The sequence below is a fragment of the Amia ocellicauda genome, chromosome 5, assembly GCF_036373705.1.
Source record: "Amia ocellicauda isolate fAmiCal2 chromosome 5, fAmiCal2.hap1, whole genome shotgun sequence".
In the NCBI taxonomy this organism is placed as follows: Eukaryota; Metazoa; Chordata; class Actinopteri; order Amiiformes; family Amiidae; genus Amia; species Amia ocellicauda.
This window is the reverse complement of record NC_089854.1, coordinates 33,490,280-33,761,724: the sequence shown is the minus strand read 5'-3', so window position 1 is coordinate 33,761,724 and position 271,445 is coordinate 33,490,280. Positions and strand designations below refer to the sequence as shown.

General features: G+C 39.1%; 2 protein-coding genes across 5 annotated transcripts; both read right to left on the bottom strand.

The window, feature by feature from the left end:
* Positions 1–6,675: 6,675 nt before the first annotated feature.
* On the bottom strand, positions 6,676–23,627 carry LOC136750085 (cytochrome P450 2C5). The gene is made up of 9 exons (XM_066704864.1): positions 23,078–23,627; positions 17,450–17,612; positions 16,623–16,772; positions 13,519–13,679; positions 12,932–13,108; positions 12,257–12,398; positions 11,688–11,875; positions 11,043–11,184; positions 6,676–7,588 (listed from the first exon to the last, which is right to left on the bottom strand). The coding sequence occupies exons 1-9, from the start codon at positions 23,252–23,254 to the stop codon at positions 7,407–7,409; spliced, it is 1,482 nt and encodes a 493-aa protein (XP_066560961.1). The 5' UTR covers positions 23,255–23,627; the 3' UTR covers positions 6,676–7,406.
* Positions 23,628–30,149: 6,522 nt separating this feature from the next.
* cacna1g (calcium channel, voltage-dependent, T type, alpha 1G subunit) lies at positions 30,150–228,679 on the bottom strand. 4 transcript variants are annotated; one of them, XM_066704859.1, is made up of 34 exons: positions 228,438–228,569; positions 216,140–216,273; positions 200,727–200,824; positions 182,535–182,694; positions 178,902–179,193; positions 177,128–177,220; positions 175,106–175,916; positions 173,839–174,206; positions 146,742–146,893; positions 144,124–144,309; positions 142,532–142,646; positions 141,963–142,118; positions 132,041–132,134; positions 131,628–131,830; positions 129,319–129,777; positions 127,980–128,080; positions 120,457–120,580; positions 112,706–112,774; positions 109,060–109,244; positions 98,153–98,279; positions 96,802–96,927; positions 95,921–96,010; positions 91,920–92,112; positions 71,729–71,880; positions 61,518–61,627; positions 60,828–60,961; positions 58,901–58,971; positions 55,544–55,622; positions 54,383–54,504; positions 53,509–53,856; positions 49,122–49,265; positions 37,066–37,246; positions 36,490–36,662; positions 30,150–32,401 (listed from the first exon to the last, which is right to left on the bottom strand). In XM_066704859.1, the coding sequence occupies exons 1-34, from the start codon at positions 228,528–228,530 to the stop codon at positions 31,571–31,573; spliced, it is 6,774 nt and encodes a 2,257-aa protein (XP_066560956.1). In that variant the 5' UTR covers positions 228,531–228,569; the 3' UTR covers positions 30,150–31,570. The 4 variants fall into 4 exon arrangements, with proteins under 4 accessions (XP_066560956.1, XP_066560957.1, XP_066560959.1 ...); XM_066704860.1 differs by having other exon boundaries at positions 49,122–49,226; XM_066704862.1 differs by having other exon boundaries at positions 131,652–131,830; positions 228,438–228,544.
* Between the last annotated feature and the right edge of the window lie 42,766 nt (positions 228,680–271,445).

Sequence of the window (271,445 nt, the reverse complement as noted above, 5' to 3'; positions counted from 1 at the left end):
TGAATATTGGAATAACATTTATTCGTTATAATTTGTAACAGTCTATTTATAAAGAAAATACAATACTGACTATTCTTCTTCTTCTTCTTTTTTTTTTTTTTTTTACTGAAACCAAAACAGGAACGCTTTTAAAGTAACGGTAAGGCTGGACACAACTCAACTTCCACAGACTAAAATATATTGACCTTGCCATGATATTTGATATGAATTCTGTTTTTACAGGAATGCCAATTTAATTCATTATTTTCCCCCTGTTTTTACTTATTTGTCTATTGGATGAACTTATTATTTTGCACATATGTTAGATAGGCTACATATTATAGTTAAAAATATCAACAGAACAAGCCCTCGAGTTGAGCTGAGACAGTTGCGTGACGTCAGCCGGGGCAGCGCTGGCTGCCTGTCCGTTTTAGGTGACTTGACGTGCTGATCACTGAAGCCAGTGACGTCATTTAGTAAGAAGCTACAGTTAATATTGTTAACAGTACTGGAATGTAATTTTGCTAAGGTTAGCATTGCAATAAAACAGCTAACTAAAACTAGATTCCTCTTCATACTGTTTAAAGACTGATTTAGTCATTATATGGTATTATATGGTAGAACTAACGGAAGATGTAATATAGAATCATCAAAGTGTTTCTATTCGTTAACTACATCTGTCAGTTCTGTTTCTCCTCGACCCTTCTCCCGGCTCATTCCCAGTATGTAGCCGCAGACAGGAACTTTCTAATTCCTGCCCCACGTTTGATCCTATCTGCCATCAGGAGCCAATAAGAAGACTGTTCTAATTTTGATTGACACGTTCTCCCACATGACCCCTTGCAAGAACAGACTTGCAAAACATTATTAGACATGAAAGAAAATGTGAGGAGGAAGAGGGAAAAAACAACCTAACCACATACATGTGACTTTATTTTATTTGAGCCTTCCGTAAATGATTTGCGTGTAAGCAAAGCCTACATTCTTGCAATCCACCTACCCTACAACCATATCAAGTAGTACACTAATTACAGACAAAACTGTTTATTCTAATTTGATGCAGTTTTGTAATCAAAGTTCGGACTTGTAAACACAAACAAATAATGAACCTACTTAGGGAAATACGGAAGCGTATTGCATATATATATATATATATATATATATATATATATATATATATATATATATATATGACAATCACGTTATTACGTGACAGGGAATTGTCACATAATAACAGACTGAACTAGAATACGGGAGAGAAAACAACGAGTCAGACGTTGAGGATTTTGTACGAAATTACTTTAGGTTTAGGGATTTAACCACAGGGAAATGTTAGTATTTTGGTCATGTACACCATGTCATAACATTAGGACACTCAGCAACGTGTTTAATGTGACATAAATTAAAGCTTACGTTTATGTAAAAGGTAATGTTAAAATAATCTATGCAAAGTTTAGTATTGTTTTAGTATATACATTAAGAGACGATAATAATGAATGCATATACTGTAAATTACTGAGATTAATGCTCTTTAAGTATTATTTAGGCTTAATTGTGTGCAATACACAAACGATCATAAACAGTATTAACAGTATAAGTACTAATTCAGTACTTATCCAATTACATTTTAAACCAACCCAACAATACACCATCTATCCCCCGTCCTGTCCAGTTTCCTGAACTATTTCACTCCTTCCCCCTTCTCACACAATTATCAATTACATTAATGATCACGTTATCAAATTAATAATAACTGGATTATTTATACTCAATGCAACATACAGAAATATAAATTAAACAAAACATATAATATTATAAATGTTTATGAATACATAAATTGGCTCCTACAAACATTATTATTTGAAGATCAGGAATATGTATGCGATCATGGACAAACACAATGTCGAACGAACCTGGGACATCGCACAGTCTATGGAGACAACAGTAATAATCTAATTATTTTAAAATAAAAAATACTCAATATGAATTATCCTGAACAAATGCACAGTATTTAGATTGTCAGACTATCGCTTCAGCCTGGGTGGAAACATACATACACACACTATATATGACTCCCCAAGCTTATGTGTAACATTCACACATTATTAATTATTATCTTGAGTAAAACTATGGTCTCAAATTAGCGCCATAAGTACGGTGGCTCGTTCAGGACATGAAAAAAAAGCCCCTCTGGTTTTCTCGTGATCACGAGTTAACGTTACCTCTCACTATCAGAGAAAGCGGAAGTGATGTCATTATCATGAGACAGTGCTGAGACTGAGGCGGAAGGAGTTGCAGGCTATGATCTTCTGTGAGTTAAAACTTGCAGCTGCTGCAGAGTCATGTTATATATTAAAATAGAGATTATCTCAATTTCATTTACTGGGAGCCAGTAGTGTCCTCTAGCTTTTGTTCCAACACAGACACCAACACATGGTCTGCTTTGCTCAATAACTGGATTTAAGACCTCTCCACAGGTTGCAAGTTATGTAATGAGCAGTGCCAGAACTTGTTTTTGCATCTTCTTTTGGGTACACAGAATTAGATGTTTACTATATTAACATTGGTGTGATTGAATTAAGAGTATTTACAATTGTATTACTATTGGTGTGACATTGAGTGTTTATGGTTTTATGCAGGGGTTCCCAATGTCTGATGATGGAGGGCAAATTTCCAGAGGTTGCATGGGATTGGGGGGGCCACAGTAGAAAATTAACCACAGATGAAAACAAAATATGTCCAAAATCATACCTTTTAATTTCCTATACATTTCTGTTATAGAACATTTTTGAACTTGAATTGTTGTTTTATTATTTCCCCTCCCTCCCCCCCATATTACATGTGCAATTTGTAACAGAACTATTTCAGAAAGTGTGAAAATATAGTAACGGTTCAGAAAAGAGGGGGTTGAAGGTTGACTTTTGGGGGCCGCACCAAACATCCTCGAGGGCCGCATTTGGCCAACGGGCTGCACTTTGGGAACCCATGGTTTTATGTATTTATAATCATTGGTTGTTTTTTATTTCTAATTGTTGTCCAATAGTGCAAAGGGGAGGCCTTGATTTATCTGGTATTGTTTTGGGTACATTTGCAATAAACTGTATAAAAGCAGCCAAGACCCAGACAGTAGGTGAATGTTGTTTATCAATCATTCTTCTTCTGGACAGCGTGCCTCGCTCAGCTCGCTCAACTGAACAGTAGAGAGCGGCCAGCTCCACTGTGCTGTCCTAATAATAAATATATATTGCGGGGCGCAGGAGTCAGCTCATGCACCTCTCATGTAACACAGGAGCAGCTGACACCTGCAGGGCAATGACAGCTTCCTTGTTGGGACAAATATTCTGTGTACAGCAGGACACTAGTAGCTTGAGTGTGACAAATGTGAGTAGCGAAGCCCAAGCTACAGCTGCACAAATGTCTGCCAAGGGGCTCCTTGAAAAAGGACCCACGATGTGGCAACTCCCCTAGTCGAGTGGGCCACCAGGTGTCCAGGCACCAGGGTCCCGGTGGACTGGTAGGCCATGGTAATAATGTCCACAATTCAATGCGTGAGGCGTTGTTTTGAAAGCACCTGGCCCTGTGTGCATGCTCCATAGGACACAAACAGTTGGTCTGAGCGCCGAATGTCCTTAGTGCGTTCCAAATAGCAGGTGAAGCTGACTCTCCTGCTCCAAAGAGAAAGGAGGAGGATGGAAAGCAATCAACTCAATAGGCCTGTTGACATGGAATGGTGACTGCACTTTCGGGAGGAATGCAGGGTTAGGCCGTAGCGTGACCCTGGAACCATCTCTCGCACAACTGACACACGATGAGTGTACGGAGAAGGCGTGTAACTCACTCACACATTTTGCAGAGGTGATTGGCAGCAAAAACACAGTCTAAAGTGACACTAACTTTAGCTCAGCTGAGTTCAATGGCTCAATGGGGCTTGGGAAAGTGCATCGAGCACTACATCAAGGCGCCATGTGGGCAGTGAAGGGGTGCGAGGAGGCGGCAGCTGTCGAGCTCCCTTTAAAAACTGCACAGCCAGGAAATGAGACCCAGGGGGCTCGCCATCAATCTGGACATGACATGCAGAGATGGCCACCAAATACACTTTGAGCATGGACTGGTCCAACAGCTCTTGTGAAAAATTGTAATATTAATAAGGAGCCAAGCTCATGCACCCTCGCTTACCACAGGAGCAGCAACCTCTGGCCTGAGCAGCACAGCAAGGAGTGGGCAACAGCAAGCTCTACTGTAAAATAATATACAAACCTGGGCTCTTGCGCCCTCGCTTAACACAGGAGCAGTCACCTCCTGCTCGACTAGCACAGTTATTAACGGGGTGACGGCAAGCTCTACTGTGTGAAAAGAAAGAGCCAATATACAATGTGGTGCAGCAAGAGATAGGCTCTTGTGCCCTCACCCACTACAGGAGCAGTCACCTCCTGCTCAGTAGCACAGCTAGGAGAGGAGTGGCGGCAAGCTCTACTCTGACAGCAAGGCTAAGTAAAGAAGTGGGGCAACAGGAGACCAGCTCATGCGCCCTTGCTTACCACAGGAGCAGCCCCTTCCGGCCAGACCAGCACAGCAAGGAGTGGGCAACAGCAAGCTCTACTGTGTTGTGGCCAAGAAGCAAAAAAACGCTGTGCAGGCACCGGAGGCACACAGCAACTGGGACGCCCTCGCGACAATGTGGAGTGCCTAGCGGGACTGGCCACAGCACAACTGCACCAAAACCTAACCTTGCTGCCGGACAGATCGGCATCTGACTGCAACCACACTATATTGTAACATCATGTATTTACCCATGTTATTAATTTGACAAGTAACATCTCAATCTTGTGTATTTCAAAAGAGAACATTAGGATGAGGTGGGTTTAGAGTACCAAGTATAGGGTTTTAGTACATGCACGGTTCTGGGTTTGCTTCTGGGCATGGTCTAGTCATGCAGATGCTCTCTCCATGCTGGGTGTGTTTTTGTGCCTGGTCTCTACTGACGTCCTGCTCTTACTCTCCCAGAGTGGCTGCAGGCTGTCCAGGTGCTGATGGTTCTCTCTATTGTCTTCTCCACCCTGTCCTACCTGATCTTCCTTGGGCAGCCCTTCACTCTTTCTAAAGGAGGTCTCTTCTACATCACCCAGTGTTGGCAGGTGTTTGCAGGTATGGTACACAATGACGGACCCCCTGTCTTGAACTGTCCGCATAATCTTAATTATTCTCAATGCATGTGCAGCTTGGCTCTGCTTGCATAGTCTTGCCTCTTAAATATGATCATTATTTCAATGTTTACCTTTAATGTAGTTTTTAATTTATTACATATTTCAAGTATTTATCTATCCATTTATTTTCCATGCAGATATGTTATTCAAAATGAAATCAGTGCCTGGCAGGTGGTGCTGACCTCTGCTGGTCACTTATAGTGATGGCTGTTGCTGAGGATGTTAGTTTAACTCATGGGTGTTCATTATACAGTGTCTGTGGCCTACAGTTCAACATCCTTCATCCTTTCATACCATGGAAACAAAGCTGCTTTGAGAGTTTCTCACAATGTAAAGTTTAAAACTGGTGTCCTAAGTGAATTCATGTTTGCATAGTTCTCCACTTAATCTAAAACACATCTACATGTTGTCTAAAAATGTGACTGATGGTTATTATAGGCTTGTTGGTTCCCCTTCCTCACACATACACACACTCCACAGTACAGATAGATATTTGTAACCTCAATAGTGGATAGAGTGTAGTAAAAGTTTATTTTGTAAGCAGGATACATCATTAAGCAAACTCACCCCTTTATAAACAAATACAAATATTTTAGAGCTACCAACCACATTGTATTATTGATATATTCATAGTATCATAATCTTTTTAGTTGATATTTAAGGTTATACTTTTTTAAGAGCAAATCAAATATTTACATTGTAACCTGTCCCAATAAAGGTACATGATAACGCAAAATATAAAAAGGGCACAAGAGAGATTGATTATAAATGTTCGAATAAGGAAGTAATGAGTCGATAAGAGACCAACCCCTGCATACTTACAATACGTAAACCAACCACTATGATGACAAAATGATTCTGTATTTATCTGGCATATTTGTTCAAAGTCTATATTATTGGAAAGTGAAATCAACTCACCATTTCAAGTCATACTGTGCTGCTGCAGTTAGTCTTGCCGTAGTTTTCAATTTGAAAATGCATTATTGAGAAAAAAAATGTAAAAGTCGTAGGAGGCGGGTTTTCGTGTGAGGTGTTTTTACGATGTGGCTAACAGGCAGTGCTGCCTGCCAGTCACCGTTCAAGGCTAATTTGTCTCCTGAGCCAGCCCCACTGGCCCCTAATGGCGGGCTGCCGCTGCTCCTGATCATCCAGTCACATTACACCAGATTTGCCCCCCACCAATAGGCAGTAAGGCATATAATCAACTGCTGAACAGAGAGAAAATAAGGCTAAAGACACAGCTCAGAATAGTATTATGTCTATGGTTTACTTTTGTAAAGCTATTTAGTTACTTTTTTAATCACATGATACTACTGCAAGGGATATATTTTATTAAGACTTTCATCATGAAAATGTAAAAGATACCACATATGTTGATCTATTTTGTATTTAAAAATACAGTAAACACATCTCTGTTTTGATTAAAAATCACATGTAGCATCTTATGGATTAATTCAATTCAAGACGTTAAAGGAAAACACACAGTAACCCAAATATTTACACATTTTATTTGTCATTATTTTAATAATTATAGTGACACTGCTGCCATCTGGTTATGTACTCAAAATAAATAATATCCTTTACAACAATGGAGGCTAGGCATGCATCTAATTTATAGTAGTAATATGGACTTTCATTTATTTGGACGGATGGCTTTTTCTTCCTGAGTTATTCAAATTTGTCCCATTGGACACATCCCAAATCCAAAATGACGGGACAAAATTATTTTGAAGGTCAACCATAATGTACAATTCTGCATTTTTGCTCTAAAATACATATTTTTTGTAAAGAATCAAACTTCTTTCCATAGCAGGGTAAAACAGAAGCCAACTACAGCATACATTTCTGTGTGTGTTTGATCACGATTATTATATAATTAGTCACCAGAAGTGAATGACAAGGTAAATGCCACTCATGATTAATAGTTTTAGTCTTCTAACGAGGTTCTAGATCAAACTGAACCAATTTTAACTAACTGCTTTGTTTTATAGAACTTGGATAAAAATTGCTTTTTCATGCACTTCACATGCAAATCAGTGGTGGATGCATTGGATGGTGTCTTTTGTGTGCTCCCCTGAAAATGCATCCCTATAAAAACTGACTGGGTCCATGAAGAGGGCTCGGTGACAGAATGTGGGTGGGGCACATCTCAGCCTTGTAATTTGGCAAAATGGGGTTTAGGTATTTATTTTTCTCCAGTAAGTCTGTAGTCATTGTCTGGTTTCACCGGGGTGTGGCAATGAGCTGGTAGGATTGTGGTACACTTGCGAAGGCACTGCGTTCTGGGGTGATGCAGATGGATGCCGGCCCCAGTGGACAACTGAAGGAGAAGCGCTGCAGCAGGGACACCAGGAAGATGAAGAGCTCGGCTCGGGCCAGGTTCTCCCCCGCACAGACACGCTTCCCTGGCAGAGGAGAGGGGCAGAGTTAACTACATATCCACAGCACAAGGAAGATAAGGCTTAGAAAGGTGGGATTCAGGTTGCTGTGGAGAACATGCACACACAATCAGACACACACATACATGTACAAAAGGCACAAGAGCACTAAACTTAAGAGGGAAAGCAGGTTTACTTTGTAAGCAAGCAGACTAGTCAGCTTTACAGTGAGTAAAAGATCACTGGTGCTGATGTGCTCTCTGTAAAAAACAAAGCTCACAGTGAAGTTAGTGAGGATGTGGGGTTTACTGGGGATTACTTGAAGGTCAATCCCCTCTGTAAGGCTTGTTTGGTACATGGCACTTATTTTTCTGTTGTCTTTCAAACCCTCCCAATTTGGAATCTATAATCGTCAGATATGTGGAAGAAGACAGTTGAAAACTTAGAAACCATTCACACAGCCCAGATCTCATAAGGTGCTGGGTAAAAAAAGTTAATAAATAAAAAGTAATAGGGCTGTCTTCAAAGGTTTGTTCTTTCTCCAGACCTTCTGTTTTTTTTAACAAACCTTTGAAGGTTCATCACGTGACAATCACATAATTTTTGATTTTATGTTTTCTCGTTGAAAACCATTGTCATTATTTGACTAGCGTGTCAACGTACCAATAAAGCGTTAATGGGGTGAAGGCAGTGCGGTGGGCAGGAGCGTAAGGAGAGGGGATAAAAGGTGAAGCGAAGCGGAAGAACGAGTCAGTGTGTTCTAGTATCAATACAATACTTAAACAATAATAACCAATACAACTATTTGTTGTTGAACCGCAATGATGAGTTTCCTCTCTGGAAACCCCCGCAAGCGTTACAATACTAAATCACACTTCAGATGTCCCACTATGTAAAATGAAGGAAAAAAAAAGATTTGTATGCAGCCCATTACTTAAATGAAAGTGTCTGGATATAAATAAGTTAGAAAACGTCATAAAACGCCCCTAAATTGTCACGGTCGTGTCAGTAGGTACTGGACCAGATTACATTTAAACAATGTCTTTAAACAGCAGCGCGTCTCCCGAGCGTCAGAGGCAGAGATTGCATTCCATTGCGCAAAAAACAATGCAATTACAGAACTATATTTTACGGTTAAAAATAAATGTCAGTATTTTGGGAAAGCCCAACTGAATCAACATATGAGGAGGAGCTGAGGAAACACAGGGTGGGAAATTAACTTATTAAATTAACACAGTTACTGGATGAGCAATTTTAAACAAGTTTAAACATACTAAAATTAACCAGCAGACTGTCTGTGAATTATCTGCAGCATAAGTTTCCCCAGAGCTGTCAGACCCACACCCACTGATGGAAACGCACCTTGTTGCGACATTTCTAATTTAGGCTTAAAGTTCCCTTATTTAGATGGAAACATATGGAATCCAAAGATTGTGCAAAATGATTGCGGTCAGCTCAAATAATCGCGATCAGACGAATATATAATAATTGCGACTAGTGGCGAGTGGCTGGTGTTAATTTCACACCCTGTGGAGGAAGAAGATGACGAAGAAGAGATTTCGTTAATGACGTCAGGGAATCCCTTGCACAGGAAATGCGACCTGTTTCAACACTGTGCTCTGTGCCACGGCAGACTGGCACAGTGAGATGAGATATTGTTTAATAAATACTGAATATACTGGTGTAGCGGTGCTCAGTCCACTTTTTTCTTTGTACTGAATACATGCTCTTCACTGCATACTGTGTGAAAAAGCAAATAAGCGCCTTGCTTGCATTTGTAAAAGAAAAAACACATAGTAATTTTACTGTTCTAAAAATAAAGAACATTTACCTTAGTTTAATAATCATTTGTACATTGATGAGTACATTTTTTGTATGAGCGTGCTTTATGTCCTGTTTTGAACTGGACCCGGTTAAAATAAATTTTCCGGCCGATCGGCGATTATATAATTTAATAAGGTATAAACTCCGGTGGTTGTGGGGAAGGGAGATATATTAATTATAGACTATAGGATCAACTTTCTTTCCTAATATGAAGGAGACATTGGAATCAAAAGCCATATGCAACTTCTAAAACCAGTTATTATTATTATTATTATTATTATTATTATTATTATTATTATTATTATTAAGTACTTAATACATCTGTGCCATAATGTACAACATTCAGAGTGATGTCACCAGTAGAACTGGGCTGCTATTGGCCGAGAGCCGCGCGTCACTAATGCTCTGGGAGAAACGCGACGCGACGCGCTGCTGTGTCTGGCTCCATTCACATCCATTATATTAAGAATTGACGCAAGGTGAAGCGACGTGACCAGGGCTTAACTCTGCAAGTTTGTTGCAATTGACTTATTAACTTATTAATAATAATAATAATAATAATAATAATAATAATAATAATAATAATATACCGAAAAATATATAAAGTTGACAAACTCAGAACTGTAGAAGGGGGTATTTTTATTATAGTTAACCCAAATGTCAGGGTTTATGGTTACTGTGTTTCGGTGTCTTTAGTATTTACAACTTTCAGTATAAGCCTTTTTTTTTTAAGTTACTGAACACCAGGATCTATTTATAATAATCCCCTTGTAGTCTAAAATAAATTATTTTGTTTATATGGATTACCTGTAAAAAAAAGGATGTTCATTCAACTCTATACACTAGCAGCTAATCTGATGTCATCGATACATTATGCAAATTAGCACCAACGAAGCTTCGAACCTTGGTTCAGTAATGTGTTCCGAACCTTCAAAGCTAAAAACTGACACTTCGGGACAGCCCTAGAAAATAATACATATACTTAATATCTGACTTTGCTTAAATACATTTTTTGGGAGCGTATATGTAGGTGTGCAGGCCTTATTTTCTGTTTAAAGATGCAGACAGCTCATACACATCCTCTAACAATCTTCTTTTCACACTGGGGAACCTCAGCACACACAGCAGACCTGCCACACTATGGGAGACCGATGCAGCTCTCACTGGTACCTCGACAGAGCACAAAGGTGCATATTAAGTTATAGGGGTCGCTGTTTGGGTGTCGAGTTGAGCAATCCCTTTCTGACTCCTGGTCACTCCACTGAGGCAACATTTTGTCAAACTGCGCACCACCCCCATGGGGAATAACCGACCACATTTAGATAATACATCACCTAGATTGGAACTAAAGCCGTCTGTAGTATAAGCCTGCAGCAGCTTTTACTGGTTGAGATTGTGATCACAACTGCCAGTTTCTCACACGAAGAGAACTTGTACAGACTTGAATTTTTGCAAGATCGTAGCTGTTAAGAGAGCATTGGACTTGCCACAAACATCACTGTGGGCTGAGCTCTGTGAGGAGACAGAGGTTCATATGGGTTCAATAGCACTTGAATAGCCCCAAGCTGTACAACTGAGGCAGTGTGATATCACAAGTGTGTCTGCAGCAGATGGTGGGGGCCTCAGCCTGCTCTACCATGCTTCAGATGTCTGATACCTGCAGAAAAGGCCATGAAAGCTGGGTGCCTCTTGAAGCGGCCCTGCTCATCCAAGAAGTGATGGGGGTTGAAGGCATCTGGGGAGACCCAGTGCTCCTGGTCTTGCAGTACCGAGTGAAGCAAGGGGATGACCATGGTGCCCTGAACAGAGAGAGTAAATCACACCAAAACATGCTGTTATCAGCGTGCTTATTAAACACTGACCCCAAGCATCTCCTTTCAAAACCTTTTATTTATCATTTTATTTTTAAATTCAGATCCACAATGACCTGCAGTTAGGAGTCTCCTCTGATATAACTGCACATTCCACAAAAAACAAGTACTGAACTGCAAACTAATCTCTACCAAATAAAACCAAAATGTGCAGAAAATGAAAGTAACTGTACTCCTGTAGAGTGATTTTGCCCTAGAAAAATATACATGATGTACATATTTGTATATTTACAGCAATATGTAATATTCAGTATGCATTCTATTTTTGGACTTTCATAACTGCCTAATGTAATTGCATAAGAATGATGTCTTCTGGTAATATAGTAACAGTATCACTATAGCTATGCTGTATTCAGAACTGAGAAGCTGCTCTGTGTCACAGTGCCCCAGGACTGTGAGGTCAGGTGGCAGGGCCAGGCTGTGGGGCTCACCTTGGGGATAGTGTAGCCCCTGAAGAAGATGTCCTGGGTGGCCATGTGGGGCAGGTTCATGGGCACAGTGTCCAGGAGCCGCTGAGACTCGTGGATCACTGCATCTGTGAAGGGCATGGCTGTGCGGTCCTCCAGGGCTGGGCGACGCTGTGCCCCGATCACAGCCTTAATCTCCTGCTGAATCCTCTCTGAGCAAGACACACAACACAGGACCCCGGGGGGCCAAGCCAGACAGGCTCAGTTCACCACAGTGTACATGTTAGAACAGCAACCTGTCATGAGAAAATCTAATACAGAGAAAACAGGCCTGGCAGGATTCTCCAATTTTGAATGTGCACCTTTAGCTGGACATGCATTCCCCGTGATGGTTTCTGGGGGAACGGCTCATTATCAAAGCAGAAAATATGTAAGTATTTTAAAATAGTCCTGTATTTTATTACAGCCCATTTACACAGATCAAAGATTAAAAACAAATAAGTCCAACATGGGGACTTTCCAAATATCAGCCCGGATACAGTGCCCTCGAGGCTGCATGTCCACCTGTCTTGTGTACTTTTTGCCATCCTCACCTTGCACTTGTGGGTACTTGATAAGCAGCATCAGAATGTATCTCAGTGTTGTGCTGGTGGTCTCTGTGCCAGCGATGAACAGACCCAGGATTGTGTAAATGAGGTTATGAGAGTTGAACTCACTATCAGAATTGTTCTTCTCCTGTCAAATACATTCAAGCAAGGATGATCATTAGTAATGCTATATTTTTACTCTATCATTCCATCTGGGTGGAATCTGACGTCTCATTTCTCTACACCCAAGCTGCAAATGCTGGTCTGGTTAAGGTTAAAAGAAAGAAAACAAACAACACAATCTATGTTATAAAGATACAGTGGTGTTGAAACTTTGTTTTGGTTTGAATAAATAACCTTTGCATTAGTCTGTCAGTAAGGTAAAAACACACACAAGGGACACTTTAGGTTCAACAATATAGTCCGGCCTTCTTTTTCAGTGCCACGGCTCTCTAAGTTACAGCTGGAAGGTCACTTTATGTTAAGTAACTGAGGAGCTTTTTAAAAACTCAATATCCCTGCACCCCTCTTTATGGGTCATTTTATCATTTACAACTATAGAAATGTCTGAAAGCCTTTTTTTAATGTTCCTTGGCATGTTTGGGTAATGGAAAGTTAAGTCAGCTGCTGAGTTACATAATGGGCCCTCCTCTGTCCAGATTTCTGAGGGCGTTTCTGTACCTGTTCCTGTCGGAGCAGGAAGCAGTCGATGAAGTCCCGAGGGCGGGTGGACCTCAGCGTCTGCTTGTGCTCCTTCACGGAATCCTCCATGAAATCAGCCAGCTGCTGGGCACTAGCAAAGACGTTCTTGTGCGGCCCGGGCAGCAGGTCCATGATGGTAGGGAAAGTGTTGTACAGCTGGATGCAGCAGAGAGAGAGGCATGGTGATCAAACTGCTTAAGATGGCCAGTGTTATACTATACTTACAGTGTAATTAACTGTATTTCTTTTCCATAAGGGACACTGTCTAATCATAAGACTTACTGTGGTATTTTAAGAAGATGTTTTTAACTTTGAGCTCAAAGCCTGATCACATACCCTGCACCTGCTGATTGTGAGAACTGACTGTGTCATGCACCTCTGCTGTGTTTAATGAATGGGTATAACTCCACTGTGCTAGCGCCGGGATTCAAGCCCAGAATCCTGAGAGCGCAAGTCCACACGCACTACTGCTACGCCAAAACAGTCAGCTCTCTTGTCCTGCTGTAGCTACGTGAGTGAGCTCATTACACATGGGTTGATTTAGACTGCCTGCTCCCCCTCCTCACCTGGACCCAGGGCCCTCTCATGCCATGCACCATCTCTTTCAGCAGCTGCAGCAGCCTTAGAAACCTCTGGTCCTGGTAGTCGAAGCGTGACCCGAACACAAGAGAGCAGATCACATTGGACACTGAGAGATTCAACAGGAGTGTAGGGTCACTGGGAGACCCTGGAGGGAGAGAGAGAAGGAAAGAGAGATGACATTAGAGAGGCAGAGAGAGACAGGCAAATTCCAAGCTAACAGCCAAGCAGGAGGAAGAGGAGGAGATGCAAAAGTTTTTTTTTTCCCCATCTGTATTTTTATAAAGCATTCTATTAATCCAAACTCAATACCAAATCACAAGACATACATACATAAAACAATCACAAACACTAAAGCAACATCCTTAGTAATGCAACTCACTGTCAAATCAGCCACACTACAAACATCTGTACTGCATCCTGCACCTTCCTCTAGTCAACCTCTTATATATGGGCATTTCTGCCTGTGAAAACACATTGATCAAACCCTGCCACATAAATAATACTTTGCTGCAGTGCACTAATTAATAACGGTTTTGTCAAGAAAAAACTACTATTCAAATTTTAAAAAGGAACTATACAATACTTAAAATTTTGTTATCATCATCCCAAAGGATCCCAAACCACTTTACAAGTATAATATGACTGCATTTATCCCACGCTTAGGTCCAGTTCCCTGTGGGTTGGTATTTTGTGATACTCAACTACACAATAAGATAAAGGGCTCTCAGATGGCGTGAGACCCTGAATTGAAAGTTAGCCCAAGTGCCTGTTTTAACATGTATCACACAGTTTCCCCTGTCACAGTGATGATGTGGTCTCACCCAGCGGCTGTCTGATTTTTATTCAGACCTGGCCTTCTTTATGTTCTGAGACTCGACAAGACCAGACTTCAAGGTGGATAGTCAGTGACATATGTAGAAATTGATTCCTTGGGGACTGTGTACTCTCTATACAAGCTGTGTACGTGTTCTACACACAGTGTTGTAACCATTTTATCTTGAAGGAGATACTGGAGAGGTTTGGGAACCAGAGACACAAAACAAAGGTTAATAACCAAACAAGCAACCAAGTTATTTCATCTTAGGGGAGGCAAAATGTCTCACAGTACAGTGAGTTGCAGCACTTCTAGTGTTGGCAGTAATTAGTATGGGAAAAATGGGATTAAGTGTTTTATAAATAAGAGCTCAGTCTATACATGTTTCTGCACAAAGGGTGTGTCTGAGAGGGGAGCTGTAGAGTTTTTACAATGCCCTCTTTATGCAATTTCGTCTTAGTAATTGTTCTTGTGCAAGACAAACGGTCACACGTCATTGCCATAGTTACTAACTGTTCACAACAAAGTTAGCGAAGACATGTTGTTGTTTTTTTTTAAGCAAAGCAAGCCTCCCAGTCATTGTTTTTGTAAGAATATGAAATGTAATGTATGTAATGAAAGATATGTAATGAAAAACAAACTAGAACACAACATAAAACTCAGCTCAGAGTGTAGGCTCAGCCTGAAGCCCGAACAGATCGCTGTCTCCCCAAGTTGGAGTAATGCACGGTGCTGGGCTTCAGTCATGCCTACCAGGGCACCAGCACCCTGCTGTGCCAGGCAATGGTCATGATGGCAGAAAAGAGGCAGCAGTTGCAATGTAATTGTTATGCCTATTTTAATGAGAACACTGTTCAAGATTTCAGATCAGATTTCTGGCTTTGCCACTAGCAAGTAGTGCAACTCTGCCCTTGTTCTCATGCAGTGATCATTTAGTCTAAATGATAACATTTCCTGTGGCAAAACTACATCTGTCACGCATGCTCTGACAGCAGGGCATGCATAGTGTAGGAAGACCACATCCCCTGCTGAGTCACAAAATTCAAGACACATCGATTGGAGTTTTTCTTTTTTTTTAGCAAAGACAACACAAGCCACCAGGCTACAAACAAATTTATGCATTAAAACCCCAACTCTTTAGATCACTCTCATGATTAAAAAAGCAGACAAACAACAAAAGCAGAATATTAACTCAAACACATTGTAAACTGTCCTGTACCTCTAAGAAGATTGTGTGTTACTATTATTTTTAGTTTTGATATTACAAATACTAATTATCATTATAATCATATTGATATTCTTATATGGTGTCTATTCTAACTTTTTATCTTTTTGTCTGAACAATTGTTCTTTCTCCAGCTCTTTCCTTTCCATGGAAATGAGCAGCCTGTGTTGTGTACACCTACTTGTCAGGCAATCACTGTGTTCATCCTTAGCAGGCCGTGGGCTCAAAACCTGAACTACACACTGAACATAATAACAGCAGCTCTATGTGAAAGAAAAATAAAAAACATAATTTTCAGGGTTAAATATAATGGAGGGATAAGATCTAAATGTTCCCACTTAAAAAAAAAGCCTTATAGCTGCGTTTAAAAATAAAGTTGTTATGTTTGGGTAATATGAATAATAATTTTGTATTAGTAGTATTTAGAGATAAGCATGTGGGGGGCTTGGTGGCCTGCAAAATTGTATGCATCACCTGACTGGTCTGAGGGCCAAAAAGGTTTGAGAAACCCCAATTTATGGAAATGCGAAAGCAGGATATCGTAATATTAAATTCTGGCAGTCTGATTGGGCACTTTTGTAGGGATAGTGTCTGCGCTTTTTAAGAATGGAGACTTAGAATAACATCTGAGGTTGGAAGATTTAAACGCCTTTACTTTATAGTGAGTGACTGATCTCTTCCCTGAGTTAGGACTCAAGACATGTACATTTCTTTGTGAAACACCTTTATAGAGCGAGTTTCAACAGCTCTTTGCCACGCATTGCTGCAGTTATTTAATTCACATACCAATCATTTTCTCCTTCATTGCTGAGCAGGATTTACACTTATATGCAACTGCTTAAAAGATGACAGCCAGCATTCTTACAATATTCTAGCCTGCTGTGACTCAGAGCTTCCGGTATACACTGAAACTTATCTCAGATCCCTGGGTCTTTGCAGTAGCCACTCCAGTTTCTCTCTGTCTGCATCACTGTGTGACAGTAGTATTCACTACAATTGTACACCAATAACACTGTCTTACTCTGTCTCACACAGACACAGACACACACCCTTTGTGTACTCCAGTTCCTCAATCAGGTGTCTGGCCTCCTCATGAATCCAGGTCTCCAATTTGTTCTTCCCCATGTTGAAGTCCCTTAGCGTGGTCACAGTGAACTGCCGCAGCTGCCTCCATCGCTCTCCATTACTGATGCCCAGTCCTGGGAGAGAGAGAGTGAAAGAGGGAGAAGAGAGGGACAGAGAGACTATCAGCCTAAATAGTGTTATAGTGTAATTATAATAGTGTTAAATAGTGTCAATAGCAATAAATATGTTCTAGATTTTTGGAAGCATTTCCAGTTTTGACATATTTGCCAGTAATTTTATGTCCATACACAAAATGTATTAAAATATTTTGTGTGGATTCACTGCTAACCAATCAAGTATGGTAACTAATACTGATCTGTGGTCACTGCTCCAGCTACCATTTCAGGAGTGAATCCTTGATAAGAAGTACTTTATTCATGTTTGTAAATAAGGTTAATATATTAAAAATTTACAAAAATACAATTGAAACAAACTTGAAATGTACAAGAATAACATTTTAATTCTGAAATGTGTAAAGGACTATTACTATGCTTACTGCCTCTTGGAAACAGAGCAACACTATAACTGCAGTAGCGGTGTTTTTGCCACAGCAAAGACTCTGCAAGTACCTTATTGGACCAGAGGTCATAAACCTGAATGTAGAGTACAGCATTTTTTTTTACTTTTGGTAATAAGTAAATACATATGCTTGTATACTGTCAATAATGATATTAATAACAATTAATAAGTATGAAAAGTATTCTGTTGGGATGTAGAGCGAGCTTGTCATCTCTCTCTCTCTGTCACTCACCATAGCCCCTATTTATTCTGTTGAAAAATGGGATGGGCTCCCTCCCACAAAATGACTCTGAATGGTCCACCAGAGCCTCTTGGACAGCCTTGTACCCCACCAGAACCACACAGCGCTTCCGCCCCAGATACACAGTCAACACCGGCCCATAGCGCTCACTGAGCTGGAGATAGAAAGAGAGAAAAAGACATTCCTTATAGTTCTAAATGTAATAATTCAGAAGGGTTTTGCCAGTGAAGAGAACACTTTGGACCACTCAGAACCACCTTGTTTTTGCCACTGATCTCTTAAATGACTATTTCACACATAAGGGTAGACGTTCTGATTTTAGGGTGTATTTGTTTTCCAAATGTACAGTTGTGTGCAAAAGGTTTAGGCAGGTGTGAAAAAATGATGTAAAATAAGAATGCTTTCAAAAATAGACATGTTAATAGGTTATATTTATTAATTAACTAAATGCAAAGTGAGTGAACAGAAGAAAAATCTAAATCAAATCCATATTTGGTGTGACCACCCTTTGCCTTCAAAACAGCATAAATTCAAACAGCATAATCCAACAAGCCAACAACGTTCACAGATGAAATCTTCTTGGATGAGTTCATCCAGGAAGGCAATCATTCTGCAAATCAGACACTAGTGGCCACATGCTTCCAAATGTTACATTTTTTAAGTTACTTGGTTCCTGTTCCCTAGTCAACTGCTTAACTTTTTGTGACCGAGAAACAGCGCAGCTGTTTGTAACTTTTGTCTACCTGCCTCCAATTTACACCTAACTGGCTCCACCTGGCACAGAATTCATACACACACACACACAAATATATATGAAAAAACAAGTGTCTCAATAAGCTGTTGGGCTACCACAAGCCACCAGAACAGCTTATGTGCGCCTTGGCACAGATTCTATGAGTCTCTGGAACACTACTGGAGAGAGGGAACTCCATTCTTCCAAACGATATTCCCTCATTTGGTGTTATGATGATGGTGGTGGAGAGTGCTGTCTAACATGTTGGTCCAAAATCTCCCATAGGTGTTCAATTGGGTTGAGATCTGCTGACTGTGAAGGCCATAGTATATGGTTCCCATCATTTTCATACTCATCAAACCATTCAGTGAGCCCTTGTGCCCTGTGGATGAGGGCATTGTCATCCTGGAAGAGACCACTGCCATCAGGATAGAAATGTTTCACCACAGGATAAAGATAATCATTCAGAATAACTGTAATGATCACCACATTTAGCTGCACCTCAGCGTGGCCGTGCCGGGGCAGGGGGTTTCCACTAGGGCTCAGCTGCACCTCCGCCTGCGCCCGTTTCAGGAGCGCAGTGTCGTACATCGTATGGCTGAGTCTCAAACGAGTCCGGGGCAGCACTGTGACGTCCCTTACGCAGCGCGTCTGCATTCTGACATTGTAACTACAGTAATGGCGGCCGCTCTTGACGCGAGAGATGCAGTACAAATTTTGCAAAGAAGGAATATGTGGGTTTACCTTGGGAAAACGATTAATCTGGAGCAGTTATTAATGCACGGTGGAAAAGTGACACACAGGAGTAATTGCTTGGCACAGAAATACATTTAAGAGTGTTTGAAAAGATCGCAAAAATCCTGCCGGAGAAAGGACCACATCGGACTGAATACAATGTGCCGTGACGAAATACATTCCTTTTTTTGTTATAAATACAGGCAAACATGAAATATTCGTCCAGGATTTAAATTAAATGTCCCGATGTATTGTAAATTCTCTAAAAAATATTTAAATGGCACGGTTTTTAGCTTCCCCTGTTTACACTATCTTAAAACTATTAAAATGTTTAAAACAAAATTTTATGTGATCCATCACATGAAGAATCGTATATTTTAATTATACTTGTAATCCCTCATTATCGCTATAACTATATGTTAATGGTAATCCAAATATAGATGCTTTAACGACTGCAGAAGGTTGAATGACACATAAGGATTTCAAAATTGAAAAAAAAATAAAACTGGCTAAAATTAAAATTTTAGGACTTTCTATACTTAGAGTGTTGTGTATGTAATGCAATTACATGTGCTCATTTTAAGAATGTAATCAACCATTTTTTGGTGAATCACATATTTTTCCCCATGAAAATGTCATTCCTGGGTAACAGTAATTCATTTTGAAATTAATTACATTTCTACCATTGTTGGCATGTACTGATATCCATAATTAGAGCTCAACAAACAACAACTTGGCTATCATCACTTTAAGGTAATCTTTTAGAATGACATTTTGGAACTTTTGAGCTCAGTTGTTCCTTAAAGATTCATTATTTATGATGAATACTCACATTAGTAATTAAGAGGGGGAAGTTGAGTCATTTAATGTAGTGTATTTAAAAAAAAACATATTTTTAATGTTATGAATATGCTCTGGACAACAGAATTGACACGCCACGTCATTGACCCAGAAATACAAACCTTACAACCTTACAAAACTTAGCGATTAATACAACTGATCCATTAATTACGGTGTCAAAGGTGTTTTTTAAAGGAATGCCATTCCCAATAAAAGCTGATGCCCCATGATGTTATTGATCAATTTTGCACATTGGTAAAGCTGCAGGTATACAGAGAAAACATGCTAACACTGAATTTGTGGGAAAACTGTTTGAGTAAATTATGGATCCCAGAGTGTTGTAGCCGTATTTATATACACATGTATAAGTTTTGCTTAAGAAACTGTCTGTGACTGTCATGCTGTATATGTCATTATATAGACATGTAGTGGCTACACGGGACAGATTTAAACCTAACGCACTGTATTTAACAATGCAACGCAGTTCATTCTCCCACAGATAAATAATAAGCGAGAATATCTGGATACTTAAATTAAGCTACATTGTCAATGTTAATCGGATCATGATACAGGGAGAAGTAACACGGTTATTTGCGATGCGCTGGTAAACAAAATAAACTAGATGACATTTTAAGTGATGCCATTTGTTTTATATATTGCTTAAATGTGTCCCGGTTTCTACTTTTGAATATCTTGTATAACTTAGTCTTTAAGACTGTGTTAGACATCGTAAAAAACATTTCAGCTCAAAGTTTATTGCACTAATGTTAGCGGTATTTCAGCCTCCAGTTTAAAACACTAAATCCCAGAGTACCGAGCGTCCCAGTCACATCCTAGAGCAGATGTACCTCACCGACATATCAGTTTACCTTCACCATTTCTATCTCTTTACTGTTCATATCAATGATATACAACTGGGCATGTGCTTAATCCCAGTCTTCTGCCTATGCAGAGTTCAGAGTTTTATAATAATTAAAATAAGTAAATAAACCCATCAATCAATCAATGATTGTATATATAGGGACATGGCATGGATGTAGTTTGAACCTGCTTTTATAAGAAGTTGATGAACAGAAGCAGGACGATGAATCATAGACTTTAATGAAAAATGTTGTTGAACAGGTTCTCACTGATTTAAAAATGATTCCATGGGATTAAAGGTACGATGCAAAATATGCCTCAGGGCCTTGTTCTTCAACTGAGACATAGTTGATAATTTGTTTACTTTTTAATTAAAATGGTGTGTTCTGTGGTCTTCTTAGTTTAACTTAATGGGTGTTCCCTTCTATTGTGTGCAACCAAAATTAACTTCCAGTTTCCAACAAGTTATAAAACTGTAACTGTAAGCATATCGAGTTTCACAGCTCAGACTTTTGTAAGCGTTGGATCTCAATAAGAGCTTCTACAGCAGACAAAATACAATAGTGACTAATATTTCCATAGAGAAATTCTATGAACATCTACAAAACTTTGTCTTCTACAGAATCAGTGTGGGGTGCTTATTATATGGTTTTAGTGTGCTGAAATAAAATGTATATAACCATCTGTGCTTCCCACTCCTTAGAATTCCTACATACCCCACTTTCACGGATTCATTTAGTTTTTCAAAAGTGGTAAATCTAAAGTGTAGAATGAGGGTTAGTTTTAGCTTACATATGCAGCAACTCTTGGTTTGAGCAGCTGAAATTGTATTGACGTAATCAGACCTTGCACCAAATGAAATACTTTACAAATATGGGAAGTAAAAACACACAAAACTGAACAATCCAAGTGAAAACTGGTGTCAGTTACATAAACATACTTAGTCTTTGTATAATTACGGCTCAGTTTAAATGGTTGTATTAAACTGTCTTTCCTTAGACTGGTGCATAGAATTATAAGGAACAAAAATATAAATGCTTAAACATAAGAACATAAGAACATAAGAAAGTTTACAAACGAGAGGAGGCCATTTGACCCATCACGCTCGTTTGGTGTCCATTAATAACTAAGTTATCCAATGATCCTATCCAGTCTGATTTTAACTGTTCCCAAATTTTCAGCTTCTACCACATTGCTGGGGAGTTTGTTCCAGATTGTGACGACTCTCTGTGTGAAAAAACAAGTAAAGTGTTGGTTCCATGTTTCATGAGCTGAAATAAAATATCCCATAAATATTTTCATACGCACAAAAAGCAGATTTCTCTCAAATTTTGTGCACAAATCTGTTTACATCCCTGTCAGTGAGCATTTCTCCTTTGCCAAGATAATCCATCCATCTGACAGGTGTGGCATATCAAAAAGGTGATTAGACAGCATGATCATTACACAGGTGCACTTTGTGCTGGGGACAATAAAAGACCACTCTGAAATGTGCAGGTTTGTCACACATCACAATACCACAGATGTCTCAGGTTTTGAGGGGGTGTGCAATTGGCATGCTGACTGCAGGAACGTCCACCAGAGCTGCTGCTCTTCTGGATCGTCCAAGACCAGCCACCCGGACAGCTGATGAAACTGGGTTTGAACAACGAAAAATTGTCTCAGGGAAGCTCATCTGCGGCTCGTCGTCCTCACCAGGGTCTTGACCTGACTGCAGCTCTGGTGGACATGACTACAGGTAGCATGCCTAATTAATGTATTTCCTTTCCTGTCAAGTGGATGGATTATGTTGGCAAAGGAGAAATGCTCACTGACAGGGATGTAAATGTACCGGGGCAGGTTGGAATCGCTCTACCCAGCAGAGTGAGGCATGTTACGGCAAAAGACAGGGTGTGCACACCCAGTGACATTTGTGCACACAATTGTTTTTCCAGTGATTGAGCCAGTAAACTCATGAGAGACAGAGGAAAAACTAAACATTCAATAAGTGGCCAGTCAGACTACTAGTAGCCTGCATCTGTTGCTTTGGTCAAACTTTGAGTCTTCCCAATAATAATTACTTCCCAATTACTATAATAATGAATTCATAATTAAATTATTAATACTAATACATATTAATTATTATTATTAATAAAAGTAATTATATCAACATACATACATATCACCCTCTGGTTATATACAAATCCAAACCATCACAATTACAAATTACATTACAATAATAATAAACGTGCTCTGTAAAAAGTGGCGCTGTATAATAAGTACAGTTAATTACACACTAAGTATACTAAATGTACGTGTGTGTTTATTACAGACACAGACACACACTTTAGTATACTTAGTGTATTTCATTGTACTTTCTCTAGGGTATCACAGCGCCACTGAGACAGTTTTTGGTGGATGCACAGAACAGCTGCCGGTGCTTTTTCTGCGCCTGATATTAATCCTCTTACCTTTACTAAACTTTTGAAGGGAGCTTTTCTGTCCAGCTGTAACATGTTTCCAACGAGAAATGCTGGCGGTGGTCCTGGGGGTAGTTTGCTGTATGTTGCTCTGTCCCGTCGAAATAAAAAAGCAACCAAAACGAGAAGCAGGGCGACGAGAGCGCAGCTGAGCGGGTTGAGCTCCATCTCCGCCGGTGCGCTGAGTACGCGGGCGGTCGGCGCTGCGCTCGCAGGCCGCAGTCGCGCTCAGCAGAGGGCGTTTTAAACCGTGACGCTCTGCTCCCCTTTTAAGAGACACATTTAACAAGGGGTTTCTAACAGCTGAAAACCATGACACATCTCACAGTCATAGAAAAACAAAAACGGTTTCTCAATGTGCCATATTCAGCTCACACCGCATTATGTTTCATGCACTCTCTGCTCGGTACCAACAGGTTCTAGGGGGTGGACATATGCCATGATAATGAGATGACAGGTGTGTATGTTTTTGGGATGCCGGTGTAAATCATACTTTCAGTTCCTGCTAAGGTAACGAAATTAGTTTCTGTGGAAGCCTATTACCAGCACTAAATTCACCAACCAAAACTAGGTTGGTTGTTTATCATTTTTAAACAGATGGTGATGATGATGATTATTATTATTATTAAAGTAAGTATTTATATTAAATGACGTAAATGGCGGAGGACATTCTGTGATATGATGTTGCAACAGTTTCAATGTATACGTTATGACGCACAACACACTGCTATAATAACTAGCCCGATAATTGGATTTGGGTAGAGTAGCGTCAACGCTAATGTATTAATGTATATAAGTTAATGTTGGTGTGCAGGTTATTGTGCTTGTTGAAGGAAGAGGGTGGTGTGTTAACCTTTTTGTTTTGTTATACTTTTTGGTCTGATTGCAAGTATCCAGTCTGTAATAATTTTCACTTTTTTCCATCACCGTTTCGTACTGCTGCTAAGTAAGTCCCTTTCCACATACAACAAAGTAGTTTTGGGTTGGTGCCAGAGGACATACTGTCCTCAGTTTCACAATTGCACCATAGTGTTATACTACTGTGGAAAAATGTAACTTCGAGTATTTTACAACGTCACCCAAAACTGTATATTTAGTTTATATAAGGAAACACTTTTGCAGTTTTCTGTGCGCCTCCAGTTTATTTTCCAACATACATTATCATCAGAATGACTAATTCGAAGAAATACTTCAGCTAAACAATAACAAAACGAACAAACTGTTTTTTCTGCATGCATGGCTGAAATTATATTTCCTGGTGATGGGAAATGGCATTTGATGCCGTGAAGTTCCCAGAATTAGCTGCAAGTACAGGTAATCAGAGCACTCATCTAAACTTGAATGTACACAAAGGAATAAAAAATTAAATACCTATTTATCAAACATAAGAAATGTGTCATATAGAAATAACATATGGGACAACATAGCTAACAAAATACATTTCCAAGGGACATGTACAAGAAGAACACAATGTGACAGAAAAAAATACCATAAAAAAAGTTCCCTTGGTTTGTTCAGCCGTTGCTACATTGATGTATAGGAAACTGAGGGTGCCGATTAGAGGAGTCGCTTCTAACTGGAGTGAGGTTGTTAGTGGAGTTCCACAGGGATCAGTACTAGGGCCTTTGCTTTTTCTAATCTATATTAATGTTCTGGACTCTGGGATAGTTAGCAAACTTGTCACATTTGCAGATGATACTTAAATAGGTGGCTTAGCAGATACAATCTCGGCAGCACAGGCATTCATATTCAGTTGTGGGCCGACACCTGGCAGATGAAATTCAATGTGGACAAGTGCAAGGTATTACATGCAGGTAACAAAAATGTCCACTATAATTACACTATAGGAGGTATAGAACTAGATGAAGTAATGCATGAGAAAGACCTAGGAGTCTATGTGGACTCCTCACTTTCTCCATCCAAACAATGTGGGGAAGCAATAAAAAAGGCAAACAGAATGTTAGGGTATATTGTCAAAAGTGTAGAATTGAGAACAAGGGCAGTGATGTTCAGACTGTACAATGCACTAGTTAGAGCTCATCTGGATACTGTGGACAGTTCTGAGCTCCACACTTCAAGAAAGATATCGCTGCTCTAGAAGCTGTTCAGAGGAGAGCAACCAGACTTATTCCAGGTCTGAAGGGAATGTCCTACTGAGAGACTGAGGGAACTGAACCTTTTCACCCTGGAACAGAGGAGACTACGTGGGGACTTGATTCAAGTCTTCAAAATCATGAAAGGCATTGACCACATCAAACCAGAGGAGCTTTTCCAGATCAGCAGGGACACACGCACCCGGGAACACAAATGGAAATTGGGCTTCAAGGCATTCAAGATGGAAAACAGGAGACACTTCTTCACACAGAGAGTCTTCACAATCTGGAACTAACTCCCCAGCAATGTGGTTGAAGCAGAAAATTTGGAAACATTTAAAAATAGACTGGATAGGATCCTTGGATCACTTAGTTATTAATGGACACCAAACGAGCATGATGGGTTAAATGGCCTCCTGTCATTGTAAACTTTCTTATGTTCTTAAGTTCCCTTAGCTCTTAACAAAGACTTCACATCTTATATGCACTAGCTTTAACAATCTAGGATGTAGGACTTATATTTTGTATTTACTGTATATTTTTCCTATCCACTTGTCTAATTTTGAACTTGTATTATGTTTTGATCTGTACTTTTATACTGTATTGCACTTTTCTAATGCTCTTATATTTTTTATGTCACCCTGGATAAGGGCATCATCATACATTTTATTTATTTATGTGTTTCGTATTATATTATGTCTTTATTTATTTTACAATTGTGTCACAAATTATCCTCCATTAGTTGTATAGCAGCCTTTATAAAGTAATTTGCCGTGAGGTCTGCCATTGAAAATGCATTTGCACCCCCATTTTCCACCAACGCCACAGCCCGTCCTTGTTTTGTCCGTGTTAAGGACAGCTTCAACGTAGGACAGAAAACAGTCCTTCTTCGCACCTGAAATGTTTGATGAATCGCTCCCCTTCCCCTACTTGCATAGGCAATGATATGCTAATTAGGATTTAAGGTTTGTCCTATTCCTAGAAACAATCCCTATTGGTCATGCCATGATGTCACTCAGTTGTTGGGAAAGGCGAAATTCACATTTGATGAATCACAAACAGTTCTGTCTTATTCTTATTCTGTCCCTAATAAGGAGTTTCGAAACTGACACTTGAATAGGGCAAACTGACCTGTGATGCTGAGCTTATGTTCCTGGGAACTGACTGGTTGACCTTAATGTTTCTGTGGCATGGTACATAGTGAACAGACAGCCTAGTTCCAGTAATAGCATTTACATAACCGTGACTCTGTTTCTTGCAGTACATCAGAACGTGGAGATTTATTTCCTCACTCTATTTTTTCTGTCATCTGTACCTAGTGGTTAATTACTACTGCACATGTGTACATTTCCTGTAAAGTGTGCTGTGGCAGTTCCCTTGAGAAGGGCACTATATTTAATAAAGATTGATTGATTATAGCTGAAACTGGTCACATACATGTCAATATTTCTTAACCCAACGATTACGCTCTTGAACATATCAATGTGTTGTTGTACATTTAAATTAAAAAAAAAATACTATTTATTGCAATATTCCCATTTATAAAGTCAATCTATTCTCCTAACAAGCAGTTTGTAATATGCGACTCTCTCTATTTGATCCTGAAAATACAACATTCCAAAGTCGTCTGCCCAAATCTAAAAGTGACTAACTTCAGAACTGTTGGTCTGGGTAATCTGCAGTTACTACTACTAATATAGCACATTTTATTAAAACAGTCCAACCTGAATTGTCATGCCATTGTTGTTAAAATGTAATTCTGGTATATCCAATTATGGGAAAAACAAGAAGAAATCAGAAATTAAATAAAAATAAAAATCTAAATTATTAAAAAGTGCCTATTACATTATTGTTCACTAACCAACCAACACAAATAGACTCCACTGAAACAGAAATGGGCTCATTTGGTTCTGGTAAATATCAAAATATAAGTGAAAAAATATATACCTAAAAAAGCAACATTAAAAAGCAGATATAAAGTTAACTGTAGCCATGACAACCATATATATCAAATACCTCACCTTGCTTTTACACACCTTAAACCAAACACTTATCTTAGAATTAGATCTCCCTCTGGTGGAATATGTTAGTTGCACAGTAAACCTACCTTTCTGAGGCCTGTATCAGAGTCCCATTGTGGTCTCCACTAATTCCTGTTCTAGGTGTTGAAATCGTAAATGGGATGAGGCAATGTTATCCGGATGGGTTAATGCAATAATTTCCATCTCTATATCTAGGAAGCAGCACAATGAGGGTAAAAAAAACATTGAAAGATACAGAAACTTTGCTTGGTACATTCCCAGCACTACAACAAATGCTCTTAAGAGATGGAATAAGGTCTTACATTAGCTTTATGTCATTCATTTATGTACAGCTGCCTGTGTGTTTATAAGAATCCTGGAGTCTTCTCACACTTACTCTACTATTGTCTCCCCAGTGTCTATTCATACTGATTTACAGAGCACTACATCGCTTGAGATCATCTCACCTGACTGAGGGTCAGACATCACAAATCTCTGCCCTTGCCCTGTATCCTGGCGTTAGGAGGTCTACCCTTACCCAGGCCAGTGTTTCTCAACCATTGGTCTCTGGACCATCGGTGTGCCATGGAAGATTTGGACATGAGAACAAGTCGCACATTAAAAAGAAAACCTGAAAACAATAAAGAAATAAACGTTTCTCGTTTATCAGGAATAAATATGTTTCTACCACAAGGAAATGAGTCTGTGCATCAGGACAAGTTGAGGTTTTTCACTGAGAGTTGGGTTTTATTTTCAAGTTTATAAAAGGGCAGTGTGTGCAGGTGGGTGGGCAGGAAGGGTTGGTGTGCCACGCAAAAACTTGGGATGGAATGCAAAAAGGGATGGGAAAACACTGATCTAGACCACTAGCGAAAATGTAATAAAAGTTTAAAAAACCCATTAGCTTTATGAAAACTAACATTCTTTGTCATGTAAATTCAAATATGGCATACAAAGAACCCCAGAACTTAATTTCTGCTGCTGCCAATGATCAAATGCCATACATTTTCTGAAAAAAAAAAACAACAACCATTATATCCATGTACACAGTGATATCCTGTTTGTACACAACAAATATCTGCAACATTACAGCGGGGCCTGAACTGTTATGAAAGTAGCAAACATTTTGGTACACTTTTACTGATAGCTTCATTTATGAAACACGCAACTCTGTATCCAAATGTAAATGTTCAAGAAAACAAACAAAAAAAAGACATCTTAGAATTAATTAACAGAGTCAGTCCATGGCAAACAAATACATCAAATAAATGATCACTGCCCAATCACACTATAGAAAGAAAGGTCTAATTTTCACTTACCTCTTACACCAAAGACACCAATTCCAGTGAAAGTGTAAGTGTGTGTGTGTGTGTGTGTGTGTGTGTGTGAAGGAGTGTGTGTTTGGTTCTGGGTCTCTGTGGACTGCATTGTATATAGAGAGCCATATGCAATAATGTTACATTCACTGGCTACTGTTTAACTCGTCTACTTACACATTTGTTAATTTTTAATTTTTTTATTTTCAGTGTGAACATAGCAGTTGCAGATAATGTGGGCTTCTAAACTTTATTTTACCTTTTGCTGGAACTTGAGGCATGAACAGGTGTCGTTGATTCTGTTTGTATTTTAGTCACTGTTGTATTTAGCCATATCTCTGACAAATGTAATTTGTTTAGAGGAGACATTTAGAAGAATTGCTGTTTTCCTATTGTAGTCAAAGTCTTCCTTGAATGATCACACATCCGATCCAGTTTACATCCTATGGATGTAAACTGGATCCACACTGGTGTCTGAATAATTCAAGATAGCTCTCATATCATCTGTGTTCCTTTTCTTAGATGCTATGCAGCAAACGTTTTTAGAGGTGTTCCCCAAAATAAGATCATAGGTATCTACCAGCATAACTGCAGGAGAGAAAACAACCCTATTAGTTTATCACTTACCCACCTATAGATATTACTGCGCTTGACTTGGTCCTATAAGCCCATGTTTGTGAGACACCCCAGACCTTTCAGTTGGCTCCTAAACCTTCAATAATCAACGTGTAACCTGGGTGAATATGTTGTCTAAAGTGTTTATTGCTGTGATTGGATCAGTTTTAAGATAAACGGCAATTCATAAGGCTTGCACAGTGAAAGAATAACTAATTCGGCCTGTAGTGTACGCGTGAGTTCAAATCCCTAGTGACACTGCTGTTAAACCCAAGATGTTTCCACTTGTTTTTATTTATAGCTTATACAGATTCATGTTTCAACAGTCAGCAAATGACAATGTTGATGCATTTCAACTATTTGTTTGCTGACTTTTGAAACATAAATGAGCAAGAATATATATATATTTTTTTCAGTGAACACAGATACAGGGAATAGCTTTCCTCCTGTGGTTTTCCACAGTCAGGTATCTCCTGTATATATATAATATATATATACACATATTTATTTATTAATACTAGCTAAATACTAGATTAAAATCTATTTCTATGTATTAGAATCTGTTTAATAATTACATAGCAGTATATATATATATATATATATATATGTAAATGTAACATATTCCGATATCGATTGCACACAAGTTTAAACTTAATTTCTCATAATCCTACTACTGTTTCTGTGTAAAAAATGAATGCAGTGCAATTATATCAGAAAAGTTACTTGAATGCCATATAGAGCAATTTATAATTATACAATTCAATTCTGAAAATCTGATATCGGCTAAACATACAGAGAGATTGTGTGTAAATTTTAAAAGGTGAAAGTTTATTTTAAGACATCCTAAATAGGCAGTGAATTAGTCACTTATTTGTATTTGGGAATAAGTATACAACCAAATCTTATGAAGATGCTATCTATGATTTAGTGCTAGCTAATCATTAAAATAGTACATTCCTATTAGGTGATATTTCAAATAATGTTCTCCCTTACTAAAATAAATATCAATCAAGCAATAAAACATCTAATTATTTAATCCAGGACATGATAAAACTTGCTCTCAGTGAGTTCTTCTTGAGTATGAAGGGAAATAGTTTGCGGACAATGTAGATTTTGAAAACAAAGCAATGAGAAGTAGAGAGTGTGTTCAGGGACAACCTTGTCTGTAAGGGCAATGTTAACACTCTTCTGCCTGTCCAAATACTGACAGTACTGAGTCAGTTGTCATCGTGAGCATATTTCCTGAGGTGGTTTCACTGAACACTGAATGAATTAGCGTCCCTGGAGGCCTGCGCTGAGAGAACACAGACCATGAAGGTACTGCTGCTCTCGTCTGCAGCGTCTCACTGAGGGCCACTGTGAACTCTGAGTGGTCATTCCAGCTCATGGATAGAGACAAATACACAGAGACACTGACATGTAAGTATTAACACATTCACTTTTTCACAGGAGTATCCATTCGATTGATACATTCTGAACCGTGTACAGGAAGCATCTTCACAGAGCGCTCCACTGCCTCGCGGAGGGCCGAGTCTTTAACCGATTCCGCTGTGGACTTTGTGAAAAAGGACGATACAATCTTGTCATAGCACACCTCTGGGTAAGGTAACAATAATGCAGCCAAGGCTCCTGTACACAAATTCACTCACACATTGATTCAGTTTCGGTTTCTAATTGAAAAGGCAGGGATTAAAAACAGATAAACAGTCACACAATCATCCTAATGGTTCCATAAATATATGGGTTCATGTAACTATATATACATATACACATATATATATATATATAGTTTTTCTCTTCATATTTAATGCACTATTGGCTACTGTTTGTGCTTAAAATCAAAGAGCAGTTTAATGAGCTGTTGTTGTTGTTTTATATTATTCCTACAAAGGTGGATCTCAGAAGCACTTTGAAAAACAAGTTCCATTTTTTTGTAAAATCCGAAAAAAAAAGCTAAAAAAATATCCCATGGTGAAAAACAAACAAATAAACCAAACAAAATCAAAAGAAAATGTCACCAAGAAAATAATAATAATAATATTACATCCTGCATCAACACTATGGCCCAATAATTTAAGAAAATAGAAGTAGTGTCTCTAAAACGTTCGTATTGCTTTGTACCTCTCACCATCCCTGGATTGAGCTGCGCCCCACAAAGAAAGGTCTTAAACAGTATCTGGAAGTGGCCCTCGGCTGGGAGGCTGAATGTCGTCCATCGTATCTTCTGCAAAGCTGGTGGACACAATCCAGGAGAGTTCTTTGGGTTCACCAGCAACCAAGGTAGCGTCTAAAGTGTCTTGGAAGAGAAACAGTCTTAATGAATTCATGTCTGTTTATTATTTTTTTTTTTCCTTTTTTTGGCAATGCAGAAAGGACAATGGTGATCGCTATTCTTAATGTCAGTTTTATTATTACTGTTGATGTCGCTGTGGCTGATGTTTAATGTTCGCCGTCAGTCTGCTCGAAGGAGAAACTGGGAAGAGTCAATAGCTTTGGGTTGGGGGAGCCGTCGGGGGGCACACCCTCCCCAGCCAGGTCTATCGAGTCCTTGGAGTCGCAGGACGGTGCCCGCCTCCTCAGGCAAGTGTCCCTCCCTGGCGGTGGGGGCAGCCCCGTGTGGAAGCCAGGCTGGAGCTCCTGGCTCTCTGGAGGCTCCACAGAGATGCAGGGGGGACTCATCTTCTTCTTACGCCGCGGCGAGGGCTGCTGGAAACTCTCGGCGCGCGAGACGAAGCCCGAGGAGCCCGAGCTGCGCTGGGGGCTGCTCTCCACGGACGAGCAGATCTCGATGGAGTGGCGGCGCGGGTCGTCCAGCCAGGAGGCGGGCCGGGTCAGCAGGAGGCGTCGGCCCTGAGTATCCACACTGTGGTACTTCTTCAGCTGGCGGAGACAGGGCCCTCGGTCCGAGCCCTCGCCCAGGCCCAGCCCGGCCGTAATGATGCGCGACACCTCCTGGTCCACGGTGTCCTCCTGCTCCCCGAAGGGATTCCTCCTGGTGGGGGGGAGCGGGGGAGGTGGAGGAGGAGGGGGGGATGGCGATGGGGATGGGCTGGGAGAGGGGCACTTGGGCATGTTGCTCTGATTGTGCTGCGTGCGAACGCTGGAGCGTGCCAGTTTAGGGGATGCCCCGGGGGTGGCGGGCACCAGCAGCACAGCCGGCTGGGAGGGGAAGCCCGAGGCAGACAGTTCGCTGTTCCGGCTCTGCCCCGCTGCCCCCTCCTCTACCGCTTCAGTGTACAAAGTGTCCAGGGAGTCATTGATCACCGCCACCTAAATGGAGGAGGGGAAAGGGGGAGGGCAGGGTTAGGAGGACACAGGTGGGAAGGTGAGAGGGAGACAGGTTAGTATGGTGGTGGTTATGGTGGAGGGGTTGGGGTTTAGGTTAGGAGGGGTGTAGGTAATCTGTCCACAATTCGAACAAACCAAAACAACACTGGAAAGAAACTCAATAAACATTATTACATTTTTTGGTGCTTTCTCTGTACTGTGTAAATACACAATTTCCATTAAAATTGTGAAAGGCTCTACAACCCCAGTCCTGCAGTTCTACAGGGTTTTCTGGTTTCCATTCAGAACAATTACATAATTTAACTATGCTTCCTTATGCTCCTGCATACTTTGTTAGCACTTCTATTGTTTTACTGTGACTTCTCCTTTGACTTACTGTATTCTTCTTCTTATTATTTATTTCTTAGCAGACGCCCTTATCCAGGGCGACTTACAAAATATAAGCGCAATACAAAGTGTATTATGTCCGCCCTTGCTATCTCATTGTACTAGGGGTTCCCAATATCTGGTGATGGAGGGCCAATTTCCGGAGGTTGCATGGGATGGGGGGGCGCAGTAGAAAATGAACTACCGATGAAACTAAATATGTCCCAAATCATACCTTTTAAATTCCTATATATTGTGGTTGAAGGTTGTCTTTGAGGGGCTGCACTAAACATCCTTGAGGGCCGCATTTGGCCCCCGGGATGCACTTTGGGAACCCTTGTACTAGAATGTAGGCTGCACTTTTGTAATGCTTTAAAATGTGTCTTGTGTAAACTAAGTCATGCTGGATAAGGGCATCTACTAATAAATACATAATAATAAGAATATTCACAGAAAAGTGGACAGCACAGTTCCCAAAGTGCTGTGAACATCCTCAGTGGTTAGTCAATCTCAATACAGATCACAGGGCTGTTAAGCTATGAGTAATAAATCACTGGGGAACAATGCGAGGCAGGAATTTGAATTTGACTACTTAACCCTGCTAGGCTTTCAGTTTAACACATCGCAGCTGTAAGCTCAGGATTGCAGACAGGTCAGTCAAGTTACTTTTTCTGGATTGGCTGTCAAGGAAAGTCTGGGAAGGGTGGGTGAAGGTGGGAATATGATATGCCACACTCCCTCCAAAGCAATGCTTTGAGGTGAGGCAAGAGATATTTTAATTTTTACTTACAGGGCCTAATTAATGTTTCCTGTTCTGATCTATCCCCCCCCCCCCCCCCCCCGTGGGAACAGACCCATAACATAGTTTCATTTTCCTGTAGCTCCCTCAGATTGCACAAGACCTATGGATATAGCTATCAGCTATACAGCACATCAAAAAACTGAACTCTTCAGCCATGAGAAGGCAAGGGAAGGGACTTTTATCCAAATTCAGACTGAATGAGTAACTGCAACCTAGTGGGGAATCACACATTCACACAGTATATTAAAAACAAGTGTATAAAATTATATACAAATATTTTTATACATCTGTACAAAGTAGATATCTCACACATTCTGGCAAAGCTATGTCACTTTTAACACTAGCTTCAGATTCTAAGGCTTCATATAAAATGGATTCATTTTAATCAATGGTGGGAAGAAAAATATTGAAATATTGCATTGATTTGAGGTCCTGAATACAGGGAAAGCAAAGCAAGGAAAACCAAAAACATTAATTTTTTAAATCTATAAGAGCTTTTTGTTTTCTTGTTTCTGTTGTTTTGCCTTACAAACAGAAACACAAGCAAATATTATAGAAAGGACAGTCAATTAAAGCTGTTCAAAGCAGCAGTACCTATGTAAGAGGTCTCTCATGTCCAGTGTGCAATTTATAGATTTAGCTGATCACCAAGAAGGATATCACAAACTGACTTATTATAATCAATTACTCAGAGAGTGCTATAAAATTAACATTGTGTAGCATGAACATTATACAATATGCTAGTTTATTTAGTTCTTATTGCAGTGACTGACAGATATGAGAATGCTCGTAATTTAGTCTTCAGAGAAATGAATTCCATTAGAATTAGTCAGATGGATTTTAACTGGAATTATATGTACGTGTTGTTTGTGTTAATTATAATAGTGGTCTATCAGCATGCCATGTCTACAGTTCAACAAGGAGCAAAAAACAAATTAACTAACTAGTTTACAAGTAATTTTCCTGTGGTTTTAGGAAGTGATTAATTTATTATGTATTTTCCATCTAAAAACCAAAAAAGTCAAGTTATTTTGGCATTTTCTCTGTTGTGCTGTGTCATTTTAAAATACGCAAGTACATTTTTTTCTTTCTAAAAGAGAAATAAAAGTTGCACACTGGAATACAAATCGGTGATAAAGATGACAATTTGAATTTTAACTGCTTCTATTTAGAGAGAGAGAAACATTTCCCTAAACAGGATATTTGTGTTGCATTTCTGTAGAATAGGTAGTACACAACAACAGAAATCAATGTATTACAGAGAATGTGCTATTATGTAAAATGAGTTCTACTGTTAGCTGCAAGGGCGCTGTATAATGCACCTTTCTGAGTTTTATCTTAGTTCATTTCTCCTTATACTGTTGTGCCAACTCCCATTAACCAAGTATCTAACTGTAAACAAAGAAATACATTGCAATGAAACAGGGCTGTCCAAAACATGAACTTTCTGCTTTCAGAATTGTTGCATTGTGTGAAAAACTCTGGTATGCTAAGCAAACACAAAGACTTGACTGCTGCTCTGTGGGTTTGTTGTGCACAAGGCTTTTAAAATCAGACCCTTGTTCAGACCCTCCAGAACGAGCTCTCCCTCTGAGGGAATGACTGCAGCCCCTGGGCGTCACTGGGCTTGTAGACAAACATGAACCTGAACACATTACATTTCAGGATACTGACACCAGTGAGCCTTGTGCTTAACCTGACCTTTGAAAGTTGGGGTTCTCTGGGGCCCTGTACAGAGCGCTCTGAGAAGCACTTAAAGGAGGGGTAAAAGGCAAGGAGGAGGCGAGGGAATCGGGGTGGGGTGGGGAGGCAGGCAGGGGGTTAAAAGCAGGAGTATCTGTGTCGGAGGAGAATGTGGGGGTCTGGCTTGTGATGTACGAGGCTTAGCTGAGATGGGTTAGTTGAGATATACAAATAAAAAAGAAACAAAACAGAGAAGGAGGAATTTGATGAGAGAAGGTAGAGGAGTCAACATCACAAGCACATAATCTATGTTACCTGCCCCTCTTCTATGGGACACAAACTTACCTGGATAGCTGAATGCAGGAAAAAGTATGCTACCATTCTTTTAAAATGACTGCACCTTTTGAAAATTATAAAATATGGAGGGAAGAATATGTGTGCCATTGGTATTGGGTATAATTTGCTATATAAGATATATAATAAGATTTGCTATATAAGATATAAAATAAGATTTAATTTTTTTCTTAAAAAATTCTTTACATGCAGAATATTTAGGTGTGCCTTAAATATTGACCTGGACTGACGTTAACAGTTCTGTTAAAGAGGAGAGCTGGCTGTCATGTCCTACATTTTTTTTTAGGAATTCTCAGAATGTAAAAGCCACTGCGATATGAGAGAGGTGTTTTTCCTTTCCACACCCTTCCAATTTGATATCTGCAAATCTTCATCAACTTGGCCATATCTCAGAGGTGTGAATGCACACATTGATTGCAGCTAAATGTGTAACATGCCCAGGAAAACAATACATGATTAAAACTAAAAATCCTACAAAAATACTTGATGTTCCTGTAATCCAAAGACTGTACACATATACAAATTTGTAGTCTGTTTGGCCAATATTCAAAGCTGTAACTGAAAAATATATCAATAGAAAACTATATTTTGAGGTACAGTTTGACTTACAATGTTGACAGTTAAAGCAGTAGTAAGCAGAGCTGTAAACGCTTCAGTGAAGTATATGACGTGTTTGTACAGAGTTATACTACATCTACACTGACCATAGTGCTTAAAACTGCAGCTACAGCTGACACTACTGCATGTACATTAAATGGATCAAAATAGTGCTTAAATTACAGTGTATCCTAATGCAAGAGTACTTTTGTAAGGCTTCTTCCTGGGGAGCAGAAGGTCCCGGTGGACTGATGGTGGGGGTGCTCACCTGTCTGCGCAGGGTGCGGTTGAGGGTCTGTGCCCGGCGCGGGGGTGGGATACGGGGGATGCTCTCAGAGTCAGAGTAGCTGTGAGGGCTGATGGGGCGGAAGAGGTCAGTGGGCACCGCCAAGTGCTGAGTGCTGCTGTCCGCTGGCTGGGACTGCACTGAGGTGGTGGAGCCTGGCGGAGAGGGGGGGAACAGGGTTACACACCTGTATACAATCTATGTATAACCGTCCTCTGCAGCAGGACTGTCTGTGTGCTGATGGGACACGAACGCCATTACCTTTGCTTTATGATCCCTAGTTTTTAAAAAGGAATTCCCGCCATTTTGGACCCAATATGGAATCTCTAATTAGTCAACTTGGCCATTGCCTGGACTGGGTGCTTCTCCAAACGCTTCTGGAGATGAGTCAAAGCACATGTCCGACGCAATGCTACGCTAAGTTGTTAAAGCCATCTGTCATTTTTCAAATAGCAAAGCCCAGCTAGTGTATGATTAACAGAAGGTGAAAAACAAAAGGCCTAAAAGAAACAAACAAAGCAGAAAAGCATAGGCAACTGATAAAAAGTGCAGGCTTACCTGACTGACCCTTCTGAGGTGACGCAGTGCGGGGTGAGGGGGCGCCTGTGGGGTGGAGTGGCAGGAACATGTAGCTGTCATTGGGCAGGGAGTGCGTTCGGCCCACCGAGGGCTTCCTCACGCACAGCAGGTTCTCGGTCAGCTGCTCGCCTGGCTCCCCATCCACCTCTGAGAGCTCGGGCTGGGGGCACAGAGAGCAGCGTGAGCCCCGAGGACAGACACAGGACAGGCCACTGCAAAGCACACACAGGCCGCACCGGCACACAGTGCACAGGAAGACGTGACAGAGAGCAGATTGACACAGCACTGGTTTAGGAGTGCCACAAAACCACTCCACTACTGCAGTGCTGAGGATTTCTTTCTTTACTAAAACATCTGAGAAAACTGCGGCCTGTGGGAGGAGACTGGGAGTTCATCTCCAAAATGGGTATATTTATGATTGAAAGAGGCATATTGAAAGGCAGAATTAAAGCATATTATATGGAATTAAGAGCAGCTTGTAGCTTTAAGAGTTTAAATATATATATATATATATATATATATATATATATATATAGCCAATGATGGATTCACCAAAGCAAAGTGTTAACTGAGTAATACTGCAAGTTTTAACTACTACTTTTTCTAATTTGTTTAGCAGTGGGAAGGGTGATGTCAGCCTGGTAAACACAGTTGCCAACTGGCACCAGTACTGCAGGACACTTTGGGACAAGACTGGACTGAAAGTGGTGCTTAAACTGTAATTCATAAAGGAGTTCATGTGTAAAAACTGAATACTGAACCTAAAGACGTTTTGCTACTTAATTATTGATACACAGCAAACTAATACAACAGTCTTCGTATTAACAAATAATAACAAAATGCATCTCAAATATTTTATTTTTTCTAGTTTATGGAGTTACTTTTTATTGTACATGTTCTATTCTTCCTTTGTAGATTCATAACTTACACCCACATTCCTCCTTGGAAATAGGGCCTCTGCTCCAGAGTGAACAGCTGATATATAAAATGTATTTATATAAATACATAAAACTGAAACCAAACGGAAAATAATAAAAATAATAAAAATCAAGGATTTTCTGTTGGGTTTCAGTGTGGAATTTCAATTGATTAAGCACATTACTACCTCAATAGATAAAAACAAAAACTAAATTATAATAAAAAAAGGACAAATGAAAATCAAATATGGCACGGCTAAAATGTTTCTGTAGTAGAGAAATTGTAATGGTATAATTTTGTTTTGGCCAATTTTCTCATCTTAGAAGAATATTGAATATTTCTGTAGTTTTTTTTTTTAATTTGTTTAAAAACCAAATTGGTGTAATGCTCTGGGGGGGCCTTATTTCATGGTTTTAAATGGCAGCAGCTTCCGAAAACAACTCTTTCTGATGCAGGGACGAGACCCATAGGGATGCTAAAAGGGCAATTAAACAAAAAGGCCTTGCTTTATCCTCCAGATTTAATTGGATTTGCCTCTGTCTGGGCCACACAGGCCCATTTTCTTAAAGAATTTATTATTGGAACAGTAGAGAGGAGCAAGAGGCAACTTAATTACTGTTTGGAACAGCGGGCTGATGGGCTGAGTGTAATCTTGCTGCTGTTTCTTCACGTCCTCTTGGGATGTTCAGCTGTAATGACTGACGCGTACTTCAGACGGGCAGTCGGAGGTACAGCACATCTTTAATCCCTCAGTAGTTTTTAATGAATATTGTTTTCCTGAGCTCATCAAGTTTCACTTAGCCATCTGCAATTTGGTTCTCATTTTTTAGGAACAATCACAGCAGATTTCCTTGATTTCAAACATTTGTTTTTAATTAAAATTGCTTAAGGTCATTCCTGAAAAATCTGCTAGAAGAAGAAACGGAATGACCTTTCCTGTTGCTGGTAGTCTACTTTCATTAACATAAAAAATAGGCTCGCTGATGCCCTGATGCCAACATTTAACAGTAATATACTGAGTATATTTCAAAAGCATCCTGATTTATAGGTTGCTTTCAGGCTTTTCAAAAGGCAGCTTTCAAAAATAACCTGTGGAGTTCTCCATTTTAAACGTGATTGGCTTGGTAAATTCATAATGGCTGCATAAAGTAAGTCCAGACTGTAATAAAAGAACCCATTGACATACTTCATGAAACCAAATGGACAATTAAACCCAATACACACCATCCCCAAAGTCACAAGACTTGCAGAGAGGATTTGTGTTGTGGTGCCTTAAATAGCAAATCTCCCACAGGCCCAGTGCTCTCGAGTGCTTTGGGGCCACCGCTGGCAGCGTGTCATTACTGTCAGGGATTTAAAGGAAAGGTGCACCTTTTTGCAAGTCAACAGTAATATATTGCCATACGCATATATTACAATGACACTTGTGCAGCCCTTTCTAACCCTTCAGCTGATGGTATGTGCTCACTCGGCTCTTTCAGCTTCCAGTGCTGTGCAATTGGCCGGGAGCTGCAGTTTTTTTCCGATGCACGTTTCTCTTCGCCAGGGACAGGCCTGGGGCTTTCACAGCCTCATTTCATTGCGGTTTCGGCCCAGACTCCCACCAAGGATGACTGCAGAAACCCATCTCATAACAGAAGAACCTCACAGGCGCCTATTGTTAACCCCACCCAGCACCCCAAACCCTGACTTGTCGGCCAACAAGGCTATGCACAGATGAGAGGTGATGGAAGGCTGCTGTGGTCTGCTACATAGCTCACACATGCCTCCTAGGGGAAGTTGTGGGCTTTAGCAGTTTCTCAGGCCTAATCCAGTCTTCAGTTCTAAGGAATGTTCTTCCAACCCCTACCTCTGTATGTAAGACAATAAGTATCTATGCATGCAACATGGAGCAGCCAAAAGGGCTTGGAGGCCTTGAATCAACAATGTTGCATTCTTGAGCAAGGTACTCCATTGACTCCAATCAGCTGAATTAATAGGTGCCAGCACTTTACCCTTGGCATTGTGTTTCTGCCTACAGGGCCCATGTAGAACAAATGACTGACCCGCACTTTCAAAAGGAAGTGAAATAATACAGGTTTTACACAGCATGGCTGGTATATTTATTTCAAGGTAAGAATATCTCATCTGAGGAACCATTTGTGAAACTGAGGGGGGACAAAGAAACACCATGTCACGGAATGAAGCTCATATTTCAGGTAAGATTAGAGCCTGTGAATTTAGTGCTAATGGGCAAAAAGTTAACGTTTAAGACACAAATTTTAGTTGTTTTGTTTTCCAAGCCGAGCCCACAACCTCTGCCAGGAGACAAGCGCTACTGTACTAAGAGCTTTGAGGTCACAAAGAGAGGAGGAAAAAAATAAAAATAAAATAAACAAATAAAAGTCACAGAACAAGAACCAGCACCACCGTGAACCAGACAAAATAGAGTGGAGACACTGAGGAGACGAGGACCTGCAGCATCAGTACAGGAGAGAAGCGGAAAAATGGGTCCAGAGATGTCAGCAGAGAGGCACAGTCTGCGGTGGGCAGGAGATGCACGCACTACTCTACTGTACACACGCCAGGCCACAGGTGGGATGTGTACACACAGAGAGAGAGAGAAGAGGTGCGGATGGTTAAAACCTTGGGCTTCCAAACACAGCGGCCAGGCTTTGTGTTCTCCAGTGACACTGAAAAGTATGGGGGGGGCAGGGGAACAGGCTGTGCACCCTATCAGACTCAGGTAAATATACAGGGTGATAGATTGACTGTATACAAATCTAACTTAAAATGAGAACTCATCAGTAATATGATGAGAGAAAACGGGGGGCAAGAAGCCAAAATTGGACTTGGTCTCTTCCTAGGCCAAAGTGGGAAACTCCCAGAGATGCTCTTACAATGTATTAGTAAAACCTTTATTTCAGGGGGTAGGATCTCACACATAAGCACATGGTATTAGTATTACCATGTACTGGCATTCAATAATTTTTGTATCGATTTTTTCATTTAGAACCAAAAGCAAGGCCAGGTGTGTTTGAAACCCTGAAGGTAAGTGACTGCAAAGGAAGAGGTTTTTGATTTTTCTACTGTAAGTACATTGCACTCCAGAGTAGTTAGTAAGAGAGTGTTAATATCGTCAGGCATAGAGTCATCCGTCAGAGCTAGGGACCAGGATTTCTCAGATGTCAGAGACAGAGCCTCCATCTCCGCTAGAGGAATCTAAACAGGGAGAGACAAGCCAAGTGTGAGACACTGTGCATTCCAAGAACAGCAGCGGACATATAGACAGACACACGCATGCACGGGCACATACAGGATCACACACAACAGCCCCCACGGGAAGCAAGAAGCAAAAATATCCAGGGAAATTAAAAAATACAAAAGAAATCAATAGTACAATACAACACAATGAAGATTTTCATAAAAAGCAGTAAATCTGTCAGCTTGTTTACAGTGTTAGTGATTTATGCATCTGCTGGCCTGAGGTGAACAACACAGAGCCCTTAGCTGGCATGAGACACTTACTGCAACAGAACAGAGCTGCTGGGGACATTTGTATGGATAAAATACTTCATTAAAATAACACAACATTCTGGCTAAATATGATGCGGAAAGAAAAAAAAAATAAAGAAATGGAAAGAAAAGAAAAGACAAATCTGAGGGGAGCACAGATGAGAATTTATATCTTGGACAGTGCTGCTGTGAATCTTGCCTTTCATAACTGACAGCAACCAAGACTCCATGGGGAGTGCGGTTTGATTGGCTGAGTGATGCTAGACCATGGTTTCCTTGGTTATCTACACAATCGCGATCCCTGTGGCTTATTGGGTGGTTTGGAAGTCCACAGTGTTATCAGTGAAAGCTGCAATAGTTCTACCAGCAATGCTATGCTGTTTCTGGGCTGTGGGCTCAGTGTTTGAAAAAAGCAGATTGCAAGCTAGTGCTTTTTTATGGGGTAAACAGTCTCCATCTCTCTCTCTTTCTGTCAGAGCAGCAGATGCAGCAGTGAGCTAAAGATTTCTGCACGCAAAAGGTATGACAAAGAATTGCAGAGAGTAAAAACAAACAAACAATAGAATTCCATTATTCAACCAAGAAAAACAGACAAAGATGAAAGGTGCGCGTGGGAAAAACCTAATGCACGTTATGCATCCAGGCGAGCACGCTGTTCTCAGGCTGCTGCAAGGACCAGTTTTCGGTGTTTTCAATGACAAAGATCTATTTTGGCTCTCGAGCATAAGATGCTGCCCACCTTGGCACACAGATTGCAGGGAAATATACCCCAACAAAAACAACAGATGTCAAGAAGCAACTGAAGAAAAAGGTCAAGTTCTCCAATGAGGTGAACCTGGATGTGCACTCTAAAGTAGGTTTGACTGGAGGGGATTCTGGAGTGCAGAAACTCTAAATAAATACATCCATATCCACATGTGACCCATGCTTGGAGGATGAGTCACACGCTAACCCAAACTGGACTGGATTGGCTGTAATTCCTTATTGCTTCTGGGGTTATTCGGGGTTAAGAGCTCTACAATTAAAGCCTTGTTGAATTAGTTTAGTTTCATTCTTAACTGAACTAAACAAAAGCAAAGTGCTATTTTTGTCTACATCTGTAAACTAGTAACACAGCAGTGACAACTTGAAAAATGAAAAACAGCAATAGCAAAAGCTTAACTGTTACATGGGTCAGAGGGCAATAATGCAATATTGTCATTATTTGTAACCCCAGAACTTATTCTTGATTTTGTTCATGTAGATATTGTCAAGTATCTCTTATTCACTTCAGTGTGAAAAAACGTTTTTTCTCATTGCATTCTAATAGCTGATTGGAGAATGGCCGATACCTCAAAACATTCAGCAAATGTATAGCTTTCAACACAGGGTAATATAGAACTCTTTTACTCTTAGTCTTTCATCAACAAGTCTTTGGCCATTTTGGAAGCTAGCTTGTGTTCATATTTTACATCCCTGTGCAGATTGTTCCATAATGTAATTGCAGCCCGTGGAAATTCCAACCTGGGGCAAGGTTATAGATTGTAAATATGAGCTATTTTGGCTCATCTATTATTCTTTAAATAAACAAGGAAATTATTTCTGGGAGCATAAAAAGGCAACAGTGACTATTTTACAGTGAGTTTTTCAAGGCAAATTGATCTATGGGTTTATTTTTTACAGAAAAAACTAAAACTAAAACTACATTAGAATCACAGGCATTGCCACTGAGACAATAAAGGGCCCTGCCTATAATTTTTATGAGGTTGTAGCTTCAGAATGTAAATGTAGCCTTTGGATTTGCTCGGACTGGGAGCGTCCACAATACAAATGAGGGCTTATCTTTATTAATAACCCTGTTACTTCACATCAAGGCCCAGAGAGTAGTGGATTTGTGCTAAAAAAATGGACTACTTGTAATTTTGCATGAAGTGTATGGTTTTTCATTACTAAATGTTGTTCTAGTCCTTTGATGGGGAGTTTAATTGTTCCCCAGAGGCGGCAGAGCACACTGCTATACCCTGTGCTCCAGCGTGTTTGAGAATCATTAAAAACAATGGCCGTGAAGGTGCCGCTGAAGTGCAGTTATTAGTTTAACAAGCGGGAAAGATGTGCCGCACAGCAACTGCTTCAACAACTTGATGCAGCAGCATTGGATTCATTTCTCCTTATCTTATTGGCTAATTTTCCAAGGAACTTGAAATATAATTAATTATGAAATATCCGATGCATTAATGCAATCAATTTTACACACATTAGCACCAGTCCTGGACTACCCAATATTATTTTAGGTAGGGTAGCCCAACATTAGTGCTGTTCCAGGTCTGTGAAACTGTCTTCACCGTTTCTGTCTTCACAATTCTTTTTTAAATTGTAAGTACACATCACATTTGTCATGTCACGAGGAGGTGCCGGAGCTGTGCCTAGAGGTGCTGGAGCATGGACAGTCTCAAATTCTGAGGTGCTGGACAAATTAAGCTCTGGTTCTGGCTTTGGGTGTCTACTTGTATGGAGTTTGCATGTTCTCCCCATGACCACGTGTTTTATTGCCTGGTGCTGAGGTTTCCACCCACACCCCAAAGACATGCTATTTATATAAGCTGCTCAGTAGTTGTGTGAGCATGGTGTGTGCATGTACGTCCCTAATGTCCTTTCTGGAGTCTACCCTGCCTTGGGCCCCATGGCTGCCAGGTTAGGCTCCAGCTCAGTGTGACCCTGTACTGGAGGAAATGGTTATGGAAAATAGATGGATGATGCAGAGGTGGAAAGAGTACTGAAAAATCCTACTCAAGTACTGTTACTTTGATGTAGAAGAAACCCATGATTCAAGTAGAAGTAAAAGTACTGGTATAAAAAACTACTCAAGTAAAAGTAAAAAGTAGCTAATTTAAAAAGTACTTGGAGTACAAGTTACTTAGTTTATTTTATCATTGTCACATGATCTCCAAGCAAACACTAACTCTGTATATATATACTCAGCAAAAAAAGAAACGTCCCTTTTTCAGGACACTGTATTTTAAAGATAATTTTATAAAAATCCAAAGAACTTTACAGATCTTTATTGTAAAGGGTTTAAACAATGTTTTCCATGCTTGTTCAATGAACCATAAACAATTAATGAACATGCACCTGTGGAACGGTCGTTAAGACACTAACAGCTTACAGATGGTAGGCAATTAAGGTCACAGTTATAAAAACTTAGGACACTAAAGAGACCTTTCTACTGACTCTGAAAAACACCAAAAGAAAGATGCCCAGGGTCCCTACTCATCTGCGTGAACGTGCCTTCGTCATGCTGCAAGGAGGCATGAGGACTGCAGATGTGGCCAGGGCAATAAATTGCAATGTCTGTACTGTGAGACGCCTAAGACAGCGCTACAGGGAGACAGGAAGGACAGCTGATTGTCCTCGCAGTGGCAGACCACGTATAACAACACCTGCACAAGATTGGTACATCCGAATATCACACCTGCGGGACAGGTACAGGATGGCAACAACAACTGCCCGAGTTACACCAGAAACGCACAATCCCTCCATCAGTGCTCAGACTGTCCGCAATAGGCTGAGAGAGGCTGGACTGAGGGCTTGTAGGCCTGTTGTAAGGCAGGTCCTTACCAGACATCACTGGCAACAACGTCGCCTATGGGCACAAACCCACCTTCGCTGGACGTGATTTCCTTCAAGACAGGAATGTCAGTGTTCTGCCATGGCCTGCGAAGAGCCGGGATCTCAATCCCATTGAGCACATCTGGGACCTGTTGGATCAATGGGTGAGGGCTACAGCCATTCCCCAAGAAATGCCTGGGAACTTGCACGTGCCTTGGTGGGAGAGTGGGGTAACATCTTAAAGCAAGAACTGGCTAATCTGGTGCAGTCCATGAGGAGTAGACGCACTGCAGTACTTAATGCAGCTGGTGACCACACCAGATACTGACTGTTACTTTTGACTTTGACCCCCCCTTTGTTCAGGGACACATTATTCCATTTCTGTTAGTCACATGTCTGTGAAACGTGTTCAGTTTATGTCTTAGTTGTTGAATCTTTTTATGTTCATACAAATATTTACACATGTTAAGTTTGGCTGTTGCTGATAAATACAAATACAATCCCAATGCTAACTTACTTAGAACACTAACAAATGCTGATATAACTTTACTGTTAGTTTATTGTGGGGAACATCACTGGTCAGGACAGGAGGCTGTATTTTACAGAAACATCTCTTTCCAAAAAGCAAATTGCTATTACAGGTTTGTAATTTGTGATATTTTCTGTTATTTCGTCAATATTGCTGAATGATGTATTCATTGTGATCGTGTGAACGTTCACTGTTTCAGAGATCAGTGCTATTTTGAAAACGAGTGCGATGCTGATTGGCTATAATGGATATATTGCCTTTTGATATAAATCAGGAATGTCAAATGTTGCGTTAAAAAAAACAACAGTTTTTGGAATTTTGATTACAAGACATAACTCGTTTTAGATTAAACTGTGTATACTATGTGAAAAAGCTACCCCCTAGGAGTATATCCATAGCAATAACTTGAATTATGTGTGGAATTGGCTTTGATCATGTTTTGCCACAAACCTCTTCAAATGTTTGCTCACTAATAAGGTGTAGCAATTCCCCAAGTTTTGATTCAGTTCAATTTTCGATTGGAACATACTCTAGCAATGTGAAAGCGCATTGAAATGGCTCGGTTTTACAGATGTGTACAGCATTACCTTAATTCTCCTGTGTATCTTGTATTTGCATGCATTTGCCCTCATGGTAATAATATATAACAGTTTAAACTACCATCTGCACAACTGCATATTTCATTTTGTAGCAGCGGGGGGGGGGGACTGCTGTGTATTCCCATTTGCCTCCTCCATTCCTGGCCTCTGCCTGCTGTGTGGCCTTTGCTTTAAAAGGGGGAGGCAAAAAAGGGATTCTTGTTTAGCCCTGCTCTCAACAGCTTTTTACCATCTGTCATTAAAGTTTAAACTGCATTGAAACCTGTGAGTAACCTGGAAATTACAACATCAGACCTATGACATGTGTTCAGAGAATGTTACATTGAGATTGAGATGTCCCTTATTATAAGCACATGGCTGAATCTGAACCCATCTACAAGGCAAACAAATGGTCAATGGTCATTGGTCTTACAATGGAAGCAAGAAGTTTCAAACCTCAAATTCTCACCACTTTCTCCTTTGCCAACAATGGCTATGGTAAACATTGTTGACTGCTAGTGATGGATAAGGAATGGTCTGTCTTGGTGTTTAGGATGTTATGCTGCGGGAAAGAAAATGTCTCGAAGGGCCATGTGCTTTGTCCTCACTTCTACCCTGCTAGTACACGTGTCATTGCAGATGTTAAGCCGAGTTAACCAAAGGTGAATCCAAATAAAACAAATAACATAAAATAAGATTAAAAGGAGTTACAGTAAAAAAATCTGTGTCCTCTCCTTGAAAACGTTTGCAGAAAAATGCCTTGTCAACTGTCTTTACTTCTTGCTTTACGGATGTTTTCGCACATCTGTGATCTGAACCGAAATTCACCCACTATCTGATGTGTGATAACCCGTATGGCGTTGCACTCCTGAACGTGCAGTGAGGGGCTGTGAGAGGACACAGATTAAACAAGCAGGCTGCTTTTCAAAAAGCCATTAAAAGCACCATACTGCTCCCTTCCCTTCCATGATCCCTTTACTCAGCGGTACTTGGTGAATACCTTCTAGAAACGAGTGAAGCAGAGAGTAAGAAACCACAACCATTCAGGTTCCAAACAAACATGTATTGCTGTGAGACCAACATGAACAATGACTAGCTCCTTTATTAATATTAAAAATCACCCTCGGGAAAATGAGCAAGTCTGATTTCTCAGGTTGTGATGGAAACATAATCTCAGTATGTTTAGTATCCAAATTGTCATTTCAAAAATATGAAAGTGCAAGTTTTGATTTTCAAATGTCAAAAAAGTAAATGTTATAATAAAATGTAAGCCTCTGCTGCCCAAAAACAGACTGAACACTGGGCCTATGCCAACCAAACACCAACTACACCAAATAAAGGCCCTACTCTTGGTGACCAAACATCAAAAGTACCAGATTAAGACCCTACCACTATTAACCAATCCCAAATTACAGCAGCTGAAGACCTTGCCGGTGGTCACCAATCCCCAATTGAGGGCTAAGTGTTTATCCTACACTAGTCGTGTAACAATAGTGACATTTTCATGTGTATTACAATTAAATAGTAGGTAATTAGTCAATTGTAATAGTAATTCAACTAAGTAGTAGCTTAAATCAGTAAGGGTAAATTACAATAGTGACACAGAATTGTCCTTAGGATGTCTTTCCAGGATGTCTTACAGTATTTTTTAGTATCTTTGCAATGCAAGCTCTGCTGTTGCCATGCAGATTGCTCTTAGAATGCAGTTCAAATGCTATTACTAAAGCACATACAACAGCACCAAATACAGGCACTAGGAGTGGTAATTGGTAGCATAAAAGTGGTAAGGATGTGTCAATGCTGCTGTTGTAATTCAGCCTGACCAACTTAAACGTGTCACTCAAAGCACAACATTCTGCATACCCGAAACTCGCATGTAAATGCAGTCAAACAGGGCCACATGGTGGTAGCAGCGGATTGAGGTAGCTGTCAGGTTTAGATTTAGTTGGATTTTTACAAAGCCTTGGCACCATGCTGAGCAGGGCCAGGATAGAATAGTTTTCTTGCTGAGTGATAGGATTCTTACTGTGAGTGTGGGGGTAGAGGAATAGAGAAATAATGAATTCCCACCCCTCCCTCCCACTTCTATTTTAAACTGGGTCAACAAACATCAGACTGGGGAAAAAACTGCACTTAGCTCTGCTCATCTTCATTGGAATATTTTCCAACACCTTCCTGACTGACAGGTCTAATTGCTCGGCCTGGTGGATTTAAAAATCAAAAAGTCATGCATTATCGCTGATCTGAGATGCACACCTGTCATATAACTAAGGTCTCTTGTTTTCAGGTACGTGACACTGTATTTCTAGAACTCAGCTGCCCGGGTTTGCACAAAAAAAAAATCCAGAGAGCGTGTAAGTTCTGTTGTTGGGTCACTGCACTGGCTCTCAGTGAAGTCAGATTTTAAATGCATTTCCACACACATGAAAGACTCTGAGTCGACTAACCCTGGCCTTCCTACACTCCCGCTCACAGGCTATGCTATCTTCTCTCTGGATTACTCACCATTCCCAAAACTAGACCTTGTACTTTTGGTGAGCAGACATTTTGCTGCTGTGCCACAACACTCTGGAATGCTCTTCCAGTTTAAATAAGGCACTGTAACTCTGTCAGCCTGAGAAAAAAACTTGTCTATTTCTATATGCCTGCCTGTCTTCCTGGTTGATACAATTTTAACTGCAATGCTATTTACCCATTAACTGCATTGATCTTGTTCTCTTCTCAGGTAAATTGCATTTAGAGTTGTTTGTTTGTTTGTTTGCATGAGAGGCACTATATAAAATACAAGTTGTCCTCATGGATTTTCTGGTAGCGGGAGTCGGACGGACAGGCAGATGGACCGACAGAGAAACGCACACACAGGGGAACAGAAAAGAACAGACACAGCTGACAGAGAGGCGGGAGAGAGTGTGCGCCGGGGTGCCATTGACCTGTTTCTCGGTGGAGCACTTGCTGGGCAGTGGTGGGAGGGCGTAGTGGTGATAGACGGAGCCTGAGAGATTGTCCATGAGGCTGAGCTCTCCTTCCAGGGATCCCTGGATCAGCAGGGAGACTGTGTCAAACAAGTGCCTCCGCTGGGGACAGCACAGGCCAGCGTGCAGAAGGACAGAGGGAAACAGGGGAGGGAGGTGGAGAGAAAGGGGGGGAGGTGAGAGAGAGGGAGTGGAGAAGGGCAGGGGGGGTTGAGGAGGTCAGGCCAGGGAGGAAAGGAAGGAAGGACAGTAAAACCAGAAGTGTTGAGGAGAGAAAGAAGGGAAAACATGTACATTCTCAAGCAGATATTTCCCCTTGCCTTTGTTATTACAATACACGCCTGGCTGCATATGGCAAAGCATTGCCAACACTTTGTAATGCAGCACCTATGCAGATGGCCCACAGGCGAAGAATAAGAAAAACACCCTCACACAGTGTGATCTATTTTAGGCTTATATGGGACACAGACAACAGGTTCAAACTTACAGTGCAGCCACAGCTCCGAATGAGTGATAAAAACAGCTGCCCCAGAAGTATTTGACACTTGAACGTCTAGGGGATTTCACGGCACTATTGTACACATAGAGAGACACAGTGAGGCATAGAGCACAAAGACTGCTATATACGATGAAAATGGATTCCCCTAGTGGTGCAAACATGTAGCTACATGCCGCAACATGTGGAATAATCCCACAGCCACCTGTCAGCCAAAGAAAAGGAAATGCCTGCGACACCTGATCACAGTGCACCTGAGAGGAAATGCAGGATGGTGTTTAGAGAGCATTAAAACAAGAGTGTGGATTGCTTATTAATTTGGCTATAACGGTACTTCGTTTTCAGAAACCCGATTGGATTTTTACCCTGGAACGGACCCTAATGACAAGTACCTATACTGACCCATTGTTTCCACCATGACCATGATACCGGCTGCTACACATATTTCTCTGTTAATTAAGTATTTTATATGGTAAGTGGATTAGCGGCCCAAGGAGAGACATGGATTTAGCTAGCACCCCTAGGATTTATTTTATCACAGCCTTCGTAAAGGCTCTATTCCTGCATTTGGTGGCCAGCCCGCTGTTGCAACTGCTAGATTTGTCCACTGCTTTCAACCCTGATCCCCAGACTCACACATCCCATGTCCCACACAATATTACAACATGAACACGATGAGCCATATTATACAGGCTCTTGTACAAAGCAGGAAAGCTACACACATGTACCCAGAGTAAGGTAACAAGCTTCAGGTATCCAGCAGACAGTAAAACCTGGAGCACATGAGAAGAGTATGTGATGACTTATATGTTGCCATATATACAGAACTGACCCCTGTATAATTAAAGATATGTTTATGCTCAATACAGTAACATTCCCAGATAATAATAATATAATCCAGTTACTGAAAATAACAACAAACAACAACAAAATCTGTATCAAAAATGTGTCCCACCAGTCCTTCACAAATCATCTTGATTCCTTCTCATGCAATATTTATGTATAAGACCACTCAACTTCAATTCAGCTTCTGCAATGGCAGAATATATATATATATATATATATATACAGTGGGGGAAAAAAGTATTTGATCCCCTGCTGATTTTGTATGTTTGCCCACTGACAAATAAATGATCAGTCTATAATTTTAATGGTAGGTGTATTTTAACAGTGAGAGACAGAATAACAACAAAAAAATCCAGAAAAACGCATTTAAAAAAAGTTATACATTGATTTGCATGTTAATGAGGGAAATAAGTATTTGACCCCTTCGACTTAGTACTTGGTGGCAAAACCCTTGTTGGCAATCACAGAGGTCAGACGTTTCTTGTAGTCGGCCACCAGGTTTGCACACATCTCAGGAGGGATTTTGTCCCACTCCTCTTTGTAGATCCTCTCCAAGTCATTAAGGTTTTGAGGCTGACGTTTGGCAACTCGAACCTTCAGCTCCCTCCACAGATTTTCTATGGGATTAAGGTCTGGAGACTGGCTAGGCCACTCCAGGACCTTAATGTGCTTCTTCTTGAGCCACTCCTTTGTTGCCTTGGCTGTGTGTTTTGGGTCATTGTCATGCTGGAATACCCATCCACGACCCATTTTCAATGCCCTGGCTGAGGGAAGGAGGTTCTCACCCCAGATTTGACGGTACATGGCCCCGTCCATCGTCCCTTTGATGCGGTGCAGTTGTCCTGTCCCCTTAGCAGAAAAACACCCCCAAAGCATAATGTTTCCACCTCCTTGTTTGACGGTGGGGATGGTGTTCTTGGGGTCATTCCTCCTCCTCCAAACACGGCGAGTTGAGTTGATGCCAAAGAGCTCGAATTTGGTCTCATCTGACCACAACACTTTCACCTAGTTCTCCTCTGAATCATTCAGATGTTCATTGGCAAACTTCAGACGGGCCTGTACATGTGCTTTCTTGAACAGGATGGCCTTGCGGGCGTTGCAGGATTTCAGTCCTTCACGGCATAGTGTGTTACCAATTGTTTTCTTGGTGACTATGGTCCCAGCTGCCATTAACAAGATCCTCCTGTGTAGTTCTGGGCTGATTCCTCACTGTTCTCATGATCACTGAAACTCCACGAGATGAGATCTTACATGGAAACCCAGACCGAGGGAGACTGACAGTTATTTTGTGTTTCTTCCATTTGCGAATAATTGCACCAACTGTTGTCACCTTCTCAAAAGCTGCTTGGCGATGGTCTTGTAGCCCATTCCAGCCTTGTGTAGGTCTACAATCTTGTCCCTGACATCCTTGGACAGCTCTTTGGTCTTGGCCATGGTGGAGAGTTTGGAATCTGATTGATTGATTGCTTCTGTGGACAGGTGTCTTTTATACAGGTAACAAGCTGAGATTAGGAGCACTCCCTTTAAGAGAGTGCTCCTAATCTCAGCTCGTTACCTGTATAAAAGACACCTGGGAGCCAGAAATCTTGCTGATTGATAGGGGATCAAATACTTATTTCCCTCATTAACATGCAAATAAACTTTTTTGAAATGCGTTTTTCTGGATTTTTTTGTTGTTATTCTGTCTCTCACTGTTAAAATACACCTACCATTAAAATTATAGACTGATCATTTCTTTGTCAGTGGGCAAATGTACAAAATCAGTAGGGGATCAAATACTTTTTTCCCTCACTGTATATGAAAGAATATATGTTAAACTGATGGATGTGGAATTTTGTAGTTGTAGAGGTCAGCTCTACACCTCTTTGCCTAGAGATCAGATCAATAGGAACTTTGCTTTGCAGAGTTGTAGTATAAATTATGTTTAAGGTACATGCTGAATGTTAGGAGTCTCCACCTAACATGAACCAATTACCATCTGAATTAATCAGGATTTACAGGATGTTAGGCAACTGATGGAAGATGCCTATTAAATCTGTCAAATACGAGGTACTGCATGTCTCCTGAACTAAGGCTGTGTCCCACTTTTAAAATGTATACATCAGTTAAATAATGTTGAACTATTCACAACACTTATATTGAGTTTAAACAAAATTAATTCCTGGAAACATTCTACATTTCCTGTAATACCTCTTACATTCCAACAGAGGGCACTACTACACCAACTGAGAAGCAAGTCCATCAAAACAGACCAAGAGAGGTATTGGAAAAATCTATTTGTGAGCAGAAACTAATAAACAAGAATAGCAAAAACAATGGGATACAGTACCAAAAAACAGGCCTGAATTTAATTTAACTAAGCAACTGTTTAAAAATATATTAAACTACTTCTTCATAGCATGCCTTTGACCTAAACTTACATTTCATTTTCTTTCCCATGCAATAAAGCAACTAAAAACATCAACAAGAGTCACCAGCGCTCATGGAAAAGCTTTATTGTGGAGGAAAAATGCCAGAGCCTACTTTCTACAGCACTATATATCTCAAGAAAACAAAGGCCTGAAGGGATCAAGCTGTCAAGCTGGATCAATATATTTTTCTGCGTCAGGACACATTTAAAAGTCTGGTTCTAATTGGTTTCTTCTTGGTAAAAAAATAAAATAAAATGTTTTTGTGAAACCCATTATAATTTGATTCATATTTATTTATTTATTTTATGTACTTTAGGCTATCTTCATAAAACACCCCCCACCTAAATCTACATCTCTTTTAGGAAAACACTATTTGGCAATTATTAAGTGTGAACTGATAAATTCATCCTTCAGGAGAGCAACTGAAGAATCCCTGTTTGCACTTCAGGTATTCAGATATTTATTTTGTGATTTTGTTACATTTATGTAGGTCTTTTCAAAGTAAAGTAATGCCGAATGAATAGTTCACGGTCAGATTGGTTTGACCCATCCCCCAGGCAACCAAAACGGAGGAAACCACGTTTGGACTTACCATGGGGGGATCCAGGGAGAGAGGAGAGTCCACTTTGACATGTGTGGGATCACAGGCCCCTCCCCCGGGGCTGTCTGGTCGGTCTCTGATTTCCCCGGCGATACAGGGAAGGCCCTCCCCCATGATGGCGGGGTGGTTGAAACTCTGCAGCTCCAGCTCCAACTCTGCCTCCATCTCTGCCTCCTCCTTGGCCTCCTTGTTGCTCTCTTCCAGGTGCTTCATCAGCACGGCAATCACCACGTTCACCAGCACAAACTGTGCCGTCAGCACGAATGACACGAAGTAGATGGGCGACACCACCGTGTTGTAGCAGGGGTTGGTGTCCTGGCCGCAGTCCCGCAGTGTGTCCTGCAGAAGAAGGATGTAGAGGTCAGGATGACACGCTCCTCTCCAGACCAAATTTGTCAGGAAAAAAACAAACAAACAAACAAACAAAAAAAACTGTCGACCTTTCGACACCAAAACACTAATGATTCCATTGCGGGTAGTCGCCTGACAAGCTAAAGAAATATGTTTTATCCAAACTTCAAAACTCACTGCTATTACAACAACACATAAAGACAGAAAGGCTAGGAAAAAGACTCTTCCAATTTAATTAAAATCAACAATACAGCCAAGTGGTAGGTTTTTGCAATGAACATAGTTTTTATTCAGAAGAAAAATGCAAACAAGGTTATTGCTTGGACAGGCGCATCAGGATAGAAGACGATGGGAAAAACAAAGATCACAGCAATTATATTCTAACATCTCTAGTAACACATGCTTGTATATTGGGCTGTTTTATGCTGTAGCCCCCATGTCTTTCCTTTCAGTATCCTGGAGCTCAGTGTATTTCCAGGAGATTTTTGTGAGGCTGCCCTAATGAGACACTGACCTTCATTATGCCATTCCAGTTGTCTCCTGTGGACACGCGGAACAGGGTGAGGAACGCCATCCCAAAGTTCCTGAAGGTGGCGTGTCGGCCCAGGCCCTCGCAGGGGTGATCTTCGTCACACTCTGGGTGTTTGAAGAGGAGGGGTCAGGAAATCACAATGCACCCACAAACTCTACCAGCCCCACCTTTTAATGACTTTAAAAAGGCATTTCCATTCATTCTGCCCATTCAGTTGTACCGTGTCTCTTTGGGCTCTCTCTTAAATGAACCGCAACAGGGTTTATAACCAGTTCAATCTGATTAACAATCTGATCAAATTGGAGAATAGCCAGTTTAACCTTCCAACATTTTCACATAGGTCCTCCTCAGACCAGACCTTGGAGAATGCATTGTTAACCCATGCCTTTCATTGTGCATCTCTACAGCACACACCCTGTGACAGGGTGGTCGTTGTCTTAACAACAGAAGTCTCATTTGACCTAATGATGCACAACTCCAAGGGAATGAAAAATAAAATGTTGAGGAACATATAAAAGGTTTAATAAAATCTAAAAGTGATAATACGTCGTTTGAAGGGGTGTCTCTTATTGTATAAGAGATGTCATTCTGTGCAGTTTGGGGTGAGAAGACAGCTGAGTGAAGCAGCACAAAATGACATCTGTCATACAATAAGAGACACCTTTCACAACCTCACTCATCAGGATTAGACACTCAGATATCTTTATTATTATTTTCATTAAATATACAATCCAATACAAACCCATCTACCCATCCAAAATGGTTTTGTCAGAACAGTAATCAATTTGTGTTGCGTTTTTCATGATAGATAAAACTGTTTAGAACAAATGTACATCCTGTGAAACTTGCAAAACTAGCTGTTAAGTCCTGAATTGATGTTGGTAACTGAATTGGTAAATACTGGTACTTCTCTGCATGGGATGACATTTATGGGAAGGTAAGATGTATGAATGTTTGGAAATGCTGCTCTGGGATTGGCTGGTTTCTCATATGTGATTTATAATTTATACACTTTGAAAAGGTAATTAGGTCAAATCAGCGTCTAGGAGTGGTTCCGTGCTGTCAAGAAGAGCCCAGCACTTAAAGGGGTTTTCCCGGTGCCCCAAGTTAAATGCTTTGCTGTAGAGGTCCTGTGCTCCTCACCTAGGTCCCCAAACAGCTCCACTCCCAGGGCGGCAAAGATAAAAAAGAGCAGCATGAAGAGAAGTCCCAGGTTCCCGACCTGCAGAGAAAGAGCACGTTAATCGCTGTGCTAGAGGTATGGCCCCTTCCTCAAGTCTACGTTACAGTGGGAAAACTGTCTGAATGACAACGTTATGGTATTGTACAGTCATCCAAGCAGCAGAAGCAGCAGCAGCAGCAGCAGCAGCACACGTCTTCCACTGAATGCAGCATGCACTTAGGCTGGTAAATGCATCGTTAGCATAAACTGTCACATTAGGCATATGCAGGAGTCTTTATGAAAACGTGACATGAAAATTATTATCTAAATATTTTTTAAATACAAAAGTAAAGACTGTACTTCTGCAGATATTTGAGTTCTTTAATGGTTGATAAGCATGAGTGTCTCCGAGCCAGAACACAAGCAAACCAACAACCAGACTGCATTCTAATAGACTGCATTCTAAACCACTTGGCCTACCTTGACTTAATAACACCAACATATAGATTAATTACCCAAACCATGTTCCTAACAAAAAGATGAAACCCAATCAGGACTCTACAAGGAGATTGAAGCGACTGTGTGGAGGGCAGACATCTTTGTTATTGTCATGCAAAAAAAGAGCAAATGAAAGAAGTAGTCTTTGGCTAACACCAAACATGAAATATCCTCCTTGCAGACCAGACACACACACAAAAAGCTGTTCTCATCAGGCCAGGGGATCGCTGTACACAGAAAAGCATCTGTAGGATGTGGCAATCAAGTACTAGCACATCTCTGGGCAAATCATCCCTCATCTGCACTAGACTAGCAATCTTTGGGCTGAATCAGGGCTGCAGTCTCTGCTTTAAAAGAGCTAATTTCGAATGTACAACTCCTGCTACTAGGTTACAGAGAGTACATTGCTGTACTGGGATCAGTCCAAACAACTAGGTAAATCTCAGTCCTTGTAGCAATGTTATATGTAAGGATTTATTAAAGAAACTGGGTCTCTTTAGTTTTGCAGAAAAAATCAGAATGGAGCTGGTTCGTGTATTTAGAAATATCCTGCTGCAGGTAAATGTTTGCCAAGACATTTAGCAAATAAAACCCCCTTCAGTTTGACTTCAACCTGTTTAATAACTCACCTCTGTCTGACAACTCTTACTAGGCTACCAATTAAGGATGCACAGATGCAGATTGGGAATTACACTGCATCAAACAGTCCCTTAATAACTTTACTTCAGTTCTGCGTGGGCCTAATGGCTTCCAATCCACACAATAATAAATGAGGCAAGTTCTAAATCCCATCTCTTCCTTCAGGGTAAGTGCTAAATTATAACATCATTCAACTTTTTTGTTTTTCTTTAAATATACAGATTATAAGACCTAAGCAAAGAGAATGTTAAATTAAGAGTTCAGTAAGTGTTCAGTAGGGAAAAACAAAAAGAGACAGGGCTTCCCAAGGGTTAGCGTTAAAACATTAGGTTACCACACAACCCTGGTTCTCTGACAAAGAAAAACAGTCATCAGTCTGGGATATGTGTCATTCATGTGGGGAGGTCTTGAGACTTAATGTCAAAGTTGCCGACATGCCCTACTGTGGGGCGCTGGAGAAGCCCACTTCTAGTTCCTGCCTCTTCCCCAAACTGCACTGAAGATCTTTTGCTTCTTAAGCCAGATGGCTGCTGAAGCGACCTTGAAGTTTGATGACTTTCTTTCATGGTTCAGAGAATAAGGGTTGCACTACATCCTAAAGATCTCTTTCCATTCGAAAAACAGTCCTCAGTATGGGAACAGCATGCCCCGGCTGTCGCCAGGGACAGATAGAGGTCAGAGGGCAAATGATTAGGGTCTATTGCTAGCGACCATAGTGCATCAGCCAGCACAGGGATACACACCACACTGTGATATGAATATACTCAAGGTGTGACTAGCACAAGGAGTCTCAGGTTACGAAAACAAATAATTTTCATTACCAGTACTAGCACTGTAGGATATTAGACCTGCTAGCCATGTTAAGAATGTCTGACACAGATGCACCCCTGAGGAACTCACAAATGTGCTATACTAATGCAATAGCCAACAGAAACTTCAGCTCCATGGAGTGGACAGACTCCAAAGGCACTTTGTGAGGGTTTCAAGAACAGTGGCAAGATTCCACAAAGTGAGGCCAGGTGCCCTGAATAATTTGTGTCATGCCAGGAAGTGAGCTCCAGGAGAGACACATCAACTCTTACTCTAAACTCTTCACTCCTGTCAGATCTGAAATGGGTGCCAGTCAGACTTTGAGTGTGGAGTTGATTTTTTTGTTCCCCTCATCAAGAAGTTTCTAAAAGAACATGCCAAATCATAGCGAGGGGGCAGGTCACTGGGTCCTGGCCCTCAGCTGACAACTGTACTAATCCAGCCGCCCCATGTATGTGTTCTGTGACCCAATAGAGGGGGGTCTGGCACTCTGCAGAGTGCAGATCACCACTGCTGAGAGGCCTAAGGCCAAGTGGTGTTCAGCGTTCAGGAGCCAGACCCACAACTGGAACAGTGAGGGGTTCAGGTGCCACAGCTGGAGAGGAGATCTGCTGCCAGCAAGTCCAATCGCCAAATGATACTGACAGTACCATACCGTACAGTTAGTACCAGAACCCTTGGAAGGGGCGAAAGCCAGCTATCACTGCACATGCAGGAGCGGGTATCACACTGTACCAGAATAAATATTTTTTTACACAGTAACAAGCTCTTAAGGCATAGAAGATATACTCACAACTGTGTCCCACGAAGCTGAGAAGCAAAAGAGGGAGTTACTTCAGTGTGATTCAGAGAAGGAGTAGAAGCAAGAGCTGAGCTTCTCCCCCACAGAAGAGCCCACTGTCAGCTTTAACAAAGTCTCAGAACCGTCCACATGTGTTATGCATTTCCCATAATAAGGACTGTTTTTTGAATTGAAAGAGACCCCCAAAATATGGGTAAGTACAAAAAACAAAAACAAAAACTAATCCTGGAAAGGATTTTTATGCCTCTGTGTGCGTACCAAGTGAGCTCTCCATTACTTAACTGAATCCATCAATTCATTTTTGGAATTGCTCAGTTGGACAGAAAAACCCTATCAGTTACTCAACAGCAGAGTACATGTGAAATCAGTTCTGAATAAATCATGAACTGAAAAATTCTAAATGATTAATTCAACAAATGCTCCTGTGAAGTAACTGAGTTTAGGTAAGACACTCTCCAGCAAACCCAAATGCCTTCCAGGGGTGTGAAAATTGCAGCTGTAGGAAAACGTGGTACAACAAACGTGGGTACAGGTGTGAGCTCAGGGAACACAGTGGCAGCTCAGATTAAATAAACCAGTGGAGGTTTACCTGAGGCAGGGCTTGTATCACAGTGTCCAGCAGGGCTCTCATCCCGACAGCCATCTTGAGCAGCTTCAGCACTACAGAGAACACAGGCAGTCACTAACACACACTGCAAACTGCACTGAGGAAAGGACAGGATCTACTGGCTCACCAAGGAATTACAATCAAATTGTCAAGTTTCACAGAACTCACAAAAAGCCACCCAGCAATAAGAATATTAAATCAATGTAAATATACAATTATGTTTAAATTGCACTTCAGAAATAAGGGAATGAGGCAGCAGGAGGCATGTTCAATAATTTGCAATAAGGAAGAAAATATTCAGGAACTGTTTCCAAAAACTGAAAGAGGACTTCAGGTTATTCTTTTGCTCGAACCATCATGTTTTTAAATATAAAGGAAAGTGTGCTCACCCAAGCCACTATGGTAGGCTATTCAAGCAGGAGCACTCACTGCCACGTTCAACACATGACATACATTGGATTTATTATTTCATAACCTCACAAAATATTGCAAATGCAACATTATTGCATTTCTGCTGCACATAACAACTCCCTCAGCTGACATTAGGATTTCAGTCTTTTCCCCTGGCAGCTTTATCAAATATTTATCTTATTTTTTTACATTTATTTTTGATTAATTTGAGATCTCCTGTTCCTCTCCCTTATATTAAAAAAAAACCTGTATTTTTTAAACAGTATCAGCTGGGTGTGGTTAAAAAGCAACAACATTCAAAATTGAAGATCAGTGCTAGAATTCGATACTCACTTGAAGCAGAATTGCTCCATATTGCATATTCATAGGCTGTCAGTGTGTTAAAAATACTCAAGGTTACTGTTTTTCCAGTTCTTTCCACATTTTGTTAAATCAGTTGATCACGATATTCATCCACGACATAGCTTAAGTTGGTCCTAACACTGTGCTACCTTCCCTAGGGCTATATCAAAACTGGATGTATCAAAAATAGGCAAGTAGATTTGGATGGAATATTCAAACAGGATAAAAGGCACTAGTCTGAAACAAGTATGTTGTGATGCCTCTTCACAGTTGTAATGTCCTTGGTTCTTGTTGTGAATGAATGGGTAAGTGTAAAACTGGATTCCAATTCAAGTACTTCCAGGAGGAAGTATAGTAAGTCCAAATTTGAGGCTTAAGATATACATTGGAGGCCAGTAAACACCATTTCTATGAAATTAGGTACATGGTATCTGACTACCTAGGCATTTGACTGGTTGTGCACAGTTTTTAAAATTGTTAACAATTTAGTAAAATGTTATCATTTTACTGTGACTTCTCCAATGCCTACCCCTCCTTTTAGCATGCACCTAGGACTTAACTGTATGACGTCTGCACTTGTTAGCTCATTGTACTAGAATGTGTGCTGATTGTATTTTGTACTGATAGTATTACTGCACTTCTGTAATGCTTTAAGTAGATAATATGTTAGTTGTTAAACAGAGGGGTGGACAAATTACAAGTGGTAATTTGGGCTCTAAGAGAGATTATAAGGTTGGTGACATTGGAAAAAGAAAGCAATCAACTTAAAAAGCATTCTATTTAAGTATAAATTTTGGGATCTCTTCACAAAGTGAGCTTGTGTGAAAAAAGTAGAGGCTGTACAGCACAGGTGCACTGTCTCAGTGATTGTCACCAAGGAGCGATCAATACACATACCACATAAGAAGTGGGTGATCAATCGGTGCAGCACCAATTAACAGCTCTACAGCCAGGTTCTCATTCCTTTAATTAATTTGCGGTGTACCATCTGGAGGGCAGAATAAACATGGATTCCTCCCTAGATGATGAAACCATAACAATTAAGGACTTAAATGTTATCCCAACAGTTCTCTCTCTAAAGCAGATTGTCTCTCTCACACTGTAACCGTTGTTGACGGTGTGGAGGCAGGCTCTGACCCCGCGGCCAGCTACCCACCCCTGGCGATGCGCAGGACCCTCATGATGCGGATGATGGTGGGGTTGATGGGAAGGGAGGCATTGACCTCAATCTCCTCCAGAGTGATGCCCATGATGGAGAGAAGGACAATGGCCAGATCGAGTTGGTTCCACCTATAGAGACAAACAAAGGTCCCAAGCACAGGACAGCAGATAGTGAATGGACAATAACATGCACTGGTGCTGTTCTTGAAGCTTGAGAAGGTCTCTACCAAATAAACCTTGTGATCGCAAGCTGGGTACTATCTGTATGATACACAACTTTTACAAATTGAGTATGTATTACTTTATTTATACTGACATAGACCATAATTTGAAAGAGGTACTTTCTAGAATATTGTTCTTACAAATTGCAGGATAGTACAACAAGAAACTAGTCAGCATTGGTTAGTTTGTTGTACAGTTGATACACAAACTATCTTTGTAAGACCAAGACTGGGAGTGCAATGATATTGAGAAGTTTGATGTATATTGCAATATCACATTGTATGCAGTCATGTTCAAAACAGTTTAAAACTGTACACCATATGAACAGAGAGGAACTTCTTGGAAGTATAACTGGATGTACACTTTTATCTGGGACTACCTTAAATGTCCACTTTAGTGTATGAATACATGTTGTAAATATGATGGCATCTCCATGGGGTTTTCAGCAAGACAGAGTTCTTACCTGTCCTTAAAAAATCGCCGGAACCCAAAAGCCACCAGTTTAAAGACAGACTCCAGAACGAAGACTATGGTGAAGATGTAGTTACAGATCTTCAGAGCTTCATCTAAAACCTGGAGGAGAGATTAGACAGTGACACTTTGTTTAATTGTCAGAATGTGGTGATTACAGCAAATGGTCCACAATGAGTGAATTAATATGGAGACCCGAATCATTCGCGGTGGAGATAAAATCAACCTTTATCAACAGCATTAATTTCCTGATATTAAACTGGATTTATAGCCTAACTGTTGGTACCGGGTATGTGCTATTTCTCTAGAAGGCGTTTTTAGTGCAGCCATATTCACTGGCTAGAACAGTTAATCCGGGGGGTGTTCTATGAGATTCCGTACTCCATGTATAGCACTGTATATTAACAAATGCTCATATTGTCCCATTTCTGATAAGTGTTACAGCTACTGCTTAATAGGCCTTTTTTCCCCTCTCTGAGTTTCAGAAATTATAGATGGGGGAAAGTCAAAGTCAAGGAAAAATAAGTTTGTCTTAATATTTAAAGTGAACTATCTATGTTGCATTATGCAAAGGTGTTGAGATAACTGCAAAACAAAGGAGGCTCATTAATGTTTTTTTTTTCTCCTTCACTGCTTTTCCCATCTCGAGGTTTCTTTCAATATTTTATAAGTCATTCTCTTTTGAGGATTGGGAGGCTGGTGAAATGGGTGAGTTGTCAAATTAAGATAGTTCAGAGAAAAAGGGAAAGAGAAAAAGACAGCTGGTCCTGGAGAGGTGTGTCAAAGTTGGTGTTAATCTCCACATCAAATACAAATCATCATTTAGAGGTCACTGGGTATTAAGATTTTGTTACAGAAATGGCTCTACTCCCAGGACTACCATGCTATGGGTGAGATCCTACACCTGCTAATGTTTCTAAAATATATATTTTTTAGAACTGCAAGCACTGGAGAAAATCGTTGTTAGAATCACCCTGTTAGTTAATCATACAGAATTTATGAGTAAGGATATCCAAGTTTAAATTTAAATGAAATCTTGTAATATATAATTCATACTGAAATCCCACAGTCCCACCATGGAAAATCGCCTGCTGAATGGAGCAATTTACATTTCTGGGCTGGATCCTAATGTTATACACAATTATAATTTTGGAGGGCCTACGTGATAAACTTACTTGACTGAAACCTTAACTTGACCTGCTTCCAATTTGTGCTGCATGATAGTCAAATGTAAATGAAGGGCGCTTGAAGGCAGCCTGGGGTGCCTTGGCTGGACACTGCCACTTGCATAATTTACCAGGAGCCTACAGTGTTATCCATGAGAACTGCGCCAGCACCCCCCATGATGTTGTAACTCTGTGGACATGGTGCAAGGAAGCGCACAGCGTCATTGAGCAGTTTTTGGAGGATGCCTGAGAGATGATAGCGACTCCCTTGTGTTAGTACAAGGGCCCCCCGCCATGGTGAGCCAATTTGTTTTGGGAGATTTTAAATAGGGGGACTATAACAACAAGAAGAAAATACAGATTCCAAATTGAAAGTAAGAAGAAACCATATGGAGAAGACTGAAGTCATTACACTTATAAACCACACCCACCCCCTTTCCTTATCAAATAGAAATAGGCAGCAAATGTTCGTAACACAAATGTTATGCAACTTTTATGATGAATTACAGGGGAATACATCTTGGAAAAAGCAAGATGTAAATCTGTGTGTCTGGCAGCAGCCTGTCGAGAGTAACTGCTGATCCCGCGCTCACTCTGTCAGTCCGCATAATGTTCACACTGATCTCTAATGAGGGTAATTTGAAAGCTGTTAGTTTGGCCAAGGAGGAAGAAGCAGAGTTTAACGCCCCTGTAGCGTGGATTTGTCCATCGCAGTAAAGATACTGCAGCACTATCTGCTCTCCCACTTTTTATCACCTAGAGATGCCATAAGTGCCACACCTGACGAATTGACTTCATGTCCTATTTGAGATATCTCAAATTCAATTTAAGATATCTCAAACTGACTTTCTGTACTATTTGAGATATCTCAAAATATCACTTTGGCTTTGAGCATTGAGCATTTTTCTGTGTCCATTTTTCTACATTAACTAAATGCAAAGTGAGTGAACAGAAGAAAAATCTACATCAAATCCATATTTGGTGTGACCACCCTTTGCCTTCAAAACAGCATCAATTCTTCTAGGTACACTTGCACAAAGTCAGGGATTTTGTAGGCATATAATCAGGTGATTGATTAAACAATTATACCAAACAGGTGCTAATGATAATTAATTCAATATGTAGGTTGAAACACAATAATTCACTGAAACAGAAACAGCTGTGTAGGAGGAGTAAAACTGGGTGAGGAACAGCCAAACTCAGCTAACAAGGTGAGGTTGCTGAAGACAGTTTACTGTCAAAAGTCATACACCATGGCAAGACTGAGCACAGCAACAAGATAAGGTCTCTCTCAGGCAGAAATGTCAAGGCAGACCGTAGACACAGTGGTCGGCCAAAGAAACGTACTGCAGCAGATGAGACACATCATGCTTACTTCCCTTTGCAATTGGAAGATGTGCAGCAGTGCCATCAGCTCAGAATTGGCAGAAAACAGTGGGACCCTGGTACACCCATCTACTGTCCGGAGATGTCTGGTCAGAAGTGCCCTTCATGGAAGACTTGCGGACAAAAAGCTATAACCTCCGACGTGGCAACAAGGCCAAGCGACTCAACTATTATATCAAACACAGGAACTGGGGTGCAGAAAAATGGCAGCAGGTGCTCTGGACTGATGAGTCAAAATTTGAAATATCTGGTTGTAGCAGAAAGCAGTTTGTTCACCGAAGGGCTGGAGAGCGGCACACAAATAAGTAACTGCAGGCAACAGTGAAGCATGGTAGAGGTTCCTTGCAAGTTTGGGGCTGCTTTTCTGCAAATGGAGTTGGGGATCTGGTCAGAATTAATGGTCTCCTCAATGCTGAGAAGTACAGGCAGATACTTATCCATCATGCAATACCATCAGGGAGGCATCTGATTGGCCCCAAATTTATTCTGCAGCATGACAACGACCCCAAACATAGAGCGACAGTCATTAAGAACTATCTTCAGCGTAAAGAAGAACAAGGAGTCCTGGATGGTATGGCCCCCATAGAGCCCTGATCTCAACATCATTGAGTGTCTGGGATTACATGAAGAGAGAGAAGCAACTGAGGCTGCCTAAATCCACAGAAGAACTGTAGTTAGTTCTCCAAGATATTTGGGCCAACCTACCTGCCAAGTTACTTCAAAAAATGTGTGCAAGTGTACCTAGAAGAATTGATGCTGTTCTGAAGGCAAAGGGTGGTCACACCAAATATTGATTTGATGTAGATTTTTTTCCTGTTCACTCACTTTGCACTTAGTTAATTGATAAATATAACCTATTAACATGTCTATTTTTGAAAGCATTCTTACTTTATAGCATTTTTTCACACCTGCCTAAAACGTTTGCACAGTACTGTATATCTGCAAAGCACTTGGGAAACACGCCTCCTATTATTATACAATGATTAAATACAGTCGGCAGCAAGAGGCGTTTGTGTTTTTTTTTTTCCCTTTATAACAAAATGTGAATATTTATAAAAACATAATTTATAATGACAGATTCTGAGGTTTGCTATACTTAAACATGCATCAGAATTGTTTGTTTTATATTGTACAATGCCAACAAAAATTCCTGCTGTTATTAGTTAATTTATATATACACTACCATTCAAAAGTTTCGGGTCATTTAGAAATATCCTTGTTTTCCATGAAAACATAAATGAATTTTGTTTGAATACAAAATATAGCAAATTGAATACGAAAGATAGTCATTGACAAGGTTAGAAATAATGAATTATAATAATAATTGTGTCCTTCAAACTTTTCTTTCGTCAAGGAATCCTCCATTTGCAGCATTTACAGCCTTGCAGACCTTTGGCATTCTAGTTGTCAATTTGTTGAGGTAATCTGAGATTTTACCCCATGCTTCTGGAAGCACCTCCCACAAGTTGGATTGGCTTGATGGGCACTTCTTATGTACCATATGGTCAAGCTGCTCCCACAACAGCTCAATAGGGTTGAGATCCGGTGACTGTGCTGGCCACTCCATTGTAGACAGAATACCAGCTTACTGCTTCTTCCCTAAAAAATCTTGTATGGTTTGGAGCTGTGCTTTGGGTCATTGTCCTGTTGTAGGAGGAAATTGGCTCCAATCAAGCACCATCCACAGGGTATGGCATGGCGTTGCAAAATGGAGAGATAGCCTTCCTTCTTCAAGATCCCTTTTAACCTGTACAAATTGCCCAAAGCACTCCCAGACCATCACATTGCCTCCACCATGATTGTCAGATGGCATCAAGCACTCCTCCAGCATCTTTTCATTTGGTCTCATGAATGTTCTTCTTTGTGATCTGAACACCTCAAACTTAGATTCATCTGTCCATAACACTTTTTTCCAGTCTTCCTCTGTCCAGTGTCTGCGTTCTTTTGCCCATCTTAATCTTTTCTTTGTATTGGCCAGTCTGAGATATGGCTTTTCTTTGCAACTCTGCCTAGAAGGCCAGCATCCCGGAGTCAACTGCCATCCTCTTCACTGTTGAATTTGAGACTGGTATTTTGCGGGGTCTATTTAATGAAGCTGCCAATTGAGGAACTGTGAGGCATCTATTTCTCAAACTAAACACTCTAATGTATTTGTCCTCTTGCTCAGTTGTGCACCGCGGCCTCCCACTCCTCTTTCTATTCTGCTTAGAGCCAGTTTGTGCTGTTCTGTGAAGGGAGTAGTACACAGCGTTGTCTTCAGTTTCTTGTCAATTTATCGCATGGAAAAGCCTTAATTTCTCAGAACAAACGATGAGTTTCAGAAGAACATTCTTTGTTTCTGGCCATTTTGGATTAGCAAACACAACGTGCCATTGGAACACTGGACTGATGGTTGCTGATAATGGGCCTCTGTACGCCTATGTAGATATTCCATTACAAATCAGCCATTTCCAGCTACAATAGTCATGTACAACATTAACAATGTCTACACTGTATTGCTGATCATTTTTATGTTATTTTAATTGACAAAAAAATAAGAAAATAAGGACATTTCTCAGTGACCCCAAACTTTTGAACGGTAGCGTAGTTGTGTGAACTACCAGCTTTATAAGTTTATAATTTATTTACCATAAAATATAAACTTTTTTTTTTCTGAAATAAAAATGCTTTATATTACCGCTATGTTTATACATATGCTTCCATGTCATGTTTAACATTCATATCAAACAGGAATACAGCAATATGAGAGCAATCAGAGTTCTGTAAAATTCCTATTTACTGTCTATTCTGTCTAGTCTGTTTGCCTAAAATGCTACATTGGTATCAGTTACAGGTCTGGAAAAAATTAAGAGATTTTTCTTAAATCAGCATCTCTACATGTATGGCAGCCATTCCATTCAATTCATATTTTTATTTTGAATTTGGGAGACATGTTTTCAGTAGTTTATAGAATAAAACAGAAATATTAATTTTACCCAAACACATACATATAAATAGTAAATCCAGAGAAACTGATAATTTTGCAGTGGTCTAAATTTTTTCCAGAGCTGTAAGTGGATAGAAGGAAATCTATAGTTCCAGAGACAAATCTATTAGGGTTGCTTCAGCATATACACATACACTGTATATATATATGTGTGGATCATTCATGTACATTGATGGTCCCCTGTCAGCACATTTCTCTGCATATGAAACTTAATAAGAACTAAATGCAGATTCAGATCAAATTCAGATTAAATCATTTGGCAATTCAATTGTTTTTTCTTTTATTTGTTGTTTTGTTGGATTTGATTTGTTTATTTACCAGCCATCTGCTTTAAAACTGATATAGACAGACTGTATACATACATACAGTGATAGGATATAGCGGTCACCATGAGCGGTTGCTTCCACCACATTTAAATAATTTTATTTGACATATTTTAGGTTGTGTTTTATTCATTCTAATGGATAAAACTTGTATTAATATAAGTCATTTATTTGCTTTGATTTACATTATTTAATTACAACTCAGCACTGAGGTCAGAAACTACAATCTTCTAAAAGCATCTTCCAATACATTTTAGATGGCTTTTAATTAAAGGAACAATGCGACAGAACCTGAAGCTAGACTAGGAAGTTTTATACACTGGGACAGTCTTGGATTCAAGTCCGGGACTCAAAAGGCCAAGGCCAAGGTCGAGGCCAGAAGCCTTTTAGGGCAAGCTGGTCAAGGTCAATGATAAGAAAATTTTAAAGGTAAAGGCCACAGTCATGCAGTTCATCAATTGGGTTAGATGTAGACAGTTTTAATTACATTTGTACAGCTGTAAAGGAGCTCTTTTCCAAAATGTAAAGTACAGTAAATGTAAACACTTAACTCCATCAGAGTAGAAATCTCAGCAAATTAAATGTTGACCAGATAGACATTCATTCAGACCCACACTGCTCACAAGATACACTTGCATTTTACATAGTTGCACTCTGAGAAAAGCTTCTCCCATTCTAGCTCTGGATGCTCGCATTTAAACAATAGTTTGAATGCTTGCATATGTTGTAGCAAAATAAAAAATGAAAATAGCGAATCAATGCAAAATATTGGGTCAATTCCTAACAATATTTTAGATTACTGTAAAAAAAAATCCAGTTATAATAATCAATAAGAGTAACATTTGGCATTTCATGCCCATTTCTCTCTTTATAAAATAAATAATTGCATTTAATAATTGGACTATATCCAAATTCAACAATATTGAATGTGATCAATTATTTATCCAATATTCTAATATTTTACACACCTATTTAAACAAATAATATTACATTGGCTTTGTATTATTAGATTAATGATACTTGTATTGCAATATAACATTTATTATTATTATTATTATTATTATTATTATTATTATTATTATTATCAGGAAATTGAATCATATGGTGTCTTATTACTCATTACTAGTAGTAATGTAGTTATTGTAATTGTCTCTGACACTTGCTCTTACTAGCACTAAAGTTATTGTATATTGTAATGTATTTTATTTCATACCTTGCAATTATTTTAGTCTTTATGTATATTTTGTATTTAATTGTAAGTCACCCTGGACAAGTTAATCTGTTTAGAAATAAATAATAATCATTATAGATTAACAATGCTTTTATAAAGGAAGGAAACAGCTCTCGGATTTGAGAAATACATTATAATCAGGAAGACAAAATATTACTTACATAATTATGAGCAGAAGACCAAATACACTATAGACAGCACGTTTTATGTTCGTTTCAACTATATGTATCTATAAACATTTTAGTAGGCTATATATTCTGTTGAATTAACACTAGAACCGCCGACATTTCATGCTACATACAACCACGGCGCCTGCATGTGCAGCTCCTTTATAAAACAGCTGTATGATGTAAATGAAAAATAAAGAGTTGTATAAAATGTAATAGTTTTACATATGAACATCACACAACATTTTCAGAGCAGAAACACTGCATTTATATTGCCTTTTTCTTATTTTTTTCAAAATGAGCGCATAGGGTACATAAGCATGAAAAAACAAACAATAAAATAAACTTCATGCAATAAACTGTAAACTGGTGTATATATCGATATGCACATTTCTTAGCAGATGCATAAAACGTAAATAACCAGTTGTAAAAATAGCATAAAACTGAAATATGACATTATGCACATGAAAGCGGTTTGAAATGGCTCCGTCTATTACAGTTGCGTATCAATGCAGGAAACAAGCTTTTCAACACTACAGTGCCCTACACTAATGCAAAAATAATGATCATTCATGATCAAACAGGTGACTGATCAAGACATTGATCCAGAGACCTGGGTTTGCAATGTGATCAACACTGAATTCCACAGGAAAGTTAGAAACTTGCTGTGCCGATCAGGACAGACAGACGAGAGCTGTATCAGGTGCAAATCTGCTAATAAAACAAATAATGATAATAATATATGAATACATGATGTGTAGAAAATCACGTGTTTCAGCAATCAACACGATTATAACTTTCAAAATAACTAATTTTATTACAAAGCCCAGAATGTTGGCTGTATTATATTCAGTATAGACCACATAAACTGGAAGTCTGACAGTTGGAGAAAAAAGTATTTATAACATATTAATTTTGAGGAGTTTACAAGTATACAGTATATGTATTTAGCTCAAATATTTAGTAACATGTAAGAACGGATATGTGGGACAAATTCACATACGCATACATATTTTGAATTGCAAAGAGCTGCACAAAAAGTGGCTATGGCAGTTCTATTGTTAGAAAAAGCTAAAAATTCTAAAAGACTTTTCCACATTTATTTTCAGAAATATCACATATTTAAATGATATGCTCAGGTTTTAGTGGACATACACATCTTTAAATAATCTGTAAACTGTAAAACATCCCCGTTATATTAGGTGCACTCTTCCATTCACATGTGAATGTAGGGAACATCTGGATTTGTATTAATTTAAGTCATTAATATATATTTCATAACGAGAGGTGTGTTCAATTATTTGCTTAGTAAATCCATTGTCCATTTCGTGTCCAGACTCAATTTGCTTGCTTTGATGCAGCAATGTGAAAACGCAGTTTTAAACATTTGTGTTTGCCATTACACAAAAAATAAGAAATTACAAAGAAGTAACATAATTTGTGTCCGTGACCACAGTGTCGTATTTCCAGACTGTGAAAACAGCTATGACTGACTGTAGCACAAATAAAACAAGTAAATCGCCATTTTTCTTTTTGGTTTGCTTTAGTTTTTTTTTCTTACCGTGTGCTGACCAGCTAGAGTTTGCATGTGTTTGCAACAAAACTGATAATTTACATCTAATTTAACTCAACACAATTACATTTTTAGAAAATGGATTCATTTAAAAAAGTAAAATTCGCAATCGGTTTTCAGTATGAGAAATTACATGTGAGCAATTTTAAACACCAAGTCCCCGAGGCCAAGGCCAAAGACGAGACGCGAAAAACTGTCCTCAAGCCGGCCTCGAGGCGGAGGACTGGACTGGACCCAAGACTGCACTGGGATCAATTGCATCTGACATGGTACATGCTACCAATAGAGTACAGTGCATAGAGCATTTCCCTGTATTGTATAGTATTAATATTTCTGTTTTGCTGAGGATTTCACATAAACGTTAAACATGACATGGTTGCATATGTTAAAAAACATAACTAATGAAAAGCACTTTAATTTCAGAAAAAAACTTAAAAACTAGATATTTAATGTAAGACTTCAGTGCAAATACACTGAATGCACATACGATTAATAGATACATTAGTAAAAAATGTAAAGCTCTCGTCTTTACTAGTGAAATAATACTATTCATACATTATTCATGTATTTATAACATTGTTATAAACTGTCAATAAATATACATACTGTTAAAATTGTGAATGTATTAAAGCAGACAGAAATCAGGAAAAAACACATTCTTACAATTATAGATAGTAACAGTAATAGCAGCAAAACATATATTTTGCCAAAATAAATCCAGAATTCCATTTCAACAAACAAACAAACACACAGTAATTTGGTTAGATGAGTCTAGATGTATTTTTGATTGGAACAGATGGGAGAATGATCATGTTGAGAAAGAGAGAGACAGAGATAGACATCACAAGAATTTAAAGAGGAGCGTGTACACCCCCTGCGAACCACAGCAGAGACAGATTTAAAATGCAGGGGTGTGTGGCAGCTCCAGGTGTTGGAGAACTTGTACTGATAAGCTAACAACATGAAATGTAAAGAAGTCAGCTAGGAATTGAGACTAAAGACGTTGTCCTTACAATATCAGAATAAATGTTTGAGCCCATGTGGCCGGCAATATTTCTTAACAAAATATAGTAGAGGGGATTTTCATTTCATTTGTATCACTTTATTAACTGATTAACATCTATTCTAAAGGGTATAATTGCTTTATTATTACATCTATTTCCATTAGCTATCCAGTTTAATATGTTTCAAATGTCTTTTCTTATGCATAGCAATGACAATGATTTTTAAATAACTATCTGTCATGCTTTATGTCTTTTTCATGTCAGATTAGAGTCAAAACATTGCAATATCACAAGACAAGACCAGTAAAGGTCTTGCAAATTGAATAGCCAATAGCACAGAGCAGGGTGATTGACATGAAGCACATACCTTGGGTTGTTGGTAGTGTTCCATTGCCATGGTAATAACGTTGAGGCCTATCACCACAGTGATGAAGAGGTCCAGGTAGTGGCTGGTGCACATCTTGTGGATGAGAAGGCGGGTTGGGGAGTAATCAGAATAGTAGGGTTTACACTGCGCTTCTACAGAAGGAATAGGTAGGTAAGGACAGGACATCAGTGTAAGAACATCATTATCGATCATAAAGGCATTCCTTGCTGTCACAACGGGTAACCCTGAGTAAACACACACATATATCCAGATAATTATCCTTTCTGGTGTGGAAAGAAAATTAAAAAGAGAGAAGAACAAGAGATGGCCACTTTATCACTGCAGTATTTGAAATGTTATGGATTTGAACCAGTTAAAGACCTCTATTGAACCACTCTGACTGCTGCTTTACAATCGAGTTAGGAAACTGGAAACCCCCCCCATGGTTAAGGTTGGACTATGCAAATTATAGATTTGTACTTTGTGATTTGCAGGTTGGTCAAACTATTAATTTTGGTCTAACCCTAGGAGTAGAGTTGTTTATGATTTATGGTTTCCCCCACTATGGACCACTTGACTGCAATTAACAGCAAATTGGGGTCAGAAGTTAGTTCCATCACTTGTCAAGCCTCCCTGCTCCTCTTAATTTTTTTAAACACCAGAGAGAAACACACAATATTTATTTTAATGAAATTATGATAATTATTTCCAGTTTCCTTATTAGGCCAGAGCTCAGCTTCTTAGCAGGATAACCATTATTAAGCTTGTTTTCATTACTGTTTGTTCCGGTGTCACCTAGGCAGACGTGGAATACAGATGAAGCAATCATCACATGTAGGGGCTGCTTGCTTACGACAGGGAGCTGAGGTACAGAGGCTGGGGGCGCCATTTTGAGTGCCCATCGAAAAGAGATGCTTAGAGGGACCCTGCCTGACCACCTGCAGTTACTGATCTCTCCGTTTCCTGACAGAAAACTGGAGGGGGACTGTGTAGGAGGTGGAAGTTAGGGAGTTGACTTTAAATGGGGTCTGCAGCAGCATAATTTACAATAGCCTGGCTGCCACCTGAATATTTACAATACTGTGCATTTGAGCTTTCAAAGGAGTGAAAGAGAGAGAGCGCAACACATCAGATATGCAAAATAAGGATGTGGAGGACCTGAGAAGAAGTCAGGAGTTAAAACGTCAGTGGAGCTGGGCTGGAGGAATTAAAACATAAAAAAAGGAAAAAGAAACACCCTACCCACGCATTGCAGGGTAAAAATAACACAGCCAGGCATCTGCGTTTCTGATGAATGAGTCTCAGTGCGAGCTGCGCCTGAGGTTTCATTGTGTGACGTTTCCCAATTGACTATTATTCAGGTTTTGTCCGGTCTGTGGACCTGCTGTAATTAACCAGAAAAGCAGCACTCAGCGCCGATTAAAGTAATAAATAAAATGTACAGATTTCCATGTAGTTCCCCATTTCCTTCTGATGTAGGGAAAGTCCCCTAAGTGAATGCGAGTGTAAAGTGACAGATTGGTGTAGTGATAGACTTCTTGCCTGCCTGAGTGATGACCAGAGCCCGGGAGGAATAACTGCCCTGCTCTGCTGCTGCTGTAGCTATGTCCCAAGTAGCCTGTATGCTGAGGCTGGTCCAATAAAGTACATTACTACTACTACTAGACTGAAAGGAGTAGAAGATTTAAATTACTCTCAGACGTTTAATATATTTGATTATAGTTTGTTCGTCCTGGTTATAAGAGTCTTTAACTGGCAACATTTGGAAACTTTATTGGCTGGATGATTTGGTCCCCATTCAGGAGCCCAAACCAAAAGAATAAACAGGGTTGGGCTGAGCATTGCATGTCAATTTTTAAAGGCTAGATTTTAGGATGCACATAGAGTATCACACCCTTCATGAAGTAATTACCCTTCATCAAACTCAAATGCACTCATCGTAAATTTTGTCCTACAGTCACACCAGGTAAAAGCTTCTTGGAAATTGTGTTTGTTGCGTCAACATCTTGTGAGCAATGACAGTCTATATACTGTGAATGACCTTGACCAGAATTTCAAATAAGGAATTCTGGAAGCAAAAACTCTCAGCTGGTTCATGGCCTTGCAAAGGCATTCCTCCTGGACCTCTACGTTTTGGAATTAATTTGAATTTCAGCATCAAGGTCACCTGTCTAAACAGATATCTCAAGTCATGAATTAGGATGCAGCCCCGACATTAAACAACTGTCTCTGTTCCACACAGTATTTTCTCATAAAGTCACACACTCCTTCATCACTGTGCCATTTTTCTTTTTCTTTCACATAGGGGAATATTGTTTCAGCTGCACCAGTGTCTAAATATACATTATGCACACAATTTTACTTGCAGAAACCCTTAAGCACTGAAGCTGTAAACTACAGTGGTTTACACCCATAAAATATGGTATGTCTACTTGTACTTTTGGAAATTTAACTGGCTATAAAATAATGCAGCTATGCTGCGTTCCAGGCCATCAAAGTTATTCAAACTACCTGAACATAAGAGAACAGTGACTGGAGTGAGGGCCTGTGATTTTAGAGTTAATAATTAGAGTTCTTTAACAAGGACTTTCAGTGGTTCTTCAGTTAGAAAAACAAGTATAACTCAGCCAGCGAGTACTTAAGGGTTTCACATGACTGATGAGAGCAATATACATTCCCATGGTGAAGACTTTATGGATGTCTTTGAAGTATATTTCAAAGCGTCTCCATTGCATTATTGATTTCAAGTGGAACTTGTGTCAGGTTCTTCTAACTGCTGCAGAACCTAAAGCTTCTGTGTTTGGTAGCATAATGGCTCAATCACACTCACCGGCAACAAACAACATTGTTAAAAGAGCCCCACAGGAAAGAAAAAAGAAAAAAAAAGCACACGGCTGGGAATATTGCACTTAGAACAAGAGTGTAAAAGTGTGTAGTTTACAAGTTTGTTTGTTCAAACTGGTAAAAACTGAGTAGCCCACAAAGCCCAAAAAATAATGTAAACAGGACAGAAAGTGATCCATCAACTGTAGAACACCTATGTCCACAATGGCCTTGTTTATTTCCCCTTAAACCTGTCTGGAGGAACAGCTGCTCCACTTCCTGTTGAAAGTTGTTAATAGTGGGCGTCTCACCCTCTCGGCCAGGCTGACTGCCTCAGCTGCACACTGCTCAAGATCTTCTCAGAAGTTCAACTGCTTTTGAAACAGGCTTGACTGTGGCTCATTCAAGTGTGACTACTTAGGGTAGGGAATTATTTTTGATACTGAGGAATCCCTATGTAATTTTACATAGGATGTATTGCTTGATTTATTAAAGCATGCAAATTGCTATTAATTGCAAGAATTCCTAAGCGTATAAGAATACAGACTTGACCCTTGTTTAACCGATGACTCGTGCGTCTAGTGTTCTTGAGCATTTAAGCAAAAAGGTCTACACTGTAGTAGAGCAGCTGTTCGTTTCAGTATGTTAATCTTTAACTGAGGAACAAAATGTGTTGCTGAGTGCAATGTTCTCCAGTTCCTAGAGCACATCTGTCATCTTTGTGCATCTTTTTAATTTAGTAAAAGAAACATGAACATCCATGCTGGTCATGCTTGTCATGAGAAAAGCTTAGACAGTTTTTTTTTTTTTTCTTAGCATGCACAAAGCAAGTATAGTGATTACATTCAGACTCTTTAGCAAAGGGGCATGGACTTTCATAATTATTCATTACATTAAAGAAAATAAAATACAATCCCAATTGATTTAATGGTGTCAGCAGTAGGCTATATAACAGCTTCATCATAATAATAATACTACAAATCTAATTTAATGAAACCTGCTTTTTTATGTCCAAGGCCCCTTTGAATACAAAAAAAGAGAAGAGGTCAGTTTGTTAGGAAGGAAACATAAACATCAATATATGTTTTAGCATATACCACGTCATCAGTTGGGAAATACAGACACAATAATCCATGGTCAAACTACACATGACCGCACAGACAGGTAATGTAGAGGTTTAAATTAATGTATAAACAGTGGAACAGCTAGTTCCTGTCCCCCATTGACTACCCCCTCCACTAGTTAACACAGAAGCACAGCCCAAAAGTCACAAAGTGTAAGATAATAGAGTATTATATATTATTTGCAGAGTCAAGATGAGTGTTTGTGTTGGCTATTTATCATCCATGAGAATACGTGTGTGTTCTTTCATTTTTTACCCTCCCATTTTGGAATTGCATATTATTAATCAACTGGGCTCACCAGCTCCCCTTGCATAATTCAGGGCAGGTGTCAGCAGGTGATAAACCCACTGTGAAGTGTGTGCTGCTATGCCACCTTCTTCTTTTCAAGACCAAAGCACAAACAGCAGAGCTAGAACATCTGCAGGAGGACTGATGCAGCTCCAATAATACTGGAGTTTACTTTAGTCAGCGTTTCACATCGAGTTAAAGAAACCCCGGTTGAATCAAGCCAATCTGGGCAGTGCTTGGCTAATTGCCCCATTGGGAATCCCAGTCACAGTCAGCTATGACGAAGCATAGATTGAAACCAGCAATGTCTAGACTATAAAGATCAAACTGTGACAATCTTCTATTTGGTCTAGAGCGTATCATTCAAACTTACACATTGTGATTATTACAGCCAAGACAAGATTTACTCACTCCCATGGGGAAAACAGGGCTTTAACTTTTATATTTGAGAAAGATAGAAAGTACCCACATTGGGAGTCACTTCAGGCTGAAATGGGTTTTAATCCAATTTTGTAATGATCTCTTTCAAACTGAGTTTTATTACTGTAGATCCATCCAATTCCTTACTCATGGCAGGTGCACTGCCACTTCCTGTTTAGTACAAAAAAAAACAGTACTGTTGTGTCTTATGCATAAAGGCCTTTTCAATATAAGTGTTTATTTTATAACATTATTTTACAGTTTGTGAATCCTCAGAGGCTGTGTCATTGAAGTCAGACTGTAAAGTCAACGGTTTAGGGATTAGGGGGAGTTAAACTTACCTAATAAAAATCATATGTGCTCCACAGAGCAAACCTCCCTACATATAACCCGACGAAAAAACCTCACTGTACTCATTGTTAATTTAGCAAAGGAAACTACTGCGAGGAAAGTGACGTAGCTCAGAAATGGCAGCAATGTCTGTGGAAATAAAGGGAAAGAGCAATAAAACCAGCAGCACTCTGCTTTATCATTCTCGTTCTCAAAAGACATTCTAGCCTTTGTATTATTGTTCGGTGAAGAACAATTTGTTTGTATTCACAGCCAATTTTTTTCTCCTACTCCAGAACTTTCCCTGTTCTTTTCCTTGCCCATCAACTTTACTGGCAGCTGGTTTTACAGACTCTGAAACCTACTTGATATGGCTAAGAGACAGTGGAGTCAATGTATGCTGGATGGTATAGTTATTATTAAAATGGAAAGGCAGTGTTGCTGTCTTTGATGAAGTTAAAAAAACACATTTGAAAACCTTTCACAGAAAGCCCTCAAATGTACTGCAACAGGGTGCCCACTCACATGGCTTTCCTAGTGTTTACATTTGTAACAATCTGAGGTGGAAATGTGCAGAATTAAGGCAGAGAGAGAGAGAGAGAGAGAGAGAGAGAGAGAGAGAGAGAGCAGGTGTAATATATTCGATTTAGTTAACTGACACATTTTCACTAGTGATATGATAAACCCTGGGTGGCAACTTTCTTCGACTTGCTTTTTTTAATGTCTTGAATAGCCTTCCTTAAATTAAGGAAGTGTGGCTTATGTCTAAAAGTCACTAAACAGTACTTGTCTGTGTCAAAAAGTGATTTTTGATTTCAGTTTGCTCGCATGGTATCTGAGAAATTAACATCAGAACATATGCAGTGACAGAGGAAGAGGGAGGGATAGGGATAAGTAAGGAGACATTTTGAAGCTATTCAATGACCTACAAAAAAGGTTACATTACAACAACAAAGCTACATTGTTTTGAGTCCAATTCCAAAACATCAGCAAGTAAAAATAAATAAATAAATATAAAAAATATATGGAATAAATCATTTTTATTCCTGAAACAAATCAGTTAGTCTTTTGGTATTGCAATTGTTTGCAAGCACAACACATCCAGCATACAGTGAATCGAGGGGTACTGTAGAGAAAAAAAAAGAAAGAAAGAAACACAACAAACATTCTGTTGGATTTCCCAAATTCTTTGGAGTCGCTCAACATTGATATTACATAACAGGAACACAAGAAAAGAGCTAAGCAATTTGAGAAACCCAGTAGAAGAGACAAAGAAAAAAACATGGAAACCACACAAAATGACAGTGCATGACAGTCACACAAACACACACACGCACACACACGCACACACACATACATGGTAAACAAACCACACAGTTCTTTCTGAGTCTGACTTGAGAGAGATGGGCCATTTGGAATGGAAGCTAAATGGGAACAGAAGGCAAAATACTATGCAGCTACTGTACTGGTGGTGGACTTGTCACAGGGCGAGGTTAATGATGAATTGTTTGGGATGTAAAAACGCTTGAAGTGTTACGTTATCCTTCACAGCTTGAGACCCCCTACTAAGAACGCCATCAGTGAAAAAGGGAGGGAGGGAGGGAGAGAGAGAGAGAGTTCAACTACCTACCACTCTGAACAGTCTAATGCAGAATTAGATTTGATGAATAGAGTGAAGATGTATTACTTGCCATCCTGCTTAAACATTGAAGGTGGCCTTATAATCCACTCGTCTTTTAGAATGCACAGAAACCCTTTTCAATATTTTCTCTAGTAGCTTTGCTAGCAGTAGCACACAACTGGTAGAAATTCTGTGCAGATTACATGCATTCACAGTTAGCTATAAATGTTAACTACATCCATATATATATATATATTATGTATACACACATATAAAACAATATTATTTTCAATTATATTTCAGGATATTTGTACAGGAGATGTATCCACTGTCATTTAGAAGGCCCTGAGTTATTAATTACTTCAGTTGAAAAAGTTAGTCTTGAAACACAAAACTGCTACCTTAATTGTAAACTGGTATGGTTTTGAGATTTTGCTATCGAGAAATTGTCTGTATTTGTGTTACTTGACATTATAATCTTTATTTCCCAAACTATGGTGTAATAGTTAAACCAAATACATACATAAGCACACAAATAAATACATAAAATACTTTGCTCGCGTATGCAATTTAGAATGAATCTAAAATGATTTACCCAAATCTTTGCTTTGAACTGAAGATTTGCACTAACCAAAAATATAAAAAATAGTTCAGTGTGGTTTGGAAACTGCTTAGGTTTGCACAGAAAGACTTGTCAATATATTAACCATTTCCCATAGTTTCTCTGTTATCAGATAATATTTTTCAAGAGTCTCCAGAGCTGATCCTGAAGAGACACACTCCATCAAGTTTTTAAGATGTCTTCAATCATCGTATTCTTATATTTCGTATGATTAGATCCCTATTTTCACTTTAATTTATATAAAGTACTTCCTAGGCCCTCACACAATTATAAGGTAAGTTTACCCAGAGATCCTGACAATAGGCTTGGAGAATTTAGAGCCATTCCTTTGCTAGGATCACTGGGTTAATAAACAAAAGAATAAGGATACATTTGTCAGATACATTATAAATGAAGATAAAAAGGGAACAAAAAGTGCTGTAGACAAATTTAAGCCATCTGTTCCTTTCTGAAGCCATGGTTTTGTGGAGTTACATAAAGAATCCCTGTTGTCAGTCTCACTGAGTGAGTGAGAAAGGTGACAGCATTTTCACTGCCAGGTTACATAAGCAATCAAGCAGACTTCTGCTGCCAAAGAGAAAGTTCTGTACACATAGACATCAGCTTCTTTTGTTTTAGGGGCTCAGTATTTATCAAGAGAACATGCCTCGAAACATCAGGCAAGGACAATGAAACGCACCATTAAACTCTGCCCAATGTGGGAAAAATCACTGTCTGCTGAGAAAGAAGGCTCTATTAGCTGTGAACAGCGAGGCACTTAAGATTTGTATTTCAATTGAAAATCGAGATAAATGAATTTGAAATGTGGGTATTCAAGGTTATTCGTACATAGATTTTACTGAATTAGGAGATCACCCACCTAATACACATCCAATACATGCTTCATTTAGGTGTTCATAAGGTGTTCAATTGATTCTCCTTATTTATACACTAGAATGTACTTATTGTATATAACCGCAATTGAGCTTCTTCCACTATTTCCATTAGTACGGCTCTTATGTGGAAAAGGTGAAACGAGATTGAAAGTGCGAATGCTTCCTTCTCCCTTTGACAAACACAGGCTGTGTATTGTGTGAATTAGTACACTTCCTGTCCTGTAAGGTTTCTAACCTCAGTTGGATTGAGCCAATGTCCTCACAGAATGATTACAATGCATTTGAGTGAAAAGATAATACTGGGTTGTGAATCAGGGTAGTGGGAGTCCTGCTAGTGAGAAGCACCCTTTCTCCTACAGAAATAATGGTCTGAAACTAGAACTGTTAGAGCCCAAGGGGGGAAATTCAATACAGCAAATCTGAGACCAAAAAGTATGCAATGATAGGCAATGAAGAATGGCCAAATAAAGAAGTGATCAAATCCCATATTGCAAGAAAATCTTTCCAGAACTTTCAGCCAGGAATCATGTTTTGTACATTTTGTTCTTCATTGGGAGGGGAGGGGGGACAGCAGACAGGGAATTTGCACAGATGAAATAGTGCGTAAGCATAACATATAATGAATACCTACAAGACTGATTTGATTCATTTTGCCATGATAAAGGAATTTACAAAGTGGCTTGAGTTTTCTGGGGCTCCAGTGAAGATCTACCTGCTGTGAAGAGCTGAAGAAAATGCTGATGCTACACAAAACATCAGCACATTCACAGTGAAACAGACAGAGCTTTCAAATGATATGTGTGTTCTGCAGCATCAAAGTTGTCAGCCTGTATTATAAGTGTAATGTTGTAAAGAACAAAAGAGAGCCAAGCATCTGGTACCATCCTAGCTTTCTTAAAAAAAACTACAGAATACATGTGGGAAAAAACTTAAAGCACACCGATGAGGTTTGGAAGATGAGAGGAATTTCAATGACAATTCAATAAATAAGTAAATATAAATCTGAATATTCTCAATCTGATTGAGCGTTACCAGTAATCTGATCTGATGCATTTGTTTTTAAGATGACTTATTGAGAATAACAATCACCCAATACATTGGCTGAAATATTAGCAATCTATGATTCATATTGTGAATATTACACCTTAAATTTACTACAGATTAGGTAGATTTTGAAAACAGGCCTCCAGACTGAAGATGAAAGCATCTTTCTTTTTCAGTATTCAATTCACAGCAGGTTGTTTCCTGTTTAAAGCAATATCTGTCAGCTTAAAGTGCATTTACAGAAAGGATTTGGATTACATTTGTTCCCCAAACGATCTATTTTTGCCCCCAACTCTGTCAAAAGGGTTACCAGCCATTACTGATGCGCAATCAAAAAAGGATTTGCTAAAGTATTTTCTGTATGCAGATGGGAAGCTGCAACTTAGCCCGTGCCAAGCAGGATTTACAAACTAGCGCAGCTTTGATTGGCTGGAGTTACTGTGGCATAAGTCAGTGTTCGCTTTACAGGGAAATGAGAATAGAAACTAATTAAGAGAGACAAACTGGTGGGTGGCCCAGTACCCCTGCTGCACTAAAACATGCAGGGGCTATTGGACTGTGTGCTAATGAGTTCTCTGAGTTTAGCTGAAATGAAAAAAATCATACAGATAAAACAGAGAATCGTGTCCTATCTGTGTATTGCTTAAATTATGCCACTGTTTAGGGGTCCAATACACAGTACCGTTTCAACACCAATTTCGGAGGGGCTGTAGAACTCTGGGTAACTGGGTGGTATTAAGATATTCAAGCATGCACATGAGTGAGTTAATAATCCTGAGGAATAATCTGGACAAAGTACGGCCCTGGAGCACGGAACCATGTCAGTCTGGCCAGGAATCAAGCAAAGGGCTTCACTTAAAGGACAGTAGTGCTGCCAATATGTTTCACAGACCGAAAGGGGACTGGGCAGTGACTGGCAGCATTTTGCCACTGACACAAGTTAGCTTTCAGCCCCTGGTTCTGGAGAGTGCCAGTCCAGTAGGTCTTATAGATCACCATGGCATCAGTTTATAAACACCTGCAAACCCTAAACGCGGATCAATTAAGCGGGTGTTTCAGACCACAAGTAGAATAAATCCCTTATTTGATTAAAATGTTTCAATGCTCCCATTACAATGAAGCCCCCCAGGGTTATTAAAATCCCCACCAATTGCATTGTTACAACCTGTATCTGTAATTGAAGAACATTCAAAAAGTTTATTCACAGCTGGAATCTGCAGGTTACCATCACAATCATCATAGACGCAACCCTTTCAATCACTTTTGGCTGCGAAGGGCTCTCATGGAAGAGGAGCTCCGGGGTCAGAGGGAGGTCATTAATATTTGAAGTCATTACAGAGTTCAAATTGTGAGGAACAAGTTACACTTGGTTCAAAGCAAAGTATATAACACCTCACTGTCATCTACACAACAAGGCCAACAAATTATATATTGGAAAGTTGAATGGGTTAATGGTGATTGGACTGGAGACTTTGTAGGTTCAAGATTGATTGTTTATTCAGTTTTTCTCGAATTCTGTGGTGTCAGGACTGCTTAACAGAGAGAAATGTAATCGACAGATATGAGAGTTAGATAAAAGGGGTGAAGTCTTTCAGTGCAAACTTTCAGTCTACTGATGCAGGACAATTTGTGTCTTTGCACAAAGTCACAAAAATATAAAATATAAAAAGGAACAAAAATCACATTTACTGTGATAATCTTCCACTTTACAATTGATTTCTCTCTCTGTACACAGAGGGCATTTAACGGATATAAAAACTATAGGAACAAAATACAGTTCTGTTAACCTTGCTTTGGAGAAGGACCATCTGAGTTTCCTTTGCTTAAAAATCTGTTTCCCCTGTAGGGGAACGCCATACAGGAATGCTTGCGATTTAATAAAACACATATAATAAAAAAGAAATCAATAAATACATAAATAAGCACTGGAACGTTAGACCTGTGACCAGTCCTGTTTGTTACAGAGGAAACCAGCCAGACATACTTTCATGAAGTGTAATTTCCCCCATTGCATACTCAAATCTCTGCACATCATAGCCCATCTGGAAATAAAGACCCTGTCCCTTGCGTGAGAGGCAGCGTTACAATGCTCTCAGAGCAGCACAGAACGAACTCTACAAACCATTGATGGGAGAGACAGCGAGAGAGATGATCCTTCATCTGCGGCAAGGGAACAGATTGGAGCTCTTGGGTGTTTCAGTGTGTGACGGGAGGGAAAAATAACTCAGGAATCCTTAAACGCATGTTAAGGAACTGCCACAGCAAATTCACTACTTTCAATTTAACCTGCTTCACGAGTTTCAATACAATGAATACAAAATCAAGACCACAACCTGGATGTCTGTAATGTGCAAGGTATAGTGGTGCCTGTCCAACTGCCTTGTTTTTTTGGAATTTGTGTCCCTTTCCAAAGACTAGGCTTGGACCCCAAGTCAGAAAATAGGACAACAGTTTGGGCTGAAACAAATTGTGCTTTTTCATGGCACACACAGAAGGAACAGTTCATTTCATCAGCAGTGTTTGTTGTTGCATATGCTTTTAAACTTGTTTGGTGCAATTTTCCAAATTTATTTCTGTTTCGATTATGTCCAGAGGTTTTACTGAGCAGATGCTATCGTAAGTGAGACCACATCAGAGCCATACCAAAGAACAGTTTAAAGCCAGACTGAAAGGCAATCTAACACAGGGAATGTATATGTTGCTCACAGCAGCTTATAACATCCCACACTTTCAAAGGCAATGGGCCATGGTGCCCCACTTATACTAATGTATATATCGAATGCTGTAGGTTTATTGAAGTTTCCATATATTTAAATTACATTTAAAATACATTTATGGATTATAGGCTAAAAGTATTTTAAATGTAACCCATGCCATTTAAACAAATAAAAGTCAAAATTTTTCCAATATCTACCAACAGTTTCTAACAATTATATGATCTTTATGTGAACATAAAAATCAAGAACTAAGCTTGGTCCTTTACAACGTGTATTTGTGAAATGTGTATTTCATAATCTTACAGATATGATTTTGTGTTCTTAAGTAATTCATTTATTTTATGTTAAGTAATTCAATTATTGAACCTGTTTACAATTCAACATAGTGTGTTAACAGAAAGACTATTGTTCAAAAGTCTCTTTCCAGTTTCCACTACATAAAGTGACATGAATATGTAGTAGTGTTAAATTAAACCAATTAAATGAAAGTGATCATATTTAAACTCCCTGGACACAGTAAAACGAAATTTCTGCCCTTCTAAATACACTTTGAAGCTGAGCAAGTCTATCTTCACAATCTTGAGTGATGTTTATTTTTACACAACCTTTTGACCAACAAAATGCCAATTCAAGAAATGAATCCAAGTAAAAATAAAAAAGAATTAATTGAAGCGCAGAATGAACTGCAAGAGGGAGACTGTCCAAACACATGAACACAAACAACTGACTAAATAACTATCTAACTATATAGTCCTTGCCACAAAAGAGAGATTGAAGTGTGCCACGCAATAGTTTCCAAGGACCGGTTTCTTCCTGGATATTTGGAAAAGCCACCACTATACCAGCATGAAAGAAGCACAGCTTTCTAGAAATATGAGCACAGATGAGTTCGTCATGCAGACGCTTTGGATTTTCACCAACCACCAACAATGCAATACTGTCTAACAAGACACTGTATACAAGAATACAGTACCAGCACTTCAAAAACACTAATGGAAAAAATAACAAGTTATTGCGTAGAAAGTGCAGCTCAACACGACCAAACCCCAGTCACAGTCAGCCAGGGCCTCCCCAGATACGAACCAGGGCCTTGCCAAGAAATGTAGTGTCCCCCCAAAAAGCTCTCTCAGATACAGCTGCACTTTTGTGTGGAATGTAGAGTAAGCTCCTCCCCATCACCACATTCCAAACCACCTGCCTTGCTTGGCCAGTCATGTGCCAGTCCTTTTGGGCATCCCAGTCAGGACCAGGCCAGTAGCCCAGACACGACCCAGCACCACCCACATTACCCTCTCGGGTTTTCACTCTTTGAGCTGCAAAGGTGAGTCATTCTGATTCTCTAGGTACATGATAGAATAGCGTGCAATACTGCAATTTACCATTAAGGCATTTACTGCAAAATTCACGCATTTTAATTACCAAATGGAAGCAGCTGTAGATTGACTGTACACCTCATACAGGTAATGCAAACTTTTGAAGTCTTACAATATCTTGAAACTGCTTTTAACATAATTGGTGTGATACAGGTTCAATGCATGTTAATCAGAACAATTCTTACTGAACACAGTTCTACTGGAGTTTTTCATGTATTTATTACAATACTTTTACATCAACTAAAATGTAAAAATAATAAGTATAATATATTTTCTCTTGGGCCCTACAAAGTCCACTTCCAACTACATTATTTTGGACCTTACTTTTTGAATATTGCCAGATCACTCTTGATTTTTCTTTCCTTGACAGGGTGTTTGGCCGACTGGCTACACTGTGACACAGAGCCTGTATATGGTTGTGTGATGTGTGAACCGAACAGACAAAGACTTCCACTTCACTGGGGAAAATAAAGGACTTCCCTCACGTTTACCACTGCACAAAGCGGCAAGAAAACCACAGCAGGGTAAAATAAATAAATAAATAAATAAATAAATAAATAAATAAATAAAGACAGGGCATGCTAGGACTGTACCTTTAATTGCACATCCTGATCTCTCCCAAATTACCTCAGTCAGCATTACATCTAAAAGAACGAGACCACGTTAATCAAGCTTTCTTCTTTATTGCTGGTGTGTTTTTCAATCAATTCATACATTTGTCTGTTAGAAGCTTTTACTCCAGTGCTGTTTGATCCTCCCGTGTTTAGACCAGGTTTTGAATTGTGTGGAATTTGTTTCCTGCTTATTCTACACTTGCCTCCAGACTTTCAAAGCTTGTTTAATTCCTGTGAGTGTGTCACTATTCTGAATGTTCAAGAGTGAAACTGATAAGAGAAGGAGACAATCCTGTTAATGAGGTCATGGATGAAGCATTGATGTGTTCAGTTCTTCCTCTGTGCTGGGTTTGACTGATAGGCTGACTGCTTCATTGAATAATATGGCTGCAGTGAAATTAGATATTGCCCCTTCACTACAAATAAATACCTTTTTTTTGTTTTTATCTGATGATGATAAAAAAATAATAATCAACACACAACGTACATGGACATTTTTTCCCTAACTTAAGTGTGGGTGAAAAATAGGTTCATTAATTTAATTTGTGATTTGTATACATTTGTTAGTTTAAATTAGAAATATGTTATAAGTTGTCTTATGGATAGATTCTATTTCATATTTAGCACTGAAGTAAAAGCTTAGTATAGAGACTATATAATTATGTTTTAGTAAAAGAAGACAAGTTTTTCCATGTAGAAACGACCTAAAATAAGCTTAAAATGGCAAAATCTCTTTTCATTTAGTTAATAATGATGGAGAAGGGAATTAAAACAACTGAGTACCTGGAAAGTTAATTCATTATCAATGTGAAATGTCCTACTACTCTGCACTGTATTATCCCAGACACACAGATTTGTATGATGTCTCATAACTTGGCAGTTGTGTGTACTTTTGTTTTCAAATGTTTGACTTCAGTACAAACTCAATCTGTTAACAGAACAAAATACAAAAATACAAAATGTTCCACCATCAAAGATTTAGAACCAACATCTGATGCACAAACTAAGGGTGAGCACAGTGTTTTTTTGTGTGCTTGTTTTAATATATTTGCATCCTCTTACCTTCATGGATAAAAAAGCAACTGATACAAATTTGGTGTGTGTGTGTAAACTGCCTGCTGATTTTCTAAATATATATTTAAAAATCCCACTGCCACCCAAGTATTTTATTAAATAAATACATCACAACTACATCAATAAACTGTAAATCAATTTAAACCAGTAAAGTTCATACAAGACTACAATACCTTAACAACCCAATTGCATATAAATATATACATATTTTTTATACAGTAAATATCCTCTTATGCAAGCTGTACATGGTAAACAGATTTCTGATTTAAATAATGAACTACAGTATATTATGTATCTGTAACTGTTAAGTTACTTAATTGTGTTAGGCCACAATGTTCTGTATTTTTAGATTTTAGTGTTTACCTGGGAACTTCAATTAAAAAGCAAAATCAACCACAATTCATTGGTACAGCATCAGAGTCTCGTTGCACCACACTGTGTAGTGTTAGTACATGGATGGGATAGATCGCCAATTTAGTGAATTAACCAAACTTGAATTGGGAAACTGTTCTGCTAAGAAAATCTGCATATTTAACATGTACAAAGCCTAAACTGATATAGCAGGTGAAACACACCCTCCCTAGGTGAACACAGTGTGCTTCTGCTCCATTCCTGCCATGATAGTTGTGTGGAGCAGATTTTTTTAAAATAGAAGACTGTGCTCTGTTTAGAGATGCAAAGATATTACTAATCCTGGGAGAAAAGTGAAGAACATGTTGTATTGTACTCTCCTCCCCCGGCCTTCTGTTCATTATTTGTTGCCTCCAACTTTTTAACCTGGAGGGTAGTGTGGATTGTGAGGGGATGTGATACAACGGTTTCAAAATACTCCTCAAAGGCATTAACAGAGGCACTTTACACAAAGGGTGGCGGGAGTCTGGCACAGATTACCTAGTCACAATGTTGAAGCTCCACTCATTCATAACATTTCTTAAACTGTGTTAACGCTGTCCATGTTAGGTATTCATTTTTAATTGGGGGGAGTGGGGTGGGATTTCATATTTTAGATTAAATTCAAAATCAAGTTCTTGGGTTTGTTTCTTGTACAGGCAGGGCTCCTAATTGACAGGAAATCTTATGAACGGTTTACTTCCTGGATAAATACAACTGGAAACTGGACAGTCATTGCTGCTGTGTTGTTAAGGTGTCACTAAAAATCTAAACTGATGATTTCAAGCTCTTACAGTTTAGACACAAGCAAGGTTTAGGTTTATTTACCCTGTACCGAGGCAAGGATTCGGTTGACAGAAATCTCAAGTAAGTGATTATTTTAGACCCTGGAGAAGATTTATTTTTTATGAAAGGACGGGGGTGTGCCATGGGAGGGGTTGTTTAGGTGAACACTGAAATGCACTTTCAGTGCGGAGGGTAGGCAGCTATGATGGCATCTGCTGCCACTCTCTCTGTTTGCAGCCTCAGGCCATCATCACTCACCACTGAGCACCAAAAAACAATCTGCGCACATTCGCATATTTCTGAGAAAACATTGGAAACTTCATAAGAACACTGTGTCATTTCTGGTCTTTTAAAACATTTCAAACTGTTTTTATTTTTTTTTCCCCACCAGGAAATGTCGTGTATTCTGACTGCCTCATTATCCACCTGTGTCCTGAACTATAGATCCAGTTGATCCAACCAAAAACAGTTTTTCCCTTTTTAAAACTTGTAGACTCTACCATATCACAAAGCCAATGGGGAATTGGATCCCTTCATAGACCCAGACCCTCACTGGTAACACCATACGTCCAGTGCCCCTCGACCAGTTGCAGATGTTACTGCAGCCACAATCCAAGGGCAACCCAAATCGATTCTGAGAGGTTCCAGCTTAATAAGCTCTTGGACACTTGTGTGGCAAACAGCAATCTCTGGATTCTATCTCTACCCTCTGGATGCATGTCTTTACTGGTGGAGCATCTTGCGTCATGCTTTTCTTTACAATACTACAGCAAGAGCCCGAAAGCCGATGACCCAAACTGGCTGTGGTCAATACAAGTAGGCTTTTCAACCCACAGTGTCAACCCCAGAAACAGTTTCAGAGACACTGCATGTCACGTTGAATAATATCACTATATATATATATATATATATATATACACCGATCAGCCATAACATTATGACCACCTGCCTAATATTGTGTAGGTTCCCCTTTTGGTGCCAAAACAGCCCTGACCCATCGAGGCATGGACTCCACTAGACCTCTGAAGGTGTGTTGTGGTATCTGGCACCAAGACGTTAGCAGCAGATCCTTTAAGTCCTGTAAGTTGTGAGGTGGGGCCTCCATGGATCGGACTTGTTTGGCCAGCACATCCCACAGATGCTCGATTGGATTGACATCTGGGGAATTTGGAGGCCAAATCAACACCTTGAACTCGTGATTCATCAGACCAGGCCACCTTCTTCCATTGCTCCGTGGTCCAGTTCTGATGCTCACGTGCCCATTGTAGCCGCCCATGACCCTGTCGCCGGTTCACCGCTTTTCCTTCCTGGGACCACTTTTGATAGGTACTGCCCACTGCAGACCGGGAACACCCCACAAGAGCTGCAGTTTTGGAGATGCTCTGACCCAGTCGTCTAGCCATCACAATTTGGCCCTTGTCAAAGTCGCTCAGATCCTTACGCTTGCTCATTTTTCCTGCTTCTAACACATCAATTTTGAGGACAAAATGTTCACTTGCTGCCTAATATATCCCACCCACTGACAGGTGCCATGATAATGAGATTATCAGTGTTATTCACTTCACCAGTCAGTGGTCATAATGTTATGGCTGATTGGTGTATATATATATATATATATGCTGATACTTTAATATGCCCAGGCCGGGTAGACATCAAAAACTTTGAGATTTCATTCTGGAAATGCTTTCTTTAACTCTGGCAGGCATAGTAAAAAAATGCCACTGCAGTTCTATCCCCTCTGTCACAGCACAGGGGAGTTTAAAGCATTGCCGTAAAGATACTACAAAATGTTGTAAACGACAGAAGGTACACATGTTATACATAATAACTGCAAGAAGTTGTAAGGAAAAAAGTACTTACTCATATATAGATTTCATTTTTTTTCTTCTTGCCCATAACGTCTGAATTTTAAATGTTAATTCCTCACAGACAAATTCAATTGAATGTTAATGAATGCAAATCCTAATGAAAACACGCTGACTGTATTAACAGCAGTATAAACTATGCTTGACAACCAGAAACCTTTTTTATATTAAAGACAATTAAAGTCTTATTTCAACCACCCAAAAGCAACTGAAATATTATAACCTACTTCTCAAGTTTTCAGTTTCACATTATATATATAAAAAAAAACATAATATATTGCCCTACAACTGTCTCTTCATGGTGTCATGCTAGGCAGGTGTGGATAACTTTTTTTTTTTTAATGCTCTCTCAAATATTTCTCCCCAGTTTATGCATGTTTCATGACTCCATTCATTTGAATAATCATTTGGTTATTGGATTTGGCTGGTGCTTCCTTGTTATGCTTAGTATTAACACTTGACATCTAATATCTGTGTAATTCATGGGATTTACTAAGTCATGATAAGAGTGTTGTTGTGTACCTGTTTAGAAGAAATGTGGAGAATTTTTGCATTGGATATGTATCATGCGTAGAAATCATGTTTTCTTTATTTTACCATTGTTAATGTATACATATATTTGACTGCATAAGCTATGGTATTACTTCTGAAATGTGTTATACTGTAATTAATTATTGACATGATTGTGGTGTAATACACTGTTAAGCACCTGTGGTGTGGAATGGTTCTGCTTGTGGTTTCTTAGCACTGAAGCCACGTACAAGTAGGCGATTCATTTGCATGCCTTCAATTAGTTTCAAGTCCAGCTCTGTGATGACATGTATTTAATTTACCAGCTGTGGCTGCCAAGATCCAACTGAGATCTTCAGATCCATTATTGGAAAATATTCAGAAAGGTAACAGAAAGGTTGAGCTGATAGTCACTTCAGTGGAGGAGAGATGAGTTGAGAGCTTTTAGCGACGATGGAGCCAGAATAATAAATAAATATGTAAATTAAATAAATAAATACATACATGAGAAGAAAATGAAGACTCTGAAGAAGCGTGCAGAATGGAAGAGCACTCCTGACCTCTGACCCTACAGAAAGTGTCATTACAGGCTGGAGCAAGTTCTTGTCTTCTCCTTGTGAGCTCATTTTCTGATGGAATTCTTACAAAACACTTTAACCAATATAAATATGTATTTCTTTTTTAAATCACTAAACCTGGTTCAAATATATTATTTGGGAACAGGGTTTGATTCATATTGTGGGAATAAGAAAAAGTGCTTTAATGCATATTGTCATGCATGCTAAGAATTTGGTATTAGAAAACTTTAATTGTATATTTTGGTGTGCTTTGGAATTTTTATTTTCAATCAGCTAGAGGGTAGATCTATCTGTCTACTTAAAGAAAATCTCAGGTGTTGATTTAAACTAATACTATTTTTATAGGATGTATAGTAACAGTGCACTACCTGAAATTATGTCAGCTTTTTTATCTATCTGTATTTCTCAAGGTTTTCTTTTTTCACACTTCAGATGCATTCAGAAGTCAGACCCCTTGATTATTACACCCTTGAGCTTGTGGTTGTAAGTTGTAAGTGCGGGGAGGGGCACAGCACCTCGATAAGGTCTGTGAATAGCCATTAATGTAAGTGGCAAAAGAGTTGGCGTTCCTTTTCATTCCTTTTTTGGGTGGCTGCTTGGCTTGAATGTTTTGTTTTCAGTTGGAAACGTTTTGTATTTGGAGGGGGATGACGAAAAATAAAAATACAAATTGGTACAGAATTCAATTTTGGGGGGCGAACAAGGTTGTAATAAAGCAAATAGTGAACGGAACATTAGACAGCAGTGGCACAACGTGGGTGAATACGCACAACTGTCCCCTCAGTTCCTAGGGCACTATTTGGAATTCCTCACTCTATCTAGCTGCAATGCAATGCATGCGGTAAAGGGAAGCAGGGGTTTGGAGGCGGAGAAGTTTGTCCCCATTTGCATACATCGCACCACTCTTTTTGGGCAGAGTGGTCATTATTTCCTTGGCCATCATGCAGAATCGTTCCAAATTTCCCTCAGGGGGCAGGGGGCATGCTCTTGGGCATGAAATTTGCACCAGGCACTGAGCATTACGGGAGGAGGATTTTAGGGAGGGGGAGTTGCAGAGCGCTTGCTGCTGTCAAAAAGGTCAAGCAGGACTCAGAAAGATGTGGAAAGACTACCGACCAGCCAGCTGTTTCTCCTTACTGCGTCTTTTTTTCTCCATCCTCTTGAGCCTTTTCTCCTCACGACGCTTGGCCTCCTCGGCCTCCTGGTGCTGCCGGCACTTGTGGAAGTTCTCCACCACCACGCCCACGAACATGTTGAGCACGAAGAAGGCCACGATGAGCAGGAAGGAGATGAAGTAGAGTAGCATCCAGGGGTTGTAGTTCATGACAGGCTGCCAGGGGAAAGAGAACATTGTGAGTCCTTGCGTCAAGACATTGTGTTGAATCATGTACTGCCTGTAATAGCTTACAAACTTCCATATCCTAAACACCTTCAAAAACAAGTCCTAAACAACAGGACCTACAATAAAATAAGTAATTTAATTATATTTTTTTCTTTACTACTTATTTGATTTCATACTAGCACATTCTGACATTAGTTTGTAAATGTTTGACCAAGTATTACTCCTCTAGATATTTATTTATTTTGTAATCATTCAATTTATTGGCAGTTATAAGTTTGGTGGTTCATACAAAGACCACAAACAGGTGAGTTTGACTGAATTGAACTAGTAGTTCAATTCCACATTCAAAACACATTTTTTCAGCTCAATATATTGCATTTGCCTGAAGTGATTTTTGTAGATGGGAATTACATGTATAGTGCGGGAATGAGGTAGTCGGTATAGGTTTAAACCAGGAAAAAAGTCGCTGGCACATAGCAATAAGAAATAGCATTCGGGCAGTCAGTCAATCTGTTGCAAAGCCTGCAAAATGTGTGTCTTCAATACAAAGGCTGTAAAACAGCTGGGGATGGAACATTTACTGCTGCCTACTTCCACAAATGCACTGTAGATGTTCATTGTGCATGGAACAGAATAGGAAGAAGAGTGCTGTGGAAAATTAAAAAAATATATAGATCAGACAGTCTACTTTAAAAAAATATGCAAAAGGATAATAAGCAGCTTAAGATAAAAAATAACTATTTGAGCGCAGGAGGAAAATGCTGACCTGACATTCTGTCGAGATTAAGGTTGTAGTTTTTTCCCAGTGCTCAGTCCACCCTCCTTTTAAGACTGCTATCTACATTTTACAGGAGTGTTCTTTGTCTTTCTGCCCCCTCTCATTCAGAATTGTGCAGTGGAATTGTGTTTATCCATACAAGTAATATTTTATTTGAGAAACCACAAAGCAAATCAGACAGATAGTTGGTAAATTCACAAAAGAAAGCTGAACGCCCCAGAGGGGATTCAGCTGAAATTAATGTTGTCTGAGACTGAAAATACAAGCCCACGGTAGTGTCAGAAACTGTAGATAGATATGCTGATGAGCATTTGTTAAAGTTGAAACAAGGGTTACAGCTTACAGTTTTTGCAATACAGTGTATTAAGTACCAGGTGTAGAAATGTATGTGGTTAACATAGAAGGTCTATCAATCCGTTCTTAATTTTATAATTACAGGTTTTATACTTGATTATAACCACTACAGAGACAATTGAATGCTGTATGGAACCATTCATGATAGAAATGTAAAGCAACTTAACAAAAATGCACAAATCCTCCTCTGGCAAATGCCTGAGGGAAATTAACATGGTGCACATGAATAGATAGAAATAGTTCTGTTCTGTGCATTGAATGACAGCAAGAGTTCTATCCAGTGTGTTCAATAAATATTACACATTACTTCCCATTAATAGGCATCACTTTGTGTGGATAGTTTATATGCTACAGTCCCAAATCATGTATCATTATCTTACAGTGCTGTATTTAAATGCATCAAATGTTTGAATTTAAATGTAACATTGCAAATTATAATAAAAAATAGAAGAGGAATTGTAAACATAATCATGACTATAGTGCTTTATAGCAGGTGTCTTCAAGGGGCATGAGAGCGGTTCCTAAATTGATGGTTTTATACAACTTTACATGAGGCAGTTAAGATATATGCAAAATGTACGTCATTTTACCATTGTAACATTTAACACATTAAAAATGAAAACTTAATAATGGTCGTTGTCAAATGCCTATTTCAGGGTTTCAGGATGCACCAGACTTGTTTTCAATGCAGCAACTGAGTCATTATTGTTATCAAGTCAACCGAGTGTCAGCATTTCACTAGATTCCATACACAACAAGGAGTGTTGCTCTGTCCATGGCTGCAGGAAAAACACTGAAGACAGTTACAGTGGCTCTCAAAAGCCCTTGGACTTTTCCACATTTCATTGTGTTACAACATGAAATCAGAATGGATTTAATCAGGAGCTTTTGCCACTGATCAGCATAGAAAATGTCCATAATGTCAAAGTGAAAAATATAATCTGCAAATTGTTCTAAATTAATTACAATTACAAAACAGAAAATAATCCATTCTGATTTCATACTGTAACACAATGAAATGTGGAAAAGTCCAAGGGGTGAATACTTTTGAGAGCCACTGCATTCTTTACTCCTTTCCAACAACACAGTGTAGATGGGTTGTGCAAGTAAACAATCCCAAATTCAATGAGAGGAAAAAAATATTTTATGTAAATTTTTATGTCAATAGTACGAATATAAATATATAGATGTAAACTATAAATGTGAAAACAAGTGAAGCAGGAAAGCAATACCTTTCCAAAAAATGCAATACCCATTTTAGTATAGTGTAAATACATTTTTGGATTCCCCAATCAGCACCTAATGGAACTCTTTGTAATGCTGATGTGACACATTGCAGAAAAAAGTCTGAATTAATATATATATATATATATATATATATATATATATATATATATATATATATTATTTCACACAATATATATATATATATATATATATATATATATATAAAATCACATTTATTCTCAACATGCTGTATTTAAGGGGGGGTGGTGGGTTGAGTTATGTGAAATTTTGAAATATTAGGAAAGAGAAAAAATGTTTTTGAATACAATTTACTTCAGATATTTGAGATTTGCTATTAATACAAACAACCTCAGTCCTCAGGGAAGGTTATTGAAACAAACAGCACATACCTTGAAGCGAAACAGTGCTGTTAGAACTACAGGTACGTTATGAGCATATAGTTGTCATTTTTTAAAATTTAAATGCAACAGAAGAGTACTTTTTATTTGCTTTATTAGGTTGTCTGAAATATGGAAACATCAGCTGATGATTGGTACCTTAACAAGAGGCAATATATTGCTATCAGCCTGCATTCTTTTTGCTGCAGCCACCACTTCCAAGACAATTTGTGATTTCCATAACATGAATTTGAAATGTATTTCATCCTCTACTTTCATTTCTACTTTCAGGCACCATTTTGATTGTTTGGCACACAGCACATTTTTATGAATTTGTCAAATGTTTTAAATATTTAACTTGGAATATGATATGTTTTTATTTATTTATTTTTATCATTTGAGGAAATCGAAAATATCTGGACAAGCTGACCTGCAGATCAGCGTGTCAGCAAATTAAATTGTGGAAAACACTAATCACTAATCACATATACTGGCGGCTCTTATCTCGAATGGGCACGGAAATGACTCTATACCGGCTTTTTTTTTATCATTATTTGTAGAGATTAAAATTTTTAAGGGTCAAAAGTCGCTTATCAAACTAGAAAAATGCCACACCTTACTTATTCATGATTAACACAAATGAAGATGCCTGAAACCATACTTTAGGAACTGCTAGCTCCCCTTTAAATAGAGGCCACAATGTCTTCTGGCTTTTCTTCCAACCCAGCTGCCAGTAACTAAATTGGTTTGCTTAGCTGATTAACTGGATGAATGGATTACTGCTCTACAGGCTACACTGAGTGGCACCTTGAATTTAAAATACATTAAACCATGATCTGTTCAAATAATAAAAACAAAATAATAATTTTAATAAGATAACAAGTGAGAGCTCCAGCTGGAATAAACACTAGAAGACACGGCAGCCCTCCAGGAACTAGTTTTGAGCGTTATACTGCTGTATATACATATGGGCGATAGCTTTTCCTGATTGAATTCCCCACTATGTACTTCTGGCTTTGAATATGGGGCCACTGTCTACCTGCTGGTCAACTCCCACAGCGTCCAGTCCGTCATACATGATGTCCACCCATCCATCTTTGGAGGCCAGCACAAACAGGGACATTAATGCCTAGGGAAGGAGAGGGGGAGAATCTATTTACTACAGTGCTTTATAACAAGCTCTCTGAGGCACAATGCAAAGGAATTCAGTACATTGTTGCAATTTACCACTATTATTACTTTATAGTTCCTTGCGTTATTAACAATGCTCTATGCTTCAAGAAGAGACCTTGCAGATTGCTTCAGAAAGCTGTGTTTGAGCTCCAGGTAACTTGGATCCCAATACCCTTGTGTGCATTTCTGTATATTTTGGCATGTCTCGGTAAGTTTGTGCTTGGCTGAGTTTGTGTATTTTTATTGTTCATCTGGGTTGTGTTGAGGTATTTGAATTTGTGGATGTGTGATTGTCTGCGATTATGTGCTTTTGAGTGTGTGTTCTTGGCATTTGTGTGAAAATGACTACATTGTAATTATTTTTTTATGACTGGTAATTTTGAAACAATGTAAATTATATCTCCCCTTTCACAGTATTATTGTTTTTGTTCTGAGAAGGTAAAGGCAAGTCAAAATCAGTGCAATACGTGCTATGATAAAATTGCTGCGTTTAAATTTAAAAAAAAAAATCAAGACAAATTCTAAACAAAATTCAAACAGTTGCTACAGATAGCTGTATTGCAGTACAGCTATACAGCAAATGTGCTTTAAAGTATGTTGGAACAGGAAGCATGCAGAGTTAAATAATTACTCAAATGCTCTTGAGTAGAGGGAGTACTGTATTGGTAAATTACAAGTTGTTAAGGAAGAAGAGGAGTTGTCTGTGAACTGGAAGAGGAGGATATAGAAACAGCCTGTGTAACTCACCTGGCCCAGATTGTCAAAGTTGTATTTGTGTCGGACCCACTTGTAGTTGGCTATCAGACAATCAGATCTGTTGGTGATGTTCCTGGTGTCCTCCCCTTGGCATACAAAGAACTTCCCTTTGAAGAGCTGAGGCAACAGGTGACATGCAAAAGGTTACACAAGAGCCTGTTTTTTAATACAATGCAGGAAAGTGACCAGTATTTACCAGTTACAGTTCAACAGAAGCAACACAGACTCTCCTACTGAGTGCATAGGGGGTATGAGAAAATACATGTAGTTTGCTTCCTGTTGTGTGAAAATTCAGTGTTGTGGCAAATTGTTTTTGGATGGCTTATAAACAGGTCTCTTTATATCCACACCAACTCCCAACTTGGAAACAATGTTTAACTGATTCTATTTAGAAAATCAATGGTTTCATTGAATAATTGAGAGCTTAAAAAGACTCTAGACCAGGACTGACCACAACTGATATAAAGGGTTTAAGCTCCGTCAACTACATTACATTTTTTGCTAGAAGGGTAACTGTTGTTTGATTGATATTGCAAACACTTTAACTTTTAAGGAATTAAACTGATCTTTATTAAACGTTGTTCAATTTAATAATTCTATCTTGGGCCCTAGAAAGACATATTTATATTGTCTTTTGACATGCAAGCATATTAGCAAAATTGCTTTCTACTGACTTATATCATGTAAATTGCCAAAACAGATTTGTCTTGTTTATATGCATTTTATGTCATACTAGGGGAGTTTGACTTAATTATCATTATTGGTTTTTGCATCATTGTTTTTTAATGATGGATGAACGGTGTCAATATATCCACAGAGTGATTATCTGTACATGTCACACTGGGGAAGGCTTATGCTGAGACTGCCAGCTGAATTAAAATATAGTGAACACGATACTTAATTGTGTAACTGGGCCTGGAGAAAAAAAGAGATAGAAAGAAAAATAAAATGAAAGAAAGCCAATACTGTGTACTCAAATTGTAATCTGAGATTGGTTGGGGACCCTCAGTCTAAAGAAAAACTTTAGAATTGATGTACCATCACAAAACTGCACACAATGTGGGTACATCTCTTTGGGGGGGAAAAAACAGCAAAACATCAACATATTTTCTTGTTTTTCAATTAGGTACCGTTACAGTGGCTCTCCAAGGTTATTTAACTATCTGGTGTACATGCAAATACTGGAGCTTTGGCCTACATTTCACCCTGCATTAGTCACAACAGCATTAGACCTTCATAAGGGGCTTGTGCCGCGAGGGACGTTGAGAGCAGCCATTGCAAACAAAATGCCGGGTAAGTGGTAACAGTTGTCGTATTCTCCAGCCAGCTGTCCAGTGCTTACCTGTACCCCGAGGATGCCGAAAATAATGAAGAATGCACAGCAGATGACCACGATGTTGCCGATGGGCTTCAAAGAGGACATCAGGGTCTCCACTACCAGCTTCAGACCTGGTGCACGGCTGATGACTCTGTGTAGGGAGGATAGAGCACACATACTCAGAACCACCAAAGCCCCGCGTCAGATAGACCAGCGCAGCTGCCCCCTGACCCCATACCTCCAAGACACTTTCACACAGCACAGGTTTGTTCATCTTCCCTCTAACGAGAAGTCACGACAGGTTTAACTACACGTTACAACTTCGCTATACTTACGTGATCGCTGTATCATTGGGATATTATTCCCACTGTGCCAGTAGGCATCTACAGTAGTCTTTAATGAAATTCAAACAATACCACGCATTTTGAACATCTGTTGGATTTCCATTTCTAAGTACCCGTTTGGTTTTGACAGCTACCTTCACATTTCTCACATGTGGTTTCTCTGGTAAATTAACATATGGAATAATGTATTCATTGAAGCGGTATTGCTGATCAGCAGTTCAACACAGCTGGAGTGGTGCTCACTATTGCCGACTTGATGGCAGAGATTAGGGTGGTATATCTTTAATTACTTTAATACAAAGAGAACATTTAAAATAAGACTATTTGAGATTCCTTTTTGAATATTATTTTCATTTTATGATGGACGCTGATATGGTTGTTCAGGCAGGCACTTATTAAGCAACAATATCCATTTATGTGGGATTTAAAACTTAATATTCAGATCCATTTACTTGATAATGATGCGGTTAGGTGGCCTATTGACTGGAGTAGTCTTTTCACATAACATACTACTGTGCTCATACTGGGATACTCCAGAAAGTGGAGGATTCATCAAGTGTCCATAAACAGAATAAACTGCAAATCCAGCAGTGATGGCATGACTTGTGCATCTGTAGTTAAGCCAAGTCACAGGTGATTGAAGAAGATGCTGTACAATTCCGCATTTTCTTGAGTTCACTTCAGTTTAGGTGCCATACAGTGAAGCTGTGTCTGTGTATTAGGTCAGAGCTATTGTCCCTAATGCTGTCCCCTCTGTCTATGTGCATCAGGGGGCCACCACTTATCACAACACTGTGTCTCTTAGAATCAGGGCTAGGATTCCAGGTGACATTGTGCCTTTTCTTACCCCATAAAAGACTGAGATTTTAGGTGTCAGTAATTAAAGAACAACATTCAGAAAAATATATATTCCAAAACACAGGGGAAAAAAGAAAATACAATTTCTCCTGTAAAGGTTTCCCCTATATTTTCCAGTACTGTCTTAATACTCTGTGACTGCAAAGATGCATAACCATTGAAAGTACATTGCATTCACTGGAGAAATGGAAGACACAGAGGTCTACTGTAAATGCTTTGATGTCTGACCATCTGAGATAATATTCAGCCTCATAATGAATACTTCAAACAATTAATTTCAACTCTTATTCACATCTGATTACCTTCTACTCTTACACGATATACACAAATTACACACATTTCCACATCTTCAATTTTTGTCACTTAGATAATGTGACAAAATAAAATAATTGATAGGGAAGCCTAAATTAATTGAGGAAACCAATCCATTCTATTTTGTGTGTGTTGATTTAGCCAGCAGGCAAAATTATCTCTCATCTTCAGAATCAGAATTACATTAAAATTACATGAACTTCTGTAGATTAAAGTTGATTCTAACAGAGTGACATGTCACAACAGTGTAAATCAAAACAAATATTTGTCATTCTATCTAATGCCTATGAATATGCCTTGGATGTTGAAATTCACAGACAGGCGCTCCCTGAGAAAGATATGTAAAGCTGGCAGAAGAAAAATAAATAAAACAATATATATAATCACACACAGGATGCACATTTGAGCAGATAAAGGATGAAGGTTCCTATCTGAAACGTTCTGGGAGAAAAATCGCTCTGAAGACAAAGATAAATGAAAAGCACAAAGAATGAACTCCCTATTAATTAACACTAGTATAAAACACAGCAGACACAATCCCTGCTGTATCTGGTATAAATTGCCCTTGTGCAACATCTTATAAATATGGGAATGGAATTCTTGTGGGACAACTGGCCAATTCCACTATCTTTGGGTGTATTAATTTGCCTAAGTTTCCTCTTACTTCTATACCCTCCTTGTGTGGAATCACCAGCAGTCAATTAACTCAGCTCACCTCTACAACTCCTGTGCTTTCTCCTTGTAGGACAAATGCATTTCTATCTCTCTATCTCTCTCTCTCTCTCTCTCTCTCACTCTCCTAAAATAAATAAATGACATGTGCAGAACTGGCCAATCACAGAGCAGCATTTCCAAACATTCTTCTAGCTCTTGTCTATAAATGCCATCCTCTCATTTACGGCTCATCCTGGCCCAAACCGTTTTCATCTGCAGGCCATGTCATCTCTTACACAATGAGAGACACCCTTTCATAGGGTGCAATCACTTATAGAAAATAGATGATAGATTCGTTAACACTTTCACCATATTAATCCTGCCGGTCACTTAGTATCAGAAATCACAATCATTTTCTGATTTCCTAGGCAATAACCATCGTTGCTGCCTGGAAGAAATCAGTGAGACTTTGAGGTTTCCAATTAAGGATTGTTAAACAGCATGTCTAAATGATTCCAGGGAAGGCTAAAGGCTCCTGGGCTGGACGTTGGCGTTCAATGTTCACGACACTAAGTTATGAGCAAGCATTCAGTCAAGGGCTCTCCAGCCCCCTTCACAGCAGACTAGTAACTAAGTAAAGTACTTGTCCTTGGCAAATTAGCCCACATGAAAGTACTTCATTATCTGTGATTGCGGGAGAATTAGAAACCAGAGGGGAAAGTGAAGTGCTTAAGCCTTCCCTCATTGCAGCTGTACCCTTCCTGTCTTTGATCAGGGCTAATTGACGATTTTATTAATACTATTAGGCTGAGGAAGACCAAATTGAACCTGATGGAAAAAGAAGGTGTAATTACATGTGCCAGTCTCGTAGAAGCACACTTTACCATTGAATGGAAGCTATTACAGGAAGACAGTTAATCAGCATTTACCTTTCCGATGGGCAATGTCCTTCGAGACCAAGATACGCTGCACTGTAAGAAACACTGTTTTTAGGTTGTTTTCTGCTTCATTGACTTGCATCACATTTTGAATCAATGGGGATTTTGTATTTTTTAATAGACACCACAAGAAGAAAACTATGGATTTCATGGCATTTGTGTCATAGTTTGAAGAAGCTTTTATAGTCACGAAAAAAAAGTTAAAATAAAAAATGCAGGTGTTAACAACGCCATTCATACAGCTGGTTGACTGTTTACTAGACATTTTACATATTATTAATTTCTCTTTAGCTTGGAGATTACTTAGTAATAAAACAATTCATTTTGTTTGGCCATAGAAAAAGACAATTCACCAGAAGTTGACAATTTTTATTTAAAACCTGTTGCTATAAACAAACATGGCTATTTTAGATAGCTTAACTAGAAATACATGCACAACCAGAGACTTCTACCCACAATACCTTTTCCAGGTCAAATTATTAGTACCCTACATACACCGCTTGGCTTACACCAGAATGATTGACAAGAGCGATATGGTAAATTCTGTCTTGTTTGCTGAATGTTACAATACAATTTTCTTTTTTATACCTACTATAGCTGAAGATATATTGTACCTGCCATCTTCCCTACCGCTTCAGGAATTCCCCACAGACTTTCATCCAACGCAATACTCCAGCCATAGAGAAGTGATGATGTCTGTGTCTAAGCAGGTTAGCGAGGCCTCCACTCAATCAATAACTGTGTGCATTTTAAACCAGCTGGAGCCTGTGCCGAAGCACGGGAAAGCCCAGTGAACTGAAAACAACAATGCAGGAGGAGACCAAAGCTTAAAAACAAACTCAATATCTTTGAGAAAGGAAGGAATCTGGTTGTATTTTTTTTCCAGTCAGCCAACTATCGAAATCGTACTGTGGTCATTACTTTTTGTCCCCCCCTTTTTGTCCTAATACTTTTGGTAACATATAGTGCGTGTATATTGTTTCTTCCTAATTTCAACAAAGCCTCTACCTCTACATGGACAAAACGAAGTGTACAAACACAAATACTGCTTCCAACTCAACATTACAGGCCTCTGCTGTTTCTGATTAGCACATGTTTAAGCCTTATAAGAGTTGCCTCTCCTCTGAAGGGGCAATTACCAGACTCATTTTCAGACTAGCATTTTCTGCCTCTGATGCAAAACCACCACCTCACACACAAAACTGGCAGACAGGCATGCTTTTGCACTTTTATTTTTCCTTCCATACTTGAATAGTAATTTGATTTCAAGCTAGACCTGATCCTGAAAAAGGCCTGTTTTGTTTTGGTATCGACTCTGCGGAGAGCTACACCCACTGTGCGCCGCTTCCAAGATGAAAATCCATTTCATTTACGATGCTCTAATTCCAAGAACAGCCAAGTGCTGCCAAATAACGAAAACAAAATAAAGCAGAATATCAAATCTCCCGAACTTCAGCTGTATCTTTGGCTGTGGTTACCTTGTGTGTCTTTAGAGAGATGTCCTATAAGTTTCAGAACTGACATACAAGATAGAAAACTACATCCAGCTGTAATCATTATGGGTCTTGAATAAACAAACATACAAACAGGAAATTAAATATTCTCTGGGGTTAGCAAAACAATCCAGATCACAGACATGCTTTCCAATACAGAATACCTTTAAGATCTAACTAACTCTGACTAATAGGTTTTCAGTTGGTTTGCTGGATTTCTTTTTTACCCATAGAGGGCAGCAACATTCAATGGCTGTATGTATTTTAGCAGTACAGCAAGCTTAAACAGGACACATCTACTGCCACTGTCAGACTGTCCAACTGGATAGTAGAAATTAGCAGGATTTTAGAAGTGAAGGAAAGAAGCTATCTTGGACACTTTCTACTGGTCCACAAATTCCACTGACAACAGCCTGCTGTAAGCTTGGGCTATTGCACTGCATCAGCTTAGTTCAGTATAGACTAGGCTACTGTTTTACCACAGGGAAGAATAAAGCTGCTTTTAGGATTTCACTTTTCTCTAGCCACAAGAGAAGAGGGTTAATTTCACCTTTGCCCCAGCAGTGTTCCTTCTGCACTGCACACCTGTAGATCTTCCCTGCATTACTTACACACAGGCAGGGGCAGATCTGGCCTTTGTAGGTTGACCACTTCACTGAATTCTTCACATTTTGGGGGGGTTCAAAGTCATTTACCTTGGCTCACCACGCACCAGAGAGCCCAGCGACTGGCGGGATGCCTGTAAGCTTGCACTGTAATCAGTGAGGGGACAGAGGACATCCTCTGAATACAGTGTTGGCTGTGCTGTCTGCTATGTGTAAAATCCAAAGAGAAGACATCTAAGTTGTCTGCTTGTGCCTAGGCTCTGCTAGAACAAGGATATAGTGGTTAGACAAGCTGATTAGGACATTGGGACACAAATCAGGGTATACACAAAACATCAGCAATACCAGGTTAATAACAACAATAATAATAAGCAAATAAGACTCACTAAAGAAAGGACAGTTATGCGAGCCTTGTGTCTAGTACATTCCTACTGTAGAAAAAGCTGTCTGGATCAGATCATAAAGTGAGAGGATGCCCAATGAACAAAGGGCCCTTAACACAGTTGTAGAAAACACCACAGTAAATTAACCATCTTTTCTGCACAACAGTTCCTTCTGCTGGACAACAATGTTCTTAATAACTGTGACTGAATAAATACAATTAAGTAAAACAAACATCACACCCTGCACAGAATGGTGTATAAATGAACCCGAGAGACACCTTTGCCTGTTGTAGCCTACAATTGTGACTGACAACTCCTGAATGTTCTGCATAATGTGGTGAAATAAGGCTTAATAATATCTCCAGTTAGACCATCATGATTACTTCAGAATGGCCTCACTACAGTTAATTAAGAACGTTTTTTATTTGTTTTATATGCCCTTAAAGAACTGCCTCACTCTCATATACCAAAGTGCTTTCTGGTATTTTCAAAACCCCTACAATAGAAACATCTCAGATTGCTGGCAGGGACAAGGACTTTTTTATTTTGGGCCAGTCCAAAATAATGCAATAGAAAGTTAGTGGGGCCAGACTGCATTGTATTTTATTGGATGTGGTCATTGCTTTTGTGAAGACGTGCCATGGAACTGTAATGTGTGCAGCAAGAGCTTGTTTAATAATCTTATCTGAAAGACGGATTTAATTTCTCAGTTTTTGGTCAAGAGGCTGCATTTTTTTGTTGTGGAGTCAGTACATATTTTAATCAAATGTGATCAACCTGATTTTTATCTTTGTGAAAATATAAAAGTAATGTAAATTAAGATAAAATGCCACAGGCTGCATACTCACTACACTGTAGTTTAGGTATGTTGAATTTTAAAAGCTGTTAGGTATTAGTCAGCTATTTATAAAATCATATGCATCATAAATCTCACCATACAAATTTAGTCTAATTTCAAATAATTTCCTGCAGAATAATACGGTTAGTATTCATCTTGGTTTGGGAGTAGGCATTATTAATGGAACTAAATTGATTGAAACATTCCTTGATTTGAGACTTTCAATCTGCACCCAGGCTTTATAGATAATTCAATTTCAGTAATTGAAGTTATACTATTTAATTTATTTCTGGATGCCAATTATAAATTACAAAAAACAACACAACAGTAAAACAAACAGCTCACACACAAATACGATGCAGCCCTTTTGTACTTTCAAGTACAATGACAAAGCCAATTCTCAGATCATACATAAACAACATAAAAAACAATATCAATATCAACACAGTCCAATAGTGTGGACTGTCCCTCCTCGCCCATTTCATGTGAATAAAAACTCTAAACAGAGAACTCCAAACCTTTGTTGCGCATTGTCAAATCTCTATTCAATTGCAATCACTGCTTGCAAGGCAGAGTTTGAGGTAATGAATGGAATCACTGATGTTAATCTGGCAGCATCAACCAACAACTAGGACAAAAAGTTGTACCGCCTGATCCATTCTTTAACGCGATCAGCTGTAACTTTCCGGCTGGCTGTAATTAAATCACTGTGTCATCTTCATTACAGAACAGCCCCAGCAGGAAGGCAGTTCCCAGCTGAGCTGCCCTATTCTTGTAGGAGAATGAACGGATAGGGAGTCGGGAACGACTGGCCTATTAAAGTTATAAATCAAGCCGCTCACAGACCTCCTACACACACAAATCAAAATAATCAACTTGTTTGGCTCCTGAATAGCTCATTTATATTTCTTCTTGTTGTGTACCAGGCTTATATTTCCAGTAGTAATGTAGGTCATACAGCTTCAGAAAGGTGAACACTTTTGCAGATTTGCTAATTAGTACTGAATAAATAAACATCCACAAAAGCTATAACTGCAGGCAACCAGGTGAAGAATCAATACACAATGGCAAAGGATAGACCTGTTTATTTCAACATACAGAGGAAGTCCAGATTCCCCCATTCCATGGAGGGCACTACATGTTAACCACAGGTAAATGTTTGGTTGATCTTGGGATCACAAGTTGCAATGTGCCTTTGAGGGGTCCAACGTTAACCAGCGAAATAAGCGCCATTTGAAGACTGTGATTGCAAGGGAAGTGATGAAACGAGCCTGTACGGTGAGAGAAGTGACGTGATTTCATTTGGAAGCCTATACCAGCCTTGAGCTATAATCAAAACATAAAAATCATACGATATTTCTTAATACAGTTTTACACTTTACTCCCAGGTCCATCTTCACCATGTATTAAGGCCTCACCATTTGAATTGTTTTTACTGACCATATACATTAGTGCAAACATCTCAAACACATAGTTTGCCTGCTATGTGTTTCTTGGTAATAGTGTCATTAATACCTATAATAAGTCTAGCTCAACCTATCAGCACACATTAGTCATTTACAAAGTGCAAGCTTAGTGGGGTACTTTGGAGTTTTAAAAGCAACTTTCACTGGCTGGCCTTGAAAATATGGTTTAAATTATAGCACTGTGCCATTTTCAGGGGGTGGGGAGGCAGTGGTGTGAATGTTTGCTTTTGGATTGTCTTCCCTGCTTTGATTTCAGTCTGGCCTAAAACATTTTTATTACAACAGAAACCTGCTGACTGGAGGGGGGAGGCAAGGGGATCTTTGAACATGCACGCTGCATATTTTAACAATGCACTGTTAGCATTCGTGGTTTCCCGGTCAATTAAAAAAATATTAACAACTTTGTCTGGTAAAACAACCAAAAACGTGCAAGAATGCTTTGTAATGAAAAACTGATTTAAGAAGAGAAAGTCGAGTAATTCAAATTTTTTGGTTTGAGTTTAGACTTCAGAGTTGCATACATAATGCTTACTATTTTACACTTTTGGTTATAAAACAAAGAAGGGACAAGACAGCAATACAGAAATAAGGAAACCGCAATGGTGTATCCAAAACTGCAAAACAGCTACATGCGTCATTTTAGATACAAATTAATTATGGCAGGGTTAAATCGAAGCCCTCACAGAACACAGAGCACGTCTCACAGTGATTTGTCTCCCAAGCTAATGTATCAGCAGGGTGCTGAGAAATATCTGCGGCAATGAAAATTAGTTTTAACATATAATGACTGAATGATAAGTGTGGAGGTTAACCTGAAGATTACACCTTGGAAACCAGCTTTTTCAGTACAACCCTTCATGACCAGGGCCCTGTGAAATTCAAGGGAAAACTGAACAACCAGGGTATTCAATGCAAAAGCTATACAAATATAACTGACCTGGACAATAATAAAGACATCAACACACCATCAATGGGCTAATTATACTGACCCACAGTAATAAGGTGCAACTGTGGCTGTTCTGCATTTGTGGCATTAAACATTTAAAATAATATACATGATTTTGCTTCTTTGTTTTCTGTACTCTCCATTTGTTTGTTTGTTTGTTTATTTAAAACAATAAAGAAGTGATTATTTTTCTTTAGGGCTCTGTTCATATCACATGTATGTTATGGTTTACTTTGTCAGCATATTTATACATTTGCAGATGAGCAAAAATGGTACATAGAAAACATTAAATTGGTCTCATTATAACAAGTTTAATTTGCACACTGACAATTATTGGGGAACATAAGATGCACAGATTTATTTCAGCTGCACTAATTCTAATCACCTTACATCCCATTTTGTGAAGAGCTTGATTGTTTCATTCAATTAATTAGCTACATTACTATGAAATGTTTTACAATACCTCAAGATTTCTGCAGAGAAATGTCTGAGAGTTTGGTTATTGTAGCCTCACCCTGCGTGATACAAAACTCAAACATCGGAACATCACAAGAGTTCATTCACACAATAGAACAGGGTAATTATATTATTGAAATATTTCATTATGTCCAATCAGCACAATTCCCTGTTGAACTGAAATGGTGTAGAAGTTCTGGTGGTACAAGATCATATCTCATAATTTGTGAGGACAAATTAAAAACACATTCATTTTACCATTGGTGGCTTTGAGTTCATTTTTAAATTAGCTGTATTCACGGAAATTAAATTACACACATGGCAGTGCCACTAAGACTTAATTAACAGTGCTGTCAGATTTATGAGTTTGGGGTGATTTTTTTCAGGAGAAGATTACCATTAAGATTGTTTATATGTGGGACCAATAATTAGTTATTGACTTAGGGTTGTATTTGTACATGGGACAGTTTGGAAAAACAACATGAGAACATATGAAAGGATACAAATGACCTTTCAGCCCATTTGGCACGCCATTAATTACCCAAAACATTTCATGCAGCTGTTTCTTGTAGAAGCCCAGAAAGTCAACTTCAACAAATTGGGAAATTAGTTCCAGACCCCCACAACTCATTGTGTAAATGCCTCCAATACAGGCCCATTTAAAGTTATAATGCCAAATCTAATTCCTGTGCAACCTCATCAGCTCCAGACTGCGCACAATGTTGACTACAATGGTACACAATAATCTGCTTCAGAGAGATTGGGAGATAGTGAAGCACGTAATTATGTTTTGTCTTTCATTCAAGACATTGTGGGGTTACAGTATGCCTTGGGAAGGCCATTTCAGCAGCACCTCTTGCCTAGAGGTCAGAGGTCACTGGAAGTGTGTCAGAATGGGCCCAGAACACTGAAGCATTTTGTAGTTTAATCAGGAGCAGGGTGTTAAAAGCACAACCACTATGTTCCACTTCACACTGAAGAGCAGTATTTCCTTGTTGTTTATTAAACACACAACTCATAAGCACCCCGTCAGCAAGCCAGTGCTAACAAAGACAGCTGCAGCTGTAGAGATCTCAACTCTGAAGAACTGATATGCTTCAAACAAAGCAGAACACACAAACATAAACACACACACAATTAGAAAAAATAATCAATATCTGATGAGGGAATGTCTTTTGTGAATTAGAGAACTTTGTGAAAAGAAGTTGAAGCTATATCATTGATGATCCAGGAAAAAAATCTAAACTATATTCAATGTACTTTGCAGTTGCCATTTTCAGGAGTATATTCAAATTAAATATACATATATTGGTATACAACCCAATCCCTCTGAGTGACATGCAATCCTGAAGCAAATACAATTTCAAAAAGAGATGGTTTTCATGAACAGAACGATCCTCTTGCTTGAAATGTGTGGAAGCTCTGGCCCCATCAGAAGAGAATGTGTGGCCAACTAGTGCATTAACACCCACAATATCTGCTTGTCGAGTCCTAACCAAGGCCTTTCTGGCAGAGAAACAAAACGCCTTACAGTAAAGGCACAACAGGATGTAGATCTAAAGCTCAGCTGACATAGCAAGTCATTTTTGGTGACTGAAAACCAAGAACCCATATCCCCGACCCCATGCTGGGCTGTACCTGAGGGGGCGCAGGGTCCGGAGCAAGCGCAGGACCCTCAGCATACCGAGGATCTTGGTGCCGCTGTTGGAGATCAAGGAGACCAGGATGTCGATGACCGAGATCATGACCAGAACCCCATCCAGGATGTTCCAGGTGCTCCTCAGGTAGGCCTTCTTGCCAAAGCACCAGCCCATCGCCACCACCTGCAAGAGGTTTGCCAGTCACATGGAGCATGTCAATACATTTTTATAGGTTATGTCCATCTGTTAAACAGCGAGCCCCCCAAGCCTATGATTGGCAGTGTCCAAGACGACAGACTCTTGCCCCGGCATTGTGAAGGAGCCCTGGCCACATATCATTTCTAATCGACATATTGATTGCAATCGCTGGGCCTCCGGGCTTTTTTGAAATCCAGTCCTGGAGTTGGATTACATACAGAGGTTTGATTGGAGGGAGATGAATGTTAGAAGACTTTCATGACAGTAAAAAAAGCAAGAGGTAATCAAAGCTGTTGCCTTTCCTTTTCCATAGACCTCTCCTGAGGGGTTCATGTCTGCTGGCATCCAATTACAGGTCATCTGGGCCAGATACAGTCTAAAAGTCTTAACTATTTCCATATTAAGGGTGCAGTTCCTGTCGATTTGCTGTAAAATGGCAAAAATCCTGGCTTACGTCTTCTAGTTTCCAATATAAGCTTCAATCTGTGCCTGAACACATCTCTCATCCTAGAGAGAAACTGGAGCCTGCAATTCTTATATGTCCCAAGGCCATACTTTTCTCTCCCCTGGCTTCATGTCATCGCTTTCCAGTGCTGAAAGATAATGATGAACCTCAAATGTAACAAATGAAAATCAATAATGCTGTCCACAGCCTGGCTGTGCTCCATGCCAGATTCAGATGCGTTTTGTGAGGCCAGAGTTTCAGTTTGGAAACATTTCTAACAATCCTCTCATTTAGTGTTTCTTCAGATTTTATGACTAAACAGATTAAAGCCATGCAATATTCCCTGCCCCGAGTTCTCCCTACAAAATGTTGGGTTCTCTTTAAAAAAATATTTCTTAAATACCACTATTTCAAGTAGAATTAGCCTCAGCAGTGGTTCCTACTTACTGAAATCAATGACACAAGCATGTGATAGCAATGGCCAAAGACATACAAATTATTGTAGAGTACTGTCAACTGAAATCACTGGAAATGTAGCAGCGACCTATTCTAGCTACTCAATAGCCAATAGAAAATGTACCGACTCTAAGTTGTCAGATAGTGACACTCAGTCAATTGTTATTGTCAATCAGAGTTCCTGTGAGAAAATTGCTTAAAAAGGAAATTGCTCTCTAATGTCTCTGACACAAGACTTCAAAAAGCAGTTGATTTTAAAACCCTGGATTAGTTTTTAGGCATCAGCGTCCAGGGAATTAGCAATTCTATTTAATGAATGAAACTGTGGAGGCTGTCACTGCATTTAGCAACCACACTTAAAGATTCCCTGAACCTCCCAGAGGGGAAAGTTCAAAGCTGTTTAAATAACAGGATTCAACCTCCTAAAAGGTGAGATCAATCTTATTTACACAGAACCTCTTTCTACACACTTCTGTATGAACCTCAGTGTGTGCACTTGCCAGCTATGTAATTTATACAGTCATTTAAAGAATTCTGCTTAGAATGGCACGCACATCTAATTAAGGTTAAGTGTTACAGCTGGAGACAATAGGCAAAGTCATCACATTGTAGCTGAAGTTCCCCTTAATTAGCTTTCTGTATTTCACATTCCTTATAACCTTGTTTTAAACCAAAAAAACGTCTGAGGTAACAAATCATAAAATGCCCATGGAATTTGGCTCAGCATTTTAAAACTGCCATTCTTTGTTAGTTTAACCTTTCCCTCGATATTGCATTTAATATATACTTCAAATATTTATTACCTTTCATTTCAAAATAAATATGACTTTCTTGTACAGAAATCCATCAGTAAAGTGGCAATACATACATGTTTGAACACATTATATATATATATATATATATATATATATAACCTCTGAAAGAGATTTATTGTCTGTCCATTCAATTAAGTTTGTAGAAAGTAAAATGTTGCTTAATTTGTTAGTTAGTACACTGATATAGTCACATACTTAAAATACTGGCAAACATTTTCAGATATTTAGTTAAATAAATATTGCTTTCCAAACTGCAGGCAATTTCTCTTGTTTCTTGTTTTCTCTTGATTTAATTCAGATGATTTGAGTTCAGAGGGTGCCAATATTTATGATTAAGGCCGCTGAAAATTCAGAGCATATTTCAAAGAAATTCACAGTCATGAAGAAAAACTAAGAATTTCATGGAGCATCACAGTAACATTTATGTACTGTATATCAAAATTACTAAAAAAACATTCTACTTAATACTTGTTAAAAGTTCACAAACATTACACACCAATACCAGAGGCACATACAGAATTGAAGCATTTCAATATGTATCCCTGCAAGTAAACTTTTCCAAATAAAACATTGTAATGTTGGAAGTCACAGTTTAAACAATAGCTTTAGATGTGTTGACAAATCACTACAAACAAATAAAATAAAACATAATTTTGGATACAGAAACAACAAATGTTTACCTTTTTTGATAAACTAAAACATTTTAAAATTAGTTCTAGAAGCTGAATTATGCATTATAGCCAATCTTAAAATTTTAACCATTAGAGACGCTGTCAACATTGATAGTAAAATACAAACATATTATATCTGGTTAAACTCTGTAAAACATCAATCTATGTCCAGCAAACTATAACAGTTCCATTATCAATCATTTCTTCATCCAGTCATGGTGAGCTGGAACAGAGTATACCCTGGACAGGAAGCTTGTTGTCAGTCTATCACAGGGCAGCACAAACACACACCCAACACAATAAAGGGCAATTTAGAGTAGCCAATCAACCTAAGCTGTCTATCTTTGGGACGTGGGAGGAAACTGGAACACCTTGATAAACCCCATGCGGACACGGAGTGAACATACAAAATCCACACAGGCAGACACCCAAGGTCGGGTGTCAGGAGTTCTGGGGCAGCAGTGCTAACCACTGCACCACCATGCCATGCCATGGCTATGTGAAAACATATGAACTAAACAGGGAAAGTGAGGCTTGAGGCAAAATATGATAAGTAAAATAGAAACGGGAAATTCGTGGTAAGCAGTCAAATTCACTCTTTACGTGAAATCTGTGTTATGACTGAAACTATGTGAATATCAGGGAGAAGTATCTGTACCCTGTTCAGTTCAATCAACTGAAATCTCTACTCATACTCCCTACCATGCATCAGTCAATCAATCCATAAATGTAGACATTTTAGTTTATATTCACCCATTTATCAACTCAATTAGTTTCCAGTGGAAGGTGCTAATACTTAGGTGCTCATAATGGCTAACCTTCAGTAAAATCTTATATAACGGCTCAAGTTCTCTTTCCTTAATTAAGTGATTACTGCAGCACCCTTACAAACAGGGCAGTGTCAAGTGTCCATTTTCTGCAGGGCAGGGAAGAGTGCATTAGTGTGGATTAAGGGAAAAGAAAAAGGGTTCCTGAGTGGTTGAGGCTCTTATTCTCTTGTTTACGCTGTCAGTTTGATATAGCCACCCCACAGTGCCAAATGTCACCCCCGTCACCTACCTTTACTGTCATCTCGGCCAAGAAGATCACTGTGAAGATGTAGTTGGACAACGTCAGGAATATGCGCTCCTGTGGAGAAAGCCAGACAAGCAGGGAAGTGAAGGTTGAGTAAGTGTAGGAATCATAACTAATTCAAGCCTGGCTGGAAGACATGAGACAGTGGAACCTCCTGCACCCCTCCTCACTGATACAAGACAGCCACACAGCAGGAGGTTCAGAGAGAGAGAGAGAGAGGGGGGGGGATGTACTGAACATGTTTAATAAATGCGTACATGGCTTCCTTTTGAATTTGAAAGGTCTGCTACTCAAAGCCCAGCAAAATTCCCAGGTGCACTGCCATGACCTGAATACCTGGTCAGTCTAAAACCTCCAGCACGTCCCATAAAACAGATCAGAGACTATAAAATAATGAGGACACCCCTGATTGGTCAGCTCCTGCATAAAAGCAGGGGAGGGAGGGGGAGGCAAGAGGAGAGTCTGGGTGAGAGCAAAGAGACAAACAGTGAACAGAACAAACAAACAAACAAACAAACAAACAAACAACTGACTGGTAATGAACTCTGACACTTGAACTTTGGACTGGATTTTTGTATTGTGGATTTTGACTTGGCTGCTGCTTGTCTTGTTGTTTCATTAGTTACGTGTGTAATTTAGGGATCTGTGTTTCTATTTAGGTTAGGTCAACAAGGAGCTATGGTTGTGTTTATAGTTTCTGTACATTTGTTTAGCTCACCTTCTCACTGTAAATAAACCTGCACCTCCTTCACCCTACTCCCCTGCCTCCGGGTCGCTGTTTCCACACGAGAACCCAGCCATAGAGCCCAGGCACTGTGTCCACCCCACACGGTGTCACAAAAGTAATACATTTGAAGAACAGCTTACTGCAGTGTCAGACTAAATAATTTTTAAGCAATAGTGTATTATTCATGCAGGTAAAGCATAAGATCACCAGTTGTGTAGCCAATAAAGCAAATATTTTAGTTGTTTTATTCAAGTTATTGCATTTTCCTCACTGTGAGTTTACTAATAGGAAAACATTTATAGTATCATGGTTGAGTTCAATAACCGTATGATTTACTAAAGTAAAAGTAGCATTAGCTTTACAGAATTGCTCTGTTAAGCTTTTTTAAAACTGAGCAATTCATAACGTAATGTGTTTCTACTAATCATTATTTATAGATTTAAAACTAAAAAGGTACAGCATGATCACAATCAATAATAAACAGTACTTTTAAAGTCAATAGCTGATTATTATTATTATTAAAATCACAGCACGATAAGTAAAAAAATGACTGTTAATGTTAAGTTGGTACTGATAAAAGTGCCACAATAGTAATAATAATAATGATACCATATCTGTGGTGAAAAACGATTACATTCTGGAACAATAATAACAAATAAAAAATAAAAACATTTTATTCACCAGTCCCCAACTCTCTGATTGCAGGAAGAATATTCAACCCACAACAAGGGTGTATGACTTGGAAGTCCTCCCATTAGATTATATTGCTTATCAAATGCAAAAGAAAACAGTGGCAAATTTAAATGTTTTTTTATGAATTTTGGATTAAAGCAGAAGAATTTCCCAATTCTATTGAGGGTGAAAGAAGAGTTTATTTAATTTGGTCACCTTTTGACAAAACAAAGGGTAGGAAAAATTAAAGTTACACCAGGTTAAACACCTGATGATGCCTAAATGTAATAGCAAAATATAATGAACTAGAACATTGTGTGCACATATGGAGGAATGAAATGCCTTACACAAGACAACATTGTCAAATCATCAATCATCAATTGTTTCTCTGTGATTTTAGATTATTATATCCTAACGATTACTTTTATTATTATTAGTTAATGCCTACAGCACTGTATGTTGCTCTGATCAGGCTCCTCCCAATTCACAGCAGTGCATTTCCTGTGAGTTCTTCACTATCTCATCACATTACTATCAGGACATACAGCTGGAGTCAGGCCGTTCAGACTTGACACCAGTGTGACCCACAATGTGAGTGAAACTAAGCTTTTCACTGTGCAGCGCAGCATCGGGCACTTCCACTGTGGCTGTGTCCTGCAGGGGCCATCCTGCTGCTTTCCACTATGTGTTCATCGCGCCCCTCTCCTCCTGATAAGATCAACTGCCATGCTCGTGTTTGCACTGCTTCCTCTCATTTGCTTCCTCCCCCAAGCAGCTTTCAGATATCATTCATTTCCAACATGATCTAGTTCTGACCTCCTAATAGGGAAGCTCTGTAGATGCCCTTTATATTTATGACCATTTCGAACATATTTAGAATTCTCTGATGGGCGCCAGGGCCCTGCAATTCCCCCACAGACACACCTTCGTGCCCATCGTTTTATTATCTTTTCCTTTTAAATGTGTTTGGGCAGTCATCTAACTGACTGCAAGTCAAAGACTCACAGTTTTAGGAAAATATGCTTTAATCTCCAACAAAGGATGCCTCTATTGTGCACATGCATGTAAACTAAAGAGGTGATGAGAAGAGTGGCTTAGAAGGCCAGGTTGGGTTAGAGTGTAATATTTTGCACAGATTCCCAGTGTGTTTTTAGATATTATTTCTACAGAGTACACAATGGTGGCAATGTATTGGAATGTTTTCACATTATAATCATTTCTGGCTGCAAATAAAGAGCATTTTCTGATACATTAAGTTTGTAGAAGCCTTAACCCAACACAATGGGGCTGTTAGCTTTCAACATACTTGCAAAACAATAGACAAATTACTATGAGGTTAAATGTGTTCAGTAGAGTACAGGCTTTAGTGAACTGCTCTGGAGGAAGACAAGTTGAATAAAAGCTTTTGTTTTAGAAGTGTTTTCTGCACATCTAAAAAAAAGTCATGTCAAACCTACAGATATCCATAGCATCCTGTCTACTTTTATTAATAACCATCCACAGAGGTGTTTCCAAATTCATATAATTGCTGAGTGATGTATTAATTGTAGCCAGGGATCTGAAAAGCTAATACATATTAAATCGGTTAGTTTTGCCAATGAATAAAGTTAAATTGTATCTCATGGACCATTTGAAACACAGGCTTTAGGCAAAGTGCACCATGGCAATTTGGCACAGGATGGATACACTGATCTCACACAGCTGTCTAATGCCAGCTTCACCGTAAGCGCAAAAAGTACACTTTCCGAAAAAAGGATGCAAAATAGCAGAAACAATGAACGCAGCTCTAACACCAGTGCGAAGCTCACGGGTGCCCCGTAAGTTATAGGAGTCGCTGCTGTGCAGCAAGCAGATGTGACCCAGCCCAACTAAAGCCCATCCTAAGCCATCAGTGCTTTATTAATTGTGTGCTGTCCTGTGAGGAAAGCCAGTCACTGCTGGCAAAGACGCAGTTCAGATCTGAACCAGAACTGTCTGGGCTACAGCCTGCACTCCAAGCAGAGTTTTGTTCTCAGGAGCTGATGGATGGATGTGTGTTGATTTATTCTGCTCCACTGTTGAGTTGCACCCCCCCCTTAGACACCAGAAACAAAAGAAGTGACAGAACTGTTCAGGAGCACTGAAAGCAGTTCACGGGAGCATAATTTTGTTTGGAGTTTCAGTGATGCCAAATTGTGTGCTCTTAAGTGACACATTTCAATGGGGAAGGCTGATGTGCAACATGCAGATTTTAGAAAATGCTTCAAATCGGAGCAATTACAATGTCATTATAAAACACCATGTCAAACAAAGCAGCACCAAACACACACACACACAGAAAAGGAAACAAAAGAAAAATGTATATTATGTATTAGTATCATTATGTTTTCAGATAGAACTACTGTGGAAGTGGGCATGGCTCAAAGCATGTCAGACTTCAGTTTCCAGAGCCCTTAATTCAGTGCTGCACTGCAAGCTCATCTGGGCAAAAATGGACCCGACCTTTCTATGTATCAACATACTGAAATTAGTCACTTAAAGCACAGAATTCTGCACAACTTCAACTTGTTTATAAACACAACCAGTGTTGCTGCTTCTTACTGTAGAATTTTCTTCTTTGGAAGAAGAAGCAGTGGAGCAATTGATGAATGTCTTTGGACATGTGAATAAAAATATTGCCATAAAGCGATGTGTTGCTAGAAGCTATAACATCTTGGCTCCTGTTCCAATGAAGACATTCCTGTTCATTACAGCTGAGAACATAGCCTTGTTCTGGAAGACTAAGCTGGTATGTCAAAATCATTTGCTGTGACAGGTCAAGCATGAACTTCCAATCTATTAGCTTAATGCCTTACTGACAGGAAGTATATATATATATATATATTGATGCACCCCAATACCACCTGGCAGTAACACACAGAGTGTTTGGTTTAATCAGCATACATGTCCTAATGGATATAGTCAAACAAATCATAACTGTCATACAAAATGCCAATATACAGGTAGTAGACAAAAAATTGCAACACCGATGCAAAGGTTACTTAATAGGGTGTTGAACCAACACATGGAGACAGTATGTCCTGTATGTGCTGCGGCATTGTGTCTACCAGCGTCTGGAATTCTGAAGCAGGGATGCGGCACCATTCTTCTACAAGGAATCGATTAACTCCTGGTTGATGGAGGTGGAAAACACTTTCTGAGACATCGTTATGCCATAAATGCCCAATTGGGTTCAAATCTGATGACAGAGAAGGCCATGACATATGGATAACATGACTGTTATGCTCCTCAAACAATTTGTGACCATACATGCTCTGTGGATAGAAATGCTTCCACATTTGGTGAAGATCACTCAGTACTATTAAGTAGTGATTAGCATTGACATAGCAAGGAATGAGTGCATCCAAACCATGGAAAATGGCATATCATTATGGAACCACAACAACCCTTCACTGGTGGAACCCAATGTTCAGGAGTTCTCTAGTTCTCTCATGCCACACGTGTCCTTGTCCATTTGTCCAGAACCTGGTGAAGGATGATGAAGGATCTGACCATTTCTCACACTGCTCAGTCTCATTCAATGTTGAGTTCTTGGTGGTCTGTTCTTAATTAAACTGGCTGCTCATGCCCCAGGTTGAAATTTGCAGTTTAATGTTCTGCAGTGCTGGCCTATTTTGCCTTGCACTTCAAATTAATTAATGTCACGATCTTGGGGTGTGTACTTCTGCATCTAGGATCCACCTACCGTGTGTTTAAGATCATATAATATATACATTATTAATGATTTTACATAATCAGCATCAAACACTACAATGCATCTTTAAAATAAAAGTGCTTGGCATTACTTCAATATAGCACAAACAAATTAACAATATGAAATATAAATAAGATTTAGAAGGAAAAATAAACATGACATGAACCACAGTTGATAGATTTGCATTTTAAAATCCATTTGTATTTGTCTGCTGCAGATTTGTGGCATTATGGGCATGCTTAGAGCATATCCTGGAACCTTAAAATTTTAATAATGAGTTCATTAGGTGTGCTGAAGATTCAAGCTATTAAAAAAGAAAAATCTGCATTTTAATATTATACTTCTAAATATAGAATAATTGTTTCATTCAACCACTATAAATCTTCAGGTCGTGGCCTTGGGTTTAATATATATATATATTTTGTTTTGTTTTTAACTCCCAAGCTCCCCCTTCCCAGAAGATTTAATCAATTCAAAGTTCATTGTTTTCGACTGGGTAATTGGGGAAAAAAATACATGGAAAGAAAATGCCTCATTATAACTGTGTGAGTAATTAACAGCTTTCTAAAACGAATAGATTCTCTTTAGCTAACATCCAACTCTTTTTCCAAACATGGAACCAACACATGTTTTTATCCTTAATACACTCCCCCCAACCATTTTCATGTATTGTCTACTGGAATGATTGAACGTTTCTATGTTCACTGGTTCCCCCGCTAAGTATAACTGATAAAATTTGTACCCCTAAAAAAAAAAACATAAATAAAGGCTGAGTTTACATGTACGTTTCAGTCGTGCTTTGGGGTACAAAAAGGAGGAACAGGGAACAGGGAATAAAAACATGATTATAATATATTATTTGAATTTCGATTTACTGCCCATGAGCATCTGTTTGGTGCTGCTTTGTTGGATATGGTTTCTGTAATGACTATTTAATCGCACCGTTTGAAGCACTTTCGAGGAGTAACATGACAACCGCAAAGCTTGGATAGTAGCACAGAACATGCCAATCTTAGAAACAGTGGTAATGAGATCTCTGTGTAACACTGCTGTTGTAATTCAACCTTTTAAATTTGTCAGATTTTCCACGACATTCATTCAACTGAAACTCGAAGGAAAATGCGGCCAAAAATGAACTCATAAAAAAGTACATCGATACAGTGTTCTTGAATTCTGAACAACAAAAGATAGTAATCAACCTTTTCTTGATGAAGCTCATCAGTAAAGTAGTTAAGATTTCACTTTTGTATGCAGTCTTACATGTTCTTTTAACATAGTTGGCTATATGCTATTTGAAAGGGGTGAATTTGGGATACAAAGCCTTGTTCTACACTTGCTTACAATGCTGTAAATGTCTGCTACACATTGATTTCATGTTAAAGCACAGTCCATAGCAATAAGCAGGGCTTTATCAACACATCACACTTGTTTGCTCATTTTTGTACTACTAAAATGCCATTGTTCCCTTTTTGGAAGAGCTGTATAAATCAAAAGCAGAACTGAAAGAGTTCTCATCAGAGCTTGTTTACACATCATCAAAAAATGATTATATGCTGCCACGGTTTTGTTCCCCCTAATCAGAAGGGACACTTCATCTACGTCCCAACTTTTGAAAACCAACGTCTCAGTCTATGGATTAAAAAAAAAAAAAAAAAAAAAGATTATTGTGCCTGGTTCACTTATTTTATTCTGCATAAACAACAAACACTCACTGCATTCAGTCCCTTGTCTTACTGTCCCCTTCAACATAACATAGGCCTACCTGTGTTCATTTACTTTTTCAATAATGTCTCTAAAAGGTTGGGGCAGCAATTGAGAAACAATGCAATACAGTACTATATGAGGGCTGTGTGTGTGATGCGCATTTGATGCGTTTTGTATGAAGAAGAGCACTTCATCGCAAATACTTCAAATTAAAACATCAGGGAACTAAGCCCTGCAAGCCATATATGAATGATATCTTATCAAATCAGTTGCCATAATACCAAAACATTACTATTTATTTTAGTAAAGGAATATCTGTGGAGACTCAAACTGCTCAGTGGGATTAATCAAAATCCATCCTGCTTTATTCCAGTCAAACATGCAACAAAGGCCTGAAGCAGAACCATACCCCTTTCCTTTTATTATCCATCCACATGCTGCATTTACCTCAAGCAAGAAGTCTGTTTCTGTTAACATGGTTTTGTGTACTGCTTCCAGGCATACACACAGTGGCAAACAAACTTCTGAGACAGGCTTTCCCCATGTGGTTAAAGCAGGATGGAAACAAGGCTGTCCCTCCAAGAGATCCTTGGTTCAAATGAAATGAAATTGAAATGACTCACAGGACTACCATACCTCCTATATGAGATTGGCAACCCATATCATCTGTCAGTGGAGGGACTGAATGTCAGTTTGCTTTTTTGCTTGTATGACATCATCAAACAAGGTCTTGTAATAGTCCCAAACATCACTGAAACAGACAGAAACTACCTGGTCCTCAGGGATCATCCTCAGCACTGTTTATGGGTATGCTTGAGTATGACTAATAGCAATACACAATAGAGCACAGATACATCAATATCAGAAGATGCAGAGAGCAGAAGCAGGTGTTATTCTTACCGGGCTGAGGGGTTCGATCTTGGGCCTCTCCATGGCGATGGTGATGCAGTTCAGGAAGATAATCACCAGGACAATATGGTCGAACATCTTGTGCGTGATGATTTTATTGCAGGTCATCCGAAACCTATGGAATCAACAAGACTTAAACCCAGCTGCCATTGTGGCCAAACATGTTTACTGCAAAGTACTACTACTACAACTTAAAATACATGCCAGATTTAAACAGAGCTCAGCAATCATTGGAAGTTTGTATTGTGAGCTTAATCTTCCCAGAATAAGACCTTTTAATATGCTGTTCCACAAATCCATCTCTAGTAGCCCTGTTAGGGCGGCGGGGCTTCTGCTCTCTTCTTCCCTTTTCTTCTCGGTCCCATCCTATCTTTCCTGAATCTCCATAACCACATGGGATTACACCCACTCCTACTGTCACCTTATGCTGGACTCTCTCCCCCTCCAGTCATGCCTCCACTGCCCTCAATCACCTGCCTCCCATTGATTCCTTCTCCCATCTCTCTCTTGACTGTGCTATGGTCTACCCCCACCTGTTTCTCCACTCTCACCTCCTCCCATTCTCCACTCAGCTAGATCCATGCTGCATTCTGCTGAAAAGAAATGGACCAAAACTCCTCCTCAACCTCTGTCATTCCCTCCTCTCTTCATACTCTTCCACTCTTTCTGTTAATGCGAAGTCTTACTTCCAATCACTCTTTGAATCTTCTAATAATTGATTAAATCAAACTCATCTCTACCTTCTCCTCCCTCTTCACCCCCCATCTATATTCCTCCACTTTTTATCTCAGCTGATGACTTTGCCGACTCCAGCTCATTCAGAACTCATCTGCTTGTCTGGTGTTTTCTCTGCCTCATTTGACCATGCTTCTTCACTACTCCACTGTCTCTACTGGCTCCTGATCTCAGCTCGCATTCAGCTCAACACTTTGCTTCTCACTTACCATTGTCTTGACTAGACCACACCTAGCTATCTCCATACTCTTGTCTCTTCCTATACTCCCTCCAGACCCATCTGGTCTTCCTGCACCAGTAGACTCACTGTAAGCCTTCTCTGCTTCACTTTCTACGAGCCTGCTACTTCTCCTCCCTTGCCCCTAAGTGGTGAGACAACATACCAACTGAGATCAGGACCAAACAGTCCCTGACCAACTTTGGTGTCTGCTCAACACACCTATTCATATTGTACCTGTAATACAGCAGCCTACATCTGCTGAACATTTATCACTTTTATCTGATTAAACTGATATGCTCCCTTGTGTTCCTGACAATGTATTTTAGCACTTTTAATAATTTTACTGTAACTACTTCTGTACTGATGACTACCCTACACACACACCAGATGGAACCCTATTATGGAAGAATGGAACCCCATTGTGTTCTGCACTTATTTTAGCTCATTTGCACTAGGATGTATGCTTAGTATTTACTGTTCTTGGTAATGCATTGAAAATGTTTCTTGTAAAAACGTAAGAGTGTATTTTAATAAATACATAAATACATTAACAAATTAATAAATACATAACACAATACATAAATACTATTGTGAAGAACCAACTTTAACACAATTCACATTTTAGAATCTCATGTTTATTTTCCTTTTCAATTTTAAGTTCCTCTAATTCCATGAGTGTGACTTTGCATATGTTTTACTGTTCTGTCTGAACAACATATAATACTTATAACTTTCTAACCTTTTTGGACAATTTGAAATTTTCCAAAAGGGCTTCCTGTTAATAAAGATTAGCAGGTCAATTTATGTCTTGAAGTAGTCCACAATTATAAAGCTTTGATAAACTGTGACTTCGCTTTTATATTTGATTGTTTGGTTTTGTTGTAACCCAAAACATTGAAAATAATTAAATTGATGACTCCACAAAACTAAATTCTCAACACTACTGAATTAAAACGAGCTGCTTCATATCTGGCACTCACAGTACATTTCTCATTATTATTTGTTAAGCTCTTGAATTCCCTGTCTTGTCCTTGCACTACTGACACCCCTCTGAGTTTCATTTCCTGAATAATCCAATGACAGGGGTGACTTTTTTTACTTCCCTAAAGCAGCATCAATGAAAGACTATGAACAAAGTCATTCCAATATCTTAACAGTGGCAAGTGTTTGATTTCATACAAAATATGGACGATGGAAGGATAAATCATGCCTTATAGTTTCTATAAGGGCAATGGCTTGAACAAATTCTTCCACCAAAAAAGATAGGTAACTTTTATCCACATCTATGATGGTAACTAAATTAATGTTTCATGCATGCAATAACTATATATATATATATATATATATATATATATATATATATATATATATATATATATATATATATATATATATAGTTGATTAATCGATTAATTTTTCTTCATTATAATGACTGGCGATTATTCGGTTAACACTGGAAGCGCCGACATTTCAAACTATCTAGAAGAGCCGATAGCTCTTTAAACGCTGTGGTATAATGAATGGCAAACGATCGAAAACAATTAGCACAAATTGAGTATTTAAATGCAAATATTAACATAAAACATTAAAATGATTGGTATAAATAACATTTTCTTTCTAAATGGGTACACTGCACAGTCAAAACAATTAAACAAGTATTTATGTGTGGGGTAATCACTCTCAGTGTCCACTTCATCTGACTACAGTTGTAAGAAGACGCTTTTTCAAGCACAGGTAGAGATAGCAACGTGAACTCGATTTGCGTTTATGCAGCTAAAACGCCGTATGCATATTGATTACATATATTTCAGTCAATAACGGGTGTGTACAGCGTATTCAGCAATACACAGTAATTCAAATTAAACCGTTTAAACTGACCAGCCCCGCGCTTCTAGTGTTACATTATACAGGCAAATCACGCAAGATATTACATCACAAGAGCTGCAGTACAGTATCTGCGCACAGACGGGGGTTACGAGCCGCTAAAGGAAACTACAGTCTAGCTTTGGATTCAGAAGGAAATACTGAAGACAAAGTAAAGGTTCTCGAATGTGCGCAGGTTTACAGAGTGAATCCTCTGCCATCCTCTGTTGCGGCTCAACACTCATTGTTTTTGCATTATAATTATAATTATTTAGCATAGCTAAAAGCATTGAGACCCCATCTCAAACTCATTTTCGCTACAATCTCACGCACTGGGCAGGCAATGAACTATCTGAGCGCCACTCTCACGCATTGTCAGTCAGATCTCACCTATGATTTAGGGCCGGATTAAGTCAAAACTTCTGCTAATAGCAAACTACAAACCTGTAATCATAGCGGGTACATTTCTGATTAGAAGAAAGTGGCATCTTACGCAAAATGAAGCCGCAACTGAGTAAAGTTGTGTAGTTTGCTATTAGCCGGTGGGTCAAAGATTTGATTTAATCTAGCCCTTATTTTTAATTTAAATACATTTCTATTTTATTTTTGTTCCCATTCCGTCGAGCTTTGATATAGGCTACTGCATGGCCGTAATTATAATATATATATAAATATGCTCAAAATGTCCCCCCCCCCCAATATATTGATATAAATAAATATAAATCAAATTAAAAAAGTGCTATGCTACGACAGGCAACCACGCACGGCTGTCTGAAATAATCATTAGCAAATGTAATCATAATCATAAACTAAACTTAACAAACTGCCATTATCATTACTGTCGGTTCTATAGTAAGACGGTGTACTGCAGTTCTGCGTGAGGTTTGTCCAAGTGATTTAAATCATGATTATATAATAATTTTATATGAGCTATGTATTATAATTTCCTTGATACATCATTGAACAATATCTACGGTTATATATATAACGAAGGAGCGGGAGTGCAGTATGACTGACTGTCAGTTTTAACGTCAACGTCAATACATCATTTTGCGCTGGAACTGTAATTGTGGAAATAAGTCATATTTTGCTAAAAAGTGCCAGTAATTGCATGGAGTGGAAACGAACGTTTTTGGTGAAAAGGGGCCGATTTGCGAGAGCTAATCAATCAACCATCACTAACGTTAGTTATCATAGCTAGTTACCTGGACAGTTAATTAGCCACACATTCACCCACCGACCAACAATGGTGCTCACGGGCGAGTTCAACTAACTCAGTGTCTTTATTACTTATATCTGTCAGAAAGACCAGTGAAGTCTGAGTAAAGTGTCCATCATTTATGTTGCGCTGCGTGTGTAATTGAAGTAGACAGCAGTAGCTTTCATTGATTGCATATTATATGTTATACTGTATAGCTGTGCTTGCTTATAGCATTATTAGTGTTTGATTAGAGTGCAGGCAGTTGTATTACAGTCCGCTTTCATTCACAGTGAGTGTCATCATGAGCAAGAGGAAGGGTGGCAGTGACATTCGTCAGTTTTTGGGCAGCCTCAGAAAAGAAGAAAAGTAAGTTGAGAGCAGTGAGAAACTGATTCCCAGTCTGATGATAGAAGTATGCAGTAGTACAAGAGATGAGTCAATGTTTCTTGATATAATTATCATTGCCATTCAGATCAGAAATTGTTTGTAATCCATTCCTGGACATCATGGCAAGAAACGCCACTTGTTTACTGATTATATTTCTTTCGTGTTCACTCTGGTGCGTTCAGAGTAAAGGGAGAGAGGGAGAGAGAGAGCATGAGGATGCTGACAGGGCAGGGAGAGCAGGTGACATGAGGAGAGTGAGAAAAGGAGCAAATATTGATCACTGATCTGATATCACTGTGTTGGTGTTGTTCCTGTGACATCATAACTAATATTGCTCCAGGACCATCATTGCACTATTAGACATTATTGTAAAAAATAAATAAAAACGTTAATCCCATGTATTAGTGAATTTTCTAATATTTTTTAAAAAAATTCTGGGGGGGGGGGGGGTTGGACCCCCCAGCAGATTTGGTCCCTCCCAATGTTGACTCCGTGGCTACGGCCTTGGGCTACTGTAATATTGATGCCTAGTATTTATTAAAGTATTACTGTGTAGCACAACCACTTATAGACCATTACACTTATTTTAATAAGTGCCCGATTAATCAACTAATGGCCATTGATTAACTGATACATTTTTTTAATCGACTGACAGCCTTAATATATATAGTTCCTTCCATATATATCTATATAGCAATGCAGTGACCTATGTAAATTAGGGTCAAAAGCTGGTGTAAGTATTTTAGCAAAATGATGATTTAAATAAATAAATACATAAATAACTATATAAATAAATAAACCCATTAGTAAGACATGCTTATTCAAGTTGTACTCCCACTCAAAACTCAAAGCAGAGAAACTACCTGCTTTGACACTGACATTGCTTGAAAGACACCCAGAAGTTTGTTGAGCAAAATAAATATAAAAAACTCCTGCCTCTAATGTAATATAGGATGGGGTTGTCATGCCAACACCGTCTCAGTGGTCTCTGTGTGCTGTTTAACAGCCACTATGGTAATGGTAGCGATGGGGAAAGAGGGAATTGCATTAAGCAATGGAAGATGAATAACCCATTTAAAGCATTACACTGTTCTTTGTTCATTTATTATACCTTCAAAGGTTTATACACTGAAGCCAGTGTTGTCCCCAGAGATCTTCATTAAGATAGGAATATCTACAAAGTATTGGTGTACATTGAGCCAGGTATCCAGCGTAGAACAACACAAGCTTTTAAGTGCTGAATTATTCAGTGTGTGCAGTGCAAGCCGGTGCAGTATGCATTTAAATACCATAAATACCTGACATCAGTTAAGATGGCCAAGATGGTCCAGCATAGAACTAAAGGTAGCAGGACACAGGGCTTAATCTGACTTTTGAATTCAATCTGACTGTACACCAGTAAATCTTTAAAAAGCGTGGTCTGGATGAATAAAATCCAGGTCGACACTTCACAGCAGGAGGGACATACAGAGCAACATGTATCTGTATAGCAGGTCTGTGTACAATGTGGCTCATCAGCCCCCATTGTCAAGATCGCTTCACTGGTCATGCAAGAGTAAGATCCTTAGGGTGTTTGGAAGCAGGGAGTCTCAGTCAAGTCCAATTCCTAGGATCAGTTCAATACATACTACCTGACCATCTCAGACTTCAGTAGTTTCACAACACTGATTTGCATTGGGGCGGGGGAATGTGATTTGATTTGATTTTGGCTTATTCTCTTGGCTACGGGAATGATGGTCTGGAGCAGGGACCAGACCGTCAAACACCCCCTTACTGGGACTGAGCCAAGGAACTGCTGCAGAGGCGGTCGGTGACAGGGGAGGTGGTGAGATGCAAGAGAGAGAAGCGCTGGGGGTGTGTGTGTTGATGATGGGGTACTTACACTTTTTGACCGGAAGCGAGTGGTTTACTGCCGAAATTAATTTATACATTCCAATTTTGCTCAGTGTTTGTCCATTTATCCATTCAAACACAAGCATCTCAGCAGGTTGTGTGTAGGGTGTTGAGGGGTGTGGGGTGGGGAAGAAAATATGCTTTACTGTGGCAGTGGAAGTTTTCCTACTTGAAGCTCAGTGCCACATACACTTGGTAACAAACAATTACATGTTTTAAAATTGGTATTGGATATTGAGCGGCAGGGAAAATGCCAAAAAATAGGTTTAGTAGCTCCGTCTCCCTAAACATATGTATGAAACGTTAGGCTGCGAATGCAACCATGGTAATCTGTTGATACTACTCAATGGGGGAGGGAGGTCTATGTCTTTGGGTAGTATCCTCGACTCATGAGATAACCCACAGTTCAAACGTGAGACAAACATGGAAGGTAAATTGAAAAACCCAAATCATATAGCTACAATATTATTTTGGACATATCAATGATTTCTATGAGTGTATTAATTCTAATTACTACCAATAAAACTATAGGAGATGTGGGATACCAAATACAGGTGAAATGCAGAGAAAGCTACAAATACTTACGAAGTAATTTGTATCTCTCTTCTTGTCTTTCTGGATTTGCTGTGTTTTATGTTACCTTCCCACTTTAGCTAAACGTTTCTCCGTCCCTTTCACAGGATGGAGAAATTTTGTTGTGATCACTTAAATTGGGAGTTGGGAGAAATAAGGGTATGATGAAGCCTAGCAAAAGTGTTTTTCATTACATTCCCTGGCTATGCCATTGGGCAAGAGCATTCAACAAATCATGATATCATCTATCAACTGTGTGTGTCCTGTTGACATTCTCGCAGGTAAACGTTTTCTGCCCATGGATTAATGTTAAGGCATTTTGCTTGTTTCTGGAACAGTATCATAACCTGCATTTGGTTCTTTTGCATGGACACTTTACACATTGAACAAAGACCTTTCACTGTTTTTGGGGCATTCCAAGGGGAAAATAAATTACCAACCAGGGTCATCCTTTCCTTAACTTGGGTAAAACATCTTGATTAAATAGAATAACAGATGCTGAAATTAAGTCACTATATTGGATGCCACTGTTTTATTGATGCCCAACATTATGCAAAGCTTCAGCCAGTGCCGAATGCAAAGGAAGCAGAATTAAAAAAAACAAAATGATGGTCGAAATAATGCGAGAGAAGTGGGGCTTACTTGGAGTCACTGGGGAATATGTAGAGCGCCCAGGAGCTCCTCCGGCGACACCACTCTGGCTGACGCTTCTCAAACCACTTCTGAATCCTGGCTCTGCGGCCCTGGGAGAGAGGAGCACAAACAACACACCATCAGGCTTGATGAGCACTGAGCATGCCAGGGTGACCTGTGTGTGCAGGACTGCAGCATTCTAGGTTCGTACTTCGAAAGAAAATGAGCAAATAGTTTTCAATGTCCCACTGAAGACCTCACTGTGGGGTCCTAAAGATCATATATATGATATTAGTACATAAGGAAGATCATTATAAATAAATGGGATAAACAATCTATAGGAGATGCATGCATATAGATGCAGACACATACCTACACAAAGGGAAAAACAAAAAAACAATAACTAAGTACTTAAATTAGAAAAGCATCCCATAAAATAAAATTGATTATATTTTGTATTATCATTACTAGTCAAAAATATATGATAAGCCATTTACATGTGTCAAAATTCAATTTGAAATTATTCTTGTACAAAAAATAGTTTTAAAATTTCATGGATCATGCATGTTTTTGCTTTTTTTTCTATGTTGGCAATATATTATCACGCAAGCCCCAGTAGAAATTTGGGTCACTGATTCAACTAGAGCTTAGAAGTTAAAATTGTGTGAAGGCATGATCTAGAACAGCAGTACACCCTTGTTCACAGGAAGTGCACAGCATCCACAACCACTGTCTCTGATCAACAGTAATGTCAAAACAAATTTAAATCTTTGGAAAATAACAACTGAGGATCAATTAGGATGTAAGTCCTTCTCACCATGTTTATTATTTACAGAAAACTGACCAATCAAACTGTGATGCTGGACAAAATCAGACACAACATATTTGCCAGATCTACAATTTGATCTAAAATGAATAGAGCAGCTATTGGGCAGTGCTGCTTCAAGCTGGGATTTAAAATTTAAACCAAACTTTTAATTTTTTTTAATCCAAAATATGAATTTCCAGAGTTGATTGCCACATACAAATGGGAGAAATCGCAGACAAATCAGCACTGTAGGTGCGAGGAAATGGATTTGCCTGGCGAGAGAGCTGAAAATAATTCCTCTTTTCTGTTATCAGACAAATCAGTTCCCTCATTTATTTTCTTTCCTTTTGTGTTTTTTTTCCATTTAGCATCTTTGCAGCTCAATTTATAATGGCCAATTACTGAACTCAAGTTCAACATCTGTGCTGCTGGATGAGACACAATTTGGCAAGCTGCATGACGTCAAACCCTGCAGCTGATCTTTGACCTGAAGTGTCGGTCCCCTCGGTCACACCATCTAGTATAAACCAGTCCTCTCACCATGTTGGCCTCGTCATCTCCGTTGTCGTCATCGCTGTGGGGGTCGTCCAGGGAGAGCTGGGCCCCGGGGCCGGTAGCAGCAGTGGGGGAGGTCTTGCCATTGCAGTCGTGGTGCTCGGACAAGGGGGGGCGGGCGCTGTGCATGCTGGCTGAGCGGTACAGGTAGGTGGGCACCTGCAGGGTGTCGGGCGGCAGGTCAAAGGAGCTTTTGGTTTCCAGGGACTCATTGCGGTGGCGGCGCAGGGAGTCGCTGATGGAGCCACCCTCGCCCTCCGAGCAGCCCTCGCCCTCCTCCGAGCTGGACTGCCCGTCGCCAGACAGCAGCGAGCGCCGCTCCCCTGACTGCCGTTTCTGGCGCTTCAGGCTGGGGGCCCGGCCCAGGCTGTTCCAGCTCGAGCGTCGGCTGTTCCAGCTGCTGGCTGTGCTCCAGGGGGCATAGGGGGAGCTGCGGGCGCTGGACTGCAGGGAGACAGAGACACCTGTTCACCCCCTGCTCATGCAACTAACACCCAGGCCCCTTGCTGAATCAGTCTGCTATCTTGAGACAAGAGAGAAGGAATGGAAAGGCCTGGAGAAGACTGGACTGCAGAACTGAGTTCCATCTGCTGAAGGTTTGAGAACAATGGGGTGACAATGCCCTTGCTTCCACTAAAGCACTGTAAAACCATTCACTGACAGATATTTACACTGAAAATCACACAAAGCATGTAGCATTTCTGTATTCAAACCTCCTTAAAAAAAAAAAAAAGCTAAATAAGATTAGGTTAGATGATCTGTAACTTGGATGTACTGTTTTACAGTTTCCTCTATTACTCTTACAGCAACCAGAAAACAATACCTAAAATATTATTTTTGTGCAACTCCAGTGCAGATATCTAGTCTTTCTTTTAACCATTACCTCCTTAGAGATATGTTGGACAACAGGTTAAAGTGTTTTGGTTGTTCTGTTGTTCTAGGCATACCTCTACAGGAATATGGCACATTCAGTTGCTAAATAGATTCTCTGCAGTAGCTTTCATTTAATTGTTTCAACAGAATATGTAGCTGAAGTCTCCTGGGACACTCACTTACAACACCTCCAAATTAAACAAAAGATAAAGCATGTACTGTAAATAAATGCAAAAATAACAGAAGTCTTCCCTAATTATTCATTGGAGCAATTTGTTCTTTTAACCACAACAAAGCATTGTGTGTCTTTCTTCTGTTTCATATCACCAGACTGAAATCAGCCTGAAGGTTTTTAACTGTTAGCAGCAGAAGAAGTTACAAGACCTTGCTCCCACCTTACATTTTGAGTATATATGTTGTATAAGTCTATTATAAATAGTACTCCAGACTTTTGGATTTTTAAATTTATTTCCCACCTACTCACTTGCCTGCAAGCCAGATTTCAGAACTTCTAACAATCTATATAAAAAATAAATCAGGGTATGTCTTTCTTTTCACTGCTTTTCAATGTGAAAGAAATTTCTAAAAGGCAAAAAAGCAGGATTGCAGGATAGAGATGCAAAGCTCTTTAATTTATGTACAAAGTGTCATTCTCTTGTATCTGTGTTTAAGCTTATCATAACATAAGTGGCAGCATCTGAAAATTTCAGTGATGTGGAATTTGCATATTTAGAAACTCCAGTTTTATAGGTCCCCCTTAAATCAGTCTATGGACACATTGCAATTCTTTCATTCTGATCAATTGAGAAGGTTCTGGTAAATTCAGTAATTCAAAGATCAGTTCTAACCGCCACCTGGACACCCTCCAGCCCTTAACAACTACAATTCCCCTTCACAAACAATAACGAACATGTTCCCAGTCTTTCGAATGTGGGGATTAAGAGATGCCAGTAAAGCTGGATTGGGGAACTCTGGGACCAAGGTTGAAGACCACTGTCCCAACTACTCAGACCCCTAAATGTAAACTAACTGTGATATTTTGAAACTTAAATATGGAAGTGAAGAGGTGAGAGATGCAGAACAGTCATGAATGCAGCACAGATCTGGAGAGGCCTTGGCATAAGAAAATAAATCTATAAGCTTTCAAAGGGATTCTAACACATACTCGAGTGAAATGAGGCCCACGACATAAAAAGCCTTCAGCGTGAGGGTCCACAAAGCTTCAAAGGCAGAGAGAGAAAGAAAAAGATTTGAAGCAAGGCAATTACTCTGCTCGGCATGCCTTTCTTCTTGCCTTGTGTCAGTGGTGTATGGAAGTACCCTTGTCTGTGTCTGAACCACAGTTACAGTTTGCACTGGAATCTCAGATGCCCAGATGCTGAAGGTAAGGCGCAAGCTCTTGGTTTTAAAGCTACAGATACCTGTGGGGCAGCAGAGTCACTGACCGGAGACTTGATGTCGTAGCAGTTGGGGTCGACAGACACGCTGCTGCCCCGTCGAGAGTCCGGCGGCAGGTCGCTGATACCCGTGCTCTTGGGGACGGGCATGGGGGTGGCGGCGGTGTGGGTGATGAGGGGAGGCGTCAGGCTGGTCTTCATGTCCACGTGGCCATTGATGGGCACCACTGCAAGGAGAGGATACAGAGCAGCAGGTCAGGAGAGCCTTGAAAAGAGATGCAATTCAATATATGCACATCTAATGGTTCCAAACTAGGGAACAACTGTACAAATGGGTTAAATTGGCACACTTTGCAGCCTTCCCAGGACCAGGACTGTTGCCCCTCAAGTTGGCTCATTGTAGATGCCCCACCACCCTAATGGGACTCTCGTCTTACCCGCTGAGGCACTGACATCCTTCTTGCTTCCGCACATGTCCTCCATGCTCTGGGAGTAGAAATCGGCCTCGGAGTCTGACTTGGAGGCATCCCCCTTTCACACAAGTGACAAAGGGAAGAGTGAGACCCATGCAGAACACAGATGGGCAGGGAGAGTGAGAGCGAGAGAGAGTGAGAGAGAGAGAGAGAGAGAGGGAGAGAGGAAGGCAAGAAGGCCAGCTCTCCTGCCTCCTCTGCCTCCCCTGCACCAGTTGTCATAGGACACACAGGACAGAGGTCCCACCAATTACAGTATCCAGGGGCCACAGTGTTTCATGCAGGAACAGTCAAGAGCCCATTGTCTTATACCACACTCAAACATCAGCTCCTTTATTCTAATCAGTGAACTAGTCAAGGATATTTGTTACACTGTATTTCCAAAGACCCCCAGGACTATTGAAAAGGCTTTGGTATATTTTTCCCCTGTCCATTCAATCAGCCTCAGTATATACTAAAGTACTGTATTCCACACTGCAACATCTTTTCCAGTCATTTAGCCAACTTTTGTGCAGAGCACTGTATTGTTCTGCCCTTATTGCACATGCTCTGAAAATGTCTTGCGGTCAAATCCCATCTTGGCAGCGCTCTGTCATGATAATGCACTTTCCTTTTGAGCTGAGGAGAACACAGATTTTGTTTTGTTGTTGCTTCCCCCAATAAGAAATTAAGTTAAGAGTAAATGTATGGCCAGGCACTATAGAGACTGGTTGTCAGTCATCAGAAATGAATGCTGCTTTTTCATCACAATGTTGCTCAATTTTGTTTGCCCACATCCACTTGTAATCCAATACAAGTGCAGTTTGTAGAAGAGAAAACAACATTTCAGTGTGGTGTAATACAATTCATCAACCCTGTGTAGTATTTACCAGAACTGCTGCACTTTTCTTTTTCTTAATACAAATTTGTTTCTGTTTTTCTTGTGGGCTGCTCTCACAATACCACAAGAGCCAAAATAACTTGTGAGCCTTTTTTAACATGAATAATTTGCCACTTTCTTTGGTTTGGTTATTGGTTATCTCACTGTGAAATCGTTAGTCAAACTGATTCCTGACTATTCAGTTTAAACAAGAAACTGACTAAGTATATATTTTATGGAAGTCAATGAACACAATGTCAAAACCACAGGAAAAGGCAAAAATTCTGACATATGCAAAAGTTGACTTGAATAGCCTCAATAATCGTGAAAGCAGTTCTGACAAACTGTCTGACTTGAGTGAGATGCATTCTCTTAAGTTTTTCACCCCAAAATTCCAGTGGTGCAATGATACGCATTTTCCCTCCCATTGTATTAGGAAACACAAAAAATACAACCTGTAATCGAAATAAAATAAAATGGAGGGATATGAATTATTCAAAGCTAAACACAAACCAATGGGAATCATTGCACCATCACACCAAAACAAAATAAATGAATATACATACACAAATGAAAAGATGGAACGGGTAAAAATGGGGGAAAAAACACAACAGCAAAGCAAAAAACACACACGCGGGTAACCCTACTGAAAAAAACAAGCTTTCATAAAAACACTAACAGGAAGAGCCTCTCCCTGGTGTAGAGCAGCTGTGATAGAATTAACCTAGCAGAGCAACATTACAAAGCATCATGGGTACCAGCCACCCCTCTCGCCTCGCTGGCCTCTCGAGCCAACCGGAGGAGAGGGCCTGCTTTCTCCAGGGTTACTCACAGCATGCCCAGCACTCTGCCATCGGCCCTGTTCAAACTGCTTCACTGATGCAGGCAGAAGGTTGCCAGTGTCAGGCCAGGGCTTGGTTACCTGTGTCCTTACTCCCAGTTTGCCTTTCTGAGCAGAAAAGGAGGAGGGGGAGGTTCAGTCGTGAGAGAGTATCCTGGTTAATGGATTGGATTCATTCAGCTAAAATAATCTTTAATATTCACCTTACATATTGGGAGCTTGAGCATGTAGATGATAGAAAAAGACCAAATTGCAATACCATAGGAAAAAAAACTAAAAAACAAATGCTACATAAATTGATTTGAGTGAGGGACTTCAGGCAAAAGGTTTCTTAGGGGGAACTGCTTCACAGTAGGATCAAAGGTGAACTTGATATTGGAACCTCAATAGCAGGGAGTGTCAGTGTTCCCTGGGTGGACTTCTGGATTCTGTTCAAACCCTGCTCTCTGCCACTATCATGATCAGCATGATTAGCTGGATGAATTAAATATGTCTCCTCAGGGCAGGTCCCAAATCACTGAATGTTGTATTTTGGGTCAACAGCATAGAAGCACGTAATCAAAATCGTATTGAAAATCATAAAGGTAAAACATATAAATAAGCCAAATTAAATACATTTAGTAAGTGAGTACTCCAGCTAGAATTAAAAAATATATATATATATATTGAGAACGTTTACTGGGGAAACACAAAGTAGGACTGAACAGGCTGGCCAGACACCCCAAACTGCAGGGAATTGTTCTCCGGTGTCTTCTGGTTACATCGTCTATGACAGCTGCTTGAATGGTTACAGTACAGCGATGTGACATCAATGAATACAAAGGTGACCCCCATACAGCAATGTTGACAAACAGGCTTTCTTCCAAGTCCCTTTAAAGTCTAGAAACATAAGAGTGCCTTCCTACTGGCGATGCAGATCCACAAAAGCATATTTCGTGTCTATCTGAAGTCAGTTTGAAGGGCTCCAACCTGCATAACTTTTCAGATTCAAAATCTGAAAGGTGCAGCCATGTCAATCTGGTAGACCGCCGTTCGAAATTAAGGAACACCAGTGTAAACCAGCTTTGAGGCCGGGTGAATGTTTTTAATCTGAAAATATAATTCAGTCCCACAGTGAATCTTGGAAGTGGTCAATCAAAGCTGAACACATTTTATTAGGTGATCCTACTTAAAGGAGTACAACCCAATTGCCAACCATTGTTCATTGTGTGGGTTGTTTTGGATGAGATAGCTGGGTTTTAAAGGAGCCCAATGTGAGTAATTCTCTTGATGCTACACCCTCTTCTGTTTTACTTTCCCTTGCACTCTCTGGAGCCTCAGCTTGGTGTCCCATGACACAGATTCAATATTCAATACACAGATTGATTCTGTTGGCGAATATGAGGAATCGAATTCTCAGGGGGAGTTGTACGCTGTCTTTAAGATACCAATAGTGATTTCAAAGATTTAATTTACGAGGTGAAAAGTGGGGGAACAAAATCATTGCCTTTTCACATGGTGCTGTTATTTTAATATTGCTGTTTTGGAATCAGCAGTCATTCCTTTTTAAACCCAGCTACTTTAGAAAGGGCAGAAGTCAGTCAACCTGGCTCACAGCTATGACCTCTGAGCTTAACATAGCGGTGATGCAGAGAGCTACGTCAAGGACAGTCACACGTGTCGCCAGCTTACATTTAGTTTTTTCATAGTGTGAGCCCACAGCTCAAACAGCAGAGCGATAGCAAGGTAGAGTGGACAAATGCAACATCCACTGGTAACACTGTGGAGCTCACAGGTTCCCAGAAGAGCCAGAAGAGGTCACTGTTGTGCAACGAGGATGACTCAAGCCTGCCCAATCCCAGCAGCGACTTGATTAGTTGTGTGTTGCCTCATGGGGCAGAACCAGTCCCAAACTAAATTATAAGCCGCAGCTACACTCCAAGCACAGGTTGTAATATGATGTGTTTTCTTTCAGTTTCAATGTAATAGAGGTAGCAACCTTTTATAAAAACCTGCACAATATATGCACAATATACAGGACACTGCACAGTTTAGCTGCAGTAGTTTTATTGGCGAAATAACCTAAACAAAAACAAACAAATTCATATTTTATCTATTGCATTCTTTAATTCCACATCTGATTTGATTGACTGATTTGAGAATTAAAGAATGTCTTCTGGGTGTTTTAAACTACCTCAAGTGATTATGTTTTTACACTAATGTAGGACTGTCGGATCTTTTCATGCACTGTGTTTGTTGGCCTGTCAGTTCTTTATGCTACAGAGAGCCTGAAAGGGACTTAAAATCAAGTCTGCCTTTACATGTACAACCACAAGTGACACCAACTACAGACACCAATACTTTGTGTTAGTTTCTTTGGTGACGTCATGCGCAGCAGTTACATACCCCGGAGTCGACAGGCAGCTGAATACAGCTTAACTGTCCACCAATATCGTCCTTCTTGGAAACTTCCTGAAGTAAAAACGTTTCATTTTGACGTCATCAGTTGGTACGGACAAACAGAAGGAAATTTATCAGGAGGTACACAGGCCCACCAGTACACACACACTACACACACCAGCAAGCAGTCAGAACAAGTTAAATACTTTAAGTTAAATAGCAAGTGTAGGTGTGAAACATGAGGAACCAGTATGGCACAAAATCGAAATGTATAAAAACACACTTTTTTAATGGTTTACTTACTATTTGGATTTGTCAGAGGGGAGGGGGAAAAAGGTTAAAAGCAGTCAAATTCTACAAAGATGGAAAGATAGATGGAAAGACAGACTCAAAGTATTGTCTGTTTCACTGTTGTGGTGACCCTTTTATAAGCCATGTCAGTTTATTTTACCAAGAAGTCATAAGGAGTTTTGCAATTGAAGTCATGCACAAGCATGTCACCAAATGTATTGCACTGAGCATGGAACAGTGTAACACCGACGCTGCTTTCTCTCACAAATACTTGGCCGCCCACAGGTGTTGCTGCTACAGAGTGAGAGCTGAGGTAAGTGTAAGGCAAACACACGCCATGATTCTTCATCCAGGACCACACCTGTGTCTGCTAACTTCTGTTCCAAAAGGATCTCTGTATTACTTCACCCACACTTAATAGAACTCAGAACGTACTTACACATTTTTAGAAATATATTTTTTCACCACTTTCAAATTGAAAGTTTTCCCTTCTTTGAAATGTTCAATAATAATAATAATAATAATAATAATAATAATAATAATAATAATTATAATAATAATAATAATAATAATTTGTCTAGTTAAGCATTTGCACAAAAAGAAGTGAAGTTTTGTGAAGTATATAACTTTTCTAATAAATACCATGAAATTAGGTAAGTCCATTAGGTGTGCAGACACTGATTCATCAGGTTTTTGATAAATAAAACCTGGGTTGGTACCTCAGAGATCCCAATTTGATTTACACAGGCTGACACAAGGGATACCCCGGGAATACAGTCAAGACATAACAAGGATAACATTTTTAACAACAACATAAATGAAAAAAAGAAGAATACTATCTTTGCAGGGAAAATTAAGTTACTTAAAAATAATAATTTTAATAATTATAATAATACATTAAAATGTCTTAACTTGCATAAATCTCAAATGTCTTGGTTAATTTTACTTTAATATACACCCATCCAGACAGAATTATGTAGGACAAAAAAAATAAAGAATGAGGGATAATTTGCTTATACTTTCTCAATTGATATATATATATATATATATTGTCTTGTCAAGGTCTTTATCTGAAAATGACCACTGTTAATGTCAAAATATATATATTAAAACATTATATATATATATATATATATATATATATATATATATATATATATATAATGTTTTAATATATATATTTTGACATTAACAGTGGTCATTTTCAGATAAAGACCTTGACAAGACGATCTCATGTATCAGAATACCGGAGACGGGGACAGAAATGGTGTGCGACAGACAAATGCAGTATTATAAGACTTCATCATTTTGAGGGACTTGGCTTGAAGCGTGCTGGTTTTATGGAAGTGTTTAGGAATACATATGTTTCTTATTTATTTTATTTTGTTTTAAACACGGGTCGGAGGTTAGGACTAATTTGACAGGACCTGAAAATGAAGCTCACACATTGTGGCACATCTGGGGCTATTGAATGTGGCACTTAAATGCCTAATGGGGAGAAGGCCGTCACTTGGAGAAGCCTCTTCTTAAGTAACCATTCCTATCCGGCTATGTGTTCCTGTCTCAGCCTGTCCAAAGACATGCAGCCCACACTTTGAAGCCTTCAGTAAAGCACACAACTAGAGCTGTCATCTGCTAGCTCCTATCAGATCACCTTCAAAGGAAGGGCTGCAGCAAAGTGGAAGTCACCTGTTGCAAGGGCAGAATCCTAACAGGGAAGCGCAAAGAGATCAGAAGAATGTCAGACGGCCACATGTCCTGGCATGGTAACTGGGTAACTAGCGCCACAGGTCACATGGGAAACTCTGATCCATGTTCAAGCATGGACGCTGTACTGGCAGGCCAAAGGACAGGGCTCACGTTTATTTTGTTGGCTGATTTCAAAACAACTAATTGCAACTGCCGGAATACAGTGATCCATATGTGCAAAAGCAGCAAGCAACAAAGCTGAAGAAGAAGGGCTGGCACAGGGGAACAACTGCATAGCAATTATATAGACTGTGGCTGCTAAACTCAGGGGATCCCCCAAAAATGAAAAGGAAAGTAAGAAAGAAGGATTAAGTGACGTCTGTGCAGAATTCTCCAGATGGACCTGGATTCAACCAAAGGTAGATACAGCTCCGCAGTGGCTGGTCCACAGGCAGCCAGAACTTCCTGTCAATGTCAGAGTTGTTATGAAATGTCAAATCAGACATACATTTCAGCTTGGATATGTTTGTTTTGTTTTTTGCTCTAAAACCACCAATCCACCAAAATATTGGCAACACATACCAAGAAGGTCTGTATACATCCATCGCTCAGCTTTATGACGGTTTGCTGTCAGGTCATTGACTGTAAAATATGCCTATTAAGGGGGCGACAAGGATCAAGTGGTGGAAAGTGACAATGCAAACTTATCTATTGGAAACACCACCTGCAGTCAACTTCAGAGCCAGGAGAAGGGAAATGCATTATGTGGGATTAGTTTACAATCACTCTATAACAAACAGAACAGGCTCATTTAAGATTGTACATGTCTACTTTGACATCTTACGTCATAGGTCACAGTGAGTGACTGAAGGAGAAAGAGGGCAGATCATTCTGATGGAAGGCCCCAAAACAAGAGAGTAAGCTGACACAGCAACCGGCAAGGCTTCTGCTGGAGACAGAGTCACAGGACCCTCTTACCTCCAGTGTGGATGATGGAGAAAGGTGACAGGCTCACTGACAGGAGACCCAAAACATCACTTCACAGCAAAACCGTCGCTGCTGTTACCAAGCAACCGTGAGTCACAGCAAAGTCGGCGACTAAAAATAACGAGGTGTTTGCAGACAAGAGGCAAGGAAATTAAATAAACAGATCTCCGGGGCCTGGCGAGCGAGCACGGTGCTACAGTCCCAATGAAAGTGACATTCCTGGGCATTTGCAGACAATCAAAACAAAACAAAGCGAAAAAGATCTATTTAACCTCAATGTGTTGAACACTGTTTGGTGTTAAAGTATTGAAAGAAGAATGACGAAGAAACAGAATAGCAAAGGTAATTGGGACAAGGTGTAAATGAAACACCTTGCTTTTCAGATTAGATGAATGAGAAGCATTTAAAGTTGTGAATAGTTGCAGTAAGTATTTGAAAAAACAGCATGTTACATTCCCCCCCACCACCACACCCCATACCAGAAGTCCTATCCGTGGGGTTGCCCTTATGCTGACTAGATACATTTCTCATTAAAACCCTTTGCAAACAGAGACACTAATCTATTCTAGACTCTTATGGCATTTACAGATTCTGCAGTCTAAGGGGCAGACAGTACAGCACAATGCTAACATTGCTTTTCCTTTAAACAAACAAACAACCTTTTATCAGAGGACGCTTCAGAGAGACCCCAGAGTTAAATCAACAGCATACTTATTTACATTTGATTTGTTTTATGAAACTGGTAAAACAAACATGAACATCAGAGTTCCCTAGTTGTATTATTGTGATGCTGAGGGAAACATTTTAATAGCTATCCTAAATCAGTTTATAGTTCCTGGTGTCACATGTCCTCTGCATTTGAATCACTAAGTGACAAGTGTGCATGTGTTTATTCACTGACAGCTTTCAGTGTAGTATTCAGGTTTCACCTGCATTCCAAACATAGTTTAAACAGGTAAAACACAATCATCCAAATCCATTATTATACTCTTTAGGAACAATGAGTGACTATGTAATGCACTATGTTTGGTAAATGGTTCATCGGCACTGTGAAGACCTTTAAGAAAATAGCTTAGGATCAAAATGAAATCAAACTGAAGGGAAGCCTGAGAGATAATGGGGAAGATGGAAATGCAGGAGTTGGGAAACGTAACCTGAAAGAACAACATTCAATCTTGCCCTTGTATCGATGAAATTGGACCCACATGTAAATCTTGGAATGAAAATAGATTTTCTTTGCTTTTCTTTTCTTTCAATTTAGTGCTTGTGGAGGTTGCAGGGAGGTTGGAACCGAAAAGACATCCTTTGCAGTGATGTAATTACACTTTATGTGTTATGAGTTATTTTTTTGTTGTTGGCGCTTCTAGGTGGGCATTATGCATCCCTGGTGGCCAAACTGAGAGAGCTTGAGAGCAGAGGAACCCTCTGCTTAGAGAAGCCAAGATGCATTAATATCAGTTGGCTGGTGGAACCCTCACTCTTTAAATTGAGGTGGCAGCTCAGAAACGCCCCCCCACCCACACTGTTTTTCCTCGGTACAGAACTGATGCCCAGGTGTCACAGTGTAAATAAAATTGGCTGCCATGGTGAGACAGGCGGCATTCCCCTGGCATTCCTGTTATACAGCCCCTTGTGTGAGGGGAAGCAGTACAACCAAGCAGCAATGTTAAGACAATGGACGCCTTATGCTGATGGGATTGTTTTTCTAGTTTTTAAGCTGGAAACTAAAGTGTGTTGAAGGAAGGCCATAGCAATTTAAAGATCCCTTCCCAAAATGTGCAAATTTAAAGATTCTGAAGAGAAAGAAAGAAAGAATTAATGCAAGAAAGGGCTTTAGTGGGTTTGCTCTCCAGTGGGATAAAAAGTGTCAGGGACTCAATTGCAGCATAGCCATTCACTGGTGATTGGTCAGACCTTATATTCAATGCTTGTCTCCTGCCATCAAATTAAATGATAGGTGTGTTTGTCGTCAGTAATAAACGTGTGGAGACAAAGAGTTCACGAGAAGTAATTCAAAGCCTTTTGCGTCCACATCTGGAATTAGAGCCCAGCAGAGAAGCATTTAACCAGCATATCTAACTACAATAGCAAAACTAAGAGGAATGTTACAAAAATACAGGTAGCTCATTCTGCGTTCACTAACAGAAACTCACATGTTACAATGAATACCTGGACTTTGCCTTGCATTGGAGTACAGGACCTTATTTCAGTAAAGGTGAAAAGGAGCATGTATAGGAACTGAAATACACAACTTTATCTCACCTCAAATACTTTTTATGCTGAAACCAAACCTTTTTACTCCCTTTTCTTTCAACATAATCCAACTGCAAAGATCAGTTCATTAATAACAATGCTGCTGTAGAGCACCAACAGTCCAGGTTAAATTAAAGGAAATCAGGTTTTCATCAACACAAGGCATGAATTTTGTCATGGTTTCAACCCCTAGTGTTCAAGAGCTTCATCGTCTCTTGCCAAACTCAACATCTCCAACGTCTCACTTTAAAATATATATTTATATATATATATAAAAAACAACAACACATTTTTCTTTCTAAAACTTGACTTGAAGAAGATGTCAGTGAATAATTCATGCTATGTGGTTGACATAAAAGTTCCATAACATCATTAAGGGAAAAAAAAGGAATGTCTAAGAATAATGTGTGGAGACATTCCTAAGGAGATGTTGGCGAGGTCTTTGCACACTTCTTTCAGGGTGGTCTGAGAAAATCGATGAAGGCTGGTTGATCTGTGACTGTGTATTAATGAAGAGAGGGAAAGAGGGAGGGAGGGGGAGTATGTGAGAGAAGCTGGAAGAAAGAGATTGGTGGGAGATTCTGTACCTCAGTCTGGAATCCCTCCACCAAGATGGCCACCAGCAGGTTGAACAGGACATAGTTGCCAAACGTCATCAGGGCAATGAAATAGAGGGCCGCCCATGGGGAGGTGGAGGCCATGCCGTTGTACAACACTTTGTTCCAGTCCTCCTGGGTTAGGATCTGCATCCGACACACAGAGCGTACAAGTATAAAGCATATAGTATCTTTCACATATGAGGAGATTTAATTTCTTACACCAATTTGGCAGCCAAGAACATTTTTTTCTCATGTGATGCCCAATAGCACTCTTTCCTCTGGACAATGGTGACAGTGGGATTCTTCACAAAGAGCCTGTGTTCCACTGAGAACAATAAAGCCAGTGAAACTGGGTCTCCAGGACTCCTGAAGGTGAGACAGAACCTTGGCCCTACTGTGTGCAATTTTGCTAGACCTGCAGTGCGACACTACAGTTACTGCCAGGCAAAAATACTACCCCGCCCCATCTATGTGAACTTTAACCTTTGCACCCTTCCATCACCGGCCCCTCACAATCTCGTTCTCCGGCTGGTGGTCCTAGCTGTGCTGGCTCTTACCTGGAACACAGTCACTATGGCCCACAGGAGGGAGTCAAAGTTCTTGCGGTCTGGCAGCGTGTCCCCGTCTCTCTCAGAGCCAAACTTGCAGCCAAACAGATGCATCCCCAGGATACTGTGCCATACAGGAGCCAGAAGAAAAGCAAGAGAGAAAGAGGACTTGGTGCTTGCCAGACAAATGCGAACTAAAGCCTGAGCATGGCAATCCACTCCAATCCACTTCTAGCTGCCGTGGCTTTGGTTGCTATGGCTTTGGTAACTTCACTCACTTTGGAGTGCAGCTAAACCAGAAAAATGAACCCTTACTTTGATTAGCCTTTGCATGGTAGCGAACCCAAAGGACTGAGTAAAGTTTGGTCTCAACAGGAGATATATATTTATATATAAAGGAAATATAGCCTTTAAATAACACCTCATAAATGAGATTTGCTTTAGGGCCATCTATAAGGATTCTTCTTTTTATTATTATTATCCTGGCTCTGCTATAAAGGGACAGTGGGTGTTTATCTGTGTTACTGGTGTGTGTTTTCTTCTTTTCAATTTTGATTTCCTGTTGAAAACCTGCCAATTCCAATTCAGTTTTGATTAGAGACATATAGGAGGAAGAAAAAAACAACATCAACATCTTCTCCCTCATATCATGAACTGGAATCTACACTTCATGTTCAGCAAGACTGGTTCCTTTAGATCTCCTGTGGCTAATGAGAACCAAAGGCAATCACGTGTTCCTGAGGTATTTGCTGTCAGCCTCAAATCTGTTTCTTAGCACTGAGGACCTAGAACAGAAATGGCTGATGTTCATTCATAAATACCTACAACAAGCCTGGTTAAAGCAGCTGCAAAGGCATAGAAATTAGGGGCTCTGTAAAAATAAATCTTAATATAGGTATGCAAACAATTCGAGCTAAACTCATGCAAATGAGTTAAATGCTAATATAAATGTGCTCTTAATCAAAATGTGCTTGAAAACTTAACAATAATACAAATAATAATCATAAACTCACCATATGTATTGGATTTGAATGGATATACCAATCTACCATTGTCAACACTTTACTCAAAGGGAGGGCGAGTTAGTCTGACTCCAGTTAAGGAGTACACTCTTTGCTTAATTTTTGACTCATTGTGGATTTGAATAATGAAGTTTTGAAATTCCTGAACATAAACACTTGTTAAAACAGTTATGCCATCTAGCTATGCAAGGCGTGTGGTGTGTTTCGGTTTTGCAAATGCTTGATATTTGAACGATGTTTCCAATTTCATTCGACAATGTATTAATTAATTGAACACATTCACGCTATAACAGATCTATGCAAAGCTGTATATCTACCTGTACATCAAGTCACAATTTTTTTGATTACTGGAATGAACCTCACTGCACTTCTCTTGATTTTCTCCAAGGCCTCTTTGCCCCTGTCCTAATGTTTCAGTGTAGGATCATAGTGCCTGGGCCGAAGTTGACATATTTTGGCTGATCTATATGCATTGCTGATCTAAGTGGTAGACAGACTCTGGCAACGGGTCACCCAGGAACCTCTTGCCCCTTGTTGGGCATATTTTGTGTCCTTCTCTCCGCCGCCCAGCATCTCTACCTAAAGATGAAGATGAAGAGCATCAGCAGCATGCAGAAGGTGGCCACGTTGTCCATGGTCTTCATCAGCACCACCAGCTGTCTCTGCAGAGCCGGCATGAAGCGCACCAGCTTCAGGACCCTCATCAGCCGGAAGGTCCTCAGCACTGACAGACCGCCACCCTGCTGGCCAACGATCTCCCACACACTGGCAGGGAGACAGAGAGGAAGAGAGAGATTGTTAAAGTGTCAGAGAGAAAGAGAAATTAAGGGAGACAGAGACATAGAGACACAGAGTCAGAGATTCAGAGAAAAAATAGATAGAAAAAGAGAGGGAGAAACAGAGAGTCAGAAGAAACACTTTGTCTATCACAATCAACACCTTTTTTAGAAAAGGAAAGGGGTACACATTTTAAATCACAATAATAAATGCTAAGGGACCTGGATGGAAAAAATTATAACAACAAGAAATTGACATGCTGAAAGTAATGAAATACATGCTGCCCAAAAAGGAATAAGGTTTTTATTTCACATATTTAACAGCTTTTGCAATGTTGCTCTGTCTGAAAAAACACGTGCATGGTTCAACTGTCGGCATGCAAAATAGTTCAAACCATATACACAATGATTGGCAGTTGCATTGGTGAGTTTTCAAAGGGAGGGAAAACGCTTATCTGAAACGAACAACTATCTCTTATTATACTAACAATACCATTAAAAGTAATCTAAACAATTAACTTTTAAAGGTGAGTGTTATGTAACAGTAATTAAAAAAAAAGGAAAAAAAGGAAAATATAAATGTCAAAACAAAGCAAGACTAAACATATCAGACACATCTTTCTTTTTAGGTGGGGGGTTGATGAAATCCAAACAGAAATGTAGCAACTGAAGGTAGGTATCAAACGGTAATTTGTAACAGCAAGCAGAAACTCTACATCGAATAGAGAGAGTGTGTGTGTGTGCATGGGTGGGAGTTTGTGTGTGTATATATGTGTGGGTGGGAGTGTGGGTATCTATGTGAATTTCTATTTTTGTATTTATCTGCGTGCTTTAGTCTGCCAATAAGCTAAAGAAAATTCCTGGGAAGGACCCTGTTTGAAACGCAATAGGTCACACAGAAAAGAAAACACACAGTGCAGGATGTAGCAATTACAGCCGCTGAGATGAAAGATTACAATATAATAGGCTTGAACAGTGTGCGTTTATCGGAACCAAGTGTTCAAAACCAGCTGCGCATGATCTGATCTCAACCAGAAGAAGGATGGTGCTTGGTTGACACATTATCACTGATAATAGTTTTATCTATTTTATTTTTTTGAAGTTTCTGGAGATGGCTTGGATAAAACAGGCTGAACATGTATCAGATGTGGGTGACAGAGTTTTCCCTATGTTGGTTTGCCTTGGTTTAATGTTAAATGTGGAAGGTGTTTTCCTCAAATTTAGGGACAAAAAAAATCTAAATATGAATAAAGACATTTTAAGACTATTGTGCAAGTGAAAAAAAAAACCTCATATATGTGTTTTTTCTTTTTGAAACTGCTAGTACAGTACTTTTTTTGTTTACGGTTTCCTTTCGATGTAATTTAGAGTTTTTTTTTTTAAGATGTACAATCTTATATATTCTCTGTGATTCAGATTTTATCTGTCAGACAAGTTTGACACTAAAAACAGGCTCTACAAACACTGTTTTCAGTCTGATTATCTCTGTATGTAAAACAGAAAGATTTTTAGCTGGTGCAACAAGGTAATCACAACCCTTCCACTGAACAATACCCCCCAGAGTGCAACATCATGCTGTGATAAGGGTCCCACACCGCAGATAACTCTCCTTTGCTGGAGCAAAAGGAAATCTGTACATTCCCAATATATATTAGTAGATTCTTGGTCAATTAAGCCAAATCAAATCAAAATACATTTTCATGATGAATTAGTCCTTTATTAATATTATCCTTAGCAAGTGATTATTATATATTAATTTATGTATTATATTTATATGTATTATCAAACTAATAATACTTTATCATTATCACTTTAATCATTATAAATAATAATATTCTAATCATACTTTATTTACACAAGTGGCTACAAGAATAAAATAGCAACACTATACAGAGGTCCCTTAAGTCAAAATATAGACTCAAACCTCAACCATAAGTATTCAAATGATACCAAGACAGCTGTATTTAGTCTTTAGCGTTCTGCGATCTCTTAGGTAGATGGACAGAGGCATAATGTTGACATTCCACCTACAGATCAGATGTGCTGAAACCAGAGATACCTTACAGGTTTCAAACCCACTACAGCCCTGTACCAAATGCTGACACTATTTTTAGGTAAACTTTATATTAGGATTATGAGTGTAATTTGTCTAATAAGTGGAGGTGTCCATTTATGTATCCAGCTGAGAGCGAACTGAACAGAACTGCTAAAGGTCTGAGGTACAGACATTGATGAAAAAATAAAAAAATATCTATTCAAGAAAATAGTTAAATTAAGAGGTCAAGTAAACCCAGAAGATGAAGAAAAAAAAATCTTAGCACTTTATTTGAATGTAATTTCATTTTCTGCCATGTAATTCTGTGTGTGTGTGTATGTGTGTGTGTGTGTGTGTGTGTGTAGGGATGTAGGGACAGGACTCACCTGATCACCACAATAATGCCATCAAAGATGTTGTAGGGGTTCTTGATGTAGCCAAAGGGACCATAGACCAGCACTTTTAGGAGCATCTCCAGTGCAAACAGGCTAGTGAAGACAATATTGCTGATCTCCAAGGCATTTGTCAATTCATCAGGCTGAGAGAGAGAGAGAGGGAGAGGGAGAGAGAGGGAGAGAGAGAGGGGGAAAGAGTGAGCACAAGAAAAGGGAGATCAAGTCATGAAAACTTTCAAGCTTTACAGAGAATGGTCAATACATACATATATTATTGATTTTACTATTATGCATGTTGTTTTCCCATTTCAAAATAAAAAAAAACACCCAAGATTTTATATTAACATATAATATTATTTGTGAAATGAAAAGCAGACTGAGAAACAAGCTCCCAGCAACTTATTTTAAATTCACTAAACAGCTTTCAAAAGTCTATTAATCTATTCATGTTAAAGATAGCCCTGGACTGTTTACAACAGATGGACTGCTTACATTAGCTGTCTCCACCATCCTGCTTGCATTGGTTAAATATTTTGTTCTTTAGTTTAGTTGAGTTGAGTTGAGTTCTGTCAGAGTCTTGCATAAGGAAATACATTGTGAACATTAATTCTGAAATCGGGGCAAAAATTTAGCACCAAACTTTATCCTCAAAGAAAAACCATTCTGTAAAAACAAACAGAAGTCAGCTTCAATGACTTTGCTTGACTTGTGACATTTTAATGTTTTCTTTGCTCTCATGGTGACTTTACACCATAAAGCTAGCAAACATCTCTCCTTATCAATATGTAAAGCAAGGGCAATATGGCACGGCATGTTAATATACATCCGGTGTTCTGTTCCTTTAGTTCAGATGGTCTCTTCAGGCTGCACTGTTTTCTTATGGTTTGTGAAGGATATACACATTTCTGCATCAGGTTTTGTTTCCTATAATAATATTTGATATGCTCTTCGGTTAAACTGTATATTAAACAAAACAAACACAATACCCCTTCCATACGCCTGCAGGCCCACCCACCCCATTAGAAACCTGAAAATGAAACGTAACTTTCTGTGAGAAACCTGAGCCTTGTCTTGACACACAGACTGTTTTGACTCTGGCAGGGGCTTACTTAATGTAAATACATGTGAACTTTACTTTTTCCTTTTCTTTATTATTTCAGTTTCTCCTCGTGTGTGACTTTTCCCCTAAATTCCGACGCACACCTGTTTGTGCCTGATGGCACGCTGATGTGCCAAGGCGCACCCATTGAAAGCGCTGCTGGAAGGCAATGCAGTCCAAAAAGGTACTGTGAACTTAATCATAATGTCCACAGATGTCTCCTTGGGAGCTCACTTTTCTGAAACAGAGTATTTGTCCTCAAAAGAAGATCCAGAAAACAAACCACACAGATTCATGACCGTTGGATCCAATATGTTTGGATACATTAGTACTTTGAAGTCTATGAATTGGATTATCACAACTGTTTACCAAAACACTGCTTTCAATTCTAACACCTTCACTGGAAGAAAGGATGTAAAGCCTGATGCACTCGCCCATAAACGAATTCATTAATGAAGCATCAGTTACCTTCTATTCAATCAGGTAAACAGAGATCACCTGCATATTGTTGTTTAGACTGACAAGGACTCTTGAAATCAAACCCTATTTATAGAATACCTTGTGTGCAAAATAATCTCGCCAGGTGAGTCAGTTTCCCTCCCACAGTGCTGATTCATCAGTATAGACTCTTGCAGCTGTTCTTCAATTCCAAGTGTCAGTCATCTCAGTATCATTACCTTCCCTTTCCCTCCCAGACAACTCCATCTATATAGCTTGTTGTATCTGCCTAAAAGTTTTACTGCAAAACTAACAAACAATATTGCTTCAACTTTAGAAAGAGCAGCCACTGAAAGAGTGCAACTGACTCGCCAGTTTTGTTGCCTGTAAAAATATGTTCACATTACAGTTTTTTTTTTCCTGTCCTGAAAGCAAATAGATCGGGGGTAAACACACAGGCCGCAAGAGCAGTTTTAACTTGTTCTGAACCTTTGTACATTGTTACGGTTCGCTCTAAATGTAGCTTCAAAACAATAAGGGACACACTGCCCTGATGCTGGAAGGAATAATATAAGTTGACAAGTCTTCAAAAAAGCCATCTTTAACCTCTGTGCATAATTTAATGTAAGTGGGCTCTAGTTGAAAGCCTTTTATTTTTAGTCTTTTGGATAACAGCAAGATAGCTCAAATCCCATTAACTGCGTTAAGGCAGCACCTGCATTGGTTTTTGCAGCGCAATGTTAACATTACCTGACGTACTGCTGCTTAAATATTCATTTTTGAATGGACACGTGGCGGCTTCCCAAGGATAAACAGTGACAGTTTGACAAAACAGGCCTGAGAACAATGAAAAGTGTGCTTGAGAGAGATGTGCTCAGATAAGCTGAAGAAACACTTTAATTCTGGTAATGCTCCACACAAAGAAAACATTCAAGTCGTTGCTGTGTTGAGCTGTACGTCTGGAACAAGACTGGAAATTAAATATAGACCCTTCTCTTCCTCTTTCGTGCTGCACATCAGAAAAATGCTGTTCTGAAAGGTTTACAAAAGCCTATACAGGAAGCCCATTTCTCCTTAAATGACATAGGCGTATGCATTACTGAGTCCTATGCTTTATCCTACTGCAAAAATAAATTTCAATTGACATCTTAGACAAAGGTGAGCAATCCAGTACCTAAATGGCAGAAGTGTCCTTTGGTTTCTTTTCCACCCGATGTCTTAATTACTTAACTGAAGTAATAATTTGGATAATAAGTCAAACCTCCTGTCATTTCCAGGTATTAATTCAGCTGCTAATTTAAAGGTACCTTGAAAACTTGCTCGAATACAGCCCTTGGGGACTGACATTTCCCTTCCCTGATCTTAGGTACTAGTGAGCTACCCTATAAATAAAATCACAAACAATATTTTTTTTTCACTAGCTGTTTGAGCACTAAGAAAGGTAGGATCAGCACAAAAAAAGGACTGATTGAATATTAATTTACCCCCAGAAAGATGTCTCTCATTCAAATACAGCCCGATGCCCCCAAAACAACCCCATCTGTAAATACTCTTGGCATTCTGTCACACAGCCTCTGTATCACCATCTATGTGTAACCATTCAGCCATAATCATCTTGCAGGATACATTTGTAATTGTCACAACAATCATCTTTTTTTCACTCATAAACATTTCAAATGAGTGACTGGAGAGGCAGGTTCATTTCAAGCTGTTTTGCTATTTTTGACTGAAGTCATTTCCCTTTGCATTCACATAGTTTACAGTGGTTAAGAAGTAGGATAGGATCTTTCTGTAGCACACTTACATACGTGTGGTCGACAAAAGTGCAGACAAAAGATGTTGCTAAAACCTTGAAGTAATCTATTGAAAAATACTGGCATCAGATTTCTGAACAAGAACACTGCATTTATAGCCATGAATAATTCAAAATGTCTTATAATAAATGTATGTTTAAATAACCAGATTCATCTGCCCTTAAAAATTTTAAAACTATTATTCTTACCATTAATAAATGCTTGCTTTAAAACAGCTACACACTTGTTTCCACAAATTAAATAAAACAGAATCTAAATCAGATGACATCTATCCTATTAAATTATGGACATTATTAATGGCCACATTATAATAGGATGCAAAACAGTAGTGTTAAGTGCTGTCCTTGATAGGTCCCTTAATTGTCAGTGGCTTCAGTAAGTTGAAGCTGTATGTGTGCAATAAAGGAAGAGAGACAATACAAAATACCAGCATACAGAGATATGCTGAAAAGACATTGGGGTTTAGCTTTTACCTCCAAGGCCCTGCTGTTGTTTGAGCCTGCAAACTAAAAATCAACACCTACAACAGTCAAGAGGAGGACAGTTGCTTCTAAACTTCCAACAAGGCATAATTTATCCACTGGCAGACTGATACGGCTTTACAGATGATTATTTAATTAACAAATACTTTAATTGGACTTGACTGTATATTCTGAGCATGTGTACTACACTCACACACAGACACACACAAAAAATTATGTTCTTTTGTGGCTTGTGTGATACATTAGCCGACAGAGGGAATTTTCTAAACTATTAATCAGTGAGACTGCCTGGATGGCTCAGTCCAATGTGCTGGGTGATGGTGACTGCATGAAACTGAACTGGAGGAAGGAGGTAAATGAGTTAACTCTGGAACTTTCATTTTCTCTGTTTGAAATTACTTTTGTGCCAACTCAGCTTTTCTTCTCGAATTGAACTGTGTAATTCTCTCAAGACTGAACAATGACTGGATATGATCTGTGACTGGCGGCACCTGAGGTGACAACTTCCTCCGGCTCCATCATTATAAGAGATGGCTGTAGAAGCTGTGTTCTGTATTTGGTGTTGCTTATTGTAATCAGTGGTACACAATGCCATAACAACACACAAAGGAGATAAAAACAAGATACAAGGGAACCCATTATCTGGTAATCTGACCTCCACTACTGAAAACCAAGTCCTCGATTCCTGGAGGAAGTCACTTTCCTCCCAACTGTAAAGTCCTTTGCGATCCCTTGGGGATTTTATTAACATTATCTTCATTATCTGAAGATTTCATTCAGACATTTCTTAAAGGACCCCATGCAGTGTTTCAGGTCTAACTACAAGGCTGTGTAGCTTGTTCCTGATCTCCGTAACATTTTGTAAAGAAGTGTGCCTTATGTTATTTAGTTTGTATTAACCCTGGCTGCCTGAAGATATTCGCTTGCCACCAGGGATTACTCTAATTGCTCTTCTTTGAACTTTCTCCAGCACAGCATTGTAAGTCTTGCTGCACGGTGATCAAAATGGCACCCACTATTCTACAGAGGGTCCTACAGCATGGTACAATCATAACATTACCTCCATCAATAATTTTTAATTAAATGCCAAACCTACTAGCTACTTGTTCATCTAATGTTTGTTATAGACATACGCATTAAGCAGCATCTGAACCACAAACCATACAGGCTAAGTGCTGTGAAGTGTATTGGTTTCAGAGACAGCCCTCTGCCTGAGTCAGAACAAGAGAACCATGACGTCTTGGGGAAAAGAAATCCTGTGACAAACTCCCAGCCTTAGATACAAGGTAACAATTCTAGTACAGAGTGACACCTGATAGCAAGGAAACCCATTATGTACAGATCCAGGCTTACAGCAGGGACTTATCACTGTTTGTGTCACTGAAAGGACTTACGACATGATATCACCCAGCAACAAAAAGCTGTATTTTGCTTATCAAAAAACAGCAGCAGGTTTCCCAGCTAGACTTTGTATTTGTACCAAGAGAATTTTTGTATTTATTTATATTTTATAAACTACAGTCCTTGTGGTCATAATAAAAAGTCAGAAATACAACAGACAACATTTACCACACAAAAAAAATACTGTTTGGCAGGATTTGCCTAATCCGGGGGGGGGGGGGGGGGGTTCTGTTTAGGCCTCTGGGAGTTGCTTTAACCCCCCCCACCCCCAATCGTTACTTCCCATTAGCTTCTTATCTTTTCATCATGGTGATACAGCTCATCTACATCTGCCCCCCCCTCTCCCTCTCTCTTTCTCTCTCTCTCTCTCAAGCACACCAGGTCCTTTCAAGTCCTCTCAGCCTTCTAGACGAAGGAGCTCTTAGTGAAATTAGCGGACACCCAGATCTGACAGCCACATCTCTAGAGCTCTTATCTCTCCAAATGCCTTTTGATTACTGATTGCTGTTAGGAAACAAGAGAAAAGTGGGGTGATGTCCCCTCCCCATTTCACTCTCGGTGTGAAGAAAGCCAATGTTCAGACGCTTCAAAGGCAAAGAAGGCGGTGGCCGTGGATTGCGCCGGCTATTTTATGTTGTCATTCCTTTGATTTTGGCAGGAATTATTTTAATAAAGGGAAAAAATAAATAACATAGGCATGTTACCTTTTCAGTATGCGGGGCAGTTATGCATATAAACCATTATGAATGGTTTGTTGTTTTTGTTTTGTTTTTAATACCACCCATTTAATTATTTTGATTATTATTATTATTATTATTATTATTATTATTATTATTATTATTATTATTATTATTATTGTTGTTGTTGTTAATTAGCAGTCTCCTTTATCAAAGGCAACATATGTGGTTGTACAAACACTAACATACAATGTTCTACATATACACAACATTTCACGTCATCTGCATCTTTTCACCAAGAGATCCCACCGCCCAACCGGCCCGGCTGTCAGTGATGATTGTAGGACCAAGGTAGGTGGAACTGAAGGCTTATTCGAAAACACGAAAGACTAAGGTACCACTTGGATGTCAGAGAGTGTTAGCTATTCAAACCTGCAGTCACCCACAAAGGACACAGGGAGTCCCTGTTGTGCTATGATTTGAGGAGCACCCTAACTCCACCCCCACAACCCACTGAGCCAGGGCTCGGAAAATAGCGCACTGCCCTTTGAAAACTCCTAGTTTAGGCCGCAAATAGTACAGTTGGGATTGGAGAGCGGCTCAATACAAGTTACAGCACACACCCTGTGTCCCCTGGGACAAGGGCTTTACCTGATACGGTTCTTGGAAGCCCCCCAGTAGTGCTTACTTTCAACACAAGCTCAGACCTATCAATGTCATGCTGCCCCTCACCACTCATATGATAATCCTGTCACTGCAAAGCACCTGCTGAACAGCACTAATACTTCAGATTAAACATCTCCTTCCTCCCCTGGGAGATCTCATTTTTTAACTACAGTTTTGCTATGTTATATAGCACATTTGTCTCTTATTTGTAGGCTGGGGGAAATGGTAGTGAAGTAGATGAACTCACCTCTTAGCCTATTGTTGGTATTTGTTATGGCAAAGTAAAAACTGGTTCTCGAAAATGACATGATGTTGAGAGCTTGAGCCAACGTGGAGCAAAACACAGCATCTTTCTAAAGGCTGTTAACTGACTGATATAAAATTGGTTTTCTCAGATCATCAACTCAGATTAATTTCCTACCTGATGCTTTTCAAATGTGTTTGTGTGTGTGTGTGTGTGTGTGTGTGTGTGTGTGTGTGTGTGTTTTATATAAATGAGCACAGATGAGTTTTATAAAGTCATGAAAAATATACCCTTGATCAAAGTCAATGGGAATAGCTATGAGGGTGTAACTTAAGTTTTTATCTCAGCAAAGAGATTGTCAAGCAGTGCAGATCACAGCCAGGAAACAGACAAAAATGATGTGGCAGTGTTATCAGTCTGGGAAAATGCCTCCGTGAGTTAGGCCGTGATTTGACAACATATTCAATCTGAAAAGTCACCCGAATCAAGAAAATGTATTGATAGAGATCTTTATTTTGCAATTGTCAAATTCAATCTGATCCTGGTAGAATGTAATCTTGTTGATTTTTGTTTTCTTCATGTTTTGCTGTGTGTGTTTTTGGCCGGGGGGCTCATATATAGAAAATATGTAAAGTACTCCTTCTTGGCTTAAAAGGGACTTAAATGTGCCCCTCTAAGTGCATTGGTTTCCTGGGTTCTCTACTGAGAGAGGAATGTGAAAATCAAAATCAAATCAAAGTTCCATTCCCTATCTTACTAAGCTGCTTGCACGCTATATTGATTGTAAAACTTAATTACCGGAGTTATGCATGCTGACCTTTGTCATGCTGGCCAGCTTACTGTCCCCAATCTGGTAACAGTGACACACTGTTTACATGTCACATTCATCAGTGTGACTCAATGTAATTCATCAATGTGTTACACAGGAGTATTGGACTTTGAACAAGCAATAATAAAAAATGTATTGGACAATTACTAAAGCAACCCGTTCATTAACACAACATACCCAGGAAGAGAGATCAATTGAAAATAAATCAAGAAATATTGCATAACTGCATCACATTCGCTATGCTAGAATAACCAGATCTTCCTAATCTGTGTGGTAATGCGCTTCTTGTTGTTCAATGTTAATACAGAGCCTAACTTCCATTTGTAACACTTGTTTTAATAATGAGAAATAGTGAAAAAGATTAGTCAACCAGCCCTGGTACAAAACATATACATAAGAGATCTCCCTTCTTTGACCTCTGGCAACCTAATAAGTGGGCCATTAGCAAAATGAAAAAAAAAAAAAAGTGATCCTATGAGGAATTCAGCGTTCTTGAAACTTCTGACAGAGCACCATTGGGGATGCCTGATAGCCAAGTCCCAGCCAGTCTGTATGTTGACAACAACCTTCTAACAGAGTACAGACACAGCATCCCTGGGCTGTTCAAAACACCAGGACTTCACACAGCAACAATAGTGCCCTGAGGCTGGTGGCCCTTGTAGTTTTAAAATAGTGAAACATTTATGTTAAACTATGTATAAATAGAACCTTAATCGTGTCACATTTTTGGCTGCCACACAAATATTCCATCGGAGACCATAAAAGGTAAAGCTCTTAACGTGAAGGACCGTCTGTTTTCCAGAGCCTAGACCTGATTCTGGCCTCGGCCACCCTTCCCCCTTCCTTCAGAGAAAAAACCTTTAGTGCTGGGAAGGGATGTGCTAAGGCCCTGTTGACTTGAAGATATGAGGTCTGAAGTGCTCCTGATACACAGTTATCTCTCATGGAGTGTGCTGTTAAGCTCCTCTTCCAGACACACTGCCAGGAAAGCATAGGGCTGAAAGATATACAGCGATCCGAGTGGGTCAGGTCAACCCACTGACTGGCTTTATGGTTATTTGTGAGGAGACTTGCAGTACTGGGTTCCTGCTTTGGACCTTGTGGGTTTCTTGGTTCTTGGTCAGGATTTGCTCTGGTCAAATCGTATAATGCCAAGGACTGACCGTGAATTTGGGTCTCTAATGCAACTCTTATTGTTATAGATTAATGTTGCTCCTTTGTTAAACTACTCTACCCTCTGTAGGCCTACCTCTTTATGGTTCATTGTAAGTTTACAATGTAGATATAGTTTTCTGTGCAAGCCATTTCCAATATAGGCATCAGCAAAATAACTAAAATAAATATTGCTCTTGATAATTTATGGTGGGGAGTATGAAGGAAAAACAAAAGTGTGAAAGCAATGCAAAACAATATATAATCCATAAAAAAACATTACACCTCAATGAGCTTGACAACAATAATACATTCAATAAATTACAGTATTTGTACTTGGAAATTATACATTTTTCATAGAGGACAAAGAGAACAACACAAGATATTTGGCAGCACAACCTGTTCTTAATGTCATGGACACTGAAGCACCCATAAACATGAGAAGCACCCACAAAAAACCTTAATTGAACAACAAGAGTCTTTAACAAGGCAATAAACCTTAATCCATCCAGACTCAGAAAGTTGGTAACTCATGGGGAAGGAAATAAAAAGCTATTAGCAAACCTTTAGACAAGTCCTTAAAGGCATAATCAAGCTATTTGTTTGGAAAGCATTATCCAAATTGAAATGCTCATACAGAAAGTAATCTTGGCCCAGCTGAAATATTAATTCAGAGAATGATCGATATACTTTGGCATGCAGATAATTTGACAGTGTTCCAGGTGCTACACAGTATTAGCATACATACTATTCATTTTAAATTTACTAAAATATATACCTCTTGCGTGCTGGCAAGTCTTAGATAAATAGCAATAGAGGTCTTGTTATTGTGTGCTGTGAAGGTCTAGAATATATAATACAGTGATTGCTTTTTGAAAAATGGGAGAACATGGAGAGCAATACCAGTGGCTATTCTATTTCCAGCACAAATGTTTTGTTACTTGTACTAATTAAATTAAATGTGCATATTAATCTTGAAATGCATATAATTACTGTATAACTCAGCTCACTAGCACAATGTATGCACCAATTACTAGAATGAATGAAAAGAGGTATCACAGACAAATGAGTATAGTTTAAAACATATGACACTTAGCCTTGTTGGGTACTTATGTCTGCAGCTGTGTATATAGGCTGATGCTTGTTTTGTCAGATGCAAAGGAATTACCATTACACAACACACTCACCACTTAAAGCACATTGTTTGGTCAAATCCAACTCTGACACCTATTAATTGTGATGTCCTCTATTAAATGTGATACCTTTCAACTCATTAGCTACTAGTAATTTGAATAGTATCAGTTCTATCAATGATACATCCTTTCAGCTTTATATTATGTTTTTATTTCTCAATTCAATTTTGAAATCCAATCTTTCTGACATTCAGTGTTGCAGATATACAAAAAGGATACTTTCCCCTGCTTACACGACAAGCCGGTTGCCAGTGAAAAGGCACTCACACAGCAGACAGAGTAGAAATAATGGTCAGTATTTTTCTATGTATATATCCGAATATTCTGATACACTTTCCAAAACAATTAATGCTTATGTAAATAAACAGATTGGCTGATTGAGGTGTTGGAATGAGGACAGATATTATATACAGTGCAAAAGTGCTAATTACAGGCCTCAAAGTGTGAATGAAAACAAACAACCTGCAACAACCACCCCTGTCCTTCCCACTGAGGTGAGGACTGCACAGTCCCTGACCACCTTCTTTAGGTCACTCAATACACAATCTGTTCAGAGTGTACCTGTGATACAGCAGCCTAATCTCCTGTGCTGTTCAGCAGTATTGCTCTTATGCATTTTCTTATTAAACTATGCTTCATTATGCTCCTGCTGCTTACTGATGTATCTTTAGCACTTCTATTATTTTACTGCAGCTTCTCCTATGCCTACCCCTCCCTGTAGCACATACTTGGGACTTATGTTTGCATTTGTTAGCTCATTGTACTAGGATGTGTACTTATTGTATTTTGTACTGATTGTACTACTGTTTTGAAATGATTTTTGTGTAAACTGTAAGTTGCCCCTGGTCTGTTAATAAATACATACATACACACATAATAACAGTACTATCATGTAGTTATGATGACCTTCTGACATGCCAAGCACTAGCTCCTGGAGATGGGAATTTGAAGCTGACCCCAGGCACAAAAAGTCAGTATGGACAATTACTGTGAAAGAAAGATTAATATTTTAGCACTAAATCCATATTACTGCCCTTTTTCTCCTATGATATTTTGCCTAAGGAGCAGCACACTGGACATTGCCTGTAATTTATATATATTTTTTTTAATTTGATTGATTTACCAGAAAATATGATCAATTGATTAAAAAAAAAAAGATTATTGATGAGGTTCTGGGATCAATAAGTTATATTCAGGATTAAAGGTTCACAACCTTGGTCCTGAAGAATTACAGGGTATTCTGCTTTTCAAGCCAAACAACTCCCGGTTTACATACCAATTACTTGCTTAATACATGTAGAGTCAAAGTAACTGACTTACTGGAGCTCTCCAGCAGCAGACAAGAAGGTTATAGACGAAAGCAAAAGGGTGCCTCGTGTTTAGAATCTTTCTTGTGTTCTCCCACACATTCACAGCTGAGGAGTCTCTTTTTTCACAGGATGTTATATTAGCATTTAAAAGCTAAAGCACAGCAAATTAATTGTGTATTTTTATTACTCTTGAAATTAAATTCTATACTGTCTAGTGTGTTCAGTGGGTAGATAACACAGCTACAGAAACATGCATGTGTGCAATATTTCACATACAGGGCTTGAAAACAATAACGGCTTATAAAAAGCATGCAACTGCAAATTAGGTATGATTTGCCCTTTTATTGAGTCCATAATCAACTATTCCCTTTATTTGGAATTGAAGTTGAATTAATTAAGTTTGATGAAAGCACAGTGTACATCAGTGGAGGGCATGCTGGTTCTGGCTTTTCCACGTCAACTTAAGTTAAGTTAATTATTTGCTAGGTTGGACCAGTAATGCATTGTTTCCCAGGTGTTAGCAGGTGGGGATTTAAAAGACTTGGCCCTCTGGAACCACAGTTGCTCTCTACTGGTATACATTTTTTAGTTTTTGTTTACTGAAACCAATTTGATTGCATTGTACTGCAGCTGTTTTAATATGAACCTACTGATGTTGCTCTAATTGTCATTGAGCAAAACCATCTTGATAACCAGTGGATCACAAATTATGGGATTCTTGAAATAAATAAATAAATAAATACATAAATAAATAAATAAATAAATAAATAAATAAAGCATTATCATCATAGGTGCAATTAAACTAAAATTAAATACTTCGTACAATTAAAAGTATCAGTACATACATATTGAGCTCAGCCAAGAGATCATGTGGTTGTAGTTTATCTTTGGCATACCTCTGCATATATCATTGTAATTAGAAATGTAACAATTAAATATGTAATTAAAAAAATATGTATGTTACAAAAGGACATGGGTTAATTTAAGACAGGAGGTGCACACAATGCTATCTTACTAACTAATATAGATAGGAGCACAAACATCTCAAATTATAAGTACTTAGTAGCCAGTGTTTCATTTTTAAAAATGTACTGCTTTTCTTGGTATGCCATTTTACAAAAGGGAAAGTGCTGTTACATATTATTAATGTCTCTTTTAGAGTAAATCCTGATAACATTTATTTGGCAGAAGACAGTAAGTGTATTAAAAAAAAAAAAAACATTTCAAATAAATAAATAAATAAATAACTGTAAGGTGCCTTAACTTTGAACAGACATTATTTCAGAAATATTACTTCTGGATGCTAGCCCCTGATGCCTAGTGTTTTTAACCCTGAGTGCATTTCTGCGACATGCTAAACTTCAGCAACATGCCATGAATGTGAATAGTTCATGATACAGCTTGTAGAACTGGTATATATGCACAGTATAGCCCTTTTTGGCATATACAGTGCATTCACAATACATGTAGACGAGTAGTTTATCTTATAGAATTCCCTGTGAACACAGCGGCAAGAATCCTCCAGGCCTTTCTCTGCAGGTGTGCCCTCATCTGTTTTTCTTTTTTTTTCTCCTCTCTCAGTATGGAAAACTACTTGAACTACAAAATCTAAAAGACAAGTATAACAAAATACTCGAGTGTAACAGTGCAGCTCATATAATGGAAAACAGAAGCTAGGCCATAGGCAGCATTAACATTTACACTCCTAATACAAACAAGAAACGGATTCTGCTTGAATGGATTGTGCCACATGTCATGTCCTATGTGTGTTAGATTGAAGGGTACCGATTGTACTGCCAGCATGGATGTGTTTTGATGTTGCTGGCCTTGTACATCTACCTACAGGATAACACGGCATCAAAAAACTGGGAGTAGAACACAATGGTTCACTGTGAATAGATCTGAAAGCCATTCAGCGACCTGACCTCTGGCGTGAGCTGAAATGACAAATCAGGAAGACCAGCTTCTCTCGCTGCACTAGACAGTGTGGAATGGCTCCGTGTCCTCCTAATTATCAGTAAAAAGTATTTCAGGTGTCATTTTGTCCAACAGTGGGCCTATAACTTGGAAGATGCATTGTGAAAATGTGTCTTTTGACATGTGTTGTACTGAGTAATACGTTTCTTTCCATCCCAACATTAAATGATCGAACAATTTGCTCAATTCAATCAATATAACAATTTTGCCTGGTGCTTAAGATGTTAATTTGAAAGATTGGCCAAATTAAATGAAACTGGCTAATGTAATGTAATCTTGACAAAAGCAAAGTGCTACAGCAAGCAGGAATGAACATTTATAAATATGAAATGAGTGGAAGTGAACCCAGAGAGAAGCATTTCAGTTTTTATGTTGATTTAGCACTGTCTTTGAGTCCAGGGTCGATTAAGTGCTATGCACCAGGCAAATATTAATTAACAGCCAAAACAAAATCTAAAATCTAAAATCAATCAAACTAATCAAAACTTTGACCTACCCAAAGTACAAACCTGTATCCTGTCTCATTTTAATTTATTGTCAAAAGCCAATTTCTACTACTTATAAATCAAAATGTGATAAAATTTGTAAGTTATGTTTTACAGGCAGGTCAAAGTTCTGATTTTGGTTGAGCCCTGTGGGCAGCAATCTCTTACTGTTTCCTGTATCTTGCTGTATCCTCAATTAAAAATGTCATAGTTTTTTTTGCTTTGGTATCGGCCTCATCCGCAAGCTTGAGCATCCAGATCCAGAAAACATATTCTCTAAAGCCAACTGTCATTGATTAATTTGGCCATTCACATATAAACCCGGCCCAATCAGTATCAACAATTTTTTTGGCGGGGCAATAGGAAGCAGTTTGAGAGACCTCTGGTGACACCCTCTGTCTCAGTCTCATATATATGTCGTGAGATATTGTCACTGTTGTGTTTTTTGCTACCTCCTTCACACATCTTCACTGGTCACAGAGCCCAAAGCCTTTCCTCCCTCTTCCTCACACCTCTCTCACTTTAAAGAATGACAGAAGTAGCCTGTGCTCTCAGTCTCCTCTCACTTTCAACTGCAGGATGCAAGGAGTTTCTTTTCACAGTTGTCACCCACTACAACTTATTTTATTTTAGTCTTGTTTATTTCTATTTCCTATTATTGTAGAAGTCATATCATTAACGAGGATCATACTACTTATAATAGTGCAGTTGAATGTATTCTTAACTCTCCACTAGGTTATCATTTCAGAAAGCATTGAGAGGAATAAAGCCACATGAAAAACAAAATACAACAGCATGCAGTCATGGAGAAAAAGCCTGTAATCTTTCCAAGTAATGGAGTGTGAAACTCTTTTATTTAAAGTTTTATTATGCTTTGCCATATCAAAACAAAAACAATTGTTGATTGTAGTGTTTTCACAGTTGTAAAGACTCACTTTGCAATTAGTCGTTTGGGTGGGATGTACTCTTCATTATTTTGCAAGTATAAGGGCCACCACCCTAAACGCACCTTAAAGAACATGATCACATTCTGTGTGAAAAGGGGACAATTTCCACCTCAGCCCAGGGGCTCTAACAAAGGTCTGTTTAGGTAAAGAAAGTGAAACTTAACTCACCACAGTCTGTCACAAGGGGGGAAAAGTAAAAACCGGAAGCACACACATTGATCTTCACTACTGTCCCTTTTCATTTTTCACAATATGAAAATGGAAATTTCCATTTAAAATGCACAACAGTGATCAACTGTTCTTGACCTACAATCATAAAACATGCTTATGTTACTGTACCCACTGCCTTTATATAGCCTTGTTTTGCCATTGGTCTCTTTTTATCCAAATCACAATTTTCAAGTGAAGCAACTCCCGAGTGATGTTGACTCTCAGGAACAGAATTAATCTTGGGTGTCAGGTAAGTATTTAAAGCTACAGATGCTAATTCAAGTAACTATGACCCAGTAATAAGACACTTTCACTACTTAACTCTACATTATGCAACAGGATGAAGCAAAGGAAAAGAATGTAACATCACAAACTGACAAAATACACAGACAGCTTTCCCCCAAATCTCTTCCCAAGTCGGAAATCAGAACGAGAATCACAGGTCAGTTTGGAACCTTACACCATCTTAAAACTCTCAGTAAGTGTGCTATACCCCCCCATTAATAAGAGTCAAAAGTAAGGAGCTCACAGTACTAGTTCTTTCTTGAAGGGGGGCATGCTACATTTATGGCAAGTGACTCAGAGGGATAACTTAAGATGGACAGGCAGTCAAAGTTAAATAAGGACCAGAGTATTCCCAAACTACAGGAGGCCAAGCAGGATCTTGGCGAACAAAACCGGAATGGCACACTTTAAAAGCCCCAGGGCTCCATGAATTCCACATACTGTATGCTTGAGAAGGGGAGGAGGTAAAAAAATAAAAAAGTAAGTGAATTGACCTTATTTTTTAAGGGACGCAATGCAGACAAAACAATTACACTTCACACTGGCTGCTATGCTGATGTTCTTTCAGTCAGTGTAGCCAGAGGAAGACAGAGGGGGGGAGGTGGGGGGGCGGTATTTGTTTCCTCAAATCAAAAACACATACTTCTACCGATTGTTTCTCTTTAAAATAGTTACTCTTCTGGTCATACTTTGCACAGTAATTGCGTGTGAATGAATGCTCTGCCGTGCGCCGTTTCAAGAAACACAATCTGGTGCTGGTAAAAAGGCATTTCGCTAGTCAGGCCCTGGCTTTTGGAATGTGTTGCAGATTTAACCTTCTCTCTCTGCCCCCAAAGTTTGCTGTGTAACGGCATCATAAAAGGAAGGGACTGAAATAGCTCTTGTTGTGTATTAAATTAACCCTTTCCATTCCAGTCACGGGTACTAGAAAACCAGAATACAAGAAGACTGAGAATTGTAACAAGGACTAAAGGGTTTCACGTGTATGCTGAAAATGTAACTTTATTGGTATACCATCCAATAACCTCTGATCATTCCAAAGATTGTCAAACAACGTTGATGGAAGCCATTATCGTTTAAGAACAAAGCAGATCTAATCTGCATTAAGTAGACACATGTACATTCAGAATCAACTAATGTAAGGAACACAATATAACAATCACAGTTCACTGCAAGCACTTTATTTTATTGCACATGGTCACTCTTTAAATGTACTATTATTTTATGCTAAGTTTTAAGCTATATTGTTAAGTATAATACACCATTCCACCAAAGAGAAAAGGGAAAAGAAGGAGAAGAGGCAGAAGGAGGAGTCATTTTAGTTTTGAAGTGGTTTGGCATAACCGTTCTGCCATGGAGTTTAACAATGCAGTCAGTTGCTTTGAATTTTCACCTGATCAAGACTTGGCAAATACATGAAATCCACCCAATCTGTCAAATGTTTTTTATTCAGTGGAAATAGATAAGAACACAGGTAGAACAAAAAGCCTAAAGCACCTAGGCCCAAGAGTTAGGCACTACTGTACTAGGCAACGGATTAGATATCATTGAACATGAATTCAACAACTTCTGCTCTGTATCCCAGCATTTTCTTGAATCTGTATAGATGATCCTCATTACTGTGTCCTTTTTACTTGCATAGGTTATTTTTTTGACATTATTAACTGTTGTGTTCCACATGCATTTAATCACATCTCTGCCTACTGAAGATGGTGATTTGGTGATTTGATGTCTATCCAAGCTATGCTTCAGAGATGCAAAAGAAGAAGAAACTGAATGTTTGTTTTCTAAAAAGACACATACGGACAGCGTTTCAAATATATTGTGCTGGCTTGTCCCTCATTCAGACTGAGCTCTGTAATGTTCCTGTGTGGAGAGAGGACATTTTCTGTTGATAGCGTCTTCAATATTAAAGCAAATCTCTAGATCTCTTTAAAAATAGATCAGCTGATTAAATCAATTCTCCTAGTGCAAAAGCTTAAACAAATCCAGCTGGGCTTAAGTATGGAGAAACTCATAATTACTACGACTTTCTACAGAAAGATGAATTATACTAAGTCAGTAAAGGTAACAAAATAAACTATGGCTCCTTTAATTTAGGACTGAACATTTTCTTTTTGGAATGCATGCAGACATGCATGTATGTACGAACAATGGGATAGATACTTAAAGTATGGTCCTGAAGTACACAAGTTTACAGAACTTCTTGAAATACCTTATATTAAGTATCTTAAATTTCCGATGTTATGCTACATTTACGTAATTTCAGATTGAGTTAATACCAAATGGATATGAATCAGGCAGGTATTGTGGACTACAGGAATATCACTTTATATTTTTTCCCGTGTTCAGTGTTCTTAACATGATGAATTTTTGACTTCTCCTGACTTCTTCAGCCTCCTTATTCAAAATTAATGGAATCATCAGCAGATTAAAGTATGACGTTTCAGAGGTTTTCTGTCAGGATCAGATATGGTTATTGAGATCTTACATCTTAACCCTCTTTTCTCTCAGGTATTTATAAAGCCTCTCTGGAGAAGAAGGCCCAGTGCTCTAAAAACAGCCAACGATAAACCCAAATAAAAAATAAAAAATGAAAAGGAGAACGAACAGGGCAGGGAGGAGGGGGTGCTATAAAACTTCTGGGAAAGTAAGAGAGCACAGATGTAATTAGGCAGGTTTGGCATCTGTTTTTATTTGCTCAGGGACTGGGTCAAAAAACTCTGGTAACCTCGCTAATCTGAATTCCTTTAACACTCCTTTCTCTCTTTGCCAGATGGCCTGTTCCTATGATGTAGGTTGTGTTGTCAGACCGAGGGGGGTGGGGCGGGGATGTAGATAAGAAGAATCTAATAAGAGGAATCTGTATTTTTTTTTCCTGGGAATCTTCAGAGAAAAACCCAAACTACCCAGCTGGGTCAAGGGTTAGGCAGACAACGTGAAACAAAGCTCTAGTGCTCGGAAGTCCAAGCTCCTTGGGGAACAATCCAGATATGCTGCACATTAAAACTAGGTCTCATCAACCTTAGGTGTGGACCATGTTATGGAGGCATCGCTCTCCTAGACCAGTATTCACCAGCCCTGGTCTTGCAGAGATCCTGTCCATTCCAGTTTATCAACAGTTTCTGTAGACTAGGAAAATATAAATAGGCCCTCTGTTGTAACCACATTTACTGCACAGAAATGTAGAAGAACTTACTCTTATACAGTTAGGTCCATAAATATTTGGACAGTGACACAATTGTCATCTTTTTGGCTCTGTACGCCACCACAATGGATTTGAAAGGAAACAATCAAGCTGTGCTTGAAGTGTAGACTTTCATCTTTAATTGGGTGAATGGTCTAGGAATTACACCCATTTTTATATGTGGTCCCCACAATTTTAGGGGCTCAAAAGTATTTGGACAAACTAACATAATCATGAATTGAATTGTGAGGTTCAATACTTGGTTGCACATCCTTTGCAGTCAATGACTGCCTGAAGTCTGGAACCCATAACCATCACCATCATACTGGGTTTCTTCCCTGGTGATGCTCTGCCAGGCCTGTACTGCAGCTGTCTTTAGTTCCTGCTTGTCCTTGGGGCGCTGGAGCTACTGTTATGAATGAAACAGAAACAATCTATCTGTTGGTAATTAATGGATGACAAACCAAAGTCTTTTCCATACATTAAGGGGATATTTGGTGGCAGTGACAGCAGGATACATGTGCACACACGTTTGTTACAGTCTATCTCGGGATTTGTTCCTGAGATTGAGCATACCTAATAGAAACACATACTGAAACTTCACTGAAGCAAATTCATTCATCGATTAATTTAAATAGTAATCAGGGCCTTGCTCTTCAGATATGAGTCTGGCAGTAATACAACAAATTATTCGAAGTTTTTATAAGCAATCTATTATTGCACACAGAAGAACATATTTTGAGGTTTTTATCAGATAACATCTGACTCCAGATTCCTTGTTTGTTTCTGATGTTGTGCAATTTCCAAATCTATTGTGCACAGCATGCCCACCATATCTGTATGTGTGGCACTGTAACAGGGTATCAGAAGACATGAAGACTGATCTCTACTAAGTATTACTTTGTTCAACTTTGCTCTGATTTTCTGTGAGAGGTAAGAACACAGACTCCTTTTTTTAACAGGACATCTTGAAGACCAATAAAACTGCTCAAATGTATTCAGCACATTGCCTTACACCTACATTACTTCAATAAAACCATCTGTAAAACTGGGGCTATTAAGGGCAATTAAAAAGCTAGGAAGATTCACACATTGCTCAGGAAATGACAAGGGAATGGATAAAGGGGAGCAAATCTTAAATGAGCTACAAAAGTAGAAAATAGTATCATCATCATCACCAGTCTATAGTGATCCACTGCTGGATGAAGGCCTCCCCAAGATGCCACCATCCTTTATGTGGTCTTCTTCTAGATATTTTCTCATCTCTTGGGATCCATTCCATAGCTTCCTTTGTCAGTTGACCAGTTCTTGCAATGTGTCTGGCCTATTGCCATTTTTAAATTTTAATTATTTCAATTATGTCACATATTCATTTATCCTTGGATCTATTCATTTATTTTTCTCTCTCTTCTTGTTATTCCAAGCATACATCTTTCCATGCTTCTTTGTGTCGTCCGCAGTTTCTGTAACATTTTTGATTCAAAGCCATATTTGAGCATTGGTACTATGCATTGATCAAATACTTTTCTCTTCAGGCACATTTCAAAGGCAGATTTCCTTCCAACAGTGCTGTTTCTTCCAAATGAAAGCCATCCCATTTTCACTCTTATTTTGATGTCTTCCATATATCCATCTGTGCTGATTTATTATTCAAGGTAGGGGACTTGGGTTGTGAGTTTTGGAACAGAGAGGTGCAAAACACAAGCCGTTACAAAGGCTGTGTAAGCAAAAATAACTCCCAGCCCAGTTCAGGGAGCTAGCTAACACTGCCGAGGTTCCCCTAGCTGCCTTCAGGCCACTACTCAGTTTCCCGATTAAAGTGCTCAGGCATAGTCTCTGGATCAGGATCATTCAGGCCATAATCAATCAATTGCATTTCTAGTTTATTGCCTACACACACATTGAAGTTTGATCTTGTCAGCACTGTGACTGAGGCAAGGTTATCACTGGGTGGCATGAGGGAGTGTTGGTACCATTAGCGCCTTTTCACATACACTGCACTTCTATTAAAATGAGCTCAGTTCATTCAGAAAACTCTGGGGTACAAATAAAAAATAAAATAAAATAAATAAAACAACACCTGTGGTATTCAAACATGCACAAGAACTCAGTTCACCTCAAAGGGCAGTCAGTTCACTTAGCTGGTTCACTATATAATTTTTCTAAGCCTTTTTGTTAGCATTTCACATTGTTCTTTCAGAAAGGGGCTTATTAAGTCACAAGACAACATGCAGTGCACCCTGGGTGATTGGCCAGGATCGCTGGCAGTCAAAACTGTGACTTCATTTTTTTAAATGTTTTTATTACCCTCCATTTCTTTTTGGATCCAAACAACACCCCTTTTGTATTCATGTTGCTGGTTACTGCCTATGGATGTGTTTTCTCTTCACATTTATTCACACGCTCTTGTAGGTGGAAGAGCACATGCAAAGACACCACTGTCTGGTACAGCACATTTAAAAATAGCACCTTTAGTGACTCCGTGTTCACAACATGGTAAAGAAATTGAACCAAATGGCTGTCTTTATGTTTACATAAACTGAGAACACCTCAAGTTCACCTTGACTAAAATCAACTCTGGAAAAGAAATTGGGGGCTGTGCTTCAATGGTTATCTAATATTATTATTATTATTATTATTATTATTATTATTATTATTATTATTATTATTATTATTATTATATTTCTGAGCAGACACCTTTATATATGACGACTTACAAATTGTTACAATATATCACAATATTTTTACATACTGTAGCGTGTCAGGGGGATACTCCCTTCGTCTAGTGCACGTGTGGGGATAGGTGAACTAGGGGTGATGGACCTGCACTGTGGTCACAGATACTATGGGGCTTTTATAGAAAGTCACGAGGGGGATGTTAGTCAGCTACTCCGCTACACCACACTACTGCCCAGTTATGCACTATACTGCCTCAAAAATATCTCCAGGAAAGCATATTGAATCAGTTATTAGTTCCATGTTTTCTCATATAGCTCTGAACAATTATTGGGTATTTTTACCTTTTTACCTTGCCTCTTGACAAATCTCTGAGGCTTTCTCATAAACTCAATTGATATTACAAAGTAAATTTAATCAAATTTCACCCTACAATTGTCCCAAAAAAGTGTGTACTATTTATGCTGTGCCCGAAGAAAAACTGTTGAGAAGTAACCATAGCAAATCATAGTTGCTTTCTTTTCTGATGATAACATCTGAACAAATGCCTGATGTAATTTTCTGCAAAATCTGATATCATACAGATCTGGAGTGTAGAGAGAGAGAACCTTTATTCTGAGATTGAATTTGCTTTTCTGTACAAGAACATCAATAAAAATATATTAAGTAAAAATGTATCTGGAATACATGTAACGTAATATTAAAAGAATAAACTTATAAACCAGGTCATCAAACTTGTTTGATTTTGAATAGCTAATCACAGCATTTTACCAAGCAATTTATTGAAGGAACCCAGAGAATTGGGCTCCACTACATGGATGTGATTGTCGTTCTCAACACCCACAATTCCTTAGTCCATACCATTCAGTATTTTGATTAACTTACACAAATGCCCTCATATTGCTTCTGGTCAGGACTAAAGAGGTTCTGTTCCAAGTCCCTTGACAATTATTCTTGTGAATCTTTAATAAAATATAATTTCATAAAATAACTATAAAAGACAGATCAGGACTGCTCAGCCACAGCACTGCAGGTGTACAGAGTCTTAAACCTCTAAAATATGTCCCTTTTTCCAGTAAGGAGAGCGAACTCATGCTTAGCCTCCAACGTCAGGTTTACAATTGAACATCAAGGCCAGTGAAGCTTCAAGACTTGCTACCCCGAAACTGGGATCCGTCTTATATAAAACTAGATTAATCAAACGTTCAGTCTTGCCTGTGGCAACAGCATTTCAGATGGAAAAGAATAATGCATAACCCACGTCTCCTCATGTGAAAATGCTTCTGTTCTCATGTTGGACTCCTTCATAGCCCATTAAAAAGGAGAAATGAGACACACAGACACACAGACACACGGGCCAAGTGCAGCTGTGCACAGACCGTGCTCAAGCTGCACTTTTGCCATTGGTTTCAGAGGCGATCGCAGTGGATGCTGAGTAATGTAATGTGGTGCAATTCACACGCTGCTGAAGCCGGCCTACGCTGAGCTTCGAGATACTACTGTATGTGTAAACAGTCCTGGTTCATAACACGTAGTTACTGGGAAGTAGATGTTGTCTTTACAGCTGTAGATTAAGACTAAGTCTCAGATTTGTGGTTTGTTTAACACTTTAGAGACATTGGTACCTGTCATATATTGGTGTAAGGAGCTTGTAAATGTCACCATCTTGCATTGTACCGTGCTCTGGCCCTATTTTAAGCCACATGGCTGTCACATCTAACCTAAATGATTGTATACAGAGTTCACTTGAGATTGCCAGGTTTCTCAGAATTAACAAGCACAGTTGCTGACATTCTCTTCCCCTCCCCACCCCACATCTTTCTTTAGATTGGTTTCCATGAACAACAAGATGCCAAGCAAACGGAATAGTGACGTAAATCCTCCAATCACTTCCCGCCTTAATGCACTTTACAGCACACCATTGGAAAGTCACATGTGTGTGTTTTGGGAAGATGCACAATTTATCATCACCTACACACACACACACACACACACACACACACACACAACAATTTATAACACCAAGGGAAAACAGCTCTGTGAAAACCACAAAAAGCAGCTGGAGAAAAGGGAATTCATCAGTGAAAACCTACCCTGAATCACAAAGAATGGCAGTGTGTATTATACATCATTCTGTTTTATGAGTGTTTAGCATTGCATTCTTCCGGGTGTAAATATGCCACACCATTCAAAACAAAAAACTGGTCTTCAGACTTGTCCAAGTGCAATTAATATTTACTTTCTGCCTCTTATCTCAAAGTATAAATAAAGTGAAGCTTTGCAAAGTGATTGACTGGGTATAGGGTAGCTTAAAGCCATTGCCTACTAAAGGCATTATCTGGTGTGCCATTAGCAACCCCACCCCACCTCACCTCAGCCATGAGACTTACACACATGCTCTGAGGAAACAAGCATCTGTTACTAAGGCAACGGTTGAATATTTCAAAATATTTGGGACATGATTGGTTTGAATCAGCGGAATCTAAATTGCTGAAAAAAATACAAAGTGCGTCAAGTGAGATTGTGATGGTGATGATTGTTATAAAAAAACAGCGTCCGCTAAAGATGCTATCACTTCAAATTATTTTTTGCTTTTCTTTTTTATGCTTTATGACATGTATGGCAGTGTTCACATGGAAAACGATAATGAGAAAACACCGTAAAATATATGTTAACCAGTGCATGGGAGATCCTATGGGTGCAATGGTTAGCTTTTGTTGATTGTGCTGTGGGAGCTTCACTCAGGGCTGTACATTTGCTTTTACATGCTTCCTGTAAGGATTTGTACATATATGATGAATAGCTATTCTGTCTGAAGTGTTTATTGTTGACCTGGCGGCACAATGCCTGTGTTCTCTCCCATTTTGCGTTTCTAAAACAAAGCCATCTGCCAAAACATCCAGGAACCAAAAAACACATGATTCTACAGTGGAGTTTTTTTTTCCAAACATAGTATACTGAGATTTAAGGATGGGGGGTGGGGGGTATTGTATTCATTTCCATGCAATGCTGGAAAAGGAGAAACAAAGAAATGCCAATAAAAGCAAACTTGACCGGGTCCTACTGAGTCATTCATACTTTGTCTTTTAAATAATAGGACTAAGGAGTAAGTAAAAAATACTGGAGATTCACATGGATGCAGACTGCAAATGACTTGAATGCTGGTTATGAAAACACACCTGAGTGAGAATACAAAAATGCTTTACTGTTCAGTGCTTAACTAGTGACTTTTCAGAAGAGGACAACCTTCCTAGTAGTTCTAAAAGCAAGTGGATAGTTGTTTTGTTCATGAAAAATTACATATAGAATACTTCTAACATACTTTCACAATTGCTTTTGCACAGTTCAGACGATAGTACTAACAAAGCACTTCTTGAATGCCTGTTTTCCTTTTTGGAAAATCTTCACACCAAGCCTACATGGACCCTTGCAGCATCACATACTCTAGCTTATACAACTTTTCTGCTTGAGATTTACCAGTAACATCAAATGCACATAAAATTCAGACAGACTCAAGTGCAAACGGATTTCACTTGGAGCCAACAGCCCGGATCCCTGTCCAAACACCCTGCTAGCAGGCCACCCCTGCGGCTTCCATCTCCTTGCTCTTTGATCGGGGTTCCTCAGTGAGAGCCAGTTGTGTGCCAGCTCTCAAGCAAATGCCAAAAGTCTATCTAAACCCTAGTGCAGCTGTGCGAGCCACCAGGATCCCTGCCTGGCATCACTTCACACTGCGGAGCTCTCAGCTTCCATATCATCCCACACCTTGTATACAGATTTCACATCCTGTATGGGTGCCTGCTAATAATGTGAGGTGCTTTTTTTTGTGCAGCTAAAACACAGGCTGAATTCTGGAGTCTCAGAGGCCCCACATCTTTTAAAGCAGAAGGCAATTTTCTATCCAGCCTCTGCTTCCAGTTCAAATCAGCTTACACAGGTAGATTGAACACAAATGCTCCTCAGAAGCACAAAATCTCTTCTGATCTGCTCGTCTAAACAAGCACAATGGTTTCTGATCAATTGTCAACAGTCACACCTAAATGCTGGGCTCATATTTCTGATTGTTTCTTACAGCCTGAAACATGGAAAGAAAAAATAGAATTACCCCCCGTTTTATGTTTTACATAGATAGAACAGGGTGTCAATTGCTTTCAGTTGCTATGTGATGTTTAGCTCTAGAAGTAATGGATTCTAGATGGATTCTTCTTCACTTCAGTCTAAAATATTCTGGCTCTTCAAGAGACAAAAGGAGAAATATCAATGGAGACAGTCCATCTATGCGTCTCTAACATGACTTCTGTCTTGGCATGGCGTTCAGAACAATGGCACTGAAGCCAATGACCAGCAAGTTGTTTTACCTTACAATCCTTGCAGTAAGACTTGTACATTGATGGGAATGTGTTCAAGCAACAGTATGAGCCCTGGATAACAGGACAGTATTTACCTTAGTTCTTTGTATAGAATGGTAAATAATGTTTCTGATCTTTCTTGGCTGGTAGATGAAGGGTTACACTGTACAATGGCACACTCATCCCTATTTATAGACAAAGGGTGTTTAAGCATAGCCACTTTTCATGGTGTATTACTACATAAATAGATACAGTATGTTGTATAAATCATCCATAAAGATTCATATCAAAATACACTTTAAAAGCCCCACCATATAATTCTGTGTTTTTATAATTATTTATTTCATTTCTTTTTTTTCATAAAGACAAGATTTCCCTGTCTCTTCTTTGGCAAAGCATGAGCTGTCTTTTGTCTGTGACTGTGGGCAGAAGGAGTAGATAAATTGCCATTTGTTCAGTAAAGTGATTTCCTTCTCCAGTTTTCTACTCAGAGAATGGTTTTATTCCAGTGCAGACAAATGTTCATTTCCACTTCAAAACGATAGCCCCCAGAGGTATCAGAAGCCAGTACGAGAAATTATAGCCCAATTATCACAGCAGCTGCTCAAAAGAGAAGGGACGGCTGTATTTGTAAAGGAAGAAGAAAAGAAAGGCAGAAACAGTACTGTATTTTTTGTGCCAGTGCCAATCTCTCTCCACAGGACGCCTGGGCTGTGTCTGTAATGGATAAGATCTTTTTCGAAAGGAGGGTTGCAGAGCACAAAGGCAGCGTTAAACCAAATTTTAATTTAAAAGCTGCTGAGGACTTAACTATTTTTGCTTTCCCGTATTGTGTGGAACTATGCTTGACAAAGTGTAAGTGGATTTTTCTGAGGCCAAGTCATTCTACATCTTCTCCTCTCTGGCTTGAGAGGGAAGGAAAAGCAAATGTGTTTCATAAGAGACTGCCCACTAGGCGCATATGTGGACATTTCTTTTTCTTTCCTTTTCGTGATGGAAGATGTCGCCGACAGTTAGCACAAGTAGAAGGAAAAGGTGCAAGGACAAATAACCAAGAGAAGAAAAAAAAAAACAGCTACAATGAAAGCAAGGGAGTTCTGAGCTGGAATTTTAGCATTACTGTGTGATTTAAGATCCCCATAGACCCCTTATCTGAGACAGACTCCAGTATTCCAGAATCACAACAGAAACTAAGATGCTTATGTAAATGGGAGGTAGATGTGCTTCCATTACAGTGGCTTTAGAAAGTATTCACCCCTTTGGACTATTTGTTTTTCCACCCGCCCGTGGTTTTCCACATTGAAAGGGTGGAGTAGGTTGTGTAAATTCAAGGAAATAAATAAAAAAATTAAATGAATCACAATTTCAGGTTTTTTACACAACAAAATGTTAAAAAGTCCAAGGGGGGTGAATACTTCCTATAGCCACTGTACAAATATGACAGCCATATGAAGTAATGATCACACGATCACACAATGGGATCACGTGATTTCTTTCATATTCTTGGGTCAATGTTCCAATGACAGGAGATCATACAAATTGTTGACACATGGACACTACACAGACCTATCTAAAGACCAAAGCTAGCAGGAAGTGCTGTAAGTGGTAGAAGTTTAACATTAGGTTAGGCCGCACGCTGATGTGCCACAAAGCCAAACTGCGCTCACCTGCTCATGGTACTCGATGCCCATGCTGAGTGTGTTGATGAGAATGGCAATCATGATCCCTCTCCCGAAGTACTTGCTGTCCACAATCTTGCGGAAGGTCTCGCACACCAACCTCCAGAAGTGTAACACGCGGCCCACTTTCGCCCCCACTTTGGAGCTCCCTTTCTTGGTGTCCCTCTGATCCCGGTAGTGGGCGTCCTGCGTGAACTCGTAGATGCCCTCGCTGTCGGAATCCATTGTCTCGTTGTCAGTACCCTCGGAGTCATTGTTGGCGGATTTGGCGCAGTACGGGCAGCTCTCAGGGTCAAAGGTCAGGTTGTCCAGGTTGCTACAGTTGCTTGCCAGTTTGCATGAGCCTTTACAAGGACCTGTGCAGAGAGGATTTAAAAACAAACAACAACAAAAAAACATTTGTTGCGCCTTCACTTTCCATTTAGGCAAAGGCATGCGTGTAATGCCAAAACTATGACATCATTGCCTGTGATGTCTCCTGGGATGAAAGAGACTGCCAAGCAAATGAAGAGTAATCCTAATTGCCTGTGTCTATGTAACTTCCATTTCTGCTATCTGGAGATCACACTCTGTAAATGTGTATAAACCCCTCTAGGCTCTGAGTCAGCCGAAGTATATAAATAAATATATCACCTACTTCTGAGATGTTGATCTGTTCGGTCATTTTCCTTAAATAAAGTTACAAACACTAGACAACACTTTGCAACATCCCAAACTTATAACTTTCCAACAAAGTGCATGTTTCAGTTGGGTATTAGTCAATCAAAGTGTATTTTTTGGTATATATTTCAAAATATTTCTCAAATGTTAATGGAACAAAACTCAAGTGCATACGCTAATTTTCAGATTACACGAGCAAAGGTTTGATTTCATATTTTAGATTTGTTCTCTACCTACCTGTAATCGTCACTAACAAATCTTTTTAAGTGATACATTTTAATAGGGTAGGAAATGCTCCTATTTTATTCCTTGCGTGCTTTAATTTATGATTACACTTCATGGGGATTCCTAAACTTAGAAACACGAGTAAATGAGTCCAAATTAGTGTAGCGGAAACTGATTATTCAACAATTTGCACAGTGTTTTCCTAGAGGGGATCAGACTGACAGTGGTCATGATTGACACTCAAAATTAAAGAGCAGTTATGTTCTTGTTGGAGAGAAAGCTAAAAATCGTGACTCAGGTTAGTGGGTGGTGAAGAGAGAGAAGCTGCTGATAAAATTAAATACAACTAAGGTGTACTGTGCAGACTCACCAGAACTCTGTGTTTCCAGGACTCGGTTCATGGTACCAAAGGGCCGGGGGGGGATGTTAAGGTTGGTCAGGGTGCCTCCGCCACAGCTGCTGTTAGCAGACTCCCCCAGGGCCTTCTCCTTGTGGAGCTCCTGTGGGGAGGACGGGTGCACTGTGGGGTAGTTTTTGGGGATGGAAGCACAAGACACCGAGTTCCTCTTGGGGCCCTGAAGCCCGGGGCTGGGGCTGCAGTGGACGGGCTCAAAGTGGCAGTCGGCGTGGTAGACACTGTGCACAGACTCACTGTTGCCAGGGGCGGGCAGTGGTGGGATGGGAGCTTCATGAAGGGAGGCAGGGGAAGCAGGCGGCAGCATGAGGCAGGCCGGGCCAGGATGCAGGGAACCCGTCTCCACGTCTCCCAGCTCTGGATTGGGCCGGGCCCGCAGGCTGCCATTGCCCACGTGGTAGTGGTGGTGATGGTGGTGATGATGGTGAACCAGGTGGTGCACAGATGCCCGCCGCTGTTTCCTGCGCCGCCGCTTGTTTGAAGGCTGCTCGGTGCCTGGTTTGGGGCCCAAGCGCAGCCCTGCCTTGGTGGCGGCCACCCGGTACACCTGGCCCACCTGCCGACTGGCCTTGCGCACCACGTGCACCAGGTACTTGAGCAGCTCATCATAGCAGCTGCCCGGCTCAGAGAAGCTGGCTAGAGTGCTGGCATTAGACATGAAGCGCACCCGCTGCTCCTTCATCAGCTGACTCTCGCGCTGCTTGGTCTCCGAAAACTGCGTGGCGATGACCACCAGGCACAGGTTGATCATGAAGAAGGAACCCACCTGAGGGGGAAGAGCACAACCCGGTCAACCAAGCACACACACTCACACACAGGGTTATAACATCTATGCTCGACCCTTTAGGGGCCACACACTAGAAGTAAAAACTTGCTGCTGGCATGGTACATTCTCTTTTACTTGGAAAAACTCCCAAGAGTACATCTGGATATCTGAAAATTAATTACAAAAGGAAAAAAAACTATGAGGTAATTTAGTTGTCGTTTCCAGAATAAAATGCTATTTAAAATGTAAAGGGAAGGCTTTACAAAAAATAAAAAAAGGTGACGGTGACATTTTGCAGTAACAGGCTTAGTAATCCCAATCCATTCCACCTGCTTTAACGAGCCTAGGCTCCTCTTTGTCATTTTTATATGTTTTTGGACGACTCACTTTTTAAAAATTATATTATACTTTTGTTTAGCATCTCTTTGCTTTTTCTGTATTTCTTTTAAATGTCAGGAACATTCAGCAATGTGGGCACTGGCAATTTATGTGCTAGTTACTGAATAAAACTTTTTTCCACTATTACAACTACATTTCAAAAGGTACCTGCAAGTAAATTGCAAGCGTTTAAGTCCACATCAACTTATGTTGAACCTTGTCTGCTAGGTTGGCTTAGAGATACAATTGCAAAGTGCAAACTGCTGCACTACAAAACATCTACCTCTGCCAAACATACCAGACTCTAAAAGCATGACTTAGGAACTGAAGTAACAGGAATGCACATTGTAAATACCAAATGGGTGGCCCTGACTTTGAAGAAGCCAAAGGAACCTCTTAAAAACATAGGGAATTGACATTAAATGTTAATTGTCTTCTGGACAATGTTGAGAAATAACATAATCAAGTGCTTGGACATCTCTTCAAAAGTGTAGAATTTATCTGAAAGAAGGAAACGTTAATGCTGCACAATGCATTCATATCATAATACCATTTAAAAACTTCCTTTAAATTTTGGACATGGGATTTATAAGTATTACTTGAAGAAAAGTGATTCCTGGTTTTAACACATAATTCTACCAGGTTAAATCTCAATGTCTTGTCTTGAACAGTGTTTTATAATCTCTCTTTGGTTATATTGTACATACTTTAGATGTTAACTTATAATAGACAGTTTTTTTTACCATAGACAGGCAGTCCATTACTATCAATACTGACTATCAAATAGCTTCTACCACTGTGATTATATCAGTGAGGCAGCAAGCACCACTTACTATAATCAGCAGGATGAAATAAATGAAATTGTAGAAAGAGTGTGCGTCCATTACGAAGTACATGATGTCCACCCAGCCCTCCAACGTGATCACCTGGGAAGAGGACAAAGAATGAGTGTTTCATTGTATAATAACATTCCTGAGACAGTCCCCATCACTGATAATGTCATAACAACTGTCTTCACTTAAGTATAAGCCTCCACTGTCAAAGATGTGTTACGAGCCTATAACGATCTATCACAAAAAAGACGGGAATGCTGCTTTGATCTCCCTTTTACTGTGTCATCTGATGAAATATTGATCCCACCCATGACTTATTCAATGCATGAAAACTGAAAGTTGTATTCCCAAATATTGGAAATATGTATATCCTTGGATATTTGATTTAATTTTATTGATGTTTTTTTTTTTTTACTACCCAAACACAATGGCTTGATCACAGATATTATAATTTGATCAGCCACGGTACCACCATGCTTCCATTCAACCTAGTGATACATGGACAAATTCCAGGTAAATCCCCAAGTTTACAGACCCACTGAAAACATTCGACTACAACTGTGTATGGATTAGAAAAACCACCATCAAACTGGTATATTGTTTTTGTAGAGAGCGACAGAGAAAAAGACAAAGCTCAAGTTTCTTATTTTATTTTTAGCCATTAGAGTATACTATACATTTTACTGATGGACCATGGGCAGTACAAACAGTAGAGTACCAGCTCTATTGTCATTTGCTTTTGCACTGGCTTAGGTTGTTATCAGACATATAACTACAAAGACAGGGCCTGAAGAAGATTGTATAGGCTGCAAGGTTGTATAATGAAAAAATTAAATCATTTGGTTTCTCAAAAAACTCCCTGGTAATAAGCTTTGACATATCTTTTCAGACACATTGTATGTTATGTAACAAGGAAGAAATTAAGCAACAGAAAAAGAGCTGATAAAAAGTACTGTTTCAATATGACCCCATTGTGTAAGATGCCTCACTCGAACAATCTTAACATGTGCAAAGGCTGTATTTTTCAAAGTAGGCGTAGCGGCTTTTAATAGCTCCTCTCACAGTGAAAACTAAAGTCAAGTGGCTTATTCCCAAGTATTTTTACCTAATGTACGTCTTAGCTGTAACTATTCTGTGACATCTACGATTAATGTAACCCAAAAAGGGTAGAAAAAACAAAAACTTTCCACCGAAATTTACAAGATGTTATTAAGTGTAAAAGCAAGATAAAAACCTGTCAAATGCTAATTGATTTCAGAAGCAGCAAATTAAGTACACGCTGCTTTGGGACTGCAATATTGGCAGCTTTGAACTGAAAGATTAAGATGACAAATCACTCTGAGGATTTTAGGACACATTTTGGCCTACAAAACTTGAATACAATAAGTTGAACTGTTTGAGCCCCAAACACCTGGCAGACCTTATTTATGGTAGCAATAAAGGCACATTTTTAACAACAAGCAACTTCTACTGTACTCTAAAGATATACAGAAAATAACTGAAGTGGATTACTTAGTTTTTTGAACATTTCATGATGACAAATGTACAATTGTCATATTGTAGTAGATCATTCTAGTCCTTTTTTGTCCCACAGTGGTGGAAAACGCTACCAATGAGCATTTGGACTGCATAGTGTCTCACTACCTTTTGCTACTTTCCCTCATCTTGTCACTTGCTTTTGAAGTGCAATCCTTCTTTTTGTGCAAATGTACTACGGTAAGCTGCTTCGGTATTTGCTCTCCCCCTGGCTTTGAGTGGCGGTAGCGGGGGGCACCTGGAAGATGGCAATCCAGGCGAAACCGATGTTGTCGAAGTTGATGGCTCCCTTGAAGGGGTTGACGTCCCCAGCTGAGCAGTTGGTGTAGTACTGGTTCCAGTTGACGCAGGTGGTGTTGTCCGTGTTGTTGTAGGCGCTAGAGTCCAGCAGGCAGGTCTGGCCCTCCTCACGCAGTGTGGGGATGCTGCGGCAGTAGCGCATGCCGTTCTCCCGTGGCTGGGAGCAGATGAAGGGGTTCTCGTCGTCGTTCTCCGTGTGGTAGTAGTTGTGCAGGCCCAGGGACTGGGGGCTGGGGAAGACAGCAGGAAGGATATGAATTAAAACAAAAAGGATTTGGGGACCCAGATATCTGAAGACTGAAAATGGTTGGAGTTTATGATGACGAAACTTAAACTTGAATATTAGCATCCCCTTTTAGGAATGTGTTATGGGTATATTAGGCATTTATTTCAGACCCTCTAGCATATCCTGTGTGATTTCACTTTTTCACTTATTACGCATAATTTGGTTATTTGTGACTAACAAGCATCTAATGGTATGAATGCATGCAAAACTAACAAAAAATTACAGAAATACCGTCCCTAAAGACATTTCAATTCAGGCATCAACTTTAAAAGCGATGTATTAGCCACTTTTGTTTGCAATAAGTGTAACAGCGTACCGAAAATAAACTGATTTGGTGATGTGTTAGTATTTATTGGCCACAAATACAATATGCAGCATTACCAACATGGGCTATAAGACATTTGCCACAATTAAGATTTTATTCTGCAATCCATCTTTAACAGGAATTGTACATTTTATAAAAGGGATGCTGCATACACTAAGAAAATCTCAAAAAGGATTACGCTTATTTTGAGTACGGGGGTTAGACGATCGATTTAGAGCTTGACTGACTGGCTCCAGCCTCTCATTCATTCTCAAGAGCTGTCGATTTTACAGGGAAAATCAAACAGCTGCTCACAGAAAGAAAAGCAGATGTCTTCAGTGAGCAACCAGAATGTTCAAAATGTGTATCACGATTGAAAATGCTGATTGCACTATGCTGTTAACTTGAATAAGGATTTATTTTCTTAGTATCCTCTTTTTTGAGTGAAGGGTTAGTTGTTGTTGTTTCTTGCTGAATTCACTATTTGAATAGGATATATTGTGTTATACTGATAACAAGAAATAGTGACAGAAGTATAGCAGATTTAGATTCAGATAGAAAGCAATGTATGTTGCCATCAACTGAGAGATTTCTATAACCTAGATTTGAAGACAATCGAATGCAGGTCCCCATTGTAACCAATACGTGAGAGAACTAATCCAGATTCATGAAAATATGTCTATATCTTTCACCAATCTAACTTGCACAGAAACTTGGAGATTGTTGTAGTTCTTTACTACATTAATTTTAGTTTTAATTAAACTTTTCTGGAAATATAATACTGATTATTACTTTTGTTTTTTACATATGTATTTTCAAGGCATATGGAAATGACTAATAAGTCATCGATTGCGTGCAAAAAGCCTACAAGGAAAACTTTCAGGCAGCTTTTTTAAAGTTTTAGTTTCCACTGTACAGAGCGACTAATGTGAGACTGTTTTTGCTAAATCTGGCTGATGGGTTACTTGGCTATGCTAGAAAATTATTGCAATTGGTTGAAGAGTGGGCCAATTAGATTGGAACAGGTGCCCTCTTTAGGCTGTCAATCATCATTGCTGTTCATCGTTTTGGTGATTATGATGTGCTCTGCCAAATGAACTATTATTTATCCTAACTCACTGTAGATGTGACACAAGCATGTCTATGTAAGTGAAACCAGCTGATGCCAGTTATCCTGGGTTATAAATAAAAAAGTCTTTGAAATTGCCTTTTTAGGTTACAAAGTAGCATTTTTTTTAAAGTAATGCTTTATTTCGCTTGCCTGTTTCCTTCGATAGAGCTCTGGGTTGTTTTTGGCTATAGTGCGCTTGGACACAGGAAATGTAATAATCAAAGCAAATAACTGGACTCAACTCAGAAAGGAATAATAAAAAAAAAAATCAAGCCCATATAGAAATACATATGCAAGGCAAAATATGACTGTGCAATTCTGTTATTGTTAAGGAAAACAGATGCATTGTACTTCTTGTAAAAATGTAAAACATTCTATGTGGTTTTCCGAGCTTAGAATGATATTTCAAGTAAAATCATTTCATAGTGAGTATTGCTTTACAGTGACAATGAGTCAATTTCCTGAGGAAAACCCAGGGAGAGTTCACTCAGTAGGGAAGTGACAGGTCAAATTAGGACGAATCAAGTGTCTGAGTCAAGAACCACTTCAGTTTACTAATTCAGTTCGATCTGAGCTCCAAACCCACCATGTCTTCATCTTTAAGATTCACAAACAGAAATATTCATAATTATAAGCTGCTGCTGCAATCAGATTTTTTCCTGATAATTTCATAAAGAGCATATTTCATACAGAGCCAAGTAACTTTGAGGTGAGCCACTGTCTCTGAGTCATCTGTTTACCCCATTATTATAATTCTTAATAGTTATTAAAGATTACAATTCTAATTGAGCACAAAGAAATTGTGACCTTCACACCATGATTTCAGACTAAAAATATGTATTTTTTTTGTAATGGTGTATGTACATAATAAACACAAAATTAAAAATTAGCTTTCCTTATCTGAAACAGTGTTATTTACATATTAATGTAGTTTAATAAACTTACAAGTAGTAGTAAATATACTAGGTGACTGAACTGAGTTAAGACAGAGGTTATCAACACAAGGTGTGCAACTCAGATATCCATGTACAAGCACAAACAGTATTAGCATTACCTGTCTTAGTATTTCACTTGCAATGATAAATAAGTCTTCAATTAAAGGATTCCAATACTTCAGTGTACAACTATGTCTATAAAACTTAATCCTAATCCTAAAAGAGCTGTACAAATGCAACATGTGATTGTTTTGCACAAGACTCACATACCCAGGATGAGCAGGGACACTATTCAGATCAAAACCGAACACAGTCACAGAATCACTATTAATTGATTTGGCTACACAACAATGATTTGCAGAGTGATGTTTACATATTGTAGATGGAAAAAAATGTGGAGTAGAACTAAATGGGCTAAAACAATCAGTATACCAAGAGTTTAGCATGATTGCAATCCACTTGTCAGAATCAGATTTACAACCCATTTAAAGCAGGCATCTCAAATGAGGGACTAGGGTGTCGGCTGGCTCCCAGTAAATAAATAAACAGGACCAGTTAGCTGAACTAACTGGATGAAATAAATATTTCTCTAAACACAGCCATTTATGTTACAGGTAGTGAATGTGCCTTGAATCAAAATAAGATGTTAGTCATGAACTGAACAATACCTTACAACAATGTTATTAATGTGTAATTGACTAAATAACTAGGTGAATGAAGTAACTGAGCCCTGGTTTAGAGGGTGCAGCCACAGGCTCTTCAGGTATAGTGACGGTATGTTTGTCCTGCAGTCTTGTGCATTCGGATGTCATTAAGGACCAAAAGTGAGGAGTAGCCTCCTCACAACGCACAGACACAAGACTCACACCTGTCACACTGTAATGCTATGATACCCCCGACACCCATCCCCACCCCCCGTCTCCCACTCGACTCACACAGTGAAGTTCTCGGGCCAGAAGCAGCGGTTGCGGAGGAGGCCGGCCCACAGCTGCACACCCACGATGCCGAAGATAAAGAAGACGAAGAAGCAGAGCAGCAGAACATTCCCCAGCATGGGCAGGGTGTCCAGGAGCAGCGTCACCAGGATGCGCATACCTGCGAACACAACACATCTCAGCACCACATCAACTATGAGCAAGGTGAGGCTGTGAAGTAGATTCACACTGGACTACTACAGCCTAACATCATGGTTCTGAAGTTGTCTCTGGGTAAAATAAAATAAAATATATTTAGTTACAGGATATGTTCAGGGTTGCTCAGTCTTCCAGGCTCAAGTAACATATTAGCTTGTCCAAGCTTGCTTAATGTACTAGACCAGCAGAAATCCTCAGAAGGGCAGGCAATCGCCCCTTGCCACACGAAGCCATAAAGCAGAAGGAAACTGGGGAGGAGGATGCAAACTCCAGTTGAGAAGAGCATGTGAAGGATGGACCAGCTTAGTTAAAATTCTGCTTCTAGACATTTGTTCGATTGCTGATTTTTATGACTTACTTATTGATTTTGTTTTATTCATTCATTAAGGGATTGTTACTCAAGTAGACTATGTGCGGTTGTACACAGTGAGCTCATGCAATGAATCGGGAACCTGCCCAAGTGTTGAGTATTGCGCCTGGTGGGTTTCAAGAGAGTTCCCTGCAGGTTCCATTGCAATGTGTGGCTTTGTAACGCTCCTCTCTTCAGGATGCCACCAGAGCTCACCACTGTGCTGAGGTGTGGACTGTGGAACAGCTAAGGGCTGCATAACTAATTTGAACAATGTCTCTTTTGTATTATGAAATTCGGAGTTTGGTGTTTACAGATCTGAGAATATTCATAAATCTGCATAACTTCATACCCGGATGTGCCATTGGATACAATAATAATAATAATAATAATAATAATAATAATAATAATAATGAATTTGCACAAAGTGTACAACTGTCATGTAGAAAAGGTGTAAAGTTGCCTGTACTCTCTATGTACTTTCAAGTCTTCTCTAAGTCCTTTACATTCTACTAAGATTTAACTGGCCAGGCTTACATTGAACAATTATACCAAAAAAAATAAAAATAATAATAATCATTGTTTTTTTAAACAAGAAGCTGTCTGGTGAATCTCAGCAGACCACACTGCAATGACTTGAAACAACACTGCTCAAGGTTAGATGGATAAGGTGGTGTCAGACTATTAAATAAATAACCACCTTTCTTTCCTGATTCCTGATGATGTGACTGGGTGCAGGTGATATTACATAAAGCAGCTGTATATGTTCGCATGGTTCAAGCACTAAGCTTCTATGTGGAAACTTGAGAAACCCTCTTTATAAGTGTCACCTACACAAAAACACAGTACATCATGTTCTTATAGCAGTTTCCTAGGAGAAAAAAACAAAAACATGACTTTCATTTGATTTTAAAAGGCCTAATTGCGCTCTCTCTCTATCTCTCTCTCTCTCTCTCTCTCTCTCTGTCTCTCTCTCTGAAACATACATGTGTTTGAACATACACGTCCATTTCATTCTTTATTTTATTCTTTATTATTATTAATTAATTTAAATTCCTCTGCAAAACATATGAATATTACAAAATACAAAAAACACTCTATATACTGATATCTATGGTACCACGTATTTTTGAGTGTGTGTATCACATACACCAATCAGCCATAACATTATGACCACCTGCCTAATACTGTGTAGGTCCCCCTTTTGCCGCGAAAACAGCCCTGACCCGTCGAGGCATGGACTCCACTAGTCCTCTGAAGGTGTGCTGTGGTATCCGGCACCAAGACGTTAGCAGCAGATCCTTTAAGTCCTATAAGTTGAGAGGTGGGGCCTCCATGGATCGGACTTGTTTGTCCAGCACATCCCACAGATGCTCCATTGGATTGAGAATTTGGAGGCCAAGTCAACACCTTGAACTCGTGATTCATCAGACCAGGCCACCTTCTTCCATTGCTCCGTGGTCCAGTTCTGATGCTCACGTGCCCATTGTAGGCGCTTTCAGCAGTGGACAGGGGTCAGCATGGGCACCCTGACTGGTCTGCGGCTACGCAGCCCCATACGCCACAAACTGCGATGCACTGTGTGTTCTGACACCTTTCTATCAGAACCAGCATTAACTTTTTCAGCTGCAGTAGCTCGTCTGTTGGATCGGACCACACAGGCCAGCCTTCGCTCCCCACGTGCATCAATGAGCCTTGGTCGCCCATGACCCTGTCTCCAGTTCACCGCTTTTCCTTCCTTGGACCACTTTTTAAAGGTACTGACCACTGCAGACCGGGAACACCCAACAAGAGCTGCAGTTTTGGAGATGCACTGACCCAGTCGTCTAGCCATCACAATTTGGCCCTTGTCAAAGTCGCTCAGATCCTTACACTTGCCCATTTTTCCTGCTTCTAACACATCAACTTTGAGGACAAAATGTTCACTTGCTGCCCTATATATTCCACCCACTGACAGGTGCCATGATAATGAGATTATCAGTGTTATTCACTTGACCTGTCAGTGGTGATAATGTTATGGCTGATCGGTGTATACAATCTGCATGGAAATAAGTAATTAGTGATAGTAGTACAGTGTCTGTGTCAGTATTTAGGGGGACATGGAGTGAGGTTTTATTAATTTCCATCAGATGAACAAAACAGTTTACTTTGGAACAAAGTATGTGCAATTGACAAAACTGATTCAGTCATCTGCAGTGACTACTTTGAACACAGTGCATAAGAATGTGGTCTATACAATATTTACTATCTGTTAGTATCAGTCTCTTTGTTGGTCTGTCTGTCCCCTTATTAAAATGTCTTCTTGTTTCTATAGAATTACATCTATGAAGCCTATCTATCTACATCTATCTATATTTATTCCCAATGCTTGTTGCATAATCATATACCTACTAAATGTTGTCTGTCCAGTATGTATGTTTAAGCCAACAAACATACATACTGTGTACAGTTTTTCTGTTCCAATAGTTTTTTTGTGGATTTGTAAGATTATTACTATTATTTAGGTTTTCCCAACATATTGGCTGTCCCAACACGGTGTCTGTGTTGCCATGGAAACTGATGTAATGATTGCAAGAGTACTTAGAGCTTGCACACTGCAACACACACACACACACACACACATATAATAACTATCACCTTTATTTCAGCACATTCATATTATTTCATGCAGAAATGCATATGAAGTCATGTCATACAAAGGGCAAGCAATAATCATGGATTTTAGTTTCTTTGTAACACTTTTCCAATGTAACCCATTTTGTTAATCTGACAGAAACTTTTTTATTTCCCAAGTACTGACACAACACTTGCAAATAATTTCCGTATCCAGAATAATGTCACTGATTCCTTTTGTCCACATGGATTTTATATCGTGGTATACACACTGATACACAGGCAGATACATGGATATCAGTATACAGAGGGTGTCCCTGAATTCCCTTCACACATTTCTCATACTGAAATGTAGATCATACCTTTTTTTTAGTTATTTTTATTATATATTATTATTATATATTTTTAAACATCTATTATTTCATTACATTGAAATGATACGGTTACATACATCTACCTCAATATATTAGAAGTGTTTCAGCTGTACAGAAAAAAATACAATGGCATACTTCTAACCTGGATACAATTCTGTTTTCTAAAGTTAAAGTTCAACAGAACCAGCAGAAAATTTGAGAATTTGCTCATGCGAGCATTTTACATTCTAGTGCAAATGTGGGTAGAAATCCATGCGATGAGGGTCTGAATTGGGTTCTTATCAGGGTTGTTGTCAGCTGTGCAGAAGTATTGTCAAAAGCAGGGGGTCTCCAGCTGTGGATCTCTTGGTCTACTCAAATCTCAGTTAATATGACTGGACCAATTTGGACCTGATATAGCAGACAATTCATTATTCAAGAGGGACATGATCTTTAGCCACAGGTTGAAGACAGCTATCAAATCTGAAAAACTGGAGGGGCACTGAACTCAGTGATTCCATCAAACCCAGAGAACAAAAATGAACAAAACTAAACCCACTAAAAAACATAGGTCTTTAAACACAGATTTACAGGGTTGGATTTTAAACAGATCTCTAAATTGTATTCTAAAATAGCCCCATGTATGCTTAATTAATACAACAGTAATGATGAGGAAAAAAGAAAAGAAAAAAGACTCCTAAGAATTTTCTCTCAAGCTGAGACACAAGGCTATTATTCCAAAACATTGCAAGTAATTGCTTGGGATGTTTGGCCATCTGTTTGCAAACTGATCCAGTCAGGTTTCTCTGAGCCTAGTACTTATTCTTTTGAAGAATGTTCTAATGTGCCTAAAAAATTAGTCAAGTGCACCTGAGGCTCCCAACAAGCTGTTCCTACAGTATGTACCCAGGTCTTAAACAAACTGAGAAATCAAAGCTAATTATTTTCCATGTCTGCATCCTCCAGACTGAGTTTAACAGTGACAGGAGCAGGCTGGGGGTGAAATAGGGCACACACTACATTAAAACATTTGCCTCTTGCTGGTGCATCATTTTTTCATAATTAAACATTTGCAGAAGTTGAAATGAAGTTGTTTGGTAGGAGACATATGGGCCTCTTGGCATCTTTGGTCCCTTTTAGGGACCTTTAATAGTGAAAAATGTTGAATGTGTGGAATGTAATGTGTGGAAGACTGTGGCAAATGTATGGGACAGTCACCCCTGTCTCCCAGGCCTTAGGTGAGGCCTCCTGGATGTCTCCTTGCTGACAGTTAATCCTACAGGTCTGCTTGAAGCAAGGCATGCAGCACAATTCGGGTTTATTTTGTAGTTATCTGCAGATGTAACTGCATTAGATGGGTTGTTTGCTATGTCTTGGTCTCTGGTGTGAGCAGTTGTGCTATGTGCATTGTTTGGTTGCCCTATATCTTCTGATGGTTTGGTTGCCCTATATCTTCAAAGCTGCAGCACTCACAACAATAAACTGGACACCTCAAGCTTCAAAGTAATAGAAGGGTAATTACCTGGACAGAGCAGACATCCAGATAATCACTGTCCATCCTCAAACACAAAAAGAAAGGATATTTAAAATGCTAAGCAAGGACTCTGCATATGACCGTGCACAAACACAGTGCATAACATTTGAATTGTGCTGTAACACCTTCCAAACAGACCCATCACGACCCCATATAGCAATCATGTTACACTACCAGCAAAGCTTCACGAAATGAAACTCCATGCACAAATAAAAGGAACATGAAGGTAAACTAGAATCTGGGACAGATCGGGCTGAAGTGACAGACAAACAAAACTGTTTGCAAACCCCAGGAGGAAAGACAAAGAAAACAAAAGCTTGATTCATATATTACATGCACAATAATAATGTGCACTGGGACATGATGCACACAGGGTTTTGGGAGATATGAAAAGGGAAAAGAGAACAGGAACATGGGCCCATGGAGACCACCTGGCACAATTGCCACAGCTGTAATGCACCGGCTTGGGTTTGAGTTTAGACTCAGGTGCCCCTTGGTCCATGGGCACTGCATGGAAATGTAAATAGGATCCAATCCTCACTACATTACAACAAATCAATGCTTCTATTCTTCTAGATACTGCAAACTGAAACCTAGAGAGACCAACGCCAAGATGCTCCTACAAGTTAGCAGTAAATTGGTATGCTTCCCCTGTGCCCCAAACCTTCTGCTGTGCTGCTTACCCATTTGTTTGCTATTTTCTATTGCCTCTCCACACTTTGGTTGATTGTGCCCACACTTAATTTCCTTCAGCAAGGTATATTACAAAACCACCTGGATTAAGTACAATTACTACTCAGATCATTATAGTAATCCCTTGATTAATTTAAAGTACCATTTCTAACTAGCACCTCCTGTGCCTGTTCTGGTGAGTACTTTTCCAATGCACTCAAACTGAATAGCTGAAGAACCCAGAATGACATGTTTTATCCCCTCTCATGTTAGACAATTTTACACTGTTGTGGAATGGCACTCCTCAAAATCTTTTTTTTTAAATCACTGTATTGAATCAAAGTCCCCGAAAAATCCAATCTTCAGTAGACAATCACACTAGAATAGTGAGATTTTTCTATGATATTTAATAATAATAATAATAATTATACTTATAATTATAATTATAATAATGTATATTAGATATTTATTTCATTAGCTGAAATAGCTAAAGGTAACCACATTATTTTTAAACAATTACTAACACTTGTTCAAGTCTTTACAACACATGTGTTAACCACTCAGCTTGGCTACACTGTGCTGTTATATTAATAAAACATTCAGTCAATGGTTGACCAATGTTTGACAGTTAACCAAGACATCATGATATACTCTAGGGTTCATGGTCACCTTAAAAAAACAACAACAAAAATAAAAAAATATACTGTACCATCTCTAGCTCAGTCCAATACCAACTACATTCACTGGTATTAATTTCCTTATTCTTCTGTATATGTGTGTACAAATGAACCACAGTCTGTTTCACGCTTTTATACCCTAACTAGAACCCTCCAATTGTTACTCAACAACCAAACCAGTTCTTGTATAAGAAAAACATGACCCAAAGCTGACCACAAGCAGATTGCATTCAGAAGTGTGCTGTAAGGCTGATTGTCCCAGTGTATGCTTCACAGTGTAAACCACAAATAGCAGAACTTAAGTGCTCACTGGAGATAAGACCCAGGCTTCTCTAGCCCTGCCAAGTCCTGCAGGCGCCCAGTCCTTACCAGGAGATACCACTGCACACTCTGCAGCCAAAGATTCCTGATGACTGTAGTGCAACCAACAGCACTGTGTGTCTTCCTGCAGTCGGCATGGAGTAGAGCTCTGAATCATTACCAGCAATTATCAGCACAGCAACAGGAAGCTTTCAATAATTAGCTACTTTTCTGTACTCAAAGAGTTACACTCATACACCTATAGTTTGCATGTGTGTAGAACATATCTGATACAAATCTGACGAGACCAAGCACAGAGATTGGTCACACCAAGCACTATAGACATCAATAGCTGCAAATTGCAATATCCATGTGTCATGTGTCAACACGATCACCCTATTGCAAGTATTCTGATATATAAATATGTATTTATTTATTTTTCTCCAGTGCAGATGATGCTCTTTGAAATTAATAAATGACAAAGCTTGTCATACAATTAAAGGAGAAAACTCTCCCCATGTTAAAAAATGCAACAGTGAACAACAAACCAATGAGCTGTTATTACATGTACAACTAACAAGTGAAAACCAAGGTGTGAAAAGAGGAATATCATTTACAATGTTTATGTAAAAAAACTACACCCCTTTTCTTAACTTTATGTCATTTGCTGAGTGTCTGTAAAACTTCAATAATGTGAAGGAAATAAAATTATATTAGTGATTATACATGAGAAGATTTTAAAGATCATTGTTATAAGGTAACAGGTGTTTTAATGCACTTCTCCTATCCCTTCAAGATACATGCCACTGCTGCAATGTCTTCACCATGGCCTTACACTTTGAAAACCTAGTCACATGTTTAAAGGGGCAATGAGTTCTGGAGACTTATTGGGAGAGATAAGGCTCCTCAACACTCAGCCCCCATTGTTCCTCCATCACCCATGGGAGAACACCCTGCTCATTTAGTCTACATTATCTTTTAGTTCACTCAAAGTCTCTGTCAAGAAGGTGACAATACTGGATTATCTTTTTTGTATTTGGGAATGGATTCCAAAGCAGTTTCATGAGACTAAATAAGTTAGATAAGACTAACATCTTAGTGCAAACTTTTAAAACAGGGAGCAAATATCAAGAATGTGGCGCCACTCTTATTGTACAATCTACCATTAGTCATGTCAGTGCTGCCCAGGGAACAGGCTGGGAGTCACAAACAGGAGCTTGAAATATTTGTTCTTTGTGCGTGTGTGTGTGTGTGTGTGTGTGTGTGTGTGTGTGTGTGTGTGTCCGTTTTTCAATGATAATGAAGAAAAGCAAATGAACAGAACTCAAAGGAGTGAATTGCTTTTCCTCCCTAATGCTATTTCCATAACTTGTACAAAAGGGAATGGGCAAAACTGAGCCCTGCTCTATTTTAAGGTTTAGTTCATTAAGCCGGTCCAATAAATTGAAAAACGACTCGGCTTTCTCTTCTCCAGCCAGGCAATCATCTGCCTTAGTAAAGCTTTCTTTATCAGGGTTTCCTGGCTTTCTCTCAGAGCTAGGATTTCCAGTCATATTTTCCTTACCTCTTTTCCATTGTCTTTGGTTTGACATCCCCCTCTGTCATCCGTACCCACTGCCTCCTGTTTCACCTCAGTCTTTTTTTTTAACCCACTCACTCATTACCCTACGTGACTGGCTTTCATTTCCATAATCTTCTAAAGTAATGACTAGCCACCTCCGACTCACATTTTTCAGCCTTCCAATGTTTGACTGTATTTGACATCCTTATTGCTACAAAAAAGATCAAGTTATGAAATTAAAGCACATTCGTGAATGAAAATCACTCCATTATCCTACACTTTAATATTAGCACATTTCTCATTTTGTGGGGAGGGGTGGGGGAAGACTGCACAAAGATATTTTTTTTCTCTCCCAAAGCCAGGGTTGAGGGTACGATCTAATTAACCTATGTTTGTCCTCAACTGGGGTCCAATGTCATTGAGCTGTAGTCCCATGTTCCAATCTATAGGATAATTCCATAAATCATACACAATGCTAAGAGTTTAATGCATAAGAAAACATACACGGGTAACATACAAAAAAAGGTGTGTGTTGGCACTTGTTTTAACCATTCAATCTCTCATTGCACGTATTTTACACAAGACCACCTTAACTAATATTTTCAGAAAATGGGTTTTGTGAAGAGGACACTGTTCTGTATTATCATGACAATCCAATTCCTGTTCTGCTGAAATACATTATGGTAGAAAGATATGCAGAATTTAAGTCTTTGACCCGCCAGGCAGTCGCAGAATTACCATTCAACCATGACCCAGGCATAAGGCCAATGCTTGCATTTGTAAATAAAGTGTGTACATGAACACACCCTGTCTTCAGAGAATACTCAACGTAAAAAAACTATGTAATACTCAAATTAAATGTCTAGGTGATGTTTTTCAGCAACTCACTTTCCTGAATGTCATCTGAAAAACTTTTGATATTGAAATTACAGTTTAACAAACTGTTTTCACTCTCATGGCCTTGCCCTAAATGGATCGACACAGTGTAGCTCAACATTGACTTTAATTAGCACTTAAAACATTGCTCAGTCACTCACAAATCTATCAAAGGCCACAATCATATCCTTTGATAAAATGTATCCTTTCAGTCACAGATCATATATTTTTTTCTCAAAACACACCCATATGAAATATACTCTCACATTTGCAGCACAACAAGAATTGAATGGATCCACTAAAGAATCTATGCTTGCTGTGACACATGATATAGTCACATGATGGTAGGCTATGTCAGGTGGGGCTGGACCCCTCTTGCTGACGCTTTCACACCAGGACGACTGGCTGTATGGAAAAACACCAGGACACTTGTCTGCATTGACAGGAGGGCACACCTAACTCATCTAGCTGTGGATATAAGCATCATCACATGCATTCAAGCATTCATTGCATGGTACCTGAGGGGAAGTGCGGGAGGGCGTTTGAAGTGATAAAAAAGCAAGGAGTATGCTAAAGAGAATATAGTGTGGTTTACCAGCTTTTCTGAGTAACAACCCGCTTTGGACATCAACCATAGGCTGGAAAATAATCGCTTTCATCGACAAGACCATAAACACCCTGCTTATGATCACGATCTAGGACATGCAAATCAACCTGACACTGGAGACCTCCTTTATTATCGGGGAAACCACTTAGTGCCAGGATTTAGTCAGGGACTTCTGTATTAAGTGTTGTCAGCACAGGGCTAGGCTCTTGTTTACTGTTTTACAGCCTTTGTAAAGGCTCCTGCCACCGCAGCAAACACCCAGTCTTCCGGTAGAGTCATTAACCCTAACCCCCAGAGACTTGCAGTACCACCCCTCCTTCTGTGACAAACTGCAGCAATGCTGTTGCAATGGGCAACTCCAGGTTCCTGGTACTATATGATTTTGCTTTCTCTGAATATTAGTCTAGTCCTCTGAACATCTGGTATTCTCTGCAGGACAGGAGCTCTCTGCAAACTAGCCAGCCATACTGTGTGACCAGTGGATAACATTATGTGAAAGAAAGCATTTAGCACTGAAAAGAAAGATATGTGCAAATGCTGGCCTAGCACTATGTGTATCTTTGACCACCATATACAGTTCCAGCACATCTGCAGCAAACTACTTTAATCCACATCCAATTCAATACATCTATAGATCTAAATTACAAAGCCTTGCATTTTAATTAAAATATTTTATTCATGAGCCGGATAAGGTCCTTAGTTTTATGATTGGAGTAAAACGCTACGAAACCAAATGAATAAAGGGAATCTGAAATTCAAACCAATTGTAGATATTGTTTTGTACAGGTTAAAAGCCTCAGTGAAAAGCCACAGCGCTCAATTAAACTGGGATGAGTGATGTGGTCCTTTGGCATCTACCTTGTGTACCATACATCTTTATTATGCATAGAAGAAAAACAACAACAAAATAAAATGACATTTCACAGTGGGTGAATCATACCAAAATAATTTCAAAATTAATTCCTCAATTAGGTCTTCAATTAAACTAGCGAGGCCCAAATTAACAAAGAGTCTATTCATTTTCCCCTTCCATTCAGTTGATGTAAATCTTAATTGCATAGAAGACACAACAGGACACTGATTATAGTGCCAAACCACTGTTGTAATCTTAAGAGGGGCAAATTTCAGCCGTAATTGTGCTCTGCTGGTGACTATGAAATTGATTGCATTTATTAGAAATGTAATCTGCTGTGATTAATTGTTAATGAAAATATTAAGCAGGGCCATAAAAAGAATCTGGCAAAACAGAAGATTGTAATTGCAGTACATGCTATAAGGATTTATGAGTTTCTTAAGAATCTATCTTGAAAACCGACCCATCAAATTCTAGATAGTTCTAGCACTAGACATTGCAAAGATATACAGACTTGGAACCTATTACTCCCTTGGATGTCCTAAAAGAGGATTGGATTGTGAAAAGATGGATAATATATAGCCTAAACTTCTACAGTCTTTCTATGAACATGTCTACAAATATTAAATTTCACACAAAAAAGGAATAAAAACACATGATAAACCTAAACCAAATAAGAACAATACAATAACATTAATTCAATCTCATTCAACTGGCCAGGGAATGCTCTTGTTAAGAAAATGGCTTGCCTTCTTCCAGACTCACACTAAATATATGAATATACTAAGATGACTGATATAAGTAGGGAGAGAAAAACAAACCAATTGGTTAGAGATTAAACTAGTCAATGCAAGAGTGAAGAGACAAAAATGGTAGATGAAAAAAAACATAATTAGAAGGACATAAACATTAAATAAGCAGCAAGACTATTTCCTGGAAAATGCTCAGAATCTAACAAGTAGTTAGATAAGGAAAGTCAAAGACTCGATATTTTGGGACAAATTCTGCAGGGAGCTTCATCCAGAATTGAATTTACAAAAACTGAAAATAATGATGCTGATGATGACAATGTACACACAAAAGGATGAATAAAAACGAGAGTTGAAATGTATTTTGTCGTGTGTTAGTACAGTGTGCTGCAGTAGTTAAATCACTAATATTCCTTGTGGCTACTGGGAAGCCAGAGGATCTTCTCTTTCTTTCTTTCTTTCTTTCTTTCTTTCTTTCTTTCTTTCTTTCTTTCTTTCTTTCTTTCTTTCTTTCTGAGATTCTAATGACTTTATATCACCAATACAATCTGTTGGGTTCTGGACTAACTTCAATGGCTGTTGTTTTTATAATGATAATTATGATAATACCTACAAATATAATTATTAATTGAGCTTAGGCATCAGGGTCATTATTATTATTATTATTATTATTATTATTATTATTATTATTATTATTATTATTATTATATTTCTTAGTAGACACCCTTTTAACTCTGGGTACAGTATCTTTCTCAAGGGTACAAGTGTACAAGGGTACAACACTGTCTGCCAACTGGGATTGAACTCACAGATCCCAAACCTCTACTCCACACTGATGCCCATGTCTAGCATAGTGCTGCTGGTTGGTCCCATTATGGGAGAAGACCAATAAAGAGAATTCATTTGACTGACATTAATACAAGACAAAGTAATCGTAGAATGGTAATCAATATAACAGAATATTAAAGGCTCCCAATTAATGCAAAATAAGTAACACTGCAGTATGAATTACATAGGTGTTATAAAGTGGATTGCATACATTTTACAAATGTAACTAAATTAAAAAGCAGACATCAGCAAAAAATTAAGTGGATATCAGCAATGGCACCCTATCATTCTTACACAAGAATGTTCTGCTCAGTAAATTAACACAACTCACACTTTGCTTTGACCCATTAAACACCCATCACTGGAGTCTGTATAAAACAAATCAGGACTTAGTATGTTATGCCAGGCTGGTAATTTATTCTTTAAACAAAACAGCAACATGCATTGATTGCCAAGGTCAAGATTAGTGCCTGCAACAGAAATAAGATTAAGCCTTAAATGATCAGCGAGAAGCAATTTTGATAGATTTTAGATTAAAAAGTCCACACACTGTTACCTATTAATAATGTGTAGGGGGAAAAACTCAGTATGCAGTATTTTACTAGCAATGAGTTTAAAGAGTTAATAATTGACTTAATATAAAAAACTCAGTAATTGAAAACCTGTTCAATGGGTCATCAAGTCTACAAGCTAAGAATCACTGAGAGAAAATCAAAAATCAAATTACAACTCATCATGAGCTGGAGACAATATTGACATCATTACGGTCTTCATTTGGAACTCATCTCCAATACGGAAACTTTTTCTTCTCCCAGCACGCTCTTTTTGTCCTGCTTTTTGTTTTATTTTATGAGGTAAGGTTATTAAGAACATTCTTATGCTGGGTACTAATACATTTGTATTCATAACTCACACCGCACTGCTGTGTCACAGGCCGGCACAAAATTCCTCAAGTCCCTGCAGAATTAAACAGGGCTTAATCACTCATCATATTTCCATATAGTTTCCATTTAAATGGAGCAATTAAAAGTAAGCAGAATTGTGCGTTCAGAGCCATGTGGAATAAAATGAGTTATACTGGACACGTGAATTTGCGAATTGTCAATTAAAATGTCACAGAAACAAAAATTAGATTGTCTCTCCAACTTAGTCTGTTTTTCTGTGATTTTCTTATTCGTTTACTGCTTTTTATAGTCTGCATATAAATACTGTTTATTGGTTTAAGTATTTCACATTTTACAAAATTATATATAGTCTGCATATAAAGGCAGTGGCTGTAAAACGCAATGGAGATGGAAATGGCCTATAAATCTGCTGCTGTCGGGGTAGGAAGCGCACAGCTGTACATTGGGGACGGTGACAGAATGAGGGTCCTACTCTATCAAACTGCAGGAGAGTATTTCTAAAAACTAGTATCTACAACTAGGATTACTACTGGTCCCAAGAGGCTCCTTGTTTTTAAAGCCTACTTTTGAAGTAAAAACTAAATTATTATGCAGTGTAGGCGAGATTTAACTCCAATCACCAAGCTTTCTTTTGCTGCATTCCTCCTTGCAACCCAGCCATTATTATAACAGCAGGGGGTTAAAGCAGAGGTAAAGCAATTGCATTACCCTCATTATGTTCTCCAAATGACCACAAAATGCTAGTGGCCGCACTGGCCAAAAGGGGCAGCTGAATTCATCTGTTTAGAAAGGCATATCTTAAGGAAGGTAGTGATGGCCAAGATGGAAAGTGAAGTAGCTCCTTCCAATACAAAGAGAAGTTTCAGTGAAGTAATCTACTTGCTACTGAATATGTCAAGTTTTTAGAAAAATGTTACATTATTTTTGGTTAATATTTACTTATATTTTCTTACTGTCCCACTCTGCCCCTCTTCTACGAAGTCCTGGAATGTACACTTATACCTATGAATACACCCAAAAGAGGTTTCCGATACTCAACTAATGGCATGCAACACATCTACTTTGTTAACCAAGGTATTGGAACATTATTATTATTAATAATAATCATCATCATCATAAAAGAGCTTTTTCAGATACAAAGTACAAAATTAAACCCAACCCTAAATAATTGTTTACAGTATTAAAATGTTCTCTGCTGTTGCGAGAGACAGAAGATAATCAATGGAAAAATAGAAGCAATGCTATGGCAAAGATCCGAAGTAATGATGAAAGCATGAGCTGAAACGTCTGCTTGTTTTTTATTCACGTTTTTTTTTTTTTTTAAGAAATACATGCAATAACAAAGGTAGGTTTTTGTTGGCTTTGGTCTCTCTTTTACATGCAGTGTGTGGACATCATATCTCTTCTCACAAACACATTTTTCTACCTCCACACACCTGCAGTATAGTACCAGTAATAATACGAATTTTGGAAATGCTAGCCTGTGATTGGCTGTGATTTATAATGTGAAGTATATTCACAGAATTGAAATTAACTAAGAACGTACTACATTGACATTCTAACACTTCACTTCTGAACATGTGGCTTCCAGCTCTAGAAACCTATAAAAGTAGGTAGGCTCAACAAGCATAAGCCTGGAAAGATCAGGCACCTAAAGTAGAATAGTCTCAGACAGATGAATAAAATAAGATAATAATAATGTGTTCTATGGCTCTATAACGCAAATGCACTGTGGGTTTGAAATGCTCTGTGCAGAGCGTATGATGGGCGGCTCGTCTCATCACTTGGCGAATTGACGGCTCTCCACTCCAACACCAGGCAAACTTAGTAGATCATCGATCCACACCTTGTCCCACCCTCCGAGAATGATTGACACTAGGAGGTAATACAAGGATGAAAAGATTGTGCCAAAATTAAAAAAGGAAATAAATAAATATATATTGAAATAAGTAACAAAATAAATAAAAGAATAAAGAAAATAAATAGGAAATAAATCTATATATATATATATATATATACACTCACCTAAAGGATTATTAGGAACACCTGTTCAATTTCTCATTAATGCAATTATCTAACCAACCAATCACATGGCAGTTGCTTCAATGCATTTAGGGGTGTGGTCCTGGTCAAGACAATCTCCTGAACTCCAAACTGAATGTCTGAATGGGAAAGAAAGGTGATTTAAGCAATTTTGAGCGTGGCATGGTTGTTGGTGCCAGACGGGCCGGTCTGAGTATTTCACAATCTGCTCAGTTACTGGGATTTTCACGCACAACCATTTCTAGGGTTTACAAAGAATGGTGTGAAAAGGGAAAAACATCCAGTATGCGGCAGTCCTGTGGGCGAAAATGCCTTGTTGATGCTAGAGGTCAGAGGAGAATGGGCTGACTGATTCAAGCTGATAGAAGAGCAACTTTGACTGAAATAACCACTCGTTACAACCGAGGTATGCAGCAAAGCATTTGTGAAGCCACAACACGTACAACCTTGAGGCGGATGGGCTACAACAGCAGAAGACCCCACCGGGTACCACTCATCTCCACAATTTGCACAAGCTCACCAAAATTGGACAGTTGAAGACTGGAAAAATGTTGCCTGGTCTGATGAGTCTCGATTTCTGTTGAGACATTCAGATGGTAGAGTCAGAATTTGGCGTAAACAGAATGAGAACATGGATCCATCATGCCTTGTTACCACTGTGCAGGCTGGTGGTGGTGGTGTAATGGTGTGGGGGATGTTTTCTTGGCACACTTTAGGCCCCTTAGTGCCAATTGGGCATCGTTTAAATGCCACGGCCTACCTGAGCATTGTTTCTGACCATGTCCATCCCTTTATGACCACCATGTACCCATCCTCTGATGGCTACTTCCAGCAGGATAATGCACCCTGTCACAAAGGTCGAATCATTTCAAATTGGTTTCTTGAACATGACAATGAGTTCACTGTACTAAACTGGCCCCCACAGTCACCAGATCTCAACCCAATAGAGCATCTTTGGGATGTGGTGGAACGGGAGCTTCGTGCCCTGGATGTGCATCCCACAAATCTCCATCAACTGCAAGATGCTATCCTATCAATATGGGCCAACATTTCTAAAGAATGCTTTCAGCACCTTGTTGAATCAATGCCACGTAGAATTAAGGCAGTTCTGAAGGCGAAAGGGGGTCAAACACAGTATTAGTATGGTGTTCCTAATAATCCTTTAGGTGAGTGTATATATATATATATATATATATATATATATATTTATTTCCTTTTTAACTGTATTTATTTTTATATTTATTTATTTATTTAATTCATATTTTATTTATTTATTTCGTATTTTTTATTTATTTCCTATTATGTATATGTATGTATTTATTTATTTATTTATTATATTTAAATTTTGGCACGGATTACCCTCCATACTAATACAGCGGTATAGAGGACATGCAATGTATAGAGGTAATAGTCAAATGTTTATTCTGATTAAATATGACCACAGGCTTAATAAAACAGCACAAAACCAGTGACCTGGTGAAAATAATGATAATAATTATCGTATATGTATAGCTTTGATTATAATGTACACCTTATACTTTATACGTATCTCCTATATCTGGAAATATAATACATTTGTGTCCGCCACCACTTGCTTAAACCAATTATTTTGCAAAATTAAAAACCTCCACCTACAAATATGTAATGCAACCATTATTTTATGGGATCACTTTAGATTCTTGTCTATTGAGTCTTTTGATAGCACTGATGTTAGAACTACAGTTGTTCCATGTAATAGTCATACATAAACTAATAACCACAAAGTCATCAGGAACAAATTTCACAAAAGTGCATTGTTAAGCTATCCAGCTTCACAACATCCCTGTTAACAGGTGTCCTCAATCAGGAGATGTAGATCATAATATTGGCTTATTAATACAATCATTATCTCAGTTATGTAACAGAGCGGGGGTGGAATGAACACTAGAAGACTCTAGTTCTCTATAACTAGGCCTGGATACCCCTGCTCTATAATCCATTTGGCTCTATACTGCATCTCTAACGTCCTGTTGCAGGTATTATAACATATTTAATAGCACGTCCTGTTAAAAGCTACCTTCGTATGTATTACAATATTTTACAAAATGTCCACTGGTGTTTTTGTTGATTTACAATGTAAAGGAGTAGGGATACATTTAAGGCAGTGGCCAGGAAAGTACTGAAACAATATGGCCTTTACTCACATTAGTCTGTTAGTGTGAGAGGGGTAAAAATGATCCAGAACAGTAATACAGATCTATTGATTCATACACTGAAATACATCTGAGCAATGCATTGAGTGTCTTCAAATGCAGTTACAGATTCTTCTAATATAATGTCCAGTCCACTATGTTCTCCGTACTGAGAGCTCAAAATCAGATGACCAGTCTGTCATTGTGGGAGCAGTACAACCATAATACAAGCATCTTAAGTGTGACAGTCATATTCATGTCTCTAGGATAGTGCATCAAATTAGCAATTACACTCCATGAAAGATCCAACTTCATTGTTTTAACCAAGGCCAACAGCCTGTGAGCTTGCATTTGCTCACATTTGCCTCTCCTGCACACCTAATGTTTCACATGGGCTGTACATGTGTAAACACTGACCTGTATGTCATGCATGTTGTCTATGAGAGCGGTATATTACATACAAATTGATTAATGTAGAGAAAGAGAAAAATATAAGACTAACTTAGCTGAAACCACACCACCACACTCACCACCTCACACCCAGGCAGGATCTGATGGAGCTGAGGCACACACTTCCTCAAACACTTAAAGACACTCATTCTCACACTGGGGAACTCCTTACATCCCCTGTAGCCAGTCCAGATATCAACAATGTATTAGACCACCATAGAATCAAAGTTTAAATTAAATGGGGAAAAGAAAACTGGCCTTTCCTTTGATAAGACTACAGTGTTAGTCACAAAAGTGGGCCTGACCCAGTTTCTCAGAGAGTCCTGGGAGGATGGGCCACGGATGCGCACAGCATGGGCTGTTAATAAGCGCCAGTTGCTCCATTTACCATGCATTGTTCCTGCCAGCCTGCCAGCGGGGCTGGGGTTCTGTGGGATAGGCGCTACTACTTACTGGGGACGCGGTTGATGGCTCGCAGCGGTCGGAGGACTCTTACGGTGCGCACGGCCGAGAAGCTGACGTTCTGCAGGTTGAGGGAGTACTCCAGCATCCTAGACGGACAAAGAGAAAGAGTACATACAAAAGCATTAATACCAGACTACAGTACAGGCCCTGCACTACACTCACCTCCATTAGTGACTGCAGGACCCAGGGAGCCGGCACCTCACTGACAGAAAAGTGTGCTTCTATATATCTTTCTTTACTTTCTTTCTTTCTTTCTTTCCTGTAAAAAGTAACATTTGCAAACACTGCTCTGTTTTCCCCCAAATTCATATATCATTCTTATAATAAGATGTTGATTCTGCGTATTCAAGAGGAAAATAAAGGCAGTTTGTGTCGCATAGTACAGACAAGACAAATCTCTCAAGACGATTTATATTATGAATCAGTGTCTGTTTTTCCCAGGCTTGTGTGCTAAAAACAACGACTGACAAATGTTTGTTCTTGGCTGGCACCGACTGCTCTGAAACCTTTAGCGAGTTAGACGTTTCTGAAAGATCACTGTGAAATTGCAAAAACAAACAGAACCAAAAAACAAAGTCTTCTCCAATATTTTCAAACATTTTTGAAAAACAGAAACATTTGAGGGAAATCTAAGACCTATCAATCACTTCTGTTGGCTAAACCGGGCTCACTGCCTGCTCCCTACTGGAGATTGACGTTAAAACCTTTCAACTGTACTCATCCATCTCAGCTGTCAATTCAAATGGGGATTATGATAATTTCAGAAAAAAGCTTTGGAATAACGTACAGTGCTAATTGCACTGCATCTAAAGTTGCACAATTTGCCTTTCCTCTTTCACAAACAGATCTGCAGTCCATTTTCCTCTCTGTACACATACAGCAATCCTCCCTGAGACTGATACAGTTAGTGGCTGGCCTATCATTAATGTGAATGCAAGAGCAGAGACTGATCTGAGACAGACAGAGATTAGACTATACTACACTAATGTACAAAATAACATTTGTCCACAACCAAGTGAAAAGTCATATTTTAAATTAACAAAAGGTAAAGGATAGTTCCTGTCCTGTAACATACTCCACTGTCTTGTAATGTAATTCACCATGCAACTGTGTGATTTCATTTGCAAACCATTGTTGCAAAATATGGACAAAAGCTTTTATTTATGTAAACAACAAAGAAGCTTTCAAGATGACCAGACTAAAAAATGTAATACGCTGTATCTAATCCCATTTTAAAATAGTGTCACCAATAAAATTCCATGCATGACAACTGTTCAATTGCATTTGAGATGTTAAATTGGATTTGGACATTCTACATTACATTTTACAATTACATACATAAATTGGAAATCTTTTTGAATAAGTCAAAAAAAAAAAAATCTGATCAAACATATTTTTTGTATTTGTGCCTTTTTTGTGCCAATTTGCAAACTCTCTTAATATCTACTTTCTCTGTGCTTGCACATAACCCTTGCAACGCACCATGTTGGAATGTGAGCTTTACTGTACCCACCATTTTAATTAATTATTCAGCAGTATGATTAAGTAAATGGTAACTAATTATCAGGGTAAACTGAAATTAGAAAATTCCTTAATAATACAAAACATCAGAAAGCCAGTGGTATCGTGGAACCTTACGGCAGTATGAAGCTCAGATTTCCTCCCTCAAGCTTAAAAGCAGGGGGAGGGAGTCTTCACAGACATCACAGTGCTTTGTATTCACAATTCTTCTTCTTTTTTCCTTTAGTTTTTTGCCAGAAGCTAATGTGTCTGAACTGTACATACATGTAGCAAAACTGATTTGGTCAAAGCAACAACAAAAAAGTGCCAGAACTCAGAAGTTCAGTCTTTGAGTCCTTTTAACATAATACTTTATCTGGGTGCAGCAGAGGGTGGTTATTACATCAGTTGTGCCACATATTTACACAGTAATAGTATTTTTTAATTAATATATTTTGCTTATCCGATTCTTTGTTTCTCTCTCTTCAATTCATTTTTCCCCCACAGCTGCAATCTAAATGGGCATACAAGGTTTTATGTGTACTCGTTCAGTGGTTGAATGTTAAAACTTCCCATTCGTTGTTCCTCTAGGTGTCATGCAGTTCAGGTCAAAGATTAAATGATTTGTGGTCTCAAATCCAGTCACTATATCCCTACATGGATTGGGCCCATACTGTAATTTGTTCCTATTTTATACACAATTCTTTTTGTGGCCAAAGTAAGTAAATCACTGTATTTTGGCTTTGTATTACCAGTGCTGTATTTTATATTGTATGAGAAAATTAATGCAAAATATGAAAAACAAACAACTAATTTTGCAGAACGTACTTTCCCAATGCCATGCCAAAATCACTTAAAGGCCCAAGCAAAGACATGCATGAAGCACATTTGGGGTGAAGAGGAAAGACTGCAATGATATCCAGAAAGTTACTGAAAGTGTTCCTGCAGGAGAAAGACAAACTATTATTACAAGCTAAAAAAAATGATTGTTACAATTTAAACAAGTCGACCTGCAAGTCTTTTATAAAAATAGTTGCAATTTTTTTATTTGGGATATTCATATTCAATTAATATTAATTTATTCAGAGTGATTACATCACACTATTATGGGTGATGAAGCATTTTAAAAGACTGTGGTAAGGGCACAAGTACAAGAAACACAGCTATCAGGGTCTTTGGGTAAAGGTTTGATATTACCAGTTGGATTACACTGTTCTGTGGTTGGTGCTTTTTGGGCCCAGGGGACTGGGACTGGGGATTACTGGGCTTCAGAAGACCTGGCGATCTGATCGTTATTGAACTCATAAAGGTTGAGGAATTCTGTGTCAACAGTGAGGACTGAATTTGTCCACCTCTTAGAACCAAAATCAAGACAGAGAGGTCGGGGAACACAATCTCCCTCCGGTTTAATGTGTGCCGTCTGCATCTCTTTGGCTCATTGTAGTGGTCATCTAAACAATATGCAGCAATGAAAACACAACAAAGACTGCAGTGTCCAAGTGTTGTGGAGTGACAGGCCATGTTGGAGCCTTCTAGTCAGAAGGCTTTCGGCATTAGCTCTTGCAAACACATTGCGTGTCGGCACTCAAGTAACTGGTGGAGTTCATCCAAACCAGGTCTCAATACAGAGAAGGGTTAAAATGGGTTTTGGCGGGCACAGTACTGAAAATTCACTTCAGCCTTGTTCCGGTTTAGTGTTTCTGAAATCTGTTGAGAAGGTTTTGTCAGGACTGATTGAGTCTGATGGGAGCCAGATGTGGCTGGAGCCACGGAAAACAGTAGTGAAATCAGCGAAGAGAGAAAGAAAAAAAGAGGGGGGAAACACAAGGCAATTTGGGTTGTAGTCACGAGAGGAGAGGAGCAGGGAGGGGGCGAGAGGGAAGGCCCAGTCTGCGTGAGGAGCCTCCACTCGGGCCCTGGCCCAGCCTGACAGCTACACACACAGCTCACGCCATGGCGCTGAGGGCACACAGGGAAATATGAGAGCTGACAAATTTCTGAGTGGGAGCCAGTGGCCTCAGTCTCCTCAGAACCCCGCCCGAGCAGTTTAAAGCAGCTCTGTCTTTCATCACCTCCAGGTGATGTGTTTACAAAGCAAGGAATTTGCTTATTTTTTGGGTACCAGCCTTTTCAGTCAATCCAGACCACAGTGTCTCAGATGTTAGTACGAATATACTGAGATAAATACAGGTCCTAAGCAGTGAGTTAGAAGAAGAATGGTGGAGTGGTGTGTGTGTGCGTGTGTGTGTGGTTTTCAGTCTAGAAACTACGTCCAGAAAACAAATGTTATGAAACACTGAAGACACAAATTGTTGAGCCTTTCATCAGACTCACAATATCTATGTTATGCACAGATTTTGCCAGCTCTCTGAAGGAAAAGGCAACAGTAGATTTTCCCCGACACTATAATCTGTTATTCATATGATCTCAATTTTCCCCCGTTCGCTCTCTGTGTGTATTTCATTCATAGCTATGCTGTCCAAACCTGGTCCTGTACAGCGGAATCCTCCAGCTTGTATAGGCATCCTCAGTTAGTGGCCAAACATAATGGCGAGATATAATCCTGATGACTTAAACCATTAATTGGTTTGGCAAAATAATGTAGATGTGCAATGAAAACCACATGACCTCACAAATCTACAAGAGCAGGGTTGGAGACCTCTGATTTATAGGTTATGCTATAAATCATTGTCAAATGAGAGCAACCACAGAATCTTGACTTGGTGTCTGTATTTCCAGACGGCAGAAAGAGTAGAAGGATCTGTGGCTTGACGTTAGGTCTTAGAAAAAATGCAGTTGTGGCCTGCAGTCACCAGAGAAGTGAGACATACTTTAAATCACTTAACAGACACATTCAAACTGTCATTCTGTCATCCAGACTGGGGGAATGGATATATTTATCCAGTGATGCTGTTATTGTAATACATAGCTTTAGAAAATGATACTATGGCAAAAAATGGTATGAAAATTATAGGATGGGTGACCAATCACAATAACAATCTCTACTGAGAGAAGAGGAGTCAGAAGTGAAGCTTCGTCCAACAGGGAGAACACAACTGTGGAAAATTTCTACACAGAAGCGTCTGAAATGGAAATATTTCAGCAGTTAGGGTTGAAACGTGTTGAAGATCGATTGTCATTGCCCCAATACATAACAAAACTTAATATTGACCACAGGCAATCTATAAATATGAACTCTAATCATACAGCACACTGAGAGAGCAAATACACATCAGTGGTGTTAGTTTTACTGATGTAAAAAGCGATTTTAATTGGTCCCTTTGGTTATTTAAGCGGAATTTATGATTGTCTTGTATACCAGACTGGCTCAAAATACACTGCGGTAATGACAACATCACAAGACCAAAGAAATAAATGCATGTGCTGCATAATTCTTCAACAGGAATTATGTCTCCAGTCTATCCTGTCTACTGTTATCTGCTTGTGTATAAAATAGCATTTGATGTTGAGCAATAACACCCCCCCTTCAAAAACAGCAATGTTTCCTAACAACAAACCACACAATCAACATTTGCACTGCAATACATACAGAACAAATACATGAAAGAAAGATAAGTCACGGAATGCAGTAATAGGAAAAGCATGAAGTGGGTGTGAATTCAGTCCACTGCCTTTAGGAGCGGGTTATCCTGTGCCCCAAACAGTGGATTTGTCCCTCCCCTGAACTAAAATCGTTCAACTTGCATCCACCTAGTAATATAAACACAGCTTTTATGCGCTTGTCATTAAAGGAAAAAACATAATCAACAAACCTTTTTATCTAGATAAAAGATTTCCTCTACATGTCTTTTTTTGGCAACAGAAAGATTGATGGGAGACATTCTTTGAAGGATTTACAGATGTCACCGGTGTGTGTTTGTGCCTCAGACAGGAGTAACTGACGGCCTCCCTTTTCTGTGTCAGGACGCTGTGTCCCTGTCCCTCTCCTACCCTCCTCAACACCGTCTTCAAAGCACATCACCTGGAAGCTCTTCAAACACATTTAAATCTCTTTCACCACCTGCACGCTGTTAATGAAGCGTGTTTCTGGGTGATGAACAGCCTGAGCCTCTCAGTGGATTTGACAGTGGAAAAAAACAAATAAACACCAAACATAATAACAACAACAACAGTACAACAACAAAAAACCTGCAGACATGAGAGTGAGAGATCCTGAGCTGCCCGAAAGCAAGAAGGGGCTCTCTGTTCAAACTCTGCAGGGCTTCTTGGGGAAAGGTGTCCTCAAAAGCGCTCACCCCTCTCCCTTCTCCTGCCCACCATGCTGTGTCTTTGTGCTACATTTCCCTAGTGCTCACTGCATTGTTGGCTGGGGTTACCCATGGAGCAAAGAGAAAACACTGGCTGACAAAAGCACCCCAAGACAAATGGTTTCACAGGGATGCACTACCTCCAAACTCTGCAAGTCCTTCCTTATATATATATATATATATATATATACACTCACCTAAAGGATTATTAGGAACACCTGTTCAATTTCTCATTAATGCAATTATCTAACCAACCAATCACAAGGCAGTTGCTTCAATGCATTTAGGGGTGTGGTCCTGGTCAAGACAATCTCCTGAACTCCAAACTGAATGTCTGAATGGGAAAGAAAGGTGATTTAAGCAATTTTGAGCGTGGCATGGTTGTTGGTGCCAGACGGGCCGGTCTGAGTATTTCACAATCTGCTCAGTTACTGGGATTTTCACGCACAACCATTTCTAGGGTTTACAAAGAATGGTGTGAAAAGGGAAAAACATCCAGTATGCGGCAGTCCTGTGGGCGAAAATGCCTTGTTGATGCTAGAGGTCAGAGGAGAATGGGCCGACTGATTCAAGCTGATAGAAGAGCAACTTTGACTGAAATAACCACTCGTTACAACCCAGGTATGCAGCAAAGCATTTGTGAAGCCACAACACGTACAACCTTGAGGCGGATGGGCTACAACAGCAGAAGACCCCACCGGGTACCACTCATCTCCACTACAAATAGGAAAAAGAGGCTACAATTTGCACAAGCTCACCAAAATTGGACAGTTGAAGACTGGAAAAATGTTGCCTGGTCTGATGAGTCTCGATTTCTGTTGAGACATTCAGATGGTAGAGTCAGAATTTGGCATAAACAGAATGAGAACATGGATCCATCATGCCTTGTTACCACTGTGCAGGCTGGTGGTGGTGGTGTTAAGGTCGTGGAGGATGTTTTCTTGGCACACTTTAGGCCCCTTAAGGCCAATTGGGCATCGTTTAAATGCCACGGCCTACCTGAGCATTGTTTCTGACCATGTCCATCCCTTTATGACCACCATGTACCCATCCTCTGATGGCTACTTCCAGCAGGATAATGCACCATGTCCCAAAGGTCGAATCATTTCAAATTGGTTTCTTGAACATGACAATGAGTTCACTGTACTAAACTGGCCCCCACAGTCACCAGATCTCAACCCAATAGGGCATCTTTGGGATGTGGTGGAACGGGAGCTTCGTGCCCTGGATGTGCATCCCACAAATCTCCATCAACTGCAAGATGCTATCCTATCAATATGGGCCAACATTTCTAAAGAATGCTTTCAGCACCTTGTTGAATCAATGCCACATAGAATTAAGGCAGTTCTGAAGGCGAAAGGGGGTCAAACACAGTATTAGTATGGTGTTCCTAATAATCCTTTAGGTGAGTGTATATATATATATATATATATAACATTGCAAGAACAACAGATCAAAGATGGACAAAGGAAGATACTGAATGGCTACCAAGAGATTAAAAAAAGAACTAGAAGACAACCACATAAAAGATAGGAAGATTAAATAATAAACTTTACAGGAGAGACATGGAAAAGAGAAGCTATATATCGAAGCAAGTGGAGACATCTTTGTGAGGCCTTTAACCAGCAGTGGAGCATAAAACATGCTATTATTTTCAATCTTTAAAAAAAACTAAAACATATATAATAAACATGAGAAAATGAGATACTAGAAAACTAGTTTCCAAATTAATGGTATGATGCACTGCTACAGTAGGTTTTGTTTTTCTTCCTGGGAAGGGTGACCTTTTTTAAATCTTGGCCACTCTGAGATGGATTGCCATTGTGTGTACAGAAACTGAGAGCAGTCAACTCTGGCAGTGAAGCGAACTGAATGCTGCATTACTGAACTCTGCAAGTGAGACTTCATCTGGGGTGAGAGCTGGAAATAATTAATTGGGTGTTTATTTGAAGTCCCTAGCATGGATCTGAACCAAGGACCCTCTGCTCTCTGGCCAACATGCTATGATCCTGCTGAAGAGGAAATTCCCTGTTAGCAGTCTGCACTCGGTGCCTGTGTGTGTGGTTTGTACAGATGTGAGTGTGCTTGTGTGAGAGTGTGTGCGTGTCTATGTGTGTGTGTATAACATATGCCATATGAAAAGAGTCCCAGTTAAAGCCACTTCCTGGGACTCCCTTGCGGATGCCATCTGCCAGGAATGCTGTGATTGCACGCACCAGAATTTCTTATCTTGTCCGCACCATGAGTAAAGGGGCATCTCCATTACACAGTCCTGTGCCACTGAGCATTAGCCCTGTTCTCTTGCCAGTGCAGTGCATGGCTCCAAATCAGACAGATGCAGTGGTGATTCCAGCCCCAGCTATTGATTTATAAGCTCAGGATCAAATCAACATACTAGGTTTCCTTCAGCAAGGTGGCTTGTAGGTGAAGGGCTCATTTTTCAGTATAATAATCGCCTTAAACACACAGCCAAAGGTATCAAATGGGCTATTTTCAGTGGCACCCTGAACAGAACCCCACTGAAATGCCACGGGATGAGTACAAGAGTGAACACTATAGACTGTTGCCTACGGTATATTTGTAGTATCAGAAACAGAAGGATCACAGAACTCCTTCAGTTAGTATAGATTTGCTCACTAACAAAGGCCTAGACCAAACTAGAAATAATAGCAGAACGTAATGGTGGGTGTTTTCATGGCCCTTTCCAATGGAAAAATACAAGATCGCCATTAGATACAGGACTGTAAATTGTGATTAGCAGGTGAGTAGGTCTAGACCAAAGGGGGTGATTTTGACACACTTGAAATACAAATATAGCTAAAGTGTATTCCTCATTACATTTTCTTATGTACAGTATACATTTTCCTTTTTAATACAATTTTGCCAGGCTGTGTGAGATTCTCAGCTGCCGTCTACCCACAGTTACCTATTCCAGAAAAATTAATACAAAACAAAACGTATCTGTGCAAATGACAACGTGTTGATAAGGGACTAATCCACATTAATGTGAATATATTCATATTGACTGAAATTTGTCTTTGTAGTACATTTCAGATTAAGTCCTTGCATGCTTCCATTTGTATGCTATTCTCAATCTCACATTAGATTTAAACAACTTCAGTGTTCACGTTTCTCAGTACAGAAAAAAATGTTCCCAAAAAACATCCAGATTGTTTGGATTGTAAACACTGATTTACAAGATTATTTAAACAACTTTAAATATTAAACACTGTGTTACAGATACATTAACATACATTGATCTCTCACATCAGGTAGTAGTGAGTTTTATTTGCTGTCAAGAGTTCCTTGAAACTGTCCATTCTATGAGGTCAATGTTATGCCAGTGTGTTTAACAGGAAGAAAAAAATAGTTTATGAGGAAGATTGCAGAGCATCCGATTGGAATTGTTTTTCCCTGTTGGACAACCTAACATCATTACCTAACACATACTACGCGTCAATCAGAAAGTAGGAACCCCTGCAGAACTTCATTATAAAGAAACTTGCTTTATGGGGCTGCCCTACCTAGACTGCCCAAGAAGAGAGACATTACAGTTTATTGTTTCTCTACAGTAGCCTCCTTTTCACAATGTGTATTTGCATCGCTCTTACAGACTCAGTGATCCTCTATTTGATGGAAAGAAAATGAATAAAAAATAAACTTGGGGGGGAAACTTGAGAAAGGTAATACATTTCTTAGTTCCGTGAGGAAAACAAATGTTTTATATGATGCTTTAAATAAGAAACATAAAAGGCATATTTTAACTCTGAGTAAACTTTTTTTTCTCTCCCTCTACCCACCAAATTCTGGTATTCTGTAAGTCAATCCTTTCTGTTTATTTTTTCTCTCCAAACGCAGCCTGTATCCACAGTTTAACAAGTTCGATGGTTTGACCTCTTTGTGTGCCAGTAAAACACAAATCTGGGGAGTCCTGTGCCAGAAAATCCTTCTATTTCAGAGAAAGTCTGTCAAAGCCATTATTTTCCTGAGAGAAGGAACAGCCCTTAATTTGAAGCAGGTGCCTCCCGTCCCAGAATGAGGAGCAACACTCACGAAATGCGTCTCCTGTAGCAGCCAGTGATGCAAATGGATCTGTGTGTGTGAGTGAGTTAATGCGAGCAAAGGAAAGATCTGAGGCTGGTGTGGGCATTAAAGTGGATTTTTGCAGTGCTGACAAAAAAATTAACTATTTTACTTCTCAATCCCCCCCACCCTCTTCTAGCCTTCCTTATCCTTATTTTTCCAATCTTTTCTTCCCCAAGATGCATTTTACCCTTAAATTATTCCTTTAAGTACGATTCCCCCATTAAGAAAATATCTTAAAATAGGAAAAACAAACAAATAAGTATTTAACTTTCCAAATAAACCAACAAAGCAAAAACTTTGTATTTATTTATTTTTAAGATTCAGTAGACATCTGCAAAAAGAGCAGGTAGTTCAACCAGCATTGATCCATAATACATTTTCTTTATACAGCCAAGGTTGAAAACCTTGTCAGATTTGTTGAGCTTAAGGAAGGTGATGGAATTCTCCCAAAACTTATCTGAGAATCTGGAAGACTAAAATTACTCTCTGAGAAACATTTGCCCTACTTTATTTGTGTGTGATTAATTTCCTAGTGCTCCTTAACATATTTATCCTGCTTGTTCTGGACGCAGTTTATTTAAAAACATGGTTTAGGGAGCAGTTTGAAAAGTCTGTAAAATGATCTTTGCTTTTGCGAAGGGTTGCTGAGCTAGGCACCAGACATATAAACATGTGTTTCGCAGACACATCGGGCCGCAATATGGACTGAATCTGCACTATCTTTCTCCACTGGATCTCTCAAAACCTCAGGGGGTTTTTCAATCAGAACATCCAATAAGCCCGCGCAAGCAGATAACACAGACTTTAAAACTCGAGCTAGTGCGTTTGAGACAACCCAGTAAAGAAACCCTTATTACGCTTGTGTGAAGAGTTCAAGGGTAAAACACTTCACACAGAAAACTATAGTGTTACTGCTCATAGTCAAAAACTGAAGCACATAAAATAACCTAAGGTAACTTAACAGAAGATCAAGGATTCCTTCTGCGATGAACACAGACCACTACACTGATCCTCTCCTGTAAACTTCAGAGCTGTGGCTAACTGTTTGGTTTAATTTCAGATGAGAGACTCACTTCTTTGGATTTAACTTCCAGGTATTGATTAAAGAGAACTACAAAAAATCCCTGCTCTATTGTAATTCTGCAGCTCTGAAACAGGACATTGAAAAGCACAGTACAGATTGACTTTCAACAACACAATGAGCTTGAAGATAATCTTCAAGCCCGTGCAGATGGAGACAATGGTTCCCATGGCTGTCAAGCTGATCTGTGCCCAGACGGGTCTACATTGCAACCAGCCTGCACGCACAGGCCACACATGGCTGCGCCCCAAAAAAGCCACGCCCAAAAAGAGTCACAACCAAACAGCCGGGCTTCCGGAGCGATGCCTTCTAAGCTGGCCAGTGTTTCCATTCAATTTCCATTCAATTTCACTGATTGGAGAAAGAACCAAACCATTAGACATGGCAATATCAGAATAATTCAAGCAAATACAAATATAATAGTAATGATAATAATACTCCAGTATTTCCTCTGCTCAATGTGCTCTTAGTACTGATGGTACATGGCTTAAATTATCTCCTTTTTCATTGTTGTGCCGCCCGTCTAGACTTGAAATAAACAGCTACAGACAGCTTCACATGAGTCTTTGCTTCCCGTCCTGTTTCCCTAGCATAACAACAAAACAGTTACCGTGCACCACATAACTTGTATGTCTCAGCCATGACAATGACAGGGCACAGAGTTCACCTCATATATTATTTAGCTATGTTATTTATTTATATATTGTGTTTTTTTTCCCCAAGCAAATCTAGCCCATCTACTCAGGCTTCCACATTTCGCCCCAAAAATGTAACTTTCCCCATTACCATGGTAACCAAGCTGTCTGGGCAGAGGGCTTAATGTTAGCGTTACAGTAATGGGAACTTTTAGCTACAGCTGTGCCTGTTTAAACATAAATAAAATAAATAAACAACATATTTTACAATTGTCATGGACTGTTGCATCTTTATTTCTTTACAACAACAAATTAGGCACCTCAAAGACTGGAACTGAAATTTGCAAGTCTTTATCACCTCAGGTAAAAATAACAGGCACGTTATAATCTGTAAGACCACATAACCAGACTTTGCAGTGTTGGGGCCTGCTCCGCTTTGTGCTTGGTGCTTTGTTCTGAACATACAATCTATGTCCTGGCTGCACATTTTAATATGGATGGGACAATAATTGTATGATTTAACTAAAAAATAAATATTGTATACATCCCATTCATCATCTTCTATTCTAAGTTCAGTTTGATTCGCTGTTGATGGTTTTCTTCAGGAAGGTTCTGTGCTTGGTCATGCCTACCCTAACGACGACAACATTAACAACAAAACAAACTTCAAAAAATGCATCATAGCTGCACAAAGCCTGCTGTTGGAGACTTCAGCTCTTCTGTGTGTAGACCACTGAAATGCCAGTGTTTTCATTTAATGTGGCTTTGAAAACATTCCCCCCACATAAGATACTGGGGAAGAATTAGCTATTGTGACCATAAATAAGGGAAAATATAAAATATATCATTAGCTCAAGCAATAATGGAGATGATATAAAGACTACCATAATTGTTTTGATCAAAGTCTCTGTGAGCTCGTCATATCAAAGTTGCATTACAAATGTGCTCTGTTAGAAAGCAGCTGTTACAGCTGATTTAAAAGTAAATTGGCCGCCACAAATACCAAAGTGGGAGCTTCCCTCGCCTCTGCATGCTTTCCCCGTCTTGCATCTTGGCAGGAAAATCGGCACAGATCCTCTTGTAATGTAATTCCTATGTTCCTTATGCTGTGGCAATATGGAGATCTGCAGCAAGTGAGTCAATTATCAATAAACAAGGGAGCACAGAAGACTTTGCATACAGGCAGCTGCTTTGGTCTGTGGAATGATGACCATGGATGCAAAGGTCATTGTCAGAGCATTTAGAGGGTACATATGCTAATTTCACAGCCGGGTTCAATGTAGTTTTCCTTGTAGTGAAGTGATTTAATCCCCAATGATGAGTTCCTATGCTATTCACAAGCTTTTCCTCTACTGATTACAAACGGCATGTGAATATATTACAAACTAGGACATCAACTATTTTTGCCCTTTACGTCATTGGAAAAGAACGAGCAATTATCTCTCAGATCAGGAAAAAATGTTACACTTCTTTTTAAAACAGCTAATTAATTCTTGCTGTACAATTTGGCACCTCGCATGTATACTAATTTGCAGCACAGTCATCCGGGACGGGACGACTAAGCAGCCAAATTCTCGCTCGTTCTGCACCAATTTGACCACAACAGCAACAGGCAGGTCCACAATGAATTCAGAATGTCACTGGGTCTTTAACGGGGTCAATACAAAAACATCGGTGAGTTCTGAGCATCCTGTGTATAATATAAGCAGTTGTAGTTGGAAATGTAAGTATTCACACCCTTCATTTTCAACAACAGTAGTCGATGGTTCATTGAGTTGAATAAAATACTGTTTATTAAACTATTTATTTATCATACCTTCTCTCTACAGAGTTATTAAGACAGGGGGCATTGTGAGTAAAATATTCAATTATTAACTGATTTTCTAGTGATACCGTCTAACTGAGCCCCGGCCTTCACCAGGAAAAGCGGGCGAGAAACAAAACAATCAATCTAACTAATATGATTCAACTGGTTTTGAAGTTTCACATCAGGACCTAAGCTAAAACGTCTCCTTGTTACAGCACCCTTTGAGTGGCTAATTTCATAATCTAGAAATCCCGTAAACACAGCTGTTAGTTACTATGGGATTTCCAAAACAGATCTGTATTATTTTTATGAACAGTTGTTCGCACTGCAAACATAAGTCACTGCCTGAACAGCCAGTATGCATTATATATTACAGTTCAGTAATATTATTTTATCATGGCCTCCTACATGATAGAGTACAAATAAAAGGAAAACATGGTTACATGTATTATAGACTGAAATGTGTGAGTTTTGTCTTGACAAAATACCTTGATTGATTGAATGAAATGCTGACCTAGATTTGGGTTGAATAAATAGACTTGTGGAGCTATAACACAAGTTATCCATTCCTTCTACATTGGTTTAACATTTTACTCTGTGTGTATGCTATCTTTGTGTTAGGGGCCTGTGTAATACACATCTCTCATGTGGCTTTTGTAATGAATTTATTTGCTACATGCTTGTGTATAACTAACTAACAGGACCTTACACAGAGGCTAGCAATATTTTTTTGGGAAAAAACAAACAAACATTTACAATATATTAAGAAATTATCAGCATTTTTCAAAAATAATTCCACAGTAGCATTCTTGCTTGTTTGACCCTTTCTTCCCTCTGTCTGACATCAGACTTAATAGTTAAAAGCTAATATAACAGCTGAATAATGCAGCCCTGCATTTCCTCGACATCAACCAGGGCTGGCTGGTTCTGCAGCGAGTCCAGATATAGACTCCTTCATCTCTGTCCCTTTATAATGACAAAAACAATAACGGATGTCTCCAGGAGTACTTTAGAGTGACATATAATGAGTAGGGTACCAGCCCTCGACACTCATAACAATAACATCTCTCCTCATGATGTATGTTCTGTGCTAAGCGCTCTCTATGGAGTTCAAACTGGGTTGTGTGACAGAGACTCGAGGAAGCTAGCGCTGCGCTCAAGTCGGCCACTGCTGATGTTTAATGAGCTGCACTTGCAGGGGAAAACATTTACTTTAGCCCTTGACTCAGTGATACTCACTCCTGGTCCTGGAGAGCAACAGCCCTGAAGGTTTTACGGGGGTAGAGCCAATAAAACGGAGGCCCTCTTGTAAGTGACCCAGTAAGTGTCTTTGCATGTCTGGGCTAAATCAGTGTTTCCCAATCCCGGTCACTGAGCACCACTGTGTCTTTTGTTTTGTGTTCCAGCCAGACACTTAATTTCCTTGACATTCTGAAACCGCAATTGAACTCATTTTAACGTAATTATCTCTCTTTGTCTGCCCTCAGTCTTTGCTTGGTTTCAGAAATACCCAGGTCTTGGCTGTGCTGTTGCCAAGATATTGAGCAAATGCAGTTGAGTTCAATCTGTCCTCTTAAATAAACTGTTTGCTGTCTGAAACCTAAGTCTAAAACAACTCTGAATAGGTTACCAATTAATGACGCACAGAGAAAAGCGGGAATTAAATTCTGCCAAACACTCCTTTGATAATGCTGAATGGGCTCGACTTGTTAAATACCAGGCAACCTGGTCATTAAAAAAGCTCACCTAAAATGGTGGGAATTCTGAAATCAAGTGCTGGGTGCTGAGTTTAGGCTATTTTCTATTTCCAAAATGATTAAATTCTGAGATGGAAATAGTTTATATATATATATATATATATATATATATATATATATCAGGCAAGTAGTTCAATTAAAGCTTTCATTAGCCTGTATGATCAATAGCTCAATAGATCGACAGAAAGAACAAAAGAGACAGTGAAACAGGATTGAGAAACACTTTTGTGGATGACTGATGACAGAGGCCAGGGAAAGTGCACTCACCCTGCCAGTACGATGAAGAAATCCAGCCTGTTCCATGTGTCACCAAGGTAACACTTCTTCCCAAAGATGCCCAGAGCCACCATTTTGATCACCATTTCCACAGCAAAGAAAGCAAAGATGAAGTCGTCAAAGTCCTGTGAGAGAGAAGGTGCTCACAATCAGAACAAAAATAAATACAAATCATACAAACTGAAAATCTTTCTCCAAAACATTTTTCTTATACATTCTATTCCAATTGGATTTTGAATGCAGGTTTTGAACAGTGAAATAAATTGCATAAACCTGAACTGCTGGAGAGTTAGGAGAACTTTAAACAGGATTTATTTTTTATCAGCCCTGGAGGATAGGTCTTGGAGACAGGTATGGAGTGAGATCACTGTCAAAACTAAGGGAGAGCAGAAATACCTTAGTTGTAAGTCTCTCACTCATTCAAAAAGCAGGTCTTTCTAAAGATAAATGTAATCTGACTGTAGCCAAAACAATGATTTCACCAGTTGCTAATATCTTGTGTTACATTTCATTTACAACTTTTTACAATAATATATGTTACAGATGCACACATTATTTGACACACACAAACATGTGAGTAGTCTGGATAGGAGAGATGAGGAATTTTCAAAGTAGTCTCAAATACTCTCACAGCTGAAGTATATAGTCCTAATCAGTGCTTTGAATGGTGGACCTTCATTCACAGATTGGAAAAGCTCACTTTGTAGCATCTGCACTTAATGACATTCAGGTTTAAGTAATAGCTGCAGTCTAAAAACTCCTACAATTAATATTATTTGTTTTTTTAAATACCCATTTCTAAGTGTACCTCTTAGATTTTCATGTTGTCTCAAAATCACTGCCTGCCCACCTAAACTCCACACTTCTTTAAGAACATACACGAGTGTTCTAGAGGCATGCTAAAGGATTAGAGAAAGAATAATGCATCACTCTGCTATTACACAGGAAACTGAATATACATCGCACCTGCCATTAATAAGACACGGTCATTAGATGTGGCATGTATTTTTGGGGATATTACTTCCCTAACTATAAGCTTGTTTTTGTGAATTAGTCAAACAACGGGCCCATGGATTTCAACCTGGCAGCGTTTAAACAGGATTACGCCATTCAGACATAGTATGTTTTGTTTATATTACAGATCACACAGTTTATAGCCATTTCTTAAAATTCACTAACTCTTTACATTAACATTTATGAGGAAAGAAAAATGTTACAAAAGTAGAAGACAGATTCACTTCACTTTTCTAATTAACTGATTCAGCAAAATCCCACAGGATCCTACCGGACAAGTATGAAAGCCACGATTGGGCTTTGTGCTGTCCAGGGCCTGTATCTTTCTAGGACTGCACCTGCCCCTGTTCCTACTGTAAAGGTGCTTTTGCAGTGGCGTGTCATGTCCAGGCATGAAAGCCCAGTATTAATTGTTTGATTTTTACATTATATCCAGTGGAGGCTTTCACACTGCATTTACATTTTTTTTGTATTATTATTATTATTATTATTATTATTATTATTATTATTATTATTATTATTCATGTATTAGCAGACGCCCTTGTCCAGGTCAACAAAATATAAGAGCAATACAAAGTGCAATAATACAGTGCAGCTCAAGGCATAATACATTTTACAAAATTTACACAAGTGTACACGAGATATACACTCACCTAAAGGATTATTAGGAACACCATACTAATACTGTGTTTGACCCCCTTTCACCTTCAGAACTGCCTTAATTCTACGTGGCATTGATTCAACAAGGTGCTGAAAGCATTCTTTAGAAATGTTGGCCCATATTGATAGGATAGCATCTTGCAGTTGATGGAGATTTGTGGGATGCACATCCAGGGCACGAAGCTCCCGTTCCACCACATCCCAAAGATGCTCTATTGGGTTGAGATCTGGTAACTGTGGGGGCCAGTTTAGTACAGTGAACTCATTGTCATGTTCAAGAAACCAATTTGAAATGATTCGACCTTTGTGACATGGTGCATTATCCTGCTGGAAGTAGCCATCAGAGGATGGATACATGGTGGTCATAAAGGGATGGACATGGTCAGAAACAATGCTCAGGTAGGCCGTGGCATTTAAACGATGCCCAATTGGCACTAAGGGGCCTACAGTGTGCCAAGAAAACATCCCCCATACCATTACACCACCACCACCAGCCTGCACAGTGGTAACAAGGAATGATGGATCCATGTTCTCATTCTGTTTACGCCAAATTCTGACTCTACCATCTGAATGTCTCAACAGAAATCGAGACTCATCAGACCAGGCAACATTTTTCCAGTCTTCAACTGTCCAATTTTGGTGAGCTTGTGCAAATTGTAGCCTCTTTTTCCTATTTGTAGTGGAGATGAGTGGTACCTGGTGGGGTCTTCTGCTGTTGTAGCCCATCCGCCTCAAGGTTGTACGTGTTGTGGCTTCACAAATGCTTTGCTGCATACCTCGGTTGTAACGAGTGGTTATTTCAGTCAAAGTTGCTCTTCCATCAGCTTGAATCAGTCGGCCCATTCTCCTCTGACCTCTAGCATCAACAAGGCATTTTCGCCCACAGGACTGCCGCATACTGGATGTTTTTCCCTTTTCACACCATTCTTTGTAAACCCTAGAAATGGTTGTGCGTGAAAATCCCAGTAACTGAGCAGATTGTGAAATACTCAGACCGGCCCGTCTGGCACCAACAACCATGCCACGCTCAAAATTGCTTAAATCACCTTTCTTTCCCATTCAGACATTCAGTTTGGAGTTCAGGAGATTGTCTTGACCAGGACCACACCCCTAAATGCATTGAAGCAACTGCCATGTGATTGGTTGGTTAGATAATTGCATTAATGAGAAATTGAACAGGTGTTCCTAATAATCCTTTAGGTGAGTGTACAGTAAACAATATATACGGTCTTACATCCTAGATTGGATATATATGTGCCCAGTGAGAAAGGGCCTTCACTTGTTATTTTAAAACTGAAAGTCACAAAGCAAAACACCCAAGTTGCTAGATCTGATGAGCTTCTTTCAAATTTCTGCAAAAATTACCCCATAGGCTTATTCTGTTTCTCAAAGTGTCGCTTCACTGCTCTGGAAATAATCATCCTCCTATAGTTCAGAGAAGAATGGGGAATCAAAACACGGAGCAGCCCCAGAAACAGAACTTTCCCTACAGTTCCTTAATCTGTTGCAAATTCAAAGCCAAAGGCAACGATTCAGTCACCTTAGAAACAGATGGCTTTGTGAAGGGAAACCTCTCTAGACTCCAGTGAATACCCCACTGGGTTTCCCAGAAGCTGACTATGAGATTTAAAATGGTACAACATGGACACTAACAGTGTATCACCTGTAGTCAGCCTGTCTGTATTATTATTACTATTATTATTATTGTCTTCTGTGTCTGAACTAAAACAAAATATACCAGATGCATCTTAGATATGCATATATAGTCAAATGTTTCCTCCTGAAACAATAATGAAACCCTTGCAAACACTCTTTAATGGTTTAACATACTCTAGAATTGTCATTCAAAGGTTTACAATTCTATTGGTAAAAACATCCCTATAAATCAAATTATCCAAATAATGGAGTATATAAACTGAGGTTTAGGAGGAAATCAACCACTCTTGCACCTGACTTCCACCTTCCCAAGCATAGGTACACAGCAATACACACACTTTCCCAGCATTCATTCAGCATTCCTCTACCCCATACACTGTCTTTGCAGCAGCTCCTTGGCTCAGTCCAAGTAGTGGGAAGTGGGAAGGGGGGTGGGGGGGAGTTTCCGATGGTCTCGTCCTCATGGCCAGGTCTATTTACCTTCTACTACCTATGTCTACTGGAGTTCTCTGAACTGCTGAAATTAAGATTGAAGAGAATATTTGAATCTACAGGAGTCATCTAAATGGAAACATCTGCAAGTGTTGCAAGTATCTCAGTAATTGGTGATTACAAAAAGGTTGAAATTATTCAATTGGAGATGCTACACTATGTAGAATTAATAAAGAAATAATCATACTAAAAGAACAGCCTGGCAAGAACCAAGACTGGTGATTCTGGAGTGAATTGTGTTATTCTCTCGTGACAGGAGTGTCAGAGTCTGTCTGGGGCTCTGCTTCGTTTGCCTTTAAGTGTGGGCAGAATCCTAGTAGGAACAATCAGCCAGCTGATGACTGAGCAGGAGGCAAAATTATCACCTATCATGCATTGATTTCAACAGGAAAACACTTATACTTAACCCCTCTCGTTTCTGGTGCATACTTAATAAATAACTGAATAAAGAAATAAACTAAAATTCAAGATTGATCATCTTACCTGGAAGTTCTCTGATAACACCTCGAAGCAGATGTTCAATTATTGAATATGAATGTGGCATTAAGCACCTGTCCATGATTTTGTCATGTTTTAAGGACAAGAATTAGTTTGTTTCAATTAGCCTTGATCTGACAAATTAATTTCAACAAGAGAGAGAATATTTTGCACAGGAAGCCAGAAACACTATAAAACCCTCCTCAAATTAATTGAGTTCTGCAGTGTTTTGTTCCAATGTGTTTTCTAATAAATACTTACAGCAAAACTGAAAATAATGTTTGCATATGTAAGACACAAAATATCTGTGTATTGTCAAGGACTGTATATTTATCAGCCATTCCATCAGCCCTTACAGAGTTTTGTTACCCCTCAATTTCAGGCAAATCTGACGATTGTGACAAAAGAGCACTGGAGTTAATAAATCTGCAGAGAACCAATTTAAAATGTCAGAATCATTCATTCCATCCTGTTGAACTAACCAGCTCCTCTATTCCCCTCAAACACCAAAACGGAAAGCGAACTAGACCTGGACCCAGACTGATGTTCACATTAGGATTTCAAATATGATGAGAAGAATGATAATAGAAGATGTAATGAACAGCTGGGGCAGACTCATGAGAATTTCCCTCTTTTTTGTGTGCCTCAGAGCCAGAAGTGGCTTTGAGGGGGGAATAATGGGGGAAAAAAGGGAAATTAAATGAACAAATACAAACGTCTTCAAGAAATCCTACAATTGTAGCCCATGAAAGTTGACTGAAGGCACTCTATATGATAATTCTCCGATTTAAAAAATAAAACCTAAAAATGCCATTCCTTTAAAAAAAAAAATTACATCAAGGAAACATACATGAAGCTTATAAAATATATCTATACCAATACCACATCAACAATCTGACTCAACCAAGACATTGACAAGATCAAGATCTGCAAAGGAGTACGTCAAGGAAACACAATCTCTCCAAAACTCTTCATGGCAACACTTTGGACTGGGAAGAAAAATGTATCAAGATAAACAGAGCTTACTTGAATTCACGTTCAACTGCTTAATTAAAATTATGAAAATTGAAGTAGCTCAAACTTAAATAAGTCAAGTTATTTCTACCTTGGACAACAAATCAACGCAGATGGAGATCTTATGGAAGAAATCAAAAGAAGAGTGAAAATAGGATGTAGTTCCCTTTTGTCTGAAGAGAAAAGTATTTGATCAATGCCAGTGCTCACTTGTCAAACCTGTTCACTAAACACAAAAAAGCACGGGAAGATGGAATATCAAGGAGAGGCAGATAAATGAATAAATGGATCAGAGAACAAACAAGAGTATGTGCTATTATCAGTGACAATGTTAAAATGGCAATAGGCGGACACATTGCAAGAAGAACAGACCAAAAAGATGGACAAAAGGATCTATTGAATGGATCCCAGGAGATGAAAAGTGACCTAAAAGACAACTACATATAAGATGGGAAGACCACAATTAGATCGATTTTAAATGTGCATTTGTGTCCGTGAAAAAGTATTTGAAGAAAGAATAAATAACTGCAGCTAAAATTGAACAATTCGTAATTATAATCAATTGCAATGTAACTGTGAGCATAAATATAGTTGAATTTTGGCATTCATGATGAATTGTAATTTTATTGATACTATATTACCAAAAGCAAGGGCACAAGTTACCCTCAACTGGCACCAGAGCTCATGGGTCATGTATTCACTGTGTATTTTGTAGTTTCTTATATAACATCTAATGAGAGAGGCAGGGTGTTGATGAATAACTCTCCATGCCCTTGTTTGTGCAAAATGATTTTTCCCCAGCTTGCTACCTCTGATTGTGTTGGTGTTTACAATACCAATGTGTTAATCTTCAGTATAATTGAAATTGCTCTTGTGTGATTGCAACTTCAACACAATTGAAGACATTCTAGCTGTGATCGTCACGTCAACAACACTGCTGTCATTTGAATCTGTATTATACGCCTGGTTAGCCTGTGACAAAGTTCAGTTCAGTTTTCAAGATCAGATATACGCCTCTCTGTATTTAGATACAGATATATGCAATGGATCTCCCACCACCTCTGAAGTCTCATCTAAGTCTGATGAGTTTCCTATCTGAAATAGACTGTGCCATAATCAGAGCCTGTCTGACTGCTTGGGTGAGTGTGTGAGCAGGTGATGGATCGAACGGGCCCAGATCCTGAAGATGTGGCATGGATAAGACAGGGAAGCAGTCGGACTGAGAGAGGCAGCTGTACAGTAGGTGTTGTGTGGGACGTGAGTGAACGCAAGATGAGCCGTTTCATTGTATTGCTGCAAATCTTTATGAGCCCACCAAAGGCATTTTTTGTTTTATTTTTTGTTTCTAATCTGGCAGAGGGGTTAAACTGTGTTGTGTTTGCCCTGCGGAAGCCCAGTCCTCCTGTGACGAGTATGGGAAATGATGGCATGTCTATACAAATTTGCAGATGTCAGAATTTTCTCGGTTTCAGCCGCGCTGTGTTTCCATATGGTCACGCCTCAGTGTTTTGATAACAGTTACAGTAACAAGCATCATTGTGATAAAGGCTTCTCCAGATGAAAACCAAAGACAACCTTACTGAAACATGGATATCTAGACATGCACTTCATACATTAACGTCAAGATATGCATTTTCATTATTATTATTATTATTATACGTTTTGTAATCTTAAATTTGAAGACGCTCACTAAAGAAGTACATACAATAATGTTGTATAACTCACATTATTACTAGTAGCAGTGCTATACACAGTATTTGAAACAGTTACTCACTGATTAATTTCGTTTAATAAATAATGTTCATTAAACTATATGTATTTATCAATTATATCTTTTGAGAGTTCCTTGAAAGCTGATTCAGCCCAGAGGAATTGTAAAGATTCAAGTTAAACAGTGGGTAAGTAAACATCTGACTGACACGCAGATCAATTAGCAGTTTCCTCTAGGCAGATTCAGTGTTCAATACACTCTGCAAAGATATCATTGATAAACAAGTACAGTAAGGAAAATTATTTATTAAATAAAATTAATCACTGAATACCTTTTAAACGAAGAAAGTGACAGCAACTGCAACTGTAAGAAGTTTGCACACCACTGCAGAACAAAATACTACCTGAAATCAACATAATTATACAATACAATAACATAATAAAATAAATCAACAGAGATACATGGACTAATCTACCAAACAAATGATTTAAACTAACTAAAAAAGGTATCAGAACGGACTTGTGGACAGTCTTGTGGACTAATCTACACAAGGTGCCCAAATTATACAACACCTGTCCTGGAGAGTGTGGGATCTGCTAAACATGATCTGTAATGTCATGATTCCAACAAACAACTGGTGCTCTCCAGGATCAGGGCTGCTGACCCCTTCTTATCGGGCAGTAAAAAGAAGAAAGCAGACAGGGGCAGGCTGAGTGAGCATGGCCTCTATATACAATCATATCTAGATATCACATCTTCACCTACTTCTCAGAACTTTTATTCAAAAACAAAGCACTCCACTTCCACTCAACGCTGCACACAAACAGGCCATGCAGTGCTCCAGAGATGTGCATCGCACCGAACTTAATATCAACACTACATTTGCAGCAGGTGCACTTGGCTGATTGCGTGTAATTGTGAAAGTGGGCTCCTTTGATTTCAGTTTTATGGAATTCATTTTAATTACCTTTTCACTGAACTCACTCAGAAAATTGGAACCAGGATTATACATGCATAAATGTTATTCCTTTCTTCCATTGCTTGTTTGTTCATTATTTATTTTTCAACTTATGATATTATTTAGATGCAGGACGGAAGAGTTTCTGTACTGTAGCCATCAACATAACTCCATAGCTCCAAACAAACTTTGGCAACCCTGTGGAAAATTAAGTGATTTCACAGCAATAATTCAGGAAAAGAATACTAAACAGTTAGACAATTGAATTAAAATCAGCCACAAGAAAACTATGCATCAGCGTCATATAATTCTGTTAGAACTGCATATGGCACTAAGTTTAGAAGTTAATAGTTTGTATGAAGGGCGTCTCTTATTGTATACGAGATGTAATCTTGTGCAGTTAGGCTTCACGGTTTTGGCTGCACAAACTAAACTGAATCATACAAACTATTTCTCTTAATAAAAAACACACACATAAGGATTAGACACACAAATATCTTTACAGGAAAAATATATATATTTTCTTTAAATTTACCAATCAACCCCTTTTATCTCTGTATAAAAATGCTTTGGCCCAGGATCTGCATTAACTGACCTACAGTAGCCGAACCGTGTTGTGTTTTCGTGCTGGTTAAACATAACAAAACTATTTAAAACAAATGTACATCCTGTGAAACCTACACCACTTGAATTAAGTGTCCCGAAACGTTGCTGATAACTGAAGAATTTTAAAATCCTGATAATTTTATGAACAGGATAACATTTATACACAAGATAAGAGGTATATGAATGTTTTGAAATGCTGCTGTGATTGGCTGGTTTCTCATATGTGATTTATAATCTTTTACATTATGTTATTTGCAAAGAATGCACAACCTTTTGTCCTCTACTGTTACTTGAGGGATTTACATTGAATATAATTATGGCTATATTTTTGCATACACGAAAGACCACTATAGACACACAGGCTTTATTGCGTTCAGTGGCATAACTTTTGTTTCAGAATTGGGGGAGACATTCATTGAGAGTTCGATGTAGGGGGGCAGGGGGGGGTGTGCTGTGCACTTGTTGAGTGTGGAGGGACATGTCAAAGAGTGAGGGGAGGACAATTTCACACATACACCACATTTAAAACCTCTAACAATGATCATATGGTCTTTCATAAAGTGTTTGTGTGTCTGTGTGTGTGGGGGGGCTCGACTGAATTCCTTTAAAAGTGGGGGGGAACATCCACCTTGTATACTATGCCTTTGATTGAGGGGGACAAATTGATATTGAGCTCAATACTGAAGGGGACATCCCCTCCCAAAACTACACCTTTCTTTCAAGTGCTATGTACTGTATGTGGGGGGAGAGAAACGGAGAGAGAGAGGAGAAAAATAATTTTAACTAAAGTATGTATGAATCTACAAAAATAAAAGAAAAAATAATGTTGCTCATTTTAATTTAATTTTATAATATTCTTTGGGCTGTATCTTCTCAGATGATGTAGAAAAATAAAAAAAATAGAAACCTACATCCTTTTCCCACTTGCAAATCTAACACGTTTCGTGCAGCAGCATGAAGATTAATTAGGAGCATGTACCAAGGCTTTCAATGGAAGTATGAAAAACGATTCCAGGGCTCTTGAAAATGTGCCTGAGAGACTGTGCACCAGCTTCATTATTAGGCTCTGGAGATTGACAGAGAATATGTTTTTTTGTGGGAGGATTACATGTCCCCAAAAATCCTGCCCATGCCTTTTATACAGTCATTGTCCCTTTTTTGGTATTGCCTTTAACTGGGAGGAAGAAAACATAAGCATTGTGCAATTGCTTATGAACCAAATAAGACCTGAGAGAGGTGAAAAAAGAAGTGAGAAGAATTTGACTTGGAATCGGTCCTTTAGTCCTGAATTCACAGAACATTTTCAGATGGTAGATGTTTGTGTCTCTGTTTTAAACTTGGCAGAAAACCACAAACTGTTATAAAAACACACCAGGGCAATTGTATATTGCTTGACTCTCTGTGACCTCTGACTCTTCAAATCTAAAAATGCTTGATAATCTACATGCTGCTACATTTCTTCTTTCCCCATGTGATCTATATATATATATATATATATATATATATATATATATATATTGCTGTTGATGTTGTTTTTTTCCATTAAAAACTTTTAAACACCAGGAAAAGTGTCAGAAGACAACCCCAAACTCACGCCTGACATCCACCTTCCCAAGAATGAATATGCGGCATTTTCCCAGCATTCTTCACTTTGCCTCCCTTCTCCAACCCAAACTTCACCTCTGCAGCAGCTCCTTGGCTCATTCCATCTAGAGGGGAAATTCTGATTGGCCTCATCCTCATGGCCAGGTCATCGTTCCCTTAATCAAGCGAGTCTAGGCCAAAATAAACTATTTCCCATCTACTACCTACATCTATTGGGGTTGTCTGAACTCTTGTCTCAATGCACAGATAACCAGAAAACCTGGTTAACCATTTAACAAGAGTGCATATCAATTTAATCTCAACACACACTGAGCAAGTCGCTGATTTACATAAACTGTTGGCACCCTTAACTAAAAACCTTAGTTTGTTTAATGACAAGTTCAAATGAATCCCCAAAACAGATTAAACCCTCTCCCACTTAAGAAACACTCACCTGGTATGACTGACTCACTTGAGAGCTGTGTGTAAAAAGGTACTGCTTAATTAAGATCACAGACACAAAACACATCATGTGTGAGATCATTCTTTTCTCCAATTCACAGCAGTGTGAAATAAAGGCTCCTTCAGTGCAAAAAGTCCATTGTACACATCTCATCGTAAACAGGCTTGAGTTGACATGGATTTAAAATCAGAGCTGGCACAAAAAATATTTTTAGGCAGATGGATTCTTCTGAATTTACCACTGAAAACGCATGGCACTAATCAACACATACAGAAGTGTGGACACCTTTTCCCCAAATGGTGTTAACTGATCATAAAGCCAGAGAGGCAGAAAGATCCACAATGAACCCATTCATTTGTTCCACGATTGTACATGTGCTGCATCACCTCCCACATAAAGTCTGCGCACACAATAAGAACTACAGTATGGCGACTTTTTCAGGCACAATATACAATGAAAAAGAGGTCCTTCAGCCCATCAGAGCTCTCTGTTTCTCCACCAACTGAATGACTCCTTCACATAGACCACCCTAATTCTGAAAGAGCCCAACCTATTATTACCTTAAACTTTTCCAAATATCAGAACTGATTTATTTTTGGACACATTTCCATCACTGTTCTTGCCTTTTGCCTGTGAATGTTTTGATTGAAGGACTGGGGTCACACTTACTTAATCCCCTAATTAACTTTAATTCATCCTGTCTTTTCGTAGCCTACATTTAGTCAAACAGAAAAAGGTTCCTTCAGTCTGTATTAGTAAGTGATGCCCCTGAGCCCTGAAATGAGTCTGGTTGCTTTTTCTAAGATTTTGAGACTGTAGTTCGTGGATCTGAATTCAGCATTAATGGACAAAACTATTCAATAATTATACTTGTATAAGATCATTAAGATAAAATGTATTAGAGCTATATGAAGAATTGTGTACACATTCCTCAACCATGACGACTGCTGTTAAGTGCCTTACTGGGCATTCTGGCCTATGCATCCTGTTCAGTGGTATTAAAAAAATATATAAATTATAATGATTGAGTATTATAAAGTAATTTGTCTCTGTTTTACAGTTGCAATAGAAACTGAAACAGGCATAACTTTGTGCATATATATATATATATATATATATATATATATATATATAGCAGATTCGGTCAGTTGCTCCATGCCAGACCTACCGATTTCACTCAATGAGTCCAATACAAGCAGAGATTAGTCATTATATCTATATGGATACAGCCATCTGCTAATAAATAAATAAATACATAGATACATGCATACATACATAAATAAATAAAATCTGAGGAACTCATACATTATTTATAGTTGTCATCAAGTAAAACTACAGCAATCAAGGGTCTACATTTCGTTTTCAGATTTAAAGAAGAAGAATCAATAACAAAACTGCTACAAGGTACATCAGAACTAGAAGCACATCTATTCATCTTAGAGGCAAAACAATGTCCGGATCTAAAAGACTGGAGATGATATGGCTTATGGGATAAGGGGAGGGTCAAAGGGCAGGGTGAGGTTGATCATACCAACATGGAAACCCAGATTGGGTTTAGAAACTTAAACACCCACAATCCCAGCCCCAGCCCCAGCCCCAGCCCCCCCACACTTTCCCCTACATTCAATCCCCGACCCGGCCCCCCAGGGCTTACCTTCAGGATTTTGCAGCGTTCAGAGATGCAGTGGATATCCTCACACGGGTGGAACATCCCCAGGGTGACACAGTTCAGCAGGATGACCAGCATGCTGGCACGCTCGAACCAGGTGAGGCCAGGAGTCAAGGAAAAAACTCAGCAGGGAGCAGTAAGAAGCAACTCAACACAACTCAGTAAAACAAAAACAAACCTCAAGCAAAACAAGTAGACCTTCACAACAATAACACAGCCCTGTTACATATTCTGGGTGTGAGATGTATTGAAAACAACTGGTACAAAATATCACAACAGGGCGCTATTCAAGTGGGTGAGTTTCTCCGGATTTGCTTTGTATGGCTTTTATAATCATCATCATCAAAATAATAATACATACTACTTAAACACATAATACATACTACACTTTCACAACATTATAGCATCACAATAAGAATAATTCATGCACACATTATAGGGAATAACATTCATTTAGACCATCAGTATAAACTATGACAAGTGTAGTAAAAGCTGATACGATGATGATATTAATATGTACCATACTGTTGTGAAATTATTGCTATAAATTCCTATTTAACACTTAGGCATGTCTTAATATATTAAATACAGAAGAACTGTCTACTTATCGCATAGAAATGTTTCAGTTTGCAGACAAACAGAACAATGTATGTTTCAGTTTAGAAACCAAGAAGTAATGAAAATATGAAAGATAAAAACAGATACATAACAAAGTATACTTATTTTATCATTTTGTAAAGCATATGGAATACTTTCACTGTTTAATCTGGTCGATTTTTGAAGTATGTGTATATGCAGAATTTCCATTTTAAATCTATTTTTGTAGCCTACTAGTACCTGGAAAAATATCCCTCATACAAGATGCGTTGTTTGTTTTCCCATAAGGGTTTGGAAATGCACTACCACGTCAACACATTGAATATATTAGGAATCTGAATCTATTAAAAAGCAAAAGAACATTTGAACTGAAATGAAATAAGCAAATCATTAACCAAAGTCTTGCTAATAGTGTTTCCCCAAATTAGTGTTATTTTTAGCCCTTATGACAGTTAAGGTTGAAATAGTTTTCAAAAAGCATTTTGATTAAGTTAATCACATCTTAATTCATGTTCTGAGAATAAATGACTCGCACATTAGACCTCCATGCTGAAATGTACATGCAATTTAAGCAAATTAGGGCAGATGGAGGAGAAAGGTGCACTGACCACAGCAGCTGAGAACCCGAAAGAGATTTTTCAGCATTAGAAGAACCTATCAAAGGACACAAGATAACATAAGCGAAAAGAGAAACCTAAAGCATCAGGGTAATTTGCAGGTGGATGTTTGCAAGGGCAACAGACTTCAAATAAGTATCACACCCATGCATGCCTTTACTGGGTTTTCTAGGGAGATGGTGGTGGATCTGTTCATTTAGTTATTCATGAACTCTGTCTGACTAAAGGTGAAAAATTATACTTTGCTTGCTGTAAATGTACACAGCATGTTAAAACGGAAACTCATGCAAAAGCCCACTTCTCCAATTGTATTTAGTTGTCTTTTACACAATGAAACCTGTAGGGGGTGCTGTTTAACATCATTCAAAAGCTCTAATCCACCAACTGTGAAGCGACAGTCCCAATCTTGGCTGAAAATGCATAACCACGGACGAGTCTTTAGAGACTTTCTGTGGTGCACTTTGTAATGTTAGAACAGAAGGCCAAAGATACCTATCTAACCTGGCATTTTCTAAAACTGGGTAGAATCACCACCACAGTGGCACTGACAGCGTTCAGCACGTGCATAACTAACTGTACATTTTCAAACAGGGAGATAAAGTTAAAAAACAACTGGGGGAAAGATTTTTTTCAGTTAAAAAAATAAATTCTAAATACTAATACTAATATTACAATTGAAATGGTGGAATAGTCCAGTTTTCCTCACTGTACCTCCACATGCTCGTAAGCCTCAGAGCCCACCCTATGAAGCTGAGAAAATACACAAGGGAAATACAGGGCAAATTATTTTGGTGTGGCAATCTACTCACTCAATAAACAGGTTACAATAATGACTCCTTTAATAACAAATGGATAATATCCAACTTTGACAAGAAAAGATTGGGGGGAGGAAATGAACAGATGGGAGGGCAAAATGCCTTACGGGCTAATCATGAGGCGGTTGGGGTTTTTCAGGCCAAGAGCAAGATTCATTTGATGGTCTTGACTTCACACCCCAGTACAGATCAATCAAAGTGACATAGGTAAAAGACTGATCGGTATTGAATGTAAAGTGAAATATGCTGGTGATTAATGTATTGGACTGCTGAAACTTACTACTGTGTTGATGAATGAAGAACAGCTGTCTCTCCTCTACCCCCTAAACATGTAGCAATAGTTGTAGTCATTAGGTGAAAATGTGAGGAACTTGTGAAAATGTATCATGGTTAGCAAAGAAATGTGACATTATTATTATTATTATTATATTTGTATTATTATCATTAAAACTAGATAGCTAATAACTTCTGAATAGACGCATCAATCCAATTTGTACCACTCAGCTGGAAACTCTTGTTTATCAGTAATATATTTAATCACCCCCCCAAATTTAGGCCAGCTATCCTTAATGTAATGTATTATTGATTTACACTGTCAAAAAATCAGAGCATGCCTTATTGCCGAAGTGTGGCTGGAGGAAAGGAAAAATATACATTTAATTTCAAGTTAACTGCTTTGGTCTGCATTGATCGCAAATGTCAACCATTCTAACGTAAAAAAAAAAAAAAGAATTCTGGGTCAAAAACCGATTAACCTTATTAATCACAGGCAGACGGGAGGATATACAGGCAGAAATATGATGTTGTCATGCATCTTTCAGTACTTCAGTACCAAGCAAAATATATGAACAGGTACGAACTTTATAATAATGCACATGAAAGACACAAGTTCCAGCAATAAGAGAGAGTGAGTTGGATGCCACAGGTTTGTTAGGTACAAAACGATACAAAACAATGCCACAGTCTCTCTTTTGTTCAAGGCAGGGTATTTGTACATCAAGTATTGATTCCAAATCTATTTATTTCCTGCCCTCCGTCTCCGGGAGAATGGGTAGCAAAAGTGACCCCTGACCCCTCCCACAGCTGCTATTTGTCACAGTTACCGGGGCAACCAGGAAGGTGACCTCTTGAAAATTGTTTGTTGATGGCCGGCTCGATTCATCGAGCGCAGAGAGACAGCATGAGGTGCTTTCTGCTTCAAGGAGATTCCAGCTTTATGAAAAAATAACCTGGACTAAAGGTCTTTCATTTCTATATAATGTCAGTCGAGATGCACAGAGAAGAAATTGTATGATAAATACATAAACAATTGAAATATCTAGTATAGTTCATACAGCCCCTCTGGGAAAATAATTTGTGACAATTACTAACCCTTCACAGTATCCAGCCAAGAAAGAAAAATATGTTTCATGAAGAGTTTCGCTCCCAAACTGATTAATAAGCAAGTAAAGGAGATCCAATACCAAAAGCAGGGCCCCAGCCAGTGCTACCAGTTCTTAAGTCATGTGCCACAACAGCGTGTGTGTTATTGTTCAAAATCTGATATGTTTTTTAAAGTATAAATGTACGTGGTGGTCTCTTCACAAATCCTGTCAGTGTTTGGTCACTCACAGTAGACGGAGAAGTTCAATATACAATTCTTTATTTTATTTCATTGTCTACCCTCCTGGAATCAGTGACAGTTAACTCAGTTCACCACTACAACTTCTATGTCTGACGCAGGATGCACAATGTGGGCAGAGAGCACTACTCGCATGCTCTGAAGCTTTCACTGCCAAGATATCATATCTCGTATTTCATATCTCGCCGCGAGTCCACCGGGGGAACAACAGGGCTTTGGCATTCTGGGGAGGACTGATGCCATCGTGGGTCAAAGATGTCAGGTATGGAGGACACCCTAGTGGAATTCAGCCAACTGCACGCCACCCCCTAGTGGAAATCCTGTCACGGTCAGCTATGATGTAATTCAGACTAGCACTATACTGATTACTGGGCTAATTCTGCCCTACTAGAGGAAGCTTCTACCTGCTCTTAAATCAGACCTGGGTATCTGTAATCTAGCTCTCATGCTTCATTGTCTTGGCTGTACCCATGGACTGGCTGTTATGCAGCAATGCCATAAAACAGGTCTTCACTCAAGGTGCTGCTCTTCATTGTATGAGAGGAGGCAGGCGGTGTCCTGTAAAAGCAATCTGTATGTGATCGAAGATTCTGTTCTGTTCTTTTCTTCTTGTTTTGTTAATTGATTTATTCAGGTTCAGTAGCTTCCAGAAACCAGCTAACAAAATACACAACCACCATCAGGACGGAAAGTGTCGCAATACAAACATCAGACTGCAGACGCACCAAGCGAACAAGTCAACTCTCACAATGTGCAACCCTTGCACAGTTCTTTATGCTTTTATAAAAACAAAAAAACAAAAAAAAGGTAACATCCACAGGTTAGATCCCTGCTTCAAAATAAAAAGACCTGATGTTTTTGCATGAAACTGACTGATTTCAGTTTTAAACAAAAGTAAAAGGTCTCAGTTACAGATATCATCTGCTGAATGGAAAGTTTATCTTCTTAATTTATTTCATATCACCATCTTTATTGTAAAAGTGATTGTAAAATGGAGTGGATGTTGATGCAGAACTTTTCATTGGCACTGACATAAACCCTGGAGAAATAAACCTGCTTAGTAGATAAAAGCTGCAGCCACTGACAATGTGTGTTCCCCTTCAGAGTACTTTTCTACAGTTAAAAAAAATGCAGAATAATGCTGAATACATAATGTATAAGTTGAACCTAAAAGCTATACCTACAATTCACCTGAGGGCTGTCAAATCCACAATACTTCTGCTTCTGTCTATTGTGACTCCAACTTGACTGTATGTTATCTTTTTAGTTATTTGTACCACCAATGATCACATCGTTGCCCAAGCTCCTAGGTCTCCGTTTCCTAACGATCAAATTTCTTATAAAACCCAGTGAGTACCAATTACACATTCTCAATGGACAAGTAGCATTCGGAGGACATTGCTTCTTGAGCATCCTTTGAGAAATGGCTTGATGGGTTTTTCACATAAACAAGCTTCTAATAAAGGGGATTAGCAAAATTGGCCAGATGGCCCCATCTCATTAGCTAATTTTATGTACTCTTATATAAGCATGGTAATCATGCAGTTGTAAAACAGCTGTAACTCAACTTCATATTGGAGCTGTACGAGCATTTTCTGCCCGCTTCTCTTATCCTGTCCAACCCAGGCCGTGCTCTTTAGTATTAGTCTCCAAAATAAACACCACACAGATATCAAAAACAGTCTCATTCACGGAAAATGGCTTTTGGTAGCCTAAATCTTTTAGGAAATGTAAAACAAACCCTAAAAAGATAAATAATTATTCTTATTGTAATTCACCACAGATAAATTACATGCAACCTGGCAGAAGGCAATAAGGAGATCTCTCAGGGATTCCCAGTATACAAATGAAAGCCCAGCAACTCTGCATTACTCATATGAACACTTCCATTGTTTATTATTACATATCCACCTATCATTCACCCACAACCAAATCATCCCAGCTCACTGTAGCTGTCAATTACCTAACTCAGGATAACTCATCTAATAAATATGAGGTTATAATATCAAGAGAGACATATTCTGGATAACAATGCATGGTGGGTAGGTCTGAATCACTCAATCACTCAAAAGATTCTTGAACAAAGCATTCTGCCATATATGTAGCCTGATTCGATGTTTCATATAGGGTTATATACTCCACTTTGTGGAGAAAACTTTGACATTCATGTTAAGTGTCACAATGGTAGTTATGTGATTTGTACAAACAAATGATAGATAATGTGTACTAAAATACCAGTTACAGAGAAAGGCTTTTCAAAATCCCACTACAAAGAAGTGGGGTTGTTGGGTAGAGGTTGGGTATGATACCCATTTTACATACAGTCTGAATTCTGGCACTTCTAAAAAAATTACATATTCAAGGTAAGAAAAATGCTTTGGGGCTAGGAATGATGTGATACGTAGTTAAAGCTTTGAAGAGGTTTATTAAGGACATGTGATTGTATTTTCTTAGTGTTTCTTCCAAATTAACAGACAGCACTGGAACTTTGGGGAGTGGAGGAGGTTTTCACACATTGCTGACAGAAGGAATGATAAGAAACCATGACTTCTGAGTAAGTTTTTTTATCATTATTATTATATACTCTGAAAGACCCCTATGGAGCAGAGGAAAGACTGAATGCTTCAAACAAAGAAAGACTTTCTTTTCCCACTTTTTTAATGTAATGGCAACTTCTTTCATATAATATCTTGTTAGATTTTGCCTTTTCCCCAATGTTGTTGATTCTGAAGTCTAATGACAGTCATTCAGTCTTTAAAGGGTTTGGGGAAGTTTAGTTGTACGAGGAGATGAAAAACTCAAAAATTCCAACTACACTTTAAAATACAGCAAGTATTCTTGGCAGTTACAGTTTAATAAAGTTTTGGTTTACGTTTAAAAAAAAAAAAAAAAAATCAACAAGAAAACACAAATGACTTTTAACTGAAAGTGTGATTTTTCTTCACTACCTCTACTGTCATGATTTTTTAGCAGCATGTAAACACAGACAATGTGATCTGCAGTAATTCTGACTGAACGAGTTGAACGGCCTGCCGGCTCACGTTCCAGAAGGGCGTGTAGGTTGTGTGTGTGTGCGTAAGCATGAGCGTTGCTGCAGCAAGCCAAGCTTATTCACAATTCCAAATTATAAATAATTGGTGAATCCATATTTAAGCTGATTCAGCTGGGGATTTATGAAGGGCTTTGAGAACCTTAACTCTTTCACTACAGCTCCTCTTCAACATTATGAACTGGAAAACCAGTAGCTTTAGGACATTAAAATATAACCTATTCAGCTACTCAATGCTAGGGTATGAATGACCAATGAAAAGACACAATGTCCTGCTATCATGCTTCACACAATCCTCTGAGAAACAGCAGGTTCCTCCAATCTAAGCAGTGCAACATGCAAGACACCATTAGGGATTGCAAAAATAGCCAGCTAGGGCCACACGATGATTGTGGCAAACTGTACTCAGTACAGGTGCATTTGTGAGAGGATTGCCCAATTTCCACCAAAGCCCTTTGCCAAAGTCTGGCCTTAACTAATACTGCATGCTTTGAACCACTCAGAGTATTTGAAGATTCACATGGATCATTGTGTGACAGGAGTCGGGATGCATTAAAGAAATGTGTGTCCTGGTTAGAGCAAAGCAAACACCTGTATTCATTTCATAATGGTGAATCAAATGTCAATTACAAAGAGAACAGCTGCTGATATTTGTAATCAACTCCCCTTTCCTCTCAGATTTCAAACTCTTTTCTTACCAAAAATAATAAAAAATTCAGTGCTTGCTGGGCCCAAAGTAGTCACATTCAGATTGACAGCCAACTATTAGCCCAGATTCATACTAAATGCCCATTCATTGCAAAATTGCCTAGAGTTATGCAGGCGTGATTGAGACAGCTCTGAACCTTAATTATAGCTTGGAAAAAGACATAATAATACAGGAATAATGTGGTCAGAGCTGTATCAGTAGCAAAGCTAGTGTAAGCCGCATCCAGTAGATAAAGATTTGTCTAAAAGGAAAGCACAGAAAGTCAAAAAGTTAAAGTAAAATTATTGGGGCATTCAGGGCACAGTTGCTCCATAGTAACAATACTCATTGACTTCAAAATTCCCCGTCTCCAAGGCTTTGGTTTCAAATTTATTTTTTCCTTAGCAAAAACTGGACAATTCTGTTTGTTTCCAACATGTTTTTGTTTGTTTGTTTTAAAGACTTTTGGGAATTACCTTATGTATATTATTATTATTATTTTTATTTCTTGGCAGACACCCTTATCCAGTGCATGTCCCCTGTCAATAATTACAGAAAATGCAAACCTAAAACAAGTAACGATCAAATAAAAGTAGCTCATGCTAACACCCTAGTGAAGGGTATACAAAACTGCAATGTATAAATGAATAAAAAAATGTTATTGATACACAGAATTGTTAATTGAAGTTGTGTAATGTATGGTAAGGTAATTTATCTTTTGTTAATAACATGCAATTAGCTATATGCTATATGCAAGTTAATTCCAGGCTATTGATTTATCTAAACCGTGTAATCATCTAATGAGTGTTGCAAAATGTTAGTCTTCATCTGTTGTCATTTAGTATACAGGCTCTGCAGGCCCAGTATATAAACAACAATAAGTACTTCTCATATATTGGGGTGCAGACACTAGGGTCCAAAGTTGTAACACATGGTAACACAACATCATTTCCATGGTAACAGCTAAAAGAGAAATGTGGGAGCATGGGCGAGTAAACAATGATGTGGACCTGAAGCCTGTGTAGTTACTGTGCCACATGTGCGTCTCCTAATGTCTCCTTGCTTCCAAGCCCAGTTTTATGTAGCACAGCCGACAACAGAGATGTGGGAGATATGATGTCTAGCCCTGGGTTCAGTTTGAAAAATAAGAGGGGCTTTATAATCTGAAGCCGGGGAGAGGGAGGGCAATTGACAGTTTTAAGGCCTGCAAAGTTCCTGGGAGGCTTCAACAGCAGCTATAGTCCAACCTTATTGGTCATTGAGAGCTTCTCATGTTTAATTGCATGTTTAATTGGTGGGGGTATCAAGCACAGCAAATCCTCTGGTCTTTCCCCTGCCCAAGTATAGGCCCAAAGGGGACAGGACCCATTAGTTATTATTTTTGTTGGTAATGTTTAATATGATAATATGAAAAAAGAGCCGGACAACATGTAAATATGAATATATATGTACGAGCAACAAATCTTAGAAGCTCTATTTCATATTTCAGAAGCAGCAAAGACAAATGTGAAGTAGCACAGGGCCAGGTTAGTCAACATGGCATGAGTGTCTTCTCCTTCTCTCTCTTTTGATTCTCACACTTTCTCATTTCTTTCTCTCAAGATGAGAGCTGCTAAGAATAGGGGGGGGGTTAGAGTGCGATTTCTAGAAGGTATACGATTTCAGGGATTTTATAGAAATGGTAAGATTAATTTCACAGCTCAGGACTAAAATAAACAATAACCTATAAATATGGAAAGGAAAGATGCGGGTAGGTAACTGAAACTGCTCTGGCAACATGTAGGGAAGTTTAATGATATTTTTCAGAATCCCATAACATGCTCTATGACAAGTACATATCTCAGTGCCATTTTATTTATTTAAGACTTTCTTAAATTTGGAAACCCCACAGACCTGAATGGAATAAATCTTGAATTTACCCTTCATACTTCTAAGGCACTTCTCTGCAAAGGAATTCAAATAATGAAATAAAATCATCTAGTACTTAACAATGACAATGGATGATAGATGGGGTTTTTTGAAGAAAAGTTTTTCTTTTTACAAAGGCCACCATGCTGATCAAAGCTGAACTGTTTATGTATTAACAATCCTTCTTCTAAAGCTCACCAACTGCAGCAAACACCCATGCCAAATCTGCATAATGTTCTCAGACCGGAAATTATCAGTGATTATTCTTATTTTAGGATGTATTCATTTTTTAACCTAATAACCCACTCTTAACAAAGGAATAAAAAAAACTATGAAACACTTTATGAGCCACAGGTTGTATGGTTCTAGCTATAGGACTTCTCTCTGCTTTTGGAAAGGCAGTGTGGCACACACATTAAAATAGATCATGTCATTATTTTGCTCTGCCTTGTTTTAGGGAACCTGTGAAATTATGCAGCTTGCACCCTAAAAAATGCCTACAAGAATAATACAGCTGTGGCAGTTTGTAAGAAAGTCACGTATCAGTGAGCCACTTGATGAGGGAATGTTTTTTCGGCAAGCTTTAGTGAAAGTCTGTCAGAGTGCAAGCAGTACTGCATGACTTCTAAATGAGACAGACAACGAGTTTAGGATTAAAGCTAACCCTTCTTGATATGAGCACCAGCTGGGAGGCGGCAGCCACAGAGGCCAAGGAAATAAACAGCATACCGTGTACAAAAAAACAGGAGTTGGAGAAGAGGCGGCCTGTTGGATTGTTCCAGCTGGGTGGGTCAGAGGGTTCGGGGGTCTACCTCTGGTCTAATCACAAACCGTATTCTATGGTGGTGCCATGACCCAGACCAAACCACAGATAGTTAGGGAGTTTGTTTAGCCTGTTGCAGGGACATCACTCCATTAGGTGTTGTGCACCCAGGGTCAGATGTTATCGAAACTGGAACAAAGGAGGACCAAGAAGATAGTGCCCCCTTAAAAAAACACATTTATTTAAGTTTTTTCTGGTTTCTGGTTCAAATACATAGATAAAGACAACAACCAAACTAGTAATAATCTTGAAAAATAAACAAATAAAAACACTACCGAGAGCAGGATAACTAGAAAACCAACCTAGCTTATTTCAAGTTAACAACTATGTCAGCATGGCTACTATAGCATGGCTATTCACTAGCTACCTTCCATCAATAACACTTTATTTCCCAACTGATTACTAGCTGGTTTCTTATACACAAGGCAAGCAATAGAAATATACATACAAGTACAAAACATTTGAATCAACATCTACATATAAGAATTACTGAAATTAAATGAAAATCACACAAGCATAAAGCAAAAAGCCCTTCTCAGTAAACACATGAACCATGCCTGTGTAGCAAGAAGATTGAACATGATAAAGCAATCACATGAAATACGGCAATGCTCTGAAGTATATTGCCCATCTCAAAGATGGCTTCTGTAACTCTATTGTCTGTCTAATTAAGAAGAACTGTTATGAGCGGGACAAAATAATTTAGTTTGATAGTGCAGTGCAGTACCAGATTTGTGACACTGAGCTTTCTGCTTCAGGACAAGGTCATCGACCTTACTACTACACGAAAGTGAATGGATAATAACAATAAGAAAGACTATTACAGTTGCTCCTGGGAATGGTATCAGGTTCCCACAATGTTTTTACCAATGTATTGTAAAAACAAATATCAAAATCAAATAGGAATAATACCTAAGAGGTCATAATGAGGCTCTCAATGCCCTGTGAAAGGCCACAGTTAAGGTAACAGTTTAAAACAACTGTGGCCACACGGCACAGTCATATTAAATCCCCCACCAGAGCTTATCATTCAAAACACCATTTTCAGTTAAGTGAAGTTTTAATTCTCTACTGGCTTCCATGTTTTGGACACAGAGGTAGGTCAGGCTTTATTTTTCATTATCAGGCTGGTTCAGTGAGGCTTTTCCAAGGGAGAATTGATGTTGATGCCCATGCTGTGCCATCTGTATGCCAGTGCAGCAATCTGCACTCTTTGGCACATCACAAGCCCCTTTTGCTGAACTAACTTCTAATGTTTAATGTTCAAGTGGATTGTACTGTCATCCTTAAGATTAATCGTGGCTTTAATTTTCGTAACTTTTAAAACTTACAATAGAACTTTCATCACAATCATAGCTGCTGTAAACACCCCAATGCAGACCTCTTCATGTTTCAGGATGTGACGCTTCAAACGTACTGGATAGCAGAAAAGACAACATCTACAAGAGCATGGGATTTGTCTTTCCTGCAGCAGCTCGGAAAAAAATGATGTTCAGTAGTTGTGTGGCTGTATGGCTCCCTGTTCACTGGGACACAAGGAGATGGGAAGGGATTTTAAAGTAACCTCTAAATGGAAAGACATTAACATATTAATCATTATTTACACCATTGAAAGTCTTGCACTGATCAATGGATCAGCTGAACCCGGTTTTCTTGTGGATAATCTGATGATTGCTTTTGATTAGAAGAAAATAAAAAAATACATACATTAAAACTGCTTTTCACTGTCAGCAGGCACTTTCCATTTTTCATTTGATAGACAACGAACATTTTCAATTAGGAAACAAATACATAAAAGTGCTCAATCTTCTTCCCATTATTACAATAACCAATTTATTTCTTAACCGATTTGAAAGAGTATGTGAAACAAAGAGGGATGTTTGAAATGCCAATGACTGACCAGAAATTAGCCAACAACTCCAGAAAGCATGAGACAATGGGCAGTGGATACCAATTGTGTGCTTCAAGAACTGAAATGCATTCAAAAACTCATGTGAACTACATGAACTTCCATCAGTCATCCCAAGCAGCCTCTTAAACCACAGTGAGAGATCTGCGGTCCATCTCAGTGTACTGTGTGATGACAGCACTGGTATTGTAGATTCATACATGACTTTACCTGCATATATTTGTCAAGCTATCAAATCATGCAACACCCATTAGGAATGCACGCAGCATTTCTCACTAGGCAAAACTGGCAAACCCTTGAGTCCTGGTACGATCCCTTCTCCAATTAGCTCAGAGTCAGCGTCCTGTCACAGTCAAACCCCTGGACACTGCCCAAGGGCCCCTTGCTGGTCAGTCACCCTGAAACATGCTAGAGGCAACCAACCCTGTCACTCAGACATGCACAATGTTTTTTGGCAGCATGGAGCCTCCCTGGGGAAAACAGCTGAGTTGTGAAAATCTGCCCTGTTTATACCAAAACGAGGGAGACATCACATTACAGTATGATAGTGGCTGTTTGACAAGGTGGCGACACACTACTTTGGTAGCAGTCTTCAAAATAAAATAAAAAAAAAAAACACTGCAAACATGGGATGCCGCTGTAAGTATTTGCAGAGGGGGGGCAACAAGTTGAATCAAAGTTTGGCCCTCTGAACAAAAATCCCATCCAAATCCCAAATCTGGGTACAGGGTTCCATGTTGTAGATAGACCATTTATTCCCTGATGTCACCTTCCCAAAAGTTTCTGAAACACCCTGAATGCAATATTAGCTCATTTCAGATCAACTAATTGCTGTATATTTCATTTGGTCTCCAGGTTAAGAAAATATTTAATTTTGGAGGGGGGTGGTGGTTGGGGTGGTACTTGCAGTCTAGAACCATACAGAGATTTAAGCAATTCTTAATTTTAAGATTTAACAATAGCATTCAATCTCTTACACATTGTGATATCTGATTGGCAGAATGTATGCTGTTCAGAAATGTATAATATAGTTGAAATTAACATCACAACCTTCTGACAACAGCCTGGCCATCCCCATCAAAGGACAAAAAGTCAGTTGGCAGTCTGCTGCAATAACACACAATGCAGAGGACATTCCCAGGTATTAAATCTGTGGTAACTGATGTCCCCATTTATTGTGTTTTTATCATCAAACAATTTGTACATTTCTATTGCTTAAATTGGGCTTTGTGCTTCCCAAATTCAGTTTGAGAGCACAGAACAGTCAGTCTAGACACTAACGACTTAAAAGACAATATTCAGCTTTGCTTTGCTACTCAACACGCCACACTGGGGACTGCTTTATGACTCTGTAAAGCCATAAGGTGATCAACAGGTATCTCCAGTCCTTCCTCAGTAGTATTTAGCTCACCAGTTAAGACATTTATAGCCTAAAATACATTTTATTACCTTCTTGCTTAACAGTGAGGGGGACTTTGAAATTCAGTGTAAATGCACAATCATCATACACCATACAGGAAAATAGTTATTGAAATAAATGGTGGATATCATAGAATGGATCTCCAGGCTCAGGATACCATGGAAATCTCGGTCCATTGCTTTCCAAAGAACCCAGTCAAACTCACTTCCTAGAAGATCAACATACTTTCCATTTATTTTATTAAATGTCTGCCTTGCTTGCATGGAAACTCAGGCTGTTTAAAAGAAAGCATCCTTTTAAAAGTGATATTACTGACAGTTTTTTGGCTTTTTCATGTCTGGAAGGGCAACAGAGGCAAAGTTTTTGCTTTTTGTGTCAGTCACGTTCCAAGTTTTCTCTGCCTTTGAAATGTAAGAAACATTTACTGAAGGGCTCATGCAAACATCGGGTGAACAGTAGTTCACCGTCTTGGTTATTTAAAGAATAAAGAAAGCACGCGAGGGGAGGGTCAACCTGAAAGCAAATGGAGCTCTGGGGCTTATCGCTGACCCCCACAAGTGGGGGATATGGCCAACTCCCTGGCCAAGATATTAGGATTCTGCTTTGAATGATTTTCTGTCACGGCACATTAGTTTGTTAAAGAACTCAATTAGAGGCTGCTTCTCTAACTCTCCATCAGTCCCAGCGTCTCTGTAAACACACACTGAACTGATTCAGTCAGGCCCAGAGAGAGAGAGACGGAGACCAGTAAAGCACAAGAAAGGAATGGGGAAAACATGTAGCCGACGTCTCCAAAGGCCGTCAATTTTTTAATCTGTTTGCATGTCTCCCGGTCTCCCCCTTTTCCTGTTTCCTACCCTTTTCAGCTACAAAACCGCACCATAGTGATTCTCTTCATAGATCAAAATAATGAGGCTGCAGGTTTGCAATTCTGTCTGAATATGAAGTCTTCTTTTTATTGAGACATGGACAGGCGGTAGCAGACGTGGCAGATGAAAGATTTCCCAGGTTTATTCTTCCCTGCATTAACTGAGCTTAGGTAGAGCTGCACTTGCCTCGTTCAAATCTCCACACATCTCTCCCATGTTCCTCCGCCACGAGTCTCAGTCAGCATGCCATAACCCAGCGCAGTCCGTGCAGCCAGCTATTTTTAATACCAGGTCAATGGAAAGGTCAATCAATTGCATGTAATAGATCGCCTTGTCATGGGGCACAGCATCTCAAAGTGCTTTACAGGTTATATGAGGTCAAAGCAATCCCAAAGAAAGACATCTCCTGAAATGTAGTTCCTGAAATACACAGTTTTAAAAAATGTATTTCAAACACATTGCTTTTAACTGAATGCGTGAAAAATGTCCAGTCCCATCGTGAGACAATTAAGCGGAAAGGATAATACAGTACTTAAAAGAATCAACAGCCATCTAGCCGTGACTTCCAGAAACACTTCAGAGAGGTGAATATGTAAACATCATTACCTTCATCTCAGTTTCCTCACAAGTATAAATGTCCCACTTCCTTGTATCACGAGTCTAGGATGTGATACAATACAATTCAAAATTATGTAAAAAATTTAATGAATAAAGTGAAACCCACTGCTACTACTACAAGATGAACCCAGAACAAGGTAAAGAGGTCTCAAGTGGAAATTAAGATGTGTTTTTAAGCTTGAAAGTAAATGCAACCACCCATGTAGCTGAAGCTGATTCAACAGAACACGTAAGATGACCTACATGTCTTCCACTTGCTTGTTACATTTCCTACTCTATAATAGCTCTTGCAGTCCCTGGTCTCAAAGGACGGTCTCATGGGGACAGGTTGCAGGAAAACAATAATTTAAATGTTCCAGTTTACTAGTAGGAACACAACATTTATCAACAAGAGTAAAAAAAAAACAACTAAATAGAACACTGAACTCATAATATCAGTGCTGTAACATATTACATTATAAAGATTACATCATAATAATAACAATGCATAATGCAAGGTTGTTCACAAGCAACACATTGATTGTCATTTACAGTTTAATGAAAGAAAATGTCCCGTGCATGAAATCTGGCAATGAAATGCAAGCATTGTCAGTTGGGTAACCCTGCCTCCTTTCATAGATTGATCTTACTCTGTAAAAACTTGGCCAGAAGAAGAAACACGTCTTTCTGCTCAGTATGTATTTATTGATTCTGCAACTTTAGTATGTTTGATGGACTCTCACTTCACATCTGTCAAACCACTGAATCAAAGCCACCAGTCCCTTGCCGTGCGTCACACTCAGGGCGAGTTGAGATCTTAAACTTTTCACATCTGTAAGCAATTTCTGGAGGTCCTTGAGCACTACAGTGTTGGGTGAAATGCGCATTTCCTTTTCCACAAAGCCTACGTAAAGAGGGATGTATTTGGAATGATATCCAGCAGCAGAATACCATTGTGTTATGTGTGGCAACTTTATGGATAATGTACAGTCTTATTGTTGGATTGCTTCTGTCAGGTGGTGTTTAACACATAGTTTTCTGCCTGGGCAATGTTTAACTTTTTTTAAGGTTTCATCAAGCTTATTTGATTATCAAGGGAAATATTAGTGTAAACAAAGGCCTCTGTCAAATAAAAAAAAACATCTCATCGGTGCCCCTTATGTATTTGGAGGACTGGAGGACGCCATGTTATTGCTGTCAATTGTAATTTTCTGTATTTTACAAAGGAAAAAATTAGTGGATTGTTGACTTTCAAGTGTGATCCAAAGACAAATTGCAAATTGTACAAAATAAATTGTACCTATTGGTGTACAGAATATCAGGTGGATATTGTTGCATGTGGTAACTCAATAAAATAATTTTTGTTTGTGATGTCTTTGACTTGGTTTAGGCCTTTGGATGCCTCTTTTAACACATCCGTTCATGCAATTAACATTTACACTCATCCTAATTAGTTTTTATTTTTCAATTTTGTTGATTTCTTCATTGTGAATTTAATTTATTTTATAGATTTTTTCCCTTTTTTAAATTATATATATATATATATATATATATATATAAAAAAAAAGGGGAAACAATTAATAAAATACATTACAGCCCCACCTCAGGAAATGAACCCTCAACACCAGGCTTGCAGTGCTGTTCCTTAACCACTGTGCCAACATAAGATTAGTATTAAAGCATGAAATCTGTTTTAAGTAGCCTACAGCCACCACAACCAACTGTCTTGATTAGTTGTATATGACTCCAGTACTGGAATTAGTCACAAATAAATGTATACATTTGGAATTAAGAAGAAATAAGAACAAATATATATACACACATGGTTACATTAGGTAATGTGGAGAACATATGAGGGGGGTAATTGTCTGTATGAGGCCAGTCACCCTGCAGTATATCTTCGCCCTTGTCGGGGTTGCTGTTGCCAGGTGTACAGTGCAGCATTACTGTCCAAATGTCCACAGACACACTGCATGCTACTATGTTTCCTATGCATGTATGTATGTATGTATGTATGTATGTATGTATGTATTGTCATTCAGTCAAAAAAAAGACTGTTAGGAACTTGTTCTGGTGCAGCACACATACAACCATAAAGACAGAGACAGCCCCATTGCTGACTGTGCGCTGGAATGTCGCTGTCCAGGAGCTGTTCCCTGGAAAAGTGCTGTGCATGGAGTTACCGCCACCCTTTTCAATGTGTTATTTTGTGCGTCGCAAACCTGTTTTGTTCCTGATAGCCATTTGCCAATCGAACTACAATCTAACTAACAGAGAGAGAGAGACATATTATATGCAAGCCTTACATCTATTGTGTCAATGCAAGCAACCTTTTACAATTCCCATCAAAAGACCACTATTGACCCTGTTATCAGCCCTGCCCCTTCATAAACTGAGAGTGCTTTCTTGGTAGAGAGCAGCAAAAAAGTCTTCAGTGAATATAATTACACATGGAGGTGCAGGCTGCCAAGAGACAGACAGGTGTGAGACAGTGACATTAAAAGGCATTACAATCAAAAGAGATATCTTATTACCTTGTCAAAATGAAATAATGCTGTAGACATACAGAGGGAGGTGAAAGGAAGTTTATAGTCAGTTTGTAGATGCCCACACCTTTGTTATATTATTTTTTCACTTGGAATATTACTTTAAACCAGACTGTGCAAAATTCTGCTCGCTAAGCCAACTAACAAAGCACTGTTTTAAGTGGAAACAAAAGTGACAACATACAGCTAATCTGTTTCATAAGGAAGAGAGGAAACATCATGCAGATCACAAGCTACATCAGAACAAGAGTTTCACATTACCATTACTGCATGTAACGCTACAGCACTTTAAATGTCTCTGTCACCGAAGCTATTTTGTTTGCTATTTTCTTGTGCAGTATCAGGATCTCTCTGCAACTTCGAAGATGGAGTTTCTTTGTACAGGCATCCAGTTCGCACATTATTTTTAAAGTTTCTATGTAACCCACCTGCCTGCCCCATTTTTCTCTTTACTGGCTGTTGGCTGCCTCTTGTAGGGGAAGGAGTGTGACAGGGTGAGATCCCCTTGCTGCACCAGCCCCTTCCGTCTCATTTATGGTGGGTCAGTCAATCAATTGTCCCTCTGGACCACCACCACACCCTCTCTTTCTCAAAGGCTTATTTTGAAATGTCTGTTTCTGAGTGTTTGGGAAAAGCTACCCCACTCATCTCACTGCTCAACCACTAACAATTCAAAAGAAAAGAAAAAGAAAAAGGACGGAGAATGCTAAATTCAGCAGCGGTACGATCAATGTATGTCCTGAACTGACTTTGTAATGATAACCCCTGCTTAGTTAAATCAATGGCAGGGCCAAAAACCTAACAAGCTGCACATACACAGAAATAAAGCCTGTGCTTTAATGGAGGGAGACAGGATCGTTGATTAGCGACAGTAACTATGTGAATTAACACCATTATAGATGCTATTCCACACCACACTGCCCACATATGCAATCCCGACAAGGCTGTAGACAGAGGTATTAAAGTCAATGTCTTCTTCCGAGTGGAAACAGATCATAAAGTGTTGTTTTGTAATTTGCCATTGATTTCCAGTTAAAACATTTCGGTTTATACATTTTATACAAGTTTAAGAAAATAAATAAGTACAATTAACATGTGAAACAAATGTGTCTGGAAAGGATTTAAAAGGTGCATGGTTAAGAATTTAAGATCATATATTTAGCTGTACACTGCTTTGAGGTTTTAAGTCACAATTGACTGGAACAGAGCAGCTTTGATTGGAGCACAGTTCTGAAATCCAGTGTTTACATCACATGCTCACAAAGCTTCCAGTAATTGATCATTCCAAGAATCAAAGAACATGGCGATCTATAATCATACACAGGGAGAGTAATGTATCATGATAGCACGTTATCCAATTTTTCCATTGAAAAATATGAAGTTAGCTACGTCTGACACATTATTTTTGTCTGAATCTATCGTGGTTTGGCAAAAAAAGTCATGTTATTTCAGCAGAAGCTAAACCATTCCCTTGTAAGCTGATCGAAAGTTATTTTATATTTGTCATTTGCGATGCTCAATCATTTTCAGCTGAGTGAACTACTCAATGTGCAAAATGGAGTTTCCAAAATCTGTCCATCTAAAGAAGCTCAATGTCCATTTGTGCAATTATTACGCTCCAGATAAAATTAAGCTAAACCTACTAAACCTTGAGTGGCTAAAAATCATTCATCATTGCATTTATCATACATAGGTTTCATACAATAGATAATAAGATAATCCTAACAATCAAAAAATAATGAGTCATTTTAATATAGAGCTCTTGTCTCCTGAAAGTACTATTTCAGCAGTTTATAGGTAGCAGCAGTTTATCCATAGAACACAAAGGTAAAGAATCATTTTTTTTGCTATCTTTCATTTCCCTATCTATAAGATAACTAAGAATTTAGTTCAGGTACAAAATGCCTCAATGACCAGGAGAAACTGTTCACAGTAAAAAAAATGCAATACAGAAGGAGAGGATGTGACATTAGCACAATTGACAGTGGTAAGATTGAATCTACTTCAAGCCGCTGTGTGCAAGTAAAAGTCTGGATGTGAGTCTTGTTTGCTTCTTATTTTTTTAATCTGATTCTTGTCACTTTGTTGTGAGCTGTTGTCTCAGCAGAGCCCAGGGCAGCATAAATCGACACCAGCACCGTGGCAATGGCCATAGCAAGATTGCTTCAGTATTAATTGAGAAATTACTGTGCTGACCTTCCATTAGATCTTAGAATTTAGGTTGCCTGGCAACGAGCAGTCAGAGCACCGAGACGGAGCCGATCTGAGGTGGAGGCAGGATGGGGCGGGTGTCAGTTCACCACGTGAGTAGGCCTCTGTCTCTAAACACAGATCTTGGAGCAAGCGGCACTGCTTCCTCAAACACACAACTTTCCAGATCTGAGGCAGAACCTTTCAGTTTGGGGTTTGGACAGGTGGGAGGATTCCAATTTATTTTGAATTTTAGTTAATAATTGTGATACAAATTCCTCATTCTGGTTGACTTTTCTCACATGGACAGCAGGGACAACACCACAAACTGTAATCAATGTATAGGAAAGTACCTATGCTTTATTTAGTTCCTGGGGAAATACCATAATCATCATTGTTAAGACAGTCCAAAATTTTAATACAGAAATCAGGTAGTCCTCCAAACCAGGATCATACACACAACAGCTTTCCAAGGACCAGCAAGAAACTGCTTCTTTCTCTTCTTTCTCAACCAAATAGCAGCCCTACACTCTTTCTACTGCAGATCTAAAAATCTTAGGGACACTCAGTCACCTTCTTGGCAACAAGGATACCCATACACAATAAATGGCTTTAGTGTCACAAAGGACACATCTGCAGGACAAAAAAAAAGTGAACATGGCAAGCCTGGTCAGAAAACACTGCACAAGCTCCATCTGATACAACTCTGCCTTCAGGCACACCTTGAGAACGACAAGCTAACCTTGAAATATATTTGGTGCATAAAGATTGTAGGAGCCATATGGATATTTCTGGAGGAATATCAAAGACTGGGCAACCGACCCAATGACAGAAAGTTTAATAGGGACTCCTCAGTTTAGAGTCAAGATTAATACAATTTCAGAAGTAGTCACAAAAAAGACGTGTCACTTTGTACTGGTTTTCCTTATTGAGTTTTGATAGGTTTCCTCAGATAGAAGCATAATATCTTGTAATCCCCGATTAATACAGTCAATATCTGGATCAATACAGTATCAGAATTCAGTTGGCATGCAGAGCAGAGAACTCAGTAGGTCACCTGGTCAAGGGCTGAAGGCTTACAGCAAAGAGGTTCAGAAAGCCCAGCAGCTGCAGTAAAATAAAGAAATGCATTGCTCAGCCCTTTTTGTGTACACTGCCCCAGATAACTGCCTGACCAGCTGAACAACCAACCACACAATGGCCCTTAGCATTGTCACATCAGTCTATCAATCTACTAGCCCTCCCCAAACCCAACTCTACACAGCAGAAGCATGGCTTCCATGCCACTCAACCCAGCTGCGGTGGGAAATTGGGAACAACAGAGGTATTAAGGAAACTCAACACAGCAGGTAACAATCTTCAAAGGATATGCAAAATAAGAACATGCATAACTGCAAGAAAATACCCCCCTTGTTGCTGGATGGATATGAATTGTCAATTATACACTATAGCAAAACTCTTTACAGAAAACAATTAATATATGTCATGCCTACTTTACAGTGTTAGGTATTTGGTAGCTCACATTGAACCAACACCTTATAAACAGTCAAATCCATATTTTCCATTAACTATCTAACTTCATACTACTGCTGAACTTACCTGTCTATGCAGCTACAGGTCTAACTCTGTTACTCTGTTACTCTCTAACTACAATAATTTTCCATCTCTGATGGCAATTCATGCAATATCAGCCTAGAGTTTTCCAAATATAATGCAGGTTACCTATAAAAGCTTATTCTTTAGTTTTCTTTAAAGCTCTTCTGTTTTACAGATGACCATAAAACACTAAGATTGGGGTTCCGTATGAATAACACAATGGCAAGTATACTACGTACTTAAGGAGTCTCAAAAGACCACTTTAATGTAACATAAGCTTAAAGTCATGAAACAGAGGATTTATATATTATTCCACAATGACTACCCTTCACTGTCAAGCTTGTTACCACATCATAGATAATTTAGCATGTCTAATGTACATTCACTGAAGAGGACACCGCAGAACTGCTGTTTGAAATAAGATAATTCATCTAAATGTTACACAACTGAATGAGCGCAATCACATTCTGAACCTAATTCTATGGAAAAAAAAAAAACTGAAAAATTAATGTAGGCAAATAATATTCTAATTCACACAAAAGATATCAAATAGTTCAATATGCACATTCGTTGTTGATATTCATTATATGAGGAATTTTTGGTTAAGTAATTTGCCTGAAATAAGGTCCAAAGTTTGATTCCATAGCCCATTATGTTAACATATGTGGATCATTTTGTCCATGACAGGAAATATATTTTCTGAATAAAATTCATAACTTTTAGCTTAAAAAAAATAGCAAAACCAGTTTTGGGAATTTATTCATTCAGGGATATGTATGTATGTACGTACGTACTCATAAAATAACATTCAGATATAATCACTTGTAACCCAACCTGATTGGCTACTGAAATTTGTTTGAAAATGTGTATTTGTACAAAATGTTCCACAAAACTGAACCCAGACACAACTGTTACACTAAGCTGATTTGATATTCATACTGTTATATAATTCGATATTGGAATATTGGTGCCATCATGAAAATCAGAAACGAGCGCTCCAATTTCTTCTTAAAATAAAATAAAAAAAGCAACATCAAAACCAGTAAAAGGATATAGTTTACAGTATACAGACAGAGCCCTTGGCAATATGCATACACCCTCAATCATAATGCCTCTTACTCAGTGGGATGCCCAAAACCAAAAATAAACACAAGTCATGCTAGCAGCCTGTTCACCCACACAAAACATGACCCTGCATTACCAAAAACATCAAAGAAGAGTGAGAGACGCTTAAATCAGATTATTTGAATTGGCAGAGTCAATGAGTCAAATGGAAAAATAGTAATGAAATCCAAAGAAATACCCTTGAAATCAAAAATACAGTTTGCACCATTGATATAAACACTAGTATGCACATTTAAGGGCATCTCAGCATAAGCTTGTTTTTATCAAGATCAGTTTCATAAAGTTGTTTGTGTTATTCCAAAGACATCTTATATATAAGCATGTATACATGAATCAAACACACGGTTCAGCAGTTCATATATTTATGTATGCATGCTCTGAAGATGTGAGTGAACATCAAAAGCTTTCAGATGGATTTAATAAATTGAACAGGCTGCCTTAAGAGTGTTCTATTTTGCCCTTCCAGAAGAATCCAATCAGTGAATTAATTTACAAAGCTTTATAATGATATTGAATTTGATTAATAATTTATTATTAATATCTATTAAAAGTGCATCATAAATAACTGGCAGAACAAAATGTGAAGTTTTCTAAGATCACAAAAAGAGACGATACCTCTGCTTAAAGAAAACCCAGTTAGGATTGGACTGGTTTCTCTGGCACAGTTCCACCTCTGTCCCTATGTCATGAAACAGGGGGGAAAGGATACTAAACAGCTTTAAAATGACAGAACAGTGCCACCTGCAGAAGGACAAGGAAGAAATAACTAGCATCAGTGCCTAAACAAAAATCATCCTCAACCGAGTTAAGAGGAAAAGGTTTCTGTCTGAAATAACATATAACATAACATAGTTAAAGCCACCTCTTATCCTTCTAACAAAGCAATGTGCATCAATAGCAAGAGATATATAGCTTAACAAGTTTTTTTATTCTTTGAGTGAAAATGAAAAGAAAAAAAACTGCAGATTCCCTGTCGACACTGATGATCAGCAAAGAATACAATTAAAAATTAGTAAATGTATGAAGCTCTAGTAAACGTTAGACAATTACACACATGTAAAAAAAAATTTAAACAATGTTGACAAATTGATATTGATATGACCAATACCTTCCTCTTACATTTACATTCAAACGTGGTATCAGTTCAGAATCCAGGCAGATAGGTGAGCAATAAAGGTAAGTCAAAACCAAGGCCTCCAAATGTTTTATATATAGTGCAGAACAGTGGTTCCCACACATCACATTAATCTGAAATCCATATTAAAACATACGTCACAATATTAAGAATATAATTCAACACGCTGCAAGTCTTCTGTATTGGAATACATTTTTTTATTGTAATCTTTATACAAGTGCATATGTGTATGTTTTATATCAAATAAAATCTATGTTGGCTGTATAATTCATATTGTGATGGTCCACGAACACCACAGACAGCTGGGCTGCAGTGTGAAAATGTTTGGCAGCCACTGGTGTAGTATACAATCTATCATCCATTGTAATCTTCCAGTCATCTAAGTAGCACCAAGATTAGTCCATATTATCCATGTAATCACTGAGCAAAGACTTCACAGTACCCTGGGCTGCTGTCAGACACAGACCCTACCAGAGAACGTTTGTGTGGTTTTCCATTTTTAATTATTATTTAAATTTTTTGATCAGCTATGCTGACTATGCTGACTATAATACACGTCTCCCTCAAAGTGCTGTCTTCATGCTAATCATCCAAAGCGTGCCTCTAATACGGGCCATTCCCATACGAGCTTCAGTTTAATCTCTTTGCAGTGTTAAACATTCCCATCATGTTTTCTCTCTTCCCACAATGTCTCACGAGTAAAAGCCCCAGAAAAGCTGAATACACCTGGTACTGGCCACCACATGTATGTCTCCATATTTGTAATAAAGACACTGGTAACTGTATGCTTCAAATTCAAAATGCACTAAGCACATAACTGGCTGAGGCAGCACACATCGTGGTAACAGGCCAGGAGTGACAGAACAGTGGATTAGGAGGCACCTTTGCACAGGATGGCTTTTCTTCCTTTCGGGTTATTATGAAGCACAAATCTACCTGGAGCAGAAAAACATGATCGATGCAACTGTTAACATATGCACTCATCAACAGTGCAATCTGGGGTGTCAGTGTCGCCAAATGTAGTGTTGAGATGCCTTGGGAGGGATAAAAGATAAGGAAAAACTATGAAAATGGGAAAAGAACAAGCCATTTAACTTATGCTCTTACAGACTGGACTGGACTGACAAAACAACAGGAGTGGGGATGGATCCAGAGCTGGCAGGTAGATTAATGTCCTGTCAAACCAGGGTGCTGCTTCACAAAAATCCTCAGGGAAGCCCGTGATGAAGGCAATCAGTGCATTGTTCTCAGGAGCAAAGAATATCTCGTCTACTGCCTACTGTTCATAATCTGAGGAACAAGGTGGTCAAGAAAAAGATCAAGGTGCTGCAAATTAGAAGCACCAAATACGTAAAAGAGAAAGAATTTGAAAGCCACCTTTTTTATCTTTGACCACCTTTCTAGTGTAGCACAATAAACATCTCACAGCACCCTCCTCTCCTGTCTCATGGTCTTTTATTCTGGCCTACTTTTTTTATACTGATTATCTTCTCATTTTCTTTACTTTCATTTTTCTGTTTTGCATTGTTAAAAGGTTCTGGGTACAAATATATATATATATATATATATATATATAATACATACAACATAATATTCTGGCTCCAGAATATGTAATAATTGTCAATATTGTCAATATTTTCTGAGATTTTGTATTCCAACTCAGACCAAGTATACCCTAGGGGTATACAAAATCTCAGAAAATACTGACAATTATTACATATTCTGGAGCCAGACAAGTCTACTGATCAAAACAAGACCATCCACACACACACACACATATATATATATATATATATACATTCACCTAAAGGATTATTAGGAACACCATACTAATACTGTGTTTGACCCCCTTTCGCCTTCAGAACTGCCTTAATTCTACGTGGCATTGATTCAACAAGGTGCTGAAAGCATTCTTTAGAAATGTTGGCCCATATTGATAGGATAGCATCTTGCAGTTGATGGAGATTTGTGGGATGCACATCCAGGGCACGAAGCTCCCGTTCCACCACATCCCAAAGATGCTCTATTGGGTTGAGATCTGGTGACTGTGGGGGCCAGTTTAGTACAGTGAACTCATTGTCATGTTCAAGAAACCAATTTGAAATGATTCGACCGTTGTGACATGGTGCATTATCCTGCTGGAAGTAGCCATCAGAGGATGGGTACATGGTGGTCATAAAGGGATGGACATGGTCAGAAACAATGCTCAGGTAGGCCGTGGCATTTAAACGATGCCCAATTGGCCCTAAGGGGCCTAAAGTGTGCCAAGAAAACATCCCCCACACCATTACACCACCACCACCAGCCTGCACAGTGGTAACAAGGCATGATGGATCCATGTTCTCATTCTGTTTACGCCAAATTCTGACTCTACCATCTGAATGTCTCAACAGAAATCGAGACTCATCAGACCAGGCAACATTTTTCCAGTCTTCAACTGTCCAATTTTGGTGAGCTTGTGCAAATTGTAGCCTCTTTTTCCTATTTGTAGTGGAGATGAGTGGTACCCGGTGGGGTCTTCTGCTGTTGTAGCCCATCCGCCTCAAGGTTGTACGTGTTGTGGCTTCACAAATGCTTTGCTGCATACCTCGGTTGTAACGAGTGGTTATTTCAGTCAAAGTTGCTCTTCTATCAGCTTGAATCAGTCGGCCAATTCTCCTCTGACCTCTAGCATCAACAAGGCATTTTCGCCCACAGGACTGCCGCATACTGGATGTTTTTCCCTTTTCACACCATTCTTTGTAAACCCTAGAAATGGTTGTGCTTGAAAATCCCAGTAACTGAGCAGATTGTGAAATACTCAGACCGGCCCGTCTGGCACCAACAACCATGCCACGCTCAAAATTGCTTAAATCACCTTTCTTTCCCATTCAGACATTCAGTTTGGAGTTCAGGAGATTGTCTTGACCAGGACCACACCCCTAAATGCATTGAAGCAACTGCCATGTGATTGGTTGGTTAGATAATTGCATTCATGAGAAATTGAACAGGTGTTCCTAATAATCCTTTAGGTGAGTGTACAGTAAACAATATATAAGGTCTTACATCCTAGATTGGATATATATATATATATATATATAGATATAGATATAGATATAGATATAGATATAGATATATATATATATATATATATATATATATATATATAAAGCCCTCAACTTAGATTTAAATTTGAAAACCATGATATCATCTATCCAGTAGTTGCAAAATTCAGGAAGAGGGATTAGTATTTAACTAAATGAGAAACAGTGTTTAAGTCAAGTTCTTGTAGAACAATCCATTTCTGTCCACTTGCTTTCTGAACAATCATTTTCCTAATCGACAATTCATTATTTGCCATTATTTCTATAAGCAGCTAAAGCCTACCACCTTCATCTTCTTTATTTGAACTTTAAGCACCTCAACTGTAATGCAATTCTGATCTCCGCTGTGTCAAAATCCATCCCTTTTAAAATGAGAGTGTGTGCAAACCTTTTCTTTGTCTTTAAAAAAATCATTAATATTGGCTTCATCTCAGCTATTCATGATTGCTGTGATCCATGAATTAAAATGAAGCAGTCTTATCAAAATACATTTCTCACTTGCTCAAACAGACTCCCACTAGCTGTGAAGTGCACACAGATACTAATATAGTCCATAATTTCCGAGACAAACTGTATGGTAGAGGGACTGAGGCAGCCCACATAAATACTTATCCTTGCATTTTCATTACAACAGTGCTTGAACATCATAAATTGATTTTCATTAAAAAATATATAATTTGCATAATTTATTTTCAGTCTTTCAAATGAATTGCCTAGATTATGTGTCATTTTCTCTGAGTAATATCTATGCAGGGCATTATCCAATCTTGGCAAGAACTTGGAATATTGATATTAGAAAACTGATCAGAATTTGACATATACACTTTGGTTTAATAATTAATAGCAGTATTAATATTGACATTGCATGTGTCGACTTTGTTAGTATGCTTTCACATGAACAAACATTCAATTTATTTTTTATATCATATCTGTAACCCTGAGTTTGAACAGGGAATAATATGTGGCAGAGATGTGGGATTCTCATTGATCTATGCATGTATATTATATATAATTTACTATACTTACCTTAAACCATAGTTTCCAAGTTATTGTCAACTAGCGGTGAATTGTAGTTTTCACAGGAAGCATTTACAAAACAAATGAGGGATACTTTTATTAAATTTAATTGTTTGGGTGATGTTAGGTGCAGGTCTATTTCTTGTTCTCTATTCTCTGTTTTAAAGTTCCAACATCAATCACCTTTATTCTCATAATTGTTTTCTGTATAGTGCAATTTTATAAAACATTGCACAGGATCAGGAAATCAAAAACAAACTTTAAAATCTCAACAATATAATAAACCATTGAAAAAAAATACTAAGGGTAAAAAACATTTTAATCAATGACATTAGTAATGTATAATATTAAAAAAACAAAAACAAAACAAAAAACAGACATCAACCTTCCATGTCTATCGACAAAAATCAATACATGAGTGCATTGATTAATAAATAGTGCAGGATTCAGTTGTACCCCACAGTGAAAATGTCATGTAAATGAAACATCTCAAGTCAATACATTTTAACATCTCATCTTAAGTAGTAAGGAAGTGAATAAGATTTATCTGACCACGTTTGACTGCAGTTTGGAAAGAATCATGGAAATGAAGATCAACTGAACAGCACAATTTCATCCTTGCTATTCTATAGAAGCTCCCACAGGCATTGACACTGAAGTTGCAACTATTTATAGCATATCAATTTCACTATTGTATATTTTTATGGTTTCCCATCTTATTCTTTTCACTCAAAGCAGGCTTCTGGCAAGTCAATATGCAACCACTATCAACCCTAAATATGGATTTGTAAAAGATTAGAAAAGATAGATGTGTTTTTTAGTGTGTTATGCAATGTTGTTAATGGCCATTGGGAGCTGGTGCAATGAGCTCCCTTTATCTAAACAATAGGATATATCTAAAAAATAAGTTTTGTTTGGTAGCATCAGCAGTAATGCCGGCAAGGGATTAAGAAAAGAGAGAAAAGTAGCAGCACAATTCAAGATAACAACTATATAAATGAGCACAGCAGAATAGCTGGGAGACAGATAACCATACATTTTTGATGTCTTCAAATTTTACACTTTAAATTTTGGGGAGGGGGTTCCAGAACCACAGCTCCAAAAGAGAAAGAAGAGCTAAGAAGAAAATAATACTATGCAGAAACACTCGCCAGTACAAATGAGCTGTAACTTCCACACACAAAACAAGTTATACAGCTGTGAAATCTAGCTAACAAAACCACATCAGAAAAGTTTTCCATTGTTGAATACGATTTGTCTTCATGTTTTAAATGTCACTCGCGCGCAGACAGAAGGGGGAATGAATAGGATACCGATTTGACAATGTGACTTCTGACAGGGTGAGAAAGTCATAGCAGCTTTTATCATTGCAGGCTCTTGGAGGCCCAGACCTCTGTAAATCTGTGCACTTGTGCTTTGCTGATGAATGAAAAGACATGCATTAATAATAATAATTTTGTGCACCCGTGACTAAAGCAGAGCTGCACCATGGGCATCTGGAGAAGAAAGAATAATCCCACTATCAGCCCCCACCATCACTAACAGTAATACCCCCGTTTGTTTAAAATGAAATTACAGTACACCTAATTTGTAAAGATTTTAGCCAATACATAGATAACACATGCCAAATCTGAATGAATCTTGGTTCCAGCGAGGCATATTAAAGCAGACTTTGGTTTCATGCAAGGTTTTTTTTTGGATCCTACCCTTCACAAATACAGGTGATTTCAAGTAAAGTATTACTGTGAATCTGTTGTTTAAAATCTGAACTTTAAGATCTGGCTGAAAGAAGATGTCTGATATTTTGGTGCACTACCAGTCCTTCTGCTGATATGATATACGTATTTAAATTCTCTCTGTTGCGGTGAATCGGACAATGACATAGAGTTTCATTCGCAAATTCCTCTCATGGGCCCTTCTCAGCATCCTCAGGGATTAGCTGCAGACTAATCAAACTCTCCTTTCAGTATTGTGAACCAGTGCTAATGTGTCTCAGCTAGGGATTTAGGCAGCTGCTATGAGGCATTAAAATGAACCCGGCAAAAAATAAATAAATATGTGGACCAGCATGGAAGGAAGCACTCGGAACTCAGATTTCACCTCACAGGCATGAAACCACAGTACACACACACTGTCATCACATCAATCAAAATACCACTCTTGATGTTGAAGATCAGAGTGTCTCGATTCCTCCCACTTCACTATTACATCATCATGTGGGCAACTGAGACTTGGACACGGAGATGGACTACATTGGTTCTCTCACCCTTGGTACACGTCTCTTCAAACTCTTTGCATCGCTACTAAAGCCAATAGAAACCAAAAACTCTTGACACCGTAAGTGCACTATTCCTTACTTGTGAATTGTAATTCCAAATGCAATTCTCAAATTGTTTCTACATTGACTGGATTACACCAGGGGCTAATGAGAAATTCCAGGATTTATTTGAGTTTTGATTATGTCTAACAGTCTGGATGTTCTGCTCTTGCACTCACTTAGCCACTACAGATTGCTACAAAAGTCACAATTACCATGTTACTGTACCTCAGTGATCCCAGACAATTGCCTATTCAAATCTTATACACATGGAAACTCACCGTAATGATATACTTTATTTTCACTGTATATTAACCATTTAACTGTAGCTTAAATACATTTAAATAATAATAATACAATTATATATATATATATATATATATATATATATATATATATATATATATAGAGAGAGAGAGAGAGAGAGATAAATAGATAGATAAATAGATATAGATACACAATTGAATTGTTAATTTAACAAACTGCTTCTATTTTCCTGTGTATAAAGGTAGATTGTACTTGGTGGTCCATTGTAAACTTTAAACTTTAACAATGCACCACTTTCCCCAAAGGTAAGATTGTATACAGGTATAGTACAGTGAGTTCCTAATGGTGGACCAGGTGCTGGTGTTAAGCTCCTTCATTAAATCATACTCTTCTGTCCTCCCTCCATTTTCCACAAAGATCGTTCCCCAGAGGTGTCTGTGAGAGTTCAGATAGTGAACATCAGTCTCTTCCCTACCCTACTCCAGCAGTGTAGAGTATCACTCACAACTACTTTGCTTAATCTTTCCTGCTTTACATGTTCTTCCCCAAGCTGCCCGTAATGATTGATGAGGACAGTTACCCTGACGATTGTTGATTTGTGAACATGTGTGCACCTCTGTGTTCAACCTGGGGGAGTAGTTAACTCCACAGCTGGGACTAATATCGTAGAATGGCTTAGCTGCTGACTGGAGTCACAAACGCACATGAGAATAGGCCTGGTTGGTCGATTTCTCGCCCCTTTCTGAAAACCAGTCTCTTTAACACGAACATTTTCCATCAACAATATAAGGAAGCCTGATTTAAGCAACAGTCTTTCAGTGCTTACTGCAAACAACCTCCTAATAATGGATGTTTTTGTAGATGTTACACACTGTTTTGCTTTAGTCTCCCTTTAAGATTCGGTCAAACATTGCAGCTCATCAACATAAAAGTCAAACTGCTTTCATGTTTAAACATTTTACTGTGGAATATTGGCCATGGAGATTACCCCAAAATGACTCCACCCCTTGCTTTTACTCAATAAACCCTTCACACTGCATGACGTGCCATGCCACACACAGTGAAAGCAACACCAAATCAGACACATTATTCATTGATTGTTTTTATTAAGGAGGATTGAATGTTTCCCATCTGAACACGTTGCTGCCTACTATGCATTCAAATAAAAACACTCCCCACACACAGCTATTCCATGTAAAGCCAAATTTGTAAGTACATGTGTACTTTGGAAAAAGGAAATGCAAATTGTCACCATTACAAGCCTTTATAATTCCTAGGAGATTTGGTGCATAGCTCCCACACATCCCACACTGGCCCCAAAAAAAGCTTCTGCTCACTTATTGCTTGTTCCCTCATTTATCATTCTGTTGTTGCTGAACATGTAGTTGAAAATGAGTTGAAAGCAATAGTTGGCATGATACATTAAGTTTGGTGGGGTGGGGGTGTTTGATTGGGGGGAATACATACGTGTACAAATAACAAATAACCTGTCATCACAAAATATCAATGAAGGGATATTCATTGATGGAATGCTTGATTCACAAAATACCATGGAAGGGATCGAAGGCATATTGTTACAATGTGCTTACTATATAAAGGTTTAAAACATGAAGGGGGATATTTAAAAAATCCTCATTAAAAAATGTAGCACCACTGTTACAAACTTCGCAATGTTACTCCAACATCATCCTTCCCAAGGGTACTATACTGTAACCAGCATGGCTCAGGAGAGGTAGGGCAAAGCTTGGCAGGCACTTGAGGGATGAATAAAACATTTAAAAAAACACTGCACATTTTGGCACTCTCGTACATTTCCAAAGCAAGGGAAACATGCTAACATCTAAATGTATGCCAAGAGCCAACAAGGACCAGGAGTTTTGATATCCTTGTAATTGCTTAAGGTTTTGTGGTCACATCGAGAATGTTGCCATCTCTCTCACTTCGATACCTCCACTGCCTCCATATAAGGATAAACACAGGGGCCAAGGCTTTGGGGTCTGTGTGAATGAAATATGAAGGGCACCAGGAATCAGGATAACAATCTAATACGTTTAACCCTCTTACAGGTTAAAGCCCAAGTTACACAGCGCTCACCAAGTGTGACCAAGAGTTCTGAAATACACAGCAAGAACAGTCCACTCCTCCAGGTAGACGGCAGCCTAATGAATTCTGTTTTCTAAAACAAAAGCATTGAACTTTTCACTTTGTACAGCTCATACAACTGAAAGGCTACATTTTTATGCTCAAAGGAAACTTCAAATTTCAGCTTCACCTGATGACTCATTTGATTCCACATGTACCCTGTTAAAGAGTCAAAGAACACCCTGTACTTTTCGTGCTTTAAAATACATTTCTGTCTAGAGTGTACAGTATGTCTTCAACATCTTTATATAGTCCCTGGATATCTGATCAGAGAACAGGGATAAGGAATTGATTCAGCTGCATATATAGGACAAATGTAAAAGCTTTTTACTCCTGCTGCACCTTTTCTAACCCCATATATTCCACAGCTTCATTTCCTTAACAGATGTTTAGATGATAAAGGGTGAGCACATTTGTTATTGTAAGTATGAAGTCAAAATGAGAGGCACATTTAAACTGGTTACAAGATAATGTTCTTTTTCAAATCATTATATCTACGGTATATAAGAATCAAAGGGAGGTAAACAGAAGACAGTGCAAGATTCCTTTGATAGCTTTCTTTTGAATCAATTCTAAACATACTGATGGTAATATCATGAGAAACAACATTACGACCATCTAGCTCTGAGTAAAACAAATTCCTGCAAATGTAAGCACATGGTTTTAAATATTTAGAGGATGTATTTAAATCTATTCTGCCCCAGCAAGTAATTACTGAGAATCAGCACATTGGTGTTTTGTAGGGGAAATTTCTGCATTGCATTAATTATTCCGATTAAAACTGGAGCTGCTCATTTTGTTGCACATTATTGACTCCCAGGGGGTTTTGGAATACATAAACACAAGAAAGGTTAAAGGTGACAGTGGGCAATTTAGTCTATGTCGCATATCGAGATGTTTAATTTTATAAGGATAGGTTTTATGAGAAACTTTGGAATAAATAATGAAATGAAAATGATATCCAAATACAGACCATTTTCTTGACTAATCTAAACATTGTAAATGTCAGCCTGACTTCTTTGTTATCTGAGTGATGTAGACCAGGGTATCCATACTCCCATCTTGGGGACCTGCATTTGTGCAATTTAGCCAGGCTCCAATCATTTATATTATCAACTTCATTGCTTCACTGCACTGGGCAGCAGGAATTATTCTGTGAGAAGCAGGGTCTCGGCATTGACTCAAAGCGGGCTGAAATGACAGATATTATCAAAGTGGTATTTTTATCAGTAGTTAGAGTATTATGCTGACAGTTAAACTGTAAAGCAAAAATTGTGTGTCAGTCATTTCCTGTAGATCAAATGGGCTACAATTTTCTCTTCAAATCAGGAATGTAGATATATTGTTCACCTATAAAGTGAACCTATACTGTGGGATCAAGGCATCCAGAATTAAAAAATATATAAATCTATAAATAAATACATAAATAAATAAATAAATAAATAAATAGAAGATCTAGCTACTAGTCAAAGACTAACTAGCCCATCTGCTCTGTTACTTACTCCAAGAGCAAAACATTTTTTTTGGACATAAATTTAGTTTTTCTGGTTTCTTTTCCACCTAGTTGGTTAGATGAGATGTGGAGCTGTGGGGCAGAGAAGGGATTATTAAAACCTAATCACTGAAGTACATAAAAAAGAAGGGGAAAAAAAGTCACATTAGAGCAATGAACAGTGATTTCCAGTGGGCCATAAGGGATCTTGTTCCCACAACATCAGCCTTCCTTCCTCTGCCCTAATGAGATGCTCAGAGGTGCTTTTGCCATTTGATTAGTCTGACGCAACAGCAGGCGTGGTAGGGAGGGAGAGGAGCAAGCAGCAGGGACTTCAGGCTTCAGTTTAAAAACTATTATGGGAAAATTGCACATCACGCCCAGCGGAGGCAGTCAGCACAAAGCTCTCTAAGCCAAAGTAGGGTGCAGAGACCAGGCCTTACTGGAGAACTCCTTCAGTCTATCTGAGAATGTAAAACAGCGCGGCAAGAATGTGGCTATTGAGCTCAGCCTCTCCTTATGAATTGACATATGTACTTCATGCTAGTTATGATCAGAGAGATCACTATAATATAATAACATGAGTTACATATAATAAGGCAATTTGTTGTCCATAGACAAATATGACATTATCAGCAGAAGTCCTGAAATTGGTTATGTAATTTTTTCAGGCAGTATGAAATCTCACTAGGTATTGAAGTGTATACTCTGTGTCTCTCCGCACCTGGGTTCTACCCTTCTGCCCCTTGCCAGGTATTACAGAAGATTTAGCCCAACTATAGACCCAGCGGAGAGTACTCACCTCAGTTCGACTATGGCTGCCCAGAATGCCTGACTAGATGAGCACGACTCAAACCTCCAGCAGATTGCAGACACCCTTAATTGCATTGTTTTGCGCCAACCAGAGAGCAACACACCCAACCTCTCACCATTGGCAGCTGCGGTCACGGCACCTTCTGCTGCTGCGGTGGCTGTGCCCACAGCTGATATGTGGGAAGTCCACCTCGCGGTCCCGGATAAATTTGATGGCACTTCGGAAAGATGCAAAGGAGTTTTGTTGCAGTGTTCCCTGTACTTCACCAACCGACCCACCACCTTACCTGATGATGCCGCCAGAATTGCCTTCATGATTACCCTTCTGACAGGGAAAACCAGTGGGCTGCGGCGGTTTGGTCTCAACGAGGTCCCATCACACATTTCTTGAGGGTTTTCCGGGCACACTTCAAGGACGTGTTTAACCACCCTGCAGAGGGAAGGGGGGCCAGAAGACGATGCCCCACACTCGACTTCCGACATCGGCCAGACAGAGTCCCTCAACCACAGCATTCCAGTCCTGACCCGGAACCCATGCAGTTAGGGCACACCCGTCTTTCAGCCGAAGAAAGACAGAGGAGGATGCAGCAGCACCTATGCCTATACTGTGGCCAGGCTGGACACTTCCATGAGTCCTGTCCGACTCATCCTAGACCTCTCCCCGAAGCACACGTGAGTTCTGGACAGTGTCTGCTCTTGATTTGCAAGCAATGTCTTTTCCTGGCTAGTATCACGTGGGTAGCTACTAATGCCTTTGTATCTGTGTTGCTTGATTCTGGTTCTGCAGGCAACTTCATTCACCAGACGACGGTGATTAAACTGGGAATTCCCCTGCTCTCCTGTGTGGTGTCGCTTCAAATCAAGGCTATTAACAACCATCCTATTGGAGCTGGCATGGTAACCCAGCTGACCATTCCCGTCATCCTCAAGATCGGCTACCTGCATTCGGAAACACTCTCTCTGCTTGTCATCAACTCCCCTGGGACTGACATTATTCTGGGACTTCCATGGCTTTCCTTCCATGACCCAGTAATTTCCTGGTCTAAGGAGGACATACTGTCCTGGGGACATAAGTGTTTCTTTCAATGTCTGTCTTTACCATGCCATGCCACTCACATTGAAAGTCCCCTGCTTTCCACACCTACAGACATTCCCAAGCCACCAAGTTGCCTTCTTATCGTTCATGGGATTGTGCCATAGACCTCCTTCCAGGCACCTTTCCACCCAGAGGGCGCATTTATCCACTGTCCCTCCCAGTCTCACGCCATGGAGGATAATATCTGGAAGGCATTAGAACAGGGGATCATCCGCACCTCCACGTTACCTGCAGCAGCAAGTTTCTTCTTCATGGCCAAGAAGGATGGGGGACTTGTATTGATTACTGTGGACTGAATACAAACACTGTGAAATACCGCTACCCGCTACCCCTGGTACCTGCTGCCCTGGAACAGATTCGAGGAGCAAAATATTTCACCAAATTGGACCTGCGCAGCGCATATAATTTAATCAGCATCAGAGAGGGTGACGAATAGAAGACAGAGTTCATTACACACACTGGACATTATGAATATTTGGTCATGCCCTTCGGTCTTGTCAATGCCCCCTCAGTCTTCCAAGCATTTGTCAATGAAGTACTGAGAAGTTTCTTACATCATTTCATCATTGTTTACATTGATGACATCTTGATTTATTCCCAGACACTTTCTGACACATCCCCAGGTCTGCCAGGTTCTACAATGCTTATGGCAGAACAAGCTGTATATGAAGGCAGAGAAGTACAAGTTACACCCCCAGCGTATTGGTTTCCTTGGCTACATCCTTGACCGCTGATGGTGTCCATATGGACCAGGATAAAGTAGGAGCTGTCACCAATTGGCCACAACCACGGACGGTCAAGGAATTACAAAGATTTGCCAATTTCTACAGGTGCTTTATCTGAGACTTCAGTTCCATGGCTTCTCCCTTAACATTGTTGCTCAAGGGATCCTTTCGACCTGGACAGCAGCGGCTACTGATGCCTTTGTCCAACTCAAAGCACTCTTTACTACTGCACCCATCTTAAAGCATCCAGATCCCAATAACACTTTTGTAGTGGAAGTCGATGCATCTGAAAGCGGCGTAGGGGGCCGTGTTATTACACGTCATGGCTCTCCACCTAAACTCCACCCCTGCGCCTTCTTCTCTAGGAAACTCTCTCCTGCAGAACATAACTATGACATTGGCAATCGGGAGCTTCTTGCCATTAAACTTGCCTTTGAGGAGTGGAGGCATTGGTTGGAGGGTTCCCAGCATCCTTTCCTGGTTCTCACTGACCATCGCAACCTCAAGTACATTCGTTTCCTGGAATGAACAATTGTACGGATGTTCCAGCGGTTGACAAATGGTATCTTCGCACTGAGGAGGTTTGGCAAGTGGCCCACGTCCGTCTTCAATGTGCAGTTCAGCGTCAGAAGATACAGGCTGACCATTGCCGTAGACCGCCCCTCCAGTTTCAACCCGGCCAGGAGGTATGGCTTTCGACACAGGACATTCGGCTCCGCCTGCCCTCCAAGAATTGAGTCCGTGCTTTATTGGACTCTATAAGATCCTCCAACAAATCAATCCTGCGTCTTACCGGCTTCAACTCCCTCCTCATATGTGCATCTCTCGCATGTTCTCAAGCCTGCAGTTACTGTCCCCTGGCATCCAGACATCGATCCCGTGGATTCTCCTTCTCCTCCTCCCATTGAATTGAAGATGGTCCAGCCTATGCAATTCGGTCTCTCCTTCGGTCCCAGCATCTGCGGGGTCGCTTCCAGTACCTTTTGGACTAGGAAGGCTATGGCCCGGAGGAGAGATCATGGGTTCCAGCATCTAACATTCTCAACCCTTCCCTTCTGTCAGACTTCCACAGGGACCAACTGGCTGCTCCGTCGGGAGCCGCCAGTGGAGGAGGGGGGTTCTGTTACATCTGTGTGCCACACTTCCCCTGTTCACCACCAGAGGTCATCATCTCCAGAATTCTGATACTGACACTCGCATTACCCCAGCACAACGAGCAATCATTCAATTAACATTCCTCAGCACCATGTGCACTTTCACCATTTGCACTCCACTCCCATTAGCTCAACACTACACATCCCTGTCCCCAGCTTCCCTCTGTTCAGTATTTAAACCCCCTGTTCCCAGCACTCAATGCTAAGTCTTGATCTCTCCCTAGAGTCATTTCTAAGTATTCCCCATCTCTTTGTATTGCTACTGTTTTGTGATCTCTTTTGCCTCCTTTTGACCATTGCCTCTCTGATTGCTCTCTACTGACTTGTTTGCCCGATCGCCTGACTTCCTGCCTGCACCCTTGACCGTTCTTCTTGCCTTGCCCTGTGGATTCTGTTTGCTGGCCCCTGACCCATGCTTGAACGACTACTCTGTGTCTCTCTGCACCTGGGTTCTACCCTTCTGCCCCTTACCAGGTATTACAAAGTGTCTGTTAACACCAACACACTCCACCGAAACGTCATCTTTTCCTTCTTCCAGCCTCTGAATAGATCACCAGGCTGACCTTTGACCTGCACTCTAATTCTGTCTTTTTAAATTTCCTGTGCACATCAGGAGTTTTCAGAAACGCTAAATGGCGCAGTGTCTGCTATGGGGCTCTCAGCCACAACGTATCACATAAAACAATTTTGTGACGAATCCCCCAGCAACTGACTTGACTCCAATATATAGGACAGCAAAGTATGGGGAACTTTAACACTTCTAGAGTAAGCAAAGAGTGCAGAATCGATGAAAGAAGACACTCTTGGCTGCACTCCCAGGCACTGCCTTTAATGCAAAGCTGAGGACTCTGACCACACAAGTTTTTCCACAACCTGCAACTGCTCTCTGAATTTTCTCTGTTGTATCTGAGGTGTTTTTCTTACCATAAACACAAGGCAACAGTAGAGTGGTAATAACAGAGGTGTTACATAAACAAAGGGCATCTAATGTCATACAGCCTTTTCTAGCCATGATGAATAAAAGCCATATTGAAAAATCAATGGGACCGCAAAAATAATTGTTCCCACTCCTCTCAACCTGCGATGAGAAATGTCTTTAATACAATTTAGCCCCATGACAGCTTTGGGCAATTAACAATATGGCCTGTGAAGTACTTTGCAGCATATTAGATTTAAGAACAAAGATTGAAGAGATACAAATGGCATTTTAATGTGTCGTCTTCCCCTCTAATGTAACTTTGTATCATGAGTTAATATTAGATTTTTAATTAAGTTGATAAGGCACCTGTATAAGGTGGTATAATTTAGTAGGCCATGGGTCTGCATTTCATTTAGCCCACAAGGACCAAAACTGGGCCCAGCATGTCCCCCTGCACTACTGTGCTCTCTTAGTAGTTAACATATTTTTTTATGAAGCACATTCATTAAAATACACTAAAGTCTTAACTGCTGCAACGCAACACACTTCAACACTGGACTGCGTTTAAAAAATATAGATAAACAAATAAACAACTGAGTAATTCCTGGACTGAAAAGTAGGGAGTAAAATGTAAATGTAACAAGAACCCAATGTTTAGCCTGGAACAGGGGGACTTTGGAAATATATTAAAAAGGTAATCAAAACCTTCAGAAGAACTGACAAAGGTAACCAGAACAACTATGCAAAGCTCAGCAAGGAGACTAGGACCCAAAATGGAAAGTTTTTTCATTTTTTTACATAAAACAGGTGGCACCTCTCTACAGTGGCTTGCATTTGGGACACACTCTCTATTCCAATTTCTTATGTTCTTAAAGCATGCAAACCATAACATCAGCTAAAATATCCACTTGAGACTTTTTTGTTATATATATATTGTTTAACTCTCTACTCTTCTCATTTTTGTAGAAGATTAAATGCTTCTTTCAAGACAAAACTATACAAACAGAAAAGTCATAAAATCCAAAGAGAAAACAATGTATAAGTCACTAAAACCATATGTATAATTATACTGCATCAGCTTATAGTCAGCGGGATCACTATTGGATTTTACATTTACTCCAAATACACTCAAACTGTTTAAATGATAAGATAAAAATGTCATGTTCAACAAAAAGATTAAAGTAAATACAATCATGAAGTCAAAATTAAGTCTATTTTAGCCAACACATCCACATAGATGCTGATCTTACAGAAGAAAGCAAGAATAAAAATGCTTGGAATGAAAAAAATTACAAAGCAGTGTGACATCACTGAAAGAGTGAAGATGTAAAAAATGGCAACGGGACAGACACAATGAGAGCACGACGAAGATACAAAAGTGTTAACCATGCTTGCATGACTCCCACAGGCTGTCATCAGTGACAGGCCTTGACAACTACCTGCGGACTCAGGAGTGCAGAAAAGCAGCAGAGCCAGACGCCCCCAGCTGGGATGCCCACCCTCATGCTAGCTCCTCTAATGATACACCATCACACAGACGCATCCTTCTCCGGATACAATCACTACACATGATCCTGACTAAATGCAGAATACAGCAAACCAGACCATGTCAACATACAGCATTGATGGCAAAACTTTGCAGGCCCTTTACGTGTTTCTGAAGGTCCCTATCCAATTGTCTAAACAGTAAGAGACACAGGCCTTTTCAACATGTCATTGCATCTCTTTGTTGATGTATGTGGCAATTATGAAGTGCAGACTGACCTAAATGTAGGCTATATAACATTTCTTGAAGACCTGGAATTCTTATATATTTTAATTTGGATGGGAAAAGGCACTGTAGCCATATCCTTGGACGAATTGCTTCATCTTGACTGTTAAATCAACAAAGCTGTATAAATTGGTACCAATAGAGTTTTGGCAGAGCATTGTAGTATTCTCAGTTTATGGTAGGCTACAGACTCTAGGATAATCTCTCCAGTAATAAATGTCACATATTCTTCCATAATAGTATATCTTAGCCTAGCCCACATACATTGGCAGTCAAAATGAGGGGACACCTGAAAAATCTCACTTAAATCAAACTAAGAAAAAATAACTAGGATAAAATACTACTTCATATGAAAAAGGATTGATCTTAAATAAACAGGGGCGATGTTGAGCTGATATTGACTGCAAACATCAAACTTCATGCATCAAAATATGGGGTGTGCTTAGGATTCTTATCAAATGGAAATGTAAGGACAATTATACATACAAACACACTTATAGCTAATTAGCAAAACATCTGAGCAGTTTAGCTTGAAAAGTGAAAACATATTTTGGAATAAAAATGATCATAACTCTTCGAACAAAACTGAACTAAAGACCCTTCAGGAACAAGTCTGTTAACTCACCAATTTGTTGGCTGTGAGGGAATGTGTCCTGAATATACTCTCAATAACTCAAACCAGAAAGCCTGCGTGTTGTGATAATGACCACGTCCAGCCTTGGGAGAAATAATGTATTACCATTTATCAGACACTAATATAACATTTTTTTTATCCCCCATTGTAAGAGGTATAATGGAAAAGAAAGAAAGAGAGAATGAAAAAAAAAAAACTTGATTTAAAATATTCCTGCCTGAAGGGTTTCAATTAAGAAAAGCGAAATGCCAAGGCAAACAAATGGTTTTTTAATCTGTATTGAGAGTGAATTAGATGAAAATGGGCTTGCAGTTCCAGGGGCCTAACAGGAAAGGCAGTGATCCTGTTGTCAGTCTACCGGGAAGCCTGCCGAAAATCTCTCAGCTAGAAATGTGTGAGTCAGGCTGAACTATATGTGGTCAGAAGCCTTCTAGAAAGTGGCAGTGCTTCAGACCACACCGCGACTGATGAGGGGTTAGCAGAGAAAGAAGCCAATGGATCGACTAGGCAGTGGATAATGCTGTGCACGGAGCAAGTCATTAGTCATTAAACTGTGGATATGTAACCATTGTCTTACACCGCCTACATATTATACATGTCTTGGGGCCGGATTAAATCAAAACATTGACCCAGCCGCTAATAGACAACAACTGAACTGTACTCATTTGTGGCTTCATTTTTAGTTAGATAACACTTTCTTCTAATCAGAAATGTAACCGCTATGATGTACAGGTTTGTAGTTTGCTATTTTGATTTAATCCAGCCTTTGATTCCTAAAAAGATTATATTTTGAGAAGCTTTATGATTTTGCATGTGTTTGCATGTTTATGAGCAATGAAGCAGTTTTAATTAGGCTTTTTTCAGGTATCTGACCACCTTTCAGCTGTAGCCAATGCAAGGTTTTCTTCACCTGAACACAGCAATGACTGACCAACTTTGAGATGTTTTCTTTTTCCCCCCGAATGCCAGAAGTCACTCCAGGGGAGAAAACTGACATAGGCAGTTGTCACTCTGAAATACTTCTTACTCTCTTCTGATTCAAAATCTTTTTTTCTTTTCTGGACCATGAAGCCAGCATGGCACATTACCCAAAACATTTTACAATATAATTAAATACAGCACCCAGAACACTGCAATAAAACAGGTAATCATGGTCGATGTGAACTCTAAAGCTGAGGAAAAGAGGTGTGGGGGTGTCCCAATCTCTGAAGAGGTTCAAGATTAAACTTAATCTGCATTTAAATGGATTTGTATAAAATGAAGTTAGAGTTTCTCTGGAGTTTTGTACCTGTTTTTTCAACAACACAACTGCCCTTAAGTTAAAAAAGGAAAAGCCACAAATACCAGAAAATAAACAAAACATAACACTGTATTTGACTTTAATTTGAGACAGTGTTGCATACATGTTCCCAAAAGAGTTTATCCAGAAATGCCTTGATAATGGCAAACAAAATTAATCTTAAACCCACTGTCTATAATTAGATCCAGGCTGGAACTGTTTTTAATATACTCCATTAATGTAGAACCTGCACTTTTTTTTCTTTCCCCTTCATTTCTTTTCCCATTCCTGGTTGTCAGGCACACATCCTTTGTGAGCGACGCTGGTTGTTAAGTGTGATGTGAGAGGTGACGTCAGACTTGGCGTTCTAATTGAATCCCTTGGTGTTTTGGAAATGCCTGTTAAGTGACGCAGAGAAGATATGTGCCCAGGCCTGGAGAGCTCTGTAAACAGACACTGCTTGGCGCTCCTGGAAGACATAGAGAAGTGGAGCCAAATGTTCAAAGGGGGAGGGCCTGAGAGCTCCCTGTCCCTTTACAGGTCAGGCCCATTGCGGCTTGCGGAAAGTGTAAATCTGTAGTTTCCACGGTGTCATTGAGACGTAAGCAAGAGCAGAGGGAGTCTATCCTGGCTTCAACTCTGCTGATCACAACAACAGGACTGTCTGCACACCACCCAGCCAAGCCTTTGAACTCTCAAGCACGATTGGGGGACAATAGAATTGCTTGCAAAAACAAGAAGTTTGTGGATTTTAGAGTCTGCACATTTTCTGCCCTCAG

Excerpts from the sequence above, each read along its gene's own strand:
- cacna1g (XM_066704859.1), bottom strand. The coding sequence starts at position 228,530 with ATGCTGGTCATCCTGCTGAACTGTGTCACCCTGGGGATGTTCCACCCG. Across the intron at positions 175,917-177,127 it reads ATTTCATCCTGCTGATTATA|GTGGGTTCCTTCTTCATGAT; the intron begins GTAAGTGGTGCT and ends CTTCCCCCTCAG. Across the intron at positions 96,928-98,152 it reads TCGGCATCCTCGGGGTACAG|CTCTTCAAAGGGAAGTTCTT; the intron begins GTAAGCACTGGA and ends CTGTTGCCTCAG.
- LOC136750085 (XM_066704864.1), bottom strand. The coding sequence starts at position 23,254 with ATGGAGCTCAACCCGCTCAGCTGCGCTCTCGTCGCCCTGCTTCTCGTT. Across the intron at positions 13,680-16,622 it reads GGAACTGGAGTACACAAAGG|GGTCTCCCAGTGACCCTACA; the intron begins GTGTGTGTCTGT and ends CTCTCCCTCCAG. Across the intron at positions 11,876-12,256 it reads CAAGTACCCACAAGTGCAAG|AGAGGATTCAGCAGGAGATT; the intron begins GTGAGGATGGCA and ends TGTCTTGCTCAG.